The sequence below is a fragment of the Pan troglodytes genome, chromosome 9 (assembly GCF_028858775.2).
Source record: "Pan troglodytes isolate AG18354 chromosome 9, NHGRI_mPanTro3-v2.0_pri, whole genome shotgun sequence".
NCBI classification, from domain to species: domain Eukaryota; kingdom Metazoa; phylum Chordata; class Mammalia; order Primates; family Hominidae; genus Pan; species Pan troglodytes.
Window position 1 is genome coordinate 36,572,337 of NC_072407.2, and position 253,675 is coordinate 36,826,011.

The 253,675-nt window shown below is 37.8% G+C and overlaps 2 protein-coding genes and 1 pseudogene across 2 annotated transcripts; 2 read left to right on the forward strand and 1 right to left on the reverse strand.

The window, feature by feature from the left end:
- The first annotated feature begins 9,826 nt into the window (after positions 1-9,826).
- EIF3M (eukaryotic translation initiation factor 3 subunit M) lies at positions 9,827-28,562 on the forward strand. The gene is made up of 11 exons (XM_001143337.8): positions 9,827-10,001; positions 13,099-13,231; positions 14,677-14,815; positions 15,095-15,218; positions 15,630-15,724; positions 19,950-20,033; positions 20,999-21,098; positions 22,054-22,135; positions 26,767-26,910; positions 27,832-27,892; positions 28,349-28,562. The coding sequence occupies exons 1-11, from the start codon at positions 9,960-9,962 to the stop codon at positions 28,467-28,469; spliced, it is 1,125 nt and encodes a 374-aa protein (XP_001143337.1). The 5' UTR covers positions 9,827-9,959; the 3' UTR covers positions 28,470-28,562.
- Positions 28,314-219,836, reverse strand: CCDC73 (coiled-coil domain containing 73). Its single transcript, XM_009460189.5, has 18 exons — positions 219,560-219,836; positions 185,061-185,210; positions 143,960-144,031; positions 128,731-128,802; positions 126,650-126,685; positions 125,105-125,179; positions 109,371-109,409; positions 101,723-101,858; positions 101,402-101,481; positions 80,625-80,753; positions 79,759-79,818; positions 78,903-79,007; positions 67,735-67,845; positions 61,445-61,579; positions 41,699-41,888; positions 39,184-40,701; positions 36,894-37,027; positions 28,314-29,107 (listed from the first exon to the last, which is right to left on the reverse strand). Exons 2-18 carry the CDS (start codon positions 185,193-185,195, stop codon positions 28,901-28,903), a joined length of 3,234 nt encoding a protein of 1,077 aa, XP_009458464.3. The 5' UTR covers positions 185,196-185,210; positions 219,560-219,836; the 3' UTR covers positions 28,314-28,900.
- On the forward strand, positions 183,166-183,568 carry LOC129136296 (large ribosomal subunit protein eL34-like; annotated as a pseudogene).
- Positions 219,837-253,675: the final 33,839 nt, after the last annotated feature.

Consider the following 253,675-nt stretch of genomic DNA (forward strand, 5'->3'; position numbering starts at 1 on the left):
TTTTTTTTTTTTTTTGAGACGGAGTCTCACTCTGTTCTGTTCCCCAGGCTGGAGCACAGTGGCACAATCTTGGCTCACTGCAATCTCTGCCTCCCAGGTTCAAGTGATTCTCCTGCCTCTCAGCCTCCAGAGTAGCTGGGATTACAGGTGGCTGCCACCACACCGGGCTAATTTTTGTATTTTTAGTACAGATGGGTTTCACCATGTTGGCTAGGCTGGTCTCGAACTCCTGACCTCAAGGGATCCACCCGCCTCGGCCTCCCAAAGTGCTGGGATTACAGGCGTGAGCCATCACGCCTAGCCCTCTATCCTTAAACTTTTTTTTTTTTTTTTTGAGACGGAATCTCGCTCCGTCACCAGTCTGGAGTTCAGTGGCACGATCTCGGCTCACTGCAACCTCCGACTCCCTGGTTCAAGTGATTCTCCTACCTCAGCCTCCCAAGTAGCTGGGATTACAGGCGCCCGCCACCACGCCCAGCTGATTTTTGTATTTTTAGTAGAGATGGAGTTTCACCATGTTGGCCAGGATGGTCTCGATTTCCTCACCTCATGATCCGCCTGCCTTGGCCTCCCAAAGTGCTGGGATTACAGGCGTGAGCCACTGCACCTGGCCTATACTTAAATTTAATAACAACACAGGAACAATCACAAGAAAATTATCCCATCTAACATAATGCAAGCATGCCTCATACAAATAAAACACGCTCACTCTCTGTCTAAAAGGGAGACAATCTTAAAAAAAAAAAACTCATCCAAATATTGCATCTGGCTCATAATCTTAGTAAACGATGTGCAGATCCAGATGTGTTTCCTCAGGGCATAGTGAACTTAACACTAAAAGATAAGGTAACTGTCTCCAATACACTGACTGGATAAGAGGAAGGAGCAGGAAGGAGTCACAGCTGCAAGTGAGAACAAGACACTGGGAAACGCATGGCAGTCGCAGCAATTCTCAAACCATGGCTTCTGGCAGAGAGAATGAGGAATCCTTGCCTTGGTGGTGATAAGATCTTGGTTAGTATGTTAGGCTGTTTTTGCATTGCTATAAAGAAATACCTGAGATGGGGTATTTCTAAAGAACACAGGTTGAACTGGTTCACAGCTCTGCAGGCTGTACAGGCATGGCACTAACATGTGCTCTGCTTCTGGTGAGGGCCTCAGGAAGCCTTCAATCATGGTGGAAGGTGAAGTGGGAGCAGGCATGTCACACGGTGAGAGCAAGAACAAGAGAAAGGGAGAAGGGGCAAGTCTCACACTTTTACACAACCAGATCTCATGTAAACTAATGGAGCAAGAACTCAATGATCACCAAGGGGATGGTGCTAAACCATTCACGAGGGATCCACCCCATGATTCAATCATCTCCCACCAGGCCCCACCTCCAACACTGGGGATTACATTTCAACATGAGATTTGTAGCAGACAAAGATCCAAACCCTATCAGTTAGCATGTCTGGTAGCCCCTGATTCTGCCCTCTGAAGGAATCCTGGGAGTTCATTATTATCCATGACCTCATCTGATAAGAGCTTTGGAAAGGATGCCTTTCCCAGGGGCGTCACGGAGCCTTCACAGCCTACTTCTAATTAGTGAGAGTTTAGGGGCCTGGCGTGGCCTTAGGTGTTGAAAAACCAAAGGCCGTTGCCCAACAAATCTGGAGTTTCCTTGCTAATATGCTGCAGGGAGACAATTTTCCATGGGTCTCTTGTATCTCTATGTATCTTGAAATCAGAATCACTATTTTTTGTTTCGGACTATGTTTTCAAGGATGTTTGTACAGCAGACAGCCTAGGATGATAGAGATGTTTTCATACCGAGCAAAGGGCAGGCAAACTTACTGGTCATCATAAAATATTTGGGTTCCCTAAGCTTGTGGCTCCTTATCTGTAATGCAGCCTACAGTGTGTGTGGACACATGTCTGGGCACATCCACATAGCCCCTGTGGGACTTGGGGATTAGGGAAACTGATGCAGTGTACTGTTGTTCTTTGTTGCTTGCTCTGCTGTAATAAAGCCCTTTGTCTCTGATCCATGGATCTTTCGTCTTCTACCAACATCCATTAAAAATCAGCCTCGGCCAGGCACGGTGGCTCACGCCTGTAATCCCAGCACTTTGGGAGGCCAAGGCGGCGGATCACCTGATGTCAGGAGTTCCAGACCAGCGAGGCCAACATGGTGAAACCCCATCTCTACTAAAAATACAAGAATTACCGGGGCGTGGTGGCGCACACCTGTAGTGCCAGCTACTCTGGAGGCTAAGGCAGGAGACCGCTTGAACCCAGGAGGAGGAGGTTGCAGTGAGTCAAGATCGTGCCACTGCACTCCAGCCTGGGCAACAGAATGAGACTCTGTCTCAAAAAAAAATAAAAAATGTGCAAAGCTTCCTGTAAGCTTCACGCAGCACTAGCCATAGCCAAACATCTTTCCTAGTCTTTAAGTCTTTTCTTCTACCTACCAGACAACGTGTTCTGCATTCCTCTTGCCCTTAGATTAACAGTTTTTGGGGCAATTTGAAACCATAGGCCCTGGTGGGAAAAGATGTTTAATATAATTGTTATTAGTAGGTTCAGATGTATTCTGGCTGAGAACTCCTACAGGGAGATTCTTTAGAAAGGCCTGAAGCCCTGTTTTTATTCACTTGCTGCAGCTAGCCTTGCCAATTTCAGGCAGGGGCCATAAACTGGCATTTCAACCTACAGGGCTCTAGAGCAAGGAGTTCTCAGTCAGTTGAGATTGGAGGCTCTAGGCAGAGTGGCTCTCACCCTAGCGTATTACTAACCATCTCTGCTTACAAAGTAGCTTTTTACCCCTATCCTTTGGGACTTTGCTGAAAGTGGCAAGAAGTAACCAGGATCTGTCAACATAAATTATATCTACTTTTTCCCCTGACAGCAACATAAAACATCATGGTTTATGTTCCGAGAAACAAAAGGAGACAGGTTTCCATGAAGAATGTTCTGATGTCATATAACAAGGCTCTTTCTAGCCTGTGAAATCCTTGTGCTCATTGTCAAAGCCTGACTTCTTTCACTAAGCCAATGCCAAATTTTAGGTTCTATTACTTAAAGCACTCCACTTCTGGTGCCACATCTGTTGTCCATAACAAAACAAAATTGACATATAGTGGCTTAGGCAAGTAAGGTGTACTTTCCTTGCAAAACAAGAAATCTAGAGGTAAATTCCGCAAGGCTGAAAAGGTAGTTCTGTAATGAACAGATCCAGGTTCCTTGTAGCTTTCTAGGTGATCCTTTAGCACGCGGAATGCAGCCTCCTCAGCGTGTTACCACCAGGCTGCAAAATGGCTGCCCTACCTCCAGCTCCACGTCTACATCCAAGGTAGGAAGAAGGGGAAAGGCAAAAGGGTAAAGCCTCCTCCAAGTGTACCTCCATTTAAAAGCTTAGCCAGGTGTGGTGGCTCACACCTGTAATCCCAGCACTTTGGGAGGCCAAGGTGGGGAGATCACCTGAGGTCAGGAGTCTGAGACCAGTCTGGCCAACATGATGAAACCCCTTCTCTACTAAAAATACAAAAATTAGCCGGGAGTGGTGGCGGGGCCTGTAATCCCAGCTACTGTAAGGCTGAGGCAGGAGAATCGCTTGAACCTGGGAAGTGGGGACTGCACTGAGCTGAGATTGCACCACTGCACTCTAGCCTGGGTGATAGGAGTGAGACCCTGTCACTACGACAACAAAAAAAGAGAAAAACTTTTAAATGATAGCCATTCTTGCTATTGTCTTTTTTTATAAAGTGGTATCTCACTGTGATTTTCATTTGCCTTTCCCTGATGGCTAATGAATGCTCTTTTTTAAAAAAAAAAACCTGAGTGATGAGTACTTGCGTATGTTCACTGTGATAACTCACCAAAGGGTAGGCTTATTATAATTTGTGCATCTGACTATAAGTTATACTTCAATACAAAAGTTTATTTTAAAAGTATATGTTTTACATAAAGAAGTCTTACATTCTATTTTTAAAGTGAAATCACCAAAAAGGAAAGAGACAAGAACAGCAGCTGTTAAATGAGACAGACCTGAACAGGAATTGCTGGCCAATGCTCTGCATTTCTTAGTAGCAGAGGTGCCTAACTCCTCTGAGCCTCTATTGCTTCATCTTCACACACACACCAAAACAACAAAACAACATTAGCTGGGCGCGGTGGCTCGCACCTGTAATCCCAGCACTTTGGGAGGCTGAGGCTGGTGGATCACTTGAGGTCAGGGGTTCAAGACCAGCCTGGCCACCATGGTGAAACCCTGTCTCTATTAAAAATACAAAAATTAGCTGGGCATGGTGGTGTGCGCCTATAATCCCAGCTACTTGGGAGGCTGAGGCAGGAGAATCGCTTGAACCGGGAGGTAGAGGTTGCAGTGAGGTGAGATTGCGCCACTGCACTCCAGACTAGGCGACAGAGACTTCGTCTCAACAACAACAAACTCTCACAGAGTTGTGGTTAGTATGGCACCTATAGGAGCTCAAAATAATAAAGTTTTTTTCCCAAAAACATAAAAATTATTAGCTCATAAAATTACTCTTGCATTTGCATTGTTTGCAGTTGCTAAACCTTTTCCCTAGCGCATTAAGTTTTCTACTCTGGTATAGACAAGCCTTGCTGAAATCATTTTAAAAGCGTGAATGATGAATATGTCTTCCTCGGATTCAACAAATTTATGAATGTTTCAATAAATGCCTATATCACGTGAAGTGAGGAGGTTAACCTCATGAATTTTAATACGAAGACTAATGTGAAAATGAATGCTTTCTAATGGTCAAAGTGTTTGAGATTTAAGGTGCTGCATGAGTTCTACTGCTGGATCTACTGCTCAGGTGCAATATATTTCAGTAAGTCACCAATCAACTGACTTAAATATCCTTTGTTTCACCTATAAAGTCAGCGCAATCATATGTTGCATCGCTAGTATACAATTTAATTATTAGCTATAAATCTCTGAGATCCTAAGATGGTAGCTTTGTAAATTCAATGTTACATTGCAACAGCATTAAGAGAGATTCCAAGATTCCCACCATCAATATGCATTACACAAATTTGTTAACTTGCGCTAACATAAACCTTTTATTTACAAAATTATGACTTTAGACTTCAAATTTTTTCTCTGTGTCAATCAAGATTAGTTTCGTCTGTATACAAGAAAAAAACAATATAATAGTGCATTAAACAAGATGGAGGTTTATTTTCCTCTTATGTAAAATAAATTCATGGGTAGGCCGTCATGGGCTGGCATCACACTCTCTTAATGTCATCAGGGATATGGGCTCCTTCCGTCTTTCCTCTCCACCACATGGCTTCCACCAACGCCACGTCTTGGTTTTAGTTTGGTTGCTGTAGCACCCACCATCAAGTCCATGTTTTAGGCAGAAAAAAAAAAAAAGCAGAGGGTGGCGGTGGGGGGCAAGGGCAAAAGAGTCAGTTCCAAGAAAGAGCTTTGCCAGAAGCTGCTCTCAAAATTTCCATCCACATCTCACCAGCTACACCGAGCTATAAGAAGGCTGATCAATTTCGTATCATAGAAGGGTGCATTGTGGCACCTACAACTACACCTTAGTTCTGCAGCTAAGGAATAAGAGGGCGGATGTCAGGTTGAGAGTCTTTGCCACGCTTAAAAAAAATCTTTTCCATGGGTTCCTAGAATGTTGTGATCACTCATTTTGATTCAAAATTAAAATTTTTTTCATTCAAAATTAAAATGTAAAGCAATTTTCAAAGATTTGTCACAAATCTATCTAGCGAGTTAACATTTAGAGTATCATTCACTAACACAACAAATACTTATTGCACCATCTATCAGGCACATTGATAAAAAAGGGATGGGATGCAATAATGAACACATCCCCACTTTTTCAGAGCTCATAGTTCATCAACTCAGTAAAAGTATGATGTGCTAATATACTATAAATGACATCTATTTAGAATGGAATACCCTCTACACATAGTCTTAGTATTTAGGTAATCAACTACATATACTATTTTTTTTTTTCCGAGACAGTCTTGCTCTTGTCGTCCATGCTGGAGTGCAGTGGCGCGATCTCAGCTCACTGCAACCTCCCCCTCCCGGGTTCAAGCGATTCTCCTGCCTCAGCCTCCCAAGTAGCTGGGATTACAGGTACCCACCATCAAGCCCGGCTAATTTTTGTATTCTTAGTAGAGATGGGGGCCAGGCTGGTCTTGATCGAACTCCTGACCTCAGGTGATCTGCCTGCCTCAGCCTCCCAAAGTGCTGAGATTACAGGCATGAGCCACTGCGCCTGGCCACATATACTATTTTAGCATAAAAATATACTTTCATTTATCAGATGAATAATTGCATCATTCTGAGATGCTGATACAGACTTGAAAACAAATTTTAGATATTACTGTCATGCAAAGCGTTCTTGTAAAAAAATATAACTTTGCTCCAATAATAAAATTTCAAGCAAATATATTAATATGGCTCTTGCAAATAGAATAATTAAAAACATAGTTAAATCCACATTTTCCAGAATTTTTAATCAGAAAGGAGATAACAAAGGGAACATAGACAAATTAAACAATAAAGAAAAACTGTACATATTTGGTTGTATTTTTCAGGTAAAAATTAAACTAAGAGAATACTGCCTTGCAGATGATGGGGCTTTGTTCAACTCCCTGGTGATTCCTTTTCGTTTTTTTTTTTTTTTTTTTGATGGAGTCTCACTCTGTCGCCCAAGCTGGAGTGCAGTGGCGTGATCTCAGCTCACTACAACCTCCACCTCCTGAGTTCAAGTGATTCTCCTGCCTCAGCCTACCAGGTCCCGGCTAATTTTTGTATTTTCAGTAGAGACAGGGTTTCACCATGTTGGCCAGACTGGCCTGGAACTCCTGGCCTCAAGTGATCCACCTGCCTTGGACTCCCAAAGTGCTGGGATTACAGGCATGAGCCACCGCGCCAGCCAAGCTTTTAAATAATTAAAGTTAGTTTTATTCAGAGGTCTTACCAAGGATTGCAACCCAGAGAGTCTTCCAGAGAGTTTCTGTTAAACTGCTCCAAAGCAGTGTTTCCGCACACAGTTTGTGTATGTCAGTGGTGGCTCTGCCTGTGCTCAGAAGTTACATTAAATGTGCTCAGAAGTTACATTAGAGCGAAATCACATCATGGTTTGGGTGCCAGGGTCCATCTGGTTATAGATTATGGAGACATAATCATTATTGCTGTCAGACATGGGTGTGCATTATACCCATGCACATGAAGAGGCAGAGGCTAGGATCATTGAACTTATGTTTTCTAAAACTGCAGTGATTCAAGCAAGAGAATGGGGACCTGTGCTCTATCCTGTTTATCTCTAGAGTATTCTTCCAGAGGGTTGCCCTCAGTCACTGAGTCAGGGGCTTTGCGAAATTCTCTGGCAAACAGAATGAGCAAACATTCCTTCTTAGGTTTGCTACTTTGTCTCACAAGATTCATCCTGACCTAGGTGAGGACAGGCATTTCCTACTCAAATGTTGCATTTCCCAAGACTACTCGGGCCTACCACACCCCCATCCTGTGTGTGTGTGTGTGTGTGTGTGTGTGTGTTTATTTTGAATGAATGAAAGTTTAAAGTTTTAAAGAACTGTCCATAGCCTCTCACCACCCCTCTCAAGAATTTCCCTGGGTGTTCTTTTACTTCACAAGGATCACAGAATGAAAAAAAAAATAACAATAGTAAAAAAGAGACAAGTCTTTTAAATATTTGATGAAATGGTATTGTATTGTTGAGTTTGTATTCCTCGAACTTTGCAATAATAAGGCGACAGGAGGAGCCCAGGGATTATTCCTTCAGAATCAACTGGTATTTCCTGACTATCCGCTGTGGGCTGGGCACTGAGGTGGGTGCGGAAATGCAGGGTGAACATGACACACGTTCCCTGCCTTCAGTTTCACTTTCCACATTGTTAAGGCTATTCCATGCAAGAATGAATCCTTTCAAATTTAGTCTAGCCAGATGTTTTGTGTCCTCTATCCCCTCAACCTTGTTTTTTTCCTTTGCTTGGCATTTATTTTATATTGAAGTATAATTGTGGTATCAATAAACTGCACATTTTTGAACCGCACAATTTGAAAAATTTTATATATGTATACAATCATGACACAATCACAGTAAAAATAATGAACACATCCATAACCCGCAAAAACTTCCTCAAGCCCCTCTGTATCCATCTTTCCCTCCGCCTTACCCAATCCCTGCCCCCAGGCAACAGCAATTTATAATGCTGTCATTATAGTTTCTACTTTCTAGAGTTTTATATAAATGGAATCATACAGTATGATGATTAACTGAGCAAAATTATTTTGAATTATTTTGGGATTGTCAACTAAAGAAAAAAAAATCAAGCTTTTATTTTAAGAGATGGAGTCTCACTCACTTTGTCACCCAGGCTGAAGAGACTGAAAAAAAAAAAGATTCATCTGTGTTTTTGCATGTATCAATAATTCATCCTTTTTTGTTTCACAGCAGTATTCCATTAAGCAGATGTATAACAATTTCTTGATCCACTTCATTCATCTGTTGATGAACATTTGGGTTGTTTCTTTTTTTTTTTTTTTGGCTATTGAAAATAAAGTGTTAACTTTTTGGAAACTATCTCCTGAAAAAGCTAAACATAAATTTACTAAATAAGCCACTGATTCCACTCATAGGTACATACCTAAGAGAAATATACATACACACAAAATCTTGTGCACTAACGTTCATGGAAACATTATTCATAATAGCCAAAAAATGGAGACAACCCAAGTGTCCACCAACTGATGAACAAATCAACACAATGTGGTATATCCATAACAATGCAATATTATAAGCAATAAATAGGAATATAGGAGTGATACATGGACGAACCTTGAAAACATGCTAAATGAAGTAAGTCTGACTTAGGCCACCGTGTATTTTGTGATTCCACTTACATGAAATGTCCAGAAAAGGCAAATTCATAGAGACAAAATGTAGTGTTTGCCAGGGGCTGGAGAGAGGTGGGGCCAGGGGGTCTGGGGAGTGATTGCTGATGGGTACAGTTTCTTTTGCGGGTGATGAAAATGTTCTAAAATTAAATAGTAGTGATGGTTGTGCAACTCTGAAAATACTAAAAACTACTGAATTGTATACTTTATTTATTTTATGAGACGGAGTCTCGCTCTGTCGCCCAGGCTGGAGTGCAGTGGCATGATCTGGGCTCACTGCAACCTCCTTCTCCCAGGTTGAAGCGATTCTCCTGCCTCAGCCTCCCGAGTAGCTGGGATTACAGGCGCGCGCCACTATGCCCCGGTAATTTTTGTATTTTTAGTAGAGACGGTGTTTTGCCATGTTGCCCAGGCTGGTCTCCAACTCCTGACCCCAAGTGATCCGCCCGCCTCGGCCTCCCACGGTGCTGGGATTACAGGCGTGAGAGCCACTGCGCCCAGCCAAAGCTGCTATTTTTTAAAAGCGGCAATGAACATTCTTGCACAAGTCTTTGTACGGACATACAGTTTGGGTAAATACTTAGTAGAAGAATAGCTGGGTCATATGCTGGGTGGATACTGAACTTTTTCAGAAACTGCCGCTCCTCTGCAAAGTGACTGCACCTTTTTATGTTCCCAACAGCAGTACAGGAGAGTTTCAGGTCTACACAAACCCATCCATACTTGGTAAGACCCAACAAGCTTAACATTTCAAGGGAAGGTGGACTTAGGGAGGCGCCAGCGGGCCTGAAAACTGGAGGCCGCGACAAGCGTCGCTGAGTGGAGGCCCAGTAAGTCCCACCCACAAGGCCAGCCCGAGCGCGTCTGCCACGCCCTGCTGCATTCCGCGGCGAGAGCGCGCGATAGGATTGGCTCTCAAGGCCCCGCCCCAACAGGTCGCCGCGCACGGTGACCCGGAAGCAGTTGCGCCAGCAGCGTCGCGCGGCCCAGTTCCCTTTTCCGGTCGGCGTGGTCTTGCTAGTGGAGTGTCCGCTGTGCCCGGGCCTGCACCATGAGCGTCCCGGCCTTCATCGACATCAGTGAGGAAGATCAGGTGTGCTTTGGTCTACGGGTGCCGCCACGGTGGGGTGGGGGATGTCCTAGTAGCGCAAGGGACCGCTGCCGAACCTGGGCCGGGCGGCCGGGGCTGACACCCGCAGCTGTTCTACACGCGAGAATGGGGAGGCCGGTGGCTGGGGCGCGCTTTCCTGGCCTCGATTCGCACCAGCTCGCCGGCCGGCGGTCCCAGCGCGGGGCCCGACGCTTCACCGCCAGCTCCCTGGTCGGCGTCGGGACTCATTTCTGACGACATAGTACTTTTAGACTGATTAGGAATGATGTCTGCTTCCGTCCGTCAAATGCAGCCACATTCGGAGTGGGAGGTGGTGAATCTGTAGTTAGCATAAGCAGGGTAGGGAAAAGTAATTTTGTGCTAAAGATCAAAATGCCGGGCCGGGCGCGATGGCTCACGCCTTTAATCCCAGCACTTTGGGACGCCGAGGCGGGCAGATCACGAGGTCAGGAGATCGAGACCATCCTGGCTAACACCGTGAAACCCTGTCTCTACTAAAAATACAAAAAAATTACCCGGGAGCGGTGGCACGCCCCTGTAGTCCCAACTACTGCGGAGGCTGAGACAAGAGAATCGCTTGAACCCGCGAGGCGGAGTTTGCAGTGAGCCAAGATCGCGCCACTGCACTCCAGCCTGGGCGACAGAGCGAGAGTCTCTCTCTCAAAAAAAAAAAAAAAAAAAAAAAAAAGATCAAAATGCCCGTATTACTGTGTGATCACAGGCGAAGACGACCCGTATTTTACACTTGCTTTCTATTCCTACTTGTATGAGGGTGAGAGTTGTTCTCTACCCCGGAAGTATGGTATCAGTTCAGCTCTTAAATTCTATGAGGCATACACCTGATGGACCATCCTGATATTTTTAAATTTCCCGTTTGGCGTTTGCTCTTTGGTATACAGGGCTGATGGTTCTCATTTTCCCCATAACAAAAATTTAACCTTATTTGGTAGGAATTGAACACGACATGGTATTCTTTAAGTTAATTTTGTATTACTGAAAATTCTTCTGTGAAGTCCTAACTTTGTCGTTTTATTTCTGTTACTCCACTAACACGGAAGTAACTTCCAAATGATTGGATATCATATAAACTTCGCATGGAAGTTTACTTGTCTAAGACAACTTACAGAATTGCGGGAGTGAGTTCCCCCTCTCTCCTCCCTCCGCCGCATGGTAGGAATGCAGTTCCGATGCTCTGAAGAGCAAAGTAAGAAGGGAAAATGCAAAAGGCGGAGAAAAGGTCAAGGATGGGGAGGTTAAGCACAGATAGGAAGATATGAAAGACAAAAAGATACCTGATTAGAAATGGAAGCATGTTACCAACAGTTGGCTGCTAGGTTAACTGAGAAAGTGTTTGGAATTTTTTTTTTTTTTTTTTTAACATACAAAGTGAATGGAGGAAGTTCTTGTCATTGATCGTATCTTAAAGTGTCTTTTCTCAGGCTCTGCTTCTGTTCTTGTAACATCAATATCGCTGTAGACAGTCCTTTCAGGGAAATATGAAATTGCTCAGGATTAGTTTAACTTTGGTGAAATTCTCAGCTTGATTAGAGTTAAATGGAATTCTTAATCTTTTTTTGTTTTCCTTTGCTTATGCTGCTCCCACAACCACTTGTGGCAGTGAGGATGACAGAAAAACAGCAAACGTGGTTCAATAGTTCTTAGAAAAAGTTTGCTGTGTATCTGTTTCCTCCATAGAGAAGCATGAAGCATGATTTCTGGAGGTATTTTTGTTTTCTCTGACATGGTGACAGTTTGTTTTCTTTTTTTAATTTTGCTTATAATACCAACTCTTCTATGAAGTTACTGTGTTCTTGTTTCCTGAAAGGATAGTACCGTCAGATCTGCAGGTTTAATACTTTCCTGAGGCAACTAAATATACTTGGGGGTTTAAAAATCTTGATGGCTTTGAATTTTTTTTTTTTGGCTTGGTCTAGAAAATGTAATGCCTGTGCATTTACTAATGGTATCCTTTCATATTCCTGTTGCACATCCTTATTTTATTATCTTTAAAACCAGGCTGGGCACGGTGGCTCACCCCTATAATCTTAGCACTTTGGGAGGCCGAGGCCCGTGGATCACCGGAGGTCAGGTGTTTGAGACCAGCCTGACCAACATGATGAAACCCTGCCTCTACTAAAAATACAAAATTAGCTGGGCATGGTGGCGCATGCCTGTAATCCCTGTTACTTGGGAGGCTGAGGCTGGAGAATCATTTGAACCCCGGAGGCAGAGGTTGCAGTGAGCCGGGATCGCTCCATTGCACTCATGCTATTGCACTCCAGCCTGGGCAATAAGAGCGAAACTCCATCTCAAAACAAAACAAAACAAAACTGCATTTGTTTGGCTGCCATAAAGAGTCCCAGAAGAAAAATGGAATAAATATATATAATTCGGTAGTAGGGTAGGAAATGTCCAAGTGACTGAATGTGCTATTGTAGTTGTGTTTTTATAGGTCCGAAGATGCATGCTGACTCAGATATGCATTTTTAATTTTAAGAGATTAGTTACATAACAGATCCAGTTCGATGTAATTTTAAGGCAGCATTCACCGCATTGCCCTTTTGTGAACCAAAATGCCTATCTCAAATAGATTCTCAACTAATTAACAAATGATTACCCTTTTGCCAAGGTAATGTCTGTAACTTTTCTAGTAGCTGTGGTTATGTGTGTACTTGAGAGCAATACTATTGTTCATTTCTTTCAAAAAAGTGAAATCTGCCAAGTCAGATTGATTTCTTCTCCCCAGCAACCACACCCCCACCAAACCCTTTGGGTTATATTATCAAAAAGATTTTTGCTGTATGCTGGAAGTCCAGCAGGGTGCAGACTACATGAGAGAAATTCTGAAGGTGATCCATGGGGGCTGTAGCGTGTCTAAGGAGCCACTGGACCTCATGGAGGAAAACCTGTGGCTCTTGTGGGATTGCCAAGATGGATGAGGTGAGGGAGGAGTCTTCAACATTATTTGAAATAGTTGTTGAATACAGTATTTGCATTTTAGTTTTTCAGAAAGAGGACAGAATTTGAGATTGTGCTTTGTCATTCGTAGTCAGTTTTATAATAGAGCAATCCTCAACAGGCTGCTGAGCTTCGTGCTTATCTGAAATCTAAAGGAGCTGAGATTTCAGAAGAGAACTCGGAAGGTGGACTTCATGTTGATTTAGCTCAAATTATTGAAGCCTGTGATGTGTGTCTGAAGGAGGATGATAAAGGTTTGTTTTTAATTTTTTTCTAATATTTCCTAATAAAATCTTTTAAATTTTTCTTGTGAATTATAGAGTCGTCCCTCATTATCTGAGGCAAGGAGGATTTGGAACCCTCAGATACAGAAGGCTGACTGTATTTATATGTTTTGAATTTCAGACTACAGGACTTTTAAATAGATAGGTAGTGGTTGTATGTATTTGGGGGCACAGGTGATATTTTGATACATGTATGCAATGTGTAATTATCAAATCAGGGTAATTGGAATATCACACATCTTTTCTTTATGTTGGAAACATTCAACAGTTCTCTTCTAGCTCTTTCAACTATACAATACATTGTTAACCAGAGTCTAAGCACTGTTGTTTTCAATCTTACCTTCACACATGCTTTCAGTTTGTGTAATCTATTATACCTATAAAGTAAACCTATTTTGAGAAAACCTTTATTTTATACATAGGTGTATTTCTTAAGTGTTATTACACTAAATGCTTATAGTCTTAGAATAAAATGAAGAAAAAAATGAAGCTCTTTCCTGTTCATAAGTTTCAGATTAACATCAAATGGGATACAATTTCAAGTAATCTAATAGCCATTTAATTATTAGGCCAGTTACTGTTTATTGAGATAGAATGGGAAATTTTCAGAATTGTTGAGTTCGGAAATCTCTAGTTAAAGTTTAGAGATCAAACTTGGATGCTGATTTCGGCAGCACATATACGAAAAAATTAGATTAAATTTGGGATATGATTAATATCTGTAATACTTAAAAATAACTAATTCAAGCAGAGAACCGACAGCTTTAATTTCTGATTTCCTATATGTATACACAAAGTTTTCCTTAATTAAGAAAGTATCCTAGCCCTAAATCATACCAGTAACTTCCAAATGATTGAATATCATGACAGTGAAAATTGAAACTTTATATACATGTAAATCAGTCTCTGTTTTACTAGTTAGAAACCACATCATAGGCCAGGCATAGTGGCTCAGGCCTGTAATCCCAGCACTTTGGGAGGCCGAGGCAGGTGGATCACATGGTCAAGAGTTCAAGACCAGCCTGGCCAATATGGTGAAACCCCGTCTCTACTAAAAATACAAAAATTAGCTGGGCGTGGTGGCGGGTGCCTGTAGTCCCAGCTACTTAGGAGGCTGAGATGGGAGAATCGCTTGAACCTGGGAGGCGGAGGTTGCAGTGAGCCGAGATCGCACCACTGCACCCCAGCCTGGGCAAGAGAGCAAGACTTCATCTGAAAAAAAAAAAAAAGAAAGAAACCACATCTTAGGTATCAATTTCCTTCCTCTTTAATAAAATATACAAGTTGCTTTCTGAATGCGAAAGTGTCTTATATTTGATGGTCTTCATTGTATTAAAACACTGGAAATGCATATTTAACTAGACGCATTGAGTATTGTAGTATCACTGTTGATTGTGTTATCCATACTTGTGTAGATGTTGAAAGTGTGATGAACAGTGTGGTATCCCTACTCTTGATCCTGGAACCAGACAAGCAAGAAGCTTTGATTGAAAGCCTATGTGAAAAGCTGGTCAAATTTCGCGAAGGTGAACGCCCGTCTCTGAGACTGCAGTTGTAAGTTAAGATCTGAAAGAAACTCAGTTTTTCTAGGTGCTTTTTTCATGTTACTAACTTTTAGTGGTGCAGAGCAGGAATTCTGGAACTTGACTCTCAGCTGTGGCTCTTATTAGCTGTGACCTTGGGCAAGTGGCTTGACCTTTCTGTGCCCTAGTTTCCTCCTTTGTAATATGAAGTTGTTAACGGTACCTGCCACAGGTTTGTGGTGAGAGCTAACCTCAACTTAAAACTGGTTGCTGATTTCAAACATTGTTTATTTGTTTGTTAACCAACCAGGTTAAGCAACCTTTTCCACGGGATGGATAAGAATACTCCTGTAAGATACACAGTGTATTGCAGCCTTATTAAAGTGGCAGCATCTTGTGGGGCCATCCAGTACATCCCAACTGAGCTGGATCAAGTGAGTTACTGTGTGGAATAGTTGTTCTGCTTATAAGAAATGTACTTTTTTTTTTTTTGAGACGGAGTTTCACTGTTGTTGCCCAGGCTGGAGTGCAATGGCGCAATCTCAGCTCACCGCAACCTCCGCCTCCAGGGTTCAAGCAGTTCTCCTTCCTCTGCCTCCTGAGCAGCTGGGATTACAGGCGTGCGCCACCACGCCCGGCTACTTTTGTATTTTTAGTAGAGACGGGGTTTCTCTATGTTGGTCAGGCTGGTCTCGAACTCCTGACTTCAGTTGATCCTCCCGCCTTGGCCTCCCAAAGTGCTGGGGATTACAGGCGTGAGCCACCACGCCCAGCCAGAAATGTACTTTTATATGTTATACTTTATATGTGTTACTCAGTTTTCTCCTTTTGTCAATCTCTTGTAGGTTAGAAAATGGATTTCTGACTGGAATCTCACCACTGAAAAAAAGCACACCCTTTTAAGACTACTTTATGAGGCACTTGTGGATTGTAAGAAGAGGTATTCAAAAGTAATGAACTAACTTATCACTTAACAGACAGTATAAGTAGGTGGGGATGTTTTTTAAAGAGAAGTAGGGCCAGTAATTTTGCTTTACTCTGTTCTCCACAGAGTTGCTATAAATCTATTTCTATAAATTTGACCTACTAAGTTAAAGATAACTATAAAGATTAAAAGTAGTTTTCCCTCATCTTTGAACTTTTTAAAAAGTGAAATTTGGCTTTTTTTCTAAAAAAAGAAAGGTGGGGCCTTTCCAACATGGGCTTCAACCTACTGCTGTAGCATGAGCTTGGTGAATGTGGTGAAGCATCTCATCATTTTTGGATGGTGCAGTGGCAGACTACAAAAAACTTTGTGTTAATGTAAATATTCCGTCTCTCCACCCATGTCCTTCCTCTTGCTTATCACACTCTAGACACAGCGAGCCTATGTCAGGTATAAAAGCACCATGCTCTTTGCCAGTCTGGACCAGGAGCTGGCACTGGTTCTTGTATAGCCCGTGTACTAAGAATGGTTTTAACATTTTTAAATGATTGAGAAAGAAAATCAAAGAAAGGGTAATATTTCATGATATGTGGACGTTATATGAAATTCAGATTTCAGGGTCCATAACATTGGTATTACATCCATGCCTATTCATTTACATATTGTCTGTGCCTGCTTTTGCCAAGAGTTTAGTTACAACAGATACCATATAGCTTGCAAAGTTTAAAATATTTACTCTCTGGCCCTTTACAGAACGTTTGCCTACCCCTTGTCTAAGTAGTCTTACTATAGTCAGCTTCATGTCTCTGCCAGAAACATCCCTCTCATATTTCGGTTAGTGCCTCCCTTTTACAGCACCCTCTACTTGTATCCTAGCATTTAACACCCTTAGTTGAAAGTAAGGTTGTAGGTTAAGTGAAGGCAAGGAACCTCATCTGTTAACCATTGCATTCCCAAGAAGATAGCACTTATTGGGCACTGAGTGGATAAATGCTACCCACAGTAGGGAACTGGAAGGGGATACTTGTTTAAACACAACATTTCTGACATTCTGCCAATCTAAATGTTGAGAGTTGGTTTTCTTCTTTAGAACACATAAAATTCATATTTTAATCAGTAAAATTCTGAGATTTTACCTAGCAGTTAAGTAAAAATGCTTCAAGTTTATGGGTGCCCCCTTCATGACTTTATTTATATTGGTGGTTGATGCACATGGTGTTTGTTGTGCTTTTTTTTTAATTTGAGATGGAGTCTTGCTCTGTCGCCCAGGCTGGAGTGCAGTGGCGCAATCTCAGCTCACTGCGAGCTCCACCTCCCGGGTTCATGCCATTCTCCTGCCTCAGCCTCCTGAGCAGCTGGGACCACAGTTGCCGCCACCACGCCCGGCTAATTTTTTGTATTTTTAGTAGAGACAGAATTTCACCGTGTTAGTCAGGATGGTCTTGATCTCCTGACCCCGTGATCCGCCCACCTCCGCCTCCCAAAGTGCTGGGATTACAGGCGTGAGCCACCGCACCAGGCCTGTTGTGCATTTTAAAGGGTGTTACTGGTAACTAAGCCCTTACATGTCAGACACCATGTTGTGTGCTTCAGGTGGATTAAAAAGATTTCTTTAGCTGAGAAGATTGAAGTATACTGTGGTTGCTAAAACTGGAAAATGACTTGCACCTGTGCTTACAGTGTGGCACAAGATAACTAATGAGTAAGATGTGGTTTTTTAAAAGTTTTTCTTTGAATTTTTATAGTTAAGTCATTATACTTTTTAATTTTAATTTTTATTGCAAAGTTAAAAATTCCTTAGTTTTTTATTCCTGGTACCACTACACTACCATAATTTACAGGGTAACATGCCTGATGTAATGAAAAGAAAAAGGCAAAGGTACAACAGATAAAAGACCTCAGGAATGTACATCTAATTGACACTACACTGCATTAATCAATAGTGCACTTTTTGCAACCTGTGGCTATGACAGTCCTGAACAAGAAGGCTTTCCTGTTTAAGCTACAGTAACTTTTCTGACTGTGGATCATCATTCCTCTGTGGCAGATTTTTACAGTTCCTCTAATGCATTTGGATGATTGCCTCAAAGTAACTTGCAGCTTTTCTGACTTCTCCTTGCTTGCACTCCTGCCAAAAACTGTAGCCCTTTTCTGCTGTTTTTAGAACCTTGTGCTACCATATTTACCACCATAGAGACTGCCCAAGCTTTATCCACCAAAACTGCCCCCTTTCATGCATGGGTCCATAATTTGATTGTCATTGTCCACTGTAATATCCAAAATCATTATAGTTCCCACCACCACCGTAATTACCACTCCCCAAATTACCTTCTTCATTGTAACCATCATATCCTCCACTGCTGCCACCATATCTACCACCACCATACCCGCCTCTACTATCAAAACCAGGACAACTGCGGTAGTTGCCACCATCACCTTCAAATCCATTATATCCAGCAACCCCTCCTCCATAACTACTTCTGCTGCCACCACCCCAGCACCATATCCTCCTCTTCCACCAGAGTTTCTACCCATGGCCAAAACTACCATCTCCAAAGTTTCCTCCACAACCCATGAAGTTGCTAGATCCACTCCACAACTGCATCTGTTGTTTAAAAAGGGCCCTTTTCACTTCACTAACGCCTGTTAATAGAGTGTTATTTCTGAACCACAATTTTATCATGATCATCAAAAGTTACAAAAGCAAATCCTCTCTTTTTTCCACTCTGCCAGTCCTCCTGTAACTTCTGTGGTTTCAATCTTGCGATACTTTTCAAAGTAGTCTCTCAAATTATGTTCTTCTGTATCTTCTTTAACATCACCAACAAAAATTTTCCTCACTGTTGGATGGGCACTGGCCTTTACAGAACTCTCTCTAGAAACAGCTGTCTTTGGTTCCATTGCACGCCTCAGCCTTGTGTGGTTGAGCACACATTGCTGCATCCACCTCTTCAACACAAGAGTAAGTCACAAAACCAGAGTTTGTGGAACATTTTGTTTGGGGGTCTCTGATTACCACACAACCTGTGAGTGTGCTCCATTTCTTAAAATGTTCTCTAAAACTACCATCTCTAGTTTCAAAGCTCAGACCACCAATAAACAGTTTTTTTTAGCTGCTCTGGCTCCTTTGGATCATGGCCTCTTCCAGGTTGAGTTCAGTATTAATTTTTTATTTTTAGAGACAGGGTCTGAACATGTTGCCCACACTGGAGTACAGTGGGTATTTGGCTGTTCACAGGTGCAATTGTAGTGCATTACAGCCTTGAATTCCTGGGCTCAAGCAAGCCTCCTGAGTAGGTGGGACTATTGGCATGCGCCACTGTGCCTAGGCATTTATATCACTACATTTAAGATGCGGGTTACCACTTAGCCATGCCTACAGTGGTATTTCTGAATCTTAGTAAACCTTAGTTTTGAAAGAAGTTTTAGATAGCATTTACCATTTTAAAATAAATGATACAGTTCCTGGTGATTTTGCCCAGGCTAAACTCAGATGTGGGGAGTAAGTATTTTTAGAAAATGAAAAAAGGAAAAAAAAAACCTCTTCCTCCTAGTTAGCAAAGCTTTCTATAAGCTGAAGATTCCACAGTTTAAAGAAGTCATGAGGAGTAAAGATAAACATTTTCTAAAAGTCCAGTTTGAATGACTGCATTTATTTATTTTGCCCTATTTACTCCAGTGAAACTGATGTATATAACTGTAAGAATAATTTAATTGGAAGGGTATCTTAAGTAGAGTTATTTAAATATTTGGTATTGTCTCAACTTCAGCCATACTGTCCTAACAGTTTCTGGGACACAAAACTTTTTTCGCGCCTAGGGCCTTTATACTTGGTCTTCCCTCTGCTTGGAAAGTCATCTTACCCCACCTTGCGTGAACCCAGCTCTTTTCATGGCCAAGAAAAGGATATTTTACATCCTTTTGGTCTCAGCTTACTTGTCATCTCTTCTGAGGGAGACTGCTTTCTCACTGTACATAAAGCGGCCTTTCCATTTTCTGCCCTTGTTGCTTTGATTAAATCACCATTTATTTCCTTCATAGCACTTATTAGTTACTTTTCCTTAGTTGTCCATCTTTCCTACTAAAAGGAAAGTTTCATGACTTTTCCCATAGACAGGGACTTTGTCTCTCTTACTCACCGTTATAATGTCATCAGCACAGTACCTGCCTCTTAAAAATATTTTTAAATGAATGAATAGCAGTAATACTTTCAAGTTCCTAAAGCAATATTTCTTTTTAGTGATGCTGCTTCAAAAGTCATGGTGGAATTGCTCGGAAGTTACACAGAGGACAATGCTTCCCAGGCTCGAGTTGATGCCCACAGGTAATGTTAAACGTTACTCTGATGAGGGTTTGACAGCGATGTAGAGGTAAGCTACAATATTAAATTAAGTAACTGAAATCATGTTTGCAACTACCAGTGATCCAGAGCCATTTGATAGTGTGTATTTCCTGGTGATTCTAATGTAGATACTAAAATTCAAGGTTTGATATTGGAAGAACTGTGGATTGAATATGAAATAGCTGCATGGTGTTTACCTGGGGGGGGGGGGTATTGCTGTTATGGGGATGATGATCCCAACCCAAGAATTAGAACCTAATCTTGGGCCAATTGACGCTAATTTTAAGGTTATAGGTGGAAAGTTGATGGCTTGCCAAAAATTAACCCATTGCTAATGAGTATAAGGGCTTTTAACAGTCTTAGATCTAACTGGTAACGAGAATAGAATCAGTTTTCTAAATCTGTGTAATAAGGATTATGAAACTTCTTTTTTTGGTCATTGCTTTATGTGGACCTCTACATGATAGGAGTTGGTAAAAAGGGAAGTTGGTGGTAAAGATCCTTGACTTTGAGGTCAGGCTGCCTCCATTCACATTCTTACTCCACCTCTTAATGAGCACTTCTGAACGGCTTCATAGTTGATAAAGGGGGCAGAGTAATACTGTTTGTCTCCTAGGTTGTTGTGAGGAATAAATGAGATGTAAGGCAAGTGAAGCACTTAGTGTCTTGGCATATGGTTCTGCTGCTGCTTACTATTTGATTACCTTGGTGCTTTCTCTCCAGCTATGTTTTTATCTACAATTAATATATTTCATTTTGTTAAAACAGATGAACCTGATAAATGTATTGGCCTGTCTTAACCCAATCCTGTAGCTTTTTTAATGTTGTTTATATGTTTTGGACTGTTAGATATTTTGCCGAATTAAGTATATTTTATGATTTGCAAAAACTCAATGAAAAGCCAGGATTTCAAAACCCTGAGCTTACATTTTTGTTCTCTAATTAAGGTGTATTGTACGAGCATTGAAAGATCCAAATGCATTTCTTTTTGACCACCTTCTTACTTTAAAACCAGTCAAGTTTTTGGAAGGCGAGCTTATTCATGATGTAAGTAGTTTATCCTTTAATGTGAAAAATGTTCTCCTTTCCTAAATTTTACATACTGAAGCAGAACCCTTTTTCTTTGCATTAATAAAAGTGACTAATGGCAAGATATGGAAAGATTAAGAACTATATATTCTTTTTATATCAGGAACAGACATATTTAGGACCAGCTTTTCTTCATCCACTGAGCAGAGTCCTATTCTTCCTCCCTTTCTTAATTTCTTTTTTTTTTTTTTTGAGACTGAGTCTCACTCTGTCACCAGGCTGGAGTGTAGTGGCACGATCTTGGCTCACTGCAACCTCCGCCTCCCTGGTTTAAGCAATTCTCCTGCCTCAGCTTCCAGGAGAAGTAGCTGGGATTACAGGCACATGCCATCAGGCCCAGCTAATTTTTGTATTTTTAGTAGATACAGAGTTTTGCCATGTTGGTCTGGTCTCCAACTCCTGACCCCCCTGACCCCAAGTGATCTGCCCACTTCGGCCTCCCAGAGTGCTGGGATTACAGGCGTGAGCCACTGTGCCTGGCTACCTCCCTTTCTTTCATCTTCTCACTTACTCACCATTATAGACTTAGATAATACAAGTTTCTTTTTTATTACATATATATTGTTCCTAGCCCCACTTAGGAAGATAAGTCTGATATTTAAAAACACATGAACATTTTTCAAATGCAAGTATAAATATATTTTGGACTGTTGTGCATCTGGACTATGCCATTAGCCACCATCTTTCAGTGTGGATAATTTAGAGCTCAGTGTATTTACTGATTATTTCATTTTAAAAGTGAGCCATGTGAAAGCAGATGGTTTGGTAATTTGATGAAACAGAATGATATTTCTGCCTTGAACAAAATGTAGGAGTCAGTATCTTTAAAATAATATTTACAATATCTTAGAATATCTTACAATAAATCTGAATTCTGTATTGATGGTATCTTTTTTGTCTCTTATCTGTATAGCTTTTAACCATTTTTGTGAGTGCTAAATTGGCATCATATGTCAAGTTTTATCAGAATAATAAAGACTTCATTGATTCACTTGGTAAGTTTTGGGGTTTATTCTTTGAGGCACAGAGGTGGGAACATGCTACACTAACAGTTATGTACTATGTGGTCCAGCAAGTATGGTTGTGGCCTTATTTGTAGATTATCCTAAAAGGAGTCGTGTATGATAGAACAGCACAAAAATAGGTAGACAGTTTAAAATATTACTTAGAATGAATTGAGAATCAGAAACCAAGAAGGTGTAGGAGGTGGCATTTGTGATAGAGAATGAAACTGGGAGTATGAAAACAACTCGGGGCCCAGCGCGGTGGCTTAGAGGTGTAATCCCAGCACTTTGGAGGCCGAGGCGGGCGGATCACGAGGTCAGGAGGTCGAGACCATCTTGGCTGACTAACATGGTGAAACCCTGTCTCTACTAAAAATACAAAAAACTAGCCGGGCGTGGTGGCGGGTGCCCGTAGTCCCAGCTACTCGAGAGGCTGAGGCAGGAGAATAGCTTGAACCCGGGAGATGGAGGTGGAGGTTGCAGTGAGCCAAGACTGCGCCACTGCACTCCAGCCTCGGCAACAGAGCAAGAGTCCGTCTCAAAAAAAAAAAAAAAAAGAAAGAAAAGAAAACAACTTAGCACTTGTAATCCCAGCACTTTGGGAGGATGAGGTGGGTGGATCACTTGAGGTCAGGAGTTCAAGACCAGCCTGGCCAACATGGCAAAACCCTATTTCTACTAAAAATACAAAAATTAGTGGGCATGGTGGCACATACCTGTAGTGCCAACTACTCAGGAGCCTTAGGCAAGAGAACCACTTGAACCCGGGAGGCAGAGGTTGCAGTGAGTTCAGATCGCACTGCTGCACTCCAGCCTGGATGACAGAGTGAGGCTCCATCTCAAAAAACAAAAAAAAAGAGAGAGAAAATGACTTGGACCCTTTTTGTCTCATTTAAGAGCTTGCTGAACTTTAGGCCCTTCCAGCTCTTCTGTACCATGATTCTTTGAGGTAAAGTTATATCAACAATCGGGTGTTGGAGAAGATTGAAGAAATAGTTCCATTGGTACATTTGTTTTTAAAATTTAGAGATGGAGGAGTGAGCAGAAAAGCAACTGAAAGAATTACCATTACTTTGATCATAATGGTAACTTTCAGAAATGTTTTAAGAGCTGATAAAATTTGATGATTAAAGGTACTTTATTAAGCTAAACATTATTCTTAAAATAATATTGTTTCTTTGTAGAAGACCTTATTCCTTAGATATATGGTGAATTGTATTTTTGGTCCCTTTTTTTAAGCCATAGCCACAGAATGGTAACAAATAGTTTTTTCCCCCCTACTATACTATTTTATGCTTGGATACCCCCGCCATTAACAAATTACAAAAGTATATAGTATTGCCAGTTAGATCTGAAAGATGGAATTAGAAATGGAAATGTAATTTTACATGATAGTAAGACTTTTCTAACTACAGTTTGTTGAAAACAGCATAGTCTACTATTTTTATCTTTGAATTTTCTTGTCTAGCGTATCAGTTCAGTAAATGTTTGTCAAATTGAATCAAATCTTATTCATCCTTATTGAGCAAACCCTACATATGTTCAATATTTTAATTTCCTTCTGGAGCATGTTTTTAACATACTAAAATACAAAGAGAAAACTTAGAAAATCTGCAGTTGAACAGGTTTTAAATGTTGTAAACTACCAGTTTCTTTACACTGGAGTCAACTGTGAAACTAAGGTGCTTTGTTCTCCTACTAGGCCATAATCAAAACACATTAGAGATTGATTATATTTTCCATATTAAGACTGAATTTTTTTTGTTTTTGAGACTAGTCTTCCTGGTTGTTGACGATACAGATGAATGTATGGTCTATTTTGATAGTCTTCAATTTGGTAATCATTAATGCTTGTCACCTGTAAATTGTGTGCCTCCATTGGAATTGGGGAAGATTGACTTATTCTGAACATAATAAGGCATTTGAAATACACCAAGATAAAGTAGATGTAAGTGTGTTTGTGTAGAAAGCTTTGCCAGGTGCACTAGACCCAGAAAACCACATTCTGTCCCAGTTAATTTGTTTTGTGGCATGAAGCTATGTGATGGAATGTTAATGTCAGCAACCTCTTTATTTACGCACCAAGGAAAAAGGAGTAGTAATTAACACTTTGACACTCCCCCATTGATGTGTAATTGACTGTTTCAAAGGAGCACTGGTTCATAAGCTATTGCATGCCTTAAAACTGGGTTTTCTATATTGCAGCATTTTAAGACAGGGGTCAGTGACAATGCAGAAATTGCTCAATGATGCACATTTTTTTATTACTGCATTAAGGTTTTGACATATTAGTAATGAATAAATGTTTCCATAAAATTAGATTTTTTATAACTTTAAAATTGAAATATGACACAGTACACTGTGACTTCCTCTTTGATGGTAGTATTTTAGTTTTATGAAACAAAGCACAGCTTCCTACAAAGTCTTTAACTCATACTTCACTGCCCTAGTAATTTTATTTTTCAGAACAAGAGTCCTAAGGGTTTTAAGTTTGGTTCTTTGTTACTTTAAACATCAATTTAAAGTGTTTTTAGATGCAAGTTTTCACATGTAAAATAGATAACGGTTTTATGGAATTCAGCCTAGAAATAATCTTCATTCCTCTGATAATTTTTTTCATTTATGGTAAGATTGTAACTGCAGAAAAGATGAGCAGTAAAATAGATTTAATTTCAGGAGTATTTAAAATAATAGAAATTTCAGAAGTTTCTATCACTTTATATTGAAAGAGAGTTGTCTGTCCATGCCAATAGAACTGAGAATCTTAAGGAATTTTTGAAAAAAATCTTTAATACTTATTCATTGATAAGAAAAAATTCATTAACATTGCTAATTTATTGTGCCAGCTAGAATTCAAATTCCTTCATTTGCCTTACGTTTCTTGAACATCTGTGCAAATCAGTATTCTATTAGAAATTTGTTTATATGCTTTTCAGAAAACATCTTTATATTAATGTGTATATTTTTTATTTTAATTGTATAATTAAACATTTATTACAGCTGAAAGCCTAGTGACAACTATCTAGATTCCACAAGTTGCAATCAGTTTGTCAGAACATTTTCCTTTATTAACACTGACAACTTAGGCCAACAGTAGCATTATCTTGTGTCAACTGAATTGCCCTAACATGTCCACATGTAATCTGGTGTTATCCAGTTGCTACCTTTTGCTTCAGAAAGTTAATCGGCATCTAATTTGCATTGTTAATTAGGGTTAATGTGCACTAATTGATTTCTTGGTGCCTGTAGATTTCCATTAAACCCAGTTAGCAATACTTCCTTGTATACCTCATTCATTTGAGTTATGGTGATCATGTTTTTGTTGAATCTGTGCCAAATAAGAAGCCTGTATCATAATTACAGCTAATTAACAGATGATCATGTCCTATGTTAACGGGCTTCCCTAATCTTCCACTAATATATGAATGTTATAAATTTAAAATTTATTTATGGAGTGTTTAGAGAGTGAACTTTTTAAACAATACAGACTTGAAGCTCTGAATTTATTACAGGGCACTTGATTGATCATTTGCTGATTTTACATAGTTCAAAAGTTCAGAGAAAAGGAACATGTAAATCTAGATTCGTTTTAGAAACTTAGTTTTATAATTAATAAGTTAGCATCAAAACAAGTATATATGATATTATGTTAGAATTCTGCTCCTACTTAGGACTAGGTTATATATTTAGGATTCCTAATTTTTAAAATTTCTAGCCCTTTATTTTAGAAATGAACCTATTCTAGGCCTAGCACTGCTATTTTTTGACTATAAGTCACCATTTAATCTCTTTGCTCCTCAGTTTTGTTTTTAAAGTGAAAGGATCAGGACTGGGTAATTCCTTAAGTTTTCTTCTAGGCCTAACACATTGTTGTTATTTGAATAATTACAACAGCATGTTTCATTAGAAATTATAATGCAAAATTTGAATTATTTGTGCAACTTTCTACTTTTGTCTTATAAAGAACAAGTATCACTGTTAATGGTATTCTTTAATTATATCTAGTACTAACTGTATTGGCCTATAAATGTTAAATGACACACACACTTTGACAGTTTTGGTTTGTAAGTAGTTTTGATTTTTAAATAGTGACCTGAAGCAAAATGGAATGTTTTCATAACTGAAAATGTTTGTGAAAGTATTTTAAAACTTCAGGTTTACCAGTAGTAGTAACACAGAAAAAACTAATAAGTAGATAAGAAATCCTCTGTGTTTAAATGAAGAGCTATTAGTGTGAAAAATAAGCTTAGGTAATTTAACTAAATAGAAATTGTTCTTATGAAATGTACTTTGTAGATTTTATCTCCTAAAATGTATAACTATTTAAAAATGTAAAATGTACAAAACTTTTAGGGTCTAAAAATAATCATTTTATGGCCGATTCTTAACTTTGAATCTATCACCTATGGTACTATAGAAAAATTGTTTTTAATACTCTATGGAGTCAGTTTATAGTTTGCAAATATAAGAAGCTTTGTCAAAATTGTTCTATAGAAGTGCTCAAACAATAATTTCCACAATTACAAAAGTAAAAATAATTTCCACAGCTTAACATGAGATGTAATTGTGCAGGTCTTTAATTAGTATGAACACTCATCAGGCTTCACTATTCTGTTTTCTAGGCCTGTTACATGAACAGAATATGGCAAAAATGAGACTACTTACTTTTATGGGAATGGCAGTAGAAAATAAGGAAATTTCTTTTGACACAATGCAGCAAGAACTTCAGATTGGAGCTGATGATGTTGAAGCATTTGTTATTGACGGTAAGGCAGATAGAACATTTTCATTTATTTCTAGAATTTCTCATCTACTACATGGATCATAGTAAGATTTTTATCTGGAAACTGAGCCTTACACAACAAAGATTTGTTTATAGCAGATGTGTATTTAGTAGATTAGTGGATATATTTGTTGTAGGATGAAAATTTAGTAGAAATATAAACTGCTATATTCTATCCCTTGAAATCACATAGAACAAAGACGTTTAGGCAATACACCACTGTGGTTAAGAGCACAGATTTTAGTATTAGATGTGGATTTAAGACCAGGCCCTTCCTTTGTGAAACAGGAATGTAGGGGTTCATTTGTGGTTGTAAGGATTAAATGAATTAATACAGGTAAAGCACAGTGCCTGGCACATAGTAAGTGATCTTTCAAGTGTTAACCATTACCAGTTTTTTTATGATTAGCCTAGAAACAAGAACTTCTTCCCCAACAATTAGATTATAAAGCAACTTAACTGCTCAGGAATTTTTTCTGAGCTTTTTAAATTTGAAAGTTGGGATTATGCAATTAAGATCAATAAAAGGTACAGAACTATTGACCTTTTTTCCCCTAATGCTCTAAGTTTTCTATGAAGAAGTAATAACTTAGTAGGAAATTAGTTTTTTCCCCTATATGAGATGGTAGGGGAAGAACACCTAGCATTCTTTAAAAAAAAAAAAAACAGCAAAAAACTGTATGTAATATTTATTTAATATAGATTGTCCCAGCAGCCATAGGACAAATGCATGACCTTTCTTTTGGTTGCCCCATACTGTTTTGCTTATTAGATTTAAACAGTGTATAATGTTGGAAAACAGTATAAAGTTTTATTATGGCTTACTTGGTCACAGTTTTCATACCTTAGCTATTTTTCTTGGAAATTTTCCATATAACATACGATATAAAACATCTTTTTTCAGCCGTAAGAACTAAAATGGTCTACTGCAAAATTGATCAGACCCAGAGAAAAGTAGTTGTCAGGTAAGATATTTAATGCTTTGCAGCATTTTATAGAACGATTTAGTTTGTTCCGATTATTTCACTTAAATGTTTAGAGAACCAAGGTGGTGTTATCACTTGACTGTAGTTAAATAGTTGCTATTTATCATAATTTTATTAAAGTTCAGACTGAATGTGATTAGCTTATTTAATGAAAGAGTCCTATTTTCCAGCACATTTCATTTAATGGCTGAGCATTGGCTAGAATACTAATGACTTTTATGTCTGCTTTATATAGTTGCTCAGGAGAATTAGAAGGCTTAGGATCAATATGGTAAAGATTTTTTTTAAATAATTATGTAATTCTTAAATTCTCTTACTATTCTAAATTAGGTATATTTAATCTTGCTTTTAACTGGATTCAAATCTGTAGTATTATAAAAGAATACCAGAGGCTAAAAGGTTGACTAACACTGTGTTTAATTTTTCAATTTTTAGTCATAGCACACATCGGACATTTGGAAAACAGCAGTGGCAACAACTGTATGACACACTTAATGCCTGGAAACAAAATCTGAACAAAGTGAAAAACAGCCTTTTGAGTCTTTCTGATACCTGAGTTTTTATGCTTATAATTTTTGTTCTTTGAAAAAAAAGCCCTAAATCATAGTAAAACATTAAAATCATAGTAAAACATTATAAACTAAAAAAATTTGCCTAGTCTGGACAGTTATTGTCTCAAATTTATACTAAAAATCACAAACTCCAGAGGATATGAAGTAATAAATTACAAAGGGTCACAATGTCTGTCATACAATACATAAATTCTGTTCTTTAAAAAAGGATATTGAAGAAGCAATGAGCACTTTAAAGAAAGGATAATATACAGAGAGAAGACAGAAGTAGAGTAATACAATTTCTTCACATTAGAAAAACTTGGAAAAGCAAAGACAAACTGTAGAGCTTTAAATACAACAGTCATTTTATTCTAGTAAAAACTATACCAGAATTTCAGTTACATAATTTCACTACTGAAAGCACTTATCTACATTATTTTAATCCGTTGTTTTTTTCCAACGTCTCTTCTGCTTTTCTTTTCTTTGGCTGGTTGTCATTTTCTAAACTTAGTAAATTTTCACTTTTATTTAGTTGATTCGTAATGAGGCTCTGCCAGTCATCATCACCAGAAGTATTTTTAGTCTTGATTGCCTGCAAATGGCTTTGTAGTGGAGTTGATATCAGAGGCTTTGTTTTCACCTGGGAAAGATAAACTAATTTTACCTTCGAAATTATTATACAAAAGATTTTAAAGAGTCTGTAAAGCCTCTGCAGTTATGAGTATGTGGTAAAACCACCATCTCTTGGCTGATTTCCACTACCTTAGAAGTTCTGGCACCAGAAAAGTATACAATGTGAATGTGTAGGCTTATGTAGTAGATCTTCAAAATCTCTAATATATAACTGCAGTAAAGTGTACAAAAACTGCCTTTTACTACTTCATGTTTCCTCCCATGCTTCAGAACACCATTGTTGAAGAAACAGGAAGGGCAGTGAGATATTTGGAAGTTGGCATGTTTTCAAGACACTGTATTGGGTAATTTTAAAAATAGTGTGTTAAATAACTTTTTCATTTTAAGGTTCTTTTCTGATGTTAAAATACTTACTGGAAATTTAGAAAATAGAGGAAAGTAGAAAGAAACTAAAAATCATTAGTTATCTCTTATCCAGAGAGGCTTGTTGACATTTTGGTATTATTTGCTGCTAGCGTTTTTTTCTATTTTTAGCCTATTTGATCATTCTATAGAATTTTATGTATTTTCCTCTGTGAGCAGTTTCTTAGGTCATTAAAAACAATTGTCTATGGCTGCAAAATACTCCCTTTTATGGATGTTTGATATATCTCCTACTACTGAATGTTTGTTTCCAGTTTATCCCTACCAAAAATTAATTCGAGTTAATTTCATGCAAAACAATCTTTGATGTTTTTGAGAGATTCCCAGATAAAATTTTCTCTTCAAAAGGAATACTGGGCCAGGCACTGTGACTCATACCTGTAATCCCAACACTTTGGGAAACTGAGGCAAGTGGATTGCATGAGCTCAGGAGTCGAAAACTAGCCTGAGCAACATGGCAAAACCCCATCTCTACCAAAAATTAGCTGGGCATGGTGGCATGCGACTGTAGTCCCAGCTCCTCGGAAGGCTGAGGTGCAAGGATCATTTGAGCCCAGGAGGTGAAGGTTGCAATGAGCCAAGATCATGCCATTGCACTCCAGCCTGGACAACAGAGTGAGACCCTCTCTCAAAAATAAACAATAGATAAAAGGAATACTGAATTGTTTTCAAAATAACAATTATGGTGGGCTTTCTTTTAAGATAGGGTCTCACCCTGTCACCTAGGCTGGAGTGCAGTGGCACAATCACAGCTCATTGCAGCCTTGACCTCCCTGGATTCAGGTGATCCTCCCACCTTCACCTCCTGAGTACCTCGGACTACAGGCATGTGCCACCACACCCAGGTAATTTTTGTATTTTTTGCCATGTTGCCCAGGCTGGTCTCTATCTTAACTCTTGGGCTCAAGTGATCTGACCATCTCGGTCTCCCAAAGTTCTAGGATTACAGGAGTGAGCCATACTGTGTTGTGTTTTAGTTGAAAGGGATATACACGTGTATTTTAGAAATATGAAACAGGATAAGAATTACATTAAAATCACCCAAGATCCCAACCACCATTAAAGAGTTCGTGTAAATCTTCTGGTCTCTTTTCTGTATACACTTTTTAAATACTGGGGTCATATTTTTATTGGTTTATATGCTATGTTAAACATTTTTAGCATTTCCTCCTGTTCTTAAGTCTGTTAAGAGGATAGCTCCATCATATTCTGTGTTCTGCAATTTATTTCTGGACATTTAAATTGTAAGAAAATGGTCACTGTTAACTAGGCTGCAGTGATTATCATTTGTTCATAAATCTTTGTGAAGATCTTTGGGTACTGCCTTACATTAAAACCTTTTTCAATTTGACCAGTAAAAGTGGCATCTTAGTAACATTGTCATTTTCAGTGTTAGATTATGTAGTACCAAGTTTATTTTATTTTATTTTTGAGACAGAGTCTTGCACTGTCGCCCAGGCTGGAGTGCAGTGGCGCCATCTCAGCTCACTGCAACCTCCACCTCCCAGGTTCAAGCGATTCTTCTGCCTCAGCCTCCCGAGTAGCTGGGATTACAGGCACCCACCACCATGCCCAGCTAATTTTTTGTATTTTTAGTAGAGACAGGGTTTCACTATGTTGTCCAGGCTGGTCTCGAACGCCTGACCTCATGATCCACCTGCCTCGGCCTCCCAAAGTGTTGGGATTACAGGCATGAGCCACCGTGCCCAACCTAGTAATACTTTTTTTTTTTTTTTTTTTTAACGAACTTAAATGCTTAGAATGGTAAGTTCACGGCTCCCTAAGGAGTGTTCCTTTTGGATAGCTCTGTTTGGCTCCCTCCCTGAAATCCTATAGTCAGCCACTGGTCCCCTCAGAGAGTTTTACCTCTGATCTTTGGGGTGATTCTTTGTTCATATTTATCTGATTGGCTTTGTTCTTCCAAAAGTGTCTGCACAGGACTGCTAAGAGAACCTAGGCAAGTCATTTAATTTTTCTGGGCTTCAGTTTACTCATTAGCTTCTTTTAGTTCCCAGATGCTATTACTGGAAAGAATAACTAGTAATGGATAAAAATGTACATAAATATTTCCTATTTTGCCATCAAGGTGCTGGGTTCATTTTGGTGTATTTGGCATCCAAGTACAAATTAACAGTTTCCCAAAATCCTGATTCTTTGACTTTTTTATCTTGATGATGGAAAGGAAGGACACGTTTACTTGCTTTAGTTTCTTTCCCCTTAACTACCCACTTGCTGAGAGGGGTAGGAGCAGGGATTGGCTTTAGAGAAACAAGATACAGTGTAGATTAGCTAATGTTTGCACTTAACAAAACTTGTCCTGTTTAACTTACCTGAGGGTTCTGCAGCCTACCACAGTAATTTTAGTTCTAGCTGTTGTCAGATATATTGCCTTGTATCTTCGTTCTTTCGTCTCCTATCCTTTTTAGAAATTTATCACCTGTTTCTCTTTCAGCCTGACCTACAAAATCTAATTTTTGGCCTAAAAATTTCCCCTAGCTTGGTACTAGTCCTTTTATTTCTGCCTGTGATTATATTTTAAAATTAAACTTAAATGAATCTAATTCATTGGATATAAAAAAAAAAAGTAAGTGGCTTGCTTTGCTTACTCTGGTTTTCCATCCTCATTCCTGGATATAATCAAGATTGCAGTAGGCTAACAACCTAATGCTGAAAACAAGAATGAAAAACATACCATCTTTTCAAGTTACTTCGGACCCATAGAGAGAAAGTGGATTGGTACTTAATACCTTCCCTGAATTTAACAGAATTGATGTGGACTGTACATAAAATATGTTGAAAAATAAAACTATTTATTTTTTTGGCTATAAGTCTTCATAAAATTCATTTATAACAGAGGTTGATAAACTTTTTCCAAAAAGTGCCAGAGTAAATATTTTCAGCTTTGTGGGCCAAATGGCCTCTTACAACTGCTCAATTCTCAGTGCCATGCCAAAACAGCCTTTACAATATGCAAAGGAATGGGTGTGACTGTGGTCTATTAAATTTATAAGGAGATCTACTTTTGAATTTGCCCCACATTACATAATTTGCAATCAAGCTTTAAGCTGGGACAATGAAGCTTACCATAGTACTTGGCACATAGTAATAAGCACTTAGAAAATGTCTATTCAGCCAGTGAATTGAGTTTGTTTTATATGCATCAATCTTTCAGAAGAAACATTTTTTCTATTGTGAAAGTTAAGAAAGTATAATATAGCATTTGACTAAGAGCCACAATATCTAGCCTAGGTCCACCACATATTGTGTCTTAATGACCCTGGAAAGTTATTTCACATTTATGTCACTGTTTCATCTGTAAAAAAAATTACCTTGCCAATGAAAAAGTTAAAAATTCTATAAAAATACTTTTTTTTTTTTTTTTTTTGAGACACTGTCTCACTCTGTCACCCAGGCTGGAGTGCAGTGGCACAATCGGCTCACTGCAACTTCAGCCTCCCGAGTAGCTGGGACTACAGGTGCTTGCCACCACACCCGGACAGTTTTTGTATTTTTAGTAGAGACCTGGTTTCACCATATTGGCCAGGCTGGTCTCAAACTCCTGACCTTGTGATCCGCCCACCTTGGCCAAAGTGCTGGGATTACAGGCGTGAGCCCACCACGCCCAGCCAAAAATAAATTCTTAAAAGCAACATTAGTTGCAGATAGAACATTAGGAATTAGACAAAAAGAACTCCCCTATTAGATTAATTATAAAAATGGGCTTTCAAGTGAGATGTGAAATTTCCACTGTTTGAAAGTAGAACAGCTATCTTATAAGGGTTAAGGATTCACCCTAATTAGAAATGGATGTTTAGCTTTGATGCCCTCAAGCTTCATGTTTGTTTTGATTCTATGACTTACCCAATTGGGCAAGGTTAAAACTTAGATTTTCCAATGCCAGAGTTACTGCCCTTTAGTCACCATATTTTAATGATACACACATACACCAAGTGGAAACTATACTGTTGCTTATGAGCTCAATTAGGAAAGAGTGAAAAGGGTGTATTAGTCCGTTCTCATGCTGCTAATAAAGATACTGGAGACTGGAAAAAAAAGATAGGTTTAACGGACTTACAGTTTCACATGACTGGGGAGGCCTCATAATCATGGCGGAAGGCGAAAGGCAATTCTTACATGGTGGCAGCAAAAGAGAGCTTGTGCAGGGAAACTCCTACTTTTAAAGCCATCTGATCTCATGAGACTTATTCACTATCACAAGAATATTTCACTATCACAAGAACAGCATAGGAAAGACCGGCCCCCACGATTCTATTACCTCCCACCAGGTTCCTCCCACAACACGTGGGAATTGTGAGACCAATTGTAATTCAAGATGAGATTTGGGTGGGGACACAGCCAACCCATATCATTCTGCCCCTGGCCCCTCCCAAATCTCATATCCTCACATTTCAAAACCAATCATGCCTTCCCAACACTCCCCCAAAGTCTTACTTCAGCATTAACTCAAAAGTCCAAAGTCTCATCTGAGACAAGGCAAGTCCCTTCCACCTATAAGCCAGTAAAATCAAAAGCAAGCCAGTTACTTCCTAGATACAAGGAGGGGTGGGGTACAGGCATTGGGTAAACACAGCTGTTCCAAATGGGAGAAATTGGCCAAAACAAAGGGTCTACAGGCCCTGTGAAAGTCCAAAATCCAGCATGGCTGCCAGGTCACGCTAATGCAAGAGGTGGGTTCTTATGGCCTTGGGCACCTCCACACCCCTGTGGCTTTGCAGGGTACAGCCTCCCTCCTGGCCACTTTCACGGGCTGACATTGAGTGTCTGTGGCTTTTCCAGATACATAGTGCAAGCTGTTGGTGGATCTGCCATTATGGGGTCTAGAGGATGGTGGCCCTCTTCTCATAGCTCCACTAGCCAGCACCCCAGTAGGGACTCTATATGGGGGCTCTGACCCCACATTTCTCTTCCACATTGCCCTAGCAGAGGTTCTCCATGAGAGCCCCGCCCCTGCAGCAAACTTCTGCCTGGACATCCAGGCATTTCCATACATCCTTTGAAATCTAGGAAGAGATTCCCAAACCTCAGTTCTTGACTTCTGTGTACTCGCAGGTTCAACACCACATGGAAGCTGCCAAGGCTTGGGGCTTGTACCCTCTGAAGCAATGGCCCAAGCTGTGACTTGGCTCCTTTTAATCATGGCTGGAGTGGCTGGGATGCAGGGCACCAAATCCCTAAGCTGCACACAGCATGGGGATCCTGAGCCCAGCCCACAAAACCATTTTTTCCTCATAGGCTTCTGGGTTTGTGATGGGAAGGGCTGCCGTGAAGACCTCTGACTTGCCCTGGAGACATTTTCCCCATTGTCTTGGAGATTAACATTCAGCTCCTTGTTACTTATGCATATTTCACAGCCAGCTTGAATTTCTCCTCAGAAAATGGGATTTTCTTTTCTATCATATTGTTCAGGCTGCAAATTTTCCAAACTTTTATGCTGTTTCCCTTATAAAACTGAATGCCTTTAACAGCGCCCAAGTCACCTCTTGAATGCTTTGCTGCTTAGAAATTTCTTCTGCCAGATACCCTAAATCATCTCTCTCAAGTTCAAAGTTCCACAAATCTCTAGGACAGGGGCAAAATGCTACCAATTTCTTTACCAAAACATAACAAGTCACCTTTGCTCCATTTCTCAACAAATTCCTCATTTCCATCTGAGATTACCTCAGACTGGATTTCATCGTCCATATCATTGTCAACATTTTGGTCAAAGCCATTCAACAAGTCTCTAGGGAGTTCCAAATTTTCCCACATTTTCCTGTCTTCTGAGCCCTCCAAACTGTTCCAACCTTGGCCTGTTACCCAGTTCCAAAGTTGCTTCCACATTTTCGGGTATCTTTTCAGCAACACTCTGCTCCTGGTACCAATTTACTATATTAGTTTATTTTCACACTGCTGATAAAGACATACCCAAGACTGGGAAGAAAAACAGGTTTAATGGATTTACAGTTCCATGTGGCTGGGGAGGCCTCATAATCATGGTGGAAGGCAAAGGCAATTTTTTTTATTTTTTTTTGAGATGGAGTCTCGCTCTGTCGCCCAGGCTGGAGTGCAGTGGCGTGATCTCGGCTCACTGCAAGCTCCACCTCCTGGGTTCACACCATTCTCCTGCCTCAGCCTTCCGAGTAGGTGGGACTACAGGTGCCTGTCACCAAGCCCAGCTAATTTTTTTTTTTTTTTTTTTTTGTATTTTTAGTAGAGACAGGGTTTCACCGTGTCAGCCAGGATGGTCTCGATCTCCTGACCTCATGATCCGCCCACCTCAGCCTCCCAAAGTGCTGGGATTACAGGCATGAGCCACTGCACCCGGCCGGCAAAAGGCAGTTCTTACATGGCGGCAGCGAGAGAGAAGAGAGCTTGTGCAGGGAAACTCCCATTTTTAAAACCATCAGATCTTGTGGGATTTATTCACTGTCATGAGAACAGCACAGGAAAGACCCGCCCCCATGATTCAATTACCTCCCACTGGGTCCCTCCCATGACACATGGGAACTGTGGGAGTGACAATTCAAAATGAGATTTGGGTGGGGACAAAGCCAAACCATATCAAGGATAGTTCCTGATTTTTGTCTCAACTCTCCCAGAAGAGTTATACTATCTCACTTGAGGTTTCTCCTATTTAGAAAGGAAAATAAAATACATTGTTAAAAGCTGTTATTTGTTAAGGATGTGTTAGTACTATAATATTCATTTTGTATATGCTAAAGAGAAAGTTGTTTAATAGTTTGAACACTACAACCTTTTTCTTGCTTAAAGTTCTACACACTATGATATAAAACTTACACATTTAACCAGATAACCTTCCTGCTATAGTTAGTTGCTTTCCATATGACAAATAGACTCCTGGAAGCCATATAATTTCTACAAATACTTTAATACATATATCCATACAGTATCACATGGATACTTGATCCTTTCACACGTGTTCTAATTGAAATAGTTTTAAATTCTTTCCATCTCAGTTTCCAAAAATAATGTAAATTAACTTAAGGATTATTAAAAACAATTGGACTTGATTAGCTTACTTTTAGACATAACCTTTTATTAACATAAAATTTTAAATGCTCAAATACCACTATTTCCAAATTTAGATGAGTAAAAAATAGAAGTACATATCCGATGCCTCACACTCTCCTTCCCCAAACAGGCTGGATTGTATCTATTTGATTTATACACTGTGACTTTTTCCTGCTGTTTTCTATCAACCTTAATTGTGAAAAATGGTGCCATGTTGCCCTCTTGATATTATTTTGGAGATCAGTTAGGTCTTAAAGCATCCAGATGCGTACAGTTCTACACATATCTGTAGAATTAGCTCACTAAGGTCTGCTCGGCAATATTTTTAATTGACTTACATGTTCTGTGGGAAAAGAGGAATCATAAAAAGTCTTTGCAATTGCATTCTTCTCTTCACTGGGTTCTCCCTTGGGATCTGGATGGATACTCCAGTTATTCAAAGTGTCAGCAACTCTGTTAATGCTGGTAGTATCTGATTGATAAAGAGGAAATGGCAACAACTGAATTTTTCTCTAGGTACTCATTTTAGTGACTGAACTTGTTTCTGATCCTATGCTTTTGTATTTAAAAAGCAACAAATTTCTATTTTAATGTTGAATATTTTGCAGTTGTCCTAGACTTTGCTCTTAAATTAGGCATTTCATTTCTGAAAACAAACAAGATTTTATTATTGCTACTTTCTAAAACCTGATTACTGTAATTCCACATTAAAAGCAGTGAAAGAAATGGTATAAATACCTTCTAAAACAAAATAACTCATAAAATGTTATCATTATTCCCCTGGTTACTGTATTTCCCACACATGTAAGCATTTGTATAGTGAACATTTTCCCAACTCAGATTAATGGAAAAAGTCAGAACCAACTACATACCAGATTTATAAACTATTTAAAGAAATTGGCCACAGTGAGAAGTCCAACAAAGGGCTGTTTAGAAGGGGTCACATTGGGCTTTAATAAATTGATAGAAATGAGTTAGAGAAGTATGTAAATTATGAAGGTTAAAAGATACTGATGGCATATTTAAGAGTATTTTACAAGTTGAATTTCTACAGAATTTTAGATATCACCCTTTGTATCTTATATATTACTGAAATTTAATTACAAGAAAGGACTTCAAAAAAAAATGGTAGATTTTTAGACCAGCACCTAAAGCAATACCTAATTAAAAGTTAATGGAATCTTAAGTAATATATTTTGTGACCTTGAAAAATTGCAGTTTGGGAAATGAGGTTATACAGTGTTTTGGTTATTTGATTTTCGCCTACATTATTTCCCATTGGTAGTAGTAAACAAGATATGTTTTTGTTTTTAATCACCAAATAGTCTCTTTAAATTTTTCTCAATTTCCTTTTTAAAAGAAGACTGTTAAATCTGAGGGCCATACAAAAGCTATCCTTGGAATCTCCATCTTTTTAAGGTGTCTAAGTGCACAATGTTAAACCCACAAAGTTCCCTTAAAATATAAGAATGCTTTTAACAACCTTAGCAACTTTGACTATGAGATTGCTATTAAAAGAAAACATGCTGTCCCAAAAATAAAAACAATTAAAAAACCATTTTCCTCATGATCATACTTCTTAAATACTGCTTTTTATTTTCAATTTACATTTATACAGCACCAATTCATGATAATCTAGTATGTTTTTATTTTTAAATACTGTGAAAAATTTTCAGGCCGGGTGTGGTGGCTCCCAGCAATTTGGGAGGCTGAGGCAGGAGGATCACTTGAGCCCAGAAGTTCAGCACCAGCCTCGGCAACAAAGTGAGACCTGTCTCTACAAAAAATTTTAAAACTTAGCTGGGTGCAGTGACATGTCTGTACTCCCAGCTGCTCAGGAGGCTGAGGTGGGAGGATTCCTTCAGCCTGGGAGGTTAAAGTTGCAGTGAGCTATGATCACACCACTGCACTCCAGGCTGGGTGACAGAGCAAGACTCTATCTCAAAAAAATAATAAATAAATAAAACAAAAAACAAAACAAAAACATAGACAGCCGTGTACTTCGATACCCATCAATATTAAGTCATATGTATTTCATCCATTTACCTCTCCCCCCATTTTTTCTGGAGTATTTTAAAATAAAACTTGGACATTATGCCATTTCATATGGCAGTTTTTAAGACAGAACAATCTCTCTATTCTCTTTAACATCTGAATGCATGAATATATGTTAAGGGATTCAATTTAAAGTGTTTTCAACTGACAAATACTGGTCATAGGAAATATATTAATGTTATGCCTCATTATTACTTATAAAACAGAAGGAAGAGCCGGATTTCTGGTGTGGGTGAAGGGACAGATAAAAATAGAAAAATTAAGGAAAGGGAGAGAAAATTGGGCAAAGAAAGACAACATAGGAGAGAAACTAAAATGTTCTAAGGGAAGGAAGTTTTTAAGGATGAATGAAGAGCATATAGAAAGAAGAGCAATAAATATTCACACTTGGCAGAAGCCTTAACTACTTCACTGTATTTGCTCTAAAAGTTAAAAACAAAAGAATATTAAGTTGTTCCTAATTTAAAATAAGACAAACTTTTAAAACAAAATTTACAAAATATGACTGTACACATTTATCAAGAATAAGTAGAAAAATATTTTAAGAATTAAAATATTACTTTGTTTTCTTACCTGGTCCAATATCCTTTCCAACGTCATCCACACCAATATTTTTACAAAGAGCCATTGAAATGATCTTTTTGTTTTCTGATGGATCTAGTGGTCTCTCCTTCAGCAACAAAGAAATGCGAGGGGTCGAACTGCTCGCTGTTTGACTTTCAACGTGATTTACTTTTGACCAAGGACCGGGGTCTGAAAAATTCATGTATACTGGAGTTTTCTCAGTTTTTTTATCTGAAGTTGAAAGATCAAAGGTTGACCTTCCGCTTCTGTTTACTAAATCTCCAGATGGCTTTATGTGAAATGAATGTGATTCCTCCAGCTGTCCTTCACTGAACATTTTTCCTGAAACGATGTCATTTAATGATTCTGTTTTCTCTGTATTATTTAACAATGTATGCTGTCTTTCATTAATGCTCACAAAAAGGAAGAGGTCATTTTTTGTGGCTTCAGTTACCTGATTCTCATCAATCTGATTCTTTTTATTGGAAAACTCTGTTTCTGTGCAAGTTTTCATGTGAACAGCAGTTTTCACATCTTTGGCTTGTGAAGCATGACTATTCTCATTGTTAAGATGAAGATGGGAAATGTTCACATTAGTGTTTTCTAAGTATCCCAAACAGTTATTAAATTGACTGTTTTGCATATCACTCATATTTTTCCACATAGTTTTTCCCCCAGGGCTTGAGTTAGGTTTCACCAACATAGACATACTATGAACATTTTTATCTGAGTTCTTCAGAAGTAGTTTTGAATTAGCACTAAAAGCAGCATATGAAACGTGGTGGTCGATTACTATATCACAGGGAACAGTTAGTTCAGATTTCTCTAAAGTATCATTACAGACTTGCAGAAAATCTGAAGTTTGTTTAGAAAGTAATATGCTGCACTCACTTTTTTTAGTTAACAGTTGTATTTGTTTTATTTTACATTGTTTATCATCTAACATAACATTACTTGAATTCTGTAAACTATATTTCTGACATGGAACAGGATTTCTTTTTATATCTAGAGACGAGTCCAAATCTGCTTTGGTTTGGTCACTATTTGTAATTTCCTTCTCTAGAGCATGTTCTCGAGTCCCTGGAAGCAATCTGAATTGTTTGAATGGCTCATTTTCAGAAACATCTTTATTATTATTGTGATATGTATTGTGTGCTGTCTCATTTAAAATACTGTTAAATGATGTTTTGTTATTTTCAACCTCCAGATTTACATCTGTATGGTGAACATCTAATCCTCTGGTTCTTTCTAGATGTATTCTTTCTGTTTCTATTGCTGTATCTAACACTACAAAATGATTATTTGGTGATTTAAATTCTGTACATCCATTTTCTTTTTCCAAGCATATCTTGTCTTTTATTTCTGTAGTAACTGATTTTCTGTTGTCCGTAACATTCGAGGTTTGCCCTTGACTAATTACTTCTTTATCTAAGGAGAGGGTTTTGCTTAAGATTTCACTTTGATTTTCATCCTGAGAAACAACAGTATCAATTTCATTCTTGAAGCTTTTTTCAAAAAGCTGTAAATCTGTCATGATGGGAACACAGTAAAATTTTATATTATACACTAAAGGCTGATTTCATAAGACATATTTATCACCTATTTTTATAAAAACATATTTAACCTTAAATATTTTATGGGTCAATAATTATACAAACTTAATGACATCAATATTACCTAAATCCTGGGTTCCCTTTATTGTATCAAGTATATCTTTAGCATGCTAAATATTTGGCTTTACCCATATTAAACTTTAATTTCATAATAGCAAAGTATTTTTGGTTTTGTAAACGGAAAGTAAGTTGAGGTATTAAAAAATGGTTTATTTTTCTAGTCTATTTGCTTCATTTAGGACACTTAGTACAATTCCACATAAATACATAGCTGATAAAAATTAATTTATCCTAAGAGATTATGCTCTAATTTCTATTACTACCTAGGTCCAGCAGTATCTAGAAATTGCTAGCTGGCTTCTTCAGGACTGACAATCATCACTTTTTTTCATTACCCAGTGAATATTTTTAAATTCTTGAATAGTTTTGGACAAGTATATAGAATATCTACTTAATCAAGACATTAATTTTATTCATCTATATTCTAACAAAGATTTCAACTTTTTAGTATAGTTAACCTAGAATATAAATTTCAGGTTTTTGAAGGACTTTTTAGAAGTCCAGTCATTCTCTCTACAACATCTCCACCAAGTGGTTGTTCAGCCTGGGTTTGAACACCTCCAATCAGTATCATCTTTAAACAACACTTTTTCAAGATGGAAGAATTAATAAATTATTCCAATGGTTACAGAAAGGTTATCTGAATTAAGAAAAATGCCCTAGGTCTGGTCATCAGAAGGTTACTGGTGACTCCAAGAACATTCTCAGCAAAACAGTGAAGGCAGAAACCAGAATCCAAAAAGACTAGGAATAAGTCATGAAGAGGGGAGGCAGAATGTAATTTTCCCAAAAATATTTACTGTAAATATCAACATACAAATTAGAAAATATCAATATAATTTTAAGGTTACCATCTATAATTATTTCCTCTATAAATGAGCCTTCTTTTTTTTCTTCTTTTTCTCTGTATTCAGTATCTGAACAAAAATTCTCCATATTTTCTTCCCTTATTTCTTGCTCAGTATTATATTTCTGTATAATGGTGTTTTCTGATTTTTCAGTTGACATTTCACTGTTTTCATTATTTACTTCTGGAACATTCTAGTGTAAAATGGAAGAGATTCTTTTAAAAACATTGCCTACAAGTATAAAACATTTGAGCAAATGTGATAAATGTGGAATCTGTGTTTCAGTTCAACCATTCAGCAATTTCTATTTGAAAGTCAAATGATTTTTTAGTAAGTTTAATATACCATACTCTTTATAACGATATCACTTTACATTCATTTTATATAGTCTATCATATTTAAGCAAAATGGAGATCTTTATACATTTTCAAACATGCATACCACATTATTATATAATACCACATTATATGTAATAGAAGAACCACCCCATTACTAAAAACAAGATAGACATGGCAGGCAAATTGTTTTGAGCAGTAGTTTATTTTTTTAAGAGATGAGTTCTTGCTATGTTGCCCAGGCTGGAATGCAGTGGCTATTCACAGGTGCGATCATAGTGCACGACAAGCCTCAAAATTGTGGGCCCACACTATCCTCCTGCCTCAGCCTCCTAAGTAACTGGGACTACAGGTGCTCACCACCATGCCAGGTGAAGCAGTATTTTTATGTATCCTTAAAACAGTGAATCAGTCCAACATGCTTTTTCTTCCCCTATATATTGAGCACATGTTACATGTGAAGCACTGTACTAGGCTTTGGGATACAATGATGAACAAAATACAGTCCCTGTCCTCAAAAAACTTACAGTCTGGTATGAAGATAAGAAAATAAGTAACAGGCAACTTTAATAGGATGTGGTAAGTGCTCTGATAGGGATAAATGCAGGTTACTATGGGCACATGCAGGAATAGTCCTGTCCCTGCTTTTGGGAGTCAAGGAAGGTTTCTTGGAGAAGGTGTTAGCTAAACATACGTGAAGTATGATATGGAGTCATAGATGGGGATAAGGAGGCACTCCAGAAAGAATAAATGGCATATAGCGATACTTAAGAGCAAGCAAGATTAAGAGTATATTTATGGAACTATGAGTGATTTCGTTTGGCTAGAGCTTACATGTAGGGAGAAGAATGAAGATAAATGAGGCTTGAGGTAAGCTGGGCCGAGGTCATTAAGGGCCTAACATTAGCATGTTAAGGAGTTTCAACTCTACCAGGAAGACACTGAGAAGTCACTGAAGGGTTTTAAACAAGGAATGAATAATGTGATCTGACTGGAAAGACCATTTTGGCTACAGTACAAAAAAAAATGGACTAACATTTTTGAAACTTCATTGATGGAAACCAGCAATGAGAAATATGTTTTATAACTCAATAGGCACATCAAACAGTACCTACTATTATACACTCTAATGTTTTCTATGCTATTTCATTTCATTTTAAAAAGAATTCTGGTCACAACCCCCCAAACTAATTTCCATGAACCACTGGTAAGTTGCACCTAGAAGTCTGAAAAACACTAAATTAAAGGGAGAGAACACACGGGGCAGAGTGATACATCAGGAGAGTGCTGCAGCAGTCCAGGTGATATCAGTAAAGATGAAGAGCTGTGAACCCATTGGTGATTTATGGAACTAAAGTTAATTGGACTTGGTCAATGATTGGATGTGAAGGCTGAGGGAGAAGGTGAGTCAAGATTGACTTCCGTAGTTCAGATTAGGTAAGTAGATGACTGGTGGATGTCATTCCTTGAGCGAGAAAACAGGAGTAGTAGTAGATTTGGACGAAAATATCATGAGTTCAGTTTGAACTTACTGACTATGAAGAGTTAGTAATACATTAAAGTGGCAATATCTAATGAACCTGTATTTATTTATTACTTTTGTCTTTTAAATAATTCCAACTTTTATTTTAGATTAAGGGTATACATGTGCAGGTTGGTTACATGGCTATATTGCATGATGCTGAGGTTTGGGGTATGACTGATCCCATCACTCAGGTAGTGGGCATAGTACTCAATAGTTTTTCAACCGTTGTCTTCTTCCCTCCCTACCTCTTCTAGTAGTCCCCAGGATCTATTGTTGCTATCTTTATGTTCATGAGTACCCAATGTTTAGTTCCAACTTATAAGAAAATTGGTCTTTGGTTTTCTGTTCCTATGTTAATTTGCTTAGGATAATGGCCTCCAGCTTCATCCATGTTGCTGCAAAGGACATGACTGTATTCTTTTTTATGGCTGTGTAGTATTCCATGGTGTATATGTACCACATTTTCTTTATCCAATCCACTGTTGATGGGCACCTAAGTTGATTCCATGGTCTTTGCTATTGTGAACAGTGCTACAATGAACATAAAAGTACATGTGTCTTTTTGGTAGAGCGATTTATTTGCTTTTGGCTATATACCTGGTAATAGTTTTGCTGGGTCAAATTGTAGTTCTGTTTGAAGTTCTTTGAGCAATCTTTCCACAGTGGCTGAACTAATTTACATTCCCACCAACAGCATATAAGTTTTCCCTTTTCTCTGCAGCCTCGTTGGCATCTGTTGTTTTTGACCTTATTTTTTATTTATTATTATTTTTTTGAGACAAAGTCTCACTTTGTCGCCCAGGCTGGAGTGCAGTGATGCAATCTCAGCTCACTGCAACCTCTGCCTCCTGGGTTCAAGCAATTCTCCTGCCTCAGCCTCCCAAGCAGTTGGGAGTACAGGAATGTGCTGCTGTGCCCAGATAATTTTTTACTTTTAGTAGAGATGGGGTTTCGCTATGTTGGCCAGCCTGGTCTTGAACTCCTGACCTCAGGTGATCTACTCATCTTGGCCTCCCAATGTGCTGGGATTACAGGCATGAGCCACCGTGCCCAGCCTCTTCTTTTTTTAATAGTCATTCCGACTGGTGTGAGATGTTATCTCTTTGTGGTGTTGATTTGCATTTTTCTGATGATTAGTGATGTTGAACATTTTTTCATGTTTGTTGGCTGCTCATATGTCTTCTTTTGAGAGGTGTCTGTTCATGTCTTTTGTCCACTTTTTAAATAGGTTATTTGTTTATTGCTTGTTCATTTGTTTAAGATCCTTATAGATTCTGGATATTAGACCTTTGTCAGATACATTGTTTGCATGGGTTGTCTATTTACTCTGTTGATAGTTTTGTTTTTTTACTGTGCAGAAGCTCTTTAGTTTAATTATGCTTGACTTGTCAATTTTTGTTTTTGTTGCAGTTGCTTTTGAGAACTTAGTCATAAATTCTTTCCCAAGGCCAATATCCAGAATGGTGTTTGCTGAGTTTTCTTTTAGTATTCTAATGCACATTTAGATGTATGGGAAAATTGGCCTAATAAATGCTATAAATGTAGATTTGAAAATCATTGGCAGATAGATGACAACCAAAAATATACAAGTTGGACTGGGTGAAATGGCTCATGCCTGTAATCCCAGTGTTTTGGGAGGCTGAGATGAGAGGATTACTTGAGGCCAGGAGTTTGAGACCAGCTTAGGCCACATAACAAGACCCCATCTCTATGAAATATTTTTAAAAATTAGCTGGGTGTGGTGGCACACACCTGTAGTCCTAACTACTTGGGAAGCGGGGGCAGGAGGAGTGGTTAAGCTCAGGAGTTTGAGGCTGCAGTGAGCTATGATTGTGCCACTGCACTCCAGCCTGGGTGACAGAGGGAGACCCTGTTGAAGAAAGAAGGAGAAGGAATAAGAAAGGAGGAGAATGAGGAAGAGGAGGAGAAGGAGGAGATGAAGAAGGAGCAGAAGGAGAAGGAGGAGATGAAGAAGGAGCAGAAGGAGGAGGAGGAGATGAAGAAGGAGCAGAAGAAGCAGAAGAAGCAGAAGGAGGAAAAGAAGGAGGAGGTGAAGAAGGAGAAGGAGACGAAGAATGAGGAAGAGGAAAAGTAGAAGGGAAGGAGAAGGAGGAGGGGGAGGGGAAGGGGAGGAGAAGAAATACATTGCTTACAGAGAGTGTATTTTGAGAGGAAAAGAAAATAAAGGATAAAATGCCGATGAAAATCTCCAAGGGAGAGGCAAAGAGAAAATTGTAAAACAGATTGAGACAAACAGTAAAAGTCAGTGATTTACAACAGCAAACATCCCACAGTTTCAATGGGTCAGGAATTCAGGAGTGGTTGGCTTGATGGTTCTGACTCAGCATCTCTTTTGAGGTTCCAATCAAGCTATCATCTACAGCTCCATCATGTGAAGCCTTAATTGTTGCTGGAAGAGTCTCACTCATATTGCTGGCAGTTGGTGGCAGCTGTTGGCTGGGGTGCCTAAATTCTCTTCCAGGTGGTCTTTATTATCCAGGACCTCTCTTCACAGGATAGCTTAGACTTCTTTTCATTATGGTTGAGAGGGTGGGAGAAGGATAAACACACATGCACCCAAGACAGAAACCACAGTTTTCTTATAATGTAATCTCAGAAGTGACATTGTATCACCTGGCTAACAAGGTGAAACCCCGTTTCTACTAAAAATACAAAAAAAATTAGCCAGGCGTGGTGGCGGATGCCTATAGTCCCACCTACTTGGGAGGCTGAGGCAGGAGAATGACAGGAACCTGGGAGGCGGAGCTTGCAGTGAGCCAAGATCACGCCACTGCACTCCAGCCTGGGCCACAGAGCGAGACTCAGTCTCAAAAAAAAAAAAAAAAAAAAAAAAAAAAAAAAAAAAAAAAAAAAAAAGAAGTGACATTGTATCACTTCTGTTATATTTCATTCATTAAAACCAAGTCATTAATCCAGCTCACACTCAAGTGGAGGGGATTATAAAAGAGCAATGAGTAACAGGAGGTGGGAATCACTTTAGGCCATTTTAGAGGCTGCCTACAACAATATTTAAACTTTGTGAGGCTGTTTTGTCATCTATAACAAAAATGCCATAAAGACAAAATCAATGTGCAAAAAACACCAGCATTCCTATATGCCAACAATAGACAAGCAGAGAGCCAAAACATGAATGAACTCCCATTCACAATTGCTACAAAGATAATAAAATATCTAGGAATACAGCTAACAAGAGACGTGAAGGAACTCTTCAAGAACTACAAACCACTGCTCAAGGAAATAAGAGAGGACACAAACAAATCAGAAAACATTCCATTCTCATGGATAGGAAGAATCAATATAGTGAAAATGGCCATACTGCCCAAAGTAATTTATAGATTCAATGCTATTCCCATCAAACTACCACTGACTTTCTTCACAGAATTAGAAAAAACTACTTTAAAATGCATATGGAACCAAAAAAGAGCCAGTATAGCCAAGACAATCCTAACCAAAAAGAACAAAGCTGGAGGCATCATGCTACCTGACTTCAAACTATACTACAAAGCAACAGTAACCAAAATAACTTGGTATTGGTACCAAAACAGACATACAGACCAATGAAACAGAATAGAGAGCTCAGAAATAAGACCACACATCTACAACCATCTGATCTTCGACAAACCTGACAAAAACAAGCAATGGGGCAAAGATTCCCTATTTAATAAATGGTGCTTGGAAAACTGGCAGGCCATATGCAGAAAACTGAAACTGGACCCCTTCCTTACACCTTATACAAAAATTAATTCAAGATAGATTAAATACTTAAGTGCAAAACCCAAAACCATAAAAACCCTAGAAGAAAACCTACCCAATACCATTCAGGACATAGGCATGGGCAAAGATTTTATGATGAAATCACCAAAAGCAATTGCAACAAAAGCCATGGGATCTAATTAAACTAAAGAGCTTCTGCACAGCAAAAGAAACTATCATCAGAGTGAACAGGCAACCTACGGAATGGGAGAAAATTTTTGCAATCTATCTCCCTGACAAACGGCTAATATCCAGAATTTGCAGGGAACTTAAACAAATTTACAAGAAAAAAACAACTCCATCAAAAAGTGGGCAAAGGATATGAACAGAAACTTCTCAAAAGAAGACATTTACAGGGCCAATAAACATATGAAAAAGAGTTCAACATCACTGATCATTAGAGAAATGCAAATCAAAACCACAATGAGAATACCATCTCACGCCAAGTCAGAATGGTGATTATTAAGAAGTCAAGAAACAACAGATGCTGGTGAGGCTGTGGAGAAATAGGAATGCTTTTACATTGTTGGTGGGAATGTAAATTAGTTCAACCATTGTGGAAGACAGTGTGGTGATTCCTCAAGGATCTAGAACCAGAAATACCATTTGACTCAGCAATTCCATTACTGGGTATATACACAAAGGAATATAAGTTATTCTATTATAAAGATACATGCACACATACGTTTATTGCAGCACTATTCGCAATAGCAAAGACACGGAACCAGTCCAAATGTCCATCAATGATAGACTGGATAAAGAAAATGTGGTGGATATACACCATGTAATACAATGCAGCCATAAAAAGGAATGAGATCATGTCCTTTATAAGGACATAGATGAAACTAGAAGCCATCATCCTCAGCAAACTAACACAGGAGCAGAAAACCAAATACCGCATGTTCTTACTCATAAGTGCGAGTTGAACAATGAGAACACATGGACACAGGAAGGGGAACAACACACACTGGGGCCTGTCCGGGTGGGGGGCAGCAAGGGGAGGGAGAGCATCAGGACAAATAGCTAATGCATGCGGGGCTTAAAACCTAGGTGTTGATAGGTGCAGCAAACCACCATGGCACACATATAACTATGTAACAAACCTGCACATTCTCCACATGTATCATGGAACTTAAATAAAATTGAAAAAAAAAAAAGAAAGAACGAACCTCTAGGACACAGCTCACTTGGGCGGGGTGGGCGGGAATGGTGTAAAGATTAAATTATATATATAATACACACAGTGCATAGGTGCTCAATTAATGGTATAACTATTATAATAGTTATTATTCTTACCACCATAAAAAAAGTGGCCTGAGAGGTAAAGAAAAAAAATCAGATGAACGAAATATAATAGAAGAAAAGGAAAAGATAACTCAAGCAAGAAATAGTATCAAATGCTTCAAAGGGACTGAAAAGCGTAATATCCAAAGGGAATGGATGTAATGTCCATTTTATTTTATTTTATTTTATTTTTTAATTTATTTTTATTTTTTGAGATGGAGTTTCACTCTTTCACCCAGGCTGGAGTGCAGTGGTGTGATCTCAGCTCATTGTAACCTCTGCCTTCCGGTTTCAAGTGATTCTCCTGCCTCAGCCTCCTGAGTAGCTGGGATTACAGGCATGCCCCCACATCTGGCTGATTTTTGTATTTTTAGTAGAGACAGGGTTTCACCATGTTGGCCAGGCTGCTCTTGAACTCCTGACCTTGTGATCCACCTGCCTCGAGCTTTCAAAGTGCTGAGATTACAGGCGTGAGCCACTGTGCCTGGCCATAATATCCATTTTATGGAGCAGAGGGGCAAAGCCAGACTGCCCTATGTTTTTGTTTGTTTATTTGTTTTGTGACAGGGTCTCCCTCAGTCCTCCAGACTGGAGTGCATTGGTGTGATCATGGCTCATGGTAGTCTCAGCTTCCCAGGTTCAAGTGCTCCTCTTACCTCCCTAGTAGCTGGGACCACCAGTGTGCACCGCCATGCCCCGCTAATTTTTAAAAAAATTTTGTAGAGACAAGGGTCTCACTATGTTCTCCAGACAGATCTTGAACTCCTGCACTCAAGCAATTCACCTGCCTTGGCCCCCAAAAGTGCTGGAATTACATGCATGAGCCACCATGCCCAGCCCAGATTGCCCTATGTTGAAGGATGAATGGGAAGTAAGAAAGCAAAAAGTATGAGTTTAAACCAATCTTTCAAGAAACTTGGCTCTACAAAGAAGACTTTACTTAGTGTATTTAGAAATGGGTGTGAGATCAAAAAGTTTTTTTGTTATTTGTTTACTTTTTAAAATGGGAGGGGCTTAAGCATGTTTAATTGCAAATGGGAATATATAAACTAAAACAAAAGGAATATAACTGATACACATAAAATATGTTTAATAAAACAAAAATGCAAAGTACAGCTGACAAGTATTAAGAAGGCTAGAGAAGACAGGTACTCATACATGGCTGGTAGGACTACAAACTGGTACAACCTTTCCGGAAAGCAATCTGACAATATGTGTCAAAAATTATAAGTGAGAGGGCCAGGCGCAGTGGCTCAAGCCTGTAATCCCAGCATTTTGGGAGGCTGAGGTGGGCAGATCACAAGGTCAGGAGATCGAGACCATCCTGTCTAATAAGGTGAAACCCCATATCTACTAAAATACAAAAAAAAAAAAAATTAACCAGGTGTGGTGGCACGTGCCTGTAGTCCCAGCTACCCGGGAGGCTGAGGCAGGAGAATTGCTTGAACCCAGGAGGCGGAGGTTGCAGTAAGCCGAGATGATGCTGTTACACTCCAGCCTGAGAGCAAGACTCCATCTCCAAATAATAAATAAATAAATAAATAAATAAATAAATAAATAAGTGAGAAAGCTCTTTGACCCAGCAATACCATTTCTTGAAGTTTATCCTAAAGAAATAGTCACAAACATACACAAAGATATTTGTACAAGGATGCCCAATAGGGAAGTGGACAGATTAATTATGGCACGTCCTAGTCACACAATGGAAATTGTGATGTAGATCTATTTTTACGGACTTACCAGAAAGATATCCACTATTTAGTAAAAATTTTTTAGCAGTTCCTCAAAAAGTTAAATATAGAATTACCATTCCTCAAGGATCTAGAACTAGAAATACCATTTGACCCAGCAATTCCATTACTAGGTATATACCCAAAGGATTATAAATCATGCTACTATAAAGATACGTGCACACGTATGTTTGTTGTGGCACTATTCACAATAGCAAAGACTTGGAACAAACCCAGATGTCCATCAATGACAGATGACAGACTGGATTAAGAAAATGTGGCACATATATACCATGGAATACTCTGCAGCCATTAAAAAGGAGGAGTTCTTGTCCTTTGTAGGGACATGGATGAAGGTGGAAACCATCATTCTGAGCAAACTGTCGCAAGGACAGAAAACCAAACACCGCACGTTCTCACTCATAGGTGGGAATTAAACAATGAGAACACTTGGATACAGGTGTTGTTGAATTGATCCCTTTACCATTATGTAATGGCCTTCTTTGTCTCTTTTGATCTTTGTTGGTTTAAAGTCTGTTTTATCAGAGACTAGGATTGCAACCCCTGCCTTTTTTTGTTTTCCATTGGCTTGGTAGATCTTCCTCCATCCCTTTATTTTGAGCCTATGTGTGTCTCTGCACGTGAGATGGGTTTCCTGAATACAGCACATTAATGGATCTTGACTCTTTATCCAATTTGCCAGTCTGTGTCTTTTAATTGGAGTATTTAGGCCATTTACATTTAAGGTTAATATTGTCATGTGTGAATTTGATCCTGTCATTATGATGTTAGCTGGTTATTTTGCTCATTAGTTGATGCCGTTTCTTCCTAGCCTCGATGGTCTTTACAATTTGGCATGTTTTTGTAATGGCTGGTACTGGTTGTTCCTTTCCATGTTTAGTGCTTCCTTCAGGAGCTCTTATAGGGCAGGCCTGGTGGTGACAAAATCTCTTAGCATTTGCTTGTCTGTAAAGGATTTTATTTCTCCTTCACTTATGAAGCTTAGTTTGGCTGGATATGGAACTCTGGGTTGAAAATTCTTTTCTTTAAGAATGTTGAATATTGGCCTCCACGCTCTTCTGGCTTGTAGAGTGATCAAGTGGGCTTCATCCCTGGGATGCAAGGCTGGTTCAACATATGCAAATCAATAAACATAATCCAGCATATAAACAGAACCAACGACAAAAACCACATGATTATTTCAGTAGATGCAGAAAAGGCCTTTGACAAAATTCAACAGCCCTTCATGCTAAAAACTCTCAATAAATTAGGTATTGATGGGACGTATCTCAAACTAATAAGAGCTATCTATGACAAACCCACAGCCAATATCATACTGAATGGGCAAAAACTGGAAGCATTCCCTTTGAAAACTGGCACAAGACAGGGATGCCCTCTCTCACTGTTCCCATTCAACATAGTGTTGGAAGTTCTGGCCAGGGCAATCAGGCAGGAGAAGGAAATAAAGGGTATTCAATTAGGAAAAGAGGAAGTCAAATTGTCCCTGTTTGCAGATGACATGATTGTATATCTAGAAAACCCCATCGTCTCAGCCCAAAATCTCCTTAAGCTGATAGGCAACTTCAGCAAAGTCTCAGGATACAAAATCAATGTGCAAAACCCACAAGCATTCTTATACACCAATAACAGACAGAGAGCCAAATCATGAGTGAACTCCCATTCACAATTGCTTCAAAGAGAATAAAATACCTAGGAATCCAACTTACAAGGGACGTGAAGGACCTCTTCAAGGAGAACTACAAACCACTGCTCAATGAAATAAAAGAGGATACAAACAAATGGAAGAACATTCCATGCTCATGGGTAGGAAGAATCAATATCGTGAAAATGGCCATACTGCCCAAGGTAATTTATAGATTCAATGCCATCCCCATCAAGCTACCAATGACTTTCTTCACAGAATTGGAAAAAACTACTTTAAAGTTCATATGGAACCAAAAAAGAGCCCACATTGCCAAGTCAATCCTAAGCCAAAAGAACACAGGTGGAGGCATCACGCTACCTGACTTCAAACTATACTACAAGGCTACAGTAACCAAAACAGCATGGTACTGGTACCAAAACAGAGATATAGACCAATGGAACAGAACAGAGCCCTCAGAAATAATGTCACATATCTACAACTATCTGATCTTTGACAAACCTGACAAAAAGAAATGGGGAAATGATTCCCTATTTAATAAATGGTGCTGGGAAAACTGGCTAGCCACGTGTAGAAAGCTGAAACTGGATCCCTTCCTTACACCTTATACAAAAATTAATTCAAGATGGATTAAAGACTTAAATGTTAGACCTAAAACCATAAAAACTCTAGAAGAAAGCCTAGGGAATACCATTCAGGACATAGCCATGGGCAAGGACTTCATGTCTAAAACACCAAAAGCAATGGCAACAAAAGTCAAAATTGATAAATGGGATCTAATTAAAGAGCTTCTGCACAGCAAAAGAAACTACCATCAGAGTGAACAGGCAACCTACAGAATGGGAGAAAATTTTTGCATTCTACTCATCTGACAAAGGGCTAATATCCAGAATCTACAAAGAACCCAAACAAATTTACAAGAAAAAAACAAACAACCCCATCAACAAGTGGGCGAAGGATATGAACAGACACTTCTCAAAAGAAGATATTTATTCAGCCAAAAGACAATGAAAAAATGCTCATCATCACTGGCCATCAGAGAAATGCAAATCAAAACCACAATGAGATACCATCTCACACCAGTTAGAATGGCCATCACTGAAAAGTCAGGAAACAACAGGTGCTGGAGAGGATGTGGAGAAATAGGAACACTTTTACGCTGTTGGTGGGACTGTAAACTAGTTCAACCACTGTGGAAGTCAGTGTGGCGATTCTTCAGGGATCTAGAAGTAGAAATACCATTTGACCCAGCCATCCCATTACTGGGTATATACCCAAAGGATTATAAAGCATGCTGCTATAAAGACACATGCACACGTATGTTTATTGCGGCACTATTTACAATAGCAAAGACTTGGAACCAACCCAAATGTCCATCAATGAGAGACTGGATTAAGAAAATGTGGCACATATACACCATGGAATACTATGCAGCCATAAAAAAGGATGAGTTCATGTCCTTTGTAGGGACATGGATGAAGCTGGAAACCATCATTCTCAGCAAACTATCGCAAGGACAAAAAACCAAACACCGCATGTTCTCACTCATAGGTGGGAATTGAACAATGAGAACACATGGACACAGGAAGGGAATCATCACACACCGGGGCCTGTTGTGGGGTGAGGGGAGCGGGGAGGGATAGCATTAGGAGATATACCTAATGTTAAATGATGAGTTAATGGGTGCAGCACACCAACATGGCACATGTATACATATGTAACAAATCTGCAGGTTGTGCACATATACCCTAAAAATTAAAGTATAATAAAAAAATAAAAATATCTGCTTTAAGGACTAATTACAGAGCTCTTTAAAAATAGTATACTTCCATAGAACGTATATTGTATGATCTTTAAAATTTAGACTTCCAGCCATACCAGAGAACTTGACTTGCCTTCCCACTGTAAATTACTAGTAAACGAGATACAGTGTATGAAACAAGTTTTTAGACAATGAACTACAAACAGGGAAAATTGTGTTCTCTGAGAGAAAGAGGAAAAAGTGAGATGAACCCTATGATTACTCAGGCTTACTGCCTAGACACTTGCTACACCATAGCACAAGGAAGGGGCACTCTTGCAAAGCAAGATGGTCTGAGTTGGGAAGACAAACATCAGAATTTAGAGAGGCTAAACTGGCTGTGATTTGTGAGGCAATGTACTGAAGATGAAGGCGCTATCCAGAAAAAGAGCTCCAGGCATCTGCTATTTAATCTGTTGCTGGATATTAAGTTGGACATGTGAGGAGTAAAAGTCCATGAAGACTTGCAGGGGAGCCACAAGCTGAGCAATTTCCAGAGCTCCCACAGGTCTAGGTAAACTCTGAGTTCCAACAAGCCAGACAGGAATGAACTTACTGAATAACTGGGACATTTTGTAGAGACCCCAGCAGGATCATGCCATTCTAGGGCTATTCTAGATGCTTCCATAAGTTTAAAAATAAACCTCAAAATGATGAAGCTTATCAGCAAGTAACTTAACCTCCTGTGAAACTTTGACATTCTTGAAATAAAGATAGCAAAATCTAGCAATCAGCAATGTAAAATTCAAAATGTTCTAACACAATAAAAATTTACTGGACAGGGAGAGAAGCAGGAAAATGTTACCTGTTATGTCACTATTTATAATGTAATCAAAACAAATACAGAAATGACAGAGGTAATAGAATTAGCAAAGGAACTTTAAAACAGCTATTACAAATGTTCAAGGATTTAAAGGACAATGATATGAACATAATGAAGAGAAAAATTTTAAATCCCAAAAGAAAAAAACGAACCAAATGGAAATTTTAGAGATGAAATTTACAGTAAATAAAATTAAAAACTCACTGAATAGGCTTAATAGCAGATTAGACATTTAAAAAAGAAATACAAATGAACTTCAGGACATAACAACAGAAACAATCCCAACTGAAGCAGAGAGGGAAAAAAAGACTGAAAAAATATGCAGTAGATCCTCAGTAACCTGTGGGACAATATTAAGCAGTCTAACGTGTGTAACTGAAGTCCCAGAAAGTAGACGAGGGGGACAGAAAAAAAAATTGAAGAAATGACCAAAACTTCTCCAAATTTAATGAAAACTATATATAGCCAAGAAATTCAATAAATTCCAAGCAAGATATGCACCAAGAAAACCATACCAAGGTACATCATAATCAAACTGCTTGAAAACAGACATGAAGGAAAAATCTTAAAAGCTGTCAGAGATATAAAGACACTTTTTTTTTTTTGAGGCGGAGTTTCGCTCTTGTTGCCCAGGCTGGAGTGGCGCGATCTCGGCTCACCGCAAACTCCACCTCCCGGGTTCAAGCGTTCTCCTGCCTCAGCCTATTGAGTAGCTGGGATTACAGGCATGCGCCACCACGCCCGGCGAATTTTTGTATTTTTAGTAGAGACGGGGTTTCACCGTGTTAGCCAGGATGGTCTCGATCTCCTGACCTCATGATCTGCCCGCCTTGGCCTCCCAAAGTGCTGGTACAGGCGTAAGCCTCCGTGCCCAGCCGATATAAAGACACTTATAAAGATGGGTTATAAATATAAGAACTGTCATAGACCTCTTGCCAGAAGCAATGCAAGCAAAAAAAAAAAAAAAAAAAAAAAAAAATGGAATGGCATCTTAAAATTAATGAAAGAAAAATTATCTAGAATTTTATATCCAGTGAAAATATTCTTTAAAATTAAGGAGAAATAAACCACCTTTTCAGACAAACAAAAGCTGGAAAGAATTCCAGCAGATATGCAAAAAAAAAAAAAAAAAAAAAAAAAAAAAACGTTAAAAGGAAGTTCTTCAGGTTGAAGAAATATACCAGGTGGACATGTGGATCTAAACAAAGGAATAAAGAGTGACAGAAGTGGTAAATGTGGTGGTGAATATAAAAGATACTTTATCTCATTTTTAATTTTCTTTGTCAGGTAATTCTTTGAAATAATATATGGTAGGTTTTATAACATATAGAAGTAAAATGTATGATAACAACAACACAAAGGACAGGAAGGAGAAAATGATAATGTAGTATTGCAAGTTTCTTATCATAAACTTTGGTATAATATTATTGGAAAGTATACACGATAAATTAAACTCTAGAACAAGGATTGGCAAACTACAGTCAAATGGCCAAATGCAGCCTGCTGCCTGTTTTTTTGTTTGTTTGTTTTGTTTTGTTTTGTGGGGAAGGGAGAGGGAGATGGAGTCTCGCTCTGTTGCCCAGGCTGGAGTGCAGTGGTGGGTCTCAGCTCACTGCAACCTCCACCTCCTGGGTTCAAGTGATTCTCCTGCCTCAGCCTCCCAAGTAGCTGAGATCACAGGCGCACGTCACCACATCTGCCTAAGTTTTGTATTTTGGTAGAGATGGGGTTTCACCATGTTGGTCAGGCTGGTCTCGAACTCCTCACCTCAAGTGATCCACTTGGCTCAACCTCCCAAAGTGCTGGGATTACAGGCATCAGCCACTGCACCCAGCTGTTTTTGTAAATATAATTTTACTGGTACATAACCATGCCCACTTCTGAATGTACTTAATGCCACTGAACTATACACATAAAAATGGTTAAAATAGCAAACAATATGTACATTTTACTACAGTAACAAAATACAATCAACAGTTCTCAAAAAAAAAGAGAACATTAAAGATTTCCTCATGTTATAATTCAACATAAGAAAAGGAAATATGACTACTCCCATAAAAAAGTAACAAGATGAAAAAGATATATAATACAAATGTTAATCAAAAGATGAAATAGCTATATTATTATCAGACAAAACACACCTTAAGACAAGAGATATTACTAGGATAAATATGGATATTTCATAATGATAAAAAGGTCAATCAGGAAATCAGAACAATAAATGTGTCATAACAATCATAAATCATATAGCTAATAACAGGACTTACAAACACATGAAGCAAAACCTGACTGAACTGAAAAGAGGAAGATAAGTTCACAGTTATGATTAAAGATTTCAACATTCTTCTCCCACTAATTGATAGAACACAGACACAGATACACACACAATCTGTAAGGATAGAGAAGACTTGGACAATACCAACCAACTTTATCTAATTGCCATTTATAAAACATTCCACCAACCAACAGCAGAACACACATTCTCTTCAACAGCACATGAAATATTCACCAAGATAGATAATACACTTGGCCAAAAAATAGGTCTTAGTACATTTAAAAGGATTAAAGTCTTACCTAGAATGTTCCCTGACCAAAACCAAATTAAATTTGAAATCATTAATAGGAAGATATTTGGAATTTTCTCAAATGTTTGGAAATTAAACAACATATTTCCAATGGGTGATACTCATACCCATGGGTCAGAGGAGACACCACAAGAAAAATCCTAAAATATTTTGAGCCAGGGCAACATGGTGAAACCTCATCAGGGAAGGGAAGGGAAGGGAACGGAGGGGAGGGGAGGGGAGGGGAGGGGAGGGAAGGGAGAAAGGAAGCAGCAAGCTAGCTGGTGTGGTGGTGTGCACCCATAGTCAGGCTGAGGTGGGAGGATTGCTTGAGCCTGGCAGATCGAGGCTGCAGTGAGGTGTGATCACACCACTACACTCCAGCCTGGGTGACAGAGCAAGACCCTGTCTCTCTTTCAATAGACATATAGGCAGGCAGGCAGGCAGACAGACAGACAGACACAGAGATATACACATGGGATTTTGCTATGTTGTCCATGCTCAAAAATTTTAAGATTTCTCTTGTGAGGTTCTCTCTGACCCATGGATATGGGTATGAGTATGACCCACTGGAAATATGTTGTTAAATTTCCAAACATTTGAGAATTTTCCAAATATATTTCTGTTAGTGACTTCAAATTTAATTTAGTTGTGGTCAGGGAACATTCTAGGTAAGACTTTAACCCTTTTAAATGTACTAAGACTTATTTTTTGCGTATATTGCCTATCTTGGTGAATATTTCATGTGCTGCTGAAGAGAATGTGTGTTCTGCTGTTGGTTGGTGGAAGGTTTATTTTTGTTGTTTGTTTTCTTTGAGACAGAGTCTCACTCTGTAGCCCAAGCTGGGGTGCAGTGGTGCCATCTTGCCTCACTGCAACCTCTGCCTCCAAGGTTCAAGCAATTCTCGTGACTCGGCCTCTTGAGTAGCTGGAACTACAGGCGCGTGCCACCATGCCCGGATAATTTTTCCTATTTTAATAGAGGCGGGCTTTTGCCATGTTGCCCAGGGTGGTCTTGAACTCCTGAGCTCAGGTGATCCACTCGCCTCAGCCTCCCAAAGTGCTGGGATTACAGGTGTGAGCCACCGTGCCCGGCCGGTTGGTGGAATGTTTTATAAATGTCAATTAGGCCAAGTTAGTTGGTATTGTCCAAGTCTTCTGTATCCTTACAGATTGTGTGTGTGTGTGTGTATGTGTGTATAATTGTTCTATCAATTAGTGGGAGAAGAATGTTAAAATCTTTCATTATAACTGTGAATTTATCTTTCTCTTTTCAGTTCTGTCAGTTTTTGCTTCATGTTTATATGTGTGTGTGTATGTTGTGTATACTTTACTAAAATATATATATATAGTTTTTTTAACCGAATGAAAATGAAAAAACTACATATCATAGTTTGTGGGATGGAACCAAAGCAGTGCTAAGAGGAAATGTTATAGCTTTAAGTGCTTATATTAGAAAAGAAGAAAGGTAAATAATCTATGTTTCAAGCTTAAGCAGCTAGAAGAAAACCAAATTAAACCCAAAGTAAGCAGAGTAAAGGAAATAAGAAAATTAATAGCAAAAATCCATGAAATAGCAAATAAATAAACATGGGAGAGAAATGAATGACATCAAAACCTGTTTTTTGTTTGTTATTTTTTCCTGAGACGGAGTCTCACTCTGTTGCCAGGCTGGAGTGCAGTGGCACGATCTCGGCTCACTGAAATCTCTGCCTCCCAGGTTCAAGGGATTCCCCTGCCTCAGCCTCCCGAGTGAGCCACTGCACCTGGCCCAAAACCTGGTTCTTTGAAAAGATCAATAAAACTGAAAACTTCTAACTCAAATGATCAAGACAAACAGAGAGCGAGAGAGAGAAGATACAAATTACAAATATCAAGAATGATAGAGGGGCATCAATTTGATCCCAGAGGACTATAATAATAAGAGAATATTATGAGCAACCCTAGCCAATAAATTTGACAACTTATGAAAAGGACAAGTTCTTTGGAAGATAAAAATTACCCCAACTGGCTCTTTTGGGGTCCCATAACACCCCAAATCAGATTCATTAGGAGGACTCATAGGACTCAATATATACCCATACACATGACTAAGATTTATTATAGAGAAATAATACGAAGAAAAATAGGTAAAGGAAAAGGCACATGAGTTGCAGTCCGGAGTAAACCAGACTTCCAAAGGTCATCTTCTAATAGAGTCACATAAGACAAGCTTAACTCCTACAGCATTGAATTGTGACAATATATGTGAATTGCTGTCTACCAGGGAAGCTCATTAGAGACTCAGCACCCAAAGTTTTTTGGGGGAGGGTGCTGTTCATGCAGGTGCCAAAATTCTAGAATCCCAGAAAGAAAGCAGTTGTTCAGAATAAACCACATTGTTTGTACTAACAGTTTAGGTACAGTGAGCCACTCTTGTTAGGAAATGGTGAGAATCCTCCCAAAATTCAAGTTTCCAGGCATCAGCCAGGGGCCAACTTTGCTAGGAGGTCTTTCTAAGTACAGCATTCACAGGGGTGCTATGTTAACTCTTTCCTGCACACCAACATAAGAAGAAATGAGAATCTGAATAGCCCTGTAAATAATTTAAATACTGAATTTGTTATTTAAAATATTCCCACCAAGAAAGTCTACATACCTCCACTGGTGAATTTGACCTAACATTCAATAAAGAAATCATACCAACTCTATACATTGAAAGGAATATATTCCAACTGAGTTTACTTGACCAGTATTACTCTTGACGCAAAAACCAGTTCAAATATTGCAAAGAAAAAACAAACAAAACTTACATTCCTCATCAATACAAAATCCTTAACAAAGCACTAGCAATTTAAGTCCAGCCATATATAAAAAGGATAATATATAATGATCAACTCAATTTTATCCCAGGAATGCAGGTTAACATCTGGAAGTCAACTGATGTAATTAATATGAAAAGAATAAAAAAAACCCAATCATCTTAATAGACACAGAAAAAAGCATTTGACAAAATTTAATGTCCATTCATGATAAAAACTCATTTGTGATAAAAGCTCAGCAAACCAGATATGAAAGGAAACATTCTCAAACTGATAAAGAGTATAAACAAAAACATATAGCTAAAATGATAAGAAATGGTGAAAGACTAGTCTCCATTTAAGATGAGAAACAAGGCAAGCATGCCCACTCTCACAATTGTTATTCAACATTAGATTAGAGGGTCCTAGCTAGTGCATAAATTGAGAAAAAGAAAAAGCATACAGCGTTTTAGAAAGAAAGTAAAACTGTCTTAAACTTGCAGACAACATGATCATATATTATAGAAACCCCCAAAGTTCAACGAAAACAACTATTATAACAATAACTTAATTTAAAAATGAGGTCAATATACAAAAACCAATTGTACTTCTAAGCTGGGCATGGCAGTTCATCCCTGTAATCCCAGCTACTCAGAAGCCTGAAGTGGGAGCATCACTTGAGCCCAGGAGTTCATGTACAGCCTGGACAACATAGTAAGACCTTGTCTTGAAAAAAATGTACTTCTATATATAAGCAAAGAACAATTATAAAAATTGTAAGCACTGTTTACATTAGGATCCCAAGACATAAAATATCCAGGAATAAATTTAACCTAAAATTTCCAAGACCTATATGATAAAAACTACAAAACATTTCTGAGAGACATTTTAAAATATCCAAATAAATGGAAGCTATACCATGTTCATCGACTGGAAGACTCAATGCCAAATAAAACCCCACAGACTTTTAAAACAGAAATTGAGACATTGATTCTAAAAGTGATAAGAAAATATAGGACTTAGAATAGAAAAAGCTTTTTTGGAAAAAGAACAATATTGAAGGACTTAGCTACGTTTTATAGCTTCTTTAAAAGCTACATTAATAAAGACAGTGTTGTACTGGCTTAAGTATAGGCATATAATCAATGGATCATAATAAAGAGTCCAGAAATAGACCCATATATATTTGATCAACTGATTTTCAAAGAAAGTACTAAGGTACAGTGGGAGAGAAAATAGTGTTTTCGACAAATATTTGTGCTGGGACAATTGGAAATTCATATAAAAAAATGACCTTCAATTCTTACGTCATACTGTATACAAAAATTAACTAAAAATGTATTAGAGACCACATGCATATACTCATTTTTTTAAAGTTGGGAAACTTAAAGTATAAAACAGGGAAAAAAATCATAGCGACAGTCTTAATTTCTTTGATAGTTTGTACCCCACAACATACTTAAATTTTACCTGAAACTTTTTGTCTTCCTCAAACGTTTTTTGATTGCATAATTTGTTATAATGTTCTTGTAACTTAATATGAGTTTCTTTAAGGGATGATAATTCATTTTTAATCTTATTAATTTCTCCATTAAGTTCTTCAGCCTATTATAAAAAAGGAACCAGAATAAACAAGTATATCAAGTATATAAATATGTTTTGTCTGAAAATATTTCATTAACAAAAGTTTCAGGAAATAGTCAAAGAATCAAAACAATGACAAAGTCATTACTAATATTAAGAGCTACCATTTATTGAATTGGGCTGACTACTTAATAAGCATAACTGCATACTCAGCAAAACCCTATGAGGTATTATTATGCCCAATTTACAGGTAAGAAATACGAGGCTCACAGAAGTTAAGTAACTTGTCCCAGATCAAGTAGATACAAAATGGCAGTGAGGATTTAATTCCAAAGCTAAATCTGAGGACCGTGTCCTTAATGACAATATTAAACTACCTCTTGTCTCATAAAAAAATTTATTTAAATTCATAAAAAACAAAAAAATAAATTCATAAATAAGAATTTATGAATTTTATATTCTACAAACATTATACTTCCATTGTTTTCTTAAAGTTTAATTTTCTTGTTACAAATTGCACATACAGATTTGAATTCCATTAGATGAGTACTAAGCACTAAGTGGTACCACAGAAACTGACATGTCAGCCGTATATTTATATCCATAAATTAGACTTTCACTCCCTATAAAATTTCATAAACTTGATTTTGGGGAAAGGAGTACTCTCACAGAAGCCTCAAATATGAGCCAAGGTAAGTTCCACTGAGGAGAAAAATATCCTTTTGTCATGGAAAAGTATATTTGTGGTTTTATAAAAGTTTAAAAGTTTCTTATAAAAGTTTCTCTTGAACAATTTTAAAACTCCTACCACAAATTCCACTAGTGCTTGTAATATTCCTTATTATAAATACTATAATTACTATTCCTAATATTTTTATAATTAATATTCCTCTATAAAGCCCTATATAGAGGCCAGTAGGTGTAAACTCATGTTACTTTCTGTTCATTTCATCTATTTTTAATCATCTTTAAATCTCTCTCTGCAAGGTATTTCTTTTCCAAGGCTAAACTCTCCATGTATTCTTCATTCCTTCCTCTCCTATCTTCCTAAGTCCTAATTCTAGGAATTTTCTCTTTTCTTCTTCCTATTCTCAATCTCTCACACTACACCAGCATCTTCTCGTCAGCCTACAAATATGCTTTACACACATTCCTAATATTTTTCCTCCTTGACCCAGTTCCTCTGTCTGTTTCACTTTTTCTTTTTTTTTCTTTTTTTTTTTTTGAGAAGGAGTCTCACTCTGTTGCCCAGGCTGGAGTGCAGTGGCGTGATCTTGGCTCACTGCAACCTCCGCCTCCTGGATTCAAGCGAGTCTTCTGCCTCAGCCTCCCGAACTGCTGGGCTTACAGGCTTGCACCACCACGCCCAGCTAATTTTTGTGTTTTTAGAGAGTTTCACTATGTTGGCCAGGCTGGTCTCGAACCCCTGACCTTGTGATCCGCCCACCTCGGCCTCCCAAAGTGCTGGGATTACAGGCATGAGTCACTGAGCCTGGCCCTGTCTTTCTCATTTCTTAAAATAAAGTCTATACTTGCTACTTTCAAATTCTAACCTCCCATCACTCCTTAATACCCTGACTTCTGCCCTCATTGTTCTACTGTTTTCTCAAATATCACCTGCAAATTAGCAAAAGGATTTTTTCCAAGTCTCACATCATTTAATAGCTCTGTAGCATTTGACCATGTTGACTACTCTGTTCTTGAAACAGCTTCCTTTCTTGACTTCCATGCTAGTACTCTCTCTTTATCCTCCTACCTGTCTTACCAGCTCCCTCTCCCCTCCTGCCCCCAAACACACACACACACATACACATGCACACACCCCTCTCCTCTCTCTCTCTCTCTCTCACACACACACCCCACTCACAAAATGTTGGCTTTTCCCAAGGTTCTTTTTTCTTTTTTCTTGCTTCCTGGGATAAGAAACCCAAGGTTCTTTCTTCTTAAGCACTCTTCCTTCAAGTGTTCCACTCTTTCCACATTATTTCACCTATAACTTCAAATTTCACCTTTACGCTAATAAATCTTAAATCTATATCTCCTCCCCAACCTCTCTCCTAGGAGTAGATTAACATCTCCAAATGGATAGTATGCACTTCAAGCTAGATGTCCTGAAAGCACCATAAATTCTACAGTTCTCAAATTAAACTCATTATTTTCATCCACAAAATCTGCTTCTCCTTTTACATTCCTTAAGCTAGTTAATGATATTATCATTCTATGAGTTATACCAACCTGAGAATATTTGATGTCTTTTCCCCTCCCAATATCCATTATATATAAAATGTCACTAACCATACCAAGTCTACTTCCAAAATTCATCCTGCATCTATCCCTCTTCATTGTGGTACTGTCCTAATTCACACACTCATAGGTTCATGATTAGATTATTACAACATTCTTCTTATTGATTTCTTTCCATACAGCCATCCTCCATACTGTTGCAAGAATTATTTTTCTAAAACACAATCTGCCTGTGTCACTTATTTGTTTTAAACCCTTCAATGGCTTCCCATTACTTAAATTCTAATATCCTAGTAAGGAAGTCTTCAAAAGCTGATCTCAACCTATATTCCAATGTCACATTTCACACATCCCATTTTTAATTCAGAGCAGACTATTCATGGTCCTTGAAAATGGACTTTCATGCCTCCATGATTGTTCTATTTCTTTTATTTTTTATTTTTATTTTTTGAGACAGAGTCTTGTTCTCTCGCCAGGCTGGAGCGCAGTGGTGATCTTGGCTCACTGCAACCTCTGACTCCCGGGTTCAAGCAATTCTCCTGCCTCAGCCTCCCGAGTAGCTGGGATTACAGGCATGTGCCACCATGCCTGGCTAATTTTTGTATTGTTAGTAGAGACGGGGTTTCACCGTGTTGGCCAGGATGGTCTTGATCTCCTGACCTCGTGATCCGCCCACCTCAGCCTCCCAAAGTGCTGGTATCACAGGCATGAGCCACCGTGCCCAGCCGATTGTTCTATTGTTTTTTAAATGAAATGCCAACAGGATGGAATGGGAAGGGTGGAGATGGGAACCTTATGCTTAAACCCCATTTCATCAGCCAGGCACAGTGGCTCACGCCTGTAATCCTAGCACCTTGATAGGCCAAGGCAGGTGGGTTGCCTGAGCTCAGGAGTTCGAGACCAGCCTGGGCAACACAGTGAAACCCCATCTCTACTAAAGTACAAAAAGTTAGCCGGGCATGGTGGCATGCACCTGTAGTCCCAGCTACTCGGGAGGCTGAGGCAGGAGAATTGCTTGAACCCGGGAGGTGGAGGTTGCAGTGAGCCGAGATCGCACCACTGTACTCCAGCCTGGGCAACAGAGCGAGACTCCATCTTCCCCGACACCCCCCAAAAAAAATCCTATTCCATCTTTCGAGGCCAAATTCTAGGGTCATCTTTTCTCTAAAACTTTCTCCAGCCCAGCTAAAGAAAATGATTTATTTTGTGCTTTCATAGTACTTTGTTAATAATGCTAAAAGTACCTTGCACTATTGTGATTAATTCCATAGTTATCTGTCCCTGCAGAGTGTAAGCTCTTTTGATAATCCTTGTATTTTAGGCATCTTTGAAAACCCAGTGCCTAGAATAGTGTCTAACACATAGTATATGCTCAATAAGTGTTGTGAATTGAATTCTTTTTTTTCCTTTTTTTTTTGAGATGGAGTCTCACTCTGTTGCCTAGGCTGGAGTGCAGTGGTGCGATCTCGGCTCACTGCAACCTCCACCTCCTGGGTTCAAGCAATTCTCTGCCTCAGCCTCCCAAGCAGCTGGGATTACAGGTGCCCACCACCACGCCCGGCTAATTTTTGTATTTTTAGTAGAGACAGGGTTTCACCATCCTGGCCAGGTTTGTCTTGAACTCCTGACCTCAGGTGATCCACCTGCCTTGGCCTCCCAAAGTGCTGGGATTACAGGCATGAGCCACCACACCCGGCCAAATTGAATTCTTTTTGTGACCTCCCTTTCCCTAATTTCTGAACGTTCTCACTTATTGTTTTTTTGTCTATATAACAACCATTGGTTATATATCTAGTCAAAATAAAAAGATATACATAACATTGTTATTTTTAATATTTCAATGAATTTTAAATATACTATCTAATAATATGCAAGTTTTATTAGCATAGTATTTTCTTTCACTGTTTATTTTTTTGAATGACCAAATATGAAACAGCAGTTTATATGATTCCAATTTATTTTTATCAGTATCTTTGTTTTTTTAACCTATCTTGATCCAATCTCAGTAGCCACACTACTATTGCCCTTCACTCAAGAATGGTGAAAAACTTACAGATAGAAACACAATTAAAAAGTAAATGTGATCTCCCACTGAAGAAAACTCTTATCGAACCAAGGCAGCTTTTTCTTACTTATCTGTATTCTGTTGAGTACCAAATCATAATGGAAGCAAAATGATTGCAGAACTTAAAAAATTCTAAGATAAAACCGACTTTATCCACATTTATAGATTGAGGCCTCACCAGTGAAACTACTTATTTTTCTTAATAGTTTTCTTTTTTTTCTTGAGAGAGGAGCATGGTTGTAGTCTCAGAGAAAATGAATGTTTAATTTTCTTAGCTAAACTGATCTTTTTGGGTTTTTTTGCAAGTTTGGCATATTTAAGTTTATATTTCCTTTTCACTTAAACAGTTTTCCTTATCCTGATAGCACCATTTCCATGGGCTTTTAAACACTGGGGATGAAAAGAAGGTACATGGATAAAATGTAGATTAACTGATGCTAAAATGAACATTACTATGCTTGTTGCCTAATGATAAACTGTACTAGTATACCATTTAACGATTTTTTAGTATTCTGATAAAATTAAATACAAAACTTTTCTTAGATTTAAGTAAACCTTAGCAAAACCATCAGTGAAGACTTGATGTCTCCAAACTATAAATTAAGAAAACATGTTAGTTCCGGCCGGGCGATGTGGCTCACGCCTGTAATCCCAGCACTTTGGAAGGCTGAGGCAGGCGGATCGCAAGTTCAGAAGATCGAGACCATCCTGGCTAACACAGTGAAACCCCGTCTCTACTAAAAATACAAAAAATTAGCCGGGCGTGGTGGCGGGTGCCTGTAGTCCCAGCTACTCAGGAGGCTGAGGCAGGAGAATGGCGTGAACCCAGGAGGCAGAGCTTGCAGTGAGCAGAGATCCGTCCACGGCACTCTAGCCTGGGGGACAGAGTGAGACTCTGTCCCCCCCAAAAAGAAAAGAAAAGAAAAGAAAACATGTTAGTTTCAAGTGAATCAAATCAAGAGTTACTTATGTAATAATTTGAATCAAACAAAATAATCTACAGAAAATATTATCAAGCTGGTATTTAGATATCCATTACTATAATATATTGCATAGTATAATTAGCACAATAGTCTAAAACATAATCATACCTTCTCAAAATATAGCTTCATAAACTCATAGTGACTTTCTACTCTGTTATTTATTTAAAAAGAATTTAAAATGCAATTAAAATTGATATTAGCATAGAATAATCAATCTTGGGGTCCACCAATGTTTAAAGTGAACCTTTATATTTCACAACTTGATTTCACCTCATCTTACACTATTATCTACCTTGCTGAATTAAAAATTATTATAAAATAAAAAAATGATTTAAGGAAATAGCCATGTTTAGAATACAACAACCCTTATGATATGTTGTTAATATGATAAAATGGTAATACTACAGAAGTCAACTACTGCACACATGTTCTAAACATGGCTCTAATATATCTCAACAAAACTGCTGAGGAAAGCAAAATAGATCAGTTAATAATAGTACATATATAATTATTTTAATCATTTACTAAAATACTATGCAATGGTTTTATGAAAAAGTAAATTAATTTTTCTTTGTCACATGGGGGCTCAAATTATATATATATGTGTGTGTGTATATATATATATATATATATATATATATATGCATGCATATATACACAAACATGTATTTGTGTGGTCTTCCATGCATAAAAGCATTACAGGGAATTTCATTAAATTTAGCTTTTAAAAAGCATTCACCTTTTTGGAAATATGAGACCAAGAAAAAAATGTGTCTGATTTTAGTCCTCTAATATTTTTGCAATATCTTCTTAGCATTTATAGTTATTTTAAATGTCTAAAACTATTTAAAATATTTTAATATTTTTCTATTTAATAAACTTACATGTCTTTTCCAAGTTCCTAGTGCTTTTTCATGCTCATTTTGAAGATTAAGAAACTTTTCTTCATTTTCTTTTACCTTCTCCCTTTGCAGCTCATTATCTCTTTCAAGGGTCTGCAATAAAATTAATTATCCAAAAAATAATCAATACCACATTAATGAATTCTGATGTGTTTTATGTTGCTTGGACCTTTGCTTCTAACATGCTGAAAGTGCCATACAGATCAGTGATAATGTGCTATCTCAACAATAATTTTCATAAATTAATGGAAAGGTGCTTATAGTTTAGCTAACAGAAAATAGGGGGAGGTTATGATAAAGAAATGGCTATAAAAGAGTATAAAAACATTGCCATTATTCAGTTTCACTGCATAAGTTTTAATGTGCTGAAAAGGTAATATAAAGTACAGCACTGAAAAGTATGAAATGTAGCATGATCCAGCCTAACTCTACTAAAGAAATTTAACTACCATAGAACATTTTTTCCATTATCTGTTTATTTTAGAAATTAACTGGCTAGAAAACTCTTAAATACAATTTTAATTTTAATTTCAAATTAACACTTTTTAAGCATAACTTAAATATTTACCATATTAACTTAATTACTTCATTGAACTAACATAACAGAATCACTACCACACTCTCCCTCCCACAAAATAAACTTATAGAGTAAAAATACTACCACGTGTTTTCTAAGACTAGGTTTTTAAAGCTATTAAATCAGTGTCATCAATATTATTAGGTTTTTCCAATGTCTGCTGATAATCCAAGTAAATTTCTATAAAAAGATAAACAGTGATAGAACTCCTACCTACATGCCTAATACATTTGGAATCTTTAAGTTGTTTACAAAGCTATGTACATTCAGGTTAAAAATGTCAAGCCACACAAAAGGATTTTTTTTTTTAAAAAAAGTAAAGTTATTCTCTCAGTTTTCCACCCCAGAAGTAACCACTGTAGCAGTTTCTTGTATATCTTTCCAGAAATTGTCTATATAACCATAAAAGTATGTAAAATATATATATATATTTTAAATACAGATGAGACCATATCATACACTGTTCTGTCATCTGCTTTTCTTTAAAAAAAAAGTTTTGCTTACTTTCCATATTACATATATAAATCCATCTCATTTGAATTCCATATTATTCATAGTACTCCATCTATTTAGAGAATTCTCAATTACATCTAGAATATCAGTATGCAAAGATAAATTATGTAAAATTATGGCAACATATCTAATACGAATTTTACAATTTTAACATGGAGATTCTCCTCTTGCTCATAAGAAGCTATGCATTTTAAGAGTACCCAGTGAATATCTATTTTGATTGCCTCTGTTTCAGGATAACATAGATATTTTTATAAAAGTAACAGTTCCTTAATTTATAGGTATATACAGTCATGTGTTGGTTATAGACAGGGATATGTTCTGATAATTCCATCATTAGGTGATTTTTGTCACTGTATGAACATCATAGAGTGTACTTACACAAACCTAGATGGTATAGCCTACTAATGGTATAGCCTGCTAATGGTATAGTCTACACGTACACTATATAGTATAGCTTATTGCTCCTATGCTACAAACCTGTACAGCATCTTTCTGCACTGACTAGTGTAGGCAATTGTAACACAATAGTATTTTTATAACTAAGGATATCTAAACATAGAAAAGGTACAGTAAAAATGAAAAGGTACAGTAAAAAAATAAAAGATTAAAAATGGTACACATGTAACCGTATAAGGTACTTACCATGAACGTTGCTCTGGGTGAGTCAGTGAGGGAGTGGTCAGTGAATGTGAAGGTCTAGGACATTATTACTCACCAATATAGGCTTTATAAATGCTGTATACTTAGGCTACACTAAATTTTTTTAATTTTTTCTTTCTTCAATAATAAATCAAGCTTAGTTGACTTTACAAACTTTTTTTAACTTTTTGACTCTTTTGAAATAACACTTCGCTTAAAACACACAGATTGTACAGCTGTATAAAAATATTTTATTTCTTTATATCCTTATTCTATAAGCTTTCTATTTTTAAATTTTTATATTTTTCCTTTTTAAACTTTTTGGTCAAAAACTGAGACACATCATCACAGCACTATTCACAATAGCAAAGGCACAGAATCAACCTAAATGCTCATCAACAGTAGACTGAAGAAAGAAAATGTGGTACATATACACCATGGAATACTACACAGCCATAAAAAGAGTGAGATCATGTCCTTTGCAGCAACATGGATGAAGCTGGAGGCCATTATCCTAAGAAAACTAACACAGGAACAGAAAACCAAATACCACATGTTCTCACTTATAAGTGGGAGCTAAACGTTGAGCACATATAGACACAAAGAAGGGAACAATGGACACCGGGGCCTACTGAGGGAGAAGGGAGATAAAAAAACTACCAATCAGGTACTAATTACCTGGGTGACGAAATACTCTGCACACCAAACCTATGTGAGACTCAATTTACCTATGTAACAAACCTGCACATGTACCTCTGAACCTAAAAGCTAAAAATACATATATGTAACATAAAATTTACCATTTTAACCATTTTTAGGTGTATAATTCAGTGGCACTGAGTATATTCACAATGTTGTACAACTATCACCACTATCCATGTTCAGAACTTTTTCATTATCTCAAATAGAAATTCTGAACCCATTAAACAGGAGCTCCCATTTCCCCTCCCCAGTTGTTCATTTTAACAAATACATATGTTCATGTAACTCCCAGAAGATATAGAGAACAGTTTTATTACTTCCAAAAGTTCCCTTGGGCCACTTTGCAGCACCCCTATTCTTCACTGACCATCAATAATCTGTTTTCTGTCTCTCTAATTGTGGCTTTTGTAGAATGCCCTATAAATGGAATCATGGAACAACACTATATGTAGCCTTTTGAGTCTGGCTTCATCTACTTAGCAAAATGCATTTGAGATTCATCCATTTTGTTGTGTGAATCAGTAGTTGGTTCTCTTTTACCGCTGAGTAATCTGTTGTATGGATGCACCATAGTTTGTTTATACATTGACCTCTGGGTTGAACATTTATGCTATTTCTAGTTTTTAATGAATATTAATAAAGCCACTGTAAATATTATAAAAAAAACTAACACACAAGCACACACATTAGCCTAGGCCTACACAGAGTCAGGATTATCCATATTATGTCTTCCACCTCCACATATTTTCCCTCTGGAAAGTCTTCAGGGACAGTAATACCCACAGAACTGTCATTTCCTATCATAATACTCCCTTTTCTGGAATACTTCCTGAAGGACCTGCCTGAGGCTGTTTCACAGTTAACTTTTTTTTCTTTTTCTTTTTCTTTTTCTTTTTTTTTTTTTTTGAGACAAAGTCTTGCTCTGTTGCCCAGGCTGGGCTGCAATGGCGCGATCTCGGCTCACTGCAACCTCCATCTCCCAGGTTCAAGCGATTCTCTGGCCTCAGCCCCCTGAGTAGCTGGGATTACAGGTGCATACCACCACACTGGCTAATTTTTGTATTTTTAGTAGAGACGGGGTTTCACCATGTTGGTCAAGCTGGTTTTGAACTCCGGACCTCGTGATCCGCCTGCCTTGGCCTCCCAAAGTGCTGGGATTACAGGCATGAGCCACCACGCCTGGCCAACTTTTTTTTTAATAAATAGAAGGAGTAAACTAAAATGATGATAAGTAGTATAGCATAATAAATACATAAACTGGTAACAGTCATTATTATCAAGTATTATGTACTATATATAATTGTATGTACTACACTTTTATATGACAGTGCAGCAGGTTTGTTTATACTAGCATTACCAACAAACGTGTGAGTAATGTGTTGTGCTATGACAATATGATGGCTATGATACTAGCAGATGATAGGAATTTTTACCTCCATTATAATCTTATGGGACCACCATCTTACACGTGGTCTGTCACTGACAAAACATTGTTATGTGGTGCATAACTATAAAACAGAGTAGTTTCTAAATATTTATAGTGTGTATAATAGATGCTTAGTACTTTAACATTCTAACAAATTTTTTTTATTGATAACATACTGTATTTTAGAAGATAAACAAATAAAACTTTAGAGAAGATATGGGAGAATAAACCACAGTCTCTATCCTAGTAATAATAAATGGCCAAGAACATCATGCTCTTAAAACAGTGCACTAGCAATATCAATCATTTCTTGTCTGCACCCAATAACTCTATCTAAAGGAAACTACCTACTTCAGGTATTCTCTCGATTTCAGTTTTTTGGAGACATCCATCCTTCCATTATAATTTTGACCTACTTCTCTCTGTCAGCTATACAAATTAGGTTATCTCTGAGGATACCCTTTTTCAGTTCTGTCATGAGTCTCCTGTTTCCCAGATCCCATAGTTTCCTGTCTTGGTTTACTCCCTTGTCTTGGTAGCACAAACACTCTACTACTTCTTGATAAAGGAGGCATAGGGTGGTAAATTTTTTGAGACCCTATATGTCTGAAGATGTCTTGATTCTACCAATACTCGGCAATTTGTTTGGCTAAATACAATACAACTCTGCTTCAGAAATCAATTTTTTCCCAACATCTGAAGGCATGGTTCTATTATCTTCTACGTTCCAGTGTTGCCACTGAGAAGTCTGAAACCTTGTGTTACCACTCTCATTCTTAATCCCTGTATATTACCTACTTTCTTGTACAATTTTAGAATCTTTTCTTTATGTGTTGTACAAAATTTCATAATGATATGCATTGGTATTGGACAAGATAAACTTACATCTGTCAGGCCTGGATGACTTTTTTGTATTAATTCTTTGGTCATTTCCTCTCCCTCTATTTTCTCTCTTCTCTCTCTGACACTCACCAGACATCTTGAACTGACCCCCCAATTTCCTTTCCTGTTTTCCATCTTTTTGTCTTTTGGTTCTACTTTTTAGAAGACAGTATTATCTTCCAACCTTTCCTTTGCACTTTTTATGTCTGCTAATATATTTATCTAAAGGGCTCTCGTTTATTCTCTGAGTTTCTTTATAAACTCAAAATTCTTGTTTTGTAGATTAACATATTCCCTTTAACTAAACATACTTTCTTAGTTTCTACAAGGTTTTTTCATTATCCTATTTGTTTTGTCTGTTTTTCATATTGGAGGCTGTATTAGGTTGTTCTTGTATTGTTAAAGAAATACCTGAGACTGGGTAATTTATAAGAAAAGAAGTTTAATTGGCCCATGGTTCTGCAGGCTGTACAGGAAGCATAGCACTGGCATCTGCTTCTGGCGAGGCCTAAGGAAGCTTTTACTCGTGGTGGAAGGTGAAGTGGGAGCTTGCACATCACATGGTGAAAGCAGGAGCAAGAGCAAGGCAGGCAGGTGCCACACACTTTTAAACAACCAGATCTCGTGAAAACGAGATCATTCACTATCTTGAGGACAGCACCAAGCCATGAGGAATCTGCCCCCGTGACGCACACACCTCCCACCAGGTCCCACCTCCAACATTGGGGATTACATCTCAACATGAGATTTGGGTGGATAAATATCTAAACCATATCAGAGGCTTTCTTCAAATGTCCAGTAATCCTTAACTACCTATTCATATTTAAAAATGAGGTATTAAAATCCTGGCTGAAAGTTTTGTCAAATGGTAGGTTTCACTGTGGATTGATCTGGCTGAGCTATTTCACTGGGAAAGCTTAACTGTAGCAGCTATAGTCTTTTCTCTCGGGCAGGTTAGCTTCCCCTGAAAGGAATCTTCCATTTTTCTGCCGGAGAGTTAGGCTAGCTGCCCTCTAAATGAGGATACTGGGCTGGAAGGTCTCACCATTTAGAATTCAGACTTCCAATCTCTTGTCAATATCATACTCGTAGTAGTAAACTGATAAACTAGCTCTCCAAAAAAAAAAAAAAAGCCTGATTTGAGGCATTTGCCATTTTCATTCATGTTAAATATTCACATCATAGTTAATTTCAAACTACCATTGGTTTAACAACCAGTTCACAAAATTCCTTAATATCTAACAACCAGCCCCCACTGGCAAAGGCTGGCTCCAGCAAACCACTAGATCCCCTTCCCCCCAAACCTCAGCTGTTCCTCAGATTCTCCAACAGAAACCTCCAATCTTCTGCAAAGTAGGAGAGGAGCACTGTCTACTTGGGCAGGGTGGGAAAGAAAATATGGGATTGCAATGGCTTCTTATATAGATTTAGTTTCTGGCTTCAGCTGCATACTGTACTTCTAGAGGCACATGATACTTGCAAATCCTGACCATTTCTGCATCTTTGATTTCGTTTCTACTTCTTCTCTTGTGCTAAGTAAATTACCATTGTCCATCTGGTTCCCACTTTTTAGTACTATTACTGTTTCCTCCCCATTTCCTTGTCCTTGTGGATATATTAGTGTCATTTTATTGCAGTTTCAAAAATATGTAATGTGGGGTTAAACATGCTTAACTAGAAGTCCTGACCAGGCAATATCTAAACTTAGAAAGACTATGAGTTTATTCATGTTCATCTTTCAGTCATTAAGAAAATTTAATGAGCTGCTATGATGTGCCAGACACTGTTTTAGGTTTTTATGCTACATCAGTGGAAATGTTGCTGTCCTTAAAGAGTTTATACTCTTTTTTTTTTTGAGAGGGAGTTTCACTCTTGTTGCCCAGGCTGGAGTGCAGTGGTGCAATCTCAGCTCACTGCAACCTCTGCCTCCCAGGTTCAAGCAATTCCTCTGCCTCAGGCTCCCGAGTAGCTGGGATTACAGGCATGTGCCATGACACCTATCTAATTTTGTATTTTTAGTAGAGGTGGGGTTTCACCATGTTGGTCAGGCTGTTCTCGAATTCCTGACCTCAGGTGATCCACCCACCTCGGCCTCCCAAAGCGCTGGGACCACAGGCGTGAGCCACTGTGCCAGGCCATGGAGTTTATATTCTAACAGGGATTGTTTCCTGGCCTTTTGGCTAAGATTAAGTATAGTATATTCTATTAGGAAATTATTTGGGGTATTGTTGCATCTGGATAACAGAGAGAGCTGATCTAGCAATTTTGTTAGATCAGCTACACTAAGACCATAACTCTTAACTTGCCCCTTCATGAGCTCTAAGTCCAGTACTTATGTACCATTGAATTCTACAGCGCCTATGGTAGTCATAAATATGTAGTTATGTGTTTTCTGAGTTAGTGGTGACTGTAAATATAATTCCAGGATCTTTTGACTATGACTACCAATAACTTAGATAATCCAAATGCCTCTCTCTTTTGAAAACCATCTCTGAAAAAAATTGATATTGTGAAAGTTCACAATGAAGCCATTTGCTAATGCTTTAATCTTCCAAAAACTAACTAAATGACCCTAGTTAATACTATGAAAAAATACTATGAAAAAAACTAAGTATATTATTCTTGTTAATAGTATGACTACAGGAACATAACTATGCTTATAACTGGACTAAACTATAATTAAATCACAATAGAAAATATTTCCTATCATGAGAATTTAGCTTTCTATGCTCTAAATTTTACTACTAGAAAAGTAAGACAGATGAAAGCATGATTGCAGAGCACTGAAAAACAGTTGGCCATTATCAAGAGTAATGATCCCTTTTAGTACAGGTAGAATGAGAATGCTCCTCAAGAAAACACCTGAGATATCTATGCAACATAATCCTCAGCAACAGTTCAACATTAATATTTTGTTATGCTATATTTCAGTGGTTCTCAGATACCAGTCTGCAGACATGTACTGATCCATGACAAAACATTCACTAGTCCATGGCAAAAAATGTCAATATAAGGTCATCAAATGTCTTTTCTTATAAAGGACTATCCTTTATCCTGAGATTATGTCCTTAATATATGTTTGATGTTAAAATGTTCTCTTTCATAAAATGATAGTAATGATAGATTGTATTGTTTGCATTTTAAATATCTTTACTTACCAAAATAAAAAGCTGACAATTCTGTTTTTGACAATACTTTAAAATTTTAGTTTATAAAATCTAGCTTCTCTATATACTATCAAGGTTCAGGTAATACTTGTGGCAGTTAAAAAGAAAGGCATTTGAGAGAAAAAGAGAGAGGCATTTGATTATCTAATGATTGGTAGTCACAGTCAAAATATCCTGGAATTATATTTATAGTCACCATTAACTCAGAGAAACACGTAACTGTATATAGGCTCTGTAGAATTCAGCAGTATGTAAGTACTGGACTTAGAGCTCATGAAGAGGCAAGTTAAGAGTTATGATCTTAGTATAACTGATCTAACAAAATTGCTAGATAAGCTGTCATAGATCTAGGAAAAATATCTTAACAGTATGTTATAGAAATAGTGCTGGATTAGAATCACGACAGATTTAATCCTAATTTTGTCACTAATTTTGAGGCTTTGAACCACACTGTGTACATTTCCTGGGTCTCTCTTTTCATTAAATGAAATGGTTGGATTAGATGATCTTTAATATTGTGTTTGGCCTAAAAATCTATGTTTCAGCTCATTTATTTGGATTAGAAGATGCTCTTGGTAACAGCTATTCATAAAGAACCTAGTTAAATTATATCATATGTTGCTTGGGAGAAGGTTCAACATATTAGAGAAATAGTTCCAATTATCTAACTATAGAGTGGGCAGGGGAGATGGGAGGTGAGTACTTTCTAACAGCTGGACTTTCAGAGAAACTTTTTTTGCTAGTCTTATATCAGAATAGGTGAAGGGATTAAAAGAAGGGAGAGGTCTGACATTAGGATACCACCTCTCCCTCCCTCTTCTATAGTATTTGGGACACGTAAGAGAAATAAGGAAGGCAAAACTTTCGTTACATGATAAGCCATAGAACATCAATGGTGAGGAGATATTAATAAATGTTGCATTGCTCAGGTTCAATTTGGTTCCATTCAATGATAGACTCTGCATAATTTGTTGGGCCTGGTACAAAATGAAAAACACAGGGAAAAAAGTGCTACTAAAGGTACTAAAATATACAACTTTTTCTTTTCTTTGCAGACCCTCCCTCTCTTTCAATTTGTCATGGTGCTTTTTATTTTCTATTTAATATCATGATTCCCTAGGCTTGGGGATACTCACCAGGCAAACACAGACCCTCATAAGGTGCCTAAGGGCCTCATCACACAACTCAGCATGAGTGAGAGCCACCAGCTACCAGGTTCCCTGTCCTGCCAGCTGCTAGACCCATCTACTATGTCCTGGACATGGGTGGGGAAGAGAATCTTCCCTTCCCATGGGGCCTTCACCCCAACCCATGGCAAATGGGTGACTCTCAAGGGACTGCAACTGCCAGGAGGTATGCACTCAGTACCTGGACTGGGGATTCATCCTCCCTGCAGACCCCCACCAAGTCACCTGCCTAACACTTGAAGGCACTGCCAACCTGCAACAAAGACAACTGTTGTTATGTCTCACCCCAAAATACTGTGGGGTACATGCACACAACCTAGGCCCTCCCTGCCTGCACCTACACCCCAACAAAAGAGTAAAGGTCAACAGTAGAACACAGACCTTTCCCCCAAATGTGACCCAGTCAAACTGCACCAGTGGCAGGACGGGAACGAGGAGTAGGAGGCAAAGCAGGACGTAGGTCCCCAGAGGGCGGAAGAGCCAGCAGCCAAGAACCAGTCCTGGGAGGTAGTGGAAATACCTGAGCTGAGGATTCAAGCCCCTAGCACATGCTCCATTACCATTAGACTTCATTTACAGAATGTAAATTCAAAATAAAATCTTCAAGACAGTGACCATGAAACATTAAACCTGAAGCAGAAGGCCATTCTGAGTGTGGGTCCCTATGATGCCAGTGCACTGGTCACATACTCATGAAACTGGCCCTGGCCTTGACTGATGGTAGTTTTTATGTGGGAGGTAATTGTAGTTTTCTTGGGAAATGTTCAGCTTTACCCTGAACCCCTTTAGAAGGATAGAAGTATCTTCTACTGGCCACCCCAGTGGAACATATCCCCAACCCCTTTTCTGAATTGGACATCCCATCACTTGGCCCAGTGGCTTACAGGGCAGTTCCTGCTCCTCCACTAATCTCCATGGTTCCTTCATGTGAAGCCAAAGAACCACTAAGGTTTTTTTAAGAATAATACACTTCAAGCTCCATTAGCACAGATTACTCTAAAAACTTTCCTTTTTGAAATTTGTAGACCAAAACTGGGCATCAGTTGATATGTTCTTGGTAAACTTCCAAACTTCAAGAAACATATGCCTAGCTGGCTGTGGTAGTGGGCACCTGTAATTCCAGCTACTCGGGAGGCTGAGGCAGGAGAATCGCTTGAACCCAGGAGGTGGAGGTTGCAGTGAGCCAAGATCATGCCACTGCACTCCAGCCTGGGTGACAGAACAAGACTCCATCTCAAACAAAAAAAAAAAAGAAAGAAAAACAAAACAAAACAAAAGAAATACGTGCCAACCACTTCCACATGAACTCATCACATTTTACTTTACTGGTAACACTAGAGTGGACCTTCACCTTTCTACAGCATTTCAAGCATCTAGCCAGGGAACAAAAGGCAGTCTCCCCTTCTTGTATCTCAATCCCTACAAGAGATTTTCCTGTACATTTCTTCACTCAGCTTTATAAGGGGAAATGCACCTGCCTCTGCTAGGGATGTAAGAGAAAAAGCCTCTTTTTGAACCCTGCACTCCCAAATTATCAATAGCCAACAATGTCTTCTCCTTCCCAGTCATTTCCTTATATATACTGGAAAGAGGATGATGAGGTGTTTGTTGCGGTAACAGCGCCAATTTTATCATATTCCTGTGAAGAGAGATCTACCCCAAACTTCTGAGAGCTGGCTGAATGCTCTCTTAAACTGCAGTTGACACTTTCACCTTTTATTTTCAGTGTTGGATTGTGACCACAATTCTAAGACAAAAAAAAAATCCTATTCATTCTGTTGTAACAGAGTGGATTTTTCATTTTGCAAAATTAAGTCAGATACTTGATAAAATTTAACATTTCACTAGTGACATAAATGTGAATAATATATGTTCATTACTTTAGACACTGAAAACAAGTTGATGAAGGAAGTCAATATCTTACCCCTAGAATTCAAAATAATCTCAATAAAACTGGACAGAAAAATAAACTAAACAGGAAGTTAATTAGTGAAAATATACTAAAACACAGATAGATAGATAGATAGACAGACAGACAGACAGATAGAACGAACCTGATTATTTTCTTTTAGCACCTTCAATTCTGCCTCCATTTCAGTATTAGCTTGAATTTGTTGCCGAAGTAACTGCTGCATATGTTGGAAAGAAATGATGATATCCTTTGAAAATACACAAATATGATATATCAATTTAAAAGTTTTAAGATAGGTATGTTTCTAAAATCATTCTTCACATACATTTCTAGTTTCCTAACTCACTGTATTTATAGTTTAATTTCAATACTTTATATTAAACTAATGGCACATCTAATGGTATCTAAAATTTCTATTACATTATTTCCAAGAGTCCCTCAAATAATTAACAAAGTTTTTTGGAATAAACTGTGGATTCTAAGACACGTGAAGAATTCAAAACTAAAATAAAGATTTTTTGGCTTGCCACCTCCCAACAGTAAATATATCACTACTAAAATGTCATATGAGGTATAATATTATAAAATGTCATAATGGGCTAGGGTGTCATGGCATACATTCAGAGTCAAATGGAAGAAAAGCAGAAGAGAAAACAGAAACAGGAGGAATATTCTTTCACACATATTTTAAAAAATGAATAATTATAAGCATCAAATAGACTCAAATGAGAGTATAATGTCCTGAAAAAGTATGCACTACACATAAATAAACTTCAATAATTATTTGTTAGGGTATCACTGGTCTAATCTATCAAGGAAAAAACTAAGGTATTTTTTAATGAAAGTATATGAGACTGATTTTAAAAAGTATACACATGTACATTTAATACACATTAACTGAGTGCCTACTATGTGCTATGCATGATTCCACTTATTTTTTACATTTTATCTGATTTTTAGAATATTTACTGGCTTCCAAATAGCTTATGATTGCTTACCTGTTTTTCTTCTTGAATATGGGTAATCTCTTCATTAATCTTCTCATTTAATTCCAATTCCTTTAAAATTTGAATAGTTTTAAAGTTATGATATAAAATTCAGCAAATTCTACATTCAATTCAGTACTAAACAAATTCTGGAGTGTTATGACCTATTCCTACCCCCAGAGTACCCACATTTGTTTTTTTGTTTGTTTATTTGTATGTTTGTTTTGAGACTGTGTCTCGCTCTATCACCCAGTCTGGAGTGCAGTGGTGCGATCTTGGCTCACTGCAACCTCCACCTCTTGGGTTCAAGCAGATTCCATGCCTCATCCTCCCAAGTAGCTGGGATTACAGATGCCCACCATTACGCACAGCTAATTTTTGTATTTTTAGTGGAGACGAGGTTTCATCATGTTGGCCAAGCTGGTCTTGAACTCCTAACCTCAAGTGATCCACCCACCTCAGCCTCCTAAAGTGCTGGGATTACAGGCGTAAGCCACTGCACCCGGCCCAAAGTACCCACATTTGTTTGTGGTTTAAACAGTGACTTCAGTGAACTGAAGAAGATATTATATACCAACAAAGCTTGGTGCAAACTTGTAAATGTTAAAAACTATAAACTCATCTCCAAAGCTGTCCTGGAGATACCACTGTACCACAAGATTACTCAAAACCATATTCAAGTAGAAATAAAATAGTTCTAGCCAAATCTTATTGTCCTAAAGTCTATGGCAAAAATTAATAAAAAAACAGATTAATAATACCTTTAACTATGCATATTGACTTTGCAAAGACGGAGTATTTTTGTGTTACAATTCTGAAATTCTCATAAGTTTTATTGAAAATATTAATGTTATAAACAAATACATTTAATAAAATACCATGTTGAGTCTTTCTTGAAGTTCTTGAAATTTTTGTTCTTTAATTGTTAGATTGATGTTTTCTTCTCCTATCTTATATTGACATGTGACTTTGGACTTTATCAAGTCTGAGGCTGCTTTTTTTAGTTCCTTAATAAGAAACATATCAAACAGAAAATTCAGTACACATATTTCACTAAAACAAGGTACTTTCCTGACAGTTTCAAAGTTCATCCTTAAGCCTATAATTATAATTTGTTATATTTCATATATCAAGATAATACTACTGGTCCATTAAAGTGTATTTTCCCTAGTTCCCTTGCAAGATTAGCCAAGGTAGGAACATAATCTGCGGTTGTGGATCAGGCAAAGTTAATCAATCATAAAGAGATTGACTGCATGACTTTTAATCTTAAAAGGAGTGTACTAACAAAATCAACTAACTAACCAGAAGTACAGTGTTTCCATTATTTATTAAACAAACATCTTCTGAGATAAAAAGATAACAAGGAAATCTCAATTCCCAAATTTATTAGCCTCTAATAGGAAAAATTATGTAAGAAATAATTACAATACAATGTAATGAGTGCTATATTAGAAAAATGAATAAAAAACATAAACTGTATCAACATGGTATTACATGCGAAGGTGCTATTTGAACTGAATCTTTAAAGATCAATTTGCAAAGAAGACAACAAAGGGGTAGGCATTCCAGGCAAAAGGTTCTACATGCACAAAGCCACAGAAACATGAAAGAGCATGATATTTTTCAGGGAAACAGAACTAATAAGATATGACTGGAGCTAATGTGTTATTTCAGGGGACAGAGTAGAATATTGGTAGTTGTGTCTAGAAATTTGGCAGGATTCAAGTATTGAGAAGGACTTGTACGTTACGCTACAGAGTTTGAATGTTATACTATAAAACAAAATGGGGAATTAACCACTGAAGGATTCTGAGTAGAAGAATGACATAACAAAATTTGCATTTTAGAAAAATAACTCTGGCAGTGTTGTGGAGGGTGGAACTGAAGGATGTAAAAGCAGTCTTCATTTATGAAGTCACATGTTCATTGAGTTTAGCAGATACCAATCAAACACATTAAAATCTTGAAATACCAACTTTTGAATTAGTGTGCAATTGATTGTGCTGTTCTTCTGTGTATATTGACTATATTAAATACTCAAGAATCTGATTTTCGGTCTCGGCTACACAGTATCTGAACTCCCTTATAAAGTTAGTACCTGGCGTCTTTGCTTCTCAGGTAGGCAGTGGGCAGTTTTTCTTTTCTTTTTTTTTTTTTTTTTTGAGACGGCGTCTTGCACTGTCGCCCAAACTGGAGTGCAGTGGCACGATCTCGGCTCACTGCAAGCTCTGCCTCCTGTGTTTGTGCCATTCTTCTGCCTCAGCCTCCCGAGCAGCTGGGACTACAGGCGCCCACCACCACGCCCGGCTAATTTTTTTGTATTTTTAGTAGAGACGGGGTTTCACCATGTTAGCCAGGATGGTCTCGATCTCCTGACCTTCTGATCCGCCCGCCTCGGCCTCCCAAAGTGCTGGGATTACAGGCGTGAGCCACCGCGCCCGGCCAGTTTTTCTACATTATAAAAGCCGGCTGCCTACCAGAGAGGCAAAGATGCCAGGTATCAGCTTTATAAGCATGAGGCTAGGCTCTGCTAATCTCATGCACCTGTCTTGGATATTGGATTAGTTATCACAAAAAAACAAGGACTACTGCAAATCCATCTGTTGGTAGATAGTCAGGGAAGTGTAGTAACTTCAAGCTTCTATGGGTGAGTGATACCACAGCAGCAGCAGCAGCAGCAGCAGCAGCAGCAGCATCCACTATGGTCAGCAATGATGGTATAAGCTGTGATATACAGTATTCAAAAGTGGAAGCTGGTTTTATGCTATGGTCTTGGATACTGCATAGCCTCCCTTGTTTGTAATCATTTTTCAAGTCCGAGATAACCAATGCCCTTCCAATAAATTCCTTTGCTGACTAAATCAGTGTGCAATTAAGAATCCTGACTACTTCATTTTTTTAAAGGTCTTATGAACTGGATAAACAACAAACTTTTGACTCTTTTGTAGAAGTAAGTTGATTTATTAGAGTGGCAAGATTATAGGAAATTTTTATTTTCTTCATTATGTGATTAGTATTTTCTATTTTTCATAAAATAAAAACTTTTTTGTAGTTTTAAAATCGTATTTAAGCTGTAAAAACAGGTACTATCACTTAGAGAGTTATTAGAGGATAGAAAATGGAAAATGACTCAATCCTAAGAAAAATTCATAGATTAGAGAAGAAGCCAGTATATAAGGCTGAGAAATAAAGTCAAATGAGATAGGAGGAAACCCAAAAGGAAGCTGAAAGAGGAGCAGCAGAAAACAGGGCTACTAATACCTTCAAAGTTCTACATGTTACAGCTTTAGCCACCCAGGGAAGAACTCACCCAAGTATATCCTAACTCCAAATTCAAAATCCAGGAGAAAGGACTCATTGGTCTTAGTTCAAATATCACCTTTGGATATGTACACTGCATAAAATGACTGCTAAAGTAACCACGTGAGTCAAGAGATAGGGCTCTATTCTTAGAAAAGCAGGCAGACAAATTGATGTCTGGCATAAAGAGAACAATTAGTATATATCGAAGGAATGAACGAAAGTTTGAATGAAGGGGGTAGACCTTGAGCTGGGCCTTGAAGAATGAGTAGTATAGTGGATATCCTCCATTTATCACTCCTGATTCACTTCCCACCCTTTCTCCACACTGCTCTGTGCCCTATGTGGTTGATATCTGTGGGTATAGCAAACTCTCTGCCTTCTGGCTCCTGATTGGGTTAAATCTGTGGGAGGTACTAGTAGATCAGTAGGCTATAAAGAGAAAGAGAATGAGGTATTTTACCAGCTCCCTCCCTACTAACCACAAATTGGTAATAGCTCTATATCTTTATCAAAGATCACAGCTAATCCTAGTGATTTGGGAGGCTAAGGCAGGAGGATTGCTTGAAGCCAAGAGTTCAAAACTATTCTGGGCAACAAAGCAAGACCCTGTCCCTAAATAAATAAAAAGATAAGCCAGGCATGATGGTGTATGCCTCTGGTCCTAGCTACTCAGGAAGCTGAAGCTGGAGGATCACTTGAGCCTAGGAGTTCAAAGCTGCAGTGAGCGATAATTGTGCCACAGTGACCCCCCACCGTCCCCATCTCTTAAAAATAAAAACCCACCCCTACCCTCGTCTCTTTAAAAAAAAAAAAAAAGAAAAAGAAAAAAAAGCCCACAGCTTCTGCCTTAGGCTTTCTTCTGCAGCTATAGCTACAGCTCTTTCCAGATTCCAGCATCTGCTTCATTCCCTTATCTCTTCAGGTACAGGTGTGTTAATCATTCTCCCACTACTTTTATCTGTGGGGTGCTTCACCATCCCTTGTTGTTTTCCCTTACCTCTGTCTACAACTACGTAAATAGGTTTCATTTACGTAGTTCATTAATCTTTTCTCAATTACCATTCCAACGTGCCACCTATTTCCTGGTCCAACCCTGTTTAGTACAAGTACATTGAGAGAAAGCATTTCAAGTATGGGAAGGGATGTAGAGGAAAACAAAACCAAAAGGCAGAAAGAACTAAGAATTATGCTAATGGCAACAAAGAATTTTGGCTAAAATAGAATGGGAGATGCTTGTTAAGAAGCAATAACAAACAATATTGAACATGTAGAATGGACCAGATCATGAAAGCTCTGGAAAGCCAATTAAAGAAGCCTGGGACTTGATTTGGTAGGCAAAGGAGAATTATTTATCATTTCTTCTACATATACCAAGTACCTCCTGTGTGTCAGGCACATAGAAGTTAAATCAGTATCTTAGTAAACTTAGTCTGGCAAAAAGAATGAATAAAAACTTGAGAAAAGAACACTGGCTAAGAGGCTATTATATTAATCCAGGCATGAGATCATGAGTGTCTATAGTATTGAAAAATGGAAAGTAAAAAATATGAGACATTCTAAAGAAAAATATAATAGACTGAACAAAGAGAATAAAGGAAAAAGATGAGTCAAAAATGAGTCAAAGATGATTCTAGAGTGACTAAGTGAAACTGGAAGAAAGGAAAAGGGGACCATGAAATGCGAAAGGAAGAAACATAAAAATGGAAAGGAAATAGAAAGTGTGCTTCACTGATGGAAGAGACAAAAAGTATATTTAAATTACACAAAATAAGAGACAGAAAATGTCCTGAGACAGATTCTTTCAAAAGCTAAAAAAATACAAATTATTAAGCCTGAACCATAGGTTAACTATTCTCAAAAAAGTCCTTCATTTACATTTTTTTCAAATTACAAAAGGCTGAACATGAGGAATTCCCTCAAATAAAGTTTCTATGTATCAGTCATGATTCACCTTCACAGGCAGCAAGATAGCTTCCTTTGAAAGGAGAGTTGCATGAATTTTGTTTTTCAGAGGTAGAGTGGATGGGAGAGTGAAGAACCCAATGTGTAACTTGTTAACCCTGAAGTTACAATAAGTCACAAAAGGAGATGATCTACAGGCAGTTGAACATATAGAACCAGAGATTAAGAGAAATGTGAGTCTGAAAAACTATGTATGCCGTCATGCACATGAAGTGAATGGTTGACTAAAGTCTGAGCTCACTGAAACAAAGACTTTGAAAAAAGCAAAACTCTACCCCAAAACTCTATCCTTACAGAGTTTTGGAAGAATGGAGGAAAAAGATAATCAGGGAGTCAGAGGAATTTATTTTAGAGTAGACGACCTTGGAAAAGTTAACTATGACATAAATGTCATAAACCAATCATTTTATGTTTTAAACATCCATAAATTTGTACAAAACAAAATATTTGGTAATGAAAAACACAAAGTGTCAGTAACACTTAGGATGCTTTAGCTATAAATATCAGAAAACCATAACTAAACCACAAAATAATCAGGAAATTTACTATCCTATAACAGGGACCACAAAGTTAGGCAGGCTGGTTGACCTGGATACTCGATATAGTTCAATATAGACTAGTTATTTTCATGTCTCCACTTTCCATTCTTGGGCCTCTTCCTTAGAGTATTAACAAGAGGCCAATTCAGGTATTACATGGCAATTGTATCATTCTGGGACTCATTAAAGAGAAAGAAAATGTTTCCTTGAACTACCTCTTGCTTGCCAGAATTGGATCACATGCTCATTCCTGAACCGAACACTGCCATGAGGAATGGAGTAATATTAATTGGCTTGGAGATGGAATGAGGTGGAATGAATGTTGGGGAATTATCACAATGTCAGTTACAAGAACAGTTTCAGCTAATGTTATAAAAATTACAGATTGCTTAGAATACTACTGATTACAACCATTATGCAAAACAAAGTGAGGCAAGGTGGAAAATCTTTTTTATAAGCTGCTTGACATTAATTCACCCAGTCTCTTTGGGTCAGTTCGCTCTACCAAAAAAAAAAAAAAAAACAGGTTGGATCCAGTTAACCACTTTCAAATCACGCCCTGAGAAGTTTTAGCAGTTCCATGGTACCCCTCCAGGACTGCTAACAGAGAAGAGAAGCCAACAGGTATAGCTCCAGGATTCTTCCAACCCTTCCTTCAACCACAAAGGCTCTACCTTTATTTGCTTCAATATTGAGCTTCTACATCTTTTCAAAGTGCTTTTTCATACATTTTATAATTTTATATTTATTATACATATATAAAACAGGAAAGGCAGATATTATTGTATTTATATTACAAATGAGAATACCGGTTGGGTGTGATGGCTCATACCTGTAATCCCAGCACTTTGGGAGGCTGAGGCAGGAGGACTACTTGAGCCTAGGAATTTAAGACCAGCCTAGGCAACATAGTGAGACCCCATCTCTAAAAAAAAAACAAAAATTAGGCATAGTGGCATGCCTCTGGTCACAGCTACTCAGGAGGCTGAGGTAGGAGGACTGCTTGAGCCCAGGTGTTCACCAGCACTGCAGTGAGTTGTGATATCGCACCACTGCACTCTGGCCTGGGCAACAGAGTGAGACCCCGACTCAAAAAAAGAGAGAGAGAGAATACAAAGGGGGTAAAGAAGAAAAGCAACACCAGTATGCTTTGGGTCATGTACCTCCTTGGGATGGCTACAGTTGAAAGGTTTAAGTTTTAAAGAAAAGGTGAAGTAATGACTTAATATAAACAGAAGAAAAAGAAACATCATGCAAGGAATTCCACATAAGCGGGAACAGTCTAATGGAGTGGGTGAAGGTATAGAGGTAATACATTTGGGCATGTCATGGTAAAGATGATAGAAAAGGATCCTCTGGTTGGAGAAAGGGGAAGGCTGAATGAAAAAGCCCAAAAGAAGCAGAATATCGAATACCTTCAAGGTGGTGACATGCTAGTCTGCAGTTCTGCAGAGTGAAGGAATATAAGGAGCTGGTAGTTTAGGAGCATGAATTGTCAAAAATGTCCCCTTTTATTTTTTTAAGCTTTTAATTTTTATTCATCTCTTCATCAATTGGAGTGAATCGACAATTTTTTTTATTATACTTTAAGTTCTATGGTACATGTGGACAACGTGCAGGTTTGTAACATATGCATACATGTGCCATGGTGGTTTCCCGCACCCATTAACTCTTCATTTACATTAGGTGTATCTCCTAATGCTATCCCTCCCCCCTCCCCCAACCCCATGACAGGCTCTAGTGTATGATGTTCCCTTCCTGTGTCCAAGTGTTCTCATTGTTCAATTCCCACCTGAGAGTGAGAACATGCGGTGTTTGGATTTTGTCCTTGCAATAGTTTGCTGAGAACGATGGTTTCCAGCTTCATCCATGTCCCTACAAAGGACATGAACTCATCCTTTTTTATGGCTGCATAGTATTCCGTGGTGTATATGTGCCACATTTTCTTTTTTTATTTTATTATTATTATACTTTAAGTTTTAGGGTACATTTGCACAATGTGCAGGTTTGTTACATATGTATACATGTGCCATGTTGGTGTGCTGCACCCATTAACTCATCATTTAGCATTAGGTATATCTCCTAATGCTATCCCTCCCCGCTCCCCCGACCCCACAACAGTCCCCAGAGTGTGATGTTCCCCTTCCTGTGTCCATGTGTTCTCATTGTTCAATTCCCACCTATGAGTGAGAAAATGCAGTGTTTGGGTTTTTGTCCTTGCAATAGTTTGCTGAGAATGATGGTTTCAAGCTTCATCCATGTCCCTACAAAGGACATGAACTCATCCTTTTTTATGGCTACATAGTATTCCATGGTGTATATGTGCCACATTTTCTTAATCCAGTCTATTGTGGTTGGATATTTGGGTTGGTTCCAAGTCTTTGCTATTGTGAATAGTGCCACAATAAACATACGTGTGCATGTGTCTTTATAGCAGCATGCTTTATAATCCTTTGGGTATATACCCAGTAATGGGATGGCTGGGTCAAATGGTATTTCTACTTCTAGATCCTTAAGGAATCGCCACACTGTCTTCCACAATGGTTGAACTAGTTTACAGTCCCACCAACAGTGGAAAGTGTTCTTATTTCTCCACATACTCTCCAGCTCCTGTTGTTTCCTGACTTTTTAATGATCGCCATTCTAACTGGTGTGAGATGGTATCTCATTGTGGTTTTGATTTGCATTTCTCTGATGGCCAGTGATGATGAGCATTTTTTCATGTGTCTGTTAGCTGCATAAATGTCTTCTTTTGAGAAGTGTCTGCTCGTCTCCTTTGCCCACTTTGTGATGGGGTTGTTTTTTTTTTTCCTTTTCTTGTAAATTTGTTTGAGTCCTTTGTAGATTCTGGATATTAGCCCTTTGTCAGATGAGTAGATTGCAAAAATTTTTTCCCATTCTGTAGGTTGCCTGTTCACTCTGATGGTAGTTTCTTTTGGTGCGCAGAAGCTCTTTAGTTTAATTAGATCCCAATTGTCAATTTTGGCTTTTGTTGCCATTGCTTTTGGTGTTTTAGACATGAAGTCCTTGCCCATGCCTATGTCCTGAATGGTATTGCCTAGGTTTTTTCTAGGGTTTTTATGGTTTTAGGTCTAACGTTTAAGTCTTTAATCCATCTTGAATTAATTTTTGTATAAAGTGTAAGGAAGGGATCCAGTTTCAGCTTTCTACATATGGCTAGCCAGTTTTCCCAGCACCATTTACTAAATAGGGAATCCTTTCCCCATTTCTTGTTTTTGTCAGGTTTGTCAAAGATCAGATGGTTGTAGATGCGTGGTATTATTTCTGAGGGCTCTGTTCTGTTCCATTGGTCTATATCTCTGTTTTGGTACCAGTACCATGCTGTTTTGGTTACTGTAGCCTTGTAGTATAGTTTGAAGTCAGGTAGTGTGATGCCTCCAGCTTTGTTCTTTTGGCTTAGGATTGTCTTGGCAATGCGCGTCTTTTTTGGTTCCATATGAACTTTAGTTTTTTCCAATTCTGTGAAGAAAGTCATTGGTAGCTTGATGGGGATGGCATTGAATCTATAAATTACCTTGGGCAGTATGGCCATTTTCACGATATTGATTCTTCCTATCCATGAGCATGGAATGTTGTTCCATTTGTTTGTGTCCTCTTTTATTTCATTGAGCAGTGGTTTGTAGCACTCCTTGAAGAGGTCCTTCACATCCCTTGTAAGTTGGATTCCTAGGTATTTTATTCTCTTTGAAGCAATTGTGAATGGGAGTTCACTCATGATTTGGCTCTCTGTTTGTTATTGGTGTATAAGGATGCTTGTGATTTTTGCACATTGATTTTGTATCCTGAGACTTTGCTGAAGTTGCTTATCAGCTTAAGGAGATTTTGGGCTGAGACAATGGGGTTTTCTAAATATACAATCATGTCATCTGCAAACAAGAGACAATTTGACTTCCTCTTTTCCTGATTGAATACCCTTTATTTCTTTCTCTTGCCTGATTGCCCTGGTCAGAACTTCCAACACTATGTTGAATAGGAGTGGTGAGATAGGGCATCCCTGTCTTGCGCCAGTTTTCAAAGGGAATGCTTCCAGTTTTTGCCCATTCAGTATGATGTTGGCTGTGGGTTTCTCATAAATAGCTCTTATTATTTTGAGATACATCCCATCAATACCTAATTTATTGAGAGTTTTTAGCATGAAGGGCTGTTGAATTTTGTCAAAGGCCTTTTGTGCAACTATTGAGATAATCATGTGGTTTATGTCGTTGGTTCTGTTTATATGCTGGATTACACTTATTGATTTGCATATGTTGAACCAACCTTGCATCCCAGGGATGAAGCCCAGTTGATCATGGTGGATAAGCTTTTTGATGTGCTGCTGGATTCGGTTTGCCAGTATTTTATTGAGGATTTTTGCATCGATGTTCATTAGGGATATTGGTCTAAAATTCCTTTTTTTATTGTGTTTCTGCCAGGCTTTGGTATCAGGATGATGCTGGCCTCATAAAATGAGTTAGGGAGGATTCCCTCTTTTTCTATTGATTGGAATAGTTTCAGAAGGACTGGTACCAGCTCCTCCTTGTACCTCTGGTAGAATTTGGCTGTGAATCTGTCTGGTCCTGGACTTTTTTTGGTTGGTAGGCTATTAATTACTACCTCAATTTCAGATCCTGTTATTGGTCTACTCAGGGATTCAACTTCTTTGTCGTTTAGTCTTGGGAGGGTGTATGTGTCCAGGAATTTATTCATTTCTTCTAGATTTTCTAGTTTATTTGCATAGAGGTGTTTATAGTATTCTCTGATGGTAGTTTGTATTTCCGTGGGATTGGTGGTGATATCCCCTTTATCCTTTTTTATTGTGTCTATTTGATTCTTCTCTTTTCTTCTTTATTAGGCTTGCTAGGGATCTATCAATTTTGTTGATCTTTTCAAAAAATCAGCTGCTGCATTCAATGATATTTTTGAAGGGTTTTTTATGTCTCTATCTATTTCATTTCTGCTACAATCTTAGTTATTTCTTGCCTTCTGCTAGCTTTTGAATGTGTTTGCTCTTGCTTGTGATGTTAGGGTGTCAATTTTAGATCTTTCCTGCTTTCTCTTGTGGGCATTTACTGCTATAAATTTCCCTCTACACACTGCTTTAAATGTGTCCCAGAGATTCTGGTATGTTGTGTCATTGTTCTCGTTGGTTTCAAAGAACATCTTCATGTCTGCCTTCATTTCATTATGTACCCAGTAGTCATTCAGGAGCAGGTTGTTCAGTTTCCATGTAGTTGAGCGGTTTTGAGTGAGTTTCTTAATCCTGAGTTCTAATTTGATTGCACTGTGGTTTGACAGACAGTTTGTTATAATTTCTGTTCTTCTACATTTGCTGAGGAGTGCTTTACTTCCAAGTATGTGGTCAATTTTGGAATATGTGTGATGTGGTGCTGAGAAAAATGTATATTCTGTTGATTTGGGGTGGGGAGTTCTGTAGATGTCTATTAGGTCCGCTTGGTGCAGAGCCGAGTTCAATTCCTGGGTATCCTTGTTAACTTTCTGTTTTGTTGATCTGTCTAATGTTGACAGTGGGGTGTTAAAGTCTCCCATTATTATTGTGTGGGAGTCTAAGTCTCTTTGTAGGTCTCTAAGGACTTGCTTTATGAATCTGGGTGCTCCTGTATTGGGTGCATATATATTTAGGATAGTTGGCTCTTCTTGTTGAATTGATCCCTTTACCATTATGTAATGGCCTTCTTTGTCCCTTTTGATCTTTGTTGGTTTAAAGTCTGTCTTATCAGAGACTCGGATTGCAACCTCTGCCTTTTTTTATTTTCCATTTGCTTGGTAGATCTTCCTCCATCCCTTTATTTTGAGCCTATGTGTGTCTCTGCACGTCAGATGGGTCTCCTGAATACTGCACACTGATGGGTCTTGACTCTTTATCCAATTTGCCAGTCTGTGTCTTTTAATTGGAGCATTTAGCCCATTTACATTTAAGGTTAATATTGTTATGTGTCAATTTGATTCTGTCATTATGATGTTAGATGGTTATTTTGCTTGTTAGTTGATGCAGTTTCTTCCTAGCATCAATGGTCTCTACATTTTGGCATGTTTTTGCGGTGGCTGGTACTGGTTGTTCCTTCCCATGTTTAGTGCTTCCTTCAGGAGCTCTGGTAGGGCAGGCCTGGTGGTGACAAAATCTCTCAGCATTTGCTTGTCTATAAAGGATTTTATTTCTCCTTCACTTATGAAGCTTAGTTTGGCTGGATATGAAATTCTGGGTTGAAAATTATTTTCTTTAAGAATGTTGAATATATGGCCCACACTCTCTTCTGGCTTGTAGTGTTTCTGCTGAGATATCTGCTGTTAGTCTGATGGGCTTCCCTTTGTGGGTAACCTGATGTTTCTCTCTGGCTGCCCTTAACATTTTTTCCTTCATTTCAACTTTGGTGAATCTGACAATTATGTGTCTTGGAGTTGCTCTTCTCAAAGAGTATCTTTGTGGCATTCTCTGTATTTCCTGAATTTGAATGTTGGCCTGCCTTGCTAGGTTGGGGAAGTTCTCCTGGATAATACCCTGCTGAGTGCTTTTCAACTTGGTTCCATTCTCCCCATCACTTTCAGGTACACCAACCAGGCATAGATTTGGTCTTTTCACATAGTCCCATATTTCTTGGAGGCTTTGTTCATTTCTTTTTACTCTTTTTTCCCTAAACTTCTCTTCTCACTTCATTTTATTCATTTGATCTTCAATCACTGATACTCTTTCTTCCAGTTAATCGAATCGGCTACTGAAGCTTGTGCATTCGTCACGTAGTTCTCGTGCCGTGGTTTTCAGCTCCATCAGGTCATTTAAGGACTTTTCTAAACTGGTTATTCTAGTTAGCCATTCATCTCACCTTTTTTCAAGGTTTTTAGCTTCTTTGTGATGGGTTCGACCTTCCTCCTTTAGCTCGGAGAAGTTTGATCGTCTGAAGCCTTCTGCTCTCAACCCGTCAAAGTCATTCTCCATCCAGCTTTGTTCCATTGCTGGCGAGGAGCTGCGTTTCTTTGGAGGGGGAGAGGTGCTCTGATGTTTAGAATTTTCAGCTTTTCTGCTCTGTTTTTTCCCCATCTTTGTGGTTTTATCTACCTTTGGTCTTTGAAAATGGTGACGTACAGATGGGGTTTTCGTGTAGATGTCCTTTCTGTTTGTTAGTCTTCCTTCTAACAGTCAGGACCCTCAGCTGCAGGTCTGTTGGAGTTTGCTGGAGGTCCACTCCAGACCCTGTTTGCCTGGCTATCACCAGCAGAGGCTGCAGAACTGCGAATATCGCTCAACAGCAAATGTTGCTGCCTGATTGTTCCTCTGGAAGCTTCGTCTCAGAGGGGCACACGGTTGGCCGTGTGAGGTGTCAGTCTGCCCCTACTGGGGTGTGCCTCCCAGTTAGGCTACTCGGGGGTCAGGGACCCACTTGAGGAGGCAGTCTGTCCATTCTCAGATCTCAAACTCCGTGCTGGGAGAACCACTACTCTCTTCGAAGCTGTCAGACAGGGACATTTAAGTCTGCAGAGGTTTCTGCTGCTTTTGTTTGGCTATACCCTGCCCCTAGAGGTGGAGTCTACAGAGGCAGGCAGGCCTCCTTGAGCTGTGGTGGGCTCCACCCAGTTCGAGCTTCCTGGCCGCTTTGTTTACCTACTCAAGCCTCAGCAATGGTGGGTGCCCCTCCCCCAGCCTCGCTGCTGCCTTGCAGTTCGATCTCAGACTGCTGTGCTAGCAGTGAGCAATGCTCCGTGGGTGTGGTACCGTTCAAGCCATGCGCGGGATATAATCTCCTGGTGTGCCATTTGCTAGGACCATTGGAAAAGCGCAGTATTAGGGTGGGAGTGACCCGATTTTCCAGGTGCCGTCTGTCACAGCTCCCTTGGCTAGGAAAGGGAATTCCCTGACCCCTTGCACTTCCCTGGTGAGGCGATGCCTCGCCCTGCTTCAGCTCACTCTTGGTGGGCTGCACCCACTGCTCTGCACCCACTGTCCAACAAGCCCCAATGAGATGAACCCGGTACCTCAGTTGGAAATGCAGAAATCACCTGTCTTCTGCATCGCTCACACTGGGAGCTGTAGACTGCAGCTGTTCCTATTCAGCCATCTTGGAACCACCCCCCAACAATGTCCCCTTTTAATAAATATATTATTCCTAATGGAGAATACAGGAGAGAAAAAACTTATGTGAATGAATTGCTTGTGCTGCTATTATTATCAGTGGAATGGTTAAGATCAGAGGTTCTACAGACAAAATTTGTCTGTGTTCCAATCTTGGCTCTCTTTTCCTTGTTGTATAACTTTAGGCAACTTACTTAATAACTTCATTTTGCTTTAAGTTCCTCATCTATAAAGTGGAGATAATAAATAAAAAGTCCCTGGCATGTAATAATCCATGCAACCAGTATTTGAGCATCCACCACGTGCAAGGCACTGTTACCTATTACTTCTACTAAGCCGAATTCAAGGGATTCTGTAATTTCTACAGCTGCACTGTGATGTAGAATTATTTTCCCTACTGATAAAATAAAGTACTCTCAAGTACTAATAAATGGCATGAATATTTAAGTATTCCTTTATGTATTTAAATAATTAAGATTAATTATCTCATAGCTGGTAACAATAAAGGCTTTCCTATAGACCATAAGCTCCTCAAGAAAATGTACCAAGTTTCATACTTAAATATCCTGTAGTACCTTAATAGATTCAAAGATCTAAGAGAAACTAAAAATTATAATAAATGTAAGTAGAAAAGAGTAATGAACATGATATAAAGAAAAATGCGATTTACCTTTGTCTAATATAAAAGCTGATAAAATCAAAGATTGGATTTACTCAGGATAAAAGTAAATGGCAAAAAAAAAAAATACTTGATGAGAGCAGTCATATCACTCAAGCATACTATTGTTAATGACACAAAGGTTCATGGTCAATTAGCAAGGTTCCTTAGAAAGTGGTACATGTAAGTATAGTGAGAGTTCAATCACTGATTGAACTAGCTACTTTACTCCATTCAAGGTAACAACCACAGCCCTTTACATCACCATGTTACACATAGATGTTCCTGATTTAAGTGTGAACAGACAAGTGCAGTTTTATTACCAATACTGCCAAAATAAAGGTTTGTAGACAGTGAGTGGTAAACATTATGTTAAATATGTTAACAGCATATTTTATGGCTAGAGAAAAACCTTCAGTGTTGTAACCAGCAGCCCTAAACTGTGAGTTTAAAATAAGTAAATTTTGAATAAGTTCAGATGCAAGTACACAGTAGAAAACAAGTATAATAAATAATTATTCAAGTCCATAGGCCAGATGGTCTTTGACTTAACTTATTGAACAAAATAACTTATTGAATTCATAATTTCCACTGTGGAAAAATATTCAAAAACATGAGATAATAATTAAAACAACTATGGATACTGAAGGATATAAAAATAAATCTAGTTGTTTCAGTAATTAACGTCTTAAAAAATTATGAAATTAATTCAAAGGTAAAATATCTGCTACAGAACCCTAAAGATTTCATCCAAATTCATATTTATAGGATGTTTGACTGATATTTATATTGTTTTCTAGTAAAGAGTTTAACATCAGAATAACAAAAGGAAATCTTTTATGCTCAACTGATTTTTTTAATTTTTAATTTTTATGGGTACATAGGTGTATATATTTATGGGGTATATTAAATGTTCTGATATACGTATGCAGTGTGTAATAGTCACATCATAGAAAATGGGGTACCCATCCCCTGAAGGATTTATCGTTTGTGTTATAAAAAATCCAATTACTCTTTATTTTTAAATATACAATTATCATTGACAATAATCACCCTGTTGTGCTATCAAATACTATGTCTTATTCATTCTTTCTAATTTCTTTGTACCCATTAACCACACCCATCTTCCCCCCACCCCGCCCCTCACTACATTTCCCAGGCTCTGGTAACCATCATTCTACTCTCTATCTCCATGAGTTCAATTATTTTGATTTTTAGATCCCACAAATAAATGAGAACTGTAATGTTTATCTTTCTGTGCCTGGCTTATTTCACTTAACATAATGACCTCTAGTTCTATCCATGTTTTTGCAAATGACAGTATCTTATTCTTCTTCGTGGCTGAATAGTACTCCACTGTGTATGGGTACCACATTTTCTTTATCCATTCATCTGTTGATGGACACTTGGGTTGCTTTCGAATCTTGGCTATTGTGAACAGTGCTGCAACAAACATGGGAGTGCAGATATCTCTTCAATATACTGATTTCTTTTTCTTTGGGTGTATACCCAGCAGTGGGATTGTCAATTGAGTCTACTTTTTAAAAAAGATACTAATCATATTGGCTTTAAAATAATGTACACCTTTCTTTACACAATAGGATTTCTAACAGCTTGCTTTAAAGGTGCTTTCTTATGCACTAAGATAAGTTTCAAAGGAAAACCAGCAATAATTCCTTGCAATTTTGATTTTCCTATATTTTTTCCTAAAGCAATATACACCTGGATGAAATAGATATCCACATGACTTAGAAAGTAAATTATTGGATAGCGGCCAGGCACGGTGGCTCACACCTGTAATCCCAGCACTTTGGGAGGCAGAGGCAGGCGGATTACAAGGTCAGGAGATCGAGACCATCCTGGTTAACACAGTGAAACCCCGTCTCTACTAAAAATACAAAAAATTAGCCCGGCGTGGTGGCCAGTGCCTGTAGTCCCAGCTACTCAGGAGGCTGAGGCAGGAGAATGGCGTGAACCTGGGGGGCGGAGCTTGCAGTGAGCCAAGATTGCACCACTGCACTCCAGCCTGGGCAACAGAGCAAGGCTCTGTCTCAAAAAAAAAAAAAAAAAAATTATTGATAGCTTGTTTTACACTAGTGATCTGTTCTAGGTTCACTCCTAAAATGCAATGTCCTATTGATAACAGGTATATGGGTAAAACTTATATTTGGATAAAATGGCTTTTAATTCTCTACATAAAGATTGGTTTTCTAAAAGTTTTTTCCTCTTCAAGATTACAAAATGTGACAAATGTCTATGTTTTTCTACATTTTTCAACAATTGAAAACGTGGAGCTGTTATAATCAGCTAAGTCTTGTAGGAGATACTCTAAAATACATCAATTCCTATTACAATTATTGCTATAAGACAATAGGGAGGCGGGGAGGAGAAGGGTATAGAAAATCAGTATATGACTGACAAAAGTAAAAACTAGTAATTTCTTACATCTTTCTTTTTCTTTTATATATTAATTACTTAATCTCAAGAGCATAATAAATTAAAATCAGAGACCTCAGGAAAAGATCTTCCACTGAAAAATATGCTTTTGATTTTATAGACTTTATAAGCCTTTAAATATCCTGAACTTTTAGTACACTGTCTGTTTTCTAACCATTTTATTCAAAGCTATTAGTGCAGCAAATAAACAGCAATGCTTTGATCTCATTAAATTACAACTTATAGTTCCCACAGTCATAAATATTGCGCTCTTCTCTCCTTCACCCCTCCCTTTCTGGTATGGGGTAGTCTGTTTAATATCACTATCTCCTTGAGTGCTCTGACATTTACTCAGACAAACAGCAGAGGTTATGAATGCTGCTCATAGATAGTATCAGGAATTCTTCATGATTGCCATAATGGTGAACTCAGCATTCAGAATGGTAATACCTAGTTTTTATCTAACCACTAAGTTTGGTCTGTTTAACTTTGCTCCAAAAAAAAAAAAAAAAAAAGGAATTCCATCTTATCACAAACCAATAACAACTGTTCTGGACAAAATCATAGAACAGTATAATAAAAATGGAAATTGTCTTTGGGAGAATTAGTGATTAGAAGTTTTAAATAAGTGATATAACCAATGTTATAAAATTTGATTCTCTTCTGAAAGTTAAAAAAAAAAAACAAAAAAACAAGCTTTTCCCAAAGTTAAAAATCAAAGCTACATAAGACACATAAAATTTAAAATTAGTATACTTAGAATGTCTACAATATTAAAAACTGGCTCTGAATATGTATTTTAAAATTCTCACCCTTTCAGTTACTTGAACTTTGAAGTCGCAAAGGTAATTAAATTTTCTCACTTTACCCTTCTATAACAGTCTGTCTTCCAAGAACGACTTTGCAGCATGAACACTGACACTAATAGTTTCTAGAGTGACAGAGGCCACTACTGCATGACATGTTAGTACATTTAGGTAGCCCTAGCCTAGGCCCCAAGACCTGAGAGAAAGAGGCTAGTGTTCTCATGAGCAACACCATTCTTCTCACGCATAGAAAGACATTCTGCGCCTTCTTACATAAATCCACTAAGGGTATCTCTCCATGAATCTACATGAGCCTCATCTCCATCCGTAGGTCAGAGTCTTAAATTGTGCATTAGAAATATAATAGGCAGGCCAGGCATGGTGACTCACACCTGTAATCCCAGAACTTTGGGCGGGCAGATCACTTGAGGTCAGGAGTTTGAGAACAGCCTGGCCAAGACAGTGAAACCCCGTCTCTACTAAAAATACAAAAATTAGCTAGGCATGGTGGTGCATGCCTGTAGTCCCAGCTACTTGGGAGGCTGAGGCAGGAGAATGGCTTGAACCCAGGAGGCAGAGGTTGCAATGAGCCGAGATTGCGCCATTGCATTCCAGCCTGGGCAACAGAGCAAGACTCTGTCTAAAGAAAAAAGAAATATAATAGTCTATTATGTTACAATGAAACATCTGTTTTCATTTAATGCAAAAAATTAGTACAGAATTTATGAGGCATATTTTCATAAGAATGCATAAACTAATTGTATAAAGGCTTATTAATATTTTAATCACCAAATTAATATGAATGTTATTTAATTACTAAAGTCATTGTTAAAAATATTAACACATAAATGAACCAAAGAGACATCAATGAAAATGTGTTTATTCACACCTACTGATTTAATAGTTATTTATATTTGTATTTGAAGTTTATACTGATAGAAATGAGTGGTCCTTTTAATAATTCTTACTTGGGATTCCAAACAGATTTTTTAAATTATAGCTTTTTCTCTTTATATTAAAAAGAGCCACCTCTAATTTTCAAGGATGTATCTAAAAAGAAATGTCTTCTACATATATATTAATTGTACTCTTAAGTAGTTTGCTAAATAGACAGACTTTTAAGGGCCAGAAACATGATTATCACCACCCATCCTAATGTTCTGTACTGAAATACACCTATGCTTTTACTTTCTGATCCCTCAGGTATAAGAATGAAGTCCAAGGAATATATAACCAATTTATTGGCAGTTGTAACAGTGAAGATATACATATCACAGTCAATAGTATTATAATATTAATGGTCTTCAAACTCTGGCTTAGCATTTAGAAGGTACTGCTATCCAAAATATATAAAGAACTCTTAAAACTCAACAATAAGAAAACAAACAACCCAATTAAAAAATGGGCCCAAGGCCTGAACAGACACTTTAACAAAAAATACACACAGATGACAAGTACGTATATGGAAATATGTTCAACATCATATGTCATTAGGGAATTGCAAATCAAAACAAGATACCACTACACACCAATCAAAATGACCAACATCCAAAACACTGACAACACCAAATGCTAGTGAGGATGTGATAGTGGGAGAGGTTGTGCATGTGTGAGGACAGGAAGTATACAGGAACTCTGTACTTTCTATTCAGTTTTGCTGTGAACCTAAAACTGCTCTAAAAATAGTTTATTAATTAAAATATATTAAATTATATTAAAATAGTGAAAGTCTATGTATATATAAAGGTATAAATGCTTCAATTTTTGGTATTTTTTTCCTTTTAAAAATAGGATCCTTTAGCGTCAAGATGACAACATTGACCCAAATTAGTATTCATTTCATTCATATTCATTTATCCCTTGAGTCCAAAATATACAACTAAAAAATATAGGTGAGGTTTAGAGTGCAATCTTTGACTGTGAAACAACTTTCTCTGTACTGAATCAACTAGCCTATACAAAATTGAATTCCTAACTTTGGCCTCACTAATGTTTTACCCTAAATAAGTGTATGTCAGAATCCCAACGGAAACAGATGGCAAACATCAACTAGGATAACCTGAAGATGGGTTTATTTGCAAAGGTGCATGGAGGATATAAAAGAACCACAAGGGATGGCTCAAGTTCCACTGACTAGCAGCACTGTAGCTGTCACCATCTCTAGACCCAGAAGGTCAAGAAGAGAGGTTACTGGAACCCCAAAAGGGAGAGTATCATGTAGATTACGCCAATTTGAGAGAAGTAGTGATCTGTTGAGGCACATGGCCAGCCTGAAGTTATCTCAGAGGGAAGGAACAGGGGGAATAAATACCCTGATTCACTCTCTTCTTCCTCCCATCTCCTGCCTAGGCTCTCCACTGGCCCAGCTCAACAGGAAGTCAGAAGATGTGGAAGCCCATTGATGCAACCCATATACATAAGCCTTCAAAAGGTAAGTATAGATCTGGAGGGGAAAACAGAAGATTTTTTTGCATACCAATATAATAAATAACTACAAATTAAGTGCATTTTAAATGGTACTCAGTAAATATTGTTTCAAAATATTTATGGAGTGCCAGTAAGCATAGGTACTTAATTCTCTCAGAGGTAGGGAGGTGGTCCTAAAATGATTCAAAGCAGTATCGAGAGAGGGATTGGAAGGGAGTGGGAAAAGGAAAACAGATATCATTCTCTACAAAAAGAACAAAGCCTTACCTACTTCTTCCTCTTGTACCAACTCTCCCTTTGTGTCAGTTGGAATATTTTTAGTTGCAAATCATGGAAAACTGAATTGGCCCTAACCAACCTGGCTTAAATAATGGAAACTTATTGGTTCACATAATTTAAATGTCTAGAGGTAGGACAAGAAGCAGGGTTGGTTGATCCAGTTACTCAATAATGTCATCAAAGAACAGGTTTGTTTATGTCATACCAATCTGGCATCCACATTGTCAGGTTCCTATTTTTTGGCTTTTCTCATGGTTGTAGGCTGACTGCCAGCCACAATAGAGGTTATGTTCTTCCTGGTTTATAATCAGAAGCTAGCTAAAGTCATTTATCTATTCCTGAACCAATGCCTATGGTCAGAAGAAAGAAATATGTTTGTGTTCTCCTGCCAATTTGGGGCTCAGCTCTAAAGCTGGAGACATCAAAACAAAAATCTAGATAAGGTTAGGAAGAAGGCAAGCGGATACTGAATCTCAGTAAACAACAAATAAATGTTCGATTCACAGCTTCATTCATGATGCTCCAGCCATATCAGACTTTTTTTAGTTCCTCAAATATACTAAACTCTTTCCTGTCTCAAAGCTTTTGCACATGCTATTCCCCTTGCCTGAAACATTACTTCCTTCCCTCCTTCACCCTCTTACCCCCAATCTAATAAAGTCACCTGTGATATCATCACATCTTTCACTTTTTCTTCAGCTCATTTATAATAGTTTTACATTATTTAGTCTGTGTAATTATTTGTTTTACATCTAACTCCACCACCAGACTCTAACTTTCGTAAAAGTAGAAACATGTTTTATTTTCTTCATAGCTGTATCCTTAGTGCCACATAGCACCCAGTATATAAAAGTCACTCAATAAATATTGAATGAATGGTGCTAATAAGGATGACATACAATGAATCCTTATAAGGTATTCATGTGACCATAAAAATGCATGCTACTGGTCACAAGTCAAAGAAATAATATTTTGAATGGATTGCAACAAATGCACTAATTACCTTTACTGGAATCATAACTCAAAATTTATGCATCTGTATTGAAAACAATTTATCCTTCTACCAAAAAATTCTACCCAACTGTCCTCTAGTAATAGCGCATAAGACTATTTTATATTATAATTTTTACTTAGTAGTGTGAAACTGTATCAATCATACCTTCTTTAAACTGCATATTTCAGCTTCTTGTTTTTTATTTAAAGCTGAAAGTCTTTTGTTTGATTGTATTGCTTCCCGTACTGCAACATGAAAGACACTTAAGAAAGCATTATATTCAATGTATATTTCAAAGAAAGTATCATTAAGATAAACAGGGAAAACAGTAACAATGCAATATATATGTTATTTAATTTAGGTAACAGTTATTAACTGCCATTTACTATTATCAGTATTATCACAGATATTCAATGTATTCATAGTAAATAAGTCCATTCAAACATTCTCTACTGAATATGTATATTTAAATAAGATAGCACATACCATTTTGTTCTAACTTTTCATGATTCTCTTTTACCAATCCAAATTGACCTGTTATTGTGGCATAATATTTCTCAATTTCACTCAGTTGCTTATGATAGTCTTCTTTAGCCAGAAGATGTAACTGGACCTTTTGTTCCTATTTTGAAGAGTAATTTTAAATGTTATACGTATAACACACACACACCGCCACACACAACAAATATGTAAAATATATTGTGGTAAACCACTGTTATTAGTAATATAACATAAATAAATGTCATTTAAAAGTACTCTCTGAGTAAACTGTAAGGAGGAAATATTTGTTAGGAGATATTTCTAAATCTATGTAAAACTAAAGCAAACATATTTTTCCTGTAGCAAAATAGTCACTTCAGGTTATGTTTCCCTTGTTTGCAATTTCTTTTTCAAAATCTTTTTATAAAAAATGTTAATCAGCCTAACACTAAGAAAAGTGAGGAGAAAAAGCAATAATTTTGGTACTTTACGGGGTATTTTTTCTCTAAATCATTTGAATAATCAGGACCTATCTAGATCACTGTTTTGATTCTTTGCCCTTTCAATTTGCTAGAATAATTTCAATGTACACTACCAAAATTCAAGTAATTTTTCTGAGACTGATTTTAATTAATATAGTACCTTCTCACTGCATTAAGAAATGAAATGATGAGGCAGGAAGAATGCTTGAGGCCAGGAGTTTGAGACCAGCCTAGGCAATATAGCAAGACCCCATCTCTACAAAAATAAAACAAGTTAGCTGGGCATGGTGGCACATGCCTGTAGTCCTAGCTACTTGGGAAGTTGAGGTGGGAGGATTGCTTGAGGCTAGGAGTTTAAGGCTGCAGTGAGCTATGCTCAGCCGCTGAACTCCAGCCCAGGTGACAAAGCAAGACCCCATCGCTAAAAGAGAAAAAGAAATGAAATGACAAGGATATCTCTCAGTGACAGGGAGGCAACATATGATAGTAGATAGTCTATTTAAACTGGAGACATAATTGGTAAAAAATTAGACCTTATTTATGTAATATTATATGGGCCTTTACTGCTTTCAGCTAAAGGAACTACTCTTACCACACCTGCGAATATGACTTTTAACTCTTAAAAAATATTATGTTAATAAAATCAATAACACTTGTTAGAAGTTTTTTATCTTCACTTGACATTAGCAGAATCATTAATTGGTTTCACAACTTTCATTCATTTTTTTTCCCAACTGCTTCACTTTCTATGATGAGCAGTTCTAAACAAAGAACAGTACAGGCCCATGAACTGGCACTCAATGATTGTTTTCTGAATGAACTGTTGTTGTCTTATAGAGTTTTAATAGTAAAAATTTGATTTTGCCTAGCCAGCATCCATTTCCCTTACCTAACAGCACCACAATTTACTTTATTGAAATACTTTTTCTTCATTACAACATGGACTAAACTTCATTACAACATGGACTAAACATTACAACAGGACTAAAATTCAGGGGTCCTATTCTTCCCTAATTAACAGAAGGGCATGTTACTCAAAATAAACCAATTGATAGCTACTTTCTTGGAATTTGAATCTTGAGCAAAAAGACTATATAAAACTAGAGAAGTTCAGTAGTGATCCTATCTGAACTGATATGAGACCTCTGTTGTGGGTCCCTACATCCTGCCTCACAAACTCTGGAATTACTCTGGGTCCCCTGTTCATTCTCAAGCAATTCTTTATTCTCTGGTTGATTGTGAATGCCTCCCCTAAATTTCCTTTTACATAAGTTAACCAGAGCCATTTCTTATTGCTTAAAACCAAAGTACAGGCCAGGCGCAGTGGCTCACACCTGTAATTCCAGCACTTTGGGAGGATAAGGCGGGTAGATCACAAGGTCAGGAGTTCGTGACCATCCTGACCAACATGGTGAAACCCCGTCTCTACTAAAAATACAAAAATTAGCCGGGCATGGTGGTGCGCGCCTGTAATCCCAGCTACTCAGGAGGCTGAGACAGGAGAATCATTTGAACCCAGGAGGCAGAGGTTGCAGTGAACCAAGATCGCGACACTGCACCCCAGCCTAGGCAAAAGAGCAAGATTCCATCTCAAAAAAAAAAAAAAAAAAACCCACAACCAAAGTACAGGCCGAGCACAGTGGCTCAGGCCTGTAATCCCAGCACTTTGGGAGGTGGAGGCAGGCAGATCATTTGAAGTCAGGAGTTCGAGACCAGCCTGGCCAACATAGTGAAACCCTGTCTCTACTAAAAATACAAAAATTAGCCAGATGTGGCAGCGGGCACCTGTAATCCCAGCTACCTGGAAGGCTGAGGCAGCAGAATCACTTGAACCCTGGGGGCAAAGGTTGCAGTGAGCTAAGATTGCACCACTGCACTCCAGCCTGGGCACTAGAGTGAGACTCCGTCTCAAAATAAAAAAAGAAAAGAAAAACCAAAGTACAGGTAGTAGAGCACAGTGGTCAAAAGCTAGTCTGCCTATGTTTAAATCTTGTTTCTGCAACTTAGGGTGACCTTGGGTAAATTATCTACTCTATTTTTAGGAAGAAGTTTATAATAGTATTTCACTCATAGGGTTGCTGTGAGGATAAAATGAATTAATATAAATAAAGCACTAAAAAACAAAGCCCATCATATAAAAATCACAATAAAATGATTGTTATTATTCCTTAACTGGTAGTTTTAATTAACTTTTATTTAGAATAAGCATGGCCTTTTAAAAAATATTCACGAAGGGCCGGGTTATGGTGGCTCACATCTGTAATCCCAGCACTTTGGGAGTCCAAGGTGGACGGATCACAAGGCCAGGAGTTCGAGACCAGCCTGGCCAACATGGTGAAACCTGTCTCTACTAAAAATACAAAAATTAGCCAGGCATGGTGGCACACACCTGTAATCTCGGCTACTGGGGAGGCTGAGGCAGGAGAATCACTTAAATCCAGGAGGCAGAGGTTGCAGTGAGCTGAGATCACACCACTGCACTCTAGCCTGGGTGACAGAGCAAGGCTCCGTCACAAAAAAAAAAAAAAAAAAAACATATATACACACACACACAGACACACACATGAAGAACACACATTACAATTTAAGTTGTACCTAACTATATTATCTTGGCAAGTCTGATGACAGTCTTAACTTTTTCAAAGCTATTTTTTAATGATTTTAAACATGATATATTATTGGTAATAATTATGATATATCAGTTGAAAATTTCTCATGTATGTCATCAGGCTTTTCACTACTTATTTAATTGTGCAGCAGTTATAAATGCAAACAAGTTGATAAATGTACTTAGTCCTGGAGAGCTTATGCCTACCTGGGTAGTTACTATTATTAGTAATGGTGAGCAATAATGAACCATATTGCTTTCTTCTAAAATACCCCTTAATTTCTGATTGAGAGAATTATATTAGCTCTCAGCAGATGTCTAGAAACCTAACACAATTTCACTGAAAACTGGGTTAATGGCATTTTTTGAATTCAAGGAAGTTTTTATTTTTTATTTATTTTTTTGGAGATGGAGTCTCTCTCTGTCACCCAGGGTGGAGTGTTGTGGCACGATCTCGGCTCACTGCAACCTCCACCTCCCGGGTTCAGGCAATTCTCCTGCCTCAGCCTCCCGAGTAGCTAGGACTACAGGTGCATGCCACCACACCCAGCTAATTTTTTGTATTTTAATAGAGACGGGGTTTCACTGTGTTGCCCAGGCTGGCCTCGAACTCCTGAACCCAGGCAATCCACCTGCCTTGGCCTCCCAAAGTGCTAGGATTACAGGTGTGAGCCACTGTGCCCGGCCAATTCAAGGAAGTTTTGATTTTTGATTCTAATCAATATTCATGTAGCCTTCATTAGAATACTCTCTACTGCATAATACATGATCCCACAAAAGCTTTCTTAACCTTTCAGCTAAAAAGTGATGAATAAAATAGGTAGTCAATGCCTACAAAGGTTAACAATTCTGTTAACTAAAAATGTAGCAAAGATCAAAGGAGATTTCATGCATAGAGCTTTATATACATTAGAGTAATTTCTGATACACTCTTCCAACATTCTTTGGGGCAAAAATTGAATTTAATGAAAATGCAGTTTCATTGCATTTGTTTGCATGACATAATTCTGATTTTCAAACACATTAGCCTATTCAATGGCCATGATATATAACATTAAGACTTCTAAATCACATAGGCACCTACAGCTTATTAGCCCATATATGCCTATATGAACGTAGTTTACTACCCTGATTTAGTTTTGAAAATGAGATGAAGAGGTCCATTGTCCAGTTTGCCACTAATTTCATGACTATCAACAAATGGTTTAAATTCTCTGAAAAGCAACAACAAAAAGTAAGTGGTAATAACACTTTAGAGATGTAAGAATATTTTAAAGAATACAAATAAATTGATTTTTACTATTAAAACTTTAATGTATTATAAGGCTATTTTATTGAGATGATTAAGAAATAGTTAAGTACATATTGTTTGGTTTTTCTATCTGCATGAATCGACTCAAATTATTTTTTCTTTTACGTAGTTTTACTATCAAATGCAAAGACAGTCTACAAAAAATGTCAGCATTCATTGCTTCCTAAACACATGTACACCTCATTTTAAACAAATCTAATCTATTAAAGTCAAGATTAGCGGAAAAATAGCATATCCATAATTATATGTATGTGTGTAGTCTAAAAGCTTACTTTAAAGCCTTGAAGCATTTAAAATGGGAATAATGTAAAAATATTTACACACAACTTTTTAGAAATATATTTACTGATAAAATGCACAGCTTCACATTTCTCCCTTTTCCTATTTACTTAAGGAGACTGATTTGAAAACTTCTGGAGATAAAATTAGTTTCCCTTAAAACAATCAGTTTGTTAAGAGTAAACTTTAGAGGAAAAGATAACAATCAAAATATAAATTTAACACACTCATTTCCAATTTTGTAACTAATCTTCTAATTTCTTCAATATGAACCCAAACTAAATCAATGGAGTTATAAAACTCAATTTTCAAAAACCTACGGCATCTTTCTTAAGATATCCTTACCTTTTCAGTTGCAAATATGAGGCATAGATTACTTTAAAAACCTAAAGTCATGCTGCTAATATATGTGTGTACATATATACATAATATTTATGATTATGAAGTTACTTCCAGATAAGTCTTCAGTTTAAAAATATTCTACTGGGAAAGAAAGTATGTGGTTATTCTTAATCTATCAAAACTTTCAATATTGAAATTGCTTTAACTTCATAAAGAAAAAAGCTTTCTTGTAAATCTTTTATTTAGAGGAAAATGATATACAGAAGAGAAAAACAATATGACAATGGTTTGATAAGTTTACTTCCTTCATTAAGCTATATTAGCTATTCAGTTTTACAACACAGACACCGATAAATTCAATTATTACCCAACATGGTCATCTATGTAGTAATCACTAAACACAGCAGGAAAAATTTGTATCAATGACCAGATCACAATGATGGTGAATGTAATGTCCTAAGATTTCTCTCTCACATGTTTTTATTGCATCCTTTTAATTGGTAATGATCGTGATTTTTTCAAAGGGGAGGTACTTTTAGGGATGGAAAAATCGTTTGATTTGTGATTATGTTAATTTATCTCAGAACCTATCACCACCTCTAAAAGAAAATCAGCTTACTGAATCACAGAAGACAGAAACTTACTAGTAGTTAAGGACTTACCTATAGGAGCTCATAAACTTGAAATTTTCTTAATAGTATTTTTCAAGTTATTTCTTTTAGGACCCTAACTTTATTGCTCCCCAAAGTCGTGCCTTCACACTAGTGGCTATCTTGTTTCCTGTCTTGCCCATAGAACCAAATAACATAAAAGAATAATGTACTGCTTGGAATAAAATAAGATTAACTGAATTACTGAATACTATACCGCACTTTGAATAGAGAACAAGTCATCTGAATTATATAATAATAATGTAACAGGAATAATGTAAAATGAATATAAGTAAGAATGCTTAGAAAAAGGGATACTTCTAACTTTTAAATCCAAAATATAAATGTTCTGCCGAATGAATATAAAATATTAAATATATATATCAACATATAAAACTTTTTAAATTAAAAGTGATGCAATGCTTTAAACTGTCAGAAAAAATATTATGACTATAACTGAAATATCATTTTAGTAAGTATAAATGTTGTAATTCACAATAACAAAAAGCTTAGAAGTGACCAAAAACTAGAATAAGTATATACATGTTTCCATGGTTTTTTTTTTAAAGATTGTAAGTATCTGTTTGATGAAATTTGAAAGTGGAATAAAATAAAACACATTTTATGTTGCCTTTGATCTTTAACTTGTAGCCTTATCTCCCAGGTCAAAGGGCACATTATTCAATTTCACTATATTTTGTGTAAAACCACTGTAGCGTTGAAGATGACTTTCAGTACAAATGTCATGGTACTTAAAGCTAAACCAGAATCTAGTTTTTCAGCTTCTTAATTAAAATCATGGTTTAAAATAGTCTGACAATATTATTTTTATTCTTTCCAGTTGAATAGCAACAGAATTTTCACATCTTTTATTCAATCAAGCTTAGCAGTCTCTCTATGACTCTTATTTTCTAACACACCAAACAATTTCAAGAAGCAAAATACTTTATGTTTTTCTATGTAATGTCAGAAGGGGTGATAGTTCATTTCTTACTTCTCATGTATATAATATATAAGCCTTACTCAAAAATTAATTTTACTTGCTTTACAGTCTGCTCCAAAGAATGAAGACTGAATAGCATAGCCCCACCCAAAAAGCCCTTTGACAATTTGAGTGGATATAGGAAAATTTTGCTCAACCAAAAACACAGAAAAAAAAATCCTTCTGAATAAAATAGAGCTAGAAGGGAAAAATATCAAAGTAAATATTCCCTAAAATGTTATGCTGTAAAAAGCAAAAACATTAGTTTTTAACAGACTATAAAAGAGGAATGCACAGTAAATAAATATTTGTTGAACAATATAGGATCAGTACCATATCCCAAGTGTACACTGATAAGGGATAAATATTATATCCTAAATACTACTTCATACATTTCAATTTTTTCAGGCTATAATTAATAATTACATGTTTACATAAATATCTAGAAAAGATACCATTAAAATAAGAGGTTTTAGAGTTTTGTTATTTGTTTTTACTATAAGACCCTAACAATAATTTGGGAACTGTGTAAAATTTATTTTAAATATATAGGTTGAATATCTCTAATCAGAAATGCTGGGACCAGAAGTGTTTCATATTTGGGATATTTTGGGATTTTGGAATATTTGCATTATACCTACGGGTTAAGCATCTCAAATTCAAAAATCTAAAGTCCAAAATCCTCCAATGAGCATTTTCTTAGAGCATCATGTTGACACTCAAAAAGTTTCCAATTTTGAAGCATTTCAGATTTTGAGTTTTCAGATTTGGAATGCTCAACCTGTATAAGTACTATGTAATCTCGAAATAAATTTGTGAAATAATTCATTTATGCAACATGTGAAATTGCAAATATCCCCTTTAATATTACTGGAGACAGTAATATTCAGTTTCAACAATTAATTTTTTCACTATAAATGTCACATTTTATTCACAAAAACACCAATCCCGCTAAGTACTAATCCAGATGGGGGAAAATATGTTTTGTAATTTCCTTACCATTTCACTCACTTTCTTCTGTAAAGAGTATTTAGAAACCTTGAAAAATAAGGGGGAAAAATCTCATTAAAATACTTTAATTATCTACACAAATTCCTCTGATATCAAAAGTGCGTGCTATAAAATGTGGCATGTATCTTCTATGTACCATTATTGATTTATTCAACACACATTTATGGCACCTACTATATGCTAGATACTTTCCTAGACTCCTGGAATATAGCAGTGAACAAAACAAAGTCCCTGCCCTTAAGAAACTTACTTTCTAGTGGGGGTGGTGATAGACTGACAAATATACGTAAAAGGTATGCATGTTAGAGAGTGATAACCACTAAGACAAAAATAAAGCAAGAGAGATAGAGAGAGCAGTCTAGGGGAGTTTGTTACTTCATATTAGCCCTTCACTGAGGAAAAGTTTTTAAAGAACAAGCATAACAACTGTTTTAAACAAACAGATCATCTCACAATCCACAGATAACAGTCATTAACACTTTGGTACTACCAGGTTTTGTTTGTTTGTTTGTTTGTTTTTAAGATAGAGTCACACTGTTACCCAAGCTGGAATACACTAGGATGATCACAGCTCACTGCAGCCTTAACTTCCTGGGCTCAAGCAATCCTCCTGCTACCTCAGCCTCCTAAGTAGCTGGGTACTATAGGAACATGCCACCACACCTGGCTAATTTTTAAAATTTTTTCTAGAGACAGGGTCCCACTATGTTGCCCAAGCTGGTCTTGAACTCCTGGGATCAAGAGATCCTCCGGCCTTGCCCTCTTATAGTGCTGAGATTACAGGTGTAAGCCACCATGCCTCACTCTACCAGTTTTTTAAAAACATACATTTATACTTTAAAAAAGAGCCAGTAGAAACTGATAATAAACGTCTATTTTATAATCCATTTTACTTAATATATAATAAACACTTTTCTGTGACAAATTAATGTACAATATAGCTTTTTAATGGCTACACAGTATTCCATTTTTTAACTTCACCATAACTTACTTAATCACTCATGTTTATAGGTTTACTGAATTGAGTTTTTTACTATTATGAAATATTCTGAAATAAACATGCTTGTATCTAGACTTTTATAGTTATTCTTTTTATTAGGATAAGTTCCAAGAAGCAGAATTTCTAAGATTTGTTAATTTTTATAGGCTTTTTTAAACTGTTACAAAAGCCAGGGCTGTAATTCCAGCACTTTAGGAGACTGAGGCTGGTGGATTGCTTGAGTCCAGGAGTTCAAAACCAACCTGGGCAACATGGTGAAAGTCTGAAAACAAACAAGCGAAACTTAGCTGGGTACGCTGGTGTGTGCCTGTGATCCCAGCTACTCGGGAGGCTGAGGCCAGGATGACTGCTTGAGCCCGGGGGGTGGAGGTTGCAGTGAATTGAGACTGCACCAGTGCACTCCAGCCTGAGTGACAGAATGAGACTCTGTCAAAATATATATATATATATTGTGGCTGACCAAGTTAAATGCCAACCAGCCATGTATGAGTGTTCATCTTCTTAAATCCTACTTATATTTTTTAAACTTTAAGCAAAAGTACAATAATTACTACACATTTCCTATGAAATAAATTTTTTAGCCTACTGCCATGAATGAGCTGATTTTATTTTAATGGATAGGTTGTATATGATTTATTTCTTCCATAAATGTTGAATGCTTATTGTAAGTAAAGCATTGATATAGACATTGGGGGTACAACACTGGACCAAAAAAAAACAACAACTCCTGCCCAGCTTAAATTCTGGGCAAGAAAATCAGCAATATAAGTTAAAATATATAGTATATTAGATATTGATAGGTGTTAAAGAAAAACAATAAATCAGGGAAGACGATTACACAGGACAGTCAGGAAACTCCTTTCTGAGATAGCAAATTCTGAGTAAAGACCTGGATAGAAGTAAGAAAGAATATTTCGGCAAGTTCCCTAATGTGGAATAAGGCCTAGTGTGTTTAAAGAATAGCAAGGAAGTCCATGTGGCTGAAAGACAATAAGCAAGGTGAAGAAGAGCAGAGTTCAGAGAGGGGCAAGGGAAGGCAAGGGGACCCAAATCATTGTAGACCTCGTTATGTGTGATATGGATTTGGTTTTTACAACTAATGAGACGGAAAGCCACTACAGAGTTCTGAGGACGAATGTGACAAAGCCTGACTTAGCTTTTTTTTTTTTTTTTTTTTTTTGAGATGGAGTCTTGCTCTGTCACCAGGTTGGAGTGCAGTGGCGCGATCTCAGCTCACTGCAACCTCTGCCTCCCAGGTTCAAGCAATTCTCCTGCCTCAGCCTCCCGAGTAGCTGGGACTACAGGTGTGTGCCACCACGCCTGGCTAATTTTTATATTTTTAGTAGAGACAGGGTTTCACCATGTTAGCCAGGATGGTCTCGATCTCTTGACCTCGTGATCTGCCTGCCTCAGCCTCCCAAAGTGCTGGGATTAGAGGCGTGAGCCACCGCGCCAGGCCCTGACTTAGCTTTTTAAAGACTCACTCTATTACATTCACATTAGAAGGGAACAGAGTTTGTGGCAAGAGAAACCACTTAATAAGCTACTGCAATAATCCAGATGAAAGAGGATGATGAAGGAGGACTAGGGTGTTAGTAGTGGATGAAATAAGAAGTGGTTGGATGCTAGATACACTCTGAGGGAAAGCCAAAAAAAAAAAAAAAAAAAACCAGTAACTGGAAAAAGAGAGTTGTCATTAACAAGGATGGAAAAGATTAAATAAGCCAGTTTTCAGGAGGCGGGATTTTAGAAACTTAATTTTAAACATGTCAAGTTTGAGGTGTCTTTTAGAGATCCAAGCAGAGACGGCAAATAGTTAATGTAGGATGGATTAGGGGTTAGGAGATGTACATTTAGAAGTCTTCTGTATGTAGATACCATTTTAAAGACACGAGCCTGGATGAGATCAGAGTACTTTTTAAGGCATTCAGCACAAAAGCAAAGGGAAATGTTTTGAGGTCATCTAGAAAAATAAGAGGAAAAAAATGAAAAGACAAAATTCAGAAGATAATGTATTACTCTAATCCTGAATTTATTATCTGCTACCATTAGTCAAAGATAAAACTACATCTAGAGCAAATTTACCACATTATTTCAGGCCACCGTTCTTCACACACCTTATTACCTCTGCATTTTATTCTTTCTCAATTACAGTCCACAGCTATATTTTATCAATACCTCTAGAGCACTGCCCAACTAATAAACTCCCACATAGCTGCATTTCTGACACATAGATGAATTTGAAAATATAATTGGATTGACATGCAGTATTTTTATAGTTGCTATATAATATTTTAATTATTTAAAAATTGGTTAATATCACATATAGGCATACTTCTAATATCAGAACAAAACTATACTGATGCTAATGCATTAACTATAGAAGGCAGCTTCAAAAATAAAATGCAAATGTTTTCCTATTATAGTTATCCTTCACTTTATGGAAAATTATAAGAAGAGCTGACTGAAAAGCACACCGTTTTAGAGAAAAAAATCTTATTTTCCCATTAATTTTCCATTTATTGAATTTATTTTAGTTGGGAATAAAGTCCCCCAAATACTGTGCTTAAAACATTTAACCCCTTCCTCTTCTTAAACAGTTCAGCTCTGAAGTCCATTAGGTTAGGTACAATAAGGTATGTGAGGAAGTGGTGAGGGGGTTGTGTCTAGAGCATTCCGGAACAGAATAACAGGCCTGAATGGAGAAAAGAGGATTTTCCCATGTAAGGGAGGGCAGTCTACTGTGGGGAGTCAGAAACTAAGTAAGGTGAGGAGGGTGACCCTGCAAAAGGGCAACCCAGCTGAAGGTGTCAGAATCCAAGCAGGAAAAGGAGGACATCCACATAAGGAAAGAGGGGGCAGCAGAATGGTGGACTGGTTATGTAACAGGGTGTTTTATGAAATAAGTCAACGTCTTAGTGATAATGAAAGTCAGATTTCTCATTGAAAGATAAGAAAAGTATAAATACAGAAAGGAAATAAACTAAAATAATCCTTGTAGTTTGGGATTGTAATTTGCAGCAGTGCAAATTAATGGTTTTCAATATACATACATAGATTGATATAAAAATACATATAACTGTAAGTATATGTGTGTATGTGTATATGTATGTAAATATATACATATATTTCCTAGCTCTGTCCACTGAGGGGGTGTGAGAACAATGACACTCCAACAGTAATAATTGTAATAGCACTCAGATCTTGGTTTCTATATACCTTTTTCTACTAACAGGAACCAGGGTAACATGGAGAAATGGTTTTTTCCAGGGCAAGATCAGGTAAAGTATGAGGTGATCCTGGTACATTTTATTTTTATCTGAAAGCAGAAAAATGCTGAAAGAATGATGAAGACATGTCAAAAAATACTCAGCAACCAGCTTGAATGGACTCCCACTGGCCAAACCAAGAATAATTTGATAAAAATAAATGATAGTCAAATATTTTAATCCATTGTACAAAACAGGAAACTAAGAGTCTATATTGATATAAATAAATATATTAAAAGTTTGGTGAGAAATGACATATTTACACAGTTTCAAAGTTCTCTTCACAAAACACGCTGATTACAAAGGAGAAAAGATTAACTTTACAGTGGAGAAACTTGTCAGATACTACCTCAGTCAAATTATCAGAGTGAACATCGCCAATAATAAAACAAATTGAACTATCTGATAGGATTCAATAAGAAGAATATGGCATTACCTCTGTGATATTCCTTCCAGAGATACATAAACTGAATCTAACCATGAGGAAACACTGTACAAACAGAAACTGAGGAACGTTCTACAAAATAATGGTCTGTAATCTTCAAGAGTGTCAAAGTTATAAAAATCAACCAAAGACTAGGAAAGTCTTCCAGACTGAAAGAGATTAAAGAGCTATGACAACTAAATACAAACATAGGATTCTAAACTAGATCCTTTTGTTATAAAAATACTTTAATGGGACAATTTGTGAAACTGAATGAGTCCTGAACATTCCAGTTATGTACCAATGTTAACTTCCTGATTTTGATTGCTGTGTTATGGTTTTACAGGAGAACGTCCCTGATTGTAAGAACGATATACTATGGTAATGAGATGATAGAGCATCAGTTTGGCAAATTATTCTAAAATCATTCAGGAAAATAAGTTCTTTGTATTGTAGTTCCAATATCTCTAAAAGTTTATGATACTTTCAAAAGAAAAAAACTTAAGTGATTCTTAAAAACATTGTGGAATGAACTAATATGAAATGTTTGAAAAATATATAGCATCAATAAAAAAAAAGTTAACATACAGCTGAAGTTCAAAAGAAAGATAAGGAAATTGTCAGACATCAAAAATAAGACAGAAAACCCATAGTCAGAGTTGTAAGTATGCAAGGTGATGCTTTGGTAATCCAGAAACCCCTACATACAGATATAGGCTGTCATGGCAAAGTCAGGGTTTTAATATCCATGTGGGCACAAAGCCAAGGGATCTAGCACACTGGTATAGAGAAAGGAATCTAGAAGAACAGCTAATTCCAAGAAAGGAAGACTAGAAGAACTTAACCTACCAACACAAAAAAATGTCTTTGCCTAGATCACTGGTCCAAAACCAAAAATTATTCCATGAGAAACAGAAAAACCTAAACTTGGAGTACAAAAGGGTATAAAGTCCTAATAATAATATATACTCCCTGCATGGTACGTACATCCTAGATGATAAATTAAGGTAACAACCAGAAACTGTTCTGTGAAACCCTTGAGGCTCAGAACAGAAGCAAATGCAAAAGAGCTCTGTAGGAAGAATTCCACAAGTTCATCAGAAAAATACAGCCTCCACTAAAGAGGGGCTCACAATTTAAAATGTATGAACCACATTAAAAAGGAAGATTTACAATGAAGGAGCATTAGCTGGTAGCCACTGCAAACAGGAAGACTTGTACACACCAATAATTAAAAATAACAGAAGAATCTCAAAGATATTATTAAAAATATTTTAATGATTAGAGACATAAAAGATAAATAAGAAATATGAAAAAATATAAGACACTAGAAAAAGGCAGATTTTTAAAAGCACCAAATAGAACATCTATAAAAGAAAAAGGTCATTATAAATAAAAAACTTAAAACATAAGTTATATGGCAGATAAAACACAGTTGAAGAATTAGTGAACTAAAAGATATATCTAAGAAAATTACTCACGGCTGTAATCCCAGCACTTTGGGAGGCTGAGGTGGGCGGATCACAAGGTCAGGAGATCGAGACCATCCTGGCTAGCATGGTGAAACCCCGTCTCTACTAAAAATACAAAAAATTAGCCGGGCGTGGTGGCGGGCGCCTGTGGTCCAAGCTGCTCAGGAGGCTGAGGCAGGAGAATGGCATGAACCTGGGAGGCGGAGCTTGCAGTGAGCCAAGATCGCGCCACTGCACTCCAGCCTGGATGACAGAGCAAGACTCCATCTCAAAAAGAAAGAAAATTACATAAGATGCTCACAGGCATAAAGAAATAGAAAGTATATAAGGTATAGAGACATGGAGGATAAATGAGAAGATTCAAAATATATCTTCTTAGGAGTTTGAAAGGAGAAAATATAAAGACTCGTTGGGGAAGGTAATACTTGAAGTGATAATGACTTAAATTGTTCCCAAAAAATATATTAATTTTCATGTCACAAAATAACTCTTAAATTATAAGAAAAGAAAACACACAAATATTTTAGTAATAAAAATTATTGTAATTCAATTTAGAAAGCTGTAGGACTGAGAATGATTTTTAAAAGAATTTTTTAGAGAAGATTTAGGTTCACAGCAAAATCCAGAGGAAGGTAAAGAGATATACCATATACTCCCTGCCCCACACATACATAACCCCCAATTATTAACATCCCCCACCAGAGGGGTACTGATATGGTTTGGCTCTGTGTCCCCACCCAAATCTCATGTCAAATTGTAATCCCCACGTTGTTGGAGGAGGGGCCTGGTGGGAGGTGACTGGATAATGGGGGCAGTTTCTAATGGTTAGCACCGTCCTCCTAGTGCTGCCTCATGACAGAATTCTCATGAGACCTGGTTGTTTAAAAGTGTGTAGCACTTTCCCCCTTAGCAGTCTCTGTCTCCTGCTCTGCCATGGTAAGACATGCTTACTTCCCCGCCCGCCATGATTTTAAGTTTCCTGAGGCCTCCCAGTCAAGCTTCCTATACAGCCTGCAGAACTGTAAGTTAATTAAACCTCTTTTGTTCATAAATTACCCAGTCTCAGGTAGCTCTTTATAGCAATGTGAGGATGGACTAATACAGGTACATTTGTTACAATTAATGAACCTACACTGACATCGTTATCACCCAAAGTTCACAGCTTACATTGGAATTCACTCTTGGTATTGTACATTCCATGGGTTTGGACAAGTATATGACATGTGTCCACCATTAGACTATCATACAGAGTATTTTTACTGCCCTAAAAAACTTCTGTACTCTGTCTTTTTATCTCTCCCTCCTTCAACCCCTGGCAACCACTTTTTTTTTTTTTTCAAGACCAGTCTCACTCTTGTCCCCCAGGCTGGAGTGCAATGGTGTGATCTCGGCTCACTGCAACTTCCACCTCCCAGCTTCAAGCGATTCTCCTGCCTCAGCCTCCCAAGTAGTTGGGGCTACAGGCACCTGCCACCACACCCCATCAAATTTTTGTATTTTTAGTACAGATGGGGTTTCACCATGTTGGCCAGGCTGGTCTCGAACTCCTGACCTCTGGTGATCTGCCTGCCTCAGCCTCCCAAAGTGCTGAGATTACAGGTGTGAGCCACTGTGCCTGGCCACAACCACTTATTTTTTTACTGCCTCCATCATTTTGCCTTTCCCAGAATGTCATATAGTTGGTGAGTAGTGTATCTTTGTTGTTTTAATTTGTATTTCCCTGATGACACATGATGTGGCACATCTTTTCATGAACTTATATGCCATCTGTATGTATATCTTCTTTGGTGAGATGTCTGTTAAGATCTTTGGCCCATTTTAAAATCAGATTGTTTTCTTATTGTTCAGTTTTAAGAGGTCTTTGTTATTTTGGATAGCTGTCCTTTGTCAGAGGTGTCTTTTGCAAATGTTTTCTCCTACTCTGTGGCTTGTCTTTTCATTCTCTTGACAAGCCATAGAGTAGCTAAAGTTTTTAATTTTAATGAAGTCCAGCTTATCAACTCTTTCAGAAATCATGCTTTTCGTGATGTATCAAAAAAGTCAGCCAGGCACAGTGGCTCACGCCTGTAATCCTAGCACTTTGGGAGGCCAAGGTGGGCAGATCACGAGGTTAGGAGATGGAGACCATCCTGACTAACATGGTGAAACCCTGTCTCTACTAAAAATACAAAAAATTAGCTGGGCGTGGTGGCAGGCACCTGTAGTCCCAGCTACTTGGGAGGCTGAGGCAGAAGAATGGTGTGAACCCAGGAGGTGGAGCTTGCAGTGAGCCAAGATAGCGCCACTGCACTCCAGCCTGGGCAACAGAGCAAGACTCTGTCTCACAAAAAAAAAAAAAAAAAAAAAAGCCATCAGCAAACCCATGGTCATCTAGATTTTCTCCTACGTTATCTTCTAGGAGTTTTTTAGCTTTGTGTTTTACATTTTGGTCTGTGATCCATTTTGAGTTAAATTTTGTGTAAATCTGTGTCTAGATTCATTTTCTTCATATGGATATCTAGCTGTTCCTGCACCATTTGTTGAGAAGGATGCATTTTTCACCTTCTCAACTTTCAGAACTTTGCTTTTTTATTACATTTCCTTCTATCTTTCTCCAGACTATAAAATTACCCAAATATCTAAGAATTCCTCATGCATAAATGTATAAACCCAAAGCTCCAGAAATCTAATTTCCTTTTGTCCATGTAATTAGGTATGGCCTAATAAAATTAGGCTTCAAAACTAGAAATAACATGTTATATATTAAATATCGCTTCGGTTCTATAAGAGGAATTAATATAATATATAAAATTAAGTAAGTTTAAATTTAATGAAATAAAGTAATAAAATAGAGCTTTGGAGCTGAACATCTTAGAGATCATCTATCCCATTACTCCCAATCTGGGTTTTACGACATCTACCTATCCTCTCTTTATTCATGCCTCTTCTGAGAGCGTGAATGAAACTCTCTCCTCCACTTCCTCACTCCTATTATCCAGGGCAGAGAATGCAGACACTGTTTTACAAAATGGTCTTGTTTGGGAAATGCTAATGGAATTCAATTTCTTCATTTTACCTAAAGGAAAACTGAAGCTGAGAAAGAAAGCGTCTTACCACAGGACTATGTAATAAGTCATTAATAGAAATAGTTTACTTAAAATCTACAGGACAATCAGCAAAGTATCTTTATTAAGCCCTCTAAGCATACTGTTTTCATAAGTAAAGTTTTATTTGTCAGGTAATTTAGATGTAGGAAGGTTGCCCTGCTCCAAGCCCATCCCTTTGAAATGAACTAACAAGGTACTATGTTTAAGTAGAAATGGAACACATTGAAAGAATTCACTAAAGCTAAATTAGTTGGTCTTTTTGGAATATGGTTTTTGTGTTCTGTGTTGGAATTCAGTAAGTAGAGTCTCTTGACTATGAGCTCCATAAGAGAGGGCACTATCTGGTTTCTTATTCCTGTGCCTAGCACATACCAGAGTATGATCTTATGAAAGGAAAAAGGGAGAAAGAGAAGTAAGTAACTAGCAAACTAAAGGAGGGAGGGAAGTTGCTACACGGTGGTTAACAGGTTTCCTTGCCTAGTGGATTTATATCAGATCCTTAACTGAACAGAAATTTTATTTAAGTTTCAACTTGGGGGGTTGGGAGAAATCACAAGTATCTTCATTGCTCTACTCTATTCATGTATCATGTTCAGCAGACCATGAGGTACCCTATACATCTACCTGTACTATGTTCTGGGTTGAATAAGGCAAAATAAATCCTTATGCCTCTTGCATAGAAAGTCAGCCATATGAAGGAATTTCTTTTGCTTTGAAAATACTCTCTATAGGGAATCATCCCTAACTCATTTTATGAGGCCAGCATCATCCTGATACCAAAGCCTGGCAAAGACACAACAAAAAGAGAGAATTTTAGACGAATATCCCTGATGAACATCGATGCAAAAATCCTCAATAAAATACTGGCAAACCAAATCCAGCAGCACATCAAAAAGCTTATCCACCACGAACAAGTCGGCTTCATCCCTGGGATGCAAGGCTGGTTCAACATATGCAAATCAATAAACGTAATCCATCACATAAACAGAACCAATGACAAAAACCACATGATTATCTCAATAGATGCAGAAAAGGCCTTTGACAAAATTCAACAGCCCTTCATGCTAAAAACTCTCAATAAACTAGGTATTGATGGAACGCATCTCAAAATAATAAAAGCTATTTATGACAAACCCACAGCCAATATCATACTGAATGGGCAAAAACTGGAAGCATTCCCTTTGAAAACTGGCACAAGACAGGGATGCCCTCTTTCACCATTCCTATTCAACATAGTGTTAGAAGTTCTGGCCAGGGCAATCAGGCAAGAGAAAGAAATAAAGGGTATTCAATTAGGAAAAGAGGAAGTCAAATTGTCCCTGTTTCCAGATGACATGATTGTGTACTTAGAAAACCCCATCGTCTCAGCCCAAAATCTCCTTAAGCTGATAAGCAACTTCAGCAAAGTCTCAGGATACAAAATCAATGTGCAAAAATCACAAGCATTCCTATACACCAATAACAGACAGAGAGCCAAATCATGAGTGAACTCCCATTCACAATTGCTACAAAAGAGAATAAAATACCTAGGAATCCAATTTACAAGGGATGTGAAAGACCTCTTCCAGGAGAACTACAAACCACTGTTCAACGAAATAAAAGAGAACACAAACAAATGGAAGAACATTCCATGCTCTTCCTTCCTGGGGGAGGAATAGCATTAGGAGAAATACCCAATTTACATGATGAGTTAATGGGTGCAGCAAACCAATGTGGCACACGTTTACCTGTGTAACAAACCTGCACATTGTGCACATGTACCTTAGAACTTAAAGTATAATTAAAAAAAACAATTAAAAATATACTTTCTATATTATCCAGATAATTAAATACGTATGAATGACAACAAAACAATTTAAGAAGGAATGTTAAAAGAACAAAGTACTTAAGCAAGATGAACCAATTCTCTTACTGACAACCTTTTAGTAGGAAAAAAATGTAGTATTTTTCAAGATACACCAAGAAAAAAAATTAGGCAAAAGATATAAGTATGTCCAGTTCAAGAGACTGTAAAAAAAAATTAGGTGCCTCATGTCACTAAGGCCATGACTGGATTTAATGTCAGAAGTCATTCTACAAAGTGGTGTGCCACAGTGTGTCCAGAGGCTAGAGAACGGTGAAAGGGGGCTACCAAGGCTGGGAAGATGCAACTGTTGCCGTAAGTGACTTTCAAAGACCCTGATGCCTTGTGGTACCCTTCTGAAACTCAAACAGTAACACAGAAGTGTTCTGTTTTAGAATTTATGGTGTATAATGTTTTTAAAAGAGCTTGCTGTCCGGGTGTGGTGGCTCACGCCTGTAATCCCAGCACTTTGGGAAGCCAAGGTGGGTGGATCACTAGAGGTTAGGAGTTCAAGACCAGCCTGGCCAACGTGGCAAAACCCCGTCTCTCCTAAAAATACAAAAATTAGCTTGGCATGGTGGCATGCGCCTGTAATCCCAGCTACACAGGAGGCTGAGGCAGGAGAATCGCTTGAACCCAGGAGGTAGAAGTTGCAATGAGCCGAGATCGCGCCACTGCACTCCAGCCTGGGCAACACAGCGAGACTCCATCTCAAAAAAAAAAAAGAGCTTGCCTACAGCTGGTTTCCACACCTAAACTGTTGTGCTTGGCAAGTTGCATAGCTGGAAATTAAATGTTCAATCCTACCTTGGCTCCAATTTAACATTTGGTGCTCTGTGGAGTGAGTTGAATGTGTTGAGGCTTTGCAGTTTCACTTGTGGTAAAGACGTTAGCATTTTCCATTTCTATGCAGATTTCTTTGAAGCAGAATTGATTGCCTCTTTCTTCTCTGCCTTCACAGTAGGTAGAGTTTCTTTCAAACTTCACTGAGGCATCAGTTGCTCTTTGGCAATGTCCCTTACCGTGATTATTAACTATAAGTGTGTGGCTTGAGTTTAAAAATTTTCGTTGTTTGTTGCATTGATGTTCCCATGTAGTAATTTTTAGTTTGGTTGTAAAAAAAAAAAAAAAAAAAAAAAAGACCCTGGGCTGAAGTAAGCGTTTAAGTTTTGTTTTTGTTTTTGTTTTTGTTTTTAACTAGTCCTAGATTTAAAAACATAAGAAAATTGAAACTTGAAAAAATGAAAAGAAAACAGAGGAGTTTTTACATGAGCTACAATGGTCATTTCTGTTTTCTCAATTATAAAATTTTATTTTTAATTTTTCCAAATCGTAAGAAAAAATGTTTAGCTACTAGTATCATTTTAACCTGGATATGTGAGGTATGGTTAGAATCACTAAATTTTATACCTATGTAAACTTCAAATAGTAAACTTGGACCTTTATTTCTTGTTTCATCAGCTTGAAAGATTATTGCAGGATTATCAACCTCAACTTCTTGCTACATCATTATTTTTGTATTAACAAACTTAATAACATTTTAAGTCTTATTTGGTAACCATAATTAAGTTTTCCATGCTTCATTTATAGGTTAATTCTAAAAATGGAAACCAACAGTGTTTACATTATTACAATCAATATAGGTATCATTTAATGCATGAGTCTAACAGGCTACTAATACAACATTTCCTTCTATATAGGTCCAGTGTGCTACTTGAATAACTATTTTATTATGATCAGGACCTAAGTATCTTCTTTTTATTAATTATGGTCAAGACCTAAATTTTTTTTTTTTTTTTTTTTTTTTTTTTTTTTTTTTTTTTGAGACAGGGTCTCAATCTGTTACCCAGGCTGGAGTGCAGTGGCGCAATCACAGCTCAATGCAGCCTCAACCTTCTGGGTTCAAGCGATTCTCCTACCTCAGCCTCCTGTGTAGCCTGGAGCTACACGCATGCACCACCATATCTGGCTAATTTTTGCATATATATTTTTTTTGTACAGACGCGGTTTTGCCATGTTGCCCAGGCTGGTCTTGAACTCCTGGGCTCAAGCAATCCATCCGCCCAAAATGCTGGGATTACAGGCATGAGCCACCATGCCCGGCCTCTTCTCTTCTTATACTCCATCAATTGCTCAGAACCATCCCAAATTTTAACTTGCTTTATATCTTTCTCATACAGTTATGTTTTCCCTAGAGTTTCTGATCACTACTTTTTGTTGATAAACACAAGGATTTTTTTTTTTTTTTTTTTGAAACAGTGTAGTGGCCTGATCATGGCTCACAGCAGCCTCGACCTTGTGGGCTCAAGCAATTCTTCCACCTCAGCCTCCTGAGTAGCTAAGACTACAGGTGCTCACCACCACACCCAGCTAATTTTTTTAATCAGTTTTTTATAGAGACAGGATCTCCCTATGTTGCCCAGGCTGGTCTCGAACTCATGGGTTTACACAATCCTCCAGTCTCAGCCTCCCAAAGTGCTGGGATTACAAGCGTGAGCCACCACACCTAGCCTAGGATGTATGTTAACATTTTTCCATACTTTCCTTTGTGTTTATACATACACATACTTTTTGTTTTTTTCTGAACTATCTGAAAGTAAGTTGCAGCTAATAGGTGATTTCACCCTAAATACTTCATCATACATTTTCTAAGAATAAGAACTTTCTTTTATATGATCATAATATTATACCTATATTATTATACCTAGTATAATAATTCAATAACATAATCTAATATATGGTCATATTCAAATATTCCAATTGTCCTCTCCAATTTTTTATGGCTGGTTTTATTCTTGACCCAGGATCCAATGAAAGTTCACATATTACAGCACTTGGTTGTTATATCTCTTTATTCTTTTTTTTTTTTTTTTTTTTTTTGAGATGGAGTCTTGCTCTGTCACCCAGGCTGGAGTGCAGTGACGTAATCTCCGCTCACTGCAACCTCTGCCTCCCAGATTTAAGCGATTCTCCTGCCTCAGCCTCCTGAGCAGCTGGGACTAGAGGCGCCCGCCACCATGCGTGGCTAATTTTTGTATTTTTAGTAGAGACGGGGTTTCACCATGTTGGCCAGGCTGGTCTCCAACTCCTGACTTTGAGTGATCTGCTACCTTGGTCTATCTTTATTATTTTAATCAAAAGTAGCTCCCCTTTCTTTTTTCACGACACTGAAGTTTTTTTTGTTTTGGTTTTAACTTTTAGGTTCAGGGGTACATATGCAGGTCTGTTATATAGGTAAATTGCGTGTCACGGGGGTTGGTTGTACAGATGATTTCATCACCCAGGTAATAAGCACAGAACCCAATAGGTCCTTTTTTGATCCTCACCTTCCTCCCATCCTCCACACTCAAGTAGGCCCCAGTGTCTGTTGTTTCCTTGTTTAACACTGATTTTTTTTTTTTTTTTTTTTTTTTTTTTTTTGAGACGGAGTCTTGCTCTATCGCCCAGGCTGGAGTGCAGTGGTGATATCTCAGCTCACTGCAAGCTGCGCCTCCCGGGTTCACGCCATTCTCCTGCCTCAGCCTCCCGAGTAGCTGGGACTACAGGCGCCCGCCACCACACCCGGCTAATTTTTTGTATTTTTAGTAGAGACGGGGTTTCACCGTGTTAGCCAGGATGGTCTCGATCTCCTGACCTCGTGATCCACCCGCCTCGGCCTCCCAAAGTGCTAGGATTACAGGCATGAGCCACCACGCCCAGCCAACACTGAAGTTTTTTTGAGTCCAGCCTAGATGTCTTATAGAATGTGCCACACATTGTGATTGTGTCTAATTGTTTTTATCATAATTAGATTTCAAATATTTTTGGCAAGAAAATTACATAGGTGAAGTTCGGTCCTCCTTATTGCATAATAACAGTGGATCCACGGAAAAGCTGTTTCATTATTAACATTGCTAGACTCGATCACTTGATTGAAGTGGTGACCTTCAGGATCCTTCTAATGTAAAAATATATTTTGCTCTTTGTAATTAATGTTATCTGTTTGAAATGGCATGAATATCGTCTTCCCAACAATCATTATTTCACTAGTTACTTCATTTTACTTTTTGTCTTCCCCACTAGACTAAGCTTCACAAGGGCAGAGATTTTTGTCTTGTTTATCATTGCTGTATCCTCAATGCTGAGAAAAGTGTTTGCACATAGTAGACCCTCAATATATATTGAATGAATCATCATTAGTTAAATACTTCTGTATTCTCTAAGAGACTACGAACAACTTAAGGGCAAAGGTAATGTTTTCTTAGTTTTTGTATTTGCAGAAAATAAGCACAGTACTTAGCACATAGCAAAAATTCAATGCTATTTTAATTTTTAAGGACCATGGGTAAATCAGTCACAATATATATGCCTTACTCATTTTCCTTATGTGTAAAATGTTAAAAATGTATCTATTTAACTATATTAATAAGATATACTAAAAATTATTTTAATATTTCTTTTTAAAATAAAATATGGTAAAGCAAAACTAAATTTAAAACAAGGCTCTCAGGAAAAAGTATTAAATTATGTAATATATTAGATATAAACTTTTGTCAGCTTTGCTTTGTAGCTTAGATATCTAAAGGCATTTTACTGATACAATGCTAAAATACCAAACTACTTTTTAAACAATACGTAGTTATTTTTACCTGTAGTGCTTTTAATGTTTCCTTCAATCCTTCTATTTCTTTTTCCTTTATTTCTGTAGCAAGTTGATATTTTCCCTTTAAGTAAAAAACTGTATTTCAATACTTTCCAATGTAAATAATAATACAAAGGGTAAAATATAAGAGCTCAAGAACCCTTTAAGTAAAAAACTGTATTTCAATACTTTCTAATGTAAATAATAATACAAAGGGTAAAATATAAGAGCTCAAGAACCAAAATCTCAATGATAGACTGGATTAAGAAAATGTGGCACATATACACCATGGAATACTATGCAGCCATAAAAAAAGGATGAGTTCATGTCCTTTGTAGGGACATGGATGAAGCTGGAAACCATCATTCTCAGCAAACTATCACAAGGACAAAAAACCAAACACCGCATGTTCTTACTCATAGGTGGGAACTGAACAATGAGACCACTTGGACACAGAAGGGGAACATCACACACCGGGGCCTGTTGTGGGGTGGGGGGAGCGGGGAGGGTTAGCATTAGGAGATATACCTAATGTTAATGACGAGTTAATCGGTGCAGCACACCAACATGGCACATGTATATATATGTAACAAACCTGCACGTTGTGCACATGTACCCTAGAACTTAGATTAAAAAAAAAAATATATATATATATATATATATATAAAGAACCAAAATCTCTACTTTAAACCAAATATTTCACAGGCTTTAACCTTCTATCTGTACTACAAATTACATTTCTAATGATTTCAAAATATAAAATTACAATAAGGCCTTTATATGGTTACAATTATCATGAAATAGAATGTCTTATTATAATGACAAATCATTTTATCAGTAGAGCATCCTACCTGAGAACTTGCAGACACTTTATAATTATTTAATTCATACAACTAGAATAAATATATTCTAATTAATAAGATACAGGTGGTATTTATCTAATGAATATAAAAATATGGGAGAATTTTTTACAGAAGACCTTTGGCTAAAAATAAACCATAAGTGATTATTATTAATGGTATGTTCATTGATATAATAAAAAATGTATTAACTATTAAATAGCTAGAGAAAATATTTAGCGTCAGATAAATTTCTAGGTTTGTTGGAGCTTTATCCCCTTTGCCAGTTGGTCTGCACCCAGTTGCAAGTCATTTCCATATTTTTTAAAGACAGTAGTTCCATTGAAAAAGCACTAAAAACATCATGGTTAATAGAAACACTGCAGTGGAATGGGAAGAACATTAATTTGGGGCCTGAAGAGATCTGGGTTCTAGTCCCAATTTTGCCACTTCAAAGCGAGACCTTTGGCAAGTCATTTAATCTTGTTAGGCCTCTATATTCTGAACTGTAAATGATGGAAGTGAAGTAACATGATTATCTTGGGTCCTTTCTAAGATTTTAAGCAGTTAACAATCTCTATTAGTTTGTTACTAATGCTCTTTTCTCTTATGGTAAACAATGGATAATAAAAGGCATCTAGCTATGTTTTAAATTATTTTGTAAAAATAAATACTTTTTAATAGACAGAAAATTTTTAAAAAATTATAAATACCTTTTCTTCTTCCAGGGCACACATCTTCATCTGCAACTGATAAACAATTTTAAAAATTAAAATAAAGGGATCACTGTTAACAGTGATCTATACTGGTCACTGAGACTAAAGAAACACTTTACACATCTATATTGTTTGAAATGGAAATAATGTGAATATGTTATTTTCAGATTCAGAAAATAAATAATAATGATATAAAATGAGAAAAAAGCCAGTCATTAAAGTAAATGAACTATTTATTTATTTATTTGAGATGAGGTCTTGCTATGTTGCCCAGGCTATACTCCAACTCCAGGGCTCAAGGGATCTTCCCGCCTCGGTCTCCCAAGTAGCTGAGACTAGAGCACACACCACCACACCCAGTTCGAAATTAGCAATTTAATCACACTGATTAGAGATATCAATTATCTTTGAAAGTTTTGTTTTTTTCCTCCAGAAATTTTTCTTAAATATCTGAATATTTTGCCATCCACTCCTAAATCACAGCTTATATCATTTTCCAAAGGTACAATTTCGTAAATCAGTATCATTTGTATTATCATTGACAGTATTTATGTTCAAGAATTTTTTAACTCATGTGCAGCCTAACAAATTATGACCTGTTTAAAAAAATAATGACATTTTAAAGGCCAGGCATGGTAGTTCATGCCTGTAATCCCAATACTTTGGGAAGCTGAGGCGAGAGAATTGCTTGAGCCCAAGAGTTTGAGACCAGCCTGGGCAATGTAGTGAGACTTCCTTGACAAAAAACTTTAAAAAAAAATTTTTTTTAAGCACCTGTAGTCCCAGCTACTTGGGAGGTGGGAGGATCGTTTGAGCCCTGGAGTTGGAGATTGCAGTGAGCTGAGATCACACTACTGCACTCCAGCCTGGGCTACAGGGCAAGACTATCTCTAAATAAATAAATAAATAAAAATAATGACATTTTAAAACAGAAAAACTAAAGTACACACACCAAAGGAAAATTATGAAATATTCTAAGCAACACAAGGGTATTAGGCAAAATTTTCAAGAAATGAAATTTTTCTTTGGAACTTCCCTATTTCCTTTTTCACACCCCTCACATTCAAGATCCCCTTCTTTTAAAAAGCACACACACACACAAAGAAAAAAACAAAGAACCCAAGAGCACTTTCTCCTCTACCCTTCAGATATCTGAGTATCCTTATCTTGCCCAAAGTCCTTTGTGACAGCAGAGATGTGGACTTGCTCTTTCCTAGAGAATACTATGCTACACTTTTGGCTTTTGCTTCCTTAACCTTCAGTTAAAACTCCCATAACCTTGGTTAGGCCTATCTCAGATTAAAGGAAGAAAGTCTGTCATTTGCTTAAAAAAATTAACACAACTACATACACTTGTATTATAAAGATGAAGATAAAAATAGGAAAGGAAAAAGGAAGAAAAAATAATGATGTGAGATAGAGATAAGGAAACTTTCAGAGGATATTTTACATGAGCACATTTTCTCAAACTGTTATAATATTCTCTTCGTAGGAACTGAAGAGAAATTTTAGTCAAGAAAAGCTACAGAATTCAAATGAGCTGAAGGTATGTACAAGGATTCATTTGATTTTTTTTCTCATTTTTGTACTACTATTTCTTAGTTACTGCTGATTGATATTTATGGAAGCTACAGTGCATAATAATCATCTCTTCTAATCCTTGTCATCTCCCTACTTGCATCTCAGATTTTGATCATAACATTATAACTCTACTTGGGTAAAGGGGTACTATGGAAGAGGCAAGAGCCTAGGAAGTTCTAATAAAAGAAAGGAAAGGGGAGAGAAAGAACAACAACACACACATCCCATTCACCTAAATTGTTCAGGACAGATGAAAATATATCTCCATCTCCAAGAAAATAGTTTTCCCAATTTCCCTCAACAAATTTACGCTGCTACTTTACATTCTATTGTCAGTTGTGATTAAAAATGATTTTATTCATTTCCTACTTCCCATAATACCTTGTTCTCCTTTTTGTCTTTGGTGACTATGGAGAACAGCTTGCCATAATACTCATGGGAGGGGGAGGAAATGCAATATTTAAAATGGTAGTGTTTGTCTATCCTTATGAAATTACCTGCTTTTTAAAAACTGCCATCGCTTCCTTGTGTTGCTCTGCCAATGTTTCCTTTTGATTCTGAAGAGTTTCCTGTTTTAAAAATTATGACAAGTTAAAACACAAATTCTAGCGACTCTCTTTCAGCTTTAAATCTTAACTAGGTTCACAATTTAAAGTCAACCATACCTTCTACATATATTATTTTGTGTTCCTGGAATGCAACTTTAAACCAATTTTATGATTATTTTTTGAGACAGGGTCTCACTCTGTTGCCCAGGCTGGAATGCAGTGGCGCAATCACAGCACACTGCAGCCTCAACCTTCCCGGGCTCAGGTGATTCTCCTGCCTCAGCCTCTCCAGTAGCTGGGATTACAGATGTCTGCCACCATGCCCAGCTAATTTTTGCACTTTTTGTAAAGACAGGGTTTTGCCATGTTGCCCAGACTAGTCTCAAACTCCTGGACTCAAGCGACCCACCACTTCGGCCTCGCAAAATGCTAGGATTACAGGCATGAGCCACTGTACCCAGCCCAATTTTATAATTTTTTAATTGTCATAGAATCATCATATAAAAATTTTTGCTTCCTGTTGCTTTTTTCATGAAAAAAAAAAAACATTGCTTCTAAAACTTTTAAACTTTGGATATTATTTGCTCCAAAGCTTTCTTCAAGAAAAATATCCTTTAACCAAAAGTAATTAAAATTAACAAATTAACAGTCCTATTATACAAGCAAACTGTTAAGAGTTTCAAAAACAATGACAACAATAACAACAACAACAACAAAAACCAGTTTTATCATCTAAGCAGAAATGCTTACCTGGCAACATATACACCTTTAAGTTCACTGGAATAATTTTTCACAAACCAAAACTACCACAAGAGAATTTCTGGAAAAAATCTACATATGATTCCATTTCTTTTTTTCTCCTTCTCCCACCTTTTTGGTGGAAGTTGCACGTTCTGTTCTTTCTATTCTAGATGACTTTAACATTCTTCTTCTATTTTTATCAAAGTTAATAATTCTCATCATTTAAAAATTAAGTCTAAAAGTGGCAACCACTTTCAAATTTTTCTGTTGTTTGCTCCAGCTTTCTAAATAATACATTGAGTTGGCAATTTTAAAAGTTTATCTTGGGACCTCTTATTGATGAGAACAGTGGCCCATCTGGTGCCACCACTGTGAGGATGCCAGCTGCAGCAAGGGAGGTGCGGCCAAGGCTACGGCTCTGCGAAGTCAGTGGGGGCTGGGAACAGGTGATCCCAGCAGGAGCCCTGTGCCCTACTAAGTTGGCGGGGCAGGAGCCCGTGCTCCCAGGTGCAGCTACAGCTGCCCAGCCACAGCTCTAAACCCAGGTATCCCTGCACTCTGCATTCTCTGTGTGGTGGCGGGCAGGTAGGGGAAGCCCCCTTGAAGCTGAAGCTTAAAGTACCTGTTTCCACTCCCTGACCTCTCCCTGCTCTCCATGTCTGCTCCACTGTGGAGCAAAGTTGTGGACATGTCCAGATAGCCAAGCCTGGGCAATGTCGCAACCAGGACAGGTATGCGCACACTCGGGGCAGCGCTGACATGCCAGACCCTGGCTGCCTTGGCCCCCTCTGGAAGCTGCTTCTGAAGGTGAAACTTAGGGCACCAATGAGCACAGGAGGGAGGCCAGAGGGCTGAGGGTGGCTCAGCGTGGGCCCACAGGTACCCCTTGGGATGGACAGCCTGGGCACTACAGACAGCATGTTGATGGTGACAGGAGGTGCTCCTGGCAGGAAGGGATGTCCCCAGTGAAAACCCACCTTCAAGCCAGGGATAGCCTGAAGCCTGGGGACCAGGGCTGTCAGTTTTGGGTGAAGTGGTGGCAGAGGAGTGAGAACTTCCTTGATCCCTTTGGCCAATCAAGTGGTATTTTCTGGGCCCACCCATGGGCCAATAAACACACACTTCCTCCACTCTGAGGCAATAAAAACCCTGGACTCAGCCAGACTCAGACACTCATCTGCACTACCTGCCTGCAGAAAGGAGCTGCCCACTTCAGGTCTCCTCTCCACTGAGAGCTGTTTGGTCACCCAGTGAAGCTCTTCTCTGCCTTGCTAACCCTCCAGTTGTCAGTGTAACCTCATTCTTCCTGGACATGGGACAAGAACTCAGAACCCACCAGATGGCAGGAGCAAAAGAAGCTGTAACACTTTCCTGGTGGGCTTGCCAAGCTGCAGGTGGGAGCTAAAGGGGCTGTAATGCTATAGCTCTCCCAGCCTCTGCCAGTGCTGGGTGGCCGCACCATTCAACGGGAAACAGCAGTGGGGCTAGGCCAGCCCAGGAGCCGCGGGCTGAAGCAGGGCAGCAGGACTGAAATAGCTGTAACACAAACAGGCTAAAATACACCACACTGCTTGCCACACTGCAGGTGACTAGAGGAAGAGAAGAGCTGGAGCCCTTCTGCAAGCCCAGACCTCAGGGCTCCCCAAGCGAGAGCTGTGAGTAGTGGTAACACCCTCTTTTGGGCTCTGTGGTTCCTAGCATCTCCAAGCTTCTGGGCACCACCACATTCCCCTCATCCAGACACTGGTGCCTGCAGTGGAAGCCACTTGCAGTACGTCTGCTTCAGTCACAGCCTCACACAGAGCTGGCTGCCCTGCCGCAGCAGCCAGCATGCTTGGCTGTGTGCAGCAGCCGGACCCCACGCTCACTCGCTCACACACCCCTTGTCACTGTGTGCCTGGCTTGCTCTTGGCAGGCATGGGATCTGGGCCAGTATCGCAAGCCGAGTGCAGCCCGCCAGGTCAAGTGAATGGTACAAGTCCAGCGGGTGCGAGCAAAACTCAAGCAGAGGCACTGCCAGCCACAGAGCTTTCTGGCTTGTGAAGTGACACCCAAACGATCCTGTGACACTATTATGATAGTTGGAAGTTTAACTTTCTCATGCAGCTATTATCCCACAGCTCCTCCTCTATTCTTCCAACAGAGTTATATCAAAATTGGCTTAAATTGATAGTCAGCATTTACACTGTTATGACTATGTAATTATTATGCAATATTGAGCCACATGGTATGCCATGATTACATTTTTATTCTCATACAACTTTGTTTTTCTGCAGTTAGTAATTAAAAATATTTTAATTCCCATAGCTAATTTTAAAAAATAATACTGTCTGTACCCAGATCTATATCAGCTGAAAAAAAAAAAAAAAGAATGAAAAAGGCAAAGTGAGAACATCACAAGAATGACTTAGGAAGTCTCAAACCATTTAGGAAACCAGGCAGATTTAGAAAAACTGTAGATGTTTGACTAAATCTTTCAGGGGCTATCCCCAAAGTTCTTCCTGTGAAAATAAAGGTGACTCTAACCACATCTGCAAGGAAGGAAGGAAAGAATGAGTCCACTGGAGACTTCAGGGATAGGTTCCTTGAGGAGTAGATTCTGAAGATGTTGACTTCCAGCTCTTTCCTCAATTTTTGTGAATAGCCTTAAATACAGAACCAGGGAATTTAATATGTAACAAATTTGTAATGGGAAATAGCTCTACTACTAGATCTCCAAATCTACATCTTCAAAAAAAAGGCTTAGAACACAAATAAAATAAACTAATGGCTTCACAAATAAAATAACTAAATGTTCCCACTGCAGTCATCAAGCACTAGAGGAGAGTGCCTCTTGGTAAAGACACATATAAATACTTATACGCAGAAAGTACATTAGAAAAATAATTGTCATGGTCTAGCTAAGAAAATAAAGGAAAAAAATCAGTGGGCAAATCAATGACACTGCTATGGGGAGAAATCGTGTATTCAACTTCTTATTTTATTCTCAAACTTGCAAAGAGAAATTTCTCTAAATATTAAAAGTAACCTCTCTCTTGAAGTCAATGAGCTACACAGATAAGGGTATCTCAAATAATCCACAGATATTCTCCCTGTGTCAGCCTGTTAACTGCTAACCTCGGTTCCCCAAATGAGAAATATTATTTTCCTTTACAACATCATGCCCATCAAATTAAAAGATAGGGATCTATTATGTAAACAGAATTGCAAAATTAAGTTCTCTCCTGTTTTTTATTTTCCTTTTCTTTTCCCTCAGATCCCTGATGACTTTCCTGTTCATAATCAGATCGTAGCTAATTTAGATGTTGACTTACTGGTAACTTTATGTATGATCAAACCAAATTGAAGATCTCCATGAAGTAGCACTTTGTGGGAAAAAAGTTGTACTGATATTGGCAGTAAGGTTCAGATCCACCCATCTAAACCTCTACCTAAGTTTACAAAATACCTCTAAAACCAGATGCTAAAGAAGAACTAAAGCCAATAGTCCAAAGGCCTAATAGAGAAAAGATGAGTCATACCTTATGAAGTATGACTGGTATAAAAATAGTCACAGTAAAAATGAGTCAGTCTTTAAACACTGTTGTTTCCCAGTCAAAAAACCCAATGAATGAGGATAAAGATTTGTTCAAGACCTTAAGACCATAAATAAAATAAACATTTTACCCACTTCTTTGTATTACTGAGCCCAAGTACTATGTTATCTTCAGTGCTACCCGAAGTTACTTTTTTTTTTTTTAACCACTATAGATACGTGTTGTGCTTTCTATAGTGTCCCTTTAGATCAAGATAGTCAACACCTATTTGTTTTTTCCTGGGAAAGTCAAAAATTTACCTGGATAGTGATGCGTCAGGGATTTACTGAGGAACCTCAAGGATATTAAATTTCCCTGTAACACTACACTTGTATAATATGGGGACAAGTTTTTTCGACGTTCTAAAGATGTGGAGAGTTGTAAGACTGATTCCATTTATCAACTTACTCTTTTAGCAAGGTCATGAAAATTCCAAAAAAAGTTTAGAAGTTTGTCAGAACAAAGCACATTATTTACGGTATGATTAATCTCAAGGGGGTAAATGTATCACTCCTGATGAATTATAAACCGTTCAATACTTTCCAAGGCTGGTTACTAAGAGACAATTAAGAATTTTTCTGGGCTTCACTGGCTGCTTCAGACAACAGGTTCCAAACATTTCTGAAATCACCCCCACCTCTATATAACTTACGTGCTCAATAATGGAACATCTCCCTGAGGAACTTAAACATGAACAAGAATTTTGTGGCTTAAAAATAACTTTGGGTTCTTGTCATGAAGTCATTGCCTAAGCCAATGTCTAGAAGGGTTTTTCCAGAATTTTTATGGTTATTCTAGAATTTGTATGGCTTCAGGTCTTAGATTTAAGCCTTTGATCCATCTTGATTTGATTTTTGTTAAGGTGAGAGATGAGGTTCTAGCTTCATTCTTTTACATGTGGCTTGCCAATTATCCCAGCACCACTTGTTGAAAAGGATGTCCTTTCTTCACTTTATGTTTTCATTTGCTTTGTCAGAGATCAGTTGGCTGTAAGTATTTGGGTTTATTTCTGGGTTCTCTATTCTGTTCCATTGATCTATGTGCCTATTTTTATACCAGTATCATGCTGTTTTGGTGACTATGGCCTTGTAGAATAGTTTGAAGTCAGGTAATGTGATGTCTCCAGATTTGTTCTTTTTGCTTAGTCTTGCTTTGGCTATGCAGGCTCTTTTTTGGTTCCATGTGAGTTTTAAAATTAGTTTTTCTAGTTCTGTGAAGAATAATGCTGGTATTTTTATGGAAATTGCATTGAGTTTGTGGATGCTTTTGGCAATATGGTCATTTTCACAATATTGATTCTAGTTATCCATGAGCATGGGATGTGTTTCCATTTGTTTATGTCATCTGTGATTTCTTTCAGTGGTGTTTTGTAGTTTTCCTTGTAGAGGTCTTCCATCTCCTTGGTTAGGTATATTCCTATGTTTTTTTGGTTGTTGTTTGTTTTGCAGCTATTGTAAAAGGGGTTGAGTTTTTAATTTGATTCTCAGCTTGATTGCTATTGGTGTAAAGCAGAGCTACTGATTTGTGTACATTAATTTTGTATCCTGAAACCTTGTTGAATTGATTTGCCAGTTCTAGGAGCTTTTTGGATGAGTCTTTAGGGTTTTCTAGATATATGATCATACTATCCACAAACAGCGACAGTTTGACTTTCTCTTTACCAATTTGTATGCCCTTTCTTTCTTTTGTCTGATTGCTCTGGCTAGGACTTCTAGTACTATGTTGAATAGAAGTGGTGAAAGTGGGCATCCTTGTCTTGTTCCAGTTCTCAGAGGGAATGTTTTCAACTTCTCCCCGTATAATGTTGGCTGTGGGTTTGTCATAGATGGCTTTTATTACCTTAAGGTATGTCCCTTCTATGATGATTTTGCTGAGGGTTTTAATCATAAAGGGATGCTGGATTTTGCCAAATACTTTTTCTGTGTCTACTGAGATGATCACGTGATTTTTCTTTTAAATTCTGTTTACGTGATATATGACATTTATTGACTTACATCTGTTAAACCATCTCTGCATTCCTTGTATGAAACCTACTTGATCATGGTGGATTATCTTTTTGATATGCTGTTGGATTTGGGTTTTTTTTTGTTTTGTTTTTGAGATGGAATCTTACTCTGTTGCCCAGGCTAGAGTGCAGTAATGTGATCTTGGCTCACTGCAACCTCCACCTCCCAGGTTCAAGCAATTCCTGTCTCAGCCTCCTGAGTAGCTGGGGCTGCAGGCGCCTGCCACCAAGCCTGGCTAATTGTTGTATTTTCAGTAGAGATGGGGTGTTGCCATGTTGTCCAGGCTTGTCTTGATCTCCTGACCTCAGGTGATCCACTACCTTAGCCTCTCAAGGTGCTGGGATTACAGGTGTGAGCCACCGTGCACAGCCTGCTGTTGGATTTCGATCGCTAGTATTTTGTTGAGGATTTCTGCATCTATATTCATCAGGGATATTGGTCTGTAGGTTTTTTTTGTTGTTGTTATTATGTCCTTGCCTGGTTTTGGTATTAGGATGATACTGGCTTCACAGAATGATTAAGGGAGGATTCCCTCTTTCTCTTTTGAAATAGTGTCAGCAGGATTGGTACCAATACTTTGAATGTCTGACAGAATTCAGCTGTGAATCCGTCTGGTCCTAGACATTTTTTGTTGATAATTTTTTTATTACCACTTCAACCTCACTGCTTGTTATTGGTCTGTTCAGAGTTTCTATATCTTCCTGGTTTAATCTAGCAGGTTTGTATATTTCCAGGAATTTATCCGTCTCCTCTAAGTTTTCTAGTTTATGCACATAAAGGTGTTCATAGCAGCCTTGAATAATCTTTTGTATTTCTGTGGTATCAGTTGTAGCATCCCCTGTTTCATTTCTAGTTGAGCTTATTTGGATCATCTCTCTTTTCTTGGTTAATCTCACTAATCAATTTTATTTATCTTTCCAAAGAATCAGTTTTTTGTTTCTTTTATCTTTTGTATTGTTTTTCTTGTTTCAATTTCACTTAGTTCTGTTCTGATCTTTGTTATTTCTTTTCCTCTGCTGGGTTTGGATTGTTCTTGTTTCTCCAGTTCTGTGAGGTGTGACCTTAGATTGTCTGTATGTGCTCTTTCAGACTTTTTGATACAGGCATTTAATGCTATGAAGTTTCCTCTTAGCACCACTTTTGCTGTATCCCAGAGGTTTTGATAGGTTGTGTCACTAACTTCATTCAGTTCAAAGAATTTTTTAATTTCCATCTTGATTTCATTGTTGACCCAATGATCATTCAGGAGCCGGCTATTTAATTTCCATGTACTTGTATGGTTTTGAGGGTTCCTTTTGGAGTTGATGTCCAATTTTATTCCACTGTGGTCTGAGAGAGTACTTAATATAATTTTGATTTTCTTAAACTCACTGAGACTTGTTTTGTGGCCTATCATATGGTCTTTCCTGGAGAATGTTCCATGTACTGATTAACAGAATGCATATTCTGCAGTTGTTGGGTAGAATGTTCTGTAAATATACGATAAGTCCATTTGTTCTAGGGTACAGTTTAAGTCCATTGTTTCTTTGTTGACTTTCTGTCTGGATGATCTGTCTAGCACTGTCAGTGGAGTATTAAAGTCCCCCACTATTATTGTGTTGCCATCTATCTCATGACCAAGAACCCAAAGCAAATGCAACAAAAATGAAGATGAATAGATGGGACTTAATTAAACTAAAAAGATTCTGCACAGCAAAAGAAATAATCAGCAGAGTTAACAGACAACCCACAGAGTGGGAGAAAATCTTCACAATCTATACATCTGACAAAAAACAATATCCAGAGTCTTAAAAAAAAGATATACAAATGGCCAACAAGCATATGGGAAAATGCTCAACATCAGTAATGATCAGGGAAATGCAAATCAAAACCACAATGTGATACCACCTTACTTCTGCAAGAATGGCCATAATCAAAAAATCAAAAAATAATAGATGTTGGTGTGGAGGTGGTAAAAGGGAACACTTTTACACTGCTTGTAGGAATGTAAACTAGTACAACCACAATGCAAAATAGTGTGGAGATTCCTTAAAAAACTAAAAGTAGATCTACCATTTGATCCAGCAACCCCACTACTAGGTAACAACCCAGAGGAAAAGAAGTCATTATACAAAAAAAATACTTGTACATCCATGTTTATAGCAGCACAATTTGCAACTGCAAAAATATGGAACCAGTCCAAATGCCCATCAATCAACAAGTAGATAAAGAAAATATGATATACACATACCACAGAATACTACTTAGCCATAAAAAGGAATGCAATAATGGCATTCACAGCAACCTGGATGAAATTGGAGACTTTATGCCAAATATCATATGTTCTCACTCATAAGAGGGAGCTAAGCTATGAGCACACAAAGGCCTAAGAATAATACATTGGACTTTGGGGAATCAGGCGAAAGGCTGGGAGAGGGGTGAGGGATAAAAGAATACACACTGGGTACAGTGTAGACTGTTCGGGTGATGGGTGCACCAAAATCTTGGAAATGACCACTAAAGAACTTATTCATGTAACTAAACACTACCTGCTCCCTAAAAACCTATTGAAAAAAACAAAAACAAAAACTTTAACAGCGCCCCTTTCTGGGTCTTCCGATTGTCATAAAGCTTTCTACCTATTTGTACCTCAGCAGTGTAGACAAGCCCTTAATGCTCTAACAGAACACCATGGGAGTCATCAGGGTCTAATTGTTTATTACAGTCTTCCCTTAGACCTAGTGGCAAAAGCCAGCTCCTTATCAAGGGCAGTATTAGCAGCTGTCAAACTAGTAGAGGCTTCTACTAATGTGGTTTAAGGATTTATTTAGACTTCATGATACCTCATGCTGCGCAATCCTTGTTATTTACTAAAAACACATTTCTCAGCAAGCAGGTTCACCTCCTATGAACTTTTATTACTTTCTCCCCCACACATTTCCACCCAGTGCTATAATACCTGAAAGTCTACTAACAGGAAGACAAATACCACATGATCTCACTTATATATGGGACCTAAAAAAGTCAAACTTATACAAGTTGAGAGTAGAATAGTGGTTACAAGAAGCTAGGGAGCTGGAGGCCTGGGGTGGAGGGAAGGGAGATGTTGATCAAGGGTACAAAGTTCCAGTTAGATGGAAAGAATAAGTTTGAGATCTACTGCACAGCATGTAGTAAGCATAGTTAATAATAATGTATATTTCAAAATTGGTAAAAGTAGATTTTAAATATTCTCACTATAAAAAAATAAGCATTGAAGTGATGGATATGTTAATTAGTTTGATATAACCATTCCACAACATATACATACACAGGTATATCAAAACATCACATTGTAGCCCATATATACAATATTTATTTTTCAATTAAAGATCTAAATAAAAAATAAAGAGGCATGAAAACTGAAAAAGAAAAACTCATTGCTTATTTCTCTTTAATTTTTAATTTGCACAAACTATACAATAATACTATTTGACAATTGCCCCCTAAAATTGCCAATAAGTCTGTCATATAATCTTACCTAAGCTTACATATATGTACATGTATATACTAATTTACTTTTTATGTTATTCATTATAAATATGTATATATACACTGTTCATTTTATATATAGCATATATAAATGCTTGAATAGAAACAGGTTAAAATGCTTTTATATCTTAATGGAAAAATATACTAATGTAGTAAAGAGATGGGGATTGAACAGAGCACCTACCAAACTTTCTTTCAAGAAATATTTTGATAATCAATAACTTCCTATATAAAGTATATCTCTTTGATCTCTATTTCTAATAAGTGTTACTCATAGACAAGTTTAACAAAAAGCCTGGTATTGTTTTTCCATTACCCAAAGAAAGGAAAATCCATGACGATTCAGTCTCTGTCTAAGCAATAACTGTGCTTCAGACAGATTTATTAAAAACTCCCCCCAGATTAAATTTACATGTAATCTTGTTTGTTGATAGGTCATTTTTTGAAAGTGAAATGGAAAAAATATCAGGCAGGATATATTGCAACAGTCTCAACTGACCCCTAAATCATGACTCCTTACCAGAGGTTAAACCAGCTCAGATGACAGAACTTATTCTACTCAGCAAAGCTTGCCAGTTGTCAAGACATTAGAGAGTTAACATTAATAGCAGCTATGCCTTTGGTGTAGTCCATGATTTTGGAATACTGTAAAAATAATTATGGTTTCTGATCTCAGTAGGAATCCCAATTTCAAGTAGTCAACCATTTTAAGTGTTCTAATGCTTCCTTAGGGGATGGTTATCATAAAGCCACACTGAAAGGGATAACGTTAAGGCTAGAGGAAATACCCTAGCTAATCTTCATGACATACAGTCCCGGCCCCCATGATATCCAAAAAGCCAAATCTTTGAAGAAATTTAAAAAGGCTATTTTGGAATGCCTACAACTGGCTCCAGAGTCTGAAGAAAAAATGTGATAATAAATTACAAAAAGAAAATCTCTTTCAGGACACTTTCAGGACAGACACTTGGTGGCACCAGAGGACCTCAATGGAACTTTGTAAAAATTTTATAGGAAATTACCCCTCAGAGCAAGGACAAACTGAACATTATATTCAATCAGCATTGGTGGTGAAATTTTACTAAAATTGCTGAGGATGTCTCTGGTGTACAGCTATCATTAGCACTGTCTTGGTAAAACTGTTATCCTTGTAAATCCAAGCCTTAGGGTCCCTATAAACACTTTCAAATGGATTTCCTAAAATTAACCCCTAGAACAGGTTCTGAGTATGTTCATCATTGCTTCCATCTTCTCAGGATGAACTAAAACTTCTTGCCAGAGAGCTACAGTTCTGTGAGTAGAAAAACAAATTACTTGATTTTGTGTTTCCAACCTGAGGATCTATCTCCAGGGACAGGGTTACTCATTTTACTGGGACTGTCATTACAGAACTTTGCAAAACCTTGTCATTTATTTAGAAATTCATTGCCCCCATCATCCTCAAACTTGAAGAAAAGTAGAGAGGACTAATGGCACACTGTATCTGACACTCTTAAACTTCCATGACCAAGAAGGTTACCTCTAACTCACAACACCATGAAGTCCATACTCCCCTATATTCATTGGCTTTTACCATATAAACTTGTTAAGAGTTTGCCCTATGAAGTTGGCTACTTCTCCCCTGATTTTGGACATTTCTTTACTTCAGACAAATGTGGCAAAATACTCCAAGGGACTAATGTAATCTGTTTCAGAGTCTTATCACAAACAGATAACAGTTGCTTTTCTTCTATATGACCAAAAGCTCAGAGGTAGTGTCTTCTAGAAATGACCTCAGAGAGAAAAAACAAACATCCTGAAACCATGTTGGAAATAATCCTACCAAGAACTGCCAGCACAGTAGCTAACCCCTGGGGAATAGATCCTTGAATTCATGTCTCCCAGATGAACAGACACTAGGTTTCACTAATACATGGAAGCCATTCCATCAAGAAATTTAAATCTAAGGAGTCTTGAGAAAGCTTCAGAAGCAGACATATTCAGAAAGAAACAGCTACCATTCAAGAGGTATGGATCAAGACAGCCTCTATCCAAGACCTACAGAGTCTGTTTTTATATGGCCTGTGAGCCAGGAATGGTTTTTATATTTTTAATGGGTTAAAAAGAAAAATAAAAAAATAACATTTCAAATCACCTGAATATTGTATAAAATATAAATCTTAGTGTCCATAACATTTTATAGGAACATAGCCACACTGATTCATGTAAGTACTGTCCATGGCTTCTTTTACACTATAACAAAGTTGAATGGTTGTGACAGAGACCATACTGTCCACAAAGCCTGAAATATTTACTATGTGGCTCTTTACAAAAAAAGCTTGCTAACACCCTACCTAGATAATCAGAGCTAAAGATTGCAATGCTTTTATTTGCAGGCTTTTGTTCTTTATTTTCTGAGGTACTTTCTTTCCCCTTTCTTAATCCAGCCCCTTAAGTGAGTAAAAACATATTATTTATTAACCATGATGGTTTCAAAGGTCCTTATCCTTAATATTGCTCCCTACATTCTTGGCCACTCTATCGTGTGAGTCCAATTACTAATGGAAATTTTTGATTTGGGGATGGCCTCTGTTCTCTTGGTTTAATATAGGTATTCCTAGCTGCTGGCTTTAAAGTGATCTACAAGTTCTGATAACAAACTTTTCTTTAGTGTTTTTCCACGTTGGTGTGTTCAGAAGTGTAACTTCTGGAATCTTAAGTACTGTTGCATAGCCACTGTCCTATAAAGTGATCCAACAAATTATGATCCAACAAAAGGAAAAACTGATACACACGCGCACACACACACACACACACCACCAGAAACCACCTACATGCCATCATGACTCTTCATCAAGCAGCATAAATCTTGATTGATCACATCCTAAATAATAAAAGTTTATTTTATTTTCCAGCTCAGGTTGAAGAAGCAAAAGGGGGCTGAGAACTAAAACCACCTGCATCAATATAACAGAGATATTCAGAGTAAGAACTGAGAATACCTGTGTCAACACAACTTAGTTTTTTGTTCCAGGAAACCTTTGCCCAGTAAATATCAGACTATAAAAACCAATAAATTATATCACTGTTTGTTTCAGGCAACTGCTGCAAAACAACTTATCTGAGACAATAGTTTATTTGGGTAAACATCTGGTTTATCAAATAACTATTTATTCTCAAGAGTAGCTTCAAGAGCTTCAATGTTGCCACATTCACAATCCTAAAATACTGCATTACAAAATTTGCCCAATCCCCATCAATATCCTCCCTTAAAAGATCTGCCTAAATCTGCTTGCACCTAGACCCTATAACCCTCTACATAGTCCAATACTGATTTGCACCTTTTGAAATACTAAGACTCTGTAAAAGTAGTGTTTTCACTTACTGCAATGAGTTTCAATAAACACACCTGCTTTATTAACAAGTTGTTTGGTGGTATTTGAGGGAATGCAACCAGGCAGTTCTAATTTACACTGCTAACAACATATGAAAGTTCTTGTTTTTCTAAAAGTTGGTAAAGGTAGGAATCTGGCTTTTTCTTCAGATGGAATCCAGCTCTAATACCATTTCTTGAATAATCCATTATTCCCCACTGATTTAAAGGCCACCGTTAACATTCACTAAATTATCTTATGTATTTGGATCTATTTCTAGATTCTGTTGTGTTCTACTAAATAACTATGTATACTGCACCAAGCTATTTTAATTATGACAGCTTTATATTATGTTTAAGAATCAAGTATGACTATTTCATTCCCTTCTTTTTAAATTTCCCAGCCACTCCTGTATGTTTATTTCCACATAAACCTTAGAATAAGCTTAAGTACCAAAAATATGTTCTTGACATTTTAAACTGGATTTATTTATTTTTAGAGACAGAGCCTTGCTCTGCACCCAGGCTGGAGTGCAATGGCGCAAACATAGCTCACTACAGCCTCAAATTCCTGGGCTCAAGTGATCCTCCCACCTCAGCCTCCCGAGGAGCTAGGACTACAGGCACACACCACCATGTTCTGCTAATATATGTATTTTTTAGTAGAGACAAGGTCTCACTATGTTGCCCAGGCTGGTCTTGAACTCCTGGATTCAAGTAACCCTCCTGCCTTGGCCTACCAAAGTGCTGGGATTACAGGCGTGAGCCACTGCAGTTGGTCATTAAATTGGGTTCATTAAACTTACCTTAGGGACTGTGATAACTTTATGCTGTTAGCTCTATGCAAAAACAAGATATAACTTTACATTTTAAAATCTGCTTGAAATTAGTTGTACTTAGTATTTACCTATTCTTTCCCTCCATATTCTTTCCCTCCACAGGTCTGTTTCAGACTTGTCCTTCATATAATTCAACCCTGATTTTACTCCCACAATCTGCACAACCTTTGGATCTGTCTAGCCTCGAAATTCCAATTATTTCTAGTTTGGTCTACCCACTATCACCTGACTTCTGATTCTGATGTTACCCCCAATTCCTGTTTCAATATTACCAAACAATGAGAACAGAAATCAGCATAATTACACTTTCAGGTTTTAGTTGTTAAGATTACTCTGATGGAACAGCATGAGAAGCACTATCATAAATGCTTCAATACAGATAAAGCTATGGAGAAAATAAGAGCTGCTACTATTTTTTAATATTTGGTTACATTATGTAATAACACCCTGGAAAAATAAGGTACGAGTTATGAGGTTTCATTGTTTTCAAAATATTCTCACTCCCCTATAACACACAATGTGTTTCTCAGATGTAAAATAGTTTTCAGAGTTATTCACAGTGCCGTATCAAAAAGCCTGAACAAAATTCTTATTCTCAGTTTTCTGGAAGCCTAAATGTTACCAACAGTTTTAGTTGGGATTTTCTTGAGATTTTATTTAAAATAATCCACTAACACCTGAATATGTTAGAAAATTTAAAAATTAACTTGGCAATAAGGATTAGAATACGTTTTAAAATAGATGCTATAAACACTAATCTGAGAGAAAAAAAATACTCACTGTATTAGTTAGCTTTCATACTGCTACAAAGAACTGCCCAAGACTGGGTAATTTATAAAGGAAAGAGGTTTAATTGACTCACAGTTCAGCATGTCTGCAGAGGCCTCAGGAAACTTACAATCATGATGGAAGGCGAAGGGGAAGCAAGGCACCTTCTTTACAAGGTGACAGAAAAGAGAAGTGCTGAGCGAAGAGGGAAGAGCCCCTTATAAAACCATTAGATCTCATGAGAACTATCAGGAGAACAGCATGGGGAAACTGCCCAAATGATTCAATTACCTCCACCTTGTCTCTCCCTTGACACGTGGGGGTTACGGGGATTACAATTCAAGATGAGATTTGGCTGGGGACGCAAAGCCTAATCATATTACTCACCTTTTGCCATTTAAGTTCCTGTGTCTCCACAATAATTTTACCAATCTGCTCTTCATAATGAATTTCTGCTTCCTAAGTCAAAAAGAAAAAGAAAAGTGCTATAAAAATAAAGACTTTAAAACTTCCAGTTTCAGCTCTTTCTGGAGAGATATAGAAATAGCATACTCCCACCTTTACAACAAGAAAAAAATCTAGACAAACTGCAAATTAAATAGACAAGTCCATCATAGAACTGAGGTCCCAGATCAATCAAGTGCCCAAAATCTGGATAGAGACAGGTGCCTAGAGAAACAGAACCCTGACATTTGCTTACCTGGGACATAAGCTACTGAGGACTGGTAAGAAGCTTCAATGAAAAGTCCTTAATAAATTGCTAAAGGTAGAATGTAGGCTACTGTAAAAATATGAATCTCCTGAAATAGGGAGGTTTGTACTTTCTAGCAGGCTTTTCTTCTAGGAAACCCACCAGGTGCTTACAGAAAAGGTTGAGAAAAATCCTATAAAAGTTTTCCCCTGCAGCACTGGCTATGTAGGGGAAGAGCAGTCACAAACCATCTTCCCTATTTCCTCTACAGATCAAAACCCTTAATCTGCAGAGGGGAGGGCAACAGAAACTATAGCTAAAAGCACTAGTGGAAACCCTCTGCAGCTGGGCAAGGGGACCAAAAGTCATCACTAAAAATTCTACCTAGGCAGACCTATCTTCCTTATCTCCTCTAAGCAGCAGCTGGGAAGAGGAGGACTGGGAGAACAAGGCAACAACAGTTCTTTCATTGTGGGAGGGGCAGGAATACATGCTAGGCCCAGCATTACATATGAAGGAGGGACCAAACACTCATGAAGATCTCATCCTGAGACTCAGGTTCACCTAAGACTAAGGTTTAATGAGAATATCAGAGAATGCCCTTCTTCCCCTATCTTCCACCACCACCACCATGCCAATAAGCATCAAGTAAAAAGAACAAGGAGATACAGCCAGGAGAGCTGCAAAGACAGAGTTTCTCTGGGAAGCAGGACAAAGAAAAGACCCAAAGACAAGTGGGAAGGCCCAATGCCAAGCAGGAAGCAGTCATTTAGAAATACTCTCTGGTTTTGTTTGAAATAATATAATACTCCTGAATTCACCCACATCATAAACATAAGGTATCACTAGAGAAATCTGAAGCTTCTGCTGAATAACAGGCAGAGTTGAAAACTGCCTGGTTTAAGTATTGAAGGTGTGCCTCAACACACACACACAGAGCCCTTCTGCAAAAACTAGGAGATTTTTTGTTTCCTTTGATATTTAAAGAAATCTCTGCGATCACTAGCTGACCACTAATATAACAGCAAAGTCAGTAGCCACACACAACAAAGACAACAGACCTTACAAATTAGTTCAAAGGCAAATTAGTTCAAAGACACACTAAACAAAGACAAGAAGCAGGAACCCTAGAAAGTGAGAAGAGTCTGATTTCCAGAGCTGCCATATATCCAAAATGTTTCTAACAAAAAGTTACAAGGCATGCAAAGTAAAAGCAAAGTGTAGCCCATTATACGGGGGAAAAAAATTAATGGAAATTATACTTTAGGAAGCCCAGAAATTAGATGTACTACATAAAACTTTTAATCAAACTATTTTAAATATGGTCAAAGAGCTAAAAGAGACCACGTACAAAAACATAACTATTAAAAAGATAATAAGCAAATGCTACAAAAAAACTTTACACTCAGAAATTTGACAACTTAGAGAAATTGGCCAATGTCTCGAAAGCCACAAACTATCAAAACTCAACCAAGATAATACAGACAATCTAAATAGCCCTATAACTATAAAAGGAGTTGAGTTCTTAATAAAAAGCCTCCCAAAAAGAAATCTTCAGGCCCAGATGGTTTCACTGGAGAATACTACCAAATATTTAAAGAATTAACACCACTTTTACACAGTCTCTTCCAGAAAAATAGAAGAGGAGGAAACACATACTAACTGATTTTATCAGACCTATTTACCGTAATACCAATACCAAAGACAGCACAAAGGGAATACTCTGACCAATACTTCTCACAAATTTTGATGCAAAAATCCTTAATAACATGTTAGCAAACAGAATCCAACAATATAATTTAAAAATTATATGAGTGGAATTTATTGCAGGTATGCAAAGCTGGTTCAACAGTTGAAAATCAATCAGTATAATTTATTACATCAATACGCTAATCATATGATCTCATCAACCGACACAGAATAAACACTTAACAAAATTCAACATCCATTCTTGATAAAAACTCTTACCAAGTTAGGAATAAAAATATTATCCTTGCTTTTTGTAAAGAACATTTACAAAAACCGTACATTTAGCATCATATTTAATGGTGAAAGACTGAATGCTTTCCCTTTAAGATCAGAAACAATGTAGGGATGTCTATTCTCATCGCTCTTATTAAATATAATACTGAAAGTTTTAGCCACTATCAGGCATACACAAATAAATAAACAGATTGGAAAGGAAAAAATAAAACTACCTCTATTTGCAGATGATATGATTGTATGCATAGAAAATACTAAGGAACCTACAAAAAAAACTCCCAAAAATAGTAAGTGAATTTAAGAAGGTCACAGGATACAAGATTAACACACTAAAAACAATGTCACATTTCTATATTTTAACAATGAATATGCAGAAACCAAAATTTAAAATGCAACTTATAATCACATCAAGAGAGTAATTATCTCTTGGAGTGGGCATTAAAGATAGAATTTGCCTGGGAAGAGGCATGAGGGAGCTTTCTGGGTTGATGAAAATATTTTATATCTTGATAAGGTTTCAATTATACAGGTGTATTCACCTGTCAAAACTCACTGAATGTACAGCTAAGACGTGTACATTTCATTGTATATAAACTTTAATGTAAGGAAAAAAGCTGTAGAGAAATAATAAACTCTTTGTAATGATACTTATTTTATTTTTTATTTTTTGAGACACAGTCTCGCTCTGTCACCCAGATCCAGCCTGGAGTGCAGTGGTGCGATTTTGGCTCACTGCAACCTCCGCATCCCAGGTTCAAGCAATTCTCCTGCCTCAGCCTTTCAAGTAGCTGAGATTACAGGTACATGCCACCATGCCCAGCTAATTTTTATATTTTTAGTAGAAATGGGGTTTTACCATGTTGGCCAGGCTGGTCTCAAACTCCTGGCCTCAGGTGATCTGCCTGCCTCGGCCTCCCAAAGTGCTGCGATTACAGGAATGAGCCACTGTACTTGGCCCATGATATTCATTTTAAATATCAGGAGGAAGTATACTGATGTCTGCAATTTACTTTGAAATCATCAGAATAAAGTCAAAAGAGGGATAGATAGATATGTGATAAAGCAAAAATAGAAAAATATTAATGTTATATGAGTGTTCACTGTAAAATTCTTTCAGTTTTGCTGTATGTTTGACAATTTTCATAACAACATGTTGGAGAGAAACCAAAGAGTAGATATTAACAGATAAAATATGTGCTTTTTAAATGAAATATTTTTCTATGACTCACTTTTTTTTTTTTTTTTGAGACAGAGTCTTGCTCTGTCGCCCAGGCTGGAGTGCAGTGGTGCGATCTCAGTTCACTGCAAGCTCTGCCTCCTGGGTTCACACCATTCTCCTGCCTCAGCCTCCCGAGTAGCTGGGACTACAGGCACCCGCCACAGCGCCCGGCTAATTTTTTGTATTTTTAGTAGAGACAGGGTTTCACCGTGTTAGCCAGGATGGTCTCGATCTCCTGACCTCGTGATCTGCTCGCCTCGGCCTCCCAAAGTGCTGGGATTACAAGCATGAGCCACCGTGCCCAGCCTATGACTCACTTTTATGTCCTTTGCTTTATTATACATACATACACATATATACACTTATGCTATGTTACTCAAAGATAGACTTTCATGAAAGTTGTCTCATTTAGAACGTTTTTAGCCGCAAGTAACAACAACAAAATCCAGCTCACAATGGCTTATGGGAGTTAGCATCTCACATGAACAGGAGTCTAAAGGTAGAGTGCTTCTACAATTGATTATTTCAGTGGCCCACTCAACAATATCATCAATACTATGATTCTGCTCATCTTTCCATTTTGCCATTATCAGTGATTTTCATCATGCTTTCCACCCCTCATGGTTGCAAAATGGTTACTTTCATTTTAGGCATTAATGACAAGTCAGAGAACATCTTGCAGTAGAAAAAGTGTATTCTCTTAAAAAAAGGTTAACAAAAGCTTTCCCAGAAGCTTCCCAACACACATTCCCTAATAATTCATTGGCCATAACTGGGTCACATACCCTCTCCTAAGCCAGTCATTGGCAGGGGAAGTACATTGGATCTTTATAGGTGATTAAAGTGAGGACTTATCCGACTCACAGTCATGAGAGGTGGACCCTATGACACATTTAGGGTTTTTCCAACATGGAAGAAGGGAGGAAATCCATACCAACAGTATATACTACAAGATACATAAATGAGGAGAGATTACAATCTCTTACAGTAATACCTTTCTATTATTAAAACATATTGAAAAAGGAAATAAATGTACATATATACATTTGTTTTCGGAAGGAGTGTACATAAAACATGCATCTCTTCTCAAAGCAGTTGGACTGAAAATGTATAAGATACTGTTTTCATCATGTAGGTCTGGTTCTCTTTTAACCACTTCTCTTTCAGTGCTTAGAGTGGGTTCTGAGGCCTTACCATGATCTAGATATTGTTCTAAGTACTTTTTATTTATTGATTAATTGAATCCTGGACATAATATAATGAGGTAGGTTCTCTTACTATTGCCATTTTATACATAAGGAACCTGAGATAGCAAGAGGGTAAATAGCTTGGCTAAAGTCACACAGGAGGTAAATGGCAGAGCCAGTACTCAAACTCAGATCATCTGTCTCCAAAGTCTCTTAAATGTTGCATTACACTACCTTGAAGAGATTGTGGATGCTGCAGAACAGTATGGATTGTTATGATATATATTCCTTTCCCTCAAAAACTTCAGAAGTTAATCTTTATATCCCCTCAAATTTAGGAAACCATTCAAAATCATTTCACCTATGTAAAATATGCAAGCACAATCTGGTTATTTGGTAAAACATCTCAAAATAAAAACTAGAAATATTTGTTGAATGAAAAACAAAAGAATGTAAGAATTGCTATGAATTTTCTAATATTAATAGATAATTTTCTATATCAGAAATCTTTGTAATAGATTAAGCTGACCAATGTGAAAATCATGGTTCAAATACTATTAAGAAAGAGATTTGTGTAAATATAAACTTTTAGGCTAGCCCATGAATGTTAGAAATATTTATCTTGAGTACTTTTCCGACCAAGAAACTATCTGGAAGAGTGATTAGTATTTTCTTAGACAACATGAGAAACTGAGTTGAGCAATTTCGTAGGAGGTGGATTATCAGTTTGAAAAGGAATGTGCAAGTACCCAGTTACAATTTTGGCTGCTTGGACACGTGCCTGGCGTATGTACCTAAATCTGTTCAGGGTCAAGAATTGAAGAGGCCTGACCAATACATAGCCCATCTTGTAAAACTACTGCCTGAAGCAAACACTTTAAAAAAGGCATGACACTTTCTAAAGGTTATAAAGAGTAAATAAACCATCAAATTACTCCTCTTTTATTGTTTTTGTAAAAACGCTTATATCCTTGTAGTCCTAAGGCATCTAATAAAAAATAAACACTGTTATTAAGATTCTGTATTCTAGGTACTTTATTGAAGTTAGAGACAACATTTTTTATTAAATTTAATATTTTTTCTCATTGACATTTAATAAGAATTTTTATAACTTTTAAAAGCTGCTTAAAGATAGATGGAAGAAAAAATTAAAGTTCTAATAAAAAGTTTAATAATTTATAATAGAAAGCATAAAGTTAATAAAATCCTACTCTAGTACAAATATATTCTAATGCTATTTTTCTGCAATGTGGCTAACACCCATTTTATCAGTTTTCCATGGGGTATAAAGATATACATTCTGCAAATCATAATAATCAGAAAGGGGTATGATTCTATCCATACCATTTTTAATTTTATGGGGTATTGAAATGCTGCTTAATGTTATTTACCACATATTATACCATTAATTACCCAGTATTCCCTTATACTTTTCTTATTTTAAACCACCCAAAACTCCACTGACTTTTATTTACTGCTAATTTAGAATTCAAAAATTTATTCTTTAGATAGTTAACAAATTTAATGTGCCCTTTCTGAACTACCCTAATACTTTGCTCATGATTCTATTATGATACATAATACATACTACGTGATAGTATAGTTATTAATTTGCATGGCATGTGATGCCCATTAAATTTTCAATTCTCTTAAGGCATAGATTGAGAAATGGTTTATAAAAGGTTATCGAATTAATGCATAATTTAAAAGCCTAAAAGATTTGTGGTAGAGATCTTTAATCCCCATTGTAGAGATGATTTGGCTCAGAAATATATTTTGTTTTAAAACTTTCAACTTACTTCCGATTTTTAGAATTCAATAGATTTCATGTTGAAATCTGTATTTCTAGTTTTTCTTCAATAATTGAAAAAGATGGATAGCACAGAGCTTATTTTTCTACATGCCAATAATTACTTGGAGCTGAATGGCAGATGTAGGTTGAACTGAAGATATATGCTTTCCAGGTCAACATAACTCCTACCCTACTCACATCACATGCGAACTGCCTGAATTCTGAAGGAACGTGTCTGTGACTTGTTACTCCTGTGCTATTACTGTGCATCCCCACTCCTTATCAGTAATTCTATCTATGTGTTAAGGACATGTATCAAAAACGATGTCTAACTTCTAAAATGCAGACATTGTGGATTCAATATAAACTATTTTGTTGATTCGGACTGTTAATTTGTAAATCATTATAAATTTTAAACATTCAATTTTTTTCAAATATTATCATTACCATTTTAGGCTCATACAGAAAAAAATGAATAATATCCCCTTACTTTTATTAATTACTATACAGTTAAGTAGTGAAATATAGTTTAGTGAAGTAAGAAGATGTCTTTTTTTTTTTAACTTTATAGTAATCCCCCCTTATCCATGGGTTCACTTTCTGAGGTTTCAGTTACCCGCAGTCAACCATTGTCCAAAAATAGGTTAATATAATACAATAAGATATTTTGGCAGAAAGTGAGACCACATTTCCATAATTTTTATTATAGTATATTGCTACAATTGTTCTATTTTTAGCTGTTGTTAACTTCTTATATACGTAATTTATAAACTAAACTTCATTACAGGTATGTACACGTCGGGGAAAAACAGTACATATTGCACAGGGTTTGATACTATCTGAGGTTTCAGGCATCTGCTGCAGGTCCTGGAACTTATTCCCCACAAAATAAGGAGAGACTACTATATCTTGTTGTCCTACCTACTAACTTATAAAACACTTACTGTGTTTTGCTCATTACAACTAAAGACATTTTGCTATCTAACCCTTTACAATATAGCTCAATTTTACGTTAACTTTATTCATTTCAGCTAACTTATTATACATGTTAATAGAAGAGCACTGGAGAAGGAATGGGGAGATGTGAGTATGAGTTTCTGGGTTTTAGGTTGGTCTAGAAGGTTGTTCTATAATTAGGTCACTTTCATCTCTAAATTTCTACAATTTCATGATCCTGCAAAAAGACTGATGATGTAGAATACATCTCCAAGATCATACAGAGAAGAGAACCTTAAAGAAGTGATCCTGATAATCAGCATCTGATAGTTCACTAGAGGCTGAGAAACAGGCAGATCCACCAGCAGTCTTATGAGGATAGGCTTAGTGTTCAGGGCCCGCCAAGGAGGAGGGACTCTGGCAAATATCCTAGAATTTTAGTTGGAACCCCAAAGAGCTACACTTTTAGAGTACAAAGTGGAAATAAATTACTCCTCACAAAGACGAAAACAGCTTCCAGGCAGCTCAATCTCTGACTAGTAAAATAATCTGCCCAACTCCAACTTCCAGAAGCAAAAGTAAATCTCTCTAAAGAAAGATAATACCACCCAAAGCGTCAAATTTCCTTTACAACTTTTCATGCACAAAGTCAGTCAATGAATCAAAATTTACTCTACTTCACTGGAGATAAGGTCAAATGACCAAAAACTAAGAGAAAAAGAGAGACAATAGAAATGGATCTACAAGAAGTCCAGATATTGGATTTATTGACATAGACTTTAAAATATATGTGATTAACATGCTCAAGGAAATATAAAATGAAATGAATTTCCACAGAGGACTGAAAATTATAAAAGACAAACCATATGGAAATATTAGAACTGAAAAATATAATAAATCAAATTAAGAACTCAATAGATTGAGTTTATCAGCAGATTAGACAACTTGAAGAGAGGATTAGTAAAGTGAAAGGACAGAAAAAAGTAGCTAGACTGAAACATGGAGAGAAAAAAATATGGAAAACATAGACAGAAAAATCAGTAATAATACAGAAGATTTTAACAAGATTGACAAAGTTGATCTATATAATTCATATTCACAGAACACTGCACCTAAGAAATGCAGAAAACACATTCTTTTCAAATTCATCAGTGTTAGAATATTTACCAAAATCAATTATATGCTTGGCCAGAAAGCAAATCTCTACATATATTAAGTGACTGCAATTATATGGACTATATTATCTGATACAATAGAAATAAGCTAGAAATCAATTTTTTAAGTTAGCAAAAAATAAAATACCCAAATATTCTTAAAAGAAGTATACTTCTAAGTAGCCCATATGTTGAAGAAGAAATTATAAAAAAATTAGAAAATAATTTGAATAAAAATACAATATATAAAAATTAGGATCCAGCTGAAGCCATGTTCAGAGAAATTTATAGTCTTATAAATGCCAGGATCCAGTCCAGGTTACCACATTGCATTTAGTCATCATGTCTCCTTAGATTCCTCCATTCTGTCACAGTTTCTCAGTCTTTCCTTGTTTTTACTGACCTTGACACTTTTGAAGAATATTATTGAGGTATCTTGTAGAATGTCCCTCAAATGGGGCTTGTCTGATATTTTTTCATAATTATACTAGCTGTGGGGGAAGAATGTCATAGAGAATAAAGTTCCCTTTTCATCACATTGCATCATGAATATTTGATATTCACGTGAATCACTGATACCAACATGAATTATTTCTGGAGATTTTCACTTTAATCACTTAGTTAAGGTAGTGTCTTCCAGGTATCTCCACTGTAAACCTAGTATTTTCCCCTTACATATTCTAGTCATTAGAAACAAGTCACTTATTCCACAATAGGGTGGGGTGTTGGGGCATAGAATTAAGCTCTGCTTCCCGGAGGGAGGAATAGCAAACAATTTTGAACAAGACATAAAATCACTACAGTAAATTACTAAATAATTTAGAAAAAATATTGTGTCACTATGTAACTACCTTGTTTCTCCTTAAAGTTTCAGCCATCAAGTTTGGCATTCATCAGTGGATACTGCCTGCAGCAATTTTTTTTTTCTTTTTTTTGAGACGTTGTCTCGCTCTGTCCCCCAGGCTGGAGGGCAGTGGCGCCATCTCGGCTCACTGCAACCTCTGCCTCCTGGGTTGAAGCAATTCCCTGCCTCAGCCTCCTGTGTAGCTGGGATTACAGGCACCCACCACCATGTCTGGCTAGTTTTTGTATTTTTAGTAGAGATGGGGTTTCACCATCTTGGCCAGGCTGGTCTTGAACTCCTGATGTCGTGATTCACCTGCCTCGGCCTCCCAAAGTGCTGGGATTACAGGTGTGAGCCACTGTGCCTGGCCTGCAGCAATTATTACTGTGATTTTTCTAAGGGTGATTTTTCTAAGGGTGATTTTTCTATTTCTCCTTTTCCTCCTACATTTAATAGCTGAAATTCTTTTGTAAAATATTTTTCCCAGCTGAGTGTGGTGGCTCATGCCTGTAATCCTAGCACTTTGGGAGGCCGAGGCAGGTGGATCGCTCGAGGCTATGAGTTTGAGACTAGTCTGAGCCACATAAGGAGACCTCATCTATACATAAAATTTAAAATTTAGCCAGGCATGATGGTGCCACCTGTGGTCCCAGCTACTCAGGAGGCTGAGGTAGGAGGATTGCTTAAGCCCAGGAGGTCAAGAATGCGGTGAAGCATGGTTGCACCATTGCACTCCAGCCTAGGTAACAGAGCAAGACCTTGTCTCAAAAAAAAATACTAAATAAATAAATAAACTCCCCTCTCCCCAATTTATCTATTTATTTAATCATTTATTAATATTAATAGGAGATCCAATAATATCATTATTTTGTGGTTCAAATTGCTCCAGTTTTAACCATGGGAGCTCTTTCGGGCTGCCTTATGTATCCTTTTGACATTACGTTAAGTACTTCCTCACTTTCCAGCACTGCAAGATGCCCAGCCCTGAAATAGGTCATGTCTCCTGGTTCCTTTTACTAAGAGTCCCAGTTCCTTTTGCTAGATAATAATATTTAGATCCCAAGATCTGGGTGTCAGTTCTTCTAGGCCCTCTCGGGAGACAAAGCTAGAAAATATATGTATATATGCTAACCCATGTATACACATACGTCTATATTTATCTATCTGTATATAATTAAACCATGAATTCATACTGATATCTCCAATTCTGTTTTGTTTGTTTTGTTTTGTTTTGTTTTGTTTGAGCTGGAGTCTCGCTCTGTCGCCCAGGCTGGAGTGCAGTGGTGTGATCTCAGCTCACTGCAACCTCTGCCTCCCAGGTTCAAGCAATTCTCCTGCCTCAGCCTCCCAAGTAGCTGGGACTACAGGAGTGCACCACCACACTCGACTAATTTTTGTATTTTTAGTAGAGATGGGGTTTCACCATGCTGGCCATGCTGGTCTTGAACGCCTGACCTCAGGTGATTCACCCGCCTTGGCCTTCCAAAGTGCTGGGATTATAGGCATGAGCCACCCTGCCCAGCCCAATTCTTTTTTTTTTTCAACTTTAAGTGCCAGGGTACATGTGCAGGATGTGCAGGTCTGTTACATAGGTAAAGGTGTGCCATGATGGTTTGCTGCACAGATCAACCCATCACCTAGGTATTAAGCCTAGCATCCATTAGCTATTCTTCCTGATGCTCTCCCTCCCCATTCCTGCCCTAATAGGCTCCAGTGTATGTTGTTCCCCACCATGTGTCCATGTGTTTGCATCATTCAGCTCCCACTTACAAGTGAAAATGTGCAGTGTTTGGTTTTCTGTTGCTGCATCACTTTGCTGAGGATAACAGCTTCCAGCTCCATCCATGTCTCTGCAAAGGACATGATCTCGTTCCTTTTTATGGCTGCATAATATTCCATGGTGTGTATATACCATATTTTATTTATCCTGTCTATCACTCATGGGCTTTTAGGTTGATTCCATGTCTTTGCTATTGTGAATAGTGCTGCAATGAACATACGTGTGCATGTATTAGTATTTTTATAAAACAATGTTTTAGATTTCTTTGGGTATATACCCAACAATGGGATTGGTGGGTCAAATGGTATTTCTGCCTCCAGATCTTTGAGGAATCACCACACCATCTTCCACGATGGTTGAACTAATTTACACTCCCACAAACAGTGTAAAAGCATTCCTTTTTCTCTGCATCCTTGCCAGCATCTGTTGTTTTTTGACTTTTTAATAATCACCATTCTAATTGGCATGAGGTATCTCCAACTCTAATGCAGCAGCAAAGAGCTCATTCTAGCCTTCCCCTTGGCTTATTTGTAACTTCTTTCAACAGTGAAAAAATCTACCTACCTCTCAGTATCTATTTGCTTATTTGTTCAACTCTAGTATACCTGTAGTTTCAGAATTGCTGACATGCACCCATCCAAGAAACAAATTTACCAAGTAGAGACATTGTTTATGTACCTTTCTTTTTGTCTTTAGCCTTACAGCATCCAGTCAAAATGCCATTTTCCAAAGTTAAGTCACTTCTTTTCCCCCTACTCTGCTCACTGAAGTTTATGTTACGCATTTGTGAAAGTTTGTTGCATTTTCATAGTATAAATTCCACACTAGAGTTCTCCTGCACATCCTTGTAAATTTGCATATAGTACAGTTTACTCCTTCTGGTGTCATTTTACAGGTTTGACAGAAGAATGTTGTGGTAGACCACTACTACATAATACAGAAGAGTTACATCATCCCCTAAATTTCTCATGCATTCCACATAGCAAACCCCTCTCCTATCCTCCAATACCTAGTAATCACTGATTTATTTTCCATTGCTATAGCTCTGTCTTTTCCAGAATGTCATATAAATGCATTATAATATATAGCCTCTTGAATCTGGCTTCTCTCACTTAGAAAATTTCATTTAAGATTCACACCTCCTCCATTTTTGAGGATTTTTTTGCTGGGAATAGAATTCTAGGTTGGTGGTTATTCTTTTAGCATTTTAAAGGTGCCATTCTATTGTCTTCCGGGTTGAGTAATTATTACTGAGAAGCCCACTATCCATCTTCATCTTAGTGTTGTTGCTTTGAATATAATTAATCTTTTCCACTTGTGGCTGCTTTTAAGATTCTGTTTGGTTTTCAGTTCTTCCATGATGTATCTGGGTATTTTCTGTGTATTCATCCTACTGGGCTTCACAGAGCTTCTTGAAACTCTGGGTGGTATGTTTAATCCATTTTGGATATTTTCTAATGTCATGTAGTTCTACAATCCTATCTTCTGCTGTGTCTAATTAGCTGCTAAATCTATTGAGTTCTGAGGGGGAGGTTCCAAGAAGGACAAATAGGAATAGCTCCAGTCTACAGCTCCTAGCATGAGCGATGCAGAAGATGGGTGATTTCTGCATTTCCAACTGAGGTACCGGTTGTATCTCACTGGGGCTTGTCGGACAGTAAGTGCAGGGCAGTGGGTGCAGCCCACGGACCATGAGCCAAAGCAGGGCGAGGCATCATCTCACCCGGGAAGCACAAGGGTTCGGGGAATTCCCCTTCCTAGCCAAGGGAAGCCATGACAGATGACACCTGGAAAATCAGGTCACTCCCACCCTAATACTACTCTTTTCCAATGGTCATAGCAAACGACACACCAGGAGATTATATCCTGCGCCTGGCTCGGAGGGTCCCACACCCATGGAGCTTGGCTCACTGCTAGCACAGCAGTCTGAGATCAAACTGCAAGGTGGCAGCGAGGCTAGGGGAGAGGTGCCCACCACTGCTGAGGCTTGAGTAGGTAAACAAAGTGGCCAGGAAGCTCAAACTGAGTGGAGCCCACCACAGTTCACGGAGGCCTGCCTGCCTCTGTAGACTCCACCTCTGGGGGCAGGGCATAGATGAACAAAAGGCATCAGAAACCTCTGCAGAATTAAACGTCCCTGTCCGACAGCTTTGAAGAGAGTAGTCGTTCTCCCAGCACGGAGTTTGAGAATGGACAGACTGCATCAAGTGGGTCCCTGACTCCCAAGTAGCCTAACTGGGAGGCACTTCCCAGTAGGGGCTAACTGACACCTCATACAGCCGTGTGCCCCTCTGAGACGAAGCTTCCAGAGGAACAATCAGGCAGCAACATTTGCTATTCTGCAATATTTGCAGTTCTGCAGCCTCTGCTGGTGATACCCAGGCAAACAGGGTCTGGAGTGGACCTCCAGCAAACTCCAACAGACCTGCAGCTGAGGGTCCTGACTGTTAGAAGGAAAACTAACAAACAGGACATCCACATGAAAATCCCATCTGTACATCACCATCATCAAAGACCAAAGGTAGATAAAACCACAAAGATGGGGAGAAACCAGAGCAGAAAAGTTGACAATTCTAAAAATAAGAGCACCTCTTCTCCTCCAAAGGAAAGCAGCTCCTCGCCAGCAAAGGAACAAAGCTGGACGGAGAATGACTTTGACAAGTTGAGAGAAGAAGGCTTCAGAAGATCAGTAATAACAAACTTCTCCGAGCTAAAGGAGCATGTTCGAACCCATCGCAAAGAAGCTAAAAACCTTGAAAAAAGATTGGACGAATGGCTAACTACAATAGACAGCACAGAGAAGACTTTAAATGACCTGATGGAGCAGAAAACCATGGCACAAGAACTATGTGAAAAATGCGCAAGCTTCAGTAGCTGATTTGATCAACTGGAAGAAAGGGTATCAGTGATTGAAGATCAAATGAATGAAATGAAGCGAGAAGAGAAGTTTACAGAAAAAAGAGTAAAACGAAATGAGCAAAACCTCCAAGAAATATGGGACTACATGAAAAGACCAAATCTACGTCTGATTGGTGTACCTGAAAGTGATGGGGAGAATGGAACCAAGTTGGAAAACACACTTCAGGATATTATCCAGGAGAACTTCCCCAACCAACCAACGCAGGCCAACATTCAAATTCAGGAAATACAGAGAACACCACAAAGATACTCCTCAAGAAGAGCAACTCCATGACACATAACTGTCAGATTCACCAAAGTTGAAATGAAGGAAAAAATGTTAAGGGCAGCCAGAATAAAACGTCGGGTTACTCACAAAGGGAAGCCCATCAGACTAACAGCGGATCTCTTGGCAAAAACTATACAAGCCAGAAGAGAGTGGGGGCCAATCTTCAACATTCTTAAAAAAAAGAATATTCAACCCAGAATTTCATATCCAGCCAAACTAAACTTCATAAGTGAAGGAGAAATAAAATCCTTTACAGACAAGCAAATGCTGAGAGATTTTGTGACCACCAGGTCTGCCTTACAAGAGCTCCTGAAGGAAGCACTAAACATGGAAAGGAACAACTAGTACCAGCCACTGCAAAAACATGCCAAATTGTAAAGACCCTCAATGCTAGGAAGAAACTGCATCAACTAAGAAGCAAAATAACCAGCTAACATCATAATGACAGGATCGAATTCACACAATGGCATTAACCTTAAATGTAAATGGGCTAAATGCTCCAATTAAAAGACACAGACTGGCAAATTGGATAAAGAGTCAAGACCCATCAGTTTGCTGTATTCAGGAGACCCATCTCACGTGCAGAGACACACATAGGCTCAAAATAAAGGGATGGAGGAAGATCTACCAAGCAAATGGAAAATAAAAAAAAGTAGGCGTTGCAATCCTAGTCTCTGATAAAACAGACTTTAAACCAACAAAGATCAGAAGAGACAAAGAAGGCCATTATATAATGGCAAAGGGATCAATTCAACAAGAAGAGCTAACTATCCTAAATATATATGCACCTAATTCAGGAGCACCCAGTTTCATAAAGCAAGTCCTTAGAGACCTACAAAGAGACTTAGACTCCCACACAATAATAATGGGAGACTTTAACACCCCACTGTCAACATTAGACAGATCAACAAAACAGAAAGTTAAAAAGGATATCCAGGAATTGAACTCAGCTCTGCACCAAGTGGACCTAAGAGACATCTAAAGAACTCTCCACGCCAAATCAACAGAATATACATTCTTCTCAGCACCACATCACACTTATTCCAAAATTGACCACATAGTTGGAAGTAAAGCATTCCTCAGCAAATGTAAGAGAACAGAAATTATAACAAACTGTCTCTCAGACTACAGTGCAATCAAACTAGAACTCAGGATTAAGAATCTCACTCAAAACTGCTCAACTACATGGAAACTGAACAACCTGCTCCTGAATGACTACCGGGTCCATAACGAAATGAAGGCAGAAATAAAGATGTTCTTTGAAACCAATGAGAACAAAGACACAACATACCAGAATCTCTGGGACACATTTAAAGCAGTGTGTAGAGGGAAATTTATAGCACTAAATGCCCACAAGAGAAAGCAGGAAAGATCTAAAATTGACACACTAACATCACAATGAAAAGAACTAGAGAAGCAAGAGCAAACACATTCAAAAGGCAGCAGAAGGCAAGAAATAACTAAGATCAGAGCAGAACTGAAGTAGATAGAGACACAAAAAAACTCTTCAAAAAAATCAATGAATCCAGGAGCTGGTTTTTTGAAAAGATCAACAAAATTGATTAACCACTAGCAAGACTAATAAAGAAAAAAGGAGAGAAGAATCAAATAGTCGCAATAAAACATGATAAAGGGGATATCACCACCGATCCCACAGAAATACAAACTACCATCAGAGAATACTATAAACACCTCTACGCAAATAAACTAGAAAATCTAGAAGAAATGGATAAATTCCTGGACACATACACCCTCCCAAGACTAAACGAGGAAGAAATTGATCTCTGAATAGACCAATAACAGATTCTGAAATTGTGGCAATAATTAACAGCTCACCAACCAAAAAAAGTCCAGGACCAGATGGATTCACAGTCGAATTCTACCAGAGGTACAAAGAGAAGCTGCTACCATTCTTTCTGAAACTATTCCAATCAATAGAAAAAGAGGGAATCCTCCCTAACTCATTTTATAAGGCCAGCATCATCCTGATACCAAAGCCTGGCAGAGACACAACAAAAAAAGAGAATTTTAGACCAATACTCCTGATGAACATTGATGCAGAAATCCTCAATAAAATACTGGCAAACCGAATCCAGCAGCACATCAAAAAACTTACCCACCATGATCAAGTGGGCTTCATCCCTGGGATGCAAGGCTGGTTCAACATATACAAATCAATAAACATAATCCAAGATATAAACAGAACCAAAGACAAAAACCACATGATTATCTCAATAGATGCAGAAAAGGCCTTTGACAAAATTCAACAGCCCTTCATGCTAAAAACTCTCAATAAATTAGGTATTGATGGGATGTATCTCAAAATAATAAGAGCTATTTATGACAAACCCACAGCCAATATCATACTGAATGGGCAAAAACTGGAAGCATTCCCTTTGACAACTGGCACAAGACAGGGATGCCCTATCTCACCACTCCTATTCAACATAGTGTTGGAAGTTCTGGCCAGGGCAATCAGACAGGAGAAGGAAATAAAGGATATTCAATTAGGGAAAGAGGAAGTCAAATTGTCCCTGTTTGCAGATGACATGATTGTATATTTAGAAAACCCCATCATCTCGGCCCAAAATCTCCTTAAGCTGATAAGCAACTTCAGCAAAGTCTCAGGATACAAAATCAATGTGCAAAAATCACAAGCATTCTTACACACCAATAACAAACAAGGAGCCGAATCATGAGTGAACTCCCATTCACAATTGCTTCAAAGAGAATAAAATCCCTAGGAATCCATCTTACAAGGGATGTGAAGGACCTCTTTCAGGAGAACTACAAACCACTGCTCAACAAAATACAAGAGGAAACAAACAGAACATTCCATGCTCATGGATAGGAAGAATCAATATCGTGAAAATGGCCATATTGCCCAAGGTAATTTATAGATTCAATGCCATCCCCATCAAGCTACCAATGACTTTCTTCACAGAATTGGAAAAAACTACTTTAAAGTTCATATGGAACCAAAAAAGAGCTCGCATTGCCAAGGCAATCCTAAGCCAAAAGAACAAAACTGGAGGCATCATGCTACCTGACTTCAAACTATACTGCATGGCTACAGGAACCAAAACAGCATGGTACTGGTACCAAAACAGAGATATAGACCAATGGAACAGAACAGAGCCCTCAGAAATAATACCACACATCTACAACCATCTGATCTTTGACAAACCTGACAAAAACAAGAAATGGGAAAAGGAGTACCTATTTAACAAATGGTGCTGGGAAAACTGGCTAGCCATATGTAGAAAGCTGAAACTGGATCCCTTCCTTACACCTTATACAAAAACTAATTCAAGATGGATTAAAGACTTAAATGTTAGACCTAAAACCATAAAAACCCTAGAAAAAAACCTAGGCAATACCATTCAGGACATAGGCATGGGCAAGGACTTCATGTCTAAAACACCAAAAGCAATGGCAACAAAAGCCAACATTGACAAATGGGATCTAATTAAACTAAAGAGTTTCTGCACAGCAAAAGAAACTACCATCAGAGTGAACAGGCAGCCTACAGAATGGGAGAAAATTTTTGCAATCTACTCATCTGACAAAGGGCTAATATCCAGAATCTACAAAGAACTCAAACAAATTTACAAGAAAAAAACAAACAACCCCATCAAAAAGTGGGCAAAGGATATGAACAGACACTTCTCAAAAGAAGACATTTATGCAGCCAAAAGACACATGAAAAAATGCTCATCATCACTGGCCATCAGAGAAATGCAAATCAAAACCACAATGAGATACCATCTCACATCAGTTAGAATGGCGATCATCAAAATGTCAGGAAACAACAGGTGCTGGAGAGGACGTGGAGAAATAGGAACACTTTTACACTGTTGGTGGGACAGTAAACTAGTTCAACCATTGTGGAAGTCAGTGTGGCGATTCCTCAAGGATCTAGAACTAGAAATACCATTTGACCCAGCCATCCCATTACTGGGTATATACCCAAAGGATTATAAATCATGCTGCTATAAAGACACACGCACACGTATGTTTATTGCGGCACTATTCACAATAGCAAAGACTTGGAACCAACCCAGATGTCCATCAATGATAGACTGGATTAAGAAAATGTAGCACATATACACCATGGAATACTATGCAGCTGTAAGAAAGGATGAGTTCATGTCCTTTGTAGGGACATGGATGAAGCTTGAAACCATCATTCTCAGCAAACTATCACAAGGACAAAAAACCAAACACCACATGTTCTCACATATATATATATATACACACATATACATATATATACATATATACGTATATATGTATATACATATATTCCCCAGGCTGGACTCTTAACTCTTCCCACCTCAGCCTCCCTAGTAGCTGCAACTCCAGGTGTGCACCCACTTCACCTGGCTCTTTATTTTTTTAATAGCAACAAAATATTCTTCATATTTGATTCAATCATCCAATTCTGCACATTAAACCTCCCCAAAATTTCATGATTTTTTAAGCTTTTAAAACATTATTTTTAATATCTGTGGGTACATAGTAGGGCTGTGTGTGTGTGTGTGTGTGTGTGTGTGTGTGTGTGTATATATATATACATGGTCCATGGGATATTTTGACACAGGCATACATTACATAAAAGTCACATCAGGGCCAGGCACAGTGGCTCACACCCGTAATCCCAGCACTTTGGGAGGCCGAGGTGGGCAGACCACTTGAGACCAGGTCAAGACCAGCCTGGCCAACATAGTAAAACCCCATCTCTACTAAAAATACAAAAATTAGCCGGTGAGGGCATGGTGGCACAAGCCTGTTATCCCAGCTATTCAGGAGGCTGAGGCACGAGAATCACTTGAATCTGGGAGGCAGAGGTTGCCTGGAGCCAAGATCATGCCACTGCACTCCAGCCTGGGCAACAGAGCAAGACTGTGTCTCAAAAAAAAAAAAAAAATCACATCAGGGTAAGTGGGGCATCCATCACCTCAAGCATTTATCCTTTATGTTACAAATAATCCAGTTAATACTCTTAGTTATCTTTAAATGTACAACTAAATTATTAGACTATAGTCACCTTGTTGTGCTATCAGTTACTAGATCTTATTCAGTCTTATTATTTTTTTTGTACCCATGAACCATCCCCAGCTCACCCCTAACCCCACTCCCACTACCCTTCCCAGCCTCTAGTAACCATCATTCTACTCTCTATCTCCATGAGTTCAACTGTTTTAATTTTTACCTCCCACGAATAAGTGAGGACATGCAAAGTTTATCTTTCTGTGCCTGGCTTATTTCACTTAACATAATGACCTCCAGTTCCATCCATGTTGTTGCAAGTAATAAGATCTCATTCTTCTTTATGGCTGAGTTATATATTCATATACACTGTGTATATGTACCACATTTTCATTATCCATTCATCTATTTACAGACACTTAGGTTGCTTCAAAATCTTGGTTACTGTGAATAGTGCCACAATAAACACGGGAGTACAGATATCTCTTTGATACACTGATTTCCTTTCCTTTGGGTATATACCTAGTGGTGGGATTGCTGGATCATATGGTAGCTCTATTTTCAGTTTTTTAAGAAACCTGCAAATTGTTCTCTGTAGGGGTTATACTAATTTACATTTCCACCAACAGTGTATGAGGGTTCCCTTTTCTCCATATCCTCAACAACATTTGTTATTGCCTGTCTTTTGGATAAAAGCTACTTTAACTGGGGTGAGATGGTATCTCATTGTAGTTTTGATTTGCATTTCTCTGATGATCAGTGATGTTGAACATCTTTTCATATATCTGTGTGCGATTTGTATGTCTTCTTTTGAGAAATATTCAGATCTTTTGCCCATTTTTAAATTGGATTGTTAGATTTTTTCCTATATAGATGTTTGAGCTCTTTATGTATTTTGGTTATTAATCCCTTGTCAGATTGATCATTTGCAAATATTTTCTCCCGTTCTGTGAGTTTTCTCTTCACTTTGTTGATTGTTTCTTTTGCTGTGCAGAAGCTTTTCAGCTTGATGTGATCCCATTTGTCCATTTTTGCTTTGGTTCCTGTGCTTGTGGGGTATGACTCAAGAAATCTTTGCCCAGTCCAATGTCCTGGAGAGTTTCCCCCAATATTTTCTTTTAGTAATTTCATGGCTTGAGGTTTTAGATTTAAGTCTTTAGTCCATTTTGGTTTTGTTTTTGTATATGGAAACACAGTGGTCTACTTTCATTCTTCCGCACATGTATATCCAGGTTTTTCAGCACCATTTATTGAACAGTCATTCCTCAATGTATGTTCTTGGCACCTTTGTTGAAAATGAGTTCACTATAGGTGTGTGACTTTGTTTCTGGGTTCTCTATTCTGTTGCATTGGTCTATGTGTTTGTTTTTAATGCCAGTACCATGCTGTTTTGGTTACCATAGTTCTGTAGTATAATTTGAAGTCAGGCAATGTGATTCCTGCAGTTCTGTTCTTTTTGCTCAGGATAGCTTTGGCTAGTCTGGGTCTTTCGTGGTTCCATATAAATTTTAGAATTTTTTTTTCTATTTCTCTGAAGAATGCCATTAATATTTTCATTGGCATTGCTTTAAATTTGTAGATTGCTGTGGGTAGTATGGGCATTTGAACAATATTGATTCTTCCAAACCATGAACATGGAATATCTTTCCATTATTTTTTGTGTTCTCTTCCATCTCTTTCACCAATGTTTTATAGTTTTCATTGTAGAGAGCATTCAATTCTTTGATTAAGTTATTCCTTAGATATTTAACTTTATTTGTAGCTATTGTAAATGAGATTACTCTCTTGACTTCTTTTTCAGATTGCTTGCTGTTGGCATATGGAAATGCTACTGGTTTTTGTATGATGATTTTGTATTCTGCAACTTTACTGAATATGTTTATCAGTTCTAATAGTTTTTGGTGGAATCTTTAGGTTTTTCCAAATAGAAGATCATATCATCTGCAAACGAGGATAATTTGAATTCATCCTTTCCAATTTGGATGCCCTTTATTTATTCTTGTCTGATTGCTCTAGCTAGGGCTTCCAGTATTATGTTGAATAACAGTGGGCATCCTTGTCATGTTCCAGATTTTAGAGGAAAAGTTTCAGTTTCTTCCCATTCAGTATAATACTAGCTCTGGGTCTATCATATATGGCTTTTACTGTATTGAGGTATGCTCCTTTTATATCCAGTTTTTGAGGGTTTTTAATTATGAAGGGACGTTGAATTTTATCAAATGTTTTCTCAGAATAAATTGGAATAATTATATGTTTGTCCTTCATTCTGTTGATAGGCTATATCACATTGATTTGCATATGTGGAAACATCCTTGGATCCCTGTGATAAATCCCACTTGGTCATGATAAATGATACTTTTAATCTGTTGTTGAATGCTGTTTGCTAGTATTTTGTTGAGAATTTTTGTATCAATGTTCATCAGAGATATTAGCCTGTAGTTTTCTTTTTCTTTCTTTTTTTTTTGTAATGTGTCTTTGTCTGGTTTGGTATCAGTGTAATAATGGCCTTGTAGAATGATTATGGAGGTATTCCTTCTGCCTCTACTTTTTTTTGGAATAGTTTGAGTAGAATTGGTATTAGTTCTTCTTTAAATGGTTGATAAAATTCCACAGTGAAGCCATTGGGTCCCAGGCTTTTTCTTTGCTGGGATACTTTTTACTACAGCTTCTGCCTCATTACTTGTTATTGGTCTCTTCAGGTTTTGGATTTCTTCATAGTTTAATCTTGGTAGGTTATATGTGTCTAGAAATTTATCCATTTCTTCTAGGTTTTCCAATTTATTGGCATATAGCTGCTCATAGCCTCTAAAGATCCTTTAAATTTCTGCAGTATCAGTTGTGATGTCTCCTTTTTCATCTCTGATTTTATTTATTTGGGTCTTTTCTCTTGTTTTCTTAGTCTGGATAACAGTTTGTCAATTTTATTTTTTCAAAAAAAGAACTTTCTGTTGTTTTTTGTATTGTTTTTCTTGTTTCATTTATTTCTGCTCTGATCTTTATCATTTCTTTTCTTCTACTAAATTTGGGTTTGGTTTGCTCTTGCTTTTCTAGTTCCTTAAGATGTATAATTAGGTTGTTTATTTGAAGTTTTTCTTCTTTTTTGATGTAGACACTCACAGCTATAAAATTCCATCTTACTATTGATTTTGCTGTATCCCATAGGTTTTGGTATGTTGTGTTTCCATTATCGTTTGTTTCAAGACATTTTTCAATTTCCTTCTTGATCTCTTCATTGACCAACTGTTCAGGAGCATACTGTTTAATTTCCATTGTTTGCATACTTTCCAAAATTCCTCATTATTGATTTCCAGTTTTATGCCATTGTTGTCAAAGAAAATACTTGATATTATTTCAATTTTTTAAATGTTTTAAGACTTGTTTTGTGGCCTAACATATGGTCTAACCTTGAGAATGATCCATGTGCTGAGGAGAATAATTTGTATTCTGCAGCTATTGGATGAAATGTTCTATAAGTACCTATTAGGTTCACTTGGTCTACAGTACAGATTAAGTCCAGTGTCTCTTTGTTGACTTTCTGTCTGGATGATCTGTCCAATGTTGAAAGTGGAGTGTTGAAGTCTCCAACTATTATTGTATGAAAGTCTATCTCTCTCTTTAGCTCTAGTAACATTTGTTTTAAACATACGGGTGCTCCAGTGTTAATGCATATATTTTTACAACTGTTATATCCTCTTTCTGACTTGACTCCTTTATCATTATATAATGACCTTCTTTGTCCCTCAAAACACCTTCTTTGTTTTCTCAAAACAAAAACTATTTTGTCTGATATAAATATAGCTACTCCTGCTCTTTTTTGGTTTCCATTTGCATGGAATATCTTTTTCATTCCTTATTTTTAGTCTATGTGTGACTTTATAGGTAAAGTGTGTCTCTTGTAGGTAACAGATTGTTGAGTCTTTTTTTCTAATCTATTCAGCCACTCTACATGTTCTTTATGTATTTATATATAATATATATTTATATATACTTTAAATTCTGGGTTACATGTGCAGAATGTGCAGTTCTGTTACATAGGTATTCAGATGCCATGGTGGTTTCCTGCACCCATCAACCTGTCACGTACATTAGGTATTTCTCCTAATGTTATCCCTCCCCTAGTCACCCACCCCCCACAGGCCCCTGTGTGTGATGTTCCTCTCCCTGTGTCCATGTGTTCTCATTGTTCTACCCCCACTTATGAGTGAGAACATGTGGTGTTTGGTTTTCTGATCTTGTGATAGTTTGCTGAGAATGATGGTTTCCAGCTTCATCCATGTCCCTACAAAGGACATGAACTCATCCTTTCTTATGGCTGCATAGTATTCCATGGTGTATATGTGCCACATTTTCTTAATCCAGTCTATCATTGATGGACATCTGGGTTGGTTCCAAGTCTTTGCTATTGTGAATAGTGCCGCAATAAACATACGTGTGCATGTGTCTTTACAGCAGCATGATTTATAATCCTTTGGGTATATGCGCAGTAATGGCATGGCTGGGTCAAATGTATTTCTAGTTCTAGATCCTTGAGGAATCGCCACACTGTCTTCCACAATGGTTGAACTAATTTACACTCCCACCAACAATGTGAAAGCATTCCTATTTCTCTACAACCTCTCCAGCATCTGCTGTTTTCTGACTTTTTAATGATCACCATTCTAACTGGCATGAGATTGTATCTCACTGTGGCTTTGATTTGCATTTCTCTAATGACCAGCAATGATGAGCATATTTTCATAGGTCTCTTGGCTGCATAAATGTCTTCTTTTGAGAAGTGTCTGTTCACATCCTTTGCTCATTTTTTGATGGGGTTGTTTGCTTTTTTCTTGTATATTTGTTTGAGTTCTTTGTAGATTCTGGATATTAGCCCTTTGTCAGATGAGTAGATTGCAAAAATTTTCTCCCATTCTGTAGGTTGCCTGTTCACTCTGATGATACTTTCTTTTGCTGTGCAGAAGTTCTTTAGTTTAATTAGATCCCATTTGTCAATGTTGGCTTTTGTTGCCATTGCTTTTGGTGTTTTAGACATAAAGTCTTTGCCCACGCCTATGTCCTGAATGGTATTGCCCAGGTTTTCTTCCAGGATTTTTATGGTCCTCGGTCTTACATTTAAGTCTTTGATCCATCTTGAGTTGATTTTTGTATAAGGTGTAAGGAAGGGGTCCAGTTTCAGTTTTCTGCATATGGCTAGCCAGTTTTCCCAACACTATTTATTAAATAGAGAATCTTTTCCCCATCGCTTATGTGTGTCAGGTTTGTCAAAGATCAGATGGTGGTAGATGTGTGGTGTTATTTCTGAGGCCTCCATTCTGTTCCATTGGTCTATATATCTGTTTTGGTACCAGTACCATGCTGTTTTGGTTACTGTAGCCTTGTAGTATAGTTTGAAGTCAGGTAGCATGATGCCTCCAGCTTTGTTCTTCTTGCCCAGGATTGTCTTGTCAATGCGGGCTCTTTTTTGGTTCCATATGAACTTTAAAGTAGTTTTTTCCAATTCTGTGAAAAGGTCAGTGGTAGCCTGATGGGGACAGCATTGAATCTATAAATTACTTTGGGCAGTAAGGCCATTTTCACAATATTGATTCTTCCTATCCATGAGCATGTAAAAGAATAGAAATCACAACAAACTGTCTCTCAGACCATAGTGCAATCACATTAGAACTCAGGATTAAGAAACTCACTCAAACTCACTCAAACTACAGTTGTGTGTAGGTCCACACAACTACATGGAACAACCTGCTCCTGAATGACTGCTGGGTAAATAACGAAATGAAGGCAGAAATAAAGATGTTCTTTGAAACCAGTGAGAACAAAGAAACAATGTACCAGAATCTCTGGGACACATTTAAAGCAGTGTACAGAGTGTTTGTTTTTCCATTTGTTTGTGTCCTCTCTTATTTCCTTGAACAGTGGTTTGTAGTTCTCCTTGAAGAGGTCCTTCACATCCCTTGTAAGTTGGATTCCTAGGTATTTTATTCTCTTTGTAGTAATTGTGAATGGGAGTTCACTCATGACTTGGCTCTCTGTTTGTCTGTTATTGGTGTATAGGAATGCTTGTGATTTTTGCACATTGATTTTGTATCCTGAGACTTTGCTGAAGTTGCTTATCAGCTTAAGGAGATTTGGGGCTGAGATGATGGGGTTTTCTAAATATACAATCATGCCATCTGCAAACAGAGACAATTTGACTTCCTCTCTTCCTATTTGAATACCCTTTATTTCTCTCTCTTGCCTGATTGCCGTGGCCAGAACTTCCAATACTGTGTTGAATAGGAGTGGTGAGAGAGGGCATCCTTGTCTTATGCCAGTTTTCAAAGGGAATGCTTCCAGTCTTTGCCCATTCAGTATGATATTGGCTGTGGGTTTGTCCTAAATAGCTCTAATTATTTTGAGATACGTTCCATTGATACCTAGTTTATTAAGAGTGTTTAGCATGAAAGGCTGTTGAATTTTGTCAAAGGCCTTTTCTGCATCTCTTGAGATAATCATGTGGTTTATGTCATTTGTTCTGTTTATGTGATAGATTACATTTATTGATATGCATATGTTGAACCAGCCTTGCATCCCAGGGATGAAGACAACTTGATCGTGGTAGATAAGCTTTTTGATGTGCTGCTGGATTTGGTTTGCCAGTATTTTATTGAGGATTTTCGCATTGATGTTCATCAGGGATATTGGCCTAAAATTCTCTCTTTTTATTGTGTCTCTGCCAGGCTTTGGTATCAGAATGATGCTGGCCTCATAAAATGATTTAGGGAGGATTCCTTCTTTTTCTATCGGAATAGTTTCAGAAGGAATGGTACCAGCTCCTCTTTGTACCTCTGGTAGAATTCGGCTGTGAATCCGTCTGGTCCTGGACTTTCTTTGGTTGGTAGTCCATTAATTATTGCCTTAATTTCAGAATCTGTTATTGGTCTATTCAGAGATCAACTTCTTCCTGGTTTAGTCTTGGAAGGGTGTATGTGTCCAGGAATTTACCCATTTCTTCTAGATTTTCTAGTTTATATGCGTATAGGTGTTTATAGTATTCTCTGACAGTAGTTTGTATTTCTGTGGGATCAGTCGTCATATCCCCTTTATCACTTTTTATTGCGACTATTTGATTCTTCTCTCTTTTCTTCTTTATTAGTCTTGCTAGCAGTCTATCTACTTTGTTGATCTTTTCAAAAAACCAGCTCCTGGATTCATTAATTTTTTGAAGGGTTTTTTGTATCTCTATCTCCTTCAGTTCTTCTCTGATCTTAGTTATTTCTTGTCTTCTGCTAGATTTTGAATTTGTTTGCTCCTGCTTCTCTAGTTCTTTTAATTGTGATGTTAGGGTGTCAATTTTAGATCTTTCCTGCTTTATCTTGTGGGCATTTAGTGATATAAATTTCCCTCTATCCACTGCTTTAAATGTGTCCAAAAGACTCTGGTACATTGCGTCTTTGTTCTCATTGGTTTCAAAGAACATCTTTATTTCTGCCTTCATTTCGTTATGGACCCAGTAGTCATTCAGGAGCAGGTTGTTCAGTTTCCATGTAGTTGAGCAGTTTTGAGTGAGTTTCTTAATCCTGAGTTCTAATTTGATTGCCCTGTGGTCTGAGAGACAGTTTGTTGTGATTTCTGTTCTTTTACATTTGCTGAGGGTGTTTTACTTCCAATTATGTGGTCAATTTTAGAATAAGTGCGATGTGGTGCCAAGAAGAATGTATATTCTGTTTATTTGGGGTGGAGAGTTCTGTAGATATCTATTAGGTCTGCTTGGTGCAGAGCTGTGTTCAAGTCCTGGATATCCTTGTTAATTTTTTGCCTCATTGATCTAATATTGACATTGGGGTGTTAAAGTCTCCCACTATTATTGTGTGGGAGTCTAAGTCTCTTTGTAGGTCTCTAAGAACTTGGTTTATGAATCTGGGTGCTCCTGTATTGGGTGCATATATATTTAGGATAGTTAGCTCTTCTTGTTGAATTGATCCCTTTACCATTATGTAATGGCCTTCTTTGTCTCTTCTGATCTTTGTTTAAAGTCCAGGATTGCAACCCCTGGTTTGTTTTTTTTTTTTTTGGGGGGGGGGGGGTTTGTTTTGTTTTTGTTTTTGTTTTTGCTTTCCATTTGCTTGGTATATCCTCCTCCATCCCTTTATTTTGAGCCTATGTGTGTCTCTGCATGTGAGGTGGGTCTCTTGAATACAACACACTGATGGGTCTTGACTCTTTATCCAGTTTGCCAGTCTGTGTCTTTTAGTTTGGGCATTTAGCCCATTTACATTTAAGGTTAATGCAGTTATGTGTGAATTTGATTCTGTCATTATAATGCTAGCTGGTTATTTTGCCCATTAATTGATGTAGTTTCTTCATAGCATTGATGGTCTTTACAATTTGGCATGTTTTTGCAGGGACTAGTACCGTTTGTTCCTTTCTATGTTTAGTGCTTCCTTCAGGAGCTCTTGTAAGGCAGGCCTGGTGGTGACAAAATCTCTCAGCATTTGCTTGTTTGTAAAGGATTTTATTTCTCCTTCACTTATGAAGCTCAGTTTGGCTGGATATGAAATTCTGGGTTGAAAATTCTTTTCTTTAAGAATGTTGAATATTTGCCCCCACTCTCTTCTGGCTTGTAGAGTTTCTGCTGAGAGATCCGCTGTTAGTCTGATGGGCTTCCCTTTGTGGGTAACCCAACCTTTCTTTCCGGCTGCCCTTAACATTTTTTCCTTCATTTCAACCTTGGTGAATTTGACAGTTACGTGTCTTGGGGATGCTCTTCTCAAGGAGTATCTTTGTGGTGTTCTCTGTATTTTCTGAATTTGAATGTTGGCCTGCCTTGCTAGGTTGGGGAAGTTCTCCAGGATAATATCCTGAAGAGTGTTTTCTAACTTGTTTCCATTCTTCCTGTCACTTTCAGGTACACCAAACGTAGATTTGGTCTTTTCACATAGTCTCATATTTCTTGGAGGCTTTGTTCATTTCTTTTCATTCTTTTTTCTCTAATCTTGTTTTCTCACTTTATTTCATTAATTTGATCTTCAATCACTGATATCCTTTCTTCAGCTTGATCGTATTGGCTACTCAAGCTTGTGTATGCTTCACGAAGTTCTCGTACTGTAGTTTTCAGCTCCATCAGGTCACTTAAGCTCTTCTCTACACTGGTTATTCTAGTTAGCCATTTGTCTAACTTTTCAAGGTTTTTTGCTTCCTTGCAATGGGTCAGAACATGCTCCTTTAGCTCGGAGAAGTTTGTTATTACTGGCCTTCTGAAGCCTACTTCTGTCGACTTGTCAAACTCATTCTCTGTCCAATTTTGTTCCCTTGCTGGCGAGGAGTTGTGTTCCTTTGGAGGAGAAGAGGCATTCTGGTTTTTGGAATTCTCAGCCTTTCTGCTCTGGTTTCTCCCCATCTTTGTGGTTTTATCTACCTTTGGTCTTTGATGTTGGTGACCTATGGATGGTGTTTTGGTGTGAATGTCCTTTTTGTTGATGTTCATGCTATTCCTTTCTGTTTGTTAGTTTTCCTTCTAACAGACTGTCTCCTCAGCTGCAGGTCTGTTGGAGTTCGCTGGAGGTCCACTCCAGACCCTGTTTGCCTGGGTATCACCAGTGGAGGCTGCAGAACAGCAAATATTGCTCTCTGATCCTTCCTCTGGAAGCTTCGTCCCAGAGGGAGGGGCACCTGCCTATATGAGGTGTCTGTTGGTCCCTACTGGGAGATCTCCCAGTCAGGCTAAAGGGGGTCAGGGACCCATTTGAGGCAGTCTGTCTGTCATCAGAGCTTGAACACCATGCTGGCGGAACCAATGATGTCTTCAGAGCTGTCAGGCAGGGATGTTTAAGTCTGGAGAAGCTATCTGCTGCCTTTTGTTCAGATATGCCCTGCCACCAGAGGTGGAATCTAGAGAGGCAGTAGGCCTTGCTAAGCTGCAGTTGGCTCCACCCAGTTCAAGCTTCCTTGCTGCTTTGTTTAAACGGTGAGCACAGAACCACCTACTCAAGCCTCAGCAATGGCAGATGCCCCTCCCCCTGCCAAATTTCAGCATCCCAGGTCAATCTCAGACTGCTGCACTAGCAAGCAAGCAAGGCTCCATGGGCGTTGGACCTGCCGAGACAGGCACAGGAGGGAATCTCCTGGTCAGCCAGTTGCGAAGACCGTGGTAAAGCGCAGTATTTGCACAGGAGTGTACTGTTCCTCCAGGTACAGTCACATCTTCCCTTGGCTAGGAAAGGGAAATCCCCTGACCTCTTGCGCTTTCTGGGTGAGGCGACACCCCGCTCTGCTTCAGCTCGCCCTCCATGGGCTGCACCCACTGTCCAACCAGTCCCAACGAGATAAACCAGGTATCTCAGTTGGAAATGCAGAAATCACCCATCTTCTGCATCAGTCTCCCTGGGAGCTGTAGACCGAAGCTGTTCCTATTCAGCCATCTTGGAAGCCACCCACCCTACATGTTCTTATTGGAGAATTTAGTCCATTTACATTCAATGTTATTATTGATAAGTGAGGACTATCTCTCATCATTTTGTTATTTTTTTTTTTTCTGGTTGTTTTGTGGTTTTCCTTTTTTCTTCCTTCCTGTCTTTCTTTCAGTGAAGGTGATTTTTCTCTGGTGGTATTTTTTAATTCCTTGCTTTTTATTTTTGTGCATCTCTTGTATGGTTTTCAATTTGAGGTTACCATTAGGCTTGCAAATACTATCTTTAACCCATTATTTTAAAGTGATAACAAATTAATACTGATTGCATAAACAAACAAGCTAATTACCAAACAAGCAAAAGAAAACTTATAAAAACTCAATAATTTAACTTTGTCTCCTCACTTTTTACATTTTTGTTGTTTCCATTCATATCTTATTATACTATGTCTTGAAAAGCTGTTGTAGTTATTATTTTTAATTGGTTCATCTTTTCATCTTTCTACTTAAGATATAAGTAGTTTACACATCACACTTACAGTGTTATAATATTCTGTGTTTTTCTGTGTACCTACTATTACCAGTGAGTTTTACCTTCAGATGATTTCTTATCACTGATTAACATCCTTTTCTTTTGGAATGAAGACTTCTCTTTAGCATTTCTTGTAGGACAGGTCTGGTGTTAATGAAATCCCTCAGCTTTTACTTATCTGGGTAAGTCTTTATTTCTCCTTCATGTTTGAAGGATATTTTCACTGTACATACTATTCTAGGGTAAAAGCTTTTTTCCTTCAGCACTATAAATATGTCCTGGCCTGTAAGGTTTCCACTGAAAAGTCTGCTGCCAGATGTATTGGAGCTCCATGTATGTTATTTGTTTCTTTTATCTTGATGCTTTTAGGAATCTTTCTTTATCCTTGACCTTTGGGAGTGTGATTATTAAATGCCTCAAGGTAGTCTTCTTTGGGTTACATCTGTATGGTTTTCTATAACCTTCTTGTATTTGAATATTGATATTTTTCTAAAGGTTTGGGAAGTTCTCTGTTATTATCCCATTGAATAAACTTTCTACTCCTCTCTCTCTCTACATCCTCTTTAAGGCCAAAAACACTTAGATTTGCCCTTTTGAGGCTATTTTCTCGATTTTGTATGTGTGTTTCTTTTTTCTCTGACTATATTTTCAAACAGCCTGTCTTCAAGCTCACTAATTCTTTCTTCTGCTTGATCAATTCTGCTATTATGAGACTCTGATGCATTCTTCAGTATGTCAATTGCATTTTTCAATTCCAGAATTTCTGCTTGACTCTTTTTTATTTCAATCTCTTTATTAAATTTATTTGGCAGAATTCTAAATTCTTCTGTGTTATCCTGAATTTCTTTGAGCTTCCTCAAAACAGCTATTTTGACTTCTCTGAAAGTTCACATGTCTCTGTTTCTCTGGGACTGGTCCCTGTTGCCTTATTAGTTTGTTTGGTGAGGTATGTTTTTCTGGATGGTCTTGATGCTTGTGAGTGTTCGTCAGTGTCTGGGCATTGAAGAGTGGGGTATTTTTTGTAGTCTTCACAGTCTGGCCTTTTTGTACCCATCCTTCTTGGGAAGGCTTTCCAGGTATTTGAAGGGACCTGAGTGTTGTGATCTAAGTTTTTTGTCACTGCAACCGCATCTGCACTAGGGGGCACCACAAGCCCAGTAACGATGTAGTTCTTGTAGACTCAGAAGTATTGCCTTGGTGGTCTTGGATAAGATCCAGAAGAATTATCTGAATTACCAAGCAGGGACTCATTCTCTCCTCTTACTTTTTTTTTTCTTTTTTTTTTTGAGACGGAGTCTCGCTCTGTCGCCCAGGCTGGAGTGCAATGGCACAATCTTGGCTCACCACAACCTCCACCTCCCGGGTCCAAGCCATTCTCCTGCCTCAGTCTCCCAAGTAGCTGGGATTACAGGCACCGACCACTACGCCCGGCTAATTTTTTGTATTTTTAGTAGGGACGGGGTTTCACTGTGTTGGCCAGCCTGGTCTCAAACTCCTGACCTCGTGATCCGCCTGCCTCAGCCTCCCAAAATGCTGGGATTACAGGCGTGAGCCAACGCTCCTGGCCTCTACTCTCACTTTCTACCAAATAAATGGATTATCTCTCTGTGCTGAGCTTCCTGGAGTTGGGGGACAGGTGACACAAGCACCCCTGTGACGACCACCACTGGGACTGCACTGGGTCAGACCTGAACCCAGTACAGCACTGGGTCTTACCCAAGGCCTGCTATAGCCACTACCTGACTACCACCAGTGTGCACTCAAGGCCTTAGGGATCTACAATCACCAGGTGGCAAAGCCAGGCAGTCTTGTATCCTTCTTTTCAGGGAAGTGACTCTCCCTGAGCTCTAGGCAGGTCCATGCCATCCAGGAGCCAGGGCCCAGAGTCAAAAACCTAAGAAATCCACCTGGTGCTCTATTCAACTGTGGCTAAGCTGGCACCAAAACCACAAGACAAGGTTCTTCCCGTTCTTCCCTCAACTTTCCCAAAGCAGAGGAATCTCTCCCCATGGCCACCACCACCACAGCCAACAGGGAGTATTGACAGGGTACCACTGATGTTCACTTAAGGCCTAAGTCCAGGCCAGGACACACCCTTCAGGACAGTGGGCTCCCCTCTGGCCCAGGGTAGGTCCAGAGATGCTGTCCATGAGCCAATGCCTGGAATTGGGAACCCCTAGAGCCCACTTGGTGCTCTTCCCCACTGTGGCCGAGCTGGTACCTAAGCTGCAAGAAAAGTTCCCTTTATTCTTCCCCCTCCTTTTCTCAAGTGGAAGGGGTCTCTCCTCATAGCCACCATAGCTGTGAATATGCTGGATCACACCTGAAGCCAGCATGTCTGAGTCTCGCCCAAGGACCACAGCATGTACTACCTGGTTATTGCTGCCGATTATTCAAGGCCCAAGGGCTCTTAAGTTAGCAGGTAGTGAATCCTGCCAGAACTGAATCCTTCCCTTCAAGGCAGCAGGTTGCCTGTCTAATCCAGGATGTGTCTAGAAATGTTGTCTGGGAGTTAGGGCCTGGAATGGGAGCCTGATAACTCTGCCCAGTGCCCTATCCTACTGTGGCAAAGCTGGTATCCAAGTTGCAAAACAAAATCCTCTTACCTCTTCCCTCTCCTCTCTTCAAGCAGGAAGGAGTCTCTTTGGGAGCTGTACACTGCACTGCCTGGGGTTGAAGAGGGGTGGCATAAGCACTCCCTTTGCCACCCCGACTGGTGTGTCACTGGGTCGCATACTCTCTCCAATGGCTCCGAGACCAGTCCAAGTCCACTGGCTCTGAGACCAGTACAGCACTAGGACTTGCCTAGGAAGTGTAGTCCTTGTGGCCTAGATTGGTGTTATTTGGAAACTCCCCAGCGGCAAGGCTTGCTGAAACTCAAGTTCAAACCACTGGGATGGGTCATTCGCCTCTGGCTAGGGCTAGCCTGAATGCACCCCCCATAGACACCAGCTGAGTTCCGCCTGGTGTTGGCAGCACTGAGTTCCCACAATTGCTGCACTCTCCTTGAACCGCACAGATTGTTTCTCCACATCATGTGGCCACTGCAGGGGCTGGGGGAGGGGTGGAGTTGGAGATTCAAGACTGTCTTTCCAACTCCCTTCAGTGCCTCTTTCAGCAATATGAAGTTAAAACCAGGTACTGTGATCACTTCATTTTTGGTCTGTATGAAGGTGCTTTTTTGTGTAGTTGTCAAATTTGGTGTTCCTGCAGGAAGGACAATTGGTAGAATCTTCTATTTGGCCATCTTGCCCCCACCCTCAAAACTTAGTAATTTAAAACAATATTTTATTAGGTCTCACAATTCTGTACAATGATCGGGCTTAGCAAGACAGGTCTGCTTCACATGCTATGGATAAGGTCATTCATGCAGAAGCATTTATATGGTAGCTTGGCTAGGGCTGAAATGACAGTGACTTCCGCTCACACTCCAGTGTCTTTCCCCATGTAGCTTCTCATAATTAAATAATCTATTTTGAACTTTATGACATAGCTCTGGCTTCCAAGAGGATCTGTTCTAAGAGAAAAAGCCCCAGTGTGAGAGTACTTACCAAGCCTCTGCTTAGTAACATGCTTGCTAATATTTCGTTGGCCAAGAAAGTCACATGACCTGGGCTAAGTTAATGTGGGAGTGCTCTACTCAAGGACATGAAATATGGTTCATTGGGAGCCACAAATATAACAGCATCATTTATTTACTGCCTGTTCACAGATATTTAGACTGTTTATAATTTTTCCCATTACAACAGTATAGTAAATATCACTGTAGCAAAATATTTGCCCAAGTAAGCTCAAACAAAAAATTATCCTAGATAAAAATATAAACTGTTCAGACTTAATGATCGTGAAATTTTAAATTCCAGTTTAAACAGATAAAACTGAATTTCTATCCATTATCTATATTAATTTACATCAAAAAGGAAAAAATACAGTCGTACTCATTCCTGAAAACTCCAGCCAATGCTGGAAATCATCAATCTAAGTATTTTTCCAATCTGGGAATCAAAAACTGATTATCTCATTTTTGTTTTAATCTGCATTTATTTTATTAGTAGTAAAGTTAAGCATATTTTTGTACATTTTATGATTACTTGTATTTCTTCATCCTGTTCATTTTTCTGTTGGGTTGTTTTGATTTGGAATATTTTGTAAATAAGATATTGATTTTTTTATTATTTTGCATGTTGCAAATATTTTCTCTGCATCACTTTTTTTTTTAAGAGACAAAGTCTTGCTTGTCATCCATGCTGGACTGCAGTGGTACAATCACAGCTCACTGTAACCCCGAACTGCTGGGATTAAGTGATCCTCCTGCCTCAGCCTCCTGCCCAGGTAGCTAGGACTATGGGCACATGCCATCATGTCCAACTAATTAAAAATTTTTCTTGTAGAGAAAGGGTCTCATTATATTGCCCAGGCTGGCCTCCAACTCCTGGCCTCAAGTGATTGATCCTCCCACCTCAGCCTCCCAAAGCACTGGAATTACAGGTATGAGCCACTGTGCCTGGCCAGTCACTTTTTTTTAACTTTATGATGGCTATTATCCTGTAAGAGCTAAGAATCTAGTCATCATATCCAGCCATCTTTTCCTTTATGAAGGATAATCTCTATGCCCAAGAATATAAGAATTGTTTCTTATGTTTTCTAGTATTTGTATAGTGTTTTTCTTTGCATTTAGTTTTTCTTTTCTGCTTTTTTTTTTTTTTTTTTTTTGAGACAAGCTCTTGCCGTGTCACCCAGGCTGCAGTGCAGTGACACAAACAAGCTCACTGCAGCCTTGACCTTCTGGCAAGTGATCCTCCTACCTCAGCCTTCCAAGTAGCTGGGACTACAGGCATGCATCACCACACCCAGCTAAAATTTTGTTTTCTTTTTTTTTGAGACAGAGTCTCACTCTTTAGCCCAGGCTGGAGTGCAGTGACGTGATCTTGGCTTACTGCAACCTCCACCTCCTGGGTTCAAGTGATTCTTCTGCCTCAGCCTCCCGAGTAGCTGGGATTACAAGCACCCATCACCATGCCCAGCTCATTTTTTGTATCTTTAATAGAGATGGGGCTTCACCATGTTGGCCAGGCTGGTCTCGAACTCCTGACCTCAAGTGATTAGCCCACCTCAGCCTCCCAAAGTGCTAGGATTACAGGTGTGAGCCACCACGCCTGGGTCCCAAATAAAATTTCTTAAGATTTTTTGTTGAGATAGGGTCACATCATGTTGCCCAGGTTGTTTTCAAACTTCTGGCTTCAAGTGATCCTCCCACCTCAGCCTACCAAAGTGCTAGGATTACAGGTGTGAGGCACCACATCCAGCCCTGGGTTTTATTTTTGTGTATAAGGTATGTATGAATGCTCCTAATACCACTTACTGACTATTGTTCTTTTCACCCATTGAATTGACTTATCTTTTTAACGATTTATGTATTCCTGCAACTATGTCACATTTTAAATTATTACAGCATTTGAACATGGTTTAATATCTGCTAGAGCAAGTAGAACTTCATTCTTCTCTTTTGAAAATGTTATTGGCTATTCTCATGCATTTTTCTTAAATATATAACTTTAGAATCATCCTACCAAGCTCTAAAAACCACTGCATTAGGTTTTGATTAGCACTGTATTAAATTTGGGGATCCTTTGAAGGAAACTCTAGAAATGAAAAAGGTAATCATTGAAATTAAAAACTCTAAGCAAGGTTAGATAGCAGGTAAAAACATCTGAAGAGACAATTAGAAAACAACAAAATGAATTACACAGAACTCAGTACACAGAGGCAAATAGGAAGAAATATAAGAGAGTTAAGAGTCAGAAAGGATAAATGACATGGGCCAATATGCTGTCTATTTGGGGTTCAAGAAAAAGATAATAGAGAAAATAAGGGGCAATACTCAAAAAAACCACAGCTGAAGTTTTTCATAACATTCAGACATCAAAATGAGTCTCTAAAAATATAGATAAATCCACACATAGACACATTAAAAATAAAGATCATCAATGACAAACAGATCTTAAGAGCAAATAGAAATGATGGATTACCTAGAGGAAAAATTCAATTGACAGAAAACTTCTAAATAGCAGCAAAAGAACTCAACAAAATCTCTTTAAAATACTGACAGAACACAAATGTAATCTACAATTTCATGGCAAAATAAAGACATTTTTCTGGAAAAAGAAAAAGGAAAGGCTAAAAGAGTTTACCATTAACAGACTTTTTAGCATTGAATTCCAGGAATGTCAATTAGCTGGACCAGTTTCCAGAGTACACAGAAGATGGCTTCAACTTTTTTTTTTTTTTTTTTTTTTTTCTGAGACAGAATCTTGCTCTGTCACCCAGGCTGGAGCACAATGGCACGATCTTGGCTCACTGCAACCTCTGTCTCCCGGATTCAAGCGATTCTCCTGCCTCAACCTCCCACGTAGCTGGGATTACAGGCACCCATCACCATGCCCAGCTAATTTTTGTATTTTTAGTAGAGACAGGGTTTCACCATGTTGGCCAGGCTGGCCTCGATCTCCTGACCTCGTGATCCACCCACCTCAGCCTCCCAAAGTGCTGGGATTACAGGTGTGAGTCACCGCACCCAGCCGGCTTCGACATTTTTTATCAGGATAAAAGCTTAGGAAAATAATTAAGACCTTAAATTATCCTTTCAGAGGCCAGGCATGGTGGCTCACCCGTGTAATCCCAGCACTTTGGGAGGCTGAGGTGGGTGGATCACGAGGTCAGGAGATCGAGGCCAGCCTGGCCAACATGGTGAAACCCTGTCTCTACTAAAAATACAAAAATTAGCAGGGCGTGGTGGTGCATGCCTGTAATCCCAGCTACTCAGGAGGCTGAGGCAGGAGAATCGTTTGAACCCAGGAGGCGGAGGTTGCAGTGAGCTGAGATCGTGCCACTGCTCTCCAGCCTGGGTGACAAAGCAAGACTCCATCTCAAAATATATATATATATATGTGTGTATATATATATATCTCCATATATATATGTGTATATATATATCTCCATATATATGTGTGTATATATATCTCCATATATGTGTGTATATATATCTCCATATATATGTGTATATATATCTCCATATATATATCTATATATATCTCTATATATCTATATATATCTATATATATCTCCATATATATCTATATATATCTCTCCATATATATCTATATATATATCTCCATATATATCTATATCTATATATATCCTTTTAAAGGTTATTTACAACGTCAAGTCCAAGATAATTTATTACAATTGTATATTTTCTGTCTACCATTTGGGAAGATGTAAAGCCTATTTCTATTTATTTAGTCATTACCCTTAAAATTTTAATATTCCTACTTAACTGAAGAATATCTGTAGTTGGTCAGTATCTTTATATCTTCCGAACGATACAAGAACCTAAGAATCAGTCCCATCCAGGCTTAACAGTAAAGTGTTTTAATTCTACTTTTTTATCTTCAAAAACTAAATATAATTATTCATTTTTAATTGTATCTTAATCTTTTTTGCACTCTGTTTTAAATGCTAAATAAAAAGATCTCTTCAGAAACTATTAAGGAGAAGTATTAAAAATTTGCAATAAAGATTTGGGAGGGCATGAGACAAAATCAGTATCTCATAAGTAGTTCCTGAATAAGATCTGTTCTTACTTGTCACACATGCCTGCAAAATGTCTGGTACAAGAATATGCACAGCAATATGAATAGCAACTGTATTCATAAAAACCAACAACTGAAAATCCCTTAGGTATCCATAACTATGTTAATGAAAACAACAAACTATGGTACATTTATATTATAGATACTATTCAATGATAAAAACGAACTGACTACAAACACACACAACAAGAATAAATCTCAAAAATACTACACTGAGTTAAAAAAAACTTACACAAAAAAATATACTGAATGATTCCCTTTATATAAAAATCTAGAACAGAGATAAGCTAATCTTTAGTGAAAAAAAATAGAACAGGGGCTGCCTCTGGATGAAGAGGGGTGAAGAATTTTATTCTACATAAATTTTATATTGAAAGAAAAAATAAACAAATATTATTAAAATCCAGTTAATAATATACATACTGAAGCATATAATTTCCAACTTATTTGGAAATGAATCCCAAAAATAAGACCAATGACAGATAGATATACTATGAGATCAAGCATAGAATCTGATTAGTAGGTACATTAGGTTACTATTACTACTGTAACAAATAACAACAAACTTAGTGGCTTAAAACAACTCAAATTTATTCTGTTGCAGTTCTGGAGGTCAGAAGTCCAAGGTATCTGCAGGGCGGCATACCTTCTACAGTCTCTGGGGGAGAATCCATTTCCTTGCTTCTTCCAGCTTCCACTTACATATGCTCCTTTGTTCATAGCATCTTCCTCCATCTTCAAAGCTAGCAGCATAACATCTTCCAATCGCTTTCTCTTCGACTATAACCTTTAGTTCCACTATCACATCTCTTTCTCAGACTCTGATTCTCCTGTCTCCCTCTTATATGAATGCTTATGAGTACTCTGGGCCCATTCGAATAATCCAGCATAATCCCTCCATCTCAAAATGCTTAATTTAATCACACCTACAAAATTCCTTTTGCCATATAAGGTAACATATTCACAGGTTCTTGAAATTAGGACATGGACATGCTTGGGTGCCATATTCTGTCTACCACAATGGGTATATGGGTGTTCACTGTAAAGTTCTTTCAAGTATTACGTATGTTTGAAATTTTCCTACTAAAATGTTGAGGGGGAAATCTAGGAATACAGGTCAAGTACTGCCATCAGGGTAAATGGGAAAAACAGTAACAGTCTTTTTCTAATGAAAGTAAGGGATTTTTTCCCCTTTTTAAGAAGAAAGCTCGCTTTTCAATGAGGAATTTGATTGCTAGTATTATATACTTTTACATTTGATTATTAAAAACATTTTCCTCTTCATCCAGGGATGGCATCTGGATGCACTCAAAATGGTCCAGCATTTGACGTATCATCATGGGCTTTCCTACAATACAGCCTCTAACAAAACTAGGCTGTCCCAAACCCCTGGTAATAGAATTGTTTACCTTTATACCAAGAAGGTTAGGAAAGCACCAAAATCTCCACGTGGCATGCCTCCAAGTAGATTTCAAGGAGTTTGTGCTGTGAGACCTAAAGTTCTTATGAGGTTATCTTGAAAAAATGTGTCAGCAGAGCCTATGGTGGTTCCATGTATGCTAATTGTGTCCATGACAGGATCAAACATGCTTTCTTCATCAAGGAGCAGAAAATCCTTGTGAAAGTGTTGAAGGCACAAGCACAGAGTTTGAAAGCTAAATTTTAAAATGAAGCTTTCTTGGGTAATAAAAGAAAAAAAAACGCTATTCCTTTTCTAATCTGAAATTTTTCAGAAAATTTTTAAAGGAAGCATATTTTTTAAGTTGGAAATATAAACAGACCAAAGTATAAAATTTAAAACATAATAAAACAGAATACTAAGTTTTAAATAGTGACCAGAAGTTGTTTCACTTAGGAAAGATAACATTTTAAGCTAATTTTACAAAAACAGTTCTTTATAATACTTACCCAAAATACCATTTTTAGCAGAATTTCATCTTAAAACAGACTTTTATTACAATAATAAGTAGCTTTAAATAGGATGAACACTGTGGTATTTAAATTTTGTTATTGTAACAATAAATTTCAATATTTTAAAATCCTAGAACAATATTTGTATTATTATATAATAAAAATGTTGTTTCAGATCTTTTTCTCTCATTTATAGCTTATTTTCAGAAAGTCAGTAAATTCTATTGATTCTTCTTTCTGCCTCTTCTGTTCTATCTTCATGGTCATATATATGTCCTAGTGAACTCATTTCTATATTCTTATTGCAATAGTTTTACGGTTTTTTTTTCTCTCCAGAATCTTCCAAGCTCCAATCTATCCTATATAGAGTTAAAATTTAGACCCATACAAGTCTCAGAAATAAAATGCTTTTTAATGGGATTTGCACAATATAGATATCCTGCTGAAACCAACATTTTTTCCTTTTTTTTTTTTTTTTTTTTTTCTTGAGATAGAGTCTTGCTCCGTCACCCAGGCTGTAGTGCAGTGGCGTGATCTTGGCTCACTGCAACCTCCACCTCCTGGGTTCAAGCAATTCTTATGCCTCAGCCTCCTGAGCAGCTGGGACTACAAGCATGCGCCACCATATCCAGCCAATTTTTTGTATTTTTAGTAGAGACAGGGTTTCACCATGTTGGCCAGGCTGGTCTCGAACTCCTGGCCTCAAGTGATCCACCTGCCTCGTCTTTTACAATTTTATACTAGACATATCCTTTAAGAAAAAATCACAGTTATCACTTTTTTAAATAAAGATATTTGATTCTTTCAACCCAGAATATTTACTACATACATTTATTTTGTCACTTAATCATATACTGCCTTGTTTCATTATTTAATCATTTCATAGGCATCTATATAATAACCTTAACAAAAATGTAATCTCCCCAAGAGCGATTATTTTTCATCAGCCATGTGTCTAAAGAGGGTGCTATCTGTGCACTCCCAGGGACTCAATAAATACTAGCTGACTTATCAAGTACTTAATCTGAAAACTCTTCTTTTATTTTGTGCTTTAGTTTCCAAATTCTTATTTCCCATTCCCTGATCATTTACTTAATCTGTCCTATTCTCTTTTACTTCATTAATTGGACTATATATTTTATTTCTAAACAAGAGGGATTTTTTAGGCTTTTTATTCTTTAAAAAACAATAAACTGAACAAAATCAAGTTTTCTTATTTAACAAAAGCATTTTAAAAAGGAGCTTACCCTTCTCATACGCAATTCTTCTAATGCCTCCAGTAAACTTGTTTTGAAATCTAATAGCTGAATAGAAAACAATGTCTCTGAAGAACTTTGAAGAGTAAAAGTAGATGATGACTCAGTATTGAAGTTGCTTTCCATATTAATATTTATTTCCTGTAATGTAAAAAGGTCTTAACTGAAAAAAAATTATCTAGGTTTTTCAAGTAAAAGCATAGTTACCATAAAAATATAACAACCTGTATCCCATAATCCTCCAATTTCAGCACTGAATAACAGTTGTGTCATCACTCCACTCTAATGTTGACCAAAAAAACACTTAGCAAAAATGGTATTATTCTGTTTCCCTATGGTTGAAGCTTTTTCTGGTAGCTGAGTACCCTCAAAGGCTAAATTTTCTTCCCCTAAAGACCCATCTTCTAAAGGCTGGGTTCATGATGTTGCAGGCAAGTTGCTTCATGCCAAAGCTGGGATACACATTCTGCTTCCTAAACTTTGCCTTGACATAAAGCTTCTTTGCAAAGATGATATGAATAGTAACATGCAATCTTTAAACTCAACATAGTTGGAAGACGAAGGCTGGAAAAATTGCCTTTTATTAAAAACCAAGATAGTTAAATATTTTTCTCAACCCAGAAAATGTATGAGTCAGGCTGCAAGAAACTTTTCAACTTTTCAGTATGAAACAATGATCAATTCACAGGTAGTTGCAAAAGAATGTACGGTGAAGTCCTATACACCATTCTCTCAATAACCCCCGCAAATGTTAACATCTTGTATAACAAGAGTACAATATTAAAAATGTGCATCTGACTTTGGTACAATCCACGGAGCTTATTAGCACTTTACCAGTTATACATGTACTTATTTGTGTGCATGTGTCTGTGTGTATATATGCTTTTGGCAAGTTTATCATATTTATAGCTTCATATAACTATGACCTCAATTTAAGATACAGAACTCTAGCATCAATACAAGCTTCTTCAAGCAGCTTCTTTGTGGTCATACCCACTCTCTTCCCCCATCCTTAACTCTGAGAAAATACTAATCTGTTATCTATCTCCGTAATTTTGTTGTTTCAGGAGTGCTCATAAATGGAATCACACATCATGTAACCTATAGCTTTTTTTTTAAGGTTCATCCAGATTGTTACATGTATCAGTAATTCATTCCTTTTTATTGTTTAGTAGTATTTCATGGTATGAATGTATTATTTACTTAACTACTCACCCACTGAATAACATTTTAGTAGTTTCCAGTTTGTGACTATTATGAATAAAGGTGCTATAAACATTTATGTACACATTTCTCTGTGACCATAATTTTTCATTCCTTAGAGATAAATGCCCAAGAGTAAAATTGTTGAGTTGAGTGAATATTGAGTCCATTTTTAGTTGTAAAGGAAACTGCCACATTATTTTCCAGAGTGGCTGTACCATTTTCCATTCCCACTGGCAATGTACAAGTAATACAGTTTCTCCAAATTTCCACCAGCATTTGCTGTTATCACTATTGTTTTTATTTTAGCCATTCTGATAAGTATTATACTAATAAGCATTCTCCAGAGAAACAGAATAGGATGGGTATGTGTGTGTATATATGGGGGGGTGTATGTATATATGTGCAAAAGACTCATATGCACATATATATAGACACAGACCTACACACACACACGCAGAGAGAGAGAGATTTTAGGGAACTGGCTTACACAATTGTGGCGGCTGACAACTCTGAAATCTTTAGGGCTGACCAGCAGGCTAGAGACTCAGGAAAGAGTGGATGTTGTAGCTCAAGTCCAAAAGCAGTCTGGAAGCAAAATTCCCACTTCCTTGGACAACCCTAACCTTTTTCTCTTAAGGCCTTCAACTGATTGGATGAGGCCCACCCACATTATGGAGAGTAATTTGCTTTACTCAAAGTCTGCTGATTTAAATGTTAATCACAGCCATAAAATGCCTTCACAACATTATGTAGACTGGTGTTTGACCCAATATCTGGGTACTACAACCTAGCCAAGTTGACACATAAAATTAACAGCAGTGTGCATGAAAGAAACTTTCTAAAAGGAAAATTTCCATTCCTGAAAATGATGAGGTATGTTATTTGGACCAATCCTCCTACTAAAAATAACTAAAAATTCTAAATAAAACATTTTAAAATCTTCTCAAAACCATCAAAGACTGAAAAGATAATAAAAAATTATGGAATCAAATTCTAAATTCTGAAAGAGACCAAGAACCAAGAAGCAGACCAAGCACTAACAGCTATCTTTACCCTGTGGGCATTTGGCAAATGAAGCAAAATTAAACTATAGCCCTTATGGAGTCTGATTTAAAATGTATGAAATTCAAACTTAGGGCTTACCAAAGTCTAATAAGAGACTCACTACATTAAGTAGAATTCAAAAGAGTTAAACTCTCAGGTAAGGCTGAACCAAAAGTAACCCACCTTCTACAGGAGAGGTGCCTTGGTGTCAAGCAAATAAAGTGTAAAGGAAAAGAAAAGGGAGGGAGAGACAAAGAAAGAGAAGAGGAGAAAGATGGCCAAATATGAACAGCTCCAGTCTACAGCTCCCAGCATGAGCGACGCAGAAAACGGGTGATTTCTGCATTTCCAACTGAGGTACTGGGTTCATCTCACTGGGGCGTGTCAGACAGTGGATGCAGCACACCGAGTGAGAGTGGAAGCAGGGTGAGGCATCGCCTTACCCAGGAAGTGCAAGGGGTCAGGGAATTCCCTTTCCTAGCCAAGGGAAGCCGTGACACACAGCACCTGGAAAATCGAGTCACTCCCACCCTAATACTGCACTTTTCCAAGGGTCCTAGCAAACGGCACACCAGGAAATTATATCCTGCGCCTGGCTCGGAGGGTCCCACACCCATGGAGCCTCGCTCGTTGCCAGCACAGCAGTCTGAGACCTAACTGCAAGGCGGCAGTGAGGCTGAGGAAGGGTGCCCACCATTGCTGAGGCTTGAGTAGGTAAACAAAGCAGCCAGGAAACCCAAACTGGGTGGAGCCCACCGCCGCTCAAGGAGGCCTGCCTGCCTCTGTAGACTCCACCTCTGTGGGCAAGGCATAGCCGAACAAAAGGCAGCAGCAACCTCTGCAGATTTCACTGTTCCTGTCTGACAGCTTTGAAGAGAGTAGTGGTTCTCCTAGCACAGAGTTTGAGATCTGAGAATGGACAGACTGCCTCCTCAAGTGAGTCCCTGACCCCTGAGTAGCCTAACTGGGAGGCCCCCCAGTAGGGGCAGACTGACACCTCACATGGCCGGGTACCCCTCTGAGACGAACCTTCCAGAGGAACGATCAGGCAGCAACATTTGCTGTTCAGCAATATTCGCTGTTCTGCAGCCTCCGCTGCTGATACCCAGGCAAACAGGGTCTGGTGTACCTGAAAGGGTATTGAGTGGACGTCCAGCAAACTCCAACAGACCTGCAGCTGAGGGTCCTGACTGTTAGAAGGAAAACTAACAAACAGAAAGGACATCCACACCAAAACCCCATCTGTATGTCACCATCATCAAAGACCAAAGGTAGATAAAATCAAAACGATGGGAAAAAAACAGAGAAGAAAAGCTGAAAATTCTAAAAATCAGAGCACCTCTCCCCCTCCAACGGAACGCAGCTCCTCGCCAGCAAAGGAACAAAGCTGAATGGAGAATGACTTTGACGAGTTGAGAGAAGAAGGCTTCAGATGATCAAACTTCTCCAAGCTAAAGGAGGAAGTTCGAACCCATCACAAAGAAGCTAAAAACCTTGAAAAAGATTAGACAAATGGCTAACTAGAATAACCAGTGTAGAGAAGTCCTTAAATGACCTGATGGAGCTGAAAACCATGGCACGAGAACTACGTGATGAATGCACAAGCTTCAGTAACGGATTTGAGCAACTGAAAGAAAGGGTATCAGTGATTGAAGATCAAATGAATGAAACAAAGCGAGAAGAGAAGTTTATAGAAAAAACAGTAAAAAGAAATGAACAAAGCCTCCAAGAAATATGGGACGATGTGAAAAGACCAAATCTATGTCTGACTGGTGTACCTGAAAGTGACAGGGAGAATGGAACCAAGTTGGAAAACACACTTCAGGATATTATCCAGGAGAACTTCCCCAACCTACCAAGGCAGGCCAACATACAAATTCAGGAAATACAGAGAACACCACAAAGATACTCCTCGAGAAGAGCAACTCCAAGACACATAATTGTCAGATTCACCAAAGTTGAAATGAAGGAAAAAATGTTAAGGGCAGCCAGAATAAAACGTCGGGTTACCCACAAAGGGAAGCCCATCAGACTAACAGCAGATCTCTCAGCAGAAACTCTACAAGCCATAAGAGACTGTGGGCCAATATTCAACATTCTTAAAGAAAATAATTTTCAACCCAGAATTTCATATCCAGCCAAACTATGCTTCATAAATGAAGGAGAAATAAAATACTTTACAGACAAGGAAATGCTGAGAGATTTTGTCACCACCAGGCCTGCCCTACAAAAGCTCCTGAACGAAGCACTAAACATGGAAAGGAACAACCAGTACCAGCCACTGCAAAAACATGCCAAAATGTAAAGACCATCGATGCTAGGAAGAAACTGCGTAAACTAACAAGCAAAATAACCAGCTAACATCATAATGACAGAATCAAATTCACACATAACAATATTAACCTTAAATGTAAATGGGCTAAATGCTCCAATTAAAAGACACAGACTGGCAAGTTGGATAAAGGGTCAAGACCCATCAGTTTGCTGTATTCAGGAGACCCATCTCATGTGCAGAGACACACATAGGCTCAAAATAAAGGGATGGAGGAAGATCTACCAAGCAAATGGAAAACAAAAAAAAGCAGGAGTTGCAATCCTAGTCTCTGATAAAACAGACTTTAAACCAACAAAGATCAGAAGAGACAAAGAAGGCCATTATATAATGGCAAAGGGATCAATTCAACAAGAAGAGTTAACTATCCTAAATATATATGCACCCAATACAGGAGCACCCAGATTCATAAAGCAAGTCCTTAGAGACCTACAAAGAGACTTAGACTCCCACACAATAATAATGGGAGACTTTAACACCCCACTGTCAACATTAGACAGCTCAACAAGACAGAAAGTTAAAAAGGATATCCAGTAATTGAACTCAGCTCTGCACCAAGTGGACCTAAGAGACATCTACAGAACTCTCCACCCCAAATCGACATAATATACATTCTTCTCAGCACCACATCACACTTATTCCAAAATTGACCACATAGTTGGAAGTTAAGCACTCCTCAGCAAATGTAAAAGAACAAAAATTATAACAAACTGTCTCTCAAACCACAGTGCAATCAAACTAGAACTCAGGATTAACAAACTCACTCAAAACCGCTCGACCACGTGGAAACTGAACAACCTGCTCCTGAATGACTACTGGGTCCATAACGAAATGAAGGCAGAAATAAAGATGTTCTTTGAAACCAATGAGAACAAAGACACAACATACCAGAATCTCTGGGACACATTTAAAGCAGTGTGTAGAGGGAAATTTATAGCACTAAATGCCCACAAGAGAAAGCAGGAAAGACCTAAAATTTACACCCTAACATCACAATGAAAAGAACTAGAGAAGCAAGAGCAAATGCATTCAAAAGCCAGCAGAAGGCAAGAAATAACTAAGATCAGAACAGAACTGAAGTAGATAGAGACACAAAAAACCCTTCAAAAAAAAAAATCAATGAATCCAGGAGCTGGTTTTTTTGAAAAGATCAACAAAATTGATAGACTGCTAGCAAGACTAATAAAGAAGAAAAGAGAGAAGAATCAAACAGACACAATAAAAATGATAAAGGGGATATCACCACCGATCCCACAGAAATACAAACTACCATCAGAGAATACTATAAACACCTCTACACAAATAAACTAGAAAATCTAGAAGAAATGGATAAATTCCTGGACACATACACCCTCCCAAGACTAAACCAGGAAGAAGTTGAATCTCTGAATAGACCAATAACAGGCTCTGAAATTGAGGCAATAATTAAGAGCCTACCAAACAAAAAAAATCCAGAACCAGATGCATTCACAGCCGAATTCTACCAGAGGTACAAGGAGGAGCTGGTACCATTCTTTCTGAAACTATTCCAATCAATAGAAAGAGAGAGAATCCTCCCTAACTCATTTTATGAGGCCAGCATCATCCTGATACCAAAGCCTGGCAGAGACACAACAAAAAAAGAGAATTTTAGGCCAATATCCCTAATGAACATCGATGCAAAAATCCTCAATAAAATACTGGCAAACCGAATCCAGCAGCACATCAAAAAACTTATCCACCATGATCAAGTGGGCTTCATCCCTGGAATGCAAGGCTGTTTCAACATATGCAAATCAATAAACGTAATCCAGCATATAAACAAAACCAAAGACAAAAACCACATGATTATCTCAATAGATGCAGAAAAGGCCTGTGACAAAATTCAACCGCCCTTCATGCTAAAAACTCTCAATAAATTCGGTATTGATGGAACATATCTCAAAATAATAAGAGCTATTTATGACAAACCCACAGCCAATATCATACTGAATGGGCAAAAACTGGAAGCCTTCCCTTTGAAAACTGGCATAAGACAAGGATGCCCTCTCTCACCACTCCTATTCAACATACTGTTGGAAGTTCTGGCCAGGGCAATCAGGCAGGAGAAAGAAATAAAGGGTATTCAATTAGGGAAAGAGGAAGTCAAATTGTCCCTGTTTGCAGATGACATGATCGTATATTTAGAAAACCCCATCGTCTCAGCCCAAAATCTCCTTAAGCTGATAAGCAACTTCAGCAAACTGAATTTGCAAACTCAGGAATACAAAATCAATGTGCAAAAATCACAAGCATTCTTATACACCAATAACAGGCAAACAGAGAGCCAAATCATGAGTGAACTCCCATTCACAATTGCTTCAAAGAGAATAAAATACCTAGGAATCCAACTTACAAGGGACATGAAGGACCTCTTCAAGGAGAACTACAAACCACTGCTCAATGAAATAAAAGAGGACATAAACAAATGGAACAACATTCCATGTTTATGGATAGGAAGAATCAATATCGTGAAAATGGCCATATTGCCCAAGGTAATTTATAGATTCAATGCCATCCTCATCAAGCTACCAATGACTTTCTTCACAGAATTGGAAAAAACTACTTTAAAGTTCATATGGAACCAAAGAAGAGCTCGCATTGCCAAGGCAATCCTAAGCCAAAAGAACAAAGCTGGAGGCATCACGCTACCTGACTTCAAACTATACTACAAGGCTACAGGAACCAAAACAGCATGGTACTGGTACCAAAACAGAGATATAGACCAATGGAACAGAACAGAGCCCTCAGAAATAATACCACACATCTACAACCATCTGATCTTTGACAAACCTGACAAAAACAAGAAATGGGAAAAGGAGTCCCTATTTAACAAATGGTGCTGGGAAAACTGGCTAGCCATATGTAGAAAGCTGAAACTGGATCCCTTCCTTACACTTTATACAAAAATTAATTCAAGATGGATTAAAGACTTAAATGTTAGACCTAAAACCATAAAAATTCTAGAAGAAAGCCTAGGTAATACCATTCAGGACATAGGCATGGGCAAGGACTTCATGTCTAAAACACCAAAAGCAATGGCAACAAAAGCCAACATTGACAAATGGGATCTAATTAAACTAAAGAGTTTCTGCACAGCAAAAGAAACTACCATCAGAGTGAACAGGCAACCTACAGAATGGGAGAAAATTTTTGCAATCTACTCATCTGACAAAGGGCTAATATCCAGAATCTACAAAGAACTCAAACAAATTTACAAGAAAAAAACAAACAACCCCATCAAAAAGTGGGCAAAGGATATGAACAGACACTTCTCAAAAGAAGACATTTATGCAGCCAAAAGACACATGAAAAAATGCTCATCATCACTGGCCATCAGAGAAATGCAAATCAAAACCACAGTGAGATACCATCTCACTCCAGTTAGAATGGCAATCATTAAAAAGTCAGGAAACAACAGATGCTGGAGAGGATGTGGAGAAATAGGAACACTTTTACACTGTTGGTGGGACGGTAAACTAGTTCAACCATTGTGGAAGTCAGTGTGGCGATTCCTCAAGGATCTAGAACTAGAAATACCATTTGACCCAGCCATCCCACTACTGGGTATATACCCAAAGGATTATAAAGCATGCTGCTATAAAGACACATGCACACGTATGGTTATTGCGGCACTATTCACAATAGCAAAGACTCGGAACCAACCCAGATGTCCATCAATGATAGACTGGATTAAGAAAATGTGGCACATATACACCATGGAATACTATGCAGCCATTAAAAAGGATGAGTTCATGTCCTTTGTAGGGACATGGATGAAGCTGGAAACCATCATTCTCAGCAAACTATCACAAGGACAGAAAACCAAACACCACATGTTCTCACTCATAGGTGGGAATTGAACAATGAGAACACTTGGACACAGGAAGGGGAACATCACACACCAGGGCCTGTCATGGGGTTGGGGGAGTGGGCAGGGATAGCATTAGGAGATATACGTAACATAAATGACAAGTTAATGGGTGCAGCACACCAGCATGGCACATGTATACATATGTAACAAACCTGCACGTTGTGCACATGCATCCTAGAACCTAAAGTATAGTAATAAAAAATAAAATAAAATAAAAAAAGGAAGCAAAGAGGAAAAAAAGTTTTATCCCAGAAAGTTGTAAACAGTTTAATTTCATATTAATTTTTAAATAAAAGCTGCTTCATTGGATAGTGAAAGAAACCTCAATCTATTAATATAATTTAAAATGCTTCCAGATTGATAATGCCCATAAGAACTTTGCAGATGCAAATGAAAATTTATTCTGGAAGAATACACTTAGCCAAGTGTGGTTGTGCACCCCTGTAGTCCCAGCTACTGGGGAGTCTGAGGTGGAAGGGTCACTTGAGACCAGGAGTTTGAGACTGTGGTGAGCCTTGATCGTGCCACTGCACTCCACCATAGGCAACGGAGTGAGACTCCATCTCAAAAAAATAAAAGAAAGAAAGAAAAGAGACAAAGACAAAGACAAACACATAGAGAAATCTGCAAGATGTCTGAACAAGTACTTCATAAAAGAGGATATCCAAATGGCCAATACATCCAGGAAAAGGTACTAGCTTCATTAGTAATCAAGGATATGCAAATTAAAATGCCAAGATTCCACAACATACCAGGTCAGTCAAAAACTTAAAAGTTTGACATTACCAAGTATTAGTAAAGAAATGAACCAATAGGAACTCCCAGATACCATCAGTGTGTAAACAGGTAAGACCACTTTGGAAAACGGTTTGGTAGTATTACGTTGAAGATATACACCCTTTATCTGTGTAACAAACCTCCCCAAAACATAATGACTTAAAATAACAATGATTTAAATTTTTTTTGTTTTATTTAGCTCAGGATTCTTAGGATTGCTAATTTGTACTGGGCTCAGCTAGGTGGTTCCTCTGTTCTCTGCTGGGTTTATTAATGAGTCTGTGATCAGCTGTCTGTCTGAAAAGTCTGTTTCTAGGGATTCGCTGTCCACTGTGGTACAAGGACAATTGGACCACATACCTCTCATATAGTAAGGTAGCCTTGGTTTGTTTATATAGTGGCTGGACTGGGTTCCAAGAGGAAGAGCAGAACATTCAAGGCTTTCTGAGACCCAGGTTCAGATATGGAGTAACACTGCTCCTGTCACATTCTATTCAACAAAGCAAATCACAAAACCAGCAAAGATTCAAGGGATGGAGAAATATACTCCATCTTTTGATGTAGGAAGACACAAAAGGAGCATTTCAAAGAGTGTTACTATAGAGAGGGGAGAAATTGTGGCCATTTAAACAATCCACCAGACATCCCTATGACTCAGCAATTGCTCTCTTCCATGTATATCCCTACTCTCATTTTTATCTGTCAAAATCTTACCCATCCTTCAAGGATCCACTAAAATATCTCTTCCTCCAAGAAGTCATTTTGATCTCACTAATTAAAGTGGTCCCTTCATATTGCTGAGCAACCATTACAATATGTAACTATTTTATTACACAACACATTTTATATCTGGAATCTTTGTAATCTCCCAAAGCCAGTGGCATATATTTTAGATTTGTATTATGGTATCCTTTCACTTCCAGCACTGATTTCTGTATTAGTTATTGCTGTATAACAAACCACCCAAAACTTAATGGCTTACAGCAGTAATTTATTATTTGTCATCATTTTGTGGACTGGCTGGGTTGTTTGTCTGCTGGTTTTATGTAGGCTGTTTTATACAAGTTTATTCAGTTGTTAGATTTGCTTAGTTAGGGCTGAACTCAGCTGGAAATGCTGGAACTTATGGGTCTCTTTCTTCACATGGTTTTCACCCCAGACTTCTTCATAGCATGGTGATCTCTGGGGAGTATTTTTAAGAGTTCAAAGGTAGAAACTGCAAGGCCTCTTGAAGCCTACACTGTAGAGCTCATACAGTGTCAATTCTGCCACATTTTATTAACTAAAGCATTTCATAAAGCTATTCTAGATTCAAAGGGGTGAAAAAATTGATTCCAATTCTAGATGGGAGAAACAAGATCACATGGTAAAGGGGTGTAGATACACGATGGGAAGAATTTGTGCCCATTAAACAATATGTAACAATATATAAATAATTACCAGGTAAGAGAGGTTCTTGTGTTTCTAGAACAAAACAAGGATGCTATGAAAAAAATTCCACAATCACAAAGAGAGTGGCAGAGAGACTGTTTATGGAAACTGGAAAAGCAATAAAGAAACTGTTACTGGAGTCTGCAAAGACGTCCAGAAATAACTGGACAAAGCATTGTCTGCAGTAACTTGAAAGATAGAAAATGTACCTAATCAAATTGTGGATCTGACTAAGGTGACTTCTAGGCAGAATACTGGAAGTGTAAACTGACTTTTTTTTAGCTGAATATTGAAAGTATGGGGAGAGAGATGAAGTCAAAAAGAAATTGTTCAGGTTCATAAGTCAACTTTGGAGGATATACTATACAAAAAGGCCCAAGATGTGCTGGGTTGGAAAATAAAATCGTTTAACATCCAATCAACAAAAGTTTTCACAGTAAGAAATAGCTCAAATAAATATCAAAACACAGGTAAGAATGTTAAGAACATTTTAAGACCATGGAAAAATTCAAGGCAGCCTTATACAAGGATCTCAAGGGCGTTATCTTAGAGCATCCTGACATGCCCAAGGTAGGAGAAATCAGTCCTAAAAAGATTGGCTTTGGAGAAAAGATTCATAGAAACCCCTGAAAGTTTTGTGTTTGTTTGGTTTCAGTTTTTTAAAAATTGTACTGGCAGCAGCACTGCCAGCTTGGACTAAAAGGGACTGACACAGTTAAAAATGAAGAGGCCTTTGGACCATCAAAGAACAATGGGTAGAAAACAAGACTAAAACAACCACCCATTTGCAAACAGAGGCCATGTTTTATGGAAAAGGAAAGGCCTTTCAAACAGCTAAGCCAAGAATCCAGAGGTATGGCCAAGATGAAAACAATGTACTAGGGGACCACTCCTGGGTTGCAGAATGGAGACCTAATCAAGAAACATCCCATGCCCCTGATAACTTGTGTCCACTTGCATTTCAGAAATGCCATGAACTAGTGACTGCTAAATGCCACTATTCCTCCCCTTTTTGAATGAAAGCATCTACTGTGATTATCATGTCCCTGTCTCACCACTGTGTATTGAATGTGTAAGAGGTAAATAATTTTTTAGTCCATAGATCTCTGGATCAAGAGGAGCTACACTTGACAAGCTGCAGCCAAAGAGCATGAACCACATTCAAACCGATGGACTTTGAGCCCAATACTGTTTGGGGTTGAGATTTTTGGAAGTCTTGGGACAAAGGTGAACATGATTTGCTTGTGTGAGAAATGTAAAAGAGGTAAACTGATAAATTGCTTAATGGTGACAAATTCCTCCCATCATCTCATTTGAAATGTGATAGGGTCACTTCTCCCTTCCAGAGATGAAATCTATGTCTCCACTAGGATTGCCTTACAATTTGTTTTGGTCAGTAGGCCTTGAAGTCTTTGCTCTTTGAAAATGTTGCTCTGAACCTGCCATGCCATGTTATACAAAGAACGAGAAGTTCGGAATCAAAGACCACATGGAGAGAGGAGGCCCAGCCATCCCAAATGTCCCAGCTGGGGCTAACCCCCACAACAATCTACAAACTCAGGTGCAGTTGCAACAGAGCCTAGGCAAGACCAGCAGAAAAACATTCCAACAAACTCATGAAATTATGAGAAATAATAAATCACTGTTATTTTAAACCATTAAGTTGGAGGTGATTTGCTATGCAGCCACAGATTCAATATTTTTAGTTTAATTTTTTTTATTCTGCCCTCTACATTGTCTCTTTTCTCCAAGTTCCTTTTCTCCCATTTGGTTTTCATCTCTTTCACGGTTTTCTCAAATGTCAGACGATTCCCAGCTGTCTGTTTATATTTATAAGTAATGCATTAGTCAATATTATAAAAAACAAAAGCAGGGGGACTGTTCTAGATTAAAGGACAACAAAGAGACATGACTACCAAATGCAATGTGGGAACTTTAATTAGATCCTAGATAGAAAAAACAAATAGCTATTGAGGGCATTTGGAGGAAAAAGGAGGAAATTTGAATATTGAGTATAGTATATTGAGATAATATTCCTGAATCAATACTAGATTTCTTAGATGGCTATAAAGTAGAACATACTTGTCCTTGTTTAAGGAGATACAAGCTTCAAGTATCTCAGAGCAAAGTATCATGATGCTTACAAGTTACTTTCAACAGGTTCAGGAAAGAGAGGTATATAAAGAGATAAAACAAATATAGCAGATTTTTAATAACTGGTGAAATCTAGGTAAGATTATAAAGGTGTTAGTTATTCTATTATTTGAACTATTGAAGTTTGAAAATAGAATGACACACTATAATCAAAAAGACAAATAATAACGAGTGTTGACAAGGATGTGAGAAATTGGAACCTTCATAAACTGCTGGTGGGAATATAAAATGGTGCAACCAGAAAACAGCCCAGGTAGTTCCTCAAAAGGTTAAACATAAAGTTACCATATGACTCAGCAATTCCATTTAGATTCCCAAGAGAACACTACATATAAATATTCATAACAGCATTATTCATAATAGCCAAAAAATGGAAACAACTCAAATGCCTATCAACTGGCGAATGGATAAATAAAATGTAGCATATCTATAAAACAGAATGTTAGTCCACAATAAGAAGGGGTGAAGTAATGACACATGCAACAACATGGATGAACCTTGAAAATGTTACACTAAATGAAAGAAGTCAATCACAAAAGGCCACATATTTAATGATTCAACATATATGAAATGTCCAGAATAAGCAAATCCACAGGACATAAAGTAGATCTGTATTTGCTTAGGTTGGGGGGTTGAAGCAGGATTGCAGGGGAATAGTGAATGACTGCTAATGAGTATGGGGTTTCTTTTTGAGGTATTAAAATGTTCTAAAATTGATTGTGGTGATGGATAAACAACTGTGAATATACTAAAAATTATTGAATTGTACACTTTGAATGAGTCAACCATATGGTATGGAAACTACATCTCAATGAAAAAGCTATTTTTAAAAAGTGGAATGATACATTAAAAATTGAATGGGGCCATAAGTGGTGGCTCACACCTGTAATCTCAGAATTTTGGAAGGTTGAGGCAGGAGGATCACTTGAATCCAGGAGTTCAAGACAAGCCTGGGAAATACAGTGAGACCCCCATCTTCACAAACACACACACACACACAAAGTCAGGCATGGTGGCACACATCTCCCAGCTACTTGGGAGGCTGAGGTTGGAGAATCACTTGAGCCCAGGAGTTCGAGGTAACAAGTGAGCTATGATCGCATTGCTGCCCTCCAGCCTGGGTAACAGAGCAAGATGCTGTCTCAAAAAAAAAAAAAATGAATAGAAGCACTGAGGGAGGGCTTATTGATTGATAGGTTTCACTACTGGGTGATCAGGTAACAAAACAGATTTTTCATTAGGGGTTCACCTCCCTAATGTCAATATGTAGACATGTTTTCTCTCAGGTGTTTCATTTTCCCCAGAGAACTCTCCATTTTCTTGTCCTGAAGTTTAAGAGAAAAGGGTAGGGGGTTTTATCTGGCAGTATGCCTTCTGATAGAAGATGATAGTAGAAAGTAAGGATTCCACAGTTCAATGAGAAGATTTTTACTTAATTTTCATTTTCAGCCCCATGCGTCATCCCTTTCCCTTGCCTTATCTGGTGTACTCCTAACTAGAATTGCCATGGATCCATTTTTCCAGCACACAAACTTCTCATCTTCTGCAGGGAAGGAGACCTGGAAAGGTTCAAGTACTCTATAGATATATTTTCAACAAGTCTCCCTTTTTATTCCCAAGTCTTATTCCTGCCTTACAAAGTACCTGTTGTTTCCAAGTGCTAAGCAAACTTCTGAACTTTTAAGTCAGTCACAATGCTCCTCTATTTGCTTTCTGACAGATTCTGTTAAATCACTGTCTATTCTCTCTTGTCTCTGTGAGTTAAAACCCTTTTTATGCATTTTAATGAACGTGAGAAAAATAAATGGATGTGGTCAATCTATTATGTTTAATTTAAAGTTCTAAAAAGGATTTCAAAACTCACCTCCTATTTAATTATATAAACTCTAGTGCATAGGACACCTTGAATAACATTGGTCCTCAAAGAATACATGATGACATTTCAGAAAACCATGGAAGAGATGAAAAGCAAATATAAGAAAAGGAATTTGGAGAAAAGAAACAATGTGGACAGCAGAATTAAAAAAATAAAAAATAAAAACATTGAATCTATGGCTGTATAACAAATAATTCCCAACTTAATTATGTAAAACAATGATTTATTATTTCTTATAATTTCATAGAGCAGTTGATTAAAGAAACATTGATTAGTTTCCTAGCATATGTACAGCACAATGCAAGTTCTTCAAGATAGAGTTCACAATCTGGTTGGAGAGATAGACATGGAAACCAACAGTGTGATAAGCACTAGAACAGAAACATGTAGAAAGTACCTATAAAAATACAAATGACAAAGCAATTAATTCTGTCCACAGGAAGGTTTTAAGGTGAGTGTTTTGGAAAAAGTGGTATCTATCTAGGCCTTAAATATTCTCTGACAAAAAAATATGAGGAAAAAATAACATTTTAAAAATTATATGTTTATATAGTTTATCATTTACATTAAATACATCAATTTACCAATAGAACTGTCTACCAGATGGTGCATCAAATGTAGATGATTTCTTTGCCACTCAGCTTTGGGAGCCAGTGTTGCCACTTTAGCCACTGTTGTATCCCCCAGAGCCTAGCAAAATATTTGGCACACAATAGACACTGAATAAATCTTTCAGTTCAAAAATATACCAAATTTATTCCAGCTTTAAGGCCTATAGGCTTGCTGTTCCTTCTGTCTGGAATGCTCTATATCCATATCTTTATACAGAATTTCCTTTATGTTTCTGCAGTCTCAGGTCAAATGTTACTTCTTCAGTAAGCACCACACCTAATCACTCTTTAGCATATTATCTATCCTGTTTTATTTTCTCCAGAGCACTTAACATTATCCTACATTATCTTAAATTATGTTGATTATGTGTTAATTTTATTTATTATACCTCCTCCTTTAAAATACTAGCTTTGTGAGGTCAAAATCTCTTCTACTTTGGCCATGCTGTGTCTTCAGCACCTAGGACATGACCAGATATAGCATAATACATGAGATTAAATAAATATTAGTTGAATATTAAATAAATTTATCTCACCTAGTCCCTGAGGGTACTTAGTTAGTGACCTCTGCTTCATTCAAAGAGCAACAGATTGAGAATCCTTTAATATTAACAAATCTGTTAATAGGTAGCTATGTTTTCACATGCTTTGCCCTTTTTGTACCTACTTTCTTATTTTATCTCTTAATTTACTTCCAGCTCCAAAGTTCTATCACACAACTGCCATGTGAAAGACTCCCACTTCATCTTCAGCAATTTCTAAAGTACTCACTTGCATTTTTTCACATCAGATTTAACAAATCAAAATTTGTACTTTTTCTTCTCTCTCAAATCTTTTTAATTTCATTGCGGTCAGTAGTATCATGTATTCTATTTTAATCTCCAATGAACATTCACAAAATCTTTGACATCTTTCTCTTTCTCTCTCTCTGCTTCTCCACCTCTTGTTCACTTTCTCTGTCAACTACACTGTCACTTTCACTTTCTCCTTCATCCCCTAAATCTAATCTCTAAATGGACCGGTTTGTTCTTCCTTCTAATTTGCTCTTAGATTCATTCTGCATCACTACTCCTACTGCTATCAATCTAGTCAGACCCTCATTACCTCAGACATGAATTATAATCACCTTTTCCTGTTATCCCTTTATTTAATCTTCTCTCCCACTTCAATCTATTGTGCATATTTTCTCCAGAATTATTTTGCAAAACATCACCTAAACCTCATCAATTTCCAAACTCAAAGAGTTCTTTTTGTATACAAATCAAGCCCAAATTCCTGTGCCTAATATTTCAGGGTTCCCCACTTTCTAGTTTCATCGCCCTTTTCAACTTTAATCTTCTGCCCCCAAAAGACTTCCTCTATTACACTTTCCTTACTGTCTCCTACTAATCCGTGCTCATTTTCACCTCTGTACCTAGAATAATTTTTTACTCACTCCACTTATCTATCCATCTTTTATGCCCATTTCAAGGCCTCTTTTCTCCAGGAACCCTTCCCTGGCTATTCTAAACCACAATAACCCTTCCATTTTCTAAATCCATGTTGTGTGCTTAAATTCAACACTATAGTTTAACAAGAATTCTCCAATTCTTTGTATGTTCAATATGCCTCTCCAATGGGATGTTTCTGAAAGGCAAGAACTGTTTTACTCTTCTTTCATTCACTCCCCCAACTCCACAGCATATATATATACATATGTATATATACAGCCCCTTACCTAACAAAGCAATTTCCCTTATATTTTTCCTTTGATCCTCAAATTGCTTCTCTGATGTTTACAGAGTATTTCTTCCTACAGAGTATGGTAAAAAAAAAAAAATATATATATATATATATATATATATACACACACACACATATATATATATACACATGTATATATATATAATTGAACTTAAAGTTAGAAGTCTTAGACTTGAGAAAAAACTTGACTACTTTCTGTATGTAATCTTTTTTTTCTTTCTTTCTTTTTTTTTTTTTTGAAACGGAGTCTTCCTCTGTCACCCAGGCTGGAGTGCAGTGGTGCAATCTCAGATCTCAGCTCACTGCAACCTCCACCTCCTGTGTTCAAGTGATTCTCCTGCCTCAGCCTCCCAAGTAGCTGGGACATAGGCATGTGCCACCACACCCGGCTAATTTTTGTATTTTTAGTAAAGATGGCGTTTTGCCATGTTGGCCATGCTGGTCTTGAATTCCTGACCTCAAGTGATCTGTCCACCTCAGCCTCCCAAAGTGCTGGGATTATAGGTGTGAGCCACCACACCCAGCCATCACTGTGTAACCTTGAAGAAATAAAAACCTGTTTTTCTAAAACTGTTTCCTAATCTGACAATAAATGTTAAGTTTAATGCAAAAATACAGGCTCATATTTTAAAAGATCAGCACTGTTGAAGGCTTACAATAGATTTTTAGCTGGATTAACAACCCTAACAGGGTAAATTAATAAATAATTCTGAAGAAAATACAGGAAAAATCTACAACTACATCAGATTTCACTTTCTATACTATTGAGACTTTTTAGAAGTTATTATTACTTATAATAATATTTTAAACATTACTAATATTTTATAAGAAAGGTATATTTCTTTGAATAGATCTTATCTATTACTCATATTCCAACATATTACAAAAGAGATTTAAGGTGGTGATTTAAGAAGTTTGCTACATTTGTATTTGTGATTTTTATTAATAAAGAAGGCTAAAATATTTTCATGAAACTGTTCCTTCTATTTTCTATGGGAAGTCAATGTCAAAACGTTACTCATTTATCAGAAATACACTTTAAAGTGCATTTGTTATGTGACTTGGTATGTGTTTCTTGCTATATATACACTATTTATCTTAAATACTCTACATTCAAAATCATTTGCCAAATATCTTTGGAATCTGGGAATAGTATCTCTTTATGTTGAGAGCAGAAAACCATATTACGTATCTGCTTAATAATAAAAACATGTTAAAACAACAACAAAAACATTTCATATTATTATGAAATAAATAAGTGGTTTTCAAAGTGCAGTTCCTGGACCAACAATATCAGCAACACTTAAGACCTTGTTAGAAATGCACATTCTCAAACCTTTCTCTGATCTACTGAGTCAGAAAATGGGGTTAAGGCCCAGCAATCCTGTGTTTTAACAAATTACTAAAGTGTGACAATCACTGAAACACATTAACATGAGCATGCAAATGCTCATTTGGTCACTGGATGTTTTTAAAATATGTACTGGAAATTTAAATCTTGTCTAGAAAAATATTTTTTTTGTTTTCTTGTTTAATTTATCAAATGCTGAGTTAAAGAACTAGGCAAAACTGTAAGCACTGTAATCTGGCCTTAACAATGGAACTGAGAAACTTGAGGCCAGTTGTAATCTTTTGTATTAAGAATCAGAGAAGGCCGGGAGTGGTGGCTTACGCCTGTAATCCCAGCACTTTGGGAGGCTGAGGCGGGCGGATCACCTGAGGTCAGGAGTTCGTGACCAGCCTGGCCAACATGGTGAAACCCCGTCTCTACTAAAAATACAAAAATGAGCCAGACATGGTGGCAGGCGCCTGTAATCCCAGCTACTTAGGAGGCTGAGGCAGGAGAATTGCTTGAACCTTGCAGTGAGCTGAGATCATGCCATTGCACTCTAGCCTGGGGGACAAGAGTGAGACTTCCTCTCAAAAGAAAAAAAAAATCAGAGAAAACGGATGCTAAATACCCAAAAATATGCAAATATTCCCAAAATATGAACCAGGACAAGTAATTAAGAAGATTACGTATTTCTCCATTTGGTAAACTTTAAAAATGTATAACTTGAGTTATGAGTGTTATGGAAGGAGCAAATAAGCAAAGCATATGGTAATCAATCCTATGGTCTTAAGTAAATAATCTCTGGGCCAGTGTTCCAACTGATGTGCTAGGACAATGTTCCATGAATACATTACAAGTATTCATGTTCCATGAATATGTTACAGGTATTAATAGTCATTGATTCTCTCAGTACTGCAAATTGCTAGGCACAGCCTGGGAAGACCAAAACACCTAGGGCTGGTTGCAACCAGTGAAGAGTAGTTTTGTCCACTTGCCTCTCTGCACTATACAAATACTATGTTATCATTTTCCAATTATGCCTTCATGTGGGGCAAAAAAAAAAAAAAAAAAAAAAGGAGGAAGCACTTTTCTAGCCATTTCTGCTAATTCAGTGAGTAGGGTACTTCCAGTTCCAAATATAGAAAACACAACTTAAGCTGACTTTAAGACAAAAAGTAAATGTATTGGCTTATTTGACTAAAAAGTCTAAAATTAAGTTTGACTTCAGGCCAGTAATGTGACCAGCACCTGGATTGTTATCTTTTAATGTTTGCCTATGCTACCTCAATATTGGCTACATTCTCAATAGGCTGTCAATTCATAATGCCAAAAGGCTATAGGCAGCTACTGGGGCTAAATACTTCCTTGTATCTTTTTCCACCAAGAAAAAGAGAGTTTGTGTCCTGACAAGAGTCCTAAAGTTCCCATTTAGGCCTACTTGGATTACCTTCCCATTCCTGAACCAATTAATAAGCTTAGGAGAATGACAGATGCACAGTTCAACAAGAGGAATCTTTGGAGCTAGAAGTGAGGTCAATCCAGGTTAATCTCAAAAATATCACATGCCTGAGAAAGTGAGAAGGACTACTTAAGGAAATGTGAGGTACTGTTATCAGGAAAAGGGAAGAAGGTATGCAGGTTAATAAACAAGAGCTTTCCATAACAGCTTACCATACATCTCTAAATGAGCTAAAATACAAAATAAAAATAATCACTTTTTTCTTTGGATTAAAAGTGAACACCTCAATGGTAATCTAAAAAAAAGTATATGTTAAAATAACACGAGGTTGGGTGCGGTAACTCACACCTGTAACCTCAGCACTTTGGGAGGCCGAGGCAGGCAGATCACTTGAGGCCAGGAGTTCGAAACGAGCCTGGTCAACATGGCGAAACCCCATCTCTACTAAAAATACAAAAATTAGCTAGGTATGATGGCACATGCCTGTAATCCCAGCTACAAGGGAGGCTGAGGCATGAGAATCACTCGAACCCGGGAGGCAGAGGTTGCAGTGAGCCAAGATTGCACGACTGCACTCCAGCCTGGGCAACACAGGAAGGCTCTGTCTCAAAAAATAATAATAATAAATAAATAAATAAAATAACATATTTACCTATAAAATTAGTAGAAGTTTTTTAAAAATAAGAGTACTGTGCTAGTAAAAAGAAAAAAAATTGTAAAAGAGGCATTCAAATAGTTCTGGTAGAAATGTAAATGGAAGCAATCCTTTCAAAAAACAATTTAGAATGTCTCAAAAGTCATAAACTATTCTATGCTGACTCAACTTCTAAGAATCTATTCAAAAGAAAAAAATCCTAGATGCAGAAAAAGTTTTATGTTAACGGATGTTTACAACGAAATATTTACTAATAAAAAACAAGAAAGAAAAGTTGGAAACAACCTAAATGTTCAGTAATAGAAAAATAGCCAATTAAGTTATCACTATCTAATTGAATATATGTAGCCACTTAAATAATAACGGCTAATGTTTGTTGAGCACTTAATACGTGCAAAACTATCTTCTAACACTTCATATTTAGTTATCCAAACAACTTTATGAGATGTTTACTGTTACCATTTTCATTTCTAAATGAGAAAGCTAAGGCATAGAGAAATTAAGTAACTTGCCCAAGGATATACAGGAAGGTGGAACCAGGACATGAACCCAGCAATCTGGTTCCAGGGTTGTACTCTTAACCACTATATTATAGTGCCTCTCAAAAGTTTGTGCCCAGCCTGGGCAACATGGCAAGACCCCATCTCTACAAAAAGTTTTAAAAGTTACCCAGGTGTGGTGGTGCATGCCTGCAGTCCCAGCTACTTGGGAGGCTGAGGTAGGAGGATTGCTTGAGCCCAGAAGGCGGAGGTTGCAGTGAGCCAAGATCATGCCACTGCATTCCAGCCTGGGCAACACAGTGAGACCCTGTCTCAAAAGAAAAAGTGTTTGTGGAGTTTATAACAGAAAATATTTATGTTAACACTTTGTTAGAAATATCGATAATAATAAAAACAGGACTCAGAGTCTTCTAATTAAAGATAGTGGATTGAACAGAGGTATTTAGTTCCACTCCACTAAAATGACAGTGGTGATTTAAGGCATAAGCCTTAGAACAAACAGAATGGTATCTAAGACAAAAACAATAAAACTCTGTTTTTTGGCAGACAGATAAAAAAGTAGAAATCTTTATCGCACCTGAGAAAGCTAGGAAAACTGAGAAGCAATTTGATTTACATCACTCTCTCCTCTTTCTCCCCTCCCCTGCCAACAGAGTCTGCTGATACCAGGTACCTCTAAAGGTGAAGGTAAAGGTGAAGCCAAAAACAGGATGATTACTTGAAAGTGTGTTTAAGAAGACCCACAGATTCCCTCTCTCTTTCTGGTTAGGCAGAACCCTCTCTGACCTGGGCAGAAGATTGGAAGTTGTTCTGATGATGACAAAACTGAGCCTCTGGAATGGGTTTATTGGGATACCAGGTGCAGTTGAGAAAGGGTCAGGGGTGGCTACTATATGGAAAAATGTGTATATTAAATGTTGAGATACCCACCAGTCTTTCTTCTCCACAGCTCCAATAGCTGCTAACAGCCAGATAGCTCTTGAGGCAGCAGATTGGAAGGAAGTGTGTGTTTTCTAAGGCAGGAGACCCCAACCCCCAGGCCACAAACTGATACTGGTCCGTGGCCTGTTAGGAACACCCCAGGCCACGCAGCAGGAGGTGAGCGATGGCATGAGAGCAAGTGAAGCTTCATCTGTATTTACAGCCACTCCCCATTGTTCACATTTCCACCTGAGCTGCCTCCTGTCAGATCAGGGGCAGCATTAGATTCTCATAGGAGTACAAACCCGGTTGTGAACTGTGCATGAGAGGGATCTAGGTTGCATGCTCCTTATGAGAATCTAATGCATGATGATCTGTCACTGTCTCCCATCACCCCCAGATGGGACAGCATAGTTGCAGGAAAACAAGTTCAGGGCTCCCACTGACTCTACATTATGGTGAGTTGTATAATTATTTCATTACATATCACAATGTAAAAATAATAGAAATAAAGTGCACAATAAGTTGTAATGTGCCTGAATCATCCTGAAACCATCTTCCCCCGGCCCCAGTTTGTGGAAAAATTGTCTTCCACAAAACCAGTCCCTGGTGCCAAAAAGTTGGGGACCACTGTTCTAGGGAATTTGACCAGGCTAAGAGAAAAGACACAAATAATATGATAACAGGAGTTTCCTCACAAAATGTTCTAGTCAGGTAACCCTAAGATGAAGACCATAGTCAATAGGCTATATCCATGCATACATAACCTCCAATTCACTTTCTGGTGCCCCATTCTTAAATACAGAGCAAAGAGTGAAAAACCAATAGACTTTTAAAGGAAAGTGTCTAATTTAAAAGACAAAGATTAAAACAAACTGAAATTTTAAAAACCAATTCAGAGGAAGCAAACATTAAGCAAAGGAAACTCTTTCAAAAGAAATATTACTAACACTCTTTTAAAAATTATTTTCTTATCCATAGTGTTCAGTACAGCATCAACTTTCTTATGAAGAGATAAGAATGTATATTACATTGATGAAAAAAAGATGCTTCACAGAAACAGTTCTTATAAAAATTAAGATAGTGGAAACGAAAAATCCAATAAAAGGATTAGAAGACAAAGTTAAAGAAGTCTTGCAAAAAGAAGCAAAAAGCCAAAGAAATAGAAAATTGAAGAAACAAAGATTAGAAAATTAGAGGATTAATCCAGAAGTCCCAATAACTGTACCCTAAAAGTCCCAGAAAGAGTGAACAAAGAAATTGGAGAAGAAATCATCAAAAAGTTTCTAAATCAATTTTCCCAGAATTAAAAAATATAACTTCGCATATTAAAAGAACCCATCAAGTGCCAGCACCAAGACACATCATTGGTGAAATAACAGAACACTAGAGGAAATGAAAAGATCCTATATGTTTCCAGAAAGGGAAAAAAAAAAAAATCATAAAAAAGATCAAGAATTACACTGGAATTTTCAATATCCATAATGGAAGCTAGAATAAAGAAACTAAGCCCTCAGTTTAAAGGGAAAATGATTACCAGATTGGAATTTTAACAGCCATGTCAACAGTGAAGATAGAAGATATTTTCAGATATGCAATATCCAAAACAATTTACCTTCTATGCACCCTTTCTCAGGAAGCTCCTTAAGGATTTCTTTAAGGAAGAGAAAGGCGTGGGATCCAGGAAACAGCGGATCCTTGTCTTAATCTGTTCAGATGACTATAACAAAATATCAGACCAGGTGGCTTATAAATAACAGAAATTTATTTCTCACAGTTCTGGAAGCTGGGGAGTCCTAGATCAAAGTGCTAGCAGATTCAGTGTCTGGTGAGGTCCTGCTTCCTGTGTCCTCACATGGTGGAAGGGGCGAGGAAACTCTCTGAGGCCTTTTTATTTTATTTTTATTTTTTTTTCCTGGGGTCTTTTCATAAGAGTGCTAATCCCATTCAAGAGGACTCTGCCTTCATGACCTAATCACCTCCCAAAGGCCCCACCAAATACTACCACACTGGGGATTAGGTTTCAACGTATGAATTTGGGGGAGACACAAATATTTATTCTATAGCAATCTTGCATAGGCAAGAAAGAGAGGAAAGGAACCCTAGCATGGTGAAGGAGGACAGCAAGAGGACACCTGTACGAAGACAGAGAGCAACCAGTCCAGATTAAAGTGGTTTAATAGGCTCTGGCGGCAACTTCCTCAACACAATGATATTAATAGATTATCAACTGTTTTTAAGTTACTCATAAAAGTTTTAGGTAACTGAGAGAAGTCTGGGGTTGAATTAGTAATTAATACATTAAAAAGAAAGCAGGCCAGGCACAGTGGCCCACGCCTATAATCTCAGCACTTTGGGAGGCCAAGGTGGGCAGATCACCTAAGGTCGGGAGTTCAAGACCAGCCTGACCAACATGGAGAAACCCCATCTCTACTAAAAGATACAAAATTAGCCGGGCGTCGTGGTGCATGCCTGTAATCCCAGCTACTCAGGAGGCTGAGGCAGGAGAATCACTTGAACCTGGGAGGCAGAGTTTTGGTGAGCCAAGATCGCGCCATTGCACTCCAGCCTAAGCAACAAGAGTGAAAGTCCGTCTCAAAAAAAAAAAGAAAGCAATGGGGAAAAATAAGACAATCCAAGGTGGTAAGGAAAAATAATCACAGAATATTACAATAGTTCAGCTGTGAACCACATTTATGATTATGTTATTACTCTGCTGATATAATAAAGAGTATGCTACAACCGTTTATGGAGGATGTGAAGAAGGAGAAGTTAGAGCAAAAGACAAAAGAAAGTTAAATCCTTAGTTTCCATCATGGGAAGGCATTAGATAATGGGTAAAACTGGAAAATCAAGAAGTATCATTTACAAACATACTATTTAAAGATATGGAAGTAAATGTCTAAAGTATCAGCTAAAATAGCTTGAAGTAATTGCTCTGAAAAGGAAGAAATGGCAGGAGAGATCTCTTTTTCTGAACAAACTTTATTTTAAGAAAAGTATAAATGATTTTGTCCTCTTCATTCTCCTTTTCTATAAGCAGTGTAAATAACTTATATAATGGAGGAGTAAATTTTATTGTATATGTTTTAAGTTGGTACAGAACCCTTAGACTAAGATATATGAAATCAGTTTAGTTTCTTATAATGATAGAACAGAACAGGCTGGGCACGGTGGCTCATGCCTGTAATCCCAGCACTTTGGGAGGCCAAGGCAGGCGGATCATTTGAGGTCAGGAGTTCGAGACCAGCCTGGCCAACACGGTGAAACCCCATCTCTACTAAAAATTAGACAGGCGTGGTGGTGGGCACCTGTAATCCCAGCTACTTGGGAGGCTGAGGCAGGAGAATCACTTGAACCCGGGAGGTAGAGGTTGCAGTGAGCTGAGACAGCGCTACTATACTCCAGCCTGGGCAACAAAGCGAGACTCCATCTCAGGAAAAAAAAAGAACAGAACAGTGTAGATTAAACTAGAATAGACCAGCAATCTCCTCACATATGGTAAGTTTTATAAAACTCTTGTTTTAATTTTATGTAAATGTAAATACATATAAGTATACCAGATTACAATGTGAAATGTATTTCTTACAGTGGATCACTGTCAAAAAAAGTTTTACGATGCTGTTACAGACAGCTTGACAAGGTGAGAAATGCACCAGTTTTTCTTTTATTTTTTGTTTTTGTTTTTTTGACACAGGATCTCACTCTGTCACCCAGGCTGGAATGCAGTGGCGTGATCACAGCTCACTGAAGCCTTGACCTCCAGGGCTCAAGTGACCCTGCCACCTCAGCCTCCCAAGTAGCTGGGACTGTAGGCATGTGTCACCATACCCAGTGAATTTTTTATTTTTTTTAGAGACAGACAGGCTATCACTATGTTACCCAGGCTGGTCTTGAACTCCTAGGCTCAAGCAATCCTCCTGCCTCGGCCTCCAAAGTGCTAGGATTACAGGCATGAGCCACCATGCCTGGCAGAAGTGCACCAGTTTTGAAGTTTTGTGGTAAAGTACAGATTTTTGTTATGTGCTTTTGAAAAAGAAATATGCATTTTTGTAGCTTCCTATAACAGAATCCACAACAGATATGGATTAAAATTCTATCTCCTCTTACTAGCTGTGTGACTTCTCACACAGAGGAGGTTTCAGTTTCCTCATCTATTAATACCAGGGATAATGATACTTATTTCACAGGATGTGATGATTAAATTAAGGTAACATATGTAAAGACCTGGTTTTACATAAGGGTTCAGAAACCAGTGAAGAAGAAATGTAAATGCTTATATGTATAAAACATGCTGTTTTTGTAATTTTAAAAAGACATGTAATATTTAATTTGAAGCTTCATCTATATTTTACTTTTAACAGATCAAAATATTCTTACACTTCAGTACTGCTTTTATTACAGAAATATCTAAAAATGCATACGCCTTCCCCTATCCTGAAACACAATTTGAATAAACTCCAACAGTGATTCCATATAGAAGGGTTGCCATTAAGAAATGCTTACTGAATCTTTATTTTTAACATTTGGCATAAAATAGTTACTAATGAACTTTTGTAAGTAGTTCATTTATTTATAGTAATTTATAACAATAAATCTGTTATTTATAATACTCAAGTATTTATTATATAATTATAATATATAATAAATATATTATTTATATAATTATAATTATATAATAAATATATTATTTATATTTATAACATACTTGTTATTAATAAATATTTCATTATTAAAATATATGTTAAAATAAGGCCAATATAATATTATAAAATGCTTAAAGCATCATTTCAGCATTCATCATATTATTTATTTTATATAAGTATTACAAGCTTTTTTAAATGCTTTTTTTCAAAAGTACAAAATAAAAATCTATATTTTTCACAGTTTAAGAGATATAAAGGCTTTTATGTCTTTGGAAGTATTTATTAAAAATTACATCTTAAATACTCTACAGTGGAAAGTAAGTTAGCCTATAATCCTGATAGGGGTCAGAGTAATAACACAGAATGGACAAATTACACTGTCATTCTACTTAAATTATTTAAGTTATTTAATTTGACCTGTAGATAGTCTCTTGTCTTCTCATCATGCCTGACTTTTAAGTGGGAGGTCTTCATTCATGATGATCCTTTAATGGAAGTAAAGCTTTCTCCATTTAACCCATGCTGTTATCAATCATGTACAGGGATAAATGAGCCTGTAAGATTTTGCCAGTATCACAAATGACACTGTGACCTGAGGCCAACATCTTTATTTGCTTCTCCAGTGATTCACTTCAGCAGATATTAACCAATTTTATAATCCATGAAAGGCAAAATTAAAGGACACCATCCATAAAACAGAATAATTCCTATCAGCAACAAAGTGATGTGTATTATCTTATAAATTATATGGCCATACAGTGTGGTAATGTAATGAAGTAAAGATGGTAATAACCAAATGCCTAGGGCAAACGCTAATATGCATTTAATCACACAGCATGAAGCCATTTGTCACTACAGTTGAATGCATGTGTACATAAAATACGAGTCACGTCCTTATTGTTATACTATAACAGCATCAGTTTCACACTATCATTTCACATAATAACAACCAGTAGGCTTTGACATTAGCTAAAACATTCGAAGAATATAAACACAATTGTCTTTTTTATATTTACAAATATAAAAAATTTTTGATTTTTCAGTAACTAAAACATTTTTCCCAAAAAAATTATTTGGTAAAGAACCATAAGTTTCAAGTTGCTTTTTTCTTAAATATCACATAAGTTGGTTTCATCATATTGTCTTTTATTCTTGTGAATACTCTTATAACTTGAAAAAAATGGCAAATTAGTCCTATAAGCCTGTCTCCTTCATACATAATTATTAATTTAGTATGTAAATGTAAAATATGGATGGCATTTGTCACAAAAAGTGAATCTTTGTGTGAAAAATTATACCCATTAATTATACACAAGCTGGTACATGTGTAGAGTAAAAAAGATACAGAACAATCAAAATATGATCTAAAAACATATAAACATGAATTATATGATCTGGGATTGCTACAAGATTCATTGAGAACGTCCTTAACTCCATCAGGACCTTTTATAATCTAATAAAATTATAACTATTACATTTCCTAAGGTATACCCCCCAAAAGTAAAGAACTGAAAGATCTTTTATGTCCCATATAGCACAAGTGCCAAGCTGGAACTGATTACACTTACACTCATCAGATTCTATCTTGTAGTAGCAAAAGTTGCCTTATCCGTTATACTGCAAATTCCTTGACCAATGGCCAAGTCTTCCACACTTTTGTATTCTCATACTGCCAGATATAATAATTTACAAAAGGCAGGCACTAAATTAATTTTTGTTGCATTGATTATACTGAATTGAATAGATCACTCATATCCTTTGGAAAAGGCAAGAGAAGGATACTTGAAAACCATGAATCAAAGAAGGCAGCATGTACAATCAGAGTGTTTCCTATAACTGTGATAGATAAACTTTTAGAAGGATATCACAAAGCTAGAAAGACTAGAGAAGAGCAATAAAGGAAGAGTATCCATATACTGATTTTTAAAAATTAATTAGACTTCTCATATACAGACAATAAAGAATAACAATGATGTAATTCAATAAATCTTTCTGTTTAAGGAACTACAGATGATACAAATTTGATGGTACAAATCTTTTTTTTTTTTTTTTTTTGAGACACGGTCTTGCTCTGTCATGAAGGCTGGAGTGCAGTGGTGTGATCACAGCTCACTGCAGCCCCGACCTCCGGAGCTCATGAGATCCTCCCACCTCAGCCTCTCAAGTAGCTGGGACTGCAGGCACATGCCACAACACCCAGCTAATTTTTGTATTTTTTGTAGGGATGGGGTCTCACTATGTTGCCCAGGCTAGTCTGGGCTCAAGCGGTCCTCCCACCTCAGCCTCCCAAAGTGCTGGGATTACAGGCATGAGCTACTGTGCTTGGCCGAGTTAATCTTAATCTCCAGGTATTTACAATCTAGAAAAATGGACAAAGCACTTATACAAATTAGTTTAACTCAAGGCATGGTAACACCAGGCATAAAACAAAAGACATGGTAGATAAACAAAAAAGGGTGCTATAAGTGTTCAAAGAGTTCAAAGTCATGGTGCCCAAGCCTCATTCACTTTATCTGTAAAATAAGAATGCTAAACTAAGTTTAATTTTTATATTGTTAACTTTTAAACATACTATCCCATTGCAAAAATAGTTATAATTTCAACAGCAAATTAGATAAGATAGTATCTAGTGCAATTCTAGCTGTCAAATTCTGATCTAATTAACCTATGGAGATGAGATTTTAGGCTACTTATAATTCCAAAAACAGTTAATGGAGAAGGATTTTTAGAAACATAAAGATTAAATGCTTAGCCTTAGGGGGAAAAAAAGGGAATAATATTCCTCTCATTCTTAGCGACTACAGTGAAGGATAAGGTGAAAGGGCCACAGTACAAAAATCACTGAGTTTCCAAAGAGATCAGTTATAAAATCAAGTGCAAACCTGACCTTGTTAAATAAACTTCAAAATACCAGAAGAAGAAACCTAAATCCAATATTAATGTAAGCAAATAAAGGAAACAAAGAAAAATGTATTCGTTCATTTAACAAACATTTATTGAGTCTCTTCTATATTCAAAACGTAGTGATTTTTTTAAAAATACAGACACCCAGGCTGGGGGTGTTGGCTCAGTCCTGTAATCCCAGCACTTTGGGAGGCTAAGGCAGGAGGATCGCTTGAGGCCAAGAGTTCAAGATTAGCCTAGACAACATAGTGAGACCCACATCTCTACAAAAAAACAAAAAAATTCGCTGGGTGTGGTGGTGCACACCTGTAGTCTCAGCTACTCAGGAGGCTGAGGTGGGAGGATCACTTGAGCCAGGGAAGTCAAGGCTACAGCTAGCTATGATCATGCCACTACACTCCAGCCTGTGTGACAGAATGAGACCCTGTCTCAACAAAAAATAAATACGACACCTTCTTCTCAAGGAACTCTAGTAGAGAGATACAGATACACAAAATAATTATAATACAATGTGATCATGTGTGAAGATGGACACCCAGCATGAGAAAATCAGGGGTGGCTTGGGAAGGTCAGTCAGCCTGAGGAAGGTGACTTCTGGGCTGAGATTTAAAATCTTAAAAGACAAGACATTAGTAAAATGAAAAATTAGATAAGGGTATTTCAGAGGGAAAAACAGCATAAGTAAAGGCAGAGATGGAAGAAACATCATTTTAAATGAGGAACTAAAAGTAGTGTAGGGAGATTGCAGTCTAACAGGTAAGGCTGAGAGAAGATGAGATGAGGCTTGAGAAGCAGGCAAGTCTTAGGGGGTCTTTTATGTTATGTTAAGGAGGCTGAACTAATACCATCACATATTCTGCTCTATTATACCAAATGCCTTGCCATATATTCTCTGTTTAAACATATTTTAAAATCAGATCAAATTCCATCTCCTCTGAAGATTTTCTTACAAATCCCATTCACACCAATTTCTCCTTTTCCGAACTATACTTATTGTCAGATCATATGGTTAGCACTTTATTCTGTATATTGCCCCATTCTGTTATTGTCTATTCCACATAATTTTGCACTTTATTTATCCATTTATAATACTGCCCATAAATAATGTTATTTTTTCATTAACTGTTTCATGTTTGAAGAAGGCTTATTAACCTCCAAGTGAGGAAAAACCTTGAGAGCATAGTGAATACTTGATAAACATTTTATTAAATTGCTATAAATTATATAAAATTACAAAAACCACTTTTAGTTTCTTAAAATATTTACACTATTATGAGTAAAACATTCTCTATTCATACTAAAATCTTTACCAAATTTCTCCTTGTTTTAAGAAACAGAGGGAAGATTATATATATAAATTTTAGAAATCTAAAAATAGTTAAAACATGAACTGTATATGTGTGAAGAGATTGAGAGAATTAGATATTATCTCCGTAAAGATCATTATGAAACTATAACATAAAATAAGCTACTAAATGTACTATAAATTCAACCAATCTAAGGCAACATACCAGAGACCTTTGGAACAAGTACATAAACACTAATTTGAGCCATCTTATAAATAAAATGTAGCAAAATTCTTTAAGGATTTTATAAAACACAACTTTTAACTAAACTAAACTCCAATTTTTTTCAAATACAAAACAAGAATTGCCAAAATAGCTTAATAAAGTTGAATCCAACACAGCTAGAAATGTACTGCTCATTGAACTTAACTGAAAATAAGTTTTAGTTTTATATGAAATTAATCAGTGCCAGAAAATCTCATAAAGGTTTTTCTTGTTACTAACAGAAAATTTCCACAGGTCATCAGGAAATTAAGAAAGCTGAATGACTTCCTGATGTGTTTCTCTGTCATGCCAATATTAGCAAATAAACGAATTAGGAAAATGACATCAATAATTTACAGTAAAAATTTTCACCTAAATGTACATTACAACAAAAACATTTCTGCCTTAATTATCTACATGATTATTTCCCAAAGTATGTTCTAAGGGGCACAAGGCCCACAAGATACATTTCTAAAAACAGGTTCCACAGTCAAATAAATCTGGGAAATCCCATACACTAACTCCCCATTTCAGAGATAAGCAGTCCCATTAGCTTTGTTGGAGCCTGTTTAACTTTAATCCGTATTTCCCAAGTTTACCTTGATCTTGAAACACTTTTTTTCATAATTTATAAGACAAGCTAATATTCTGGGGAACATGTATTCCAAAGAACATACTTTGGAAAATTCTAATCTACAAAATTGTTATATGTTCTTCCTTCACTAGTGGCCTAAACTGATTGTAAAGAATAATTTCCCAATTAAAAAAACACTGTTCTCAGCCAGGCGTGGTGGCTAATGCCTGCAATCCCAGGACTTTGGGAGGCCGAGGCAGTGCAATTGCTCGAGCTCAGGAGCTCAAGACCTCAAGACTCAGCAACATGGTGAAACCCCATCTCTACCAAAAAACAAAATCAAAAAGTATCCAGTTGCGGTAGTGTGCTCCTGTAGTCCCAACTATTCAGGAGGCTGAGGTGAGGGATCACTTGAGCCCAGGAGGTGGAGGCTGCAGTGAGCCAAGATCACGCCACTGTACTACAGCCTGGGCAACAGAGCCAGACCCTGTCTCAAAAAAAAAAAACCACACACACACACACACGCGCACACACACACACACACAATCCCCACCACTGTTCTCATTCAACTGTTACCAGGACTGATAAAAGAACATAATCCATCAACAAAGACATTTACCATTGAATCAATGACTTCTTTCAACTATAGCCCTAACACAATTTCCCAAAGTGTGTTCCATTAATAAGCACAGCACAAAAAAATAGGACCCCACGGTCTAGTGCAGTAAAACTGTAGACTGTGACTCATTCATGAGTCAAAAAATCAATGTAATGGGTCTTGACCAGAATTTTTTTTTTTAATGAAAGGCTAGACTAGTAAAAAATAAAATAAAAAACTTAAGTGTACACTGCTTATGGTAAAGGTAAGTATTGACTCATGTGTAAGTATTTACTCATATGGTAAAGCTAAGTATTGACTAATGTCGGCTGTAATCAGAGAAGTTTAAGAATGCTGTGAGTTCAAAAAAAGTTAGGTTAAACAAGTTCCTTCACTGCAGGACATTTTAGAGTCCTTAAATGAATTCCAAGAGTATTTTTGGCCACAGAAACCTTTTTTTATTGAAGCATCTCACAGGACTAGTGCTCCCTGGAACACAATTTAGGAAATACTGTCTTTTGGAAACGGTGTACCTCCAACTGTCTTGAGGTACACTATATAAATAACAGTGCCCAATTTTCACCTCCTTCAGAAAACTCACAGTCAGATTTCTCATCTTAACTATAGCATCCTTCACAATTTGATCAAACTTGCAATAACTTTAATTTGGTTAGCATGAAGTAGTGGTTAAGCATCTGGGTTTCAATTCTAGCTCCACCACTTGTCGGCTGTGTAATCAGCCTTGCATTGTTATTTAATCTCTTTCCCATGGTTTTCCCATGAAGTGTAAGGAGAATACTGGGAATACCTATGGTACAGGGTTTGGGGTTTGTTTTTTTAGGATTAAATGAGATAACTTCCAGCCCCTGGCGTGTAATAAGCATTCCACATATGATATCTATTACTATTAGAATAACACTATCACCGCACCTGTACAGTTATTACGGGATACACGGCCAGAGCGAAAGAAACTAAAAACCCTATGCTGCCGCCTGGTGGACACTCGGAATTTAAAAATCTGTCATTCGCTTCCTTCCTGACACTACGATATGAAGCCGTATGGAAATTAAAACGTTTTCTTAAGCTGCATTAACACATTTTATAAATCATCAAAGTGGGGAATCTAATTTTCCAAAACTTAACAACTACCCCCAAGGCAACCCTGAAACCAGGGAGAGTTGTAAAGACTCAAATTGGCCTAAGAAATGGCTGAGAGAAGACACCAGTGAAGGATTACAGAGGAAACTCCATCCACAGCGTATTTGCTGATTCTCAGGTTGGGATATTTCAGTATAGGTTTTTTCTTCAAGGTATAAAACAAAGAGAGCCATAGGAATTTATCACAACTAAAGCAAAATAACCAATAATCATCAATTCGAGGATCTCAATTAATATAAGCAGAAGACTCCGTGGAATCTTCACATTTTCTTTCTAAAAGAAGTGCAGTGATCATAAAGGTTCCCATAAATGACTTAAGGGTTGTCACTTATTTTCAGCAGCAAAGTGAAGTGGAATATTGCAGCAATGACATGAATAATTTATTTTATTTATTTTTTTTTTTTTTTAGACAGAGTCTCGCTCTGTTGCCCAGGCTGGAGTGCAGTGGAGTGATCTCGGCTCACTGCAACCTCCGCCTCCCGGGTTCAAGCAATTCTCCTGCCTCAGCCTCCTGAGTAGCTGGGACTACAGGTGCCCGCCACCACGCCCGGCTAATTTTTGTATTTTTAGTAGAGACGGGGTTTCACCATGTTGACCAGGCTGGTCTCAAACTCCTGACCTCAGGTGATCCGCCCGCCTCGGCCTCCCAAAGTGCTGGGACTACAGATGTGAGCCACCGCCCCGACCAAACAATTTATATCTAGAATTCAGCATTATCAGGATTAGCAGGGCAGTCATTTCATTCCCAGTGAGATTCCATTTAAATTTGCTCGTGCAAGGCAGTTTGGGAGAAACAAAATTACCAGCAGAATGAAGAAAAAATAGAGAAATGTCCCTGGGAATTTACACACTTCTGCAACTGCGCTAGAACTTTCGCACTATACTTAAAACATTCTGCAAAAAGTAACGTTCACCAAAGAAAAAGTCGAGATTCACCAATAACAGTTCCAAATGTTGCTAACTCTGAGCGGTCAGAGTTGTTTGAGAATTTTCAGAAGAACAATCGACATGATTGCATTGCATTCATAAGGCAAATATGAGGTTTAAAACAAAAACCACCACCACGCAAGGCACATGTACAGAAGGCGCTTCTCCACGATGAACAGACGAGACCCTCATGACTCACCCGCAGTCTCAATCCTGCCCAAGCAGAGATCCAGATGGAAGCCTCAGTGTGGCTGCTTCTCCGGGGTCGGGAGCGTGGAAGATTCTAGACACAGCCCAGCAGTCAGGAGGCTCCAGGCCAAAGCAGCCCCTTGGCAACCAGAGCAAGGAAGGGTAGGTTAGGCAGCTGGAGGTGCAGGGCAAACCCGTAAGTGGACCCTGGATGAAAAGGTTAGGGCTGCTTCCTAAACAGCCCAACTACACGCTTGTGACTGCTCCGAGTTACCTCAGCGAAGCGCGCCTCTAGCTCCTGTTGGCCCTTCCGGTTCACCTTTTCCCGCCCTAGGGCACTTCCGGCTTGAAGGTCATTAGCCTAAGATACGTGGGTAATCTTGAGCATCTGGGGCAAAATGTGATTGATTTTATTCTCTTTTTAAATACAAGCTTCGGAAAAGATACCTGGATATTTGATGTTTTTCCTTAAGTACAACATGTATTGGCTTATATATTCTTTTTTGTTTTTGTTTGTTTTCGGTTTTTTTGTTTGTTTGTTTGTTTGTTTTGAGACGGAGTCTCGCTCTGTCGCCCAGGCTGGAGTGGAGTGGCGCGATCTCGGCTCACTGCAAGCTCCACCTCCCAGGTTTATGCCATTCTCCTGCCTCAGCCTCCCGATATATTCGTTTTTTTAAAAAAGTCTTTGGAAAGATGAAAGAAAAACGAGTAAGTGTTACCTGTGGGAAGCAATGGGAAGTGTGTGGATGGGAACAGGAGAGAGAGGGAGACTTCACTGAATAGCTTTTTATACTTTTTGATGTTTGCTTCATGTGAATGTGTTATTAATTCAAAAAACAAATGTTAGCCGGGTGTGAGGGTTCACTGGCTCATGCCTGTAACCCCAACAATTTGGGAGGCTGAGGTGGGAGGATTGCTTCAGGTCAGGAGTTCGATACCAGCCTAGGCAACATGGTGAGACCCCCGTCTCTACCCAAAAATACAAAAATCAGCTGGGCATGGTGGCGTGCGGCTGTAATCTCAGCTACTTGGGAGGCTGAGGCAAGAGGATAGATTGAGCCTGGGAGGTCAAGGCTGCAGTGACCCAAGACTGCACCACTGCACTCCAGCCTGGGCAATGGAGCAAAACCCTGTCAAAAAAAAAAAAAGAAAAGTTGCTTAATTTTTAAAGTGACATAGAAAAAAAACTGTAGTTCTAATTATACTGATAATCACACCTATTTTAAGCACCTAACTAATGATATGTTTCAGTATGTTATGTTGAATAGTCATTTAATAAGAATGTAATATGTTTCAGGCCTACATTGTTTTTGCATGCTACCAAAATGTAAAAGAAGTGGTTCCTGCCCTCAAATTTTTTTTTTTTTTGAGACAAAGTCTCATTCTTGTCCCCCAGGCTGGAGTGCAATGGCACGATCTCAGCTCACTGGAACCTCCGCCTCCCGGGTTCAAGCGATTCTCCTGCCTCAGCCTCCCGACTAGCTGGGATTACAGGCGCCTGCCACCACGCCCGGCTAATTTTTGTATTTTTAGTAGAGACAGGGTTTCACCATGTTGGCCAGGCTGGTCTTGAACTCCTGACCTCAGGTGATCTGCCCGCCTTGGCCTCCCAAAGTACTGGGATTACAGGCATGAGCCACCGCAGCCGGCCCCCCGCCCTCAAATTTTTAACCACGTTTTCCAGTAAAAATCTGTCTGGAATTCTTTTTACTCCTTCCCTTTCTCCAAGCGTTTGCCCAGATGTCACCTTTTTAGGGACAGCATTCCTAACTACCCCATAGTAACACCCATGCACATCCCTTACTTTGACCCCACCTTGTTTTATTCTCTGTAGCACAATCACCATCTCGTCTGGTATATTTATTAACTGTATCCTAGGACACAAGCTTCGTGAAAACAGAGATGAATTTTGTTCACTTGCTTACCAGAATCTAGCACAATGCCTGGCATGTAAATGCCAAATAAATTCATATGAATGAATAAATGGACTATGACCTTTCAATTTGGTATTTACCAACCATAACAGCTATACTCTAATAATAACTAATATTTACGATAATTTACTATGTGCCAGACAATGAGCTAAGTGTTTTTACATACATCATCTCATCTTAGTCTCCACAACAATCCTATTACTATGCACTTTTTGCATATTAGAAAACTAAGGTGTAGAGAGGCTAATGAGTTGAATGTAATCACCTCTGAATGCCCTTCTAACCCCATGCAATTTCCCCAATGATCAGTGCTATGGTTTGAATGTTTTTGTCCTGTCCACAATTCATGTTGAAACTTAATCTCCAAAGCAAGTGTGTTATGAGGTGTGGCCTTTAGGAGACAATTGAGTCATGAGGGGAGAATAGGATGTGATGCCCTGATAAAGGGGTTTTTCGGCCAGCTGTGGTGGCTCATGCCTGTAATCCCAATACTTTGGGAGGCCAAGGTGAGTGGACCACTTGAGGTTGGGAATTTGAGACCAGCCTGGCCAACATACAGAAACCCCGTCTCTACAAAAAATACAAAAATGAGCCGGGCATGGTGGTAGGTGCCTGTGTAATCCCAGCTGCTCAGGACGCTGAGGCGTAAGAATCGCTTGAACCCAGGAGGCAGAGGTTGCAGTGAGCCGAGATCACACCACTCCACTCCAGCCTGGGTGACAGACTGAGACTGCCTCAAAAAAAAAAAAAAAAGTAACAACTTAAAAAGTTAAAGGACTTAACCATTATTTTCACTTTGGGGATATCACTTTCAAGTCATGATACATGTGAACATTTAAAGAAACCTAACTGTTTCTATCAGCAGTTAGAAACTGCATCCATGAGCAGGAATGGTGGCACACATCTATAGTCCCAGTTGCTTTGGAGGCTGAGGCAGAAGGATCACTTGAGCCCAGGAGTTTGAGACTGCAGTGAGCTATGATTGCGCTACTGCACTCCAGCCAGGGTGACAGAGAGAGACCTTGTCTCAAAAAACAAAAAACAAGTTTAGAACTCTGTACATCTTCCTCCACTTGCCTGGCATATCCTGACTCTGCCACAACCAGCAGTTCACTTCGCCTTTCTTTGTACATGCTGCTTCCTCTACCTGGATGCTCTTTACTGTCACTAGGCCTATCTAAAAACACTTTCTCATCCTTTAAATTCCAGTTCACAGGTCCCCTCTTTGAAATTTCATCAACTCTCCACTCCCATCTAAGTAGAACTAATCATTGCCTGCTTGGTGCAATCACTCGACTCTACATATCTTTATTGTAGTATTTATCATAGGCCCTTGCAATTGTCTGTATACACTTTCTCTCTCCTAATAGACTGTGAACTTTTTGAGGACAGGGACTTTGTCATATTTACTTTTAAATCCCCAATGGCTAGCACAGTAGATGGCACACAGCACAGTGCTTAAGAGCAAATGGCTTGGTGCAAATCCTGACTCTGCCATTTACTAGTTCAGGACATTGGGCAAGGCATTTGACCTCTCTGTGCCTCAAAATCCACATTGGTAAAATGGGAGTAATGATACAGTATGATCATCCCTAATCCAAAAATCTGCAATCCTAAATGTTCCAAAATCTGAAACTTTTTGAGCACCAACGTGATGCTACAAGTGGAAAATTCCACACTGGACTTCACATGACAGACTACCATCAAAACTTTGTTTCATGCACAAAGTTATTAAAAATATTGTATAAAATCACCATCAGGCTATATGCATAAGGTGCATAGGAAACACAAATGAATTTTGTGTTTAGATTTGGGTCTCTAACCCAACATATCCCGTTGTGTATGTGCAAATATTTCAAAATCCAAAAACCCTGAAATCTGAAACACCAAAGCATTTTGGAGAAAGGACACCCAACCTGTAGTACCTACCTCTAAGATACAAATATGACAGATAAGGTGCACAAAGTGCATAGCACTGTGCTTGGCCGATAGTAAGCATTCAAAAAGTATGAGCTGTTGTATTAGTATTAGTATTTTAGACGAGGTCTCGCTCACTACCCAGGCTGGAGTGCAGTGGCACAATCACCACTAACTGCAACCTCAACCTCCTGGGCCCCAGGGGTTCTGGGCCCCAGTGATCCCCACCTCAGCCTTCTGAGTAGCTGGGACCACAGGCGCACGCCACCATGCCCAGCTATTTTGTTTGTTTGTAGAGACAGGGGTCTCCCTGTGTTGCTCAGGCTAGTCTCAAACTCCTGGGCTCAAGTGATCCTCCTGCCTTGGCCTCCCAAAGTGCTGGGAGTACAGGCGTGAACCACTGTGCCCCACCTTATTATTCGTTATTATTGTCATTACAATTTTTAGGAACTCAGTATGTATAAATTGGTTAAATGAATTCATGAATGAGTAAGCAAAGATATTTTCAGTGGCTAATCAGGCATCTAACTCCAAGCACAGGTAATGGGAAGTTCTTCCTCTTTCTACCACATGCTCTCTTGTTTCCCTTTTTTCTGTCCCCATTTTCCCCTCTTAGTTAATCTAATGTAACTTTACATATATGCAAATTAAACGCTTTTTTTTTCACTACAAAGTCTGTGGGTTTTTGTTTTGTTTTTTGCTTTTTGGGTTTTTGTTTGTTTGTTTGGGGGGGGGGGGCGTTGAGACAGAGTCTCATTTTGTTACCCAGGCTGGAGTGCAGTGGTGCAATCTTGGCTCACTGCAGCCTTACCTCCTGGTCTCAAGCGATCCTCCCTCCTCAGCCCCACAAGTAGCTAAGACCACAGGAGTGCACCACCACACCTGGCTAATTTTTTTTTCTTTTCTTTTTTTTTTTTTTTTTGAGACAGAGTTTCACTCTGTCACCCAGGCTGGAATACAGTGGCACAATCTCAGCTCACTGCAACCTCCACCTCCCGGGTTCAAGTGATTCTCCTGCCTCAGCTTCCTGAGTAGCTGGGATTACAGGCCTGCGCCACCACGCTCAGTTAATTTTTGTATTTTTAGTAGAAATGGGGTTTCACTATGTTGGCCAGGCTAGTCTCGAACTCCCGACCTCAACTGATCTGCCCACCTCACCCTCCCAAAGTGCTGGGATTACAGGCATGAGCCACCATGCCTGGCCCCATTTTTTGTATTTATTTGTATAGACAGGGTTTTATCATATTTCCCAGCCTGGTCTCGAACTCCTGAGCATAAACCACCACACCCAGCCTGTGGGGTTTTTTTTAATGAATAGAATGTGAATCTTTATTACAATTTGGAATTATTTTTACACTTAACATAGATTAAAGCCTCAGACTGTCTTAATCCAGTCCTAACCATAATTGTCAGAGTGAAAGTATGTCATTTTTACTTGATGTAGTAAAGGGAGTAAGCATATTTACATGTCTCCCAAACTAGGTTCTCTGTAATCAGTTTTCATATCCTACACTATTAGACCTAGAGCTGGTTAGAATTGGTTGTGAATAAGCACAGTGACTCCCTAGGACAATAACAGGAGATAATATCTACATCAAAGAATAACTTATATGCACGAAGTAAATGAATAGGTTTCTGCAGCCTACTTAAATGCTATAGTAAAAACAAGTGCTTATAACTTTGTTATAGTTACAGCACTTACCACATTTCATTATCGTTATTTCTTTCCATGCTTGTGGGCAGAGAATGTATCATATTCATCTTTGTATCTGTAACCTCAGCACAGTGCTTGGCACATAACATACATTTAATAAATATTAATGGATAAATATTTATAGTCAGAGTTGCATATTAAAATTTTCATGTAATAATTGATAGCACCACAAACTGTAGTTGAAATCTTTCTAAAATTTGCTGTATGTATTGAATTTTCACTCTAGCTTTTTACTTTGTATATAATATAGTAACATGTCAATTAGCTATTGAATTTTAAGTGTCAATATTAGTATGATGGATTAATCAACTACAAATAATTATCTAGAAGATGTACTACATACACCATGGGAGAGGTTTTATGTGAACTTATTATTTATTTATTTTATTTAACCTTATTTTAGATATAATGTACATGGGAGAAAAAGTCAAACATTATTCTTGAATTCAAGATTGCAGTGGACTATGATCAAGCCACTGCACTTCAGCCTGGGCAACACAGTGAGACTTCATCTATATATTTTTAAAAGTTATTCTTATTATAAAATTGAGATTAGGCATACTCTTAATAAGACTTTTGCTTTTTCCTAATAGGTTTTCTTTTGAGCTTTTAATTCAAAATTTAATGAAAAGCAATAAAACAAACTCAACATATGTATAAAATTTATCTCTTTTGGCCCCCTCAACTAACTCCTCTTCTGGACCCCTTTACTTATGTTAATGATGGCACCATCCTTTCAGTTATTTAAGATGGAAACTTCAGAGTAATAGTATACTTCTCTTTCCCTCTCTCTTATTCCTCTCCTCCAAGTTGCAGGCCTAGTCAAGGATTTAGGACGAAGTAGGAGAAGAAGAGTGAAGTAATGAGTCTTAGGGTTCCTGCTTAAGCACCTGAGTAGATAGTATAACCATTTAATAAAATGGAGAAGGAAAGTCAACACTTTAGGGGCAAAAAAAATTGTTATCAGGATGCCTTGGCTGCAAATAACAGAAATATTCAACTTAAATTGAGTTGTCAATAAAGTTATTGTCTCAGATAATAGGAAGTCAAGAGATGGAGGATTCCTGATGTGATTTGTGAAATCACTTGCTCTATTCCTTAGTCTCTTTGTTTTGCCCTCCTCCAGTGTTGGCTCCATCCTCTTATAGGCAGCGAGATTGCTTTTAGTTCTGAGCATCACATTTATATACAACAACATAAAAAGGAAGAAGAAGGCTGGGTAGTCTAGTGACTACTTAAAGGGAGAAAAATCTTTCCAGAAACTTCCTGGCAGACATCTGCTCATATCTCATCGGCTCAAACTCATTCACATGCCTATCTTAAACCAATCACTGACAAAGGAATGGGATATCCATGGCTGGCTTATATAAATCAAGAGTTACTCCTAGAGCTGGAGACAGAGCCATCTTCCCCAATCCACATAGTGGGTAGGGGTATAGAAATCCTAACTGGCTGGGCGCAGTGGCTCACGCCTGTAATCCCAGCATTTTGGGAGGCCAAGGCGGGCAGATCATGAGGTGAGGAGTTCAAGACCAGCCTGGCCAACATAGTGAAACCCCGTCTCTACTAAAAATACAGAAATTAGCCTGGCGTGGTGGCACACACCTGTAGTCCCAGCTACTTGGGAGGCTGAGGCAGGAGAATCACTTGAACCTGGGAGGCAGAGGTTGTGGTGAGCAGCAATCGCACCACTGCACTCCAGCCTGGGCAACAGAGTGAGACTCCATCTCAAAAAAAAAAAAAAAAAAAAAAACACTAACAAAATTATAACTCTGCCAATAACAAAGAAGGAGAAAATGGAGTTAAGTAGGCAACCAATAGCATCTGCTACAAAAATCAGTGGTTCTATTTTTGCAGATGTCAAGTTTAAGGTATCTATGAGACATCCACATGGAAAAGTCAAAAAGGCAACTGGAAATGTTGAGTCTGAAGCTTAAAGAAGGGTCTCAGCTGGAAATACAAATTTGGAAGTGAATAGCATAATGTGTGTAATCCATGGAACTCGGATAGATCACCCAGGAAGAGAACATAGAGAAGAGGACCTTAAATTATTCATCTTTAAATCAGAGATAAAACGTTACATATTTTATTGGATTATTATGAGAGTCAGTTGAGACAATGAATATAAAGCACTAGATACACAGTGAAAACTCAATATCTGTTAATCATATGCAAATCAATATCTCTGATAGCCAAATTTCAGTCACAGTAACAGCCTATAAAAAAGATATTTTCTATCAGTTAGGTCCTTCCAAATATCATACTTCATAGATGACTGCCTGCTGCACTAACATTTATAGTTCTCTCATTCTCTTTTTTTCTGGTATTATTACTATATGAAATGTCTAATTAATTCAAAGTTTTATTTATAAAAAGTTACTAATATCATGAAGGCATGACCAAAAAACACAGGAAAATGTTCTTAAAATATAAAAACACACCAACCATAATTTAATCTTAGTGAATCAAAAATGTTGTCATCATCTTCTCATCCCTCAGAGTCTTCATTAGTATCACCAATTGTGAGAATATTGGTTAATATGACATGACACCATTTTGCTAAGATTGTACACTTCTGTAAAGTGATAGATGATCAAGGAAAAAGCTGTATACCAAAATATAAAAGCAAGTTACAAGCATCAACAAGCAATTGATGAGCTTACATATACTGTATACAGAATTCTTCCTAACAGAAACTCATCCTACATCATAATTTAAAGATTGTTCTAACAAGCAATTCCTGGTGATTATTACACTAAAGTGTGTGAACCACTCACTAATAACTACTGCTATGGAGGAGAACCTCTTGTACCTGGCTATCACAGCTTCAGATTATCCCTGTTTTCTGAAACTATTTACTATAATTTTTTTGAGACAGAGTCTTGCTCTGTTGCCCAGGCTGGAGTGCAGTGGCATGATCTCAGCTCACTGCAGCCTCTGCCTCCCAGGTTCAAGCAATTCTCATGCCTCAGCCTCCCAAGTAGCTGAGACCACAGGTGTGCACCACCATGCCCAGCTAATTTTTCTTTTTTTTTTTTTTTTTTTGGATTTTTAGTAGAGACAGAGTTTCACCATGATAGCCAGGCTGGTCTCAAATTCCTGGCTTCAAGTGATCTGCCAGCCTGGGTCTCCCAAAGTGCTAGGATTACAGGCCTGAGCCATCGTATTTACCATAAGGTTTGTTTGTTTGTGTTTGTTTTATTTTGTTTTGAGATGGAGTCTTGCTCTGTCATCCAGGCTGGAGTGCAGTGGCGTGATCTCAGCTCACTGCAACCTCCTCCTCCCAGGTTCAAGCGATTCTGCCTCAGCCTCCTGAATAGCTGGGATTACAGATGTGCACCATCACATCTGGCTAATTTTTGTATTTTTAGTAGACACGGGGCTTCACCATGTTGGCCAGGGTGTTTTCAAACTTCTGACCTCAGGTGATCCACTTGCCTTGGCCTCCCAAAGTGCTGGGATTACAGGCATGAGCCACCGCACCTGGCCAGTATTTACCATAATTTTTGATACTAGTTTGTCTTCACTAATAGACTAATGTACTAAACAGCATGCACCTTTTATTAAATATTAACAAATCACTTATCAATTTAGTTCATAGGATTCAATTATTTAGTCAATTCCATAAGGGAACATATAAAATTGAATTTTTATACCTTTAGCTTGACTAGATCTTGAACTTTGTATAGTGCCATGAAATGGCAGCTATCCTATATTGCCATGCCTGAAATAGTATGCATTAATCAATTATCCTAGATAGTATAATGTGACATAATGCTATAGATTTTTCTTTATATTTGAAGATTAGACTGCTAATCATGTCTGGATATCTTTAACTAAATTATGATCTAAAAGTGCAGTATGTAATCATTTTGTGGGTAATTTATTAAACCTGGTGTTTTGTTTGTTTGTTTGTTTTTGAGACAGAGTCTCGCTCTGTCACCAGGCTGGAGTGCAGTGGCACAATCTCAGCTCACTGCAACCTCCCCATCCCAGGTTCAAGCGATTCTTCTGCCTTAACCTCCTGAATAGCTGAGACTACAGGAGTATGCCACAGCACCTACCTAATTTTTTTTTTTATTTTTAGTAGAGACGGGGTTTCACCATGTTGACCAGGCTAGTCTCGAACTCCCGACCTCAAGTGATCCACCCACCTCGGCCTCCCAAAATACTGGGATTACAGGCTTGAGCCACCACACCCAACCTAAACCTGGTATTCTTGTCAAATTGAAGACATCATTTCGCTTTTTTTGAGACAATATCTCACTCTGTTGCCCAGGCTGGAGTGCAGTGACACAACCACAGCTCACTGCAACATCTGCCTCCCAAGATCAAGTGATTATCCTGCCTCAGCCTCCCGAATAGCTGGGACTACAGGCGCACACCACAACGCTCCGCTAATTTTTGTATTTCTAGTAGATACAGGGTTTCACCCAAGCAGGTCTCGAACTCCTGGGCTCAGGTGATCTGCCTGCCTTAGCCTCCAACAGTGCTGGGTTTACAGGTGTGAGCCACTGGTGCCAGCCAAAGATATAATTTCTAGTAACTTTTCATAGTCAAGAGTTTTCTTTACAAACTAGAAGTGAGTGCTTAAAACACTAGAGGTGGCCAGGAGATTTGAATTAGCTCAATTTTCACATTAATACCCAACTGACCCTACCTTTTGCCTATGGTTTCAAATACTGAACTATTCCTTTGTGCAATAAGACAAGTATTTTCCCAGAAATAGTGAATAGGTTGCCCTGAGCCTTCCATATTCTCTTCCTTCTTCTTATTTTCATACTGTGGTTAAAGATTTAGTCCATTTGTTTTATGGTAGTCTCTAATGTAAAAACAAACAAACAAAAAAGATTTAGTCTATAACCTCAAAACAAGGGTTTACTTAAGCCCTGTTTGGATGCTTTTGAATCAAAGTAGGAATATTCTTCATTGAGTATTTACATTAAAAAGAGACTCCACTAATGCCAAAGTATGTAGTGAATGTTCATCCTCTGCCCAACCTTCACCTGCTTCTTCCTTCAAAATTAGTTCAGAATATAGATTAAACACTTACCTGTTCTTTCCCTGACTCAAACTGCAGAATAAAGGGCTGGATACAGAGACAAACCACCTTAAGAGAACAGAAAAAAGTCATCAGAAAGTAGTTCTATCTCTGCAATCATTGATACACTAATTCAAACATACAGAACCTTGTATCTCAAAGAAGGCTCTTCCATTACTCAGGCTGAGTAGAGTGAGTTTCTAACAATAGTGTCCCAGCCTTAAGAGTGAAAAAATGAGGCAGTTACCCAGATAATTAATTTAATTTCTCTTTCAATTCTCTTCAGTTAATGATATAGACATATCTTCCACATCTTATTTTCTGCTTTTCATGTTAATGCTATTTGAACTTTTATTTGATGTTCATAAACAAGTAATACCATTTATGCACCTAAAGACTGCTTACAAACTTTCCAAGGTCACAGACTCCCTTTATTTCAATCATAGTAAATCCCTGTGACATTAATAAGCATTCCGCATAAGTAGGAAAAGGATGAAAGAGCTCTTAAAACTTATACTGCTATAAAATATACTAAAATGCTTGCTGGGCCCCTTTATTCATAGAGTTCAGTGAGTCAAGTGAAGTGTAAGAAACTGTATCCAAAATGTGGGTCTAAGTTAAACAAAAATATAAAACACAAAGCCAACTTGAGGTAATTTTATCTACCATACAGATTTATCTACCATACAAATTGATATTTTGGCCAAATGCGGCTTGAAACATCCATATGAAGTCAGTTAAAAATTCCACAAGACATAGCAAGAGAGACCTAGACCAGTCTTGGGAAAAGCTATGGTATTATTTTTCAGTTAATTTCCACATCTTTATGCCTTTCCCCCCTGCTCCTGACCAGCCCTCTGAGCCACCAAGTGCTTCTCTACGGAGACTCAACTGGAGCTGACCAGTGACAGGCCTATACTCAAGTATAGCATTAAAGAATTTTAGAGCCAGAAGGAAATAAAATTCTCAATTCAAACTACAGTGCCAATAATTAAAGCCCAAAGATTTCAAATACTTTTCCCAAAGTTAAACAAGCTATAGCTAATTCCAAATCTGTGGTTCATTTTGTGACCTTTGCAGGATCTAAGACTCATTTTTGGAAAGTCCTCTTTTCTTGTTATGAAGTAGTAAACTAATTTGACCCAAGATAATAATGGGTTTAACTCACATTGCCCTATGTGAACTTCCTGACTAATATGTGTGTAATCTTTGCTGTAAGCAGAAAACTAGTTAAACGAGGTTAAAAATCCAAGTTTATTTCCATTATTGAATGTAGCTATTTTTGTGAAAGCCAAACCTCTTAAAATAACACTTAGATTCCTGTTGATTGGTGTTGACACAAAGGAGATACAGGAAAAATCATGGAGAAAAAAGCTAGTCACTGCCCAGGCATGGTAGCTCACCCCTATCATCCCAGCACTTTGGGAGGCTGAGGCGGGTGGGGGGGATCCCTTGAGCCCAGGAGTTCAAGACCAGCCTGGGCAACACGGTGAAACCCCATCTCTACATAAAATATAAAAATTAGCCAGGCGAGGTGGTGCACACTTGTAGTCCCAGCTACTCGGGAGGCTGAGGCGGGAGGATTGCTTGAACCCAGGAGGCGGAGGTTGCAATGAGCTGAGATCATGCCACTGCACTCTAGCCTGGCAGCCTGGGTGACAGAGCAAGACCTGTCTCAAAAACAAAAAAAAAAAAAAGAAAGAAAGAAACAAACAAGAGAAAAGTCTTCCAAATAGACTTTTTTCAGGTGGTTAGCCTCCCCAGGTCCAAATCACAGAGCTGGCCTTAAAGGCAAAATGGTTAGAAAATTCTTACTCAGGATTATGTGAGCAAAAAGGCCGGCACAGTTAAGAATTCTGATCTGATAGGTCTGACATGGGCCCCAGGCAGACAGAATTTGAAAAAGCATCTGTTTGATTCTGGTACTAACCTGCCGCGGTTTGCCACTGCTACTATGGGACTGAGTGAAGGAAGACGAATGCAGAAATGAAAACTTAAGACAAAATAATCTGCTTTTAAGAAGGGGTCCAGGGAAGAAGAAGAGGGCTCCCTGCTTCTAGTGAGCAAGAGCAGCCACCCTGAGCTTCTACAGCCCTTCCTACTTATTGGGTAGAAAGAGCAGGGAGGAGGAGGTAACGATTGGTCAGCTGTTTGATTGATCACAGGTTCACATTATTGCTAACAGGCTTCAAATGTGCCTAATCACAAGAAACACTGCACTTTGGGTGTGACTGCCCTCAGCATTCCTTCTGGGCAGTGGACGCAGTTTGTCAGTTTGCCAACATCCTGCATTTATGAAAACAATTTGCTGTTTACTCGCATAGCTTCCAGTGGTATACTGAGTTGATCACGACCCTCACTCTTTCGGCCTGCAACACTAACCCCTGCTGATAATGAAAGGAAATAAAGGAAAATCTCTAGACCCATGGAAAACATTCTGAAATTCAAGAGTAAGAGCTACCTAGAAATGAGGCCAACAAATTTTTTCTAGAAAGGGCCAGATAGTAAATATTTAGGTTTTGCATGCCATACATAAAGCTTGTCCAACCCATGGCTTGTGGGCTGCATGTGGCCCAGGACAGCTTTGAATGCAGCCCAACACAAATTCATAAACTTTCTTATGACATTATGGGATTTTTTTTTTGGCAACTTTTTTTTTTTTAGCTCAGCAGCTATTGTTAGTGTTAGTGTGTTTTATGTATGGTCCAAGATAATTCTTCTTGTTCCAGTGTGACCCAGGGAAGCCAAAAGATTGGACACCCCTGCCATACATCCTCTGTCACAACTCTGTCCTGCATTGTAGCAAGAAAGCAACTACTGTAGCCTGAATTGTGCAAAAGTAGCCACAGGTGCTATGTAAATGAATGGATGTGGCTGTATTACAATAAAACTTAGTACAAAAACAGGCAACTTTAGTTTGCCCACCCTGACCAAGCATAATCAGAAGAATGGCTCCCTCTAAAATAAATTCACTAGAAAAGCATGTTTAGAGAAAAGTTTAGAAAATTTTCTGATTCTTTTTCTCCATAAGATCCAAGAATAAATTGCATTTATGAGAACAAAATAAACATTTATAAAAATGAAACAATTTGAGAACAGAAAAGATTGTATTTAAAACATGATTCCCAAAATTAAAAGCATGTGTACAACAAAGTTGGAAGCAGAATTAGTAGATCAGGAGGCAAACTCAGAAATTTAACCAAATTAAAGAAAGGATAAAGGAAAAAAAATCAGAATAATGAATAGATGTGTGGAAGAAAAAGTCATTGAATAAGAATTCCTAAAAGGGAAAATAACATACGGAAAAGAAGGAATAACCAATTATAAGAAAAAAAGTCTTTCTATGCTGATAATTTAGCATGAGTGGGGAGTAAGGAACACATCAGATAAAACAAGACAGGCCATGTGGGCTGGGCGCGGTGGCTCACACCTGTAATCCCAAAACTTTGGGAGGCCAAGGTGGGCGGATAACTTGAGGTCAGGAGTTTGAGACCAGTCTGGCCAACATGGTGAAACTCAGTCTTTACTAAAAATACAAAAATTAGCCAGGCGTGGTGGCATGTGCCTGTAGTCCCAGCTATTCAGGAGGCTAAGGCAGGAGAATCGCTCGAACCTGGGAGGCAGAGGTTGCAGTGAGCTGAGATTGTGCCACTGCACTCCAGCCTAGGAGACATAGCAAGACTCCGTCTCAAAGAAAAAAAAAAAAAAGGCCATAAATTGATAATTGTTGAAGCCAAGTGATGAATACTATTCTTCCTGCTTTTATAAGATAAGAAATATTTTTCTACCTTCGTAAGTTTATCTAAGAAACAAACTTTTAAATTATTATGGTTTTCCATAATTATGAAATAATATATGTTAATTGTTTAATGCCAAATAAAGCACACAGAACTCTAATTTATAATCCTACTACTCAGACATTACTCCTATTAATATTTTCATTATCTATTCTGCCAGTACTTTTTTCTATTCACATATAGGTCTATAAAATTGAAATCATTCTATACATACTGTCTTGTATCTTGCTTTTTCTTGCAGCATATAATAGATAGAATTCCATTTTAACCTTATTAATTAGGCCCCGTAAAAAATATGCGTTTGACATTCTCCTAAAGGCCATATTTACAAGCTCATTATGATTTTGCAGCTAAACTTCAACTAATATGGTAGAGAAACGTTTAAATGTAATGCAAAACTTAAACATCATAAGCATCCAGGACAATTTAGGGATAAAATATGATGCCTTCAACAGAAGTAAGGTTAAGGGAACCTGTGTTCTTGTGTGCAAGCAACTGAAATCAGCTCTGGCTAACATAAGCAGAAGAGAATTTATTGGAAGGATATTGTGAGCTCACAAAATAAGAAGCATGGAGGAGTAGATCCAGAAAATGGCAGAAGCTAAAGGAGCCTAAGTAGCAAGAGACACAACCTAGACAATAATAGAGGAAGAGTCTGGTTAGGACGCTAGGGGGCGGAGAGGGGTCACACACAGGACTGGACTGTAGACTTGCTGTCTTGAGCATTACAAGTAATTCCTAAATTCTTTCTGCATCTGTGTCAATCCCTGAGTTGGAGTTTCCAGATCCTGGAGCCTAGATAATGTGCCCTTACCCTTGCTGCCACAAGCCAGGGAAAAGAAACATCCCCCCTCTTTGGTTTCAGTAGTGGAAGGCAGACCCTGCATCCCACAAGAGTTAAACACAACAGAGAATTGCCCCTAAATAGGAAGGAAGGTGGATGGGGGAGGAATATATACATTTCTTTGGTTCTCGTCTTAATGTTCATGACAAAAAAATTACTGTGTGATCATGACCTAATCCTTGACTTTTAATCTTCTCCTTTAAATAATGAGAACAATACTTGCTCCTACTAGCTTCATTGATATGTTGTAAAGATAAATGATTTAATATCTGCTTACCATCCTGAATAACTTAGGAAAAGCATGCATCGTAGGTACAAGTTATTTTAATTAGGGAAATTATAATTAGTAAAGATCACAACATCTGCTGTGCTTCAGACATAGGTAATAATAAATGTTACTTACTCAAAGATACTGGACACTGCAGATATTTTTCTCTAACTTCATTATATTATATGTAAGCTGCAGTCTTAAAACTGCATTAATTTTCAGTTAACTTTTAAACTTTTTAATGTAAAATACAGTTCCAAGGCTTGGAATTGGAGAGGGGAAGAAAGATGCATAGATTGTTCAGTTGGTTGGATCTGTTACATTAATTTCACAATCTGTGAAGGAGTGGATTGCCCCTTGAATGGTAATGGAAAATTAGTTTCTTTATTTCTTCATTAAGACTGTGGGATGAAAATTAATACTGTCTTCAGCTTTTCCAAATTAATAGAATATATCTTTATTAAAATGATAAATGTACATGACTACTTGCTTTTTGGTTGAGAGACTCTCTAACTCATTGGAATAACTGAACTTAAAGCTAAGCTTTAGAAATCATCTTTTTAGGAAACTGAGGTTCAATTAGGCTAAATTATTTACCCAAAGTCACCCGATTAATTAAAACAGAGCAAAACTAGTAAATTGGGTTCCTGACTCTTAACCCAGTGCTCTTTCTAATTCAGCACGCCCTTTAAAGAGGGAATAAGGAAATTACTTTATTATAGTTTTCACCCTTTTAGTTCCTATGCCCTGAGGAGTAGAAACCCCTAATATAGAATAATAAGAGAAAATATGTAACGTTTCTCAATTTTCTTTTTGTAGGATTCAAGTGGAAAGAAATAGAGCCACTATCTTAGCAATGGCCAACTTTGGATACAATCCTTAAGTCAAGTCTTTCTTTAACTCCCCCCTTCTCCATTTTATACTTCTACACAACCCCAATTCCCTGTTAACTCATTCCTCTCCCAGCATCCTTACTTCATTAAAACTCTTCTGAGGCCGGGCACAGTGGCTCACACTTACAATCCCAGCACTTTGGGAGGCCGAGGCGGGTGGATCACTTGAAGTCAGGAGTTTGAGACCAGCCTGGCCATCATGGTGAAACCCCATCTCTACTAAGAATGCAAAAATTAGCCGGGCATGGTGGTACAGTGGCATGCCCTTATAATCCCAGCTACATGGGACAGAGTGACAGAGCAAGACTCTGTCTCAAAACAACAACAACAACAACAAAAAAAACCTCTTCTGAGATTTGATTTACTACTTTATGTGATGCACACACACACCTAGATGTACCCACAACCTATTATTTTAGGAAATAAAGCATAACATTGGAGCCTCTTCTTTATCTTTCCCTGATTACATCTTCTCTCCCTTGCTCAGAAGTTAACTAGTCACTCTCCTGAAATTTCTTTTCTATCATTTCTTTGCTTATCCTTATAGTTTTATTGCATGTGAATGTACTCCTAATCAAGACATTGTTTAGTTTTGTGCATGCTTCAAACATAATAAACATACATGTTCCTAACTTTCATTTTCACTCAATATTTCATTTGTTAAGAATTGTTATATATATTGATGCATACTGCCTTAGCATATTTGTTTTCAGTACTGTATTGCATGCCATTAGGTGTGTGTTAGTCTGTTTGCATTGCTGTAAAGGAATACCTAAGACTGGGTAATTTATATAGAAAAGAGGTTTATTTGGTTCATGGTTAGGCAGGCTATCCAAGCAGCATGGCACCAGCATCTGCTTCAGGTGAGGCCTTAGGAAACTTATATTATGTCAGAAGGCAAAGGGGGAGCTGGCATATCATGAGGCAAGAGCAAGCAGGAGAGACAGGGAGGAGGTGCTAGACTCTTTTAAACAACCAGATCTCACATGAACACATAAAGTGAGAACTCATTACTATGAGGACAGCACCAAGCCATTCATGAGGGATCCACCCTCATAACCCAAACATCTCCCACTAGGCCTACCTCCAGCATCGCAGATCACATTTTAACATGAGATTTGTAGGGGCAACACATGTAAACCATATCAGATGAGTCTACCAAAATATATTCTATTTATCCATTCTTCTGTTGATGGTTGATCCTTTTTTTTTTCTTTTTTGGTATTACAAACAATGCTGCCAGAATATTTTTTGTACCTGTCTTCTACTGAATGGGGGTGTGAGTGCTCCAGTTGCTGAGTGATAAGTTATGGGCATCTTCAAATTTGAAATAATGACAAATGGTTTTCTGGATATATTTTTAACAATTTTCCTCCACTTAGCAGTGATTTTTAGTTCCCATTGGCCTATGTCCCTGTTAATACTTGGAAGTGTCAGATTTTTTCATTTCTTCTAATCAATAGTAGTTTTATTTTATTAATACATTAATCTAATTAATGGCTGGGTGCGGTGGCTCATGCCTAGCACTTTGCAAGGCCAAGGTGGGAGGATCGCTTGAGGCCAGGAGTTCGAAATCAGCCTGAGCAACATGGTGAAACCCCATCTCTACCAAAAATACAAAAATTAGTCAGGCATAGGCCGGGCGCAGTGGCTCATGCCTGTAATCCCAACACTTTGGGAGGCCGAGGTGGGTGGATCACCTGAGGTCGGGAGTTTGAGGCTAGCCTGACCAACATGGAGAAACCCCGTCTCTACTAAAAATACAAAAAAAATCAGCCAGATGTGGTGGTGCATGCCTGTGATCCCAGCTACTCGGGAGGCTGAGGCAGGAGAGTCACTTGAACCCAGGAGGCGGAGGTTGTGGTGAGCCGAGATCATGCCATTGCACTCCAGCCTGGGCAACAAGAGTGAAACTACATCTCCAAAAAAAAAAAAAAAAAAATTAGTCAGGCATGGTGGTGCATGCCTGTAGTCCCAGCTACTCAGGTGGCTGAGGTGGGAGGATTGCCTGAGCCTGCAAGTGGAGTTTGCAGTGAGCTGAGATTGTGCCACTGCACTCCAGCCTGGGCAACAGAGAGACAGCCTGTCTCAAAACAAGAAAAAGAAAAAAAATACCAAACTGTAACTGAAATTTAACAAATCTTTCACTTATGAATGTAGGCAACAAACCACAGTCGAATACCTATGGCTTTGTCACCAAAGAAAATCACATTTAGAAAAAAGGAATAATAAGGAATAATAACATTTAGCATGTTTTTATATATTTATTGGCCATTCTGAATTTTCCTCTGAATATTTTAATTAGGTTGTTTGTCTTTTTTATTGATTTGCAGTTCTTTATATATTTTGAATATCTTTGTTTGCCAATTTTCTGTTTTGAAATTATTTCTTCCATTTTGTGAATTGTCTTTTCAATTTTTTCAGTTTGTCCTTTGCTGAAAAAATATCATTTATCAATATTTTTCATTGAGGATGTGTTTCTAGTGTCTTAAAAATTCCTTCTTCTCTTGATGTCATATAAATATTCTCGTATATTTGTTTCTAAATGTTTTAAAGTTTTGCTTTTCACATGAAGTCTCTTTTTTTTTCTGCAGCCTCAACCTCCTGAGCTCAAGCGATCCTCCCACCTCAGCCTTCTGAGTAACTGGGACAACAGGGGTGCATCACTACATGCAATGAATTTTTTAATTTTTTACAGAGATGGAGTCCCACTATATTGCCCAAGCTGGTCTTGAACTCCTGGCCTCAAGCAATCCTCCCACCTTGGCCTCCCAAAGTGCTGGAATTACAGGTATGAGTCACTGTGCTTTGGCCTACATGAAGTCTTTAAGCAGCTTAAAATTTATTTTTATATATCATATGAGGACTGAATTTTTTCCCATATGGATAACAAATTGTCCCAGAATGATTTCTTTAATATTTCTTTAATCCTTATAATTTGCAATGCCAAATCTATTCATGTATAAATTATAAATTGTCCATGTTTCTGTTACCAGCTTCTATATTCTGTTCCACTGATTATTAAGTCTAATATCACACCATCTTAATCACTATAGCTTTGTAAATCATGTGATTATCTGGTAAAGCAACTCTCCCTCGACCATATTCTTCTTCAGGAGTGTCTTAAGTTATTCTTAGCCTTTTACTTTTCCAATCGATTTTAGAATTATTTTGTCAAATTTCCATGAGTAATTCTGTTGAAATTTTCATTGTATTATACTGAATTAGATTATGTTAAGGAGAATTGAATCTTTCTATCCTTGAACATGTTACTTCTCTTCATTTATTTAGGTCTTCTTTGATCTCTTTCAGTGAAGTTTTAATAATTTTCCTCATAAAGTTTCTATGCCTGCCTCCTTAGTTAGATTTATTTTTAGAGTACCTTATTTATTGCCCTGAGATTCAACATTGACAATTAAGTTATGTCAGATGGCTTTAACCAGGAGCCTCAAATTCAGTTATCTATGGAACCAGGTAAAAAAGATAAACATAAAAAGCAACTCAGGTGTAAGACAGTGGAAGATGGTGAACATTGACGGGCCCTACTAATTTCCAACCAATTGTTGCCCGATGTTACCAGAACTTCCTAATATTGCAGGCTAGGTAGAAATTTCTGGATTCTTAAAACACTGTGCAGCCTGGCAGTTTCAATCACCCTCAGATTATTTAAAATAGAGAATGAAAAGTGAAATACTAGGTTTCAACCAGCAAGTGAAGTAGGACTTCAGAGAGCAGAAAAGAAAGCAAGCCCCTAAGATGGCCGTAACAACAAAACAAAATAGACAATAACAAGTGTTGGCAAGGATGTGGAGAAATTAGAATCCATTGCTAATGGGAATGTAAAATCATGCAGCCACTTTGGAAAAACAGCATGGCAGTTCCATAAAAAGTTAAACACAGAGTTACCATATGACCTAGCAAGTCCCCTTGTAGGTATATATCCAAGAGAAATGAAACTATACATCCACATAAAAACTTGTAACAAATGTTCATAATGACATTATTCATAATAGTCAAAAAATGAAAACAGCCCAAATGCCCATCAGTGATGAATGGATAGATAAAAGGTAGTATATCCAGAAAATAAAATACTATTTAGCCATATAAAGGAATGAAGTACCGATGCATGCTACAGTGTGGATGAACCTTGAAAACATCATGCTAAGTGAAAGAAGCCAATCACAAAAGACCACATATTGTATGATTTCATTTACATGAAATGTTCAGAATAGCCAAATCCACACAGACAGAAGGGTGATTAAAGTAGTTAATAGGGACTTCTGGAGAGAGAGAGAATGGTGAATGACTGCTAATGAGTGGGGGTTATATTTTGAATATGACAAAAATGTTCTGGAATGACACAGTTGTGATAGTTTTACCACCTTATGAAAATACTAAAATCACTGAATTGTACATGTAAAAAGATGAATTTTATAGCATATGATTTATATCTTAAATTTTTAACATTGAAAAGGAGAAGAAAAAAAGAAAGCAAGTACGTGTTGGGTGTTCCTCCAAAGTTAAAATCTGCCAACATAAAGCCTTTGAGATGAAATAAATTCATCCATAACTAAAAGTGGTTGTATTATTTTTGCTTTTTTTTTTTTTTTTTTTGAGACAGAGTCTCACTTTGTTGCCCAGGCTGGAGTGCAGAGGCACAGTCATAACTCATTGTAACCTCAAACTTCTAGCCTCAAGTGATCCTCCTGCCTCAGCCTCCCAAAGCGCTGGGATTTACAGGCGTGAGCCACTGCGCCCAGCCTATTTTGCTTTTCTAATAGGCACCCAGCCTATTCATAACCATAATACTTTTGGTAATGTACACTTAGCAAGACCTATTCTTCTGGGTGAGAAAGAAAAAGGTTTGTTACCTCTTTTTGCTTATTAAAACTGTGTGTTATGTTTCCTTTGGTTGGTATCATCTTTCCTTTGCTAGAATTTTGGAAAAGAGATGGTAAGTGTTTGCACCAGATCTCTACATAGGTCCTCACCCAAACCTGCCACCTTAGCTCTTGAATCCCATCTTCTCCCATTTTCTAAGGAACATTTTTTCCAGACTCATCTCCCTGAAACCACATAGACTTACCAACCTTACACACCTGCAGTTTCCTCAGACAATCCATCCCTTTTAGATCTCTATGCTTTTATACACGCTATCCTTTCTGCATGGAAACTTCTTCTGGAGTGGGGTAAGGAATGGGTATGAAAAGAGGTTGATGACTATTTTGGAGGCAGTGCTAATAGACTTGTTAATCAATTGGATATGGAAGGAAGTGTGAAAGAAGGAAAGAACTAAGGATGCCTACTAAGCTTCTGACTTTAGTAACTTTTCAGATGGTACTGCCATTTTCTGAGTTTGGGAAGACTAGAGGGAAGAAGATGAGGATTAGGTTTAATGCGGTAAGTTCCAGGTATCTTTGAGACATCAAGTATAGATATATTAACCTAAAGTGAGATAATATGTCTGGAACACAGAGGAAAGATTTGTGCTAGAAATATAAATTTGAGAGTTGTCAGCACATTACACCATTAGTCATATCTGAAACCATGGAAATGATCACAATTACCTAGGGATTCTCATGTTGCCCATGAGAGCTCAACAAGTTTTAGGTAGTCACAAGTTGTACCAAAATGTATTTAACAAATCTCCCCTCTTCTTTTAACATATAACTGTTCCCAGTGTTTTGTGAAACTCATGAGTAATTTTTATATTTTCCACAAATATTTACAACAATTTTTTCTAAAGAGAAACCAGCTTTTTAAAAAAGAGGGCTGTTCAGGATAGACTCTGATGCCCAAAGTCAAGTGGAAAAAAGTAACTGTACAGTGAAAGAGAGAAGAAAAGAAGGATAAGGACTAAGTGCTGTGGGGAGAAGGGTCACAGCAATGAGGATTCCAGCTCAGTGCTGTGGAGAGGGAAGACACATTTAAGGGACTTCTTCAAGTTGTGTACTAAGCACTTTTCAATGTTATTAAAGCCTCTTTTACATCTCCCCTATGTAATCTTTAGTACATTCAACACTGCTGACTAAATGGTTTTCTTTCTTTTCTTTTCTTTTTATTTTTTGAGATGGAGTTTCACTCTTGTCACCTAGGCTAGAGTTCAATGGTGCGATCTCGGCTCACTGCAACCTCTGCCTCCTGGGTTCAAGTGATTCTCCTACCTTAGCCTCCAGAGTAACTGGAACTACAGGCGCCTGCCACCACGCCTGGCTAATTTTACGTATTTTTAGTAGAGATAGGGTTTCACCATGTTGGCCAGGTTGGTCTCAAACTCCTGACCTCAAGTGATCCGCCTGCCTCTGCCTCCCTAAGTGCTGGGATTACAGGCGTGAGCCACCACACTCAGCCCTAAATGGTTTTCATATAGTGAGTTCTCTATGGTGAATGTAAGTAATTGCCGAGTCTTGATTCAGGTTAGCTAGTGACGAGAAGAGAAACTGCACAGCCAGTATCTGAGCTACATTTGTTTTTTTAAACGTCAACGCAATGAACATACATTTGATTTTTTAAATGGCAATGCAATGAACGTCTTCAGAGCTACATCTTTGCATACATCCAGGCTTACTTCTGTGGCATAAGTTGCTAAATACTGGGTTAAAAGGACTGAATCATTTTTAAGGCTTTTTACATGTGTTGCCAAATGGCCCTCCAGAAAAGTTGAACCAATGTATCACCAGTAGACTATTTGAGTATTCATTTCCTCATACCTACATTTTAATCTTTATCAAATTAATGGGAAAAAGTGGTTGTCCCCTGTTTTGACCAGGTATCATCCACTAAATTTTTTAACATTGCCTTGAACAGTCTCTGTCTCCACTCATTCACTACATCAATTCATTCTGTATGCCCCTGCCAGATTAATCTTCTTAGAGTAGGGCTCCTATGACACTATTCTCCTGTTTAAAAATTTTCCATGACTCCTCACTACCTACTGACTCACATACAAACTCTTCAGTCTGTCATTTAAAACACTCTGTCATACAGCCTCACCACATATTGCTAATCTTATTTAAGGCTCCACTTTCCCTACCCATACCCTATGATCCAGTCAAAATCATACAGTCATGCTTTCCAAAATATGAACCATAATTTCTCATCTCCATGTCATAATAGTCCAGTGATGAAAATTCATATCATGAGTGCTACAAATCTCCCCTCCCCTGCCCATGGCAGATATTGTTAATTAATCATCACAGGCTTTCCCACTGAGCTGAGATACAGTATCTCTACATAGTGCTACTCACTGCCACTACCAATTAACTAGAACTGGCACTTACGGTGAAACTAACTTGCCAATCCTGTAATAGTCCTTTCACCTAGTTGGCCTTTACTCCAGTTCCTCTTCTTGAATTTGTTCTCACCAATTGAGGTTTGCTTCAAATGCTCCCTCCTCTTTTGCACTTTCCGCATGCAATTTTCTAAGTACCTTACATGGGTCTTACAATTCTACTTCATTTGGCTTTGTTTGGTTACTTGTGTGCTGTCCTCTGCCCTTTCGGGCCATAAGTGTATTAAGGCAGTAAAAGTAGTAACGAGTTCAGATTCTAGAGCCAGACTACGTTAGCTCAAATCCTGGCTCTGTCCTAACTAGCTGTCAGACCTTGAGCAAGTTGTTTAACATCTTTGAGCTATAGTGCCCTCATCTGTAAAATGGGCATAATAATCGGGTCTACTGCAGAAAGTTGTGAGCATTCTATAAGAAAATGCAAGTCAAGTGCTTAGCCAAGTACCACACACATATTAAGCCTTAAAAATGTTACATATTTCTCAAAACGTAAACATAGAGTTACCATATGGCCTGGCAGTTCCACTCCTAGGTGTATATGCTCAAGAAAATGGAAAACATAGGTTCACACAAAAACTTGTACATGAGTGTTCATAGCAGCATTATTCATAATAGCTAAAAATTGGAAACAGCCCAAATGTCTATCAGCTAACGAAGGTTGAACAAAATGCCGTATATCCACACAATGGATTATTATTTAGCCATAAAAAGGAGGGAGTACTGATACATGCTATAATGCATGTATGTTCTCTTTGAAAACATTATTCTAAGAGAAACAAGCCAGTCACAAAAGACTACATATTGTATGATTCCATTTATATGAAATGTCCAGAATAGGCAAATCCATAGAGACAGAAAGTAGGTTGGTGGTTGCCAGGGGCTGGGGGAATGGGAAATGGGGAGTGACTGTTTAGTGAGTACAGGGCTTCTTTTGGGGGCCATGAAAATGTTCCATAATTAGATAGTGGTATTGGTTGCACAACATTGTAAATAAACCATAAGCCCTTGTGTTGTACCCTTTAAAATGGTTAAAATGGTAAATTTTGTTATGTAAATTTTATCTCAATTAAAAAATGTTTTTTATATTACCATTCATTCTTATGTCCCCCAGAGCACTTAAGGAGGTATCATTAGGACAGTGATTTTTTTTTTTCAGGAAAAGATATTTAATATGGTCTTAAATGCAAAGAGGAAACATTTGAGTAACCTCTGTTATTCAAATTATCATGATTACGATTTCCATACAGGACAAACCATAGATAAAATGATTATTTTTCTGTAGAAATTCCAAGAATAGACTAGGCCCAAATAAAAACAAGAGTTTCCACAATCTTGGGATTACACTTGGCTGAAATGCAACTCAGCAAAAAACACTAATGGGGAACTTAAAGAACTACAAATAGCCAATGAGTGTGTAAAAATATGCTAATTAAAACAATAAGAGGTTCTTTTTTTTTTTTTAATAGGGTCTCACTCTGTCACCCAGGCTGGAGTGCAGTGGCTGGAACACAGCTCACTGCAGCCTTGACCTCCTAGACTCAAACAATCCTCCCATCTCAGCCTCCCAAGTAGCTGAGACAACAGGTGTGTGCCACTACACCTGACTAATTTTTGTATTTTGTAGAGACAGAGTTTTGTCATGTTGCCAAGGCTGGTCTTGAACATCTGGGCTCAAGTGATCCTCTTGCCTCAGCCTCCCAAAGTGCTGGGATTACAGGCGTGAGCCACTACACATAACCAAGAGGCTATTTTTAAACCATTTTCTTAAAATGTTTATGTCCATTATTTGAAAAGGGACAATACTTGTCATTTATCATTATATGGAGGTGGACATATACATTTATAATCCTTTCTGGAAGTTCATTTGATAACCTGTATAATACATACATATATGTATGGATGGGAGAAGGCCTGGAATGATGTACTCCAAATGGTAAACTAGGAAGTGGAATTAGGCATTTTTCTTCTCTTTCCTTATCTCCTAATTTTTCTATAATAAATATAAATATTGCTTTTGTAATAGAAAATAATAAGAGTATTTCTTAACTTTTCAAAAAGTCATTTGAAAGTACAGGGGAACTCAGTTCACTTTGTTGAAGTCAACTTGTTATTTTTTAAAAACCGAAGAATAAACTGGAACTTTTTTTTTGAGACAGAAGCTCGCTCTGTCACTCAGACTGGAGTGTAGTCGCGTGTGCAATCACTCACTGCAGCCTCGATCTCCCAGGCTCAAGCAATCCTCCCACCTCAGTCTCCCAAGTGCTGGAACTATAGGCATGTGACACCACGCCCCACTAATTTTTCTGTTTTTTTTGTAGAGATGAGGGTCTCACTATGTTGCCTAGGCTGGTCTCGAACTCCTGGTATCAAGCAATCCTCATGCCTCAGCCTCCCAAAGTGGTGGGATTACAGGTGCGAGCCACCACAGTCATCCTTAACTTTTTAATATATGTAGAAAATGATAAGTAGAATATAGAAATAGCTGAAGAGGCATTAAATATGTAATTAGAGAATTACTCATGAGATATCTTTATAAATCAGCAACACAAAAGTGTAATAGTTAAGTTCCTGAAATGGATAAGGCAATAATCTCTTGTTAAGTTTAAGAACAGAGTCTCCACACTTATTGTAGTGAATTACTAAATTGCCTTCTAAAATGGTTATTCCAGTAGTGAACAGAGAGTGCCCTTTTCACCACACCCTTCCCAGAACTGAATGTGTCATTATTTTTTTCTCTTTGTCAATCTGACAAAACAAAACAAAACAAAAAAACTAATTTAAATTTTTATCATTTTGATTCCTAGTGAAGCTGAACATTTTCTGAGGTTTACTAATTTGCTATTTTTATTTCTTCTTTTGTGAATTGTCTATGTGTTATATCTGTTTTTTAACTGATTTTTTTCTTGCTGATTTGTTTCAGTACTTTAAAGAGTAAAGATCTCTACCCTTTATCTGTCATATATGTTGCAAATATTTTCCCAGTTTGTCATTTGCTTTAATAGTGTCTTACCATGTCTGAAAATGTTTAATTTTGATGAGGTCAAATTTATCAATCTTTACATTTATAATTTTTCTTTTGCTTTTGTTATTAGACAGTTCTTCTTCACTCCAGGAGAAGATATTATCCACACATATTTTCTTCTCATTCTTTTATGGGGTCACTTTTTCATTTAATTCTTAAAGTCATCTGGAATTTATTTTGAAGTAAGATGTGAGAGTGGCAACAAACTTCTAAAAACATAGTTTTAAAACATTATGCATTACAACAGACTCTATACAAAGAAAATATTCGCAATATTAAATGTGTCCAAAAAAATCATCAACTTAAGACAACAAAATTTCCTGGCATAAGTATTTAAGTGGTTCTTCAGAGGTCATTTTTAAAAGTCTTGGGCTTTGTGCAAACTTACGTTAACAGTTTTAAAAAGTCCTTTTACTTATTTTACTAATAAACTTCTATATTATTTGGATGTCTTACAAAGGCACAAATTGCTTTGCTATTTAAAAATTGCAATTTTCTTTTTAAAAAAGAAAGAAAAAAGTATGTCTTTTATTTCCTGAAAAGGTGATGCCACATGTCAGAGTCAGATCTTGAATTTCACCTTTTCATGACTGAAAGAGAACAAAAGAATCTCTTCATAAGTCATAGGGTATGAATCATAAGTGCAATTACTGAATGATTAAGTAAATTCAAATGCTAAGGGGGTAAAGTGGAAATCCTATTGGACAGAAACCAGAAACCCCAGTTGCAATGCTCCTCCTGATTCACTTACTAAATTTCCTTGTGCAAGCTAGTAAAATTTCTGCACCTGTTTGTCAATGCATTAAACAAAGATCTTATTTGACTGTTAGAAATGATGGGCTAGTTAACATATTAAAGTATTAAGAACATTTTGAACTAAAAATCTCTGTGGACAGGATGGGCAACGGCAGTCATCAGCAACTCAGGAACCCCGAAATGTTTCCTTAATTAATACATCTCTTCTTCAGGGCTCAGCTGTTATTTCACTGTGCACAAATTCTCAAAGGCCCATTGAAGGGAGGGGAATACCAGAGGTAAATGGTTTGGGAATAACACATACGTCATTTTACTGCTAATGAGATTGAAATGGGAATGTATTTTAAGAAACTTAACCTTCCTTTCAGTTTCCACAATGTCTGAACAAACTTTCTTTTCTCTTCTACCACAGTTCAGCTTGTTGAGATGTTAAAAGGATGCATACTCCATAAATTGATGTTTACTAACATTCATGCAAATACATACAGAATAACATTGATGTAGGTAACCATGTGCTTGCTCACAAGAGTATCCTCAGGTTTATCTGTAGCATGTTGATGACATGGACTAACAGAATCAGCACATTTGGGAAGATCATTTATGACTAAAGACTTCTGAGTCCACAGTTGGTAAGGAGCCTTTTGCCTAATGCTATCTAGGCCCTTAAGCTCTGCAATATAAATGTCCTGGAATAGTTTGACCAAAAATGATGAAAAGGAGGATGTATTTACTAATTCATTCAGTAAGTATTAATTTAGCATCTGCCAGGTCCTAAGGAAAGCAATTATGTTGAACCATATGAAATTGCTGATATTTGGCTGGTTTTTTTTTATTTACATAAGTGGCAATTTCATATTATTAAACCTAAGAAAATTATAGAAACGTCTTAGGGAAAGAAAACAAGAAAGCATTGAGAATCATAAGAAAAAATTTTTTGAAGTAATGACTTAGAAGAAATAAGAGGGAAGGAAAAGAGAAAGAAACGTAAAATTGTGAAATAGGAAAAAGGGAACCTACAAACAAAAATAGAAGAAAATAAGAAAAGCATATAATGATAAAAATTGGTACCATCTTAAGAATTAATTTAATTCATTCAGTATTTATTGTATCTATCTAAACAACCTCATAGTAGGTTAAATACATGCCTCAAAATAAAGAAAAGACATTGTCCTCTTTAAAGATGAAAAACAGGGCCAGGCACGGTGGTCATGTCTGTAATCCCAGCACTTTGGGAGGCCGAGGTGGGAGGATCACTTGAAGCCAGGAGTTTGAGCCCAGCCTGTCCAACATGGTGAAACCTCATCTCTAAAAAAAGAAAAAGAAAAGAAAGAAAAAGAAAAAGGAAAAAGGATGAAAGACAGATCAATATTCCCAGTATTTTAAAATTCTAAATCTTAAAATATTGAAGATAGGCTGGGCATGGTGGCTCATGCCTGTAATCCCAGCACTTTGGGAGGCCGAGGCGGGTGGATCACCTGAGGTCAGGAATTTGAGACCAGCCTGACTAACATGGCGAAACCCCGTCTCTACTAAAAATACAAAAATTAGCCAGGCATGGTGGTGGGCATCTGTAATCCCAGCAACTCAGGGGGCTAAGGCAGGAGAATCGCTTGAACCCGGGAGGTGGAGGTTGCAGTGAGCCAAGATTGTGCCATTGCACTCCAGCCTTGGCGACAGAGCGAGACTCTGTCTCAAAAATAAACAAATAAATAAATAAATTCTGAAGATAAAGAGAAAATAAAAAAAATTTGAGGCAGTGGCAGAGCTAAAACAGGGAAATAATAGTAGATATACTACAGGAAAGATATACAAATTCAGTACAAACCCAAGAAAAACAGCAAAATTGGAAAAAAAAAGTAGAAGTTCTGATAACAGAAAAATTCTGCAATAATATCACCTGATAACACAGGAATCAAATCGAATTATCACAGTACAGAGGCCAACGAAGATAAGTCTAAAAAAAAAATTTTTTTTTAAACAGGATGTTGCTCTATCGCCCAAGCTGGAGTGCAGTGGTGCAATCATAACTCAGTGCAGCCCTGATCTCCTGGGCCCAAGCGATCCTCCCACCTCGGCCTCCCTGAAAATGTTTTTTGTTTGTTTGTTTTTGTTTTGTTTTGTTTTGTTTTGAGACAGAGTCTCGTTCTGTTGCCCAGACTAGAGTGCAGTGGCGCAATCTTGGCTCATTGCAACCTCCACCTCCCAGGTTGACATGATTCTCCTGCCTCAGCCTCCAGAGTAGCTGGGATTACAGGCATGCATTACCATGCCCAGTTAATTTTTGTATTTTTAGTGGAGACGGGGTTTCATCATGTTGGCCAGGCTGGTCTCGAATTCCTGACCTCAAGTAATCCGCCTGCTTCAGATTCCTAAAGTGTTAGGATTACAGGTGTGAGCCACCACACCCAGCCCCTGAAAATGTTTTCGTATCTCTTTTGTCACAGAGAGATTTCTCATCAACTTCCCATTTTATATAATTGTGGGTGAAAAACTTATAAAATATATAATTTGTGTTTACAGATAAATTCTAAAATTTTTATTTGTATATGATTGCCTTTTATATAATATGCAAATTATATAAAAGCAAGTAATTCAAGACTATCCAGAATGAGAAAGAATAATTAGAAGATTACTTAAATAGAATTTTAGAACAGGAAGGAATCTTAGAGTTCATGCAGACCAAACTCACAATGTCTCAGAAGAGGTAGAGAGAATTCAGAGAAGTGACTTGTTCAAAGTCATCTAGCTAGGGAGAAGCAGACTTAGGACTAGAACTTATTTATTGTTTCATTCACTTAAAAACCAGGAAGTCCTGCTACCTGCCAGCCAGGTGAGGTACTAAGCAGCAAAAATACAAACATGGGTAAATGTTGCTCCTTGGCTCTCAAGGGACTGTCAGGATTGAAGTGTCCAGGCTGGGTAAGGAACATCCATAAACTTTACTAAAGCCATTAGTAAGCATCAGTAAAAGAAACCACACTTTAAAATCCATATTTTATACTTCAAAACTCAGTTAAGCCTGGCGCCGTGGCTCATGCCTGTAATCCCAGCGCTTCGGGAGGTCAAGGCGGGAAGATCCCTTGAACCCAGGAATTCCAGACCAGCCTGAGCAACATGGCAAAACCCCTGTCTCTACAAACAATATAAAAATTAGCCAGGCATGATGGCACGTGCTGGAGGTCCCAGCTACTCTGAAGGCTGAGGCAGAAGGATCGCTGGAGCCCAGGAGGTTGAGGCTGCAGTGAGCTGTGAAACTGCCACTGCACTCCAGCCTGGGCGATAGAGTGAGACCCTGTCTCCAGAAAAGCAAAACAAAACAAAACTCTCAGTTTACACTTCATTCAAGAGTGTCAAGCCAGGGCGGTACATAAAATAACAAAGGAGAATCCTTCACCAAAGGAGGATAAACAGATCCTGGTTGGTATATTTCCTAATAGAACTTCCATGTAATGTGTGTCTTTCAGTACCGACAACATTAACACTTCATTATCATCTTTCTCTGATGCAGAATTTTTTTTTTTTTTTTTTTTTTAGACTGAGTTTTGTTCTTGTTGCCCAGGCTGGAGTGCAATGGCGCCATCTCGGCTCATCGCAACCTCCACCTTCTGGGTTCAAGCGATTCTGCTACCTCAGTCTCCCAAGTAGATAGGATTACAGACATGCACCACCACGCCTGGCTAATTTTGTATTTTTAGTAGAGATGGGGTTTCTCCATGTTGGTCAGGCTGGTCTCGAACTCCCGACTTCAGGTGATCCACCTGCCTCAGCCTCCCAAAGTGCTGGGATTACAGGCATGAGCACTTGGCCTCTGATGCAGAATTAACAAATGATTCTTAAACACCGTCAATTGCATAGCTAGAAATGCCTAATTTGTTTAAACTCCTTTTTCACATGTGTTTGGAAAGTATAGTTTTGCAACTGATGCCAAATAATCTTTGCTTAGAAATATCATGATTACCTGAATATGAGTTCACAAAAAAAAGGCCAAAAATTGTGTGGCAATCAGAAAGTAAGACTATGATGAGAAAATAAGGCTGATAAGTGTACGATAGGTGTAAAAATGCCAACATCAGTACACAGAGTCACAGTTCTGTAGCCAGCCATGACACAAGTCCCTGTCATAGGTCCCTGGGGGCAGCTCCGGTGCACTCTAAGAGCTATAAAGATTAATATATTTTAAACATGACACGTAGGCCTTATTACTACTCACAGTGTGACATGAAGTCAGATGACGCCTCACACTGTTCTTTTATTTAACTTTTTTGTTATTAACAATCATTGTTCTTAAATAGTAGAATTAAAGTTCTGTTCAAAAGTGTCCTTAAAGGGCTTTAAGCAAATGTTTAAAATAAAATCTTAACCCCTTTACTGATTTGTTGAATCTGAAAATACCTGCATGTAGATATATAATCAACCTGGAACAGTAGGAGTCTTTCATTTCTCACTTGCTGACTATACTGAGATAAACTAAAACAGCAAACAACTGATGTTGAAATGTCAAGGCTAAAATGTCACGGCAACAGCAAGTTTAATAAAGTTGCATCTCTTGAAGAGGCTAATGATAGTCATCGATGTGCCTTTAAGGATGTGGAGGTGACTTTACTTACAGAGCTTCATGGCTGCAATCTTAACATCTCCTGTCACAGTCCTTGAGTCCACCCTCATGCCCACACAGTAAAGTGAGTTTTCATTTCATTCTTGAATTCACACAGGTAAGTGGGTGGGTATGTGCTCAAATTCAGAGATGCATTATCACATTAATCCAAGTCCATTAATCTCATTGCTCCAATTTTTTTTCTTATTCCCTCTGAAACTAAATAATTCTTTACCTACTGCCCTTTATTGCTTGATAATAACTCAAAAAAAAAAATAAACCCAGAGTCAAGAACCAAGCTACTACTTGGCCGATGACTATTCATTTACTTCATGCTTCAATATCCCTCTTTGTAAAATGAGAATTATAATATCTAGCCCAACTCCACAGATAGCCAGAATAAGAAAAATACTATCTGTGAGAACACTTAAAATGCTTTGGAAGAAAGGCATAAGAATATTATAACATTATTATTATTATTATTATTATTATTATTGAGATGGAGTTTCACTCTTGTTGCCCAGGCTGGAGGGCAATGGCGCGATCTCGGCTCACTGCAACCTCTGCCTCCTGGGTTCAAGCGATTCTCCTGCCTCAGCCTCCCGAGTAGCTGGACTTACAGGTGCCTGCCACCATGCCTGGCTAATTTTTTTTGTATTTTTAGTAGAGACGGGGTTTCACTGTGTTGGCCAGGCTGGTCTCAAACTGCTGACCTCATGATCTGCCCGCCTAGGCCTCCCAAAGTGCTGAGGTTACAGGTGTGAGCCACCGTGCCCGACCAAGAATATTATAACTTTAAATAGCAGATGGCACAAAATAAAATTAATACAGCAAGGAAATAATAGAAGAAATCAGCTATCTTGGGCACTGTTGTTACTGGCTTTTCTCATTTCTCTCTTTGCCATCTAACCTCAAAATATCTTGCAGCTCCATAGTGACTGAAGTTTGTGTGCATGCTGCCAAATGCTGTAACATTCTCTCGGACTCAATGTTACAGGGAAACACACAGGGATGTAATTCACTACTGAGAAACAGACTTTCATTTCTCTGTCTGCCTCCCTCTCTGTCTATAAACTCTGATATTTGATGTCAGCACAAGGCCTCATTTGTTTTGGTCCAAATATCCAGATATGTGGGCAGACTCATTTTACCAAGGAATGTCATCGAAGTTCACAACTGCTGATTCCATAGCATGAGGCATTTGACCATTGGCCTCTCCCCAAAGTAGTGGGAAATGAAGCACTTTTCCTACCTGAAAATAAATTGCTTCCACTCCATGAAAATGTATTCAGCACGAACAATGTAGAAAGCACTCCCCTGGGTACTGTGGAGAATGCAAAAATGAATAAGTCAGTTCTTGCACTTGATAAGAACTTTACAGGCCCACATTCTCAGATATAGGTCTCAGTCAGATTAATTTCTCCTCCACAACAGACGCTGTGGTGTCCATCTCCCCACCAGGAGGTCTCAGTGCTGTAGGTTGACTCAATGAATAAACAGGAAAATGGGTGTTCTAGTGAAAATGTTTCCTATTCTTGTGTTCAACCACAATAAACCATGTCTGGCCTCTTCATAGTCTGATCCCAATTGCTCAAATAAGAGGGAAAGAAGAATCCATCATAGAAATAGTTTAGACCACGAGGTAGACAAATGGAAAGTGAAGAGGAAGGGATTGGAAGAAGGGAAAGGAAAAGCACTGCCTAGAAGGAATCAGTGAAAACAAAATTTCTGCAGAAAACTTAGGAATAATTCAGTTGATTATCAATAATAATAATAAAATAGACAATATCCTTTGGGAGGAGAAAAACAGAATTTGGTAAAAATTGAATTAGTCAGAAATTTGAAGCCGGGCACAGTGGCTCATGCCTGTAATCCCAGCACTTTGGGAGGCCGAGGTAGGTGGATCACCTGAGGTCAGGAGTTTGAGAACAGCCTGGCCAACATGGTGAAAACCCCTGTCTCCTAAATGTACAAAAAATTAGCCGGGCGTGGTGGTGGACGCCTGTAATCCCAGCTACTGGGAAGGCTGAGGCAGGAGAATCGCTTGAACCCAGGAGG

What these genes read in the sequence shown, in the direction of transcription:
- EIF3M (XM_001143337.8), top strand. Translation starts at nt 9,960, where the DNA reads ATGAGCGTCCCGGCCTTCATCGACATCAGTGAGGAAGATCAG. An exon ending in CCGTCTCTGAGACTGCAGTT is followed by an intron (nt 14,816 to 15,094) that starts GTAAGTTAAGAT and finishes TTAACCAACCAG; the next exon opens with GTTAAGCAACCTTTTCCACG. An exon ending in TCCCAACTGAGCTGGATCAA is followed by an intron (nt 15,219 to 15,629) that starts GTGAGTTACTGT and finishes AATCTCTTGTAG; the next exon opens with GTTAGAAAATGGATTTCTGA.
- CCDC73 (XM_009460189.5), bottom strand. Translation starts at nt 185,195, where the DNA reads ATGGAAAGCAACTTCAATACTGAGTCATCATCTACTTTTACTCTTCAA. An exon ending in AAGAATTGCGTATGAGAAGG is followed by an intron (nt 144,032 to 185,060) that starts GTAAGCTCCTTT and finishes TTTTTGACTTAG; the next exon opens with GAAGCAGAAATTCATTATGA. An exon ending in TGAAAAGTTAGAACAAAATG is followed by an intron (nt 101,482 to 101,722) that starts GTATGTGCTATC and finishes TTCATGTTGCAG; the next exon opens with TACGGGAAGCAATACAATCA.